General features: G+C 35.7%; 10 protein-coding genes and 1 long non-coding RNA gene across 51 annotated transcripts in view; 6 read left to right on the top strand and 5 right to left on the bottom strand.

The window, feature by feature from the left end:
* Window positions 1-77,965, bottom strand: part of b3glctb (beta 3-glucosyltransferase b) — a 126,866-nt gene extending 48,901 nt beyond the window's left edge. For 2 of the 13 annotated variants that reach the window (XM_073914090.1, XM_073914096.1), the window contains exons 1-9: window positions 45,123-45,270; window positions 44,833-44,870; window positions 41,110-41,152; window positions 38,165-38,274; window positions 22,082-22,158; window positions 21,854-21,990; window positions 12,373-12,482; window positions 9,505-9,641; window positions 9,359-9,422 (exon numbers count right to left, since the gene is read on the bottom strand). In XM_073914090.1, coding sequence (XP_073770191.1) covers window positions 9,359-9,422; window positions 9,505-9,641; window positions 12,373-12,482; window positions 21,854-21,990; window positions 22,082-22,158; window positions 38,165-38,274; window positions 41,110-41,152; window positions 44,833-44,870; window positions 45,123-45,183 — 777 coding nt within the window. In that variant the 5' untranslated portion in view covers window positions 45,184-45,270. 13 annotated transcript variants of the gene reach the window in all.
* LOC137490398 (uncharacterized) lies at window positions 808-4,092 on the top strand. The gene is made up of 3 exons (XM_068218623.2): window positions 808-2,101; window positions 3,220-3,402; window positions 3,538-4,092. Exons 1-3 carry the CDS (start codon window positions 2,023-2,025, stop codon window positions 3,993-3,995), a joined length of 720 nt encoding a protein of 239 aa, XP_068074724.2. The 5' UTR covers window positions 808-2,022; the 3' UTR covers window positions 3,996-4,092.
* hunk (hormonally up-regulated Neu-associated kinase) lies at window positions 49,542-58,713 on the top strand. Of its 2 annotated transcripts, none has more exons than XM_005172726.6 (9): window positions 49,542-50,102; window positions 52,920-53,212; window positions 53,382-53,437; window positions 53,753-53,888; window positions 53,973-54,100; window positions 55,001-55,127; window positions 55,206-55,374; window positions 55,458-55,614; window positions 56,520-58,713. In XM_005172726.6, exons 1-9 carry the CDS (start codon window positions 49,881-49,883, stop codon window positions 57,161-57,163), a joined length of 1,932 nt encoding a protein of 643 aa, XP_005172783.2. In that variant the 5' UTR covers window positions 49,542-49,880; the 3' UTR covers window positions 57,164-58,713. The 2 variants fall into 2 exon arrangements, with proteins under 2 accessions (XP_005172783.2, XP_021329890.1); XM_021474215.2 differs by having other exon boundaries at window positions 55,455-55,614.
* On the bottom strand, window positions 51,764-100,972 carry cfap298 (cilia and flagella associated protein 298). Of its 14 annotated transcripts, none has more exons than XR_012385987.1 (11): window positions 99,493-99,595; window positions 99,068-99,227; window positions 96,807-96,974; window positions 96,278-96,345; window positions 96,039-96,197; window positions 95,597-95,728; window positions 95,386-95,481; window positions 94,726-94,848; window positions 94,405-94,505; window positions 92,703-92,882; window positions 51,764-52,041 (listed from the first exon to the last, which is right to left on the bottom strand). XR_012385987.1 is itself a non-coding variant. In XM_073914190.1 (9 exons), exons 2-8 carry the CDS (start codon window positions 99,204-99,206, stop codon window positions 94,738-94,740), a joined length of 873 nt encoding a protein of 290 aa, XP_073770291.1. In that variant the 5' UTR covers window positions 99,207-99,227; window positions 99,493-99,595; the 3' UTR covers window positions 94,234-94,545; window positions 94,726-94,737.
* mis18a (MIS18 kinetochore protein A) lies at window positions 78,315-83,547 on the bottom strand. Its single transcript, XM_021479407.3, has 5 exons — window positions 83,294-83,547; window positions 82,952-83,018; window positions 81,730-81,852; window positions 81,518-81,620; window positions 78,315-79,006 (listed from the first exon to the last, which is right to left on the bottom strand). Exons 1-5 carry the CDS (start codon window positions 83,499-83,501, stop codon window positions 78,929-78,931), a joined length of 579 nt encoding a protein of 192 aa, XP_021335082.2. The 5' UTR covers window positions 83,502-83,547; the 3' UTR covers window positions 78,315-78,928.
* eva1c (eva-1 homolog C (C. elegans)) lies at window positions 83,929-93,226 on the top strand. Of its 7 annotated transcripts, none has more exons than XM_073915018.1 (9): window positions 83,929-84,058; window positions 84,177-84,486; window positions 86,192-86,272; window positions 87,807-87,930; window positions 88,019-88,168; window positions 89,789-89,906; window positions 90,334-90,411; window positions 90,501-90,584; window positions 92,560-93,226. In XM_073915018.1, the coding sequence occupies exons 5-9, from the start codon at window positions 88,109-88,111 to the stop codon at window positions 92,982-92,984; spliced, it is 765 nt and encodes a 254-aa protein (XP_073771119.1). In that variant the 5' UTR covers window positions 83,929-84,058; window positions 84,177-84,486; window positions 86,192-86,272; window positions 87,807-87,930; window positions 88,019-88,108; the 3' UTR covers window positions 92,985-93,226. The 7 variants fall into 7 exon arrangements, with proteins under 7 accessions (XP_073771119.1, XP_073771115.1, XP_073771118.1 ...); XM_073915014.1 differs by having other exon boundaries at window positions 89,789-89,932; XM_073915017.1 differs by having other exon boundaries at window positions 86,089-86,272.
* Window positions 100,973-100,974: 2 nt separating the features above from the next.
* Window positions 100,975-116,421, top strand: si:dkey-18a10.3. The gene is made up of 12 exons (XM_021479406.3): window positions 100,975-101,136; window positions 104,350-104,458; window positions 106,413-106,543; window positions 106,673-106,788; window positions 109,062-109,137; window positions 110,048-110,109; window positions 110,217-110,331; window positions 110,649-110,737; window positions 110,910-111,050; window positions 113,488-113,587; window positions 113,694-113,772; window positions 113,887-116,421. The coding sequence occupies exons 1-12, from the start codon at window positions 101,053-101,055 to the stop codon at window positions 114,057-114,059; spliced, it is 1,275 nt and encodes a 424-aa protein (XP_021335081.2). The 5' UTR covers window positions 100,975-101,052; the 3' UTR covers window positions 114,060-116,421.
* A 1,686-nt stretch (window positions 116,422-118,107) lies between these two features.
* il2rga (interleukin 2 receptor, gamma a) lies at window positions 118,108-130,394 on the top strand. The gene is made up of 8 exons (NM_001128271.1): window positions 118,108-118,220; window positions 121,477-121,558; window positions 121,636-121,811; window positions 121,901-122,037; window positions 124,048-124,216; window positions 128,668-128,779; window positions 129,263-129,359; window positions 130,146-130,394. Exons 1-8 carry the CDS (start codon window positions 118,154-118,156, stop codon window positions 130,392-130,394), a joined length of 1,089 nt encoding a protein of 362 aa, NP_001121743.1. The 5' UTR covers window positions 118,108-118,153.
* A 4,079-nt stretch (window positions 130,395-134,473) lies between these two features.
* ryr1a (ryanodine receptor 1a (skeletal)) lies at window positions 134,474-276,761 on the bottom strand. 9 transcript variants are annotated; one of them, XM_068223834.2, is made up of 107 exons: window positions 276,539-276,761; window positions 269,383-269,502; window positions 269,194-269,295; window positions 268,102-268,122; window positions 266,785-266,859; window positions 264,825-264,903; window positions 264,627-264,739; window positions 264,437-264,536; window positions 263,585-263,681; window positions 263,374-263,448; window positions 261,805-261,961; window positions 261,562-261,726; window positions 261,187-261,308; window positions 259,494-259,683; window positions 259,230-259,365; window positions 259,031-259,126; window positions 257,927-258,045; window positions 257,710-257,843; window positions 256,384-256,625; window positions 254,661-254,853; window positions 253,803-254,019; window positions 253,546-253,650; window positions 249,342-249,445; window positions 249,169-249,252; window positions 248,216-248,375; window positions 247,815-247,962; window positions 247,375-247,580; window positions 246,325-246,499; window positions 246,039-246,247; window positions 243,347-243,705; window positions 243,136-243,265; window positions 241,553-241,713; window positions 240,921-241,083; window positions 239,774-239,860; window positions 239,453-239,679; window positions 235,585-236,029; window positions 231,997-232,563; window positions 230,297-230,497; window positions 229,642-229,753; window positions 222,409-222,549; window positions 222,042-222,315; window positions 221,851-221,965; window positions 221,340-221,472; window positions 218,696-218,790; window positions 218,487-218,622; window positions 217,164-217,350; window positions 216,899-217,010; window positions 216,690-216,810; window positions 215,972-216,141; window positions 215,603-215,823; window positions 215,404-215,494; window positions 215,164-215,304; window positions 213,490-213,653; window positions 213,319-213,397; window positions 213,071-213,160; window positions 212,840-212,980; window positions 212,569-212,646; window positions 211,372-211,447; window positions 211,135-211,258; window positions 210,942-211,057; window positions 210,798-210,865; window positions 210,164-210,285; window positions 209,965-210,014; window positions 209,731-209,791; window positions 208,219-208,345; window positions 208,035-208,146; window positions 207,872-207,953; window positions 207,655-207,785; window positions 204,687-205,007; window positions 204,196-204,436; window positions 202,189-202,276; window positions 201,990-202,082; window positions 199,390-199,404; window positions 192,378-192,548; window positions 189,306-189,365; window positions 189,095-189,229; window positions 187,556-187,668; window positions 187,341-187,437; window positions 187,149-187,255; window positions 185,066-185,117; window positions 183,635-183,727; window positions 177,039-177,138; window positions 176,364-176,443; window positions 176,202-176,278; window positions 176,055-176,128; window positions 173,923-173,940; window positions 170,593-170,673; window positions 169,530-169,618; window positions 169,306-169,434; window positions 167,259-167,363; window positions 164,293-164,374; window positions 162,711-164,002; window positions 162,297-162,367; window positions 149,718-149,886; window positions 148,731-148,817; window positions 148,293-148,547; window positions 142,688-142,818; window positions 142,508-142,550; window positions 142,280-142,416; window positions 142,074-142,134; window positions 140,646-140,792; window positions 140,441-140,575; window positions 138,480-138,636; window positions 135,977-136,041; window positions 135,784-135,884; window positions 135,659-135,710; window positions 134,474-135,223 (listed from the first exon to the last, which is right to left on the bottom strand). In XM_068223834.2, exons 1-107 carry the CDS (start codon window positions 276,584-276,586, stop codon window positions 135,128-135,130), a joined length of 15,222 nt encoding a protein of 5,073 aa, XP_068079935.2. In that variant the 5' UTR covers window positions 276,587-276,761; the 3' UTR covers window positions 134,474-135,127. The 9 variants fall into 9 exon arrangements, 8 of the variants coding, with proteins under 8 accessions (XP_068079935.2, XP_073771088.1, XP_073771089.1 ...); XM_073914987.1 differs by having other exon boundaries at window positions 183,653-183,727; XM_073914988.1 differs by lacking the exon at window positions 173,923-173,940.
* Window positions 153,814-157,399, top strand: LOC137490395 (uncharacterized). The gene is made up of 5 exons (XR_011009826.2): window positions 153,814-153,955; window positions 154,506-154,694; window positions 154,953-155,110; window positions 155,623-155,718; window positions 156,454-157,399. It is a non-coding gene; the product is annotated as an uncharacterized lncRNA (long non-coding RNA).
* Window positions 276,762-280,057: 3,296 nt separating the features above from the next.
* Window positions 280,058-288,358, bottom strand: part of zgc:153345 — a 9,694-nt gene continuing 1,393 nt past the window's right edge. The window contains exons 4-13 of the mRNA NM_001077613.2: window positions 286,055-286,338; window positions 284,739-284,902; window positions 284,475-284,621; window positions 284,017-284,097; window positions 283,828-283,930; window positions 283,379-283,428; window positions 283,147-283,255; window positions 282,961-283,045; window positions 282,733-282,868; window positions 280,058-281,761 (exon numbers count right to left, since the gene is read on the bottom strand). Coding sequence (NP_001071081.2) covers window positions 280,227-281,761; window positions 282,733-282,868; window positions 282,961-283,045; window positions 283,147-283,255; window positions 283,379-283,428; window positions 283,828-283,930; window positions 284,017-284,097; window positions 284,475-284,621; window positions 284,739-284,902; window positions 286,055-286,338 — 2,694 coding nt within the window. The 3' untranslated portion in view covers window positions 280,058-280,226. The remainder of the gene's footprint in view (window positions 281,762-282,732; window positions 282,869-282,960; window positions 283,046-283,146; window positions 283,256-283,378; window positions 283,429-283,827; window positions 283,931-284,016; window positions 284,098-284,474; window positions 284,622-284,738; window positions 284,903-286,054; window positions 286,339-288,358) is intronic.

Genomic DNA, 288,358 nt, shown 5'->3' with positions numbered 1-288,358 from the left:
TAACTAACACTTAACTAATATATTAACTCACACTTTACAGATCAGTTGTTCATAGTTCGTTTACCATCTACTAATACCAGTGAAACTTTGTAGAACTTTGCTAATAAAAGATTTTTTTATTTATTTTGTTTTCATGTTTAACCTCATGGGTTTGTATTCTGTTGTATACTGCTGTTCTGCCATGTGATGGCTCAGTATGTGTGTTTCTATACATTAAACACAACGTTCAACATTTCATCTGTGGAGTTTCTTTGGTAAAATACAGCACACAGAAAAGCCTATGAGTGGAACAAGGTTAAGGTACAAAAATGTTATATTTTAAATATTTAAATATTAAAAAATAATTTAAATATTTATATATTTAAATAATTTCTGTAGCTTGAACTTGTTCCATTCATTTGCTGTTCTACAAAGTTTCACTGGTGTTATTAGATGGTTAACAAACTATGTACAACTGATCTGTAAAGTGTGAGTTAATATAGCCTTTGCTTTCTAAAGCTGTCGTTAATCAAATGCGTTTTCGCATTAACTTTTTACTTGAGCCTACTTTAGCTTGGCTTCGCAGCTGACTGCGGACGCACGGTCGTAAGAGCGAGAGAAACATTCAATAATTCATTCTTTAATCTAAAAGAATCTTTGCTAAATACTCAGAACAAAATGAGTGATCTAAACTGGCTGCAAAATATATGTACACCATTAGTAATGGTCAATCAATGCATTTGCCTTATTTAAATAATCGACATGTTTTAATCTTGTAAATATTATAATTTTGAGATATTGTCTGTTTTTGTTCCTTTTTTTGTCATTTATTTCTCATTTGCTGCATATTTTATTAATTTAATGATGTCATTAGCCTATATTACATAGGATATTTTTATATAGATATTATGCATTCAGGCTTGCTTTGAACTTGAGAGAGAGAGAAAAGCAGATTGTACTTGTCAGTGGGTGCACATGGGTCCTGAATAGCATAAAAGTAAGAGAAATAGGGGATGTCTTTTTTATTTCACCTGTCTTTTTCAACTTTGATATTGAAAAGACAGTTAATAATGTCCTAAAAATAAAATTATTGTTAAAAATTAAATTGTTTTGTTTGTTGCCTATAGTTAACTATTTATGTGACGTGGGTAAATGTGTTTCAATCTGTCTACCACCGCAAGCATGTTTCATACCTGTGGGAAGCACTGCAAATACATGGACAATTTCCAACTGAAAATCATTTAAGCAGACAAACTGAGAAACATTCTTATTAAAATGTCATTTTATTTACAAGTTTATTTCTATAGCGCTTTTACAATGTACATTGTGTCAAAGCAGCTTAACACACAAGTTCTAGCAAATTGAAACTGTGTCAGTCCAGTTTTCAGAGTTCAGTTCAGTTCAGTGTGGTTTAAATTTCACTGCTAAAAGTCCAAACACTGAAAAGCAAATCAAGCATCATGTGGTGCAAAAACAAGAATAACGATAATAACATGTTGTTTTTTAATAGCAATAATACTTAAAGTATTATTCAAATAATTCAACTGTTGCTGACCCTAACTTTCGAAGGGTTGTATTTTTTAAAATAGGATTTGGGTTTCACAAAAACTTTTTTTTTAGTCTTTTGCCTAAAAAAATATATCAATTCTAATTATTATATTTCTTAAACAGTTTTTGTTGCTTATACAGGAATTTATCCTGTTGATCCTGTTTTTATGTACTTTTCATGCATTCTCAGTCATTTCTCTTTAAAAGAAAACATTTCAGAGAAGTATCTTGTTACCATGGTTACAGTAGATTGTTTATCGCATCATTTAGAATGGTTCCAAGCTGTATGCAAAGCCACACCCTATTGTGTAGAGTTCAGTGCGTTTGTGGTATTGGTATTCAATAATTGTGGTAGTGGTTTTAGTAGAATTTTTCATTGATATTAACGTTGAATTACAACCATTTTAACAATCCACGGTGCAAGACCGAGATTGCTGACATTGCAAGACCAAGACTGCCACCACAAACTACTAAACTTGAGAAAAAAGCACAACAATGGGAGAAATCAGGAAAAAGAGGTTATTTAAATTACCCTTTTTTCTGAAAGTCAACAAAGTGCCGGAACACTGCCGTGGTGAGTCATGTTTACACTGGAATTGTATTATTCAGGGGTTTCCCTGATTTAAGATTGGTTAAGCCCTTTTCTGTCCAGTTTTGGGCGGTGTAAGCTCATGGTAGACCTTAAAGGATTAGTTCACCCAAAAAGTTTAATATTGTTATTAATTATTCTCCCTTATGTAGTTTAAATCCCCTGGGACTCTCGTTAATCTTCTGGACACAAATTAAGATATTTTAATTAATTTTATTTTAGAATTCGAGATGTAATTCTCCATGGTTCATAGACAGACATGAGAAGTTAAAAAAAATTATGTGCATTAATTAATATAACCAAGCACAACTTTTAATAACGCATTAGTAAATGTAGAACTGTGATTAATGAATGCTGCTGTTTGTTCTTGTTAGTAAATACATTAACCAGTTAAACTATTGACAGTGTAATGGTTTAGCTACTACAATCAAATTAACCTTATGAGTCCATTGAACTTATATTATGTTAAACTGACTTTCATAACTCATGAAATTAAGTTAAAACATGATTAACTTAGTTTAATATGTTACAATGATATAAAAACATATGCTGTCAGGACTAAATGATTATACCATTGTTTACAGTGTACAAAAAACATGTTCGTTTTCTTTATTTCTTTTTTTTTTGTAATACTTAAAAGTTTTTTGTTTTATCTGAAGTAAAGCCATGGTAAATTTAATAACAATAATAATATTAATATGTTATTTAATAATAGAAACTATACTTAAAATAATTATATTTTTCAAATAATTCAAGAATTGCTGAATTCAGTGTATTAACTAATATTAACAAGCACAACTTAATTAACAATGCATTAGTAAATGTAGAACTGTGATTAATAAACGCTGTAAGAGTATTGTTCGTTCTTGTTTCATGTTGGTAAATAAACTATTAGTAGTGTAGTGAAACAGTGCATTCGTGATAACAAAACCATTATCTTTTTCTTTACTTCTTTTTTGTTTCTAATATTAAAATGCTTTTGTTTTATCTGAAGTAAAACCATGGTAAATGTTGATAAGAAATGTTATAAAAATATATAAATGTTAATTTCCTCTCAAATGTGTGGAAAAGTGTCTCAATTACAATCATTTCTCTTTTAACAGTTATTGAGGAGAAGACGAAGAAAAGGAGCCGACTGGGGTCTTTCCTCAAATGTATAAAGAAACACCTCAGGATCTCCTGCCTCACATCCAATAAAGAGGATGGGAAGGAGGATGAGAAGATGGAAAATGAAAAAGAGGAAGAGCAGAAACGGCTCCCTATCTTACTAGACTTTGACTCTGATAGTAAATGAACATACAAACATGAATATATTAGTCTATTATAGTATTAATAAATTGTATTCTTTGCTTCCCCTTACATACATTCAACATCTTAATGACTGTGTAAAATGTTCAACCACTTCATTTCTCTTTTAACAGATGACTTCCTGCACTCAACAAGTGAGCCTCATCTCATCATAGTTACAGCAATGATTCATAGAGAGCCGAGTGTGAAAGAGGATGGAGATCGAGAGGAGGAGGAGGAGGAGATTAAAGAAGAGGGGGTGAAAGAGAAGAAGAAGAGAAGGAGAAGGAGAAGAGAGAAAGAGGAGGAGAAAATGGAGGAGACACTGATGGAAAAGGAGGAGGTGGAAGACAAGATTACGGAGGAGGAAAGGATTAAAGAGGACGATGGAAGGAAAGGGACTATGAAAATAGAGGAGAAGATGGAGGAGAAAATGATGGAGAAGGAGGAGGAGGAGGATGAGGGCAAGTTGAAAGAGGGGAAAGAGAAGCGAAGGAAAAGGAGAAGGAGCAGGAGGAAAGAGGAGAAGAAAAATGAGCAGAAGGACATGAAAATGACTGAGATGGAAGAGGAGGAAGCAATAAAAGAATAACAGAAAAAAGAAAACAAGCAGCAGGATGAGATGAAGGTTGATGAGAAGGAGTAGGATGACATGATGATGGAGGAGAAAGGAGAAAAACAATAAAAAACCATAAAAAAAATTTGTCTGTTTGTTTTTTTTTTTTATCTGCTCGAATATCTGTTTAAATATGCACTCTTTTGTGTCTGGTGTTGAAAAAACACACAAACAAATTATTTTTTTTAAAAGAAAATCAGTAGCAGGAAGAGCAGAAGGATGAGGAGGAGAAGTAAAATGAGGAGGATGAGATGATGATGGGGGAAACATTGAAAGTGCATTAAAAATCTTTTTGTTTCTTGGTTTTGTTCAACACATGGTCATGACAAGTGGGGATGCAACCATGCTCTGTAAAAGAAAATCGTATCATCCCATTGAAATCTTATTTTGACATACATTTTGAGAAAATGCTTTGATTTTTTTTTTTATTTACTATACCTTTGTTAGATTAGGGATAAAATTATTATTAAATGTATCATATAAATATATTTATTTTTTCAAGTTTGCATAAATCTGTTAATCAATGTCAAAACTACTGAATTACTACTGAACTGACATAATTTCTTAACTTGGCAATTAAAGAGTTAAAATCCTGTAATTCTCTAAACAATTTAGTAGTTTTGATCAGGACTGAGGTTGATTAACAGATTTATGCAAAGAAATTTAAAATATATATATATATATATATATATATATATATATATATATATATATATATATATATATATATATATATATATATATATATATTAATCTGATGCATTTTTTCTGCAGTTAAATGCAGTGGATGTTTTCATCCCTAACATAACAACAGGGTAGTCAATTTGAACAGTGCACAGGGGTTAAGGGGTTAGTTCACACAAAAATGAAAGATTTGCTCACCATTTACTCACACTCAAGTGATTCTAAACGTTTATGGTTTTCTTCTGTTGAATATCAAACAAAACAAGAATATTAGGGAAAAAGCTGTCATTGACAATCATAGTAGATAATAAAAAATACTGTGGAAATCAATGGTTGCTTTTTTCCTTATTTCTTCAGTATATCTTCCCTTGTGTTCAACAAAAGAAACTCAAACTTGTTTGGATCAAGTGATTTGATGACAAAATTTTCATTTTGTGGTGAACTAGCTCTTTAAACTTGGTGTAAAATCAAATTTAATATGTATATTTTGCTAGAACACAATTTAATGTTTAGGTGAACAATTCAAGTGTTTTAGTAATCTTCAATCAAATTCTGACTATTTGCTTTTGCGTTTGGATTGACATTTTTCTGTTGACGGCTTTAGCCACAAAATTCTTAATCCTTTTTTTTTTTTAAACCATGGTTTTCACTTTAAACTGGTTTAAACTGCATATAATGTTGTTTAAAACAGAAATGATTACCATTAGTTTGCTACAAGGCAATAATATGCAAAAAAGATCCTCCCTAACTCAATATTCCATTTCTGATGGAAGTAAATCCACATACCAAAACAAACATCTCAGCAACTTCCGATCCACACTGACTTTAATGAAAGGTGACGCGAGTTTCAAAAAAACACCATAAAAGTAATGCACTTTGCACATTCTAATGACCAGATTTACAGCTTCTGGCAGAATTTCTGGATAATTTTAGTTATTTGTAGAAGTTTCTCATTCAGACACCAAATTAACGAGAGAAAATGATTTAAATTGAACCATGCAACGTGATTTACACAGACCTGTAGACAATTTACTAGTATTTGCACAATTACTTCATACCCAAAAAGGCACGTCCTAGCTCACTTTGCTCCTGTCATGCTGTGAGAGTTGCTAAGAGGAGGAAAACAGAGAACAAACAGAGCGTTGTAGAAAGTAGAGACAATTTTCTCCACTTTTACTCATTAGGAATTCCAGATGTTACCCAAACATATTGATTACCATCGGCTCAGTTTATTTGTTAACCCAACCCTAGTTTGTCCTATTTTTGGTAGATTGTCATTATGGAAATGAGCTGCAATGCTCTTTAAATCACGTCAATAGAACCCACAGAATGTTCCACTCCCATTGGCGGTTTCATAGAAGTGTGGTCTCATGCTAATTTGCCCTATTTAGTAATGTCTGAAGACAAATATAGTTCTTCAAGATTGATTTCAGTGATCTCAAATGACAAAGGAGCTTGTTTGACTCTCAACAAATCGATTAGTGTTAAAAATGCATTGCATGGTCGCCATTTACTTTCATTGTATAAAATGAACAAACAGAACTTTCCACTCCCATTGGCGTTTTCGTAGAATTGTGGTCTCATGCTAATTTGCCCTATTTAGTGAAGTTTGAAGACAAATATAGTTCCTCAGGAAAGATTCCAGTGATAGCAAATGACAAAGGAGCTTGTTTGACTCTCAACCAGTCAAATAGTGTTCAAAATGCATTGCATGGTCCCCATTTACTTCCATTGTATAAAATGAACCCACAGAACTTTCCACTTCCACTTGCAGCTTTATTTAGATTGTGGCCTCATGCTAATTTGCCCTATTTAGCAAAGTTTGAATACAAATATAGTTCCTCAAGAATGATTTTAGTGATAGCAAATGACAAAGGAGCTTGTTTGACTTTCAACCAGTCAAATAGTGTTCAAAATGCATTGCATGGTCACTATTTACTTCCATTGTATGAAATGAACCTACAGAACTTTCAACTCCCACTGGTGGCTTTATTTGGATTGTGGTCTCATGCTAATTTGTCCTATTAAGTTACTCTGAAGACAAATACAGCACCTTAGAATTGATTTCAAAGATACCAAATGAAAATGGATCTAGTTTGACTCTCAACCAATGAAAAAGTGTTTAAAATGTATTATAATCCACCTATTTATAAAATACGGTGCTTGAACATTCTGATAAACCTCTCATTTTGTGGTCTACAGAAGATAAGAAGTCATACAGGCTTTAAAAATATAAATTTTGTGGTGCGCAGACGCCAGTCAAGTAAGACCAGAGAGAGTTTTGAACAGACTCCTTGAGTACTGCATCAATAGAGATCACAAAAGTAGCACTGAGAGTTCCCTCTGGAACATACAGTCTCATTTTTATCAGCGATGGAAGAGAAGTGATGGAGAGAAAGAAAAAAGAGGGAGAGAGCATCTTTCAGTGTCACACAATTCTAAATCCTTTAATGACGGCAGTTCAGCCATAAAAATATCAGGGAGAATTAATATACACACATATATTCCCGCATCTAGGCAGACGGCAGATCATTTCAACAAAAGACGCCAGACACCTTGATTTGCGGCGAGACACCAAAGGGAGTGTAGAGAAAGTGCATTATACAAGCTGAGATGAGAGATGTGAAAAGAAGGAGGGGGGACATAAAGTCTATTATCTGAGTCTGGGTCATTCTGGAAAATAATGTCTTTTGTTAAGAAGCTTTCAGAAAGATTTATAGCTGATGCATTAAAGCAACTTCCACTGCAAGTTATTCATATTTATAACAAACAAACAAGCAAGCGCTTCCTATGCAAAATAATAAATATTCATTAAACAAAAAAAATGTATAATAATAATAATAATAACACTATACAAACAAACAGATGAAGGCAAATTTATTAGCCCCCTGTGAATTTTTTTTCTTATTCAAATATTTCTCAAATGACGCTTAACAGAACAAGGAATTTCACCGTATTTCCTATAATATTTTTTCTTCTAGAGAAAGTCTTTTTGTTTTATGTCAGCTAGAATAAAAGCAGTTTTTAATTTTTTTCAAAACCATTTAAGGTCAATAATATTTGCCCCCCTCCCCCCCTTTAACCCTTTTGCACTGTTCAAATTGACTACCCTTTTGTTATGTTGGAGATGAAAACATCATCTGAATTAAATTGCTGTAAAAATGCATCAGATAATTTTTTTTACCCTCAGTCCTGACCAAAACTACTGGATGTTTAAAGAAAATACAGGATTTTAACTCTTTAATTGCCAAGTTCATAAATGATATCACTGATTTGGTGAAAACACTTACAAAATGACGTATTTTCAAAATAAAAAGTAATTGTGGACTGGATTTTGTTTTACCTTTTATCACAGTCTTGGACATGTGAACAATTAATAACAACATTGGCCTTGTTGCATTGATAGATTTTCATTTTTCCCCCAATTTACTGTTGGTGGCGGTTTTGCCTCATTGACTTCCATTATAACCAAATATATATAAATATATACAAATATAAACAAATGTGTTGGTCCATAAATACACAGTCTTTATTTTTGTTTACTCCATGTAGTTCTGAGAGCTGAGATGTATATTTAGATTTTCTCAGACAGTGTGTAAAAGGTCACTTTCACATACTCAAAGACACACATAAACATACTTTAATTTGCTCTTACTCCATTTAAAATCCAGAAACTAAGGTCCTTTTTACACAGGCCTATCTAAAAGGTTAATGGTGCTAACTGATGATCAACAGTAAAAATGACAAACTTTACCTCTTCCTAACAGGGAAAACCCCCAACAATCAAAAATGCATGAATATAGTGTCATGGTTTTGCAATTAAAAAAATGGTTATAATGGAAGTCAATGGGGCAAAAACAGCCACTAACAGTAAATTAGGGAGAAAAAAATTAACATCAATCGAAAACAATGCATCAAAGGCAATGATGTTTCACATGTTCAAGACTTTGATAAAAGGTAAAAAAAAAATCCAGTCCACAATTATCATTTACATTAAAAATATGTCATTTTGTGTGTTTTTTTACCGAATCAGCGAAATCATTTATGAATTTGACAATTAAAGAGTAAAAATCCTGTAATTTTCTAAGCAATTCAGTATTTTTTTTCAGGACTGATGTTGATTAACAGATTCATGCAAATTAAAAAAATAAAATAATAATAATAATATTATATATATATATATATATATATATATATATATATATATATATATATATATATATATAAAAAAAACACAGAAAACATTTTGGCCAAATTAAGACTTAAATTCACCCCAGAGTTGATGAAATCATCCCCAACTGTACATAAGCAACTGGGCTAAGCAGTTTTTCCCAGACTGTCTGCAGAACAAACCACTTTTATACAATGATTTGCCTAATTACCCTAACCTAATTAAGCCTTTAAATTGCACTAAAAGCTGAATACTAGCACCATAAAAAATATCTAGTAAAATATTATTTACTGTCATCATGGCAAAGACAAAAGAAATCAGTTATTACAAATTAGTTCTTAAAACTATTGTGTTTAGAAATGTGTTGATAAAATCCTCCGTTAATCAGAAATTGAGAGAAAAATATACAGGATGGCTTATAACTAATTCTGAATTGAACTGTATGTAAATGATCTCCAATTACACATTTCGTGAACCTTCTCACCTCATGTTGAAGGTCAATCGTAAAATCCGATTTGGGAGGCTCATAATTCACACGTTCTGCAGTTCTGAGACAGCAAACCAAATGGAATCTGTATTAGAGTACATTTGCAGCTGAAGCACGTAAGAAACACAGAGGTGAAATCTGACCGCTTAGCCAAGGGGCAGCTGATGGCCCAGCCAGCCATGAAGTCAGGGTAAGCGAAGCTGTAGGGGTCTTCTGAGAAAGCATAGTGGTGGATGATTGTTGGTTCATCATCATGGAGGGATCTGCCCAGAAACCACTCCTACAGAGAAAAGACACATGAGGCTTCGGATTAATCTGCCAAGTCTTGTTTCAGGCTGCTCTTTCATTACCTCAAGTCAGCAGGAGATGGTTTTATGTACTGTGTTGACATATCTTCCGTTTCTCCGGGGAATGTTAAGTTAAAAAGCTAGTTCACTCCAAAGTTAAACTTTTATCATCACTTACTCTCTTCCCATGCACTTCTAAAACTAAAAAGGCCTAGAACTTTCAATGTACAAATAAAATAAAACAAATATACACTCACCGGCCACTTTATTAGATACACGTCCAACTGCTCATTAACACTAATTTCTAATCAGCCAATCACATGGCAGCAACTGTGATATGGTAGAGCGGAAGATTGGCATCATGAATGTGCAGCAGACAAATCTGCAGCCACTGCGTGATGCTATCATGTCAATACGGACCAAAATCTCTAAGGATTTTTCCATTACCTTGCTGAATCTGAACCATGAAGGATTAAGGTAGTTCTGAAGGCAAAAAGGGCCCCAACCCGGTACTATTAAGGCATACCTAATAAAGTGGCCAGTGTATGTGTATATTGATATGTGTGTGTATGGATATGTATGCCTATTTCTACAGTACTTTACTTTTATACTCTGGCTGCTGTAACGGAGAAATTACCCCACCGTAGGATAAATGAAGGTATCAATTTAAATCCTGTAACATTGTTACACTGTAACATTGTCCTGTAACATTGCCGATCAATGCTTATATAAAACCCTGAAGGTCTGTTCATGCTTGTATTTAGTCTGGACCAAAAAATTAATAAATAAAGCTAATTATACGATACAAAACACTTACTAAACAAAGCAAATCAGAGCAAGAGCTAAACAAAATAAAGATGCTAAAAATCTATTCTATCATGACCAATGTAAACATAAATCAGCGTAAATCAGGTTGCATACTATTGCAATAATGTACAACAGAATAAAAATTCTGTGTATAGCCCTTAAACCATTATGACTTTCTTTCTTCTGTTAAACACTAAAGATCATTTGAAGAAATCTGAAGACATTTAACCATTGACGTATGTACATAGACTAACTGACAAAAGTCTTGTCGCCTATCCAAGTTTTAGGAACAACAAATAATACCTTGACTTCTAGTTGATCATTTGGTATAAGAAGTGGAGTTTAGTCTAGATAATGCTTATTTGACCAAAATAAAATAAGATCATGCCTTGATTTTTAATTATTTAATTAGGAGAGTAAGGTCTGACTTTGCTTAGACAAGAGTCTTGTCACTTAACAGAAATAATATACAGTATAGAATATAAAGTCATGCGGCAGTGGAAAAAGAATTAATATTGTGTATGACTCCCATGAGCTTGGATGACTTCATTCATACATCTCTGCTATGAATTAAATAATTTATTTAATTAAGTCATCTGTAATGGCAAAGAAAAAGATCTTGCAGGACTCCCAGAGTTCATCAAGATTATTTGGATTCATCTTCAATGCATCCTCCATCTTACCCCAGATATGCTCAATAATGTTGATGTCTGGGGACTGGGCTGTGCAATCCTGGAGCATCTTGACCTTCTTTACTTTCAAGAACTTTGATATGGAGGCTGAAGTATGAGATGGAGCGCTACCCTGCTAAAGTATTTCCCCTTTCCTGTAGTTTTGTAATGTAATGGGCAGCACGAATGTCTTGATACCTCAGACTGTTGATGTTGCTATCCACTCTGCAGATCCCTCACATGCGTCCATACTGAATGTAACCCTAAACCATGATTTTTCCTTCACCAAACTTAACTGATTTTGTGAGAATCTTGGGTCCATGTGGGTTCCAATAGGTCTTCTGCAGTATTTGTGATGATTGGGATGCAGTTCAACAGATGATTCATCAGAAAAATCGACCTGCCACTTTTCCAAATGATCAACTAGAAGTCACGTTATTATTTGTTGCTCTTACAACTGAGATTGATGACAAGACTTCTGTCAGGTAGTGCAGTACAAAACCACAAATACTATGGAAGTCAATGGTTACAGATTTTCAGCTTTCTTCAGTATATTTTCTTTTATGTTCAGGAGAAAAGTTTTTAACAAGTAACTGTCCATGGTATTTTTTTTTTAGTTTTTGTTAATTGTCCATCTCATACGCTTTAGACTCAACTCATTTTACTAAACTCATTCCTACTCTCATTTTAGACTTTTTAGACTGGTAAGGCAAATTATAGTAACTGAATAATAGCTAAAAAAATATTTTGAACAACTTCACATTTCTTGAGTAAGTCTCAGTTTACACTCAGCATCCATAAACAACCAAAAACATTGATCTTTTTAAGTTTTGGGATTTGAGTTCAATGTTTCAAGAAATCAAAAAGAGAATAAAAGCTCAAATAAATAAATGAATAAAGTCTCAATAGTCTGTCAGTGTAAAGACCTTTTGTGTTTCTTTCTGTAGTGTGTTTGTATGAAACTTCAGCTTCAGCTTAGCTGTAAAAAGCAGTGAAAACTTCAATCACAATGACTTTAGAATCATAGATCAAGGGTCTGACTCACAATACAGAAAGTAGACTCTCAAGTAAAATCAGCATACAGAAAACAATCAGAGTTCTCATAACAGAAAGCCACTAATCAAATGCATTGACCTTTCCATCCTCATTTACAGAGTAATTCAGCAACCTTAAAATTAGATTTTCAGTGCATTCCATTTTGAAGGGCTCATCTCTATGACCTAATTGATTTGAAGGGTTTACCCACCAGAATGACAAAGTCGAAGGAACGAAGGGTGTAGGGGTCAAAAAGAGTCAACTTAATGAGATGATCAAGAAGATGTGCCCTTGTCTCACTTTTTGTCTGCTGGTTGACACCTAAAAAACACGCTCAGAATGATGAGTACATTGTGCAGGCTGTGCCTTTCGTACTTGCTTATTTGATACAATTTATGTTATAATTATTTTATTTAGAATTTATGTAAATGTTACAGTAGTAACCTACAGACTATACTATGCTACTTTTAGACTAAAACATTTATAGGTAAAGTCTTGAGCATGGAAAGTCTGAGCAGGGACGTTGTTTGGTGTCATTCACTTCACTTAATTCAGAAGGGCTCAACCCTATGCTTCAATACCATCAGAGGGAACACCCTCCAAAAGAATTAAGGTATAGGGATAAGCCATTGCTAATGGAACCCATTGCCCATATGCTTATTTTATGTGGCTGCCATTTTAAAAACAAAAGTGAGGCTTTGGTGAGAAGGAAGCCGGATGTAGAGGACAAGCACTATAAACATTGCAACATTATGCAGTGAACTACAAACCTCCAGCTGTTGCTGCGACTTCAAAATGCAGATATGGTGTGTGAACATCACTTTAATATCATTCAGTTTAGTTTAATTTAAACAATTAAAAGCATATTAGGCAACAAACAGTAATAAAGAGTAATAAAGCTTAAGTGTCCTCCTAGACTTCAGTCTACGGCACCATGGGGACGCTTCCCTGCTTCAGCCAATGTAATCTGGAGAGTGATAAAACAATGCAGTCCTGTGTAAAATGTTTGGAGCACACCCTCGTGTTCTCTGTAATAGTGTTTTCATGATACTGAATTTCATTACCAATCAGTACTACCGATCACATGCTCAACAGAAATAACTATGATTAGCTGTGAAGGTCATCAGTTCACCACTTTTCACCGAGTGCAATCACAGTTTAAGTGTTTAAGAACTTGCCGTTAAAGAACTCACTCAAATTTTTGTGGGAAATGGACTTTTTTTATTTCAGTACCGATTGGTACTGTAATTCAGTATCTTGACAAGTCAAATATAGTGAAAAAATCAGTTAATTAACTTGAGGTTAATTAATAGCATCTAAAACATGTGTTTGGGAAAGATAACAAGAAATAGCTAGTGCCATTTCCCTTAACTCCAATATCCCTTTTTATTTATTCAGAACAAACCTTCAGGTGACTCGGAAAGCAGTAAAATTATAAATTTTGTGTCACTATCTTTTCGCTGATAAGATATAAAACCAGGTACACAACAATACGCCACAACAGACACCTGTGTGACTCCAGACCAGAGGTGAAGATCGTCAGGTTCATTCGGGTTCAGGCTTAATTTCTATCATTTTAGTCGGAGTCAGGCCGGGCTCTAACTTGCATGGTAAATGAATGGTCATGTGATGCATTTCGAGTAGCGCAAGAAAGTTATCAAATCGTTTGTTACAACATCAAAAGCCATCCATGCAAAGGTGAAACAAATGATGACAGAGAAGTTAAAAAAAATTGAATTTTGCAGAGTAGGTAAATGTACAGCAAGCTGACAGAGAAAATGACGAGGTCACTTGCTACATTGAAACAGCTGTCATGGAAAATAAAATGGATGTTCTTGGCTAGTGGAAAACGAACAAACAATTCTACATAAAATTACTGGCAAAATCAGCCAGATCACTAGTACTATGCATCCTGGCCAATAAAAGCAGTAAAAGGGTGTTTAGTGCTGCTGGACGCACCATCAGTGAGCGCAGTAAAACCCTCTTGTCACGATTACCAGCGATCATTTCCCATAAGATCGCTGGTTTGCACCTACAAATACAATGGACTACAAATCCGCAATTTCTGGACTACATATTCATACATGCACTCCGGTCACACTCACACATGCTTCCTCATCTAGACTGATTACATTCACACCACCTGAGGATTGTCAGAGACTGATTAACACACACTATTTAAGCCACACATGCACCCCTTCAGTTTGCCGAGTCTTGTTATCTGTCACTAGTAACACTACAACGCTTTTCCCAGTCTTGTTATCTTGTGTACCGACCGTTAGCCTTGTTAGCCTCTTTGTCTTTGCCTGCCGCCTGCCTTTCTGACCTCTAGCCTGTATTCGACTGTGATTCTGAACTGTCTCTAAATACCTGTTTGCACCTGTGTTGACCATCGCTTGCCTAATTTGAATAAACCTGCATGTGGATCCAAAACTCCAGTTCACTCCCGTGGTTACACATCTACAGTGGATTTAATAACGTTCATTTACAGAAACACGTAGCCTAAACTTGGTGAGTAAAGTGTTTGAAAATTATAACTAAATAAAAATTCAATCATAAATGCTTAATGTAGAGAGAGTATATAGGCTTATGTTGGCATTATTCAGCTTCACCGTCGCCTTAAAGCCAGATTGTGAAGAGAAGTGGTGAAACAAATCCTGCAGAGCCTTTATCTTAATTTCGTTATTGCCAAATACCCGTAAAAACTTTTCTAATTTATTTTAATTTGTTAAGAAAGACTTATTTTTATTGGTGTGTTGGCCAATTTAACGGCTAAGTGTATGTACTTGGGCCTATTTAGGGTGCTGAGATGTTACGATGTTACAGAGAACTTATGTTATTTCTTTGTTCTTCTAAGTGGCCTACATGTTTGCTATGAATAAATTACGTTAAAACATGTATAAATGACTCATTCTTGAAAAAAGGCAAAAGAGCTCTGTCAATCTTAATGTACTTTGTCAGGCTCGGGTTGAATTCTGTTGGGCTTGGGCCTTGACGGGCCTAACTTTAATGGCCCGATTACAGCTCTACTCCAGACAATCCTTTCAGGTTTCTTTCCATCGCAGCCTCGCTTTAACTTTTAAAATGGCAGCCGTGTGAAATCTGATTTGAAAGTCTTGAAATATGTGAAAGTGTATTTGGAAGCTGGAACTTCATCTGAACTAGATGCAAGTGACTCAACAAACATACTATACATTTGTCTCCAGCTAGTGGCAAATCATTGTATCCAAATACAATAGCTGCACAAGTTAAAGGAAAATTAATTAATAACTAAACTAATTAAACGTGCAATTTAAGGGGGTTACACTAGCAAAACCAGTGACGATAATCTGCATATAATCTGTAAATTGAATATATTTGTTCTATTTTTGAGAAAAGGACTGGAGGATAAAGTAATCACAATAATAAATGAGATGTAATTTTCCCTTAATAAAAAGATAAGACCGTTGAATAAATGTTCTATATAATGTTTATACTTCAAAGTGGAAACACTGTAAATAGTGCTGCTTGTTTGGACCACACAGAGTGTTAGGCCGTATGTGTAAATTGTACCCAACAGCGGCACAGCATGAGTTTAGGTTTGTTTTCATGCCGACAGATAGGTCTCAAATCAAACAAGCGACCGGGCAGCTACAAGCAGAAGCACTTGAATTTAGTGAGGGGCACAAAAGTCTTGGTGATTTAGTTTAAAGCCAGCTGAAACAGAGCTGACTTTTTCAGCAGCACTACGAACAGGAGAAACACAATGCCATGAACCATCCAGTCAGAAGGCTTTTTCACTGATTTACTGTAGTATAAGTACTTGTGCCATGATATTGTTCCTGGATTGGTAGATATTTGTAGGAAGGAATTTTATTATATTGATGATGCAGACATGTTTTAAATGTAATAAAGAGAAAATGGATTTTATTTGCACTGTTTTAATTGCACCCACAGCCCGGCCCCGGACAAGCAGAAGAAAATGGATGGATGGATGTTGTTAAAAACTTTATAATAACAATAAAAAAGTAATTTAAATTAATTATTAATTGTCAGTTAATAACTAACTGCTGTGGGCAACGCAGTGGCGCAGTAGGTAGTGCTGTCGCCTCACAGCAAGAAGGTCGCTGGTTCAAGCCTCGGCACAGTTGGCGTTTCTGTGTGGAGTTTGCATGTTCTCCCTGCGTTCGTGTGGGTTTCCTCCGGGTGCTCCCGTTTCCCCCACAGTCTAAAGACATGCTGTACAGGTGAATTGGGCAGGCGAAATTGTCCATAATTTATGAGTGTGTGCGTGTGGATGTTTCCCAGAGATGGGTTGCGGCTGGAAGGGCATCCGCTGCTTAAAAACATGCTGGATAAGTTGGCGGTTCATTCCGCTGTGTCGACCCCCGATTAATAAAGGGACTTAGCCGACAAGAAAATGAATGAATGAACTAACTGCTGTTTCTTTCACTGCAATTTTCAAAAAATAGTTTGATATTATTATAATCACAAGTCTTGTATGCAATAAAAGTCTTATAGTAAACAGATTTTGTTAAATTTGATCTTTAAATGACCTTTACCATTTTTATATCCTATAATTATATATTTATGACACGATTAAGCTAATTATAATATTCTCCAGGTTGGAGGAAAGTCCTTACCCCAGGTGGAGGAGTTCAAGTATCTTGAGGTTTTGTTCACGAGTGAGGGAAGGACGGAACGTGAGATTGACAGGCAAATCGGTGCAGTGGCAGCAGTAATGCAGTCGATGTACCGGTCCATTGTGGTAAAGAGAGAGCTGAGCCGGAAGGCAAAACTCTTGATTTACCGGTCAATCTACTATACTAGTCTCACCTATGGTCATGAGCTTTGGGTCATGCCTGAAAGGACAAGATCTCGGTTGCAAGCAGCCAAAATGAGTTTACTTTGCAGGGTGACAGGGATACCCTTATAGATACAGTAGGGTGAGGAGCTCTTTCACACAGGAGGCACTTTGGAGTAGAGCAGCTGCTCCTACACATCAAGAGGAGTCAGCTGAGGTGGCTCGGGCATTTGTTTTGGATGCCTCCTGGACGCCTACCTAGGGAGGTATTCCAGGCATGTCCCACCAGGAGGAGACCTTGGGGAAGACCCAGAGGACTATGTCTCTCGGCTGGCCTGGGAACGCCTCTGGATCCCCTAGGAGGAGCTGGAGAAAGAGTCTGGGGAAAGGGAAGTCTGGGGTTCTCTCCTAAGACTGCTGCCCCCGTAACCCAGCCCCGGAAAAGCGGATGAAAATGAATGAATGAATGAATGAATGAATGAATGAATGAATGAATCAATGAATCAATTAATGAATGAGTGAATTAATCGATTTTTTGTGTGTGAATGAAAAGGCCATAATGCCAAGCCCTAACTGGTTCTGGTTCCTTAAAACTTGAATGAAACAGATATTTGACATTTATTGTAACAATTATTAATAGCAACAGATAATGACATTGTTGTTGTCATAACTTTTTGGCTCAGGCCTATTTATTAAACAATAAAGCTTCAAAATGTTCAAAAAAGAACAATAAAAAAAGTCAACTGCATCGTCACATGAATGCAAATAAACTTAAACAAGCAAGAAGAAGATCTGATGTAAGGAGAAGCACTTTAAAAGCCTGTTTGGAACAGTAAAGGGCACAATACAAGAAAAATAGGACTAGAATGCATGAGCAGGGTCACAGTTGAGTTGGTTTAGATGTGTCTGGTCTGTGCTGCATTTTTATTCCCAGTTGAACGACACCAGAATTCATTTATAGGTAAAAACCATCTTTTCAGCAGTCTCGCTCCACTTGTTGGCTTGCACATGGCAGCATTCAACCTTATTGAGTTGAGGCATACTAAACCAAGCCTATCACACCAGAGTTCATATAAATCAAACAGCCTAAATTAAATCTGTTCACCTTATAAAGGGATCACGTCTCACTCGTATTAAACCACTACCTCCATATTGATTTGTATTTTATTTATCTCTTCATGAACATCTAAACGAACAGACGTTCAGCAGAAGGCCAGAAATCTCTCAGATTTAATTAAAATCTTTATTTGTGTTCCAAAGATGACTGAAAGCCTTACAGATGGGCACGAGGACGAATAAACGATGACTGAATATTAATTTCGAGGTGAACCAACTCTTTAATAAAGCAGAAGGACCTTTGATGCTTCAATCTGAAGATTAAATCGGCATGGCCTAAAACACATTATCCGACAGATTGCGGTACTTTGTTTTCAGTTCAGTTGCAGTTAGTGTCAAGAGGATATCATATTGTGTGTGTGTGTGTGTATGTGTGTGCCCCCACAGGGAAAAAAACAGTACAGGTGACATTTCGCACAATCAAGAAACAATTTATATGTGGATAGACCCCAGAGGGCTTCCTCGCAGCTGCTGATGATTCGAAAGTCTGAAATTAAAATGACGGAGCATTTCAAGAGTGGTGTGTCCACAGAAAGGAAAGTGGACACAATGTGCTTGCTTACTTTAAATTTGCACTTAGGTTATTTCGGTCACATATTACAGAAATGAATATAATTAGTTTTGTCATTCATTCATTTTTTCAGCTTAGTCTCTTTATTAATCAGGGGTCGCCACAGCGGAATGAACCGCTAACTTATCCAGCATAAGTTTTACACAGTGAATGCCAATTGACCCAGCTAGGGCTCGAACCAGCGACTTTCTTGCTGTGAGGCAAACATACTGTCCACTGCACCAACGTGATTCCTATAATCAGTATTGAGATTATTGAAAATGCAGTAAATGGTTAAATCTTTCTTTATCTTCCATAGAGCTCTTGTTATAAAACTGTTGTGATATTGCGTTATTATATATTTATTCATTTTGCAGTATTGCTAAATCTCTAAACTGTGGTTTGGTCTGACAGTCTCAAGCATAGTTTAATAAATAAACCACAGCTCTTATTAATTAAAACAAAGATAAATTATTAACAAATGCATCAGGTCTAAATATTCTATGACTTTGTGGAGAATCTAGATAATGACTTTACTTGAACTGATGGACTTTGGACACTGGAAGTATATCGATTAGACAAGTATGTTATTGCTGTATTATTTCATATTAGTATTGTTTTTTTTTATGTCAAAGTGTGTTAAGTTATTTTAAATCTATATTTTTCTTTTTGTTTTTTTTTTTGCTAAACTAAAAAATTTTATTGTTGTCAATTTATATGACGATGTTGATGAAATCTGTTGTTTAAAAAATGCATCAGATCTAATTTTGACAATGAAAATCATTTTTTTTTCATGCATATATTTCTATAAACAGGAACTTGATCTATTTTGTCAGATAAAGCCATGTCCTCTGGTATGACCTACTAATTTAATTCTGGCAATTCCAAAGAAAACTTCAATTAGTTGGAGGTCCCCTTAAAGATCATGTCTTTGAAGCCCCCTGAGAAGCCCACGATGTCCACCTTTTTACGGCTGCAGAATATGGCATTGCGTTACCAAACCACAGGAGAGGAAAAATCCACAGGATAGCGCTCCTTCTCATACTTCAGCCTCCACATCAAAGTTTCAGAAAGCAAAGTAGGTCAAGGTGCTCCACGATTGGCCTGCCCAGTCACCAGATTAAAACATTATTGAGCATGTCTGGGGTAAGATGAATGAGCAGATGAAGATTAAAAATGAATCCAAAGAATCTTGATGAACTCTGGGAGTCTTGCAAGAACGATTTCTTTGCCGTTCCAGATAATTTTATTAATAGGTTATATGAGTTATTGCAGAGATGTATAGATGCAGTCCTCCAAGCTCATGGGAGTCATACACAATTGTAATTATTTTTTCATTGCACCATTACTTTATATACTATTCTGTACATTATTTTTGTTAAGTGTCCAGACTTTTGTCTAAGCAAAATCTTTACTGTCCTAATTAAATAATTAAAAATCAAGGCATGATCATATTTTATTTTGGTAAAATAAGCGTAATCTAGAGGCCTTTGCCTTTCCTATAAGCCACTTCTGATACCAAATGATCAACTAGAAGTCAAGATATTATTTTTTGTTCCTAAAACTTGGATAGGCGACAAGACTTTTGTCAGGTAGTGTATTAAAAATCATTATATGAAGAGTTCAGATGCAAAACCCTCTAAATCAGACCTCTTTTCTTATAAATGAACATTTTCTATCAGAGGTTTCATTTTATATGTAATGATAAGGTTATTAGATAGTAAATAAAATAACTTTTTTCATCAATGTCAATTTAGACAATTCTTTGGTTTTTAACAAAGTAAATTTTCTTTTGCGTCAATACCAGCTAAGACCAGGTCTGTTTTTTCTTTGTAATTAGTTGAAAATCACTAAAGATGCAAATACTAATTATTTTACCAAACATAAAACACATTACACAAACCACCTAAAATACATAAATCTGTCAAGTAAGTGGCGGTTCATTCCGCTGTGATAAACCAGGGAAAAAGCATAAGGACAATGAAGGAATGAAATCTGTTAAGTAAGTGCATTAATCAATAACATTAAAACTGACATTGATTAAATCTTAACAATCTGTTGGCATTTTTGATATTTGGGATTCAGATTTAATGTAAGTTTAATGGTAGCTTCAAATAATGTAGTGTAAAACATTATGAAACATCAATATCTGTGCATTGTTCATTAATATAAAAAGCTTAATCAGATGTATAGGTAATATGATGTAGGCTAATATAAATGTATAGTTTTTATAATATTTATCTTTTTTAAAAATAGCTTAAATTAGCAAATACACAAGGTAGGCCTACTGGGCAAAAAGAGGATGCCTCTCAGACAATTTTAGAAGCTGTTATTCATTCATTCTTACCATACTTACGGTCTTGGCCCCTTGTTTATCCTCATAGCATCCATGTGGGATAATAAAAGGCATTTTAACTCTGTCTTTCGTGAAACACAGTTGCCGTTTAACGTATAGTCATTCAAATCAGACTCATTCAAAGTAGCGTCACTGCGCAAAAGCATGTTATGAACGCATGCTACACTTCCGAATGTACATTGTGTTTTCTTTTTTTCTTATAATGCACATAGTTTTGAGGTAAGGGACGTTTTCATTTGCCATTCACTGACAGTCGGACAGACTCATCCAGTTCATCAAACTACGTCTTTTAAAACCAAAATCGAAAGCGTCCCCCTCATAAAAGCTGGTGTATCAGCGCGCTGCTACATTGAAAACATATGATCTGATTCGCGTCTTTTGATTGGTTCTCGGGATATATCGGCTTTTGCTGTCAAAGGCAAGTGGCGTTTAGCGGCTTTTGCCAACAAACTGTTATTTCTGAATGCGCTGACGCTAAGATTTAGATGATTTGAAGCAAATCTATTTGTTGGACATGTACTACGTGCCTAAAGCATTCACTCAATGTCATTATCGCATTTTTGGCGGACGTGGCGTTTAGCGGCTTTTGCATCTGAACTCTTCATATTTAAATAATATTTTCTCAAGACTCCAAACTACATAAATATATCTATTTTTTTTTCTTCAACAATGATGTGTTACAATAGGAAAATGCACTGCCTATTTGTCAGCAACCCACTTCTAGTTTCATTGACATGATTTATGTTCAGCATCTCAACCAATGACATGCTCTGTCAGTTTTACATACAACTATTGTTGCTGTAAAATGGAGAAGCAAACCAGGCATGCAGTGCTGAAATGACACTTTTGCAGCAACAAATGCTTAAAGACAAAAACCTTCTGCTCACCTTTCCTGGGCTGAATCTGCTCAGCACCTGCAGAAGGTTGTGCAAGTTCACGATAGTCTCTTCTTGCAAGAACATAATCCACAAAGATGTTTGACAGTACTGCAAGGCAAGGCTGAAGACAAAAAACAAGCATACAGCTGCAGAAAATGTGATTAAGGCAAACTTGTGAATAAATATTCATAATAAGTGAAGAGTATTTTCTGTGTTTTGAGTGTTTTTTTTTTTTACCGTGGCAGTGCCGGAAGAATGCTCCAGTTTCCATCATAGTGTGACAGCTTGTGAAGGAGCACAACATCTGGTGAACTCTGCAATACAGCACAAAAAAACATTTCAAACAAACACCACCCATTTAGTTCTGCACAACGTTATTCACTTCGACAGATGACACAAACTAAAGAAGGCAGCTCCCCAGTACTCGAAGACAGAATGAACACTGAAAGCTGCCAGTTACTGAAGCATTTCTGTGTTTTGCTATGCATCAGGGCTAATCCTATTTTAAGACATTGCATAAGCAGAAATTTGGCTAATTAAAGCCGCAATGTCCACATGATTGATGCAGTCTAATTTAAAAGTATATTTACATATTTAATATATGTTAATAAGTCTTGAGATATTAAATATTGAAAGTTTAATACTAAATATTTAGAACATTTCTGCATCAAAAGACATTAATTATAGGTTCAACATCTGTACTTTCTCCCTGTGTTGGCGTGGGTTTTCTCCGGGTGCTCCGGTTTCCCCCACAGTCCAAAGACATGCGATATAGGGGAATTGAATAAGCTAAATTGGCCGTTGTGTATGTGTGGGTGTGAATGCAAAAGTGCGTGGGTGTTTCCTGGTTGCAGACTGCGTAAAAGATACGCTGGATTAATTGGCGGTTCATTCCACTGTGCATACCCCTGATTAATAAAGAGACTAATCTGAAAATAAAATAAATGAATGAATGAGTTGTACTTTATTAATGAATATTGCATGAAAATAGGATCGTTCTGTGCTGCTGGGATTATGACTAGGGGCTCTTCAAAACTTCAGAGCTGACCTTTACTGAAAAAGGTCAAGAAATGCAAAAAATGAAAAGAAAACAGGTAGCAGTTATCGAGTGCTGAGGGGTATTTGTATGCACAAAATGTGCTTAGAAGGCTGAAACAGTGGCTTATTTAGATGGAGAACGCGATAGCAGAAAATCTGAGGTCATTCAGAATATGATGGAAAATTGAGCAGATGAAAGATCAAGACGACAGCGTTCATGTAAAAGTGGATAAGGAATTATTATAGACTGATTGACAGACGAAAATGAAAACAAGCCACATGACTCACAGTTCTATTTTGAAATCAGCTTTGTTCTACTAAAGGCGCATTTTAAAAAGTTTTTCAGACTACTTTGCATAATCTAGGCGATAGGTTGTTAACACCCTTAATAACTAAATCGGTAAATCCACATTATAATAGCACAGGCAGGATTTAAAGGAGGTAATGATTCCTTTACAAATACCATTTCTCATCACATATGCATGAAAGGTTAATCATGAAGTGTGTGTGTGTGTGTGTTTTCTTTCCTAACATCACCACAGGAATTGCAAAACGAATGTCTCTCATTTGCTGATAAAGTGAGGAAAAACTCATGTAAAATTACTTACATTTTTTGTACATTGTACAGTATAGGGTATTGACAGATTATTGAATGAGAAATCAAGCATGTTGATATAATATGCAGTGGTGTAAAGTAACAAATTGCAAATATTTAAATTACTGTAATTAAGTAGTTTTTCTCAGGAATTGTAATTCACTATGTAGTTTTAAAAATGTATACTTTTACTTTCCCTTGAGTGCATTTTTAGTGCAGTATCTGTACTTTTGCTCCACTCTTTCCTTTAATCTGCAGTCACCACTTTTTTTTTTTTTTTTTTTTGTCTATGGGGATTCGAAAAATCAGTCCTGTGATTTCTGTCCAATCGAACCACCATAGAAGGTAAATTGCATCATAATGAACAACCTGAAGACATGGACGATTTATAATAGCAGCAAACTGTTTGGAAGCATTAAAAGTGTCCAAGAAGATGTCCAAAGTCTTTACACACATTGACCCAGAGACTGTTTAGATGCATCTCACTGATGAGAAGATGATGGATGTTTACTGTATGATGACCGAATTGCCCTTAAACACCCAGCAGGCACAAGAAGTCAACATGACATCAGATTAACGTTGTACCCCAATGTTGCATTTTGTTTGGAAATGAAAATCGAGTTGATATCAGAACCTAATGCCAGGTCTTTGTAAATATCCAACGTCCAACCTAAAATCAACCAAAAATCAACGTCTAATGATGTTACAGCTTGAGATTGTGTGGATGTTACCACTATGACGTCTATTAGATGTTGGATTTTGATTGCCATATCCTGACAAGTAAATGTTAGTATTTGACATCAAGTTTATTACACTGTTAGACATTTCTGTAAATTACACAGTTATTTACTGTATTTCACCCAGTGTAATACTGCAAATTCCTTTTACGGTAAATAACTGTATTTACCGTTGCATTATGGGAATTTAGTGTGACGTCGAACAACATATACAGCGATGTACTGTATTTGTAAAAATTCGTGTATTATACTGTAATTTCCACAACTGCTTCAACGCCACCTTGCGGCGATTCGACTACTCTGCACCACATTTTGCCTGAGGACTCTGGAGCAATTCTGGAGGACAATTTATTAGTGTGCCTGAAGAACATACTGGATTTAACAAACTTTACTCTGGTAAGCTGAGGCAGTGTTTCATTTTACAGAATGTTTTGTGGACGAGAATAGAACATAGTAAAGTATAAAGTTGGCTATTATTATTTTCTCTGGCTTGGCGTTATTTCGCCCATTTGAGAAATATATCATCTATTAAGATGTTACCTTTATTTAATTTATTACATTAACACTACTATTACTTTAAATAAGACTGTTTATGACTATTAGCCATTGTTCTCGTCATATCTTTTTATTTATTTACATAGGAACCGGTGTTGCAGCGGGTTTTGGTTTAGGAGGGAACCAGAGGTATGCAGACAGTTTTGGAGGACACTTAGCACGAGACAACGGTCCGGCAGAGAGTGTTTTCCCCCAGAAGAATATGAATGAAAGACCAACAAATAATCCAGGTAAAAGCGCGTCTGTCTGTGCTGACAACACTCGACATTGATTTGAGCACCTCTATTAGCATTTGTTTGCTCGGCAACATTGGCTGAAGCGATCTTAAAATGGTAATGTTAACTGTTAGCTAAACTGAGCTAAGTTTATACTGAATTGGACTCAAACTCATTTTAACGTGCAACGTTTAACTTATATTGATTTATACTATATATATTAGATGTTGTGAACTTATTTTTCTCTGGTTTAGAGTAACTTATAACGTTAGCTTGAGAAAATAACATCGCGACGTAACCTATAAGAACGTTAACGTAAATCTATAACGTTACAATATGCATAGAGGTAAAGTTGGTTTTATATTCCCACATTCGTTCATTTAGAAGACTCTATACTGTTTACCATGTTACTTTGAATATTCGATCAGAATTAGCATGCCAGTATGACTTGAAATCAACATTAACACTGTTTATTTGACCGTGAGCATGTTGTACTTTGATAGTCATTAGCTGCTAAAATGATTTCGCTATTTAGAGTTTGCAAATAATACTTTTATGAAATTAAATTATTAAGGGGGAAGTCTGAATCTGCTAATATAAAACCAATTTTACCTCTATGCATTATGCTAATAACCACCTTTTTGCTATTTATTGTTTGCTAATTATTTTTTTTATCACAACTCTTGACATTTGGTTTAACATAATTGTTACCATTATATTTTTTTTCTGTTTAGATATGGCACTGGCACAGCAGCAGGTTTTGTCTGAAGAAACAAACAGCATTTCAGAGATCTTGATCAGCACAGCCTTATGCTTAAAAAATAAGCAAGACCAGTAAGCAACCAAGGTAAACAAATAAAAAAAAGTTGTGTGGAGGTTGTGGATTGTAGCATGGTATTCTTATCTGTATTTTTGGCTTTTTTATGGTCTCAATATAGAATACTGGGAGCCTGCCTGTGCAAACTGGACCTCATACATCAGTAAGTACTGTACATCTATTTGTTTCTCAATATATTAACGTTACTTTTAATACAAAATGTGTCACATGTTTAGTTGCTAGCTAAATAAAAAAATCGTTTTCCCTTTTTTATTAAACCATTTAGTAGGTTTTTTTTTTTCATCTTTGTTTATAATATTTTTGAGCAGATTGAGGTCTGTCATGGGTCAGACATTTCAAAATACAATAATTAGTATTGGGATACATGCATTTGTCTATGTATTAAATGTCTTTTTCCCCATTTCATGTTGCCTTAATATTTTGTAATAAATAAAATAATACAATTTTTTGTATAAATAATTCCAGAGGATGAAACAAAATGCACAGCAACAACCAGAGTGAGCCAGAAGATAGCAGGAGAAGTACTGAAGAGAATGACAACCATGAACAACAGTGTGTTATCCTTCTTTCACCAGCTAACTGAGAACTTGGATTAGGTGAGACACTCTCAATAGTTTTATCAGTATTCAGTCAGTTTTAGTTTATTAGGAATACATAAAACAAATAGTCTAATCTGTCCTGCAGTGAATCAACCCATCACAAATGCTACAATGTTTTTGTAAAACCTTGTTAGGGAAAAAAATAAACAGGACATTTTGGTTAGTTATCTTTTAAACATGGTAGTGAGCAGGTTATGAGCAGGAGCCAGTTGCTCAGTACCAGCTGAAAACTACCCCAACCTAGCTGCCATGCTTCAAAATAATTAACCAGTATATGATTTATTTTTTTTAAACAAGCTTCTTCTATGCTTATGTTAGTCTGTTTGTCCTTATCCAGAGTTCTTCATAATCCTGGACTGGGCCAAATCCTGACCAGATGCTGTGGTGGTCATGGAGGAGTGAATCCTAAAAGACACACGTGATCAATGAGTTTCCGCATTGATCCAATGGGCCAGCCTGACCACCCGCTGGTGAACTTTCAAGCCTCTGGTGCCTAGACTGCGGCATTGCACAAGTTTGGCTAGAGGAGAACTGGTCGTGCCCAACTGAGCCTGGTATCTCTCAAGGGATTTTATTCTACACTTTCGTCAGTTGGTGAAGTTTCTTCCATGCCACTGTCGCCACTGGATCACTTGGCTACGATTGGTGGATCGGTGGATTTGCTCTTCAGTGTTTGGACTTTCAGCAGTGACATTTACTGCTTCAATTCTGAAAACTGGACTGAAGCAGCTTCAATTTACAAGAACTTCTATGTTAAGCTGCTTTGACATCATTGATCTACATTGTAAAAGTGCAATAGAAATAAAGATGAATTGCATTTGAACATGTGAATTCAGACCTTGTTGAGCATTTGACACCAGAATTAGTAATATTTTAAAGTTGGGTTGTTTCTGAGTCGGCTAATAGTTACAAATATTTATTTTTCCAACAATATGCAATTCAGAAGTTTAAATTTTTATTGTACATGTATGTTCTAGTGCTTTGTGTGATTTATTTATTTTTAATGTGTTGATTTTATTGCTTAATGTAATTTTCACACATTTTCCTTAAATGCTTTAAGCATTATTAATGTTTTAAAGAATGGAATATTTTGTAATTGTGTCTGGTTTAATGTCAGTAGTACTTAGTACAATTGGGTTTTTTTTTCTCAACAATATGCAGGTCAGACACTTAAATTCGTTTTGTACATGTATGTTAATGTGCTTTGTCATTTTCAATGTTTTTTTTCTTAAAATAAAATATTTTGAATGATTGAAATGTAATGTTTTTACACATTTTTAAGCTTGTTTTAAGCATCTCCAATGTTTTAAATAAAGAGTGTTTATTTTGTTAATATTTTGTAATTGTGTCTTTTTTAGGTCTATAGTATTAAAATAATATTAATAAAATTATATTATAAAATATTTAGGACAAAATTAAAAGGTTTACAGTAGCTAACTGTTAACTTAGGTTTTTACAGTAGTTAACCATTTTCAGACACTACAGTAACATGCTGTAAACGGATTTACAGTTGTATACTGTAAATCTAAAATACAGTAACTTACTGGCAACAGTGTTGCCAGTAAGTTACTGTAAAAACCCTTTGAAATGTCTAACAGTGTATGTTGGGTCGATGTTGGGTTTTGGTCACTTTCTAACGCAACCTAAAATCAACCAAATAGCAGCATCATTTGATGTCATTATTGGACATCAAAATAACGTTCTTAGACACTGGCTTGATTCGAATTTTGGTCAACTGACATCAAAAGCTAAATCTAACCTAATATTAACGTCTTATGAAGTTGTGTGCCTGCTGGCCAATAACTAAATGCACTACAGAATGTTACGTTTACACACATCCACAAGTTACATGTAAATGCATTAAATTTTTATAGTGTAATACTCACTACTCATGAGTACTTTTTACTCATACTTTGAGTAATATTAATAACAGATACTTTTACTCTACTTGCACTACATTTTTAGGCAAGTAATGGTACTTTTACTGAAGTATGATTTTTCAGTACTTTTTTCACCACTGCTTATCAGCATCCACAGCAAGAGTTTCAAATAGACCAAATTTGGTAACACTTTAAAATAACTAGACTATGAATCATCTATTAAGCATTAGCATATTGTGAAAACAGTTACAATGTGCTTAATAATTGTACTTTCATACTTTGTTACTGATTAATTTTTCATGACTAAATTAAGTATCGCAATATTTACAAATCACTTTGATAGTTGTTTTTTTTAAAGATCATTGAGAATGAGTGAGTAAATGATTAATAAACTATTCAATTCAACATGTATATTATTATTAAGACATATATTAATAGCTAATATGCATGTTTATAAATGCTTTATTAAATCAGCTTCATTCTGTTTTGTGACCTAATCTAAAGTGAGGATTATTCATGCTTTATAAATCCCTTATAAATGATTATTAAAAGCTCTATCAAATGAATAATACATCGTGGCAATCTTATCTAAAAAGTAAAATGACTGTAAAGTTTAAACATTGCTAAATAACAGGAGTGTCAAAAAATATAACATTAAATTGAACAAAACAACAATATAATAATTTAGGAATATATTATGATAAACATTTTATTCAATGATGTTTAAAGTGTACAGTAATGTTCTTTAATATACAACTGCAAAGATTTATTTTTCAATAGACACAGTTTCCTTTGTGTGTCTTCAAATGAACAGAAATGACTAAAAAATTATATTTTAAAGCTTATTTTTTATAGAATATAACCGAGCCTTTAATTGTCATTTAAAAGGGATTTCTAAAGCATAAATAGTCCTCACTTTAGATTAGGTCCCAAAACTGGATGAAGTTAATAAACCATTTATTACAATGTACAAATGAATTATTAATATATGCCTGAATAATTATTAATAATTTACTCATACATTCTGAATAATTTTAAAACCAGCAACGGCTCTTAATTAACTGGTTTGTAAATGATGGAATAATTTAATTTAGTCATGAAAAAATAATTCAAATGTGAAAGTACAATTACTGCGCACATTAACATATGTGCTAATAAGTCAACAATACAGCATTTGTATCTGCAGTTATAAACTGCTGACTAACATTTATTAATGTAGAGTTACTGCTTAAAAGATAAGGAATTAACTATTTGCTAATGCTTAATAAATGATTCATAGTGTGTCATTACAAAGTGTTACCAACTATTAAAACACTGTTTTCAGAATTATATTTTGCATAAAATGAAATGCCAATAGACTTTCCCAACTTTTATATACAGATGACTTACTAATAATTTTCTCTGCATATTATACAACAACAAATAGGTATTTAATATGAAATGTGGATAGTTCACCGCAAAAAATTGTATTCTATCATAATTTGCACAGCCTCCACTTATCCCAAACATAAAACAGTTTCTTTCATTCTGTGGAACGCAAGGAAATTTTTTGAAGAATACTGGGGCTAAACTGACATTGATTTCAATAGTATTTTTTCCAACTATGATTGTCAGTGACTGCATTGTTCCAACATTCTTCAGAATATCTTGTTTTGTGTTCAACAGAAAAAAGAAATTCCTAAAAGTTCAGAACCAATCGAGTGTGAGTGAATGGAGAGGAAATTTAAAAACACACAGAATACTCAGAAATGCAAGAATCTACCTCCTAAAGATTGGGGTTAATGACCGATATCCAAATGTAACAGTAACATGGTGGGCTGATTTTTAAAAACTTCCAAACAGCTGCACTTTTCAAGAAGTGACAAAAGCAGTGAGACTGGCCAACCTGAGTGCCAGTTATACTGCCAACAGTGAGACGATGGATGATGATTAGGACATAATCTGGAAAGGATGAAAACAGCGAGGTGGAAGAAAATTCATCCTTTCGAATCCATGCAATGAAAACTCCCCAGAAGAGCCAGTTCATGGCCAGTCATCGGCCCTCTTCGTCCCAACAAATGGTGGTTAATAAGCAAGGCCGATGTGTTGGTGCTCTGGAAACCTTCCCTTCGTGCCAAAGTCCTGTCCATCACCAGGAGGTCAAGATGCCGACTGAAGCGTTCACACCTTCAGCTCAACAACCCCAATCTTCCCATCTTTCCCAACACCCCTACTGTGAAAATGGTCTTCTAATGAGCCTGACTACTAAAAATATGCCTCTCATCTCTCAAAAATCAGCCAAAACTCATAGGGAAGTGTGTGCACTGATAAAACAGGTGTGCTAAGGAAAAGAGCTTGTCTGGAGCCTTATTACCTGGTTTGACTTACTGAAGAAAACTTCTGCTTCTGGCTACTTTAAAAAAAAGAGACGGCAGAGCTGAGAACGATAATTAAAAAAAATCTGAATATAAAATATAAATCAGCAAGAGAATGAAGACAGTAAAGGCAAGAGCCTTAGAAGCAGATGGCGTGATGGGGAAAAAATGTCAGGCCCGGTAAAACCTCACCTGAGAAAATAAAAGGTTTCATCAAAAATCCTCACCTAAGGGGCTCAGCAACTTGCTCATGTTCTTTATGCACTTTTTGCAAACCCTGCACAATTTTCTTGCAGGAAAACAAACAGATGCCAGGAGTCGTTGTTGTGGAAAACACAAATCGACTAATTACTGCATTTACAAAACAGACAGAAGTAAATCATCAGTTCTCTGCTATGCTTGCTTAATTGCACCTCATTTTGGGCAGTCACGTTTGACCAAATATATTATGAACAATAATAAAATATCTATCTATCTATCTATCTATCTATCTATCTATCTATCTATCTATCTATCTATCTATCTATCTATCTATCTATCTATCTATCTATCTATCTATCGTTATACAACAGTTCTGTCTGGTTCTTGAATCTGATTGGCTGATTGGCCAGTATTCTGCAAATAACAGCACTCATCCAGCCTTTTAACCCTGCACCCTTGTGCATTACTCTGCCCACATACAGCAACAAGCAGAGGACACTCTACAGTTTGACAAATATTGCTGCTGTTGGACAACATAAAGAATGTAAAGAATGTAGCTGTTTATATTGCATTTATGCAATTATTTAGGACCTGAACACCACGTGATAATTACAGGCAGGTGTGTTTGATATGGGTTGTAACTAAAATCTGCTGGAAGGTGGCTCTCCAGGAACAGGGTTGGCCACCCTTGATCCAAAAGATTGTGACTAAGACTGCATAATAGGCCCTAAGAGAAAAACAGCATAATTTCTCGAGTCTCCTGTTTTCATTACTGCAGACTAGTTCAGTAAAGATTAAAGAAAGAAGAAAAGCTCACGTGTTTAGCACTTTTCCTTATCACAAACACAACAGTAATCTGGTAGTGTTGGTGCTGTTTTCGTTTTCATTCATTCATTCATTTTCTTGTCAGCTTAGGCCCTTTATTATCCGGGGTCGCCACAGCAGAATGAACCAGCAACTTATCCAGCAAGTTTTTACACAGCGGATGCCCTTCCAGCCGCAACCCATCCCTGGGAAACATCCACACACACATTTACACACACACACTCATACACTACGGACAATTTAGCCTATCCAATTCACCTTTACTACTGCATATCTTTCCATAGAAACTTAAGTGCACTACACCTCTCAATTGAATATTACAGTTATACAATCATGTGGTTTGCATAAAGTTTTATATTTTTATATTCAAGACAACATTAAACCACTGTACTTTTGTTTTTCATTTGGGACATAACTAATAAATATTAATACATTTTAACTTATATTGTTTGCGCATATATTATATTGTATTTATTGACTAACTAATGTGAAATTGAACGAGAAAGTTGTATTTTCATTAATTTATTCATTTTCTTTTCACTTAGTCCCTTTATTAATCAGGGGTCGCCACAGCGGAATGAACTCCCAACTTATCCAGCATATGTTTTATGCAGCAGATGCCCTTCCAGGTGCAACCAATCTCTGGAAAACATCCATACACACTCATTCACACGCATACACTAAGGACAATTTAGTTTATTCAATTCACCTATAGCGCATGTCTTTGGACTGTGGAGGAAACCGGAGCACCCGGAGGAAACCCACACCAACACGGGGAGAACATGCAAACTCCACACAGAAACAACAACTGACCCCGCCGAGGCTCGAACCAGCGACCTTCTTGCTGTGAGGCGACAGCACTACCTACTGCGCCACTGCAGTTGTATTTTCAATAAGGTAAAGTTTAATTGTATTGTGATATTTCATACATGCAGTACTGTGCAAAATTCTTAAGCCACTAGTATTTTCACCAAAAAAAAAAAAAAAAAAAAAACCTGAAGCATGACAGTTTGAAATATCCATTTACATTTCCAAACATTATTCGTGCCATTAATTGTAATTCTACAGTGAGACTTTTGTCTGCACAAGGAGTCGGCCAACAGCCAGTGCTTCACACAGAGATCTGATCTGATCATTATCCAGTCTGTCTGGAATGACATGAAGAAACAGAACAAACTGAGACAAACTAAATCCAGAAGAACTTTGGCAACATCTCTAAGATTAGGGCACAACATATCATTTGAGCATTGATATCGCAATGTGTGCGTCCGCAATAGTCACATCACAGGACATGCAATGTTGAGTTGGGATTATATTTGACCAGAAACCGCCGGTAAAAACACGAGATTTGTGGAAACACTGCAGAATTGAATAATAATGCTTATCATTGGCAAAGTGTTTTAAGGCCTGTGGCTTTGTAAGCATTAGTAAAGTTTCATTCATTTTCCTTTGGATTAGTCTCAGATTTATTAGGTCACCACAGCGGAATGAACCGACAACTATTACAGCAAATGTTTTACACAGCAGATGCCCTTCCAGCCGCAACCCAGTACTGGGAAACTAATAAAGATTCATTTTATTGAATTGTTTATATGACAAAGACTATGCAATGTTGTTTTACATTTGATTATTCAGTTTCTGAAAGCCAAAAAGCACTGTTTATTTCACTTTAATATTTGCTCTACTATATTTATTTATGACTGTAGTTTGTTTCTTATATCTATATAATATCTTACATTAAAAAAAAATATATATATACAGTATATATATTTCAGTCCCTTCAAAATCAACCTAAATTAAATTTGGCTATTTAAGTCATCTGGGGAAATTGTGTTTATATCACAATATATAATTGCAGAGAAAAAATAGGCAACACTTTATTTTGATGGACCATTTGAGTATTAGTAAACTGTCTGCTTGATATCTGTTGATCATGCTCTTTTAACAGACATTTAACTGACTATAAGAAACCGTGCAAGTACATGTCAACTTGCACTTACTCTAACCCTAACCCCGACCAAAGAGTCTACTTATAATCTAATGTGAATTAGTTGCAATGTAACTTTAACTCAACAAATGGACCATCAAAATAAAGTGTGACCAAAAAAAATTGCAATGTCAAATTTTTCCAATATTGTGCAGCCCTATTTAAGATGCTTCAAAAAACCTACCTGCAAAGCTACAGTACTGTTCAAAGTAAGTTTTAGGCACTTGTGTAAAAATGCTGTAAAATGAGGATACTTGCAAATATATTGCATAAATACATTTTATTTATTAATTAACTTATATTAATTACATCAAATCAAAACCCGGTTTTGATTTTTCAGGTAGCTTAGTTTTTTAAAGCCTCTTAGAGATCTTGCCAAAGTTCTTTTTGTCTATCTATCTATCTATCTATCTATCTATCTATCTATCTATCTATCTATCTATCTATCTATCTACCTACCTACCTACCTACCTACCTACCTACCTACCTACCTACCTACCTACCTACCTACCTACCTACCTACCTATCTATCTATCTATCTATGTATCTATCTATCTATCTATCTATCAATCTACTTTTACATTTAGTCATTTAGCAGACGCTTTATCTATCTATCTATCTATCTATCTATCTATCTATCTATCTATCTATCTATCTATCTATCTATCTATCTATCTATCTATCTATCTTTCTATCTATCTATCTATCTATCTATCTATCTATCTATCTATCTATTTTTACATTTAGTCATTTAGCAGACGCTTTATCTATCTATCTATCTATCTATCTATCTATCTATCTATCTATCTATCTATCTATCTATCTATCTATCTATCTATCTATCTATCTACTTTTACATTTAGTCATTTAGCAGACGCTTTATCTATCTATCTATCTATCTATCTATCTATCTATCTATCTATCTATCTATCTATCTATCTATCTATCTATCTATCTATCTATCTATCTATCTATTTTTACATTTAGCAGACGCTTTATCTATCTATCTATCTATCTATCTATCTATCTATCTATCTATCTATCTATCTATCTATCTATCTATCTATCTATCTATCTATCTATCTATTTTTACATTTAGTCATTTAGCAGACGCTTTATCTATCTATCTATCTATCTATCTATCTATCTATCTATCTATCTATCTATCTATCTATCTATCTATCTATCTATCTATCCACCCATTTTTGTATAATTAGAATGTATTTAACAAGTGTACAATTCTGTATAGCAAATGTGTCTCTAAAACCAGGAATTCAGGATTGGGCACAAGAAGATGCAAACATATGCGCGATTCTGCTTGTGCTGGCAGACATACAAACAAACGCCACATAAATCTTATAACAGACACATGCTGTGTGTTTCCACCCATCAGTTTTAGTGATCACACAGGCGAAAAAATGCAGAATTGGATGCTACTGATTGAACTGATGAAACCGAGAGATTTATCACCACACGTATGCGTCACACAGACTGAAATGAACTCTGACATGCATCCACTTGCCTTTAACGGTATGTAATCAAAAATCGAACACAAATATCAGCACCTAAGTCGAAATCCAATGCACATTTCACATAAACTTAATGAAAAGGAGAAGTGTTTTTCCTAAGACAACAGTGCCATCTTGTGGTTAATCATGTAAATAACGTCTATACATTTTTAATTATACGTGCCTGGATCACCAAGAATCTGCTTTTTTTATATACAAATCAAGGAAATAAAATTCAAAACTAATTTTCAGGTATCTAAAAATGTGGAAGTGTGCTTTAAGTGACTTGGTATGATAGCAACATGGCATCTTTTCTGAACAAGAAGTATACTTCATCTTCTCGAGTTCATCTTATGGAGTTTACTTAAGTATTAATAAGTAAATATAATATATTTAGTAATAGACGTCACGATGGCATAGTGGGTAGCACAATCACCTCACAGTAAGAAGGTCGCTGGTTCGAGCCTTGGCTGGGCCAGTTGGCATTTCTGTGTGGAGTTTGCATTTTCTCCCCATGTTCGTGTGGGTTTCCTTAAGCTGCTCTCGTTTCCCCCACAGTCCAAAGACATAGGGTAAGGGTGAATTAAATAAGCTAAATTGTTCATAGTTTATGCATGTGATTGAGTGTGTATGGGTGTTTTTCATTGCTGGGTTGTGGCTGGAAGGGCATTCACTGCATGAAACATATGGATAAGTTGGTGGTTCATTTCACTGTGGTGACCCCTGAATAATAAAGAGACTAAGCCGAAAAGAAAATGAATAAATTAGTTATATATTTATGTATATACAGTATTTAGGAATACTTCATCTAATAAGTATACTAACAGCTATGTACTATTAGTAAACCTGTCACTTTACAACTTGAATACATCCTGGGACTAAATTGGCCCTCTTTTTACTATGTATACTTTTAAGTGTAACATTAGTCGGTGCAATAGCCTAGTGGTTAGCGGGCCGACATATGGTGCAGTAGCATGTCAGGGCGTCCCGAGTTCAAATCCCGGCTCAAGGACATTACCCAACCCCTAATCTCCCCTGGACCCTCCCCCCCAACCCCCTCTCTCTCTCCAACGTTGCTTCCTTTCTCATTACTGTCCTATCTAAAAAAGGGCAAAAATAAATATTATATAAAAAAGTTTCATATTAGTAAACTTGAAGTGCGCAAGTAGTCCACAATTAAGTTTTCTAATGTCTTATACTAAAGTATACTTAGATTTTTCCTGTTTGTTTTATTTTTCTCTAAGGTAGGCCTTACACACAATTATTTTTGCTGCTTATTCAAACTACATATTTAAAATCAGTTAAAACAACACCATTCTTGAAGTTTTTTTTCAACTTAATTGTTTTATTTTCAATCCACTTAAATTTGTAAAAACTATTAAGTTAACTTAATCGATTTGTGTTGGGACAACATGAAAGAATTGCGTAGAACCCAGCATTTTTTACTGTGTAGTTAAATTGGGGTATTTAAACAGCTTTAATAAAAATTAGACAAACATATTACCCACTCCATCCCAATATCCATCACTGTGAGTTATTTTGAGTTGAGACATGCTGTTTAGTCTCAGACTAACCTTAAGCCTCTGACACCATAATATTGTTTGAAAAAATATTTAATAGGCCACTCAATCAAAGGAATAAACACAACTACAAGTGCTCCGAATACACATTTAATCTTTTTAAGTACAGTATATATCAGTCAACATTTATAGGTCAAATGTAGGCTTGTCTGTACTCAAGTATACTTACTGTATATGTATGTATATGTATATGTATATGTATACTTAAAAAGTAGACTGAAAGATCTTTTTTTTGTGTGTTTAAAATAAATATACTAACAGCACATTTAAATAAACGTTCATAAGAGATGGTTGTTTGTGACAGTTTGAATTTAAAAAAAAGAAAATGTTCATGTTTCACTCACAATTATCAGATTTACAGACAAGGAATGGTCTGAATAAGAGAAAACATTCAGTGAGCTGCAGTTCCATGGGTTAAAATGTCTTATTTGTGCCAGAGGTAAGATGAGAAAGACCAGACTGGTACAACTGATAGAAATGCAATAGAAACTCAAATGAACCCTCCTTAAAACAAAGATCTGTAAAAGAGAATATCTGAAGATGTAAAAAGATGTGCTACAGCTGAAGAACAGCACAACAGTGGCACTCCTGATAGCTATAAACAAAAATCTAAGGCTATTTATTGCTAAAAAAAAAAAAAGGCTACAAATCTACAAAAAGTCTATATATGAAGAGTTTAGATGCAAAAACCTCTAAATGCCACCTGAAATGTTCTACTAAAATGAGCATTTCTCTCAGCCTCCTGTTTATGTTCAGTTATTTCAATGAAAATAACTTATTTGTCACTATAAAATTAAGATTACACACCTACACACAGTTATCCTACACACAGGAGTCCGAGATAAATGGCTTTTAGAAGCTTTTGCATCTAAACTCTTCATATTTATATATTGTATTATAATAATATATTATATATTTTACATTTGTGATATGTGTGCGTGTGTATGATTAATGCTACAGTATTTTGTTTAAAGAATGTGCATATACATGCTATCAATCATTTTATCAGTATTCAGTTTTTCTGCATCTGTATTTGGAATACGTACACTTTATTGATCATGTACACATTGACATCACCTACATACTATATAACTGCAGGTTAACTATGTTTATATGTAATAACTTTAACTGTTAAAAGCTATTAGTTACTAGTTAATTAGTTATTAGTAACTAATAAAGTTATAGTAACTTATAAACTTCTGAATTTGATTGTGCTGCAATAATGTGCACCTTTTGTAAAGCTACTTTGAAACATTAATTATTGTGAGTTGGAGAAAATGAAAGTAAAGTAGGGGGGAAGAAGCTGGAGAAGATGTGCCTGGTCTATTGATTATTTTACTGCAACATTCAGATGGTAAGGTAGGGTAAGAGTTTGGCATAAACAACATGAAACACGCAGTAAAAGTACCTGGGTTACAGTCTGAGCCTGATGGAGAATTTCTTTTCTTCTTTGTTCGGCCCTCTGGGTGTGATATGAGTTTCTCTGACTCTGTATCACAAATACCACATCCCGCAGTTCTTCCATAAAGAGAAAGAGGAAAAAGCAAATTTATTATTATATATTCTCTATCATAAGTAAAATGTTCAGTTAGCTCAAATTAGGCATGTCCAGATCCAATCACATGATTAGAAATCGGGCCCAATCACACAGTTTCAGACTCGATCGGAAGCAGACGTTACCTCCCTATCAGGACAGAATAAATATGGACGTACACACACACATGAACACATGCACGCACACACACACACAGTTAAAGTCAGAATTATTAGTCCCCCTGAATTATTAGCCGTTTACTGTTTTTCCCCAATTTCTGTTTAACGGAGAGCAGATTTTTTTCAACACATTTCTAAACATAATGGTTTTTAAAAAAATAATCTCTAATAGCTGATTTATTTCATGTTTGCCTTGATGAGAGTAAATAATATTTGACTAGATATTTTGTAAGACACTTCTATACAGCTTAAAGTGACATTTAAAGGCTTAACTAGGATAATTATGTTAACTAGGCAGGTTAGGGTAATTAGGCAGGTTATTGTATAATGATGGTTTGTTCTGTAGACTATCTACAGACTATCTATAAATATATAGCTTAAAGGGGATAATAATTTTGACCGTAAAATGGTTTTAAAAAATTTAAAACTGTGTTTATTCTAGCCAAAATAAAACAAATAAGACTTTCACCAGAAGAAAAAAATATTATCAGACGTACAGTGAAAATGTCCTTGCTCTGGTAACAATCATTTGGGAAATATTTTAAAAAGAAAAACAATTCTAAGCGGGGCTAATAATTCTGACTTCAACTGTATATATATATATTTTTTACTATTTTTTAACACATCTACAGTTATGCATATATAGTTCCTAAAAACACATTACTGGCTTTGCACTTTTATTTATTTATTTCTTTTTAGTTTACATGCCTGCCAGTTATTTTAAGTTGAGGTGCTATTTGTTTTTATTTGCGTTTTTTTTAATTGTTATTCCAAAAATGAAGAATTTATACTATTTATTACTTGATTGTTCAAGCTACCTCACAGAAGTGCTCTACTTGTTAACAGTTGTTAAATGTTAAAATAAGGTGAATAAAATAAAAATAAGAAACATCCTGGATCTGTTGCTTCCCTCTTGTTTATTCTTTTTATGCATTATAGAAGTATCAAATCGGGTTTCGGTAACAGCAGATAGTCAAAATAAAATGACTCAGACTTGGACTTCAGGGCAAAAAAAACTGATCAGGACATCCCTATCTCAAATACATTCAAACTGGACATTTTGTAAGACTTTCTCTAAATCACAGGTGTCAAACTGTCAAGGCTGACTTAAAAGGCTGTTTCTCAATTTGCGTGCTTCAGCGGTTTTGCGTCCTCGTGTAACGTCATCATCAACTGACAAAGTTCCGTTTCAATACTCAAGACCACAAAAACGGAGGACACGTGAAAGTTCCTGAACGCGTTATTGATATCGCATTGATGTAGACTTGAGCACCAAACTCGCTCTAGGAGTCCCAGAAGTCATTGCGGCTGGAGGTGGAAAGTGCAGCATTTTACATAGATTTATTATAAAAGTTCAGAGATATAACTTAAATAACTCAGTAGTTTCCCTAAATGAAACGGTCAAAGTAAACATTACCATGAAAATCTTAATAAAGGAATAAACACATTAAGGGTGTTTATCGGCTGAAATTCGTATTTAAATCTGTTTGATTTATATTGTGCAACGTATATTTGTAAAGTCTTTATGCATAGTATATGTTCTGAAAAGGGGAAAACAATAAGTCATTTTATGAATGCTGTAATGTTTAAATATTTTCCATTAAAAACGCATCAAAGTCATGTGACCATCAGGAAGAACGCAGCATCTCATTTCTCACAGGACGCGTTTTCTGTGTCTCCGGAGTTTGTTATTCCGAGGACACCTGGCAAGACCGATCATCACAAGAACACAAGTCCATTCTCAGCGTTCTCAGAATTAAGAAACAGCCTCAGTTTCTGGAGGGCCACAGCTCTGCACAGTTTAGTTCCAACTCTAACTAAACACACCTGATCAAACTAATTAAGTCCTTTAGGCTTGCTTGAAACCCACAGGTTAGTGTGTTAGAGCAGGGTTGGAACTGGAGTTGGACTTTGACACCTCTGCTCTAAATGCATATAAAGGCATCTCACCATCGTTTTAAGTAATTACCCAAGTAGTAATTACTGTGATAATGACAATAAAACCTACAATCGGTCAATGCAATGATATTTTTTAGTACTATTAATACAGGTGTGCCATACAGTTTTGCATTTACGAGACTTTTCACAGATTTACTGGCATACTTTTAACATAAGTTCACTTCAAAACATCAGTCAAGTGTTCGAAGTTACTCCTTTTTGTGACCAGACCAAAATATTTATTATATCATATATATTAAGAAATATATATGAGCGGCAGCTTGGCTCAGTGGTTAGCACTGTCACCTCGCAGCAAGAAGGTGACTGGATTGAGTCCAAGTATTTCCTAGAACTAGGTTGCAGCTGGAAAGGCATACGCCACGTAAAACATATGATGGAATAGTTGTCGGTTCATTCCACTGTGTCAACCACTGATACAGTAAATAAGGGACTAGGCTAAAGGAAATTGAATGAATGTAAAATATGTGAAAATAATACTTTTCTTTAAAGATACAGGACTTTTTGTCTCTCAGTGGACACTTGTGAATTATAGTGTCATTAATACCATTAGCGCAATGCACACCAGAACATATTGTAATATATTTTTAATCTCCCATTCCTCGTTGTAATTTTATCTAATTACACTTATTTTACATGTATTTCAACTACAAAGTAAACAATGCGCCACAGTGTGCAACTCACCAATATGTCGGCCATACATTTCTGCGCCACTTCTTGGAGGTTTCTGCGAGAGTTAAAAAATAAAGTGGTTACTGTAAACTTTTATGCAAATGAGCCATTAAAAATGTACATTATCTTTTAAAATGACACTTAGCACTTGCTTTTTGGAAAAGAAAAAACACTAATAATGTCATCAGCCTAAAATAGAAAGAAGACACTGTCCTTGTTTATCAGAGAGGACAGAATAAGCATTTAAAGGTTAAACAGTTAATGCGAGTTTCCTTTCAACATGTTCAACATGAATTATTGTCAGCTATATACAAGATGACTTTAGTGCATTAAATGCGGGAGCGTTTAATATGGACTCTAAATCAGACGTCTGCCAGGGCTGTAGCTATGAGATATGAGTTTGCTGTGCTCTGCTGGACAAGGTGGCCTTGAGTTTGAGCCAAGAAGTGAAGCTCAGAAATCCTCATAATAACACCCACACATACCTTTACCTTACTGATAAGCATTTAATTTAAAAGCCCATTCACACCTGGAACAATATTTTTTTAAAGAGTCTGTATTAGCATACACAACAATAAACAATATTCATCTGTTTATTCAGTGCACTGCAGTTTGGTTGTCTGTCATTTTAAATAATTCCACTCAGCTTAAATTATTGGCAGTGAATTGTACACTTGAGGGAAAGACCTTATTAAACTAATTCCAGAAATATTTAGTTTTTTATTTTCATTATCAGTATATTTGTACACTATCGTTTTTTTATTGTCTGAATTATTTTCTTAATATTTTTAAGTACATTTATATCATTGTAGTTATTGTATTTGGTGTGAACAGCCCTTAATTTACCATTATGGAAGGGAGTCTCTGTGCATTTGCAGGTGACTACCAAAACTTCCGGGAGACTTTGGATGTCTGTTGAATGACCTCCCGCCCTACTCATAATTCTCTCTTCATACAGCCCTAAGCATATGACATATCCATAAAACACTGTGATATAACTGGGCTCGGATCGGTTTTTTCACACTACAATCGATCCGCTCCAGAGTTTGTTTCAATCGAGTCGAGACCACCTCATTCAAGCGATCCCAGAGCGGTTGTTTTGGCGCGGATCCGAGTACGATTGGTGGTTTCTAGGGTTGGGCATCTACGCTATAATGCCGATCCGATACGCATCTCGATACAAAGAATACAATCCGATATATTAGCGATACATTTGTGACATATTGCGATGCAACACGATACGATTCACACCCATATCACGATACAATGCGATAATTCAGCACTAACTTATTAGATCAAGTTTATGAGATGATGTAAGAAAGGATGCTGTGCCATTGAATGAGTTTGATTATTTATTAACAAAGCAAAACCAAGACTTTTTTTACAAACTGGCTTTTCTCTCAGAGCCAGAGTGTCAGTTTACAGTAGAGGGCCATTTTAGAACATATAGCACATATTATTTAAGGATTTTCAAGATAAACAGAATGTATAAGTGCAATATATATTAAAAATATATTTGAACTCTTTCAACATAAAGGTTTACCATTAAACAACAAGAATTGTGATTTAACCTTTCAACTATGAAAACAAGTTTTACAAAGATATATTGTGCCACTAATTATTCAAAACTTAAGGTCGTGAACTAGCAGTGTTATGTTGCTTTGAAACATCACTATCACTGTAAACAACAGGCTAATAAAAATATAAATAAATAAAAATTAACAGGAGGAGGTGTTTAAAACCTTCGTTCTCCGAGACACTAGGCTGAAAATCTTTGCAGATGAACAATGCAATAGCATTCGTTATTCGTTATCGTAAAATCCATAATGTTGCCATACTTAGATTTAAAACTCAGTGGGAAATAAAATGTTTGTTTTGCTTCTCGCGCTTTCTGAGGGCGCTCCACTAGCTTCATCCGCACACCTGATACACTGAGTTGTAGTGTAAGTGTACACATCCGCAAGTCCGTTGCTAAGGCATACTTTATGTAGGTCGATTAAATAATGCGCCAAAAACAGGTTGACAACACTTGCTAATAAATAAAAAATACATTCTATATTAAAAATATAAGCTGTATCTTGGAAAAACCGATGCATCTCGCAAAAACCAATGCATCTCTATTTGCTTCCAAAATTTCATTCATCCTCTGCTGCTCTACAGATGCACTCGCATCGTGCACGCGCATGACCGCGTATCGATACATATCGGTTAATCTTCCCATCCCTAGTGGTTTCACATATGCCAAACGAACCTCGGCAAACGAGACAGGTTCTGAAACAAAAGTGTAGGTGTGAAAGCACCCAGCTCGAGGTCCTTTGCCGATCCTTCCCCTTCTCCGCTCCCAATGTTTTCCTGTCTGAAATCTCTACTGTCCTATATCATAATAAAGGTAAAAACCCCTAAAACAAAACTATTAAAATAAATAAATAAATAAATAAAATAATCACACTAGCAAAATTTTGGTGAACTTGCTCCAATTTCTAACTTCAGAATTTCTGACAAGATGTATAAATCTTATTATGACCCTATTATGACCGCGTATTAACATGTCTCTGTAGTAACGCTTAAATTCATATCAACAAGACAGGACGTGCGCAAAGCAACAGGGATTGAAAGATCTGTTAAGCTCTCTATGATCATCAATCATCATCAAATGTCAACAAGAATAATTTTACAAGTTTAAAACGTTTTTAAAACAGTGCTTGTTTGTAATGATTACAGCAATTTTACCGTCTTCACTGCCACTGCAGCATGTTAGTACAATTATAAAAGACTCTTCAATCCCGGTAGGTTTATTTTGTATATTAACATAACAAATATCCATACAGCAGAGGATATTAATGCGTATCCTGTCACATTTGCGTGCAAAAACATTGCAAAGTTAAACACACGTGTGTGAACTTTGTAACAACATTGCGTGTGACTCATCACTGCAAAAAGGCTTGAATTAACTCCACAACAAATACATTAAATAACCATTGGGAAAGCTCTAACTGTAGTATATCTAACAAACGTTACGTGAGATCTGCTTTCCTTTATGTCTGTCACTGTGCTGTTTATCTGATGCAGCCGAGGCAGACATTAAGGCACACTCTGAACTGCACGTGAGAACAGTGGGCAGGGAGAACTAGCATTAAAGGGTCAGGCAACAAAACCAACTACATTGTGTTCGCAGTATTTTAATGTTCTTAAAGCTATAATAAATAATCTGATGGGTGTTTTGAGCTGAAACCTTAAAGACACATCCTGGAGACACAAAAGACTTATCTTAAATCTTAAAAAAACAAAGTAAAATAGGTGCCCTTTAAATGATGGATGTTTATTATCTGTAGTTAAATTAAAATGAGGGAGCAAATTATTTTAAAATGGCCAGAATTGACTAAAATCATGGATTACATTTGTGGGAATGAATCATTCTTGACACAAATGCTCCAGACAGCATTTAAGATTTGATTGTACATAATGAAATTACGCTGCACTACAAATACTAATTAGGCTAGGAGCTCGTTTTCTTCTGTTTTTTATTTATGAATAACACTGGGTGCTTCTTAAAATATATAAAAATTATGACAGAGATTTTGTCAGGGGAAAAGATGGAAGATAGAAGTTTTAAAGTACCTCATTATAGCATATTTAATTGGACTGTCCCAAATCTGATATAAAAATACACACAATAATTATAAATCAAAATATGTTGTGTATTGTGTGCAGAAATACAAAGAGTAATTTCCTTACTTCACAGCTATCGTCGTTTAAAGCATTGCAAGAAGGCACTGTGAGGGGAAAAACAAAGTTTAGCTGTGAGCATTTACAAAATAACAAAATGCTTGAAAGAAGTACGTCATGTCTGCTCTATTTAAATTAATTAAACTGAAGATATGCAATCCAATTTATAATTAACAAAATTATTGATACAATTTCATGTTATAGGTGTGTGTTTACAGTCATCAACAGAGATGCTCTCGTTTGGCTAACACGCCAGCGTTGTTTTAGTTATATCGAGAATGTGTATGTCGCCGACTCACCAAAGGAGAGTAGGGAGCAGCAGAAATATATGACATTGTGTCCAGCAGTGTATCTAGACATGTCTTTGTGGGGCTCAGTCTGTCAGTATCACGCCCGTTGCAGAAACATGGAGCACAAATGAATTCGTCAGATTCCAGAAATAAATCTGATACGGCGCGCAACCTGGTGGTCAATGGTAGTATATCACCATTACGTCAGCTTTATCAGTATGCTCCTGCACAACCGGACAGGCTTAAACGCGTTTCTAGGACCCTATTTATAGCTCTGTTGTTTCTGTTCCATCTTGAAGTGGGTGAAAGATATACATAATATATTTGAAGTTAAAGCTTACCTTCCTCATTCATATTAACGGTGTGTTTTGACATTCTGTTTATCTAACCAACCTTTTGTCTCGCTACACTCTCAAAACTCTGGGCTTCTGGTAGTACCCAGAATAGCAAAGTCCACTAAAGGAGGTTGGCCCTTCTCTTTTATGGCCCCTAAACTCTGGAATACCCTTCCTTATAATGTCAGAGGTTCAGAAACACTCTCTCGATTCAAAACTAGATTAAAGACCTATCTTTTTTAGCAAAGCATGCACACAGTGCACCACATAAGAGCATGATGCATGAGTGTGCTCAATGTATGCGAGTGGGCTTGACAAACCACCTGTAGGACACAGTCCTCCAGACATGCACCAGAAATTTTGTTAGAAACACTCCTGCTTTACATGTTTGTTTATTACTGCTATTTTCATATATTTCATTTCATTAATCTTTTTGCACTGATATTTCAATTTAATAGAACTATGTAAAGCTGCTTTGAGAGAATCTATTGTAAAAGCACTATAAAAATAAAGATGAATTGAACTGAACATTCAAAGTTCGCCACATTTCCTGCTGTGAGGGTTAAACTCAGGGGTTTTGCTCACGTTTATGCCATTGATCGTTTGAACCGAGTAAACATTTATTCAATTAAGTCAGACAATGAGATGTCCAGGAGCTTGCAATTTATTGACATTTCATTGTAACGCCTCATGCATTATGCATCCAAAACAGAGGTCTTGTGGCATACAAAAGACTAACACAATAATTGGAAAACATTATGTGCCCCTTTGAGCAAGTAAAATGATGTTGGAGAACAAATAACAGACATTTGGCGTTTTTAAAAAATCAAACAGTTTTGAATAACACAAATTATTTCATGTTATGTCTAAAAAATAATGCTCGTATGTGTATTTGGTGAAATGGCCCCCAATATATTTTTGACTGTCTCGCCTGTAGTTTGCTATTAAGAAATAATTGAGTCTAACATTTCTTTTTATTAACAAAAAAGCATTTGCATTAAACACCTACTTTGTGTTAAATGTAATTTCATTGACTTAAAAAATAATTAAATGTTGTGTGTGTCTGTTACGCCATTACCGAAATGAATAACAATCTATGACTTGCTAAAACTGATTGCACTTTCTCTGGCGGGAAATTCAGGAAGGCACTGAGGCATGTCATTGTATAAGCACAATTTCTCGCCACACAATATTTTAATTTGGAACAACTGTAATATTCTACATAATGGGAAATATTTATTCTTTAAAAACTGGTTCAATAATGGGGTGATATTAGTGAACCAGTTATTTGACAGTCATAGTAATTTACTTACTCTGATTTTACTTTAAAACATACTCTGCCCATATCTAGAAAATCTTATTGCAACAAAATTTTTGATGATATTAAATGGTCGTATGTTTGGTCATTTCCCCATAATTTTTAAACACATAAAATTAAAGAAATGTCTAATTTAGATTTTATCCAGTTAAACAATTTTTACAGAAATTTAAAAATGACATTGGCATCTCTTGCTCTTTCTGTGAGACTTCTTCTGAGTCTGTTGCTCACTTGTTTTGGGAATGTGCCTTTGTTAAATCTTTCTGGTCTGATGTGAATTCTCTAATCGTCCAAAAAGTTTATGGTGATTTTTCTTTAAGCTACATATTGTTTTGGGGTTTTAAATTAAAGAAAAACAATTCCTTAACTCAACTTTTTGTATAAACATAATTGTATTTATTGGAATATTTTTATACATAAATGTAAATATACTCAATGTAAAACAAATTTGGTGTTTTTTATTCAAGAATTGGATCTGTACTTAAAAACCATTATAGACTCTCATAACAAGAAAGCAGTTAAAACTTATAAAACGTACTGCATTTAATATTCTGCATTAATTTATTTTTCATTTAATTTCAATTTATGTTTTATTTGTTATTATTTTTTATTGTTTCTTCTTTTTCTTCCTCAATTATCTTTCTTTTGCTTTACCATTATTATATGTCTTTAAAATTGTCACGTCTCTTGTTGCAAAAAAGTTATATCTGTATTGATTGTATACTTCCATCTGTTTGTATTTCTATCTGTCATAATTGCCTGTTGTTATTGCAATAAAAAGTAAAACGGCATGCCTTGAGCTTTACTCACTAACGTATAAAAATATTTAGGATACAACAAAATTAAATTAATTATTTGTCAACTCTGTTAATGAGATATTTCAGTGAAATACTTTACTTAAAACACAATAATGATACAGATATAAAATAAAATAAATAAAATTCAGTTTTATGTCATGTGGTGTCTGGTTTGAGGTTAGCACATTGAGCTAAACCACAAAATAGTAGAAAATCTGTTACTGTCAAGTCCTATGGTGACTAAAAGTAGGCTAAATTAAACATTTGTATTCTGTGCAGGGGTGGACTTAACCAATTAGCGAGGTAAAGAAGTATAAACTAAACCTATAAACTATATATCACATTATTTTCTACCATATTTTGTATGGTGAGCGCTAAACATACAATTTAAAAGAAGTTATTACTTATTGTACAATCAAATATAATATTATTATAATGTAATAATATAACTTAATAAAATATCCATCATGGAGCAGTCCAGCAGTCAAATTTATTGAAAATAAAATCATATTTATTATTTTTAGTTGTAAATTCATTTTTAGAAAACTATTCATTTCAAATGTAGAGATTGCATTAATTTAAAGAAAGATTGAGTGATATAAAAAAGCAATATAAATAAAAATTAAATAAAAGTAGAAAGGGTGCATTTTAGGACTTGGACCCCAAGATTGGAATTACTTAGAGCCCCAAAATCACTAAATCCACCCCTGATTCTGCGCAATTCTAGTTCAAGGAATGGGAAATACCTGAAACGCACACAAAATTCCAGAATGAGTCATACAGTATACGTAAAATGAAATTGCCAATAGAGGGCGCAGTATACCTACTTTACCCTCATTTTTCTCTGTACATCGCCCGTCTCACGACCGCATGGTAATGTAAACAAGCCGCCGGCTAGCCGTAGTGTGATGACGCAAGAGTCTTATTAAAAAACAGTCCGACCTTCCATTGTTGTGAAGGTCTATTAATCATTTCAGGATAGTCATTGATGATAGATCATACACTGATGACTGAATGAAAACCCCGGTATTTCACACACACACACACACACACACACACACACACACACACACACACACACACACACACACACACACACACACACACACACACAAACTCGATGTGTCAGATACATTTATAACTCATAGAATTCATAATTTATTAAATTTAAATGAAATAATTAGCTAACATAGGTGGCATTACGATATTTGTTTGGATTATATTTACATTGTCTTCAGATACACTTGATATTTGCTCCTCTTTCAATGCATGGGATTATTGGCAATACAGAAAACAATGTATATAAGAAAGTATTCAGATTTATGGACTATGTCAACAAATTAAATTACATATTGTGATACATTTGAAGAACTTATGACAGCCTGCATTTGAAATAGGCAACAAATATAGATAATACTTATGAGAAAACATAACATTAACGGGAAAACGAAAAGGAACAGCGTGAATGCATGCATACTAAAAATATGTGTTTTATAACAATATAACTGCATTTATACATAATTTGGCCGAATAAATTCGCAAATAATTAAATAGATAGATTTAAAAAATAAAATCAATGCTCTACTACAACATATGCATGAAATCAGTGAATTAACGTGTTTGTTTGCATTCGCATGTCGGTCTCATTTGAATGAATAATCAATAGTCAATTTAGTCGTGACCAATAGGTCAGCCAACGCGGTCTACGTAAACCATCACCGGGGAAAGCGGATAGATATCAGGAATCACGGTGAATCTGACCCCTCAGCAACATGCTCTTTGTTGTCTAGGTAAGCATGGGTAATAGGCGTGGTCACTTTTACAACTCGCTTATGGGCGGAGCTTCTACAACCGGCGCGGCTTCTGATTGGATTAGATTTTAACCCGGTGACTGAGAAGGGATTTTCTAGCAAATAAGAAACGCCCCCCACCCCGTGCCGGGAAATAACTTAAAACAACAAATGTGCACGACTTGCCTGTCAGACACTCACTTATTTCGATACAGAGAGGTTGCTACTGGTGGCTTGATCCTAAAAACAAACTGTCGCGTATCTTTAATAAGACGTTTTGATTATTGAATTCAGATTAGGTCAGAGTGGATTTATTAATTATCCTATGACGAATGCAATAGTTACGTAAAACTATTACAATCTTAGAGTTCTGCATTGACTGCCAGCTGACTGAGGCGAACAGGTGGCACTAAGCGTTTAGTATTAGGGCCAGGGATTCAGATGTCCATTTCTCACAGAGATCTTCTTCTTAGTAAGCAGTAACAGCAGATTTATAGCACAACAGGTTTGGCTCAACAGGCGCGAGGATGATAGACGCTGAAACGGACACGGGGATCGACGGCGGGAGGATGATTACTGAAGATAAAGAAGTCTTGAAACGTGGTGATGTGCTCAAACTTCTTCCACCTGACGCTGACAAAAACTTTTACTTCAAAAAGAAAGTTTCCGACTATCTGATCGGGAGGAAGCTGGGAGAAGGGTCTTTCGCCATAGTGCGAGAGGGGCTTCATGTCATCACCGGCGAGAAGGTGAGAAAATGCCACACTGTTAGAAACATTAACCGCTCTCGCATGTGCACATTACATTTGTCATATTATGTGATAGTTCACCCTAAAATGAAAATTTTGTCATTATTTACTCGTTGTAAACCCGTTTGAAAGAAGATATTTTGAATGGAAACCTGTAACCATTGACAAATTTCAAATGGGAGTCAATTGGTTTTCAGCTTTCTTCAAAATATCTTTGGTGTTCAACAGAAGAAAGGAACTCATAAAGGCTTTGAACCACTTGAGGCTTAGTAAATTGTATTTTTGTTTAATTTTTGGTTGAACTATCTCTTTAATAGTGTTTCCTGGTTATATTTAGTGTATTTAATTGTGTGTCATTCTCTAAGCACGTTTAAAATAAAAGTAGAACATTATATTCAATGTAAACTAGATAAAATCGGATAGTTCACCCTAAGATGACAATTTTGTCATTATTTACTTTCTTGTTCTAAACCCATTTGGCTTTTTTTCTTCTGTTGAACACGAAAGAATATATTTTGAAGAAAGATGGAAACCTGTAACCATTGACTTCCATAGTATTTGCTTTTTTACAAATGTAAGTCAATGAGTTTTCAGCTTTCTTCAAAATATCTTTGGTGTTCAACAGAAGAAAGAAACTCATAAAGGCTTGGAACCACTTGAGGCTTAGTAAATGTTATTTTTGTTTAATTTTTGGTTGAACTATCCCTTTAATAGTGTTTCTGGTTATATCTAGTTGATTTGTTGTGTGTCATTCTCTAAACACATTAAAAAACAGAATTAAAACATTATATTTAATGTAAACTAGACAAAAGAAAGACCTGCTGTTTTTTATAACGCCTATATCATGGTCTGAATATGAAAACTGTATTGAAAGGATATATTTACCTACATACATCTCAGTAGTAAGATGCACTTAATCTAAACACACATGTATATAGTGTACATTGTATACATGTACTGTGACAATAAAAGGCATTACATTCTTTTCTATTGATTCATGCATGACATGACTTTTAATGTTATTTACTACAGTCCATTAACTAATATGTCTGATTATATATTCTCAAGCAAATTAAATATGAAAACAGTACTTGTCCAACTCTAAATACTAATCATTTGAAAACAGTCTAATGCTAACAATGTCTATAGTATTCAATGGTCCACAACTTCAATGCTCTGCTTTATTTGTTTAGCTTTTTGGGGTGTTTGTTTTACAATACACATTTAATGTTAATATGTAGATAGATGCTTCATTTACTTAAAAACTACACAGATGTCAGTTTGCATCAGTGGTTTTTGGGCGAAGAATGCCAGAAAACTCATGCCCTGATCATCAGGTTGCATTGAGATGTTTTTCACTGGTCTCATGTTCCTCATCACGAAGATTACATTAAGTGACAGAGGCAATCCTGTTTGCATTCAGGTGTCTGTGTTAACCTTAGATTACTCCAGCCTTTTAGAATGAACGGAGAGACATGCTTTACAAATGAGGTCTGGTTTCTGAAAATGTACAGCAATGAATTATTGCATCTATAGACTAGGGTGTGATTTTCCTCATAACTAGCTGCTGTCTTCCTTTGTATAGTTTTACTGGGTGCAGCTCTGTTTGCAGATTTAAAAAAAAAAATAGTTTGCTCTTCCAATAGCATGAACTGAAATACCTTCTTAGCATATCAGGGATTTGTTCAGCCCTCTTGCCCACTTTCACTGTTGCTGTGGAAAGGAGAAGAGGTCTGTCCCGAATGATGATGCAAACGCTAGCAATCACAAAGAGAAGCCAGGCTGCCTCGTGCTTCTCTCGCCTCGCTCTCGTTCTCTGACATCACCTAGAAAAACAGACAGGGTGGGGCGGGGCTGGCGGACGGTGGGCGACAGCACATGCTTTCCTCATGTATGTTGTGAGCATAACTAACCCACTTTCGCCCCTCGCCGCCTTTGTCTGCCAGAGAGAAAAACAACATGTTAGTCTGAAGCTCTGGGGGTCCCCCCCATCACCCCCCTTTATCCATCGACCACCAATAAGCCTCTTCAACAACGCTGGCAGTTGAGATCCAGTAATATTGCGTTAGCAATTTAGGGGATTGTTTGGGAAGGGGGCTCAGCCCCGTTTTTCACAATACCTCATTTTACTTGGACCTTCGTTGAAGTAATTGATCCAATTATATGCTCAATTGGCCATGTATGACAGTGACAGTTTTGCTAAACACTCTGTTTTTTTTGTGCCTCATGATCAATGGTGTCACAGCAGGTCACCCCTTGAACATGCTTGGGTTTTCTAAAAGGGTGGCTATTGTTAAAGCAGACATATGGACTTTAAACCTAGGACAAAGAAATCTTGTTTGATAGAGAACAAAGACCCTCCCCTCTCATCGAAATTGAAAGAGTAAATGAAATGAGATCATTCATTTAGTTTTAGATATATATGGCATATTACCTTGAATGTCCCTGAACGTTTTTTTATTTATTTTAGGGCGTAGAGTTCAGTTCGACCCAACGTTTATTCAGCATTAGTGGTTTACGACATGTTGGTGACAAATGGGTGGCATTAACAAGCCATTTGGAGATTGTTCCTTCAACTGGAGGCATTTGGAGGGCTGCACAGCGGTCATTTGTCCTTATCCGTCCCCCATTGAATCCTCAATAGCATCTCAGGGTCAAACATTCAATCCTAGAGACGTGAGGAGAAAGGCAAATGTGAAATAAGTGTTCTGTCTGACTTTGTCTGGCTCGCCTCACCTGTTCCCGGCTGCTCGATTTATTAGGAAAGCATTAAGCACTCCTGTTGACAAAAACGTCCTTTTTATATCCTCCTCACAGGTGGCGGTGAAAATAATTGACAAGAAGAAGGCTAAAAAGGATTCATACGTCTTAAAGAACCTGCGGCGTGAAGGAAATATTCAGCAGATGATCCGGCACCCGCACATCGCCCAACTGCTGGACATAATGGAGACGGAAAACAGGTTCTACCTCGTCATGGAGCTCTGTCCTGGAGGAAACCTCATGAACTACATTTACGAGAACAAAAGATTGGAAGAAAGAGAAGCCAACAAATATGTCCGCCAGCTAGTGATGGCCGTAGAACACCTGCACAGAGCAGGAGTTGTTCACAGGTGAGTTTTAAAAGTCAGTCGCAATCTCAAACATTAAATCTGAACACTAAGAAACAATGTGTAGATACTTCATAGTGTATTTACGATACAACTTTCCATTTTAAAGTACAATATCTTTGAGTACGATGAAAATTGTATGATGGAATGCAATCTTTGTTTATTTTAACAGAGACTTGAAGATTGAAAATCTCCTTCTTGATGACCATGACAACCTAAAGCTGATCGGTAGGTTTTTATATTATGATATGTTTTATGTTAAATGCTCCCAACAGCCCTAAAGACCTAAAGAGAAGTGACATGGAAATGTTCATCTTTAGAATGCAGTGTAGACCGATTGAGTAATCAGGATCTCATTAAAACCAAACGGCCTCTCACCTTACTGCGAGAGGCCTGGCAAATAGGCATAGCTTTTATTTAGCAGATGTGTGTGACAGACAGGGTTAGTGTTGGGCAGCAATAAACCCTTTACATCCCCCTTCCCTCCTTCCATGAGCCAGTACACACAACCGTTATCTTACGCACAATTCTTTCTGTTTACAGATTTTGGCCTAAGTAACTCGGCGGGAATTCTGGGATACTCGGATCCCTTCAGCACACAGTGTGGCAGTCCAGCATATGCCGCCCCAGAGCTTCTCTCAAGAAAGAAATACGGCCCCAAAGTTGATGTTTGGTCGATGTGAGTTTTAAAAACACACCGTGTTTGAAGTTTGTGTTGGGTGTGTATCTCTGAATTTGACTCTATGTATGCGTTCTATTACAGAGGGGTGAACATGTACGCTATGCTGACTGGTACGCTGCCATTTACAGTGGAGCCATTTAGCCTGAACGCTTTGTATAAGAAGATGATAAACAAGGAAATGAACCCCCTTCCTTCGAATATCAGCTCAGGTATTGGCAAAACTCAATCTCTTGATATTTTCTAGATCTTGAAGGTCGCATTCAAACAGGAATGAGCAACTATTAACATGCTGAAAATAAGCTCATGTTCTGCTACCAATTACACCTTAATAGGCATCATGCTCCAAAAGTTGAACATGAATGCAGTCTTTGTGTCAGTCTCCTGGTTTAGCAATGCTTTTGAATGCTAAAATAAAACAATAGGAAGGGTCTTTGGCCAACTGGTGTTTTAAATCTCATCTGAGGACCTCTTAAGATCCAGGTTTCCGAGCTAAATGCCAGCAATGCAAAACAAGCCCACATGCCAACAGAGTCAAACTCTCAAAACATTAAGTGCGAAATCATCAGGTCATAAACACTGTTTACCGCAAATATGCCAGACAAATGGCTGCTGATTATTTCAACAGGAAAATCCGGTTTTAGTCAGAAGAAGAAATGATAGGATGCGCTTTGCTTTGATTTCACAACTCCATGTCAGCTTTCCATTGAAGGGACTTTCCATAGTATGTAATTTAGCAATCATCTTACCATTGTATTTCACCTATGGTGCAAGCAGAATCCCAGATAAAATTCTCTTACTGAGAAGTTAGTCAGCTAATCACATTCGGTGGACTTTTCCATTTGCGTACATTTACCTGAACATTCTCAATAACAGGTGATTCATTCACAACTAAATCTGTGATGGGATATGATACAACAAGATGATGCGGTACAAATAAGATTAGCCTCATTATATAACAGATATTGAGCATCCCAAGTACGTAAGACTCTGCCCTCGTTCATTGACTTATGCGAGATAAAAGGCTGAATCATGAACATGATGCATCTGCCCTAATTAATCAGATAAACCTGACTGACCAAGAACGTACTATTTCCTCTCTATGTTCACAGATGCTAAACATTTGCTGGAAGTGCTTCTAGAGCCTAAACCTGATTTGAGACCCAACATCCATCAAGTGTTATCTCACCCGTGGCTTCAGTTGGGAAACCCTCACACTGGAGCTCCTTTATTTAATAGGTAAGTCATCTGATATTCTCACACTTAGATTACTTTTGATGTCCCAGTCAACTAAAAGTGTCTGGATGTAATTCTCAGGATCCACATTAAGGAAATCAACAAGTCTGTTTTGTGCCACATGACTGAGAAAATGGGCTACTCACACAGCGCTGTACTAAATGCATTGCTCACCAACAAAGCTTCCACCACGCTAGCTGTGTACTTCCTCCTCAACAACAAGATGAACAGACTCTCAAAAGAGTGCAAGGTAGGCATGAGGAACCAATGTGATCTTCATAATTATCATTCATACAGTGTTCCTGAGAGTGTAACATTCTCTCTTTTTAGCAGGACAAACAGCGGCAAAACTTGGATAATAGAGAGAATAAGCCTGAGATCATTCAGACCCAGTGTTTGAAATACATTGATACGGTCACGATTCCACCTAAAGAGACACCCGTCTATCTGGCTTCGGGTAAAGACCCCATAAAGAAGAAACAGAAAACTGGTGAGCACCTATAAAATGTAGACATGTGTGAACCAACCTTGTGGTTCAGTTGTTATCCATCACATGATTCATGCGTGACTTAGGCAAACGTGACAATAATTAACTGACAGAATCAGGACAATTCGAATGTATTCAATGGTACAAATAAAACCTTCTTTAATATATCTCTCTGTTGAAGGCACGTTTAATAAGCTCTGTTACCTGAGGCATAATTCCTACCTTTGTGTTTGGCAAATGGTTTGACAGTAAATCAAACTGAGGTGAACATAAAGCCTTCAGGGATGTTCAGGTTGTTATCACACAGAAAGATCATCCAAGTCTGAAGATTAAAGATGACTTCATAAGTCAAGTGTAGAGAAAACCTTGCTGGTTTGCATTTTTAGAACCTGGAAATGTGAAAAGGATTCATTTGCCAAAATAGAAAGATAACCTTGTCTGAATAACACACTTGAGAACCGGGTAACTGTACTGTGGTGATAGTCACTATATTGTGGGATGGCTTTCAGGCAGCCGCTTAATACTATATCTAAGTTGACAGCCCGGGGGTTTTAGACTGTACCAAAATGCTAAGGACCAAGGGGGGGTTGTTCAGGGGTGAGGTGTCTGAATAACACACTTCAGAATCGGGTAACTGTGGTGCTAGTCACTGTACTATGGAGCGAGTTACTATACCAAAGTTGGCACCCGGGTTTGCTAGACTGTACCAAAAAGCAGAGGACCGAGGTGTGGGGGGATGGGTGAATTTATGGGAGTTTTCAGGGAGAAATAACAAAACTGGAGGGTGTCTGATATAACCCGGGAAAAACAGGAGTGTTGGCAGATTTGCTGGGAACACATTTTAGCAACTACTTGTCTAAATAAAGCTAGAACTGCTGTGTATTAAACTCTTCTTCTCTTGATTGCAGGTCTGCTGAAAGCCGTGAAAGGAGGATTTAAAGATGCTTACTCAGGAAATGGCGGTTGTATCACCTCGTCCTCCTTAGAGTACCTGAAGATTCACCGCCTACACCCAACCCCAGAGCCAATCCTTCCTACTCCCGAGACTCAACCACCCGAACAATGCAGCTCCAAAGATCCCCCAAAAGCTGAGAAAATTCCTGCTCGTCCACCTTCCTCCCTCGGCTCTCATTCCTGGACATCCGAGAGCAAGGAACCGAGCAAAGACTCTCCTCCATCACCATGGTACAAGCTGACCAATGGAGCGCTCTCTCCACCAAAACACGTCTCTGCTTTCCAGCCTGAGAGCTCCTACTTGAAAAAGGCTACAATCCCTAGCCCGCCTGTTCTCGTTGTCAGACCTCAGCCCAGGAAAAATGCTCCCAGTTCAGACTCTATGAGCTCCTCAGACTCAAATGGAAGCCCGCTCAGCAGCAGGGGAAGCGAAGAACCACAGAGTCCTCCAATCAGAGGCAATAAGCTCACTCCAAAGGACTTTAAGCAGATTTTGAGGGCAAGGTTTCCTTTGCGGATACAGAACTTCCCATTCAAACCGGAGTCTGGGTTGAGAAGGAAGAGCTTCTTCCCGAGCGATTTTAAAACCCGGAGTTGAGGATTAGAACTTTTATATCATACAAAGTCAGATGTATGCAGTATCATGTTATCTCACAAATAATGCTCACAGTTTGTACATATGTGACCATGGACCACAAAAACAGTCATTTTTAAATTTGAGATCTATACAATTATTGAAAACAGAACCAATAAGCTTTACATTGATGTATGATTTGTTACAATATGACAATATTTGGCTGAGATACAACTATTTGAAAATCTGGAATCAAGTCCTTGGCATTGCACATTACTAATCAATCATTTACAGTAGGAAGTTTACAAAATGTATACATGGAACATGAATTTAAACTAATATCTGGTTTGATTTTTGCACGAAAGAGTCATTTTGACTCGTACGATGTATTTTTGGCTATTGCTAAAAGTATTCCTGTCCAACATGAAACTGGTTTTGTGGTCCAGGATCACATTCACAGGCTTCTAGCACGTAGACAAAGCCCTCAAGGAGTTACATACAGAACATACAGGCTCTGAACACTGTGTAAAGCTAGATCTTTAGGTCACGTTGCCCCAGGACAGCAGACACTGAACGTTGAGTCCACATGCCGAAGCATGTTCAACACGCTTCTAGTGCAATGGCCATGTAGTAGCCAAGCCTTTGACGCACAATTGTTCTGGGAAACAAAGCTGTCACTGCCCACAATAATGTATGTACTTTGCTGTTCACATAATGTACTACAACTTGCTGTTCACATAATGTACTACAACTGAGACTGTTATTGAACGATTGGAGGAGTTGTTTTGATAGCGTGCATTTATTATAGCGTGCTTACTTTATTCAACCTCAAATTGTAATGGCACTCAGGTCAGCAATGCTGATTTCTTTTCCAAAAGCCTCACTTTTACACCTGTAGTGAAAGCGTGAGTGTTTTACGGGAAGACGACGACATTCCTCGTGTTTTTCTCTCTCTAGGGGGATTGCTGGCATTTTGTATAGCCTTAAATATCTTGCATTCGGCCTTTAAGCTGCGATGGAAGATTTTCGGTATTATTTGAACTCTTAATGTTTAAGATTCATCACATCATGTTGGGTGAATTGTGAATCGTGCAATAGTGTGTATATATTTGATGGGTGACCTGTGTTTTCTCTCCATTGTTCGAAAGAGATTCTGTACATAGAACACAAGTGTCTTTCATTCCATATGTTTAATGGTGGTTCATACTGTCTCTTCACGTTAGACTCACAAAGCAGACCTCTTTCACAGTCTTCACATGCACAGAAGACTATGAGCTGTGAACATTTTTCTGATCCTGATTTCACTTTTGCATGCACACTAGGAGTTTAAAAAAAACGTGCTGTCAGTTTTTTGGTGACAAGTCTTTGTACTTTTGTTACGGTGAAGATGAATTTGAAGGTCTTTTTGTACGTTTTGTACTGATTTGCTTTTTTTGCCAAGATCAAGGAGATTTTTAAACTAAAAAAGATTTTAAATATTTATATCGAAAGATTATTATTTGTGGGTGGGATTTTCTATTTTATATCGGCATGTATTACTTTTTTGACACGCAAATAAAATGCACAAACCTAAATACTGATTTTGAGTTTTATTTTTTGTTTGATTGATTCAATTCAGTTCATCGTTATTTCTATAGCACTTTTACAATATAGATTGCATCAAAGCAGCTTAACATAGAAGTTCTAGTAAACTGAAACTGCGTCAGTTTCAGAGTTGAAGCTCAGTTTAGTTCAGTTCAGTGTGGTTTAATTTACACTGCTAAAAGTCCAAACACTGAAGAACAAATCTATCGATGTACAGCTCCACAAGTTCCAAACCAAGCAAGCTAGTGGCAAAGAACAAACTTCACCAGTTCACTGTATGGCCGGGTCACGGGGGCAGCAGTTTAAGAAGAGAACCCCAGACTTCCCTCTCCCCAGACACTTTCTCCAGCTCCTCCGGGGGCTCCAGATGCGTTCCCAGGCTAACTGATAAAAATGGTTCCTCCAGCATGTCCTGGGTCTTCCCTGAGGAATCCTCGTGGTGGGACATGCCTAGAACACTTCCCTAGGTAGGCGTCCAGGAGGTATCCGAAACAGATGCCCGAGCCACCTTAGCCTATCGCGATGTGAAGGAACAGCGGCTCTATTCCAAGCTCCTCCCGGGTGGCAGAGCTCCTCACCCTATCTGTAGGGTGCACCTTGCCACCCTGCGAAGGAAACTCATTTCGGCAGCTTGTATTCGAGTTCACGTCCTTTCGGTCATGACCCAAAGATTCATTTTCCACCGCGGAATGAACCACCAACTATTCCAGGATATGTTTTACGCAGCGGTTCTAGTACATAGAAGCTCTTGTACATTGAGACAGAGTCAGTCCAGTTTTCAGAGTTGAAGTTCAGTTCAGTGTGGTTTAAATTTCACTGCTGAAAGTCCAAACACTGAAGAACAGATCCATCTATGTGCAGCTCCACAAGTCCCAAACCAAGCAAGCCAGTGGCAAAGAACAAACTTCATCAATTGACGAAAGTGAAGGGAAAAAAAAACCTTGAGAAAAACCAGGCTCAGTTAGGGAGGACCATTTCTCCTCTTGACAATCTTCCCGTGCAGATCTGCAGTCTAGACGCTGAAGAACGCTGGACGTCCAGTGCATAAAGAGGCTTTAAATAAAAGCGTTTACGATGATAACTAAACGATTTGTCACAGAAGCAGGTGACTTAGTGTAACACTGTACGCTTTTCCCATGAGAACTATGCAAAGACCATTAAATGAGTGACAGCTGAAAGATAATCCAGTCAGCTGCACCCTCACATCCACAAACAGTCATATTATACACCCTCCCGTGCCCCCGTATAGGAGACACAGAAGGGGGGATGACCCACAGACACAAACACACACACACACACACACACACACAAACACACACTCTAGCCCAGATAAGCCTGTGTGGTTAATCTGATAAAAGCTGAAGGACACAACAGTCTCCTTCAGTATATTAGAGCAAAATTCTTTGTTTACAAAGGATGACACTGATTGAAAATCCTTAGAGGCTCAAGTGGTGAAAAACAAGGAATAATAAAAAATCCATGGCTTACCGAATCATCTAATGTAACAACAACTTGAGCTAAGGACGTATTGGCTGTAAGATAAACACTGCAAAAACTGCTGGGTTCCACACAATCAACTTGTGTTAGAAAAGTGAAATGAAGTTTACTTATTAGGTTTTTACAAATTTAAGTGAATTGAACATAAAACAATTAAGTTGCCCCCCACCCAAAAAAAAATAAAAATTTAAGAATAGTGTTGTTTCAACTCATTATAAATAAGTAGTTTGAACAAACAGCTAACTTTTTTGAGTGTAGAAACGTGGAACTACATTTGAACCAAATTTTAAACAAAGATTTTAAACAAACATCTGATTTAACAGTTTGCCTTTATAACCCTTTAAATAAGTATTGACAGCTCTGTATCTTAGGGTGCTTTCACACCTAGACTTTTGTTGCGGAACCAGTCTCGTTTGCCCAGTTAGCGCGGTTCATTTGGCATATGTGAAACCACCAGTCAAGATCGGATCCGTGCCAAAACAACCGCTTCAAGATCGCTTGAATGAGGTGGTCTGTGCTCAATTGAAATGAACTCTGGAGCGGACCGATTGTAGTGAGAAAGCGATACTATCCAAGCATCCACTTGGATGATGCAACGGCAGCCACAAGACAACGGCGCCAGCGCGCTCATCGCACACCAGCTATTGGTGGAGTGGAGGGACAGTGATAGAGCCAATTCAGTGAATGGGGATGATTGGGAGGCCATGATGGGTAAGGGCCGATGGAAAGAATTTGGCCAAGACACCGGGGTTACACCCATACTCTTTACGAGAAAAAGCCATGGAATTTTAAATGACCACAGAGAGTCAGATCCTTGGTTTAATGTCTCATCCGAAAGGCAGCGCCCACTGACAGTATAGTGTCCCTGTCACTATATACTGGGGTATTGGGACTCACACAAACCACAGGTTGAGCGCACCCTGCTGGCCTCACTAACAGCACTTCCAACAAAAGCTCAATCAACAGCAAATATGAAAGCAACTTTCAGAAATTTGGGTTACAGTAATTATCTGTGTTATTAAACATTATACAAAAACTCAACTCAGGTAAATCTGAATTGAACTCAAAATATTGGTCTGCCAAAGCCAGTACAGCAGGATACATTGGTCAACAACAAATATAGTAGGAAATACTACAGTATTCTTTGAAGTGCCACTGACAATCCATGGTTCAATAGAATGAACAAATAAAACCTCAGATAAACAACATTTTATTACACATACATGGAACTGCATTGTTATTTATTGAACAAAATAACAGCCGAAATGGAAAAGTTAGGACACCCTATGATTTAATTGCCTATAGTCATTCTGGAAGAAATTCAGCTCATTCGTCTTTACACGTTTGTGGCCATTGGTTTTCTTTAAATGTTGCAACATTGATTTATTTTATTTATATATACAGTGCTTAACATAAATGAGTACACCCCAATTTTAAATATGTATATTTTTATCCATTTCTCAGTGAATATAGGTCATACATTTTTTGGTGCATTTGAACAAAACAATTCTATTAGATGGATTGATTTATTTATTAAAATAATATTTTAGACACCAAACATCATTAGAAATAGAAAGATCATACATTTAAAGTCATGCGTAATATTAAAAAAATAATACAAACTTTTTAAATTTTGGGCTAGTTTATTAAGTAATTTTGTTAGACCAGCTCCAGATTTGGCTTCATTGATGTCTAATCTAATGTATATGCACAAATGCAATATTGTAAAGCTTCCTATGGAAAATATTCATCTAAATGAGAGATTTGTGAGGGGTGTACTTGTATATATTGAGCACTGTATTAGTTCTCATGTTTTGTTGTAGATTTGCAGGTGTGATTGGGATCATTGTCTTCTTGAATGACTCAATTTTGGCTCAGATGTAGCTGTCAGATGAACAGCCTCACAGTATATGATTGATGGTTGACTCAATCCTGATTCTGAGGCTACAGAACCAGCCCAATATCATCAGCCCTCCACCAGCATGCTTAACGTTTGGTGTGAGGTGTTGTCTGTTCTAAAGACATTGTTCTAAAAAAAGTTTAGTTCATTCAGATTATTTACTGATTATCAGGTGTTAGAGCACCTCCATAAATGCATGTTAAATTATAAAATACATGACAGTTCAATTAGAATAAGACAAGAAAAGTGTGGGATGTTTGGATGAATAGTCTCTCTCTCTCTCTCTCTCTCTCTAAAAAAAAAAAAACATGTCAGCATGGTTTAGGTCTGCAAATTTGAATCTGAAAAAAAGCAAGCAAGACCAAAATGGAGATGTTGGTTAATGATTGGGCCCACACAGAATCTGCGTGCACTGAAATCTGAAGATTTCCAAAGATTTTTAGCCCATCATATTTATTTCCTTGTGTAAATGTGTGTAAATTAATATTTATTCAGTTTTTAAATTAATTTCAGTTATATTATTGACTAATATGAAAATGTTCAGTTGATTTAATTACAATACAGTTTGTAAAGTAATATTTTCTCTCTTTTAGTATATGTATTATATAACAGACTTGCTTTGTTTACCAAGTAAGTGGATCTAATTGGATTTGCAATGTAAAAATTTAATCAAAAATCAAATTAAATCAAAAATCCTTCCACATAAATCCAGATTTTTTACAAAATTCTGCACAGAAATAGCAACAAATGTCTGCAGATTTTGCCTCTCACTAGTAATGATGCACAAATCTTTTTCATTTAGTAAAAGACAAAATCGGCAAAGACACCTCCAGCTAAAAGTCGAGCATGCTGGTGTAGGACTGATTAGTTTGTTTTTGTTTTATAGCCACAAGACCTGAACACCTCACAGTCATTGAGTTGACCATCCATCATAAAGTCAAATGTGAGGCCATCCATCTCACAGCTAAAGCTTGACTGAAATTGGGTCATCCAACAGGACAATGATCCCAAGCACACCTGCAGATCTACACCAAAACACTTTGGGAACTGTTTACTTTTTTACTTTATATTTTAAAACTAGGTTTATCCTAAGTTTGTCACTCGTGGATTTTACACACACAACATTGCTGTTCATCTCAGGTTTTAATCTGCCAATTTTAAACTCTGCAAAGGATCAAATAAAGCTAATACGGACAACCATGGAACGTAATAGGGCGTGCTAACTTTCTCACAAGACTGGAATTCCAGTGAATGTAATTACTGTACCAGAGAACTCTATTTAAAGCAAGTGACTGATTTTAAACAACATCCGATTTATCCTGAATGGTTTCGTTTGATAACTTGATCTTGCTCCAGAAAAGTGATTTCTGTGACTCAGTAGTTAAATCAAATGGAAATGCATGTGAACGTCAATAGCTATCATAACTACTTTATAGATAAAAATTCAACCTACCTAAATTGATCTTATTTTCACATTATGCTGATTACCATAACAAATTGGACATCAGTGCCTTATTCAGAATTTTGCTCTTTATTTAAGGAAATGGAGTCAAGTAGAAATTAATATTTGTGTTTCAACAAGTACTGTTGATTAAATCTAGAATTGAAATATTTTACTCACTAACCACTAGATTGACTGATTCAGAGAATTAATACAGCAAAAATAGAAAGACTAACAAGGACACCAAAATGAACTTAAACCAAACGACTGGTTTTAAATAAACAAGTGATTTCTCCAAAATGGTTTAGCTTTAAATGTTGATCCTGCTCTAATCTGAATGGATTTTGCTTTATAACTTATTCTTGCCCTTACAAAAAATTGATTTCAGTGGCTCAGTAGTTAAATCAAATGGAAACCCATGTGAACGTCAATAGTTATCATATCTACTTTATGTAACTATCAATCATACTTAAAAGATTACTTAAGTACTTTCTAACTTTTCTGACCACTGCTTCAATGGCTCTTGTAAAACACTGTTCTGAGTTCAGTTTATCTTAATTGATCGTATTTTTACATAATGCTGATTACTGCAAAAAATCAAATTGGACTTACAGTTGAAGTTAGAATTATTAGCCCCCCTGAATTATTAGCCTCCCTGTTTATTTTTTCCCTAATAATTTTTTAACGGAGAGATTTGTTCAACACAGTTTTAATTACTCATTTCTAATAACTGACTTATTTTATCTTTGCCATGATTACAGTAAATAATATTTTACTAGATTTTTTCAAGACACTTTTTTTCCAAGGCAGGTTAGGGTAATTAGGCAAGTTATTGTATTATTTATGCATGTTCTATATATGTATGTAATATATTGTATGTTCTTTAGACCATCGAAAAAAAATACAGCTTAAAGGGGCTAATAATTTTGACCTTAAAATGTTTTTTTAATTATTATTAAAAACTGCTTTTATTCTAGCCGAAATAAAACAAATCAAACTTTCTAGAGAAGAAAAAATATTATCGGTCCTGTGAAAATTTCCTTGCTCTGTTTAACATAATTTGGAAAATATTTAAAAAAGAAAAATATATAAAAAATAAATATATATAAAAAAGGCTAATAATACTGACTTCAAGTGTAAGTGCCTTATTCAGAATTTTGAATCTAGAATTGAAACTATTTTTACCTACTAACTACTAAACTGACTGATTCAGAAAAATAATACAACAAAAACAGGAAGGCTATCCAGGACACCAAAATAAATCAAAACCAAATGACTGGTTTTAAACAAACAACTGATTTATCCAGAATGGTTAACCTTTACAAGTTGATCCTGCCCTTATACATGGAATAACTGAGAGCTCTGTGGTTGTTCTGCATTACAGCAATTACACTGAATAGAATTCCACATCAATCAATGCATGAAAGTTATAATGATCATATCTACTGTATGCAAAGGAATCTCAATACTTTCTTTTTTTGACCATATAGCGGGTTCAATGGCTTTGAACAATACTCTGGGTTCAATGAGAATTTACCTCACCTTGATTACCATAAAAAATACTTTCCACTTAACTGCCTCACCCACATGTTTACTTTCTTTTTTTTCTTAAGAAAGGGAGGGACAAGTCAAAAATAAAAGTGCAACTCGAGATCTTGGAAAATGCTAAAAATAGCCTGATAGCACTGAAACCAGCCTGATCTCAGGAGGAAACGTATTTTATGTTTTGTCAGTTTAGTGGCTAATTCGTACAAAATCAAACGAGTTTAGTCGTACGAAAATGTACAATTTTAAAAAGGAGGCGTGGCACCTAACCCCACCCCTAACCCCAACCGTCATTGGGTGATGAGCAAATCGTACTGAATTGTACAAAATAGATCATAGGAGTTCATACGAATTAGCCACTAAAGCAAAAAGTTACGAATTGCCGTTGAGATTGCGTAGCTGAAACCCACGAACCACCCTGAAATTGACATTTAACACACACTAGACCAGGGGTGCTCAATCCTGTTCCTGGAGATCTACCTTCCTGTACAGTTTAGCTCCTACCCTGATTAAACCCACCTGAACCAATTAATTAGGACCTGAAATCCACTTAATAATTACAGACAGGTGTGTTTGATAAGGGTTGCAACTGAAATCTGCAGGAAGGTAGATCTCCAGGAACAGGATTGGCCATCCCTGCACTAAACAATACTATATGTACATAATACATCCCTACATAATCTAAAATTCACCAGAAAGAAAACTATAGCACTGTTATACAATACAATTGTAATTACAATACCCAAGTTCTAAAAATAAGTCAGGTTGTTGATGTCTTGCTGCCATTCTCCGTCTGAACCATGTCTGTGTACCCATCAATAATGTAATCTTTTATGTGCAAACAGAATACATAGAATTACACTTTCTCACGGGCAGGCGGGAAGGACAACCTATCGTAGTGTTTGGATTGAACAATTTGATTGGACAAACTTTTCTTAGTCTTACACCTTCCAAGGTATGTTAAATAACATATAAATACAACAAACAATTTAAAGACAATCACCTATTTCCCCTTTAAGTCATGTTTTTCCAATATTTTTACCTATACTATTGAATAAATCAGATTTTATCTGAATGATATCTGAATTTTACAATAGACAATGATAATAGCACAATTCATCTCTCTATACAGGTCAAGAGTTTGGGTGCCATCTTAGCATACTCTCGTTAGAAACCATATTAATAATATTACGTGTTCTGCATTTCTCCAGCTGCGTAATATTACTCATCTCCGCTCTACTCACACAACCAATAATACAGAAATTCTCATTTATGCATTAGTTACTTCACTTCTTGATTGCTGTGAGGCACTTCTCACTGGGCTTCCTTCTAAATTTCTCCATAAACTCCAACAGGTTCAGAGACATGCATCTTGCGTCATTTCTAGGAATTCACCTCACGACAGTGGTGTAAAGTACTTCAGTAAACGGACTTCGTTACTTTGGTATTTTTTGGCTACTTTGTACTTGTACCGAGTATAAAAAAATATAAGCAACTTTCTAGATTACATTTTTGATTGAATATATGTACTCTTGACTCCACTACATTTAAACGGACACTTATCATTATTCATTACATTGTGATTGTGCACAACAGGTCGGTCTCTTTATGCAGTGTGCAGGATGCAGTGTCTACTTTGCTTGCCACTAACCATGAAAATAAGTGCTTTTAAGGATTCATCCTCAAATGTGAGAAAACACATTGAGGTAAGAGTCTAATGTGAATTTAATGTGAATTTAGTTAATGTGAATTTAGTCACAGTAAAGTTATTACTGCATTAAAATATGTTCTTTTTAAATGTCTGGGTAAAAAACAAAAAAAAAAAATCCCTTTTAAACACAGTATATTTTTTTTTTTGAGAAACATTTAAAATATTATGGAGCAGTAAACGTGTCAGGCTAAATTAATTATTGACCTCTGCGGTCTTCATTAAATTTAAATTGAATTTAAAACAGTATATTTTCTGCTGAGATATTGTTGTCCTTAAAAAAATAAATAAATAAATAAAATAAAAAAACGTAAATAAAAATCCTACCTCACGGTTTGGCAAAAAACAGTATTACAGAAATTTTTTTACGTTTTAAAACCTTGACTTTTCCAAACAACAATATACCTTGAAAACGGTAATTGTCCCATGCCTACCTCTGAGACTGAAAGGTGAATTTTTCAGAAAAATTAGAAAATCTTAAATTAAAAATATTGAATTCAAATAACTACAATGACACTGATATTTTATTAACATTTCAGAATCCACATGTAACATTACCAGAATTAAATTCTACTTATTACATCAAAGTCAGCTCTGAATTTAATTTTACTATGTTTTACTTTTTTTTATGAAAAATAGTTTGTGCCTTTTTTGGACATTTGAGTTTGACTAAGACTTTTTGTTCTACTTTTTAATCTATTTTGCTCTGCCATTTTGAAACACTGAGGTGTTAAATTTAATTTCTATATTAGGAAATAAAACCTTTCTTGGTGTTCTTCCAGCCTACATTCAGTACGAGTAAAATACTTAAGTAGTTTTAAAATCAGATACTTTAATACTTTTACTCAAGTCTTATTGAAATTGGTGACTTGTAACTTGTAATGGGGTCATTTTTACAGTAAAGTATCTGTACTTTTACTCAAGTATGGTTTTCAGGTACTTTTTACACCTCTGCCTCACGAGCATCACACCACTTCTCTATCAGCTTCACTGGCTACCGGTAAAGTATCATATATATTACTTCTCACCTTCATGAACTTCACAATCTTGCTCCTCAATATCTCACTGAACTTCTCCATATTTATACCCCTTTCTTCCTGGTGCCACCTCACACTCGATTAAGTGTAATGGAGGCCAGCTAGTAAGTGCTGCGCATAGATATATGCACTAGATATCGCATGGGGACCCTGAGCATGCGTCAATAGCGCCGCCACATTGGTACAGTGCTCTCAGGACAAATTTCATTCAACCGCACTAGTCAAGACAGTGTTATTACGTGAAGATGCGGGACTTTAGCGCTGTCTACGGGTGTAGTAACGAGCAAACAAAGAAAACAAAGCACAAAGGCAGAACATTTCATAGGTAATATTAAGTTTTTTTCTGTTTTTGTATGTTCTGAACTTTTGTGCTAATCAGGTAACGTTATTGATGATAACAGTCACTTACTGCATTCACCATACGGCAAAGCAGCTCTAACTCGCACTAAACACTCAGCAGACAATAAAAAAAATCAGCAAACAATGCAAAAGAAATATGACAACGAGATGCTGCGCTGCCAGAAACCTGTAGTATTGTCGGCTAACGTTAGTGAAAAAGTCGTTCGGAGGATTCATTCACAAACTAATCGCTCCCCCCGTCAGTATGAGAAGTGAAAGCAGGAGAGGAGCTGTGTTTCAGGACACGGGTTAGATTAAATTTAACAGGGAGGGTGAATAGTAAATTTCTGTACACACAAACACAAGCTTTTTGTCAGGAATGCCCGTGCGGTCACTGATCCATCAATGTAGAAAAGTGATGTAAAATTATAATTTTCGTAATTAGAAAAAAAATTACATACTAACATCCAGGAAAACTCCCGATCATAGATATATGTGTATATCTCTGGCTTTGTGTATATTTCTGGCCATAGTCCTCCACTGTACCTTGGTCCCGCATTCATTTCAAAGGAGCGCTACCCTGTAGCAAGATGGCGGCGCTATTGACGCATTCCGTCCAATAGACAACAATAGGCCAGGCGACATCTAGTGTATATATCTATGAGTGCTGCGCAGGTACACCTCACTCCTCTGACCTGTAAAGGTGCTCTAGCGACTGACACTTGAAACTATGTTCTTTAGTCTTCTTTGTTGAGCAACTGACTTCTGAGCGGAAGGTTGCCAGATCGATACCAGCTCGGAGCGGGTTGGGTGGCATAGGTCCGGCAGGGTTACATAAGCACAATGGGAGCTAGATTTTTTAGCTCTACGACTCCTCGACTTTGGAACTCGCTTCCCCTAGACCTTTACACAATACCCTTCCAACCACAACCCAGCACTGAGAAACACCCATACACTCTTACATTGACGCAAACACTCATACACTATGGCCAGTTTAGCTCATTCAATGCACCTGTACCGCATGTCTTTGGACTGTGGGGGAAACCAGAGCACCCAGAAGAAACCCAAACCAACACTGGGAGAACATGCAAACACCACACAGAACTTAATCATTAATTTTTCTTTACTTTAGTCCCTTATTTATCAGGGTTCGCCACAGCAGAATGAACCGCCAACTATTCCAGTATATGTTTTATGCAGTAATGGAAAATTACTGTTAATTTTTCAGGAAATGTCTGTACATGTGAAACGGGCTAATGTCAGCTCGAGCTCATGACAAATATTTCTACAAAGTCAGATAGTAGCTAATTTAACTCTTGTGCAAACCTTTTTAAAATGACTTTTAAAATGAGACAGACCGCCAAACCCCATCCCTAAACCCAACTGTCATTGGGGGATGAGTGATCCATACTAAAACGTATGAATGGGGTCATACAAATTAAATTAGACACTAAATCAAAGTTACGAATTGCCGTGACATTGCGCTGGCAGAACTGCGTCCTCTAAAGAAAAAGACATTTGTGTTTGGCGGATGTCATTGTTCTTTACAGCTGTCTAAGATGGCACAGGAATAGAAAGGGCTCTAGGAACATCTAGTTAGTCTGCTGACATCATAACCTTGGCAAATGGAAGGATAAAGAAATCATGGATATCCTTGAGTGCCATCAACATTAAACTGCCAGGACATGCTAATAGGGCATTGTCACGATTTAAAACTCCATGACCAGCGCGTGCAAATCCCTGTTTACTTTTTGCTACACAGCTAAAACCATCATTGGAGTTAGAGTCAAATAAAGGCCCTCTTGGTGTGCTTAGACCTCTCAATCTCTCAATCTGTTCAGGCTTAGACTCTGATTGAGACTAATCCTGTTTTCAAATATTTTTTTTTTCAGCTGAGAAGCATTTTCTTTGTGTCTGGAAAAAAAAACAACAACAACAACTGACAATTAATCTACAATTCTCACAGATCAGTGCTGGACCAGTTATTAATTAAAACCGTTTTATGAATTTACCCATTTATTTGCACAACATAAAAAAATGTAAATTCAGCTTTTTAAAGTTTTATTATGGTTCATGTTTTGCTTTTTCTTAATTTATTAAATGGTTTTGAATTGCATTATGAGACTTTTATCTTTTCGCCAACAACTTTTGATGTTAAAAAGTGACGTTAATTAAGATTTTTAACTGTTTGAAGTGATATATTGTCTGGGTTGGTGTTGTTAATTATAGTACTATAATTAGTTAGTTAAATAGTTACTATATAGATTAGTAACAGCCAATACTTTTTTTTTTCTTTTTTTTTGTTACCGGACTTAATCCTATATATACTCACCGACCACTTTATTAGGTACATCTTACTAGTACTTGGTTGGAGCCTGTGCTGGATCCTGTATTAAATACTAGTATTTAGAATCCATGAGTTAACGCCCAGTCATTTAGCTTCTTTTAAATTGTTGCAATAGAAACATTCTGACAGTTAGAATGAGTTAATTGCCTCGTTTAAAAAAAGAACACCTTACAAGAAGACACTTAACTCCCCTCATCCTGTGATCCTCTGTTGAAGCATTGTCTGTAAGTTTATTATCTGTTTGTATTTATGTTCTATCTCAGATACTATTGTTATTTACATAAATACCTATAGCCCATTTTATGTAAATCTTTTTACATAGTTTCACATACTCAATGTGGCATGGAATAAAGCAGCATTCTCCCTCAATCTCACGTGTTGGAAAGAGTTTATCTGTCTAACTTTGGGAAGAGAGACATCGGAGTGAGGGCAGAATAGACCCCCTTTTGCCTTTAAAACTGCCTTAATCCTTCGTGGCATAGATTCAACAAGATACTGGAAATATTCCTCAGGTCCATTTTGACATGATAGCATCACGCAGTTGCTGCAGATTTGCGCATCCATGATGCGAATCTTCTGTTGCACCATGTGCCAAAGGTGCTCTATTGGATTGAGAACAAGTGGCTTTGGAGGCCATTTGAGCACAGTGAACTCATTGTCATGATCAAGAAACCAGTCTGAGATTCGCGCTTTATGACATGGTGCGTTATCCTGATGGAAGTAGCCATCAGAAGATGGGTACACTGTGGTCATAAGGGGGATGGGCATGATCAGTAACAATATTCAGGTAGGTTGTGGCGTTGACACAATGCTCAATTGGTACTAATGGGCCCAAAGTGTTTTAAGAAAATATACCAATAAACCACCACCACCCTATACAAGGCAGGATGGATCCATGCTTTTATGTTGTTAATGCCAAATTCTGACCCAACCATCCGAATGTCGCAGCAGAAATCGAGACTCAGACCAGGCAACGTTTTTCCAATCATTGCATTGAACTAGATATGAATACAATCTCATCAGTAACTATATTTAAAAAGAATTTGTCATTTTAAATTGTGGAGTTTGTAAGAAAGAGAAAGGAAAAAAATATAATAAACAAATTACAAGTATAGATAAACGGGATATTCTACCAAAAAATGTACATTTTCACTAATAAAAAATGTGATGGCCTGTGACTTTTAAGCTTGTCATCCTCAAAAAAAAAATCATACAAAAACGAGCATAAAATCATACAGTTCAATGATGGAACGCATGCTTGATCACAGTCAGCTTCTTCTCAATCAAATGATGTCACTTCTGAGTGATTAGCCTTAAAGGTTGCACGCATTTAATGTTAAATTTAATGCAGGACTGACAGAAACATGGGGACAGTTGTAAATTTATTGGTATTATATACACTCTAAAAATAACTCAAGAGGTCTGTTACCATCACATAGTTTAATACATTATTGTAACTTAAAAATTCTAAAATGCTGATTTGATTAAAACAATTAAGTTGCCAGAATAATTTTATTAAGTTTTCAAAACAGGAAAATATTGATAATTACATCAATTTAAAAATGCAGCTAATTTAAAGTTAAATATATCTGTCAGTTGCTTTGAAACAATATTTAACTTGTAGCAACCCAAAGAAATCGGGTTGATAACTCACACTAATGAAGTTGTTTTGTATTTTTAAGTCCACACACTAATGTTGTTTTGTTATTTTTTACTCTAAAAATATAGGACAGTACATGTTTTTGTTTTTTTAAACAATGAAAACCTGTGGTTTAATACAAATAAAAAACTACCGAAAAAACAAAAATTTTGTGGTAAATGTAATGCTTACAAGCATGAACAGTAAATTTAAAAACAAACTAAAAATTTTACAATTTCGGCTACTTAATTTATTTGGGGTTTTAAACTTGAAAATGTGCATGTAATTAAGTACATAACACTGGATTTGTTTTTAATTTTAAAATAAAAAAAAACTAATTTAAACATTTTTTTTGAATACTCAACTTATAGATTTGAGGTTTTTGCTATGTAAAAATGCCTCTGATTGAAGAGGAAAATATTTGGACTTCAAAATATTAATGCAAACTGTTTCATATTTTTTTTAGTTTTGTCTAAACACTATTTTTAGAGTGGATTTGTACTATTTATTTGTGGAATTTATTTATAATGTCATGTTTTAAATCAATTGATGTGAATGATAACAACTTGAACTTCGATTTCTAAAGTTTTTTTCTTTTAAGTTTTTAGCATAACAAAACTATTAAAGCTGTAGGTTCAATTGGGCCAAGGACAATGACAGGGTTTGTACATTTGTAAAGTGTTTTAATAAAGAACAAAAATCTGTGAACAAAATGAATGATATATTCCTCTACAGAACAACTCACAGAAATCAACCATCAGTCCATTTTTAAAATTTTGGGAAGAAATACTTTATTCGCTGTATTTATGTTTTGATTTCAGGGACAGATAATGTACATTTCTGTTAGAATGTCCCAAACACAACAGAGCAACGAAGCAAATGAAATAAACAGTGAGTTATGGTGTTCTGGGACATATACAGGTACAGGAATCGAATAATCAAACTGTAAATGACAGAATACTCTATAAATAATTAAACAATTAATTTTTTGTTAAAGCCACAAATGCTATAATTATAATAACAAGGCTTTAAACTTGCTCAGCATGCATTGAAAACACATTCAGATTTACAATATCTCTGCAATGACAGCAGTTCATTCATGCAAATCTGTGTAAACATAACACATTTTGACATTTTCTTTGAGTTTATATATATATATATATATATATATATATATATATATATATATATATATATATATATATATATATATAATAACAATAATATAACAAAAAACCTTGTCATCATGTGCAAATACTTGAACTCAGAAAACCCATCCACCATGACGGACTTGTTTCAACAAACGATTACGAAATTATTTTAAGTATGCTTCTGAATTAGAAGCTTCAAACCCGTCCCAAGTAACATGCACAATAAAATTTGAACGTAGCACTTCCAGAGAACATGTTCTGTTGTGAAACGACAGGTAGTTCATAACTCTTTCAGTCGTCACTCCAAGCAATGTTGAAGCTTACACGCAAATGCAAGCAGCTGTTCCGCCCAACAGACAATTTGCATATTAGCTAGAACAAACGTGCAAATCCTGTTTTGAGCTGCTCTGCTATTGGAGGGTTTGTCTCCACAGTCTTCACTGTGCTGCTTGCAAAGACCTTCACTTAATCAGACTGTCTACATTATTGATTACCATCTCGCCAGTCCTCCAGGACAAAGTGTGTACGTGTTTATGTGCGTGTGTGTGTCTAGGTCTGGACACTGCGATGGAGGTGGATGGTGTGGCTAAGATCATAGAGAAAGTGCAGAGCATCAGCACTTCAGTTCAAGTGAGATGCACTCTGAGATTGCAGCCAGCGTCCATTAATCAAAATGACAGCGGCTGGCGGAGAAAGTGGGAAAAAAAGAAGAAAAAAAAAAAAGGAACAGTCCAGGGGAGAAAAATACTTAAATTAAAAATTCAGTAGACCAGAACAAAGACTGCAACATCTATACAATTACTAAAGGCATGTTTACAGCTCATTCTGATTCATATTATTTTTATTTTATTTCTTATGAATCCCCTTATGAAACAAGAAGCTGATTCCAATGAAAACGAACCATACAATTAGCATATTTTTCTGAATATAAGCTGTCACCGCTTTGGTGCTTGAACAAATACGATGAATGATTTGTTTGTTTTTAAGAATTTCAGCGTGGTGTTTTTAACCAGAACACCGTGTACGCAAACAGCAGGGCCTTACATTTTTGGAATTCTTTACTGGAGAGTTAATAAAGGATCCTCAATAAAGGATAAAAACTTTTATTAGTGCACATGAAATGCTGATGAACAAATTGGTTGAATGAAGATTCAAGGAATACAGATAAATCATCTTTTGCCAAAAATGTGACAAGAAGGGAAATTAAACTGGTGTATTGTATGTTTCATTCTAAAAGCATTTGGTGAATGCAATAAATTTTATTCACACCCATGCATGTCCTGAAAAGTGAAAAGTAAAAACCAAAGTGGAAAGTGAAGCCAGTTTTTTTTATTATTGTGTCTCTTATTTCTTACTTTTTTGTTGTTGCTATTTTATGCAACAGAACATTGGTAGAATTCTATTGGTAGAATTGATCTAGGCGCAAAGTGCATATCCGACTGCACTTTTTATTTAAGGACATAAAAATACGAAAAATACACTTTGCACCATGGCGAATGGTCTAACAGGGTTGAGCTTATTTTCTTAATAAGTCATGCGTGTGTTTTGAGCAAAATGTGCATTAAACCAATCAGAGTTAATAGTCAGTTGCGTTGTGCCATGGCGCATTTGCTATTTACATGGCGGACTTCGTAAGTAGAAAAACTGAACGCTTCACTAGCGAGAAAATCAGCGCAAGGATAAGCCTCCTCCATTCTGCCTCTTTACTGTTTCTTCACTTTTACTCTTTACTTTACAAAGATTCGTTTCAAAACTATTTCTAAATTCAGTTCTAATTTCCAGCAAAGGAATAAATGAACTGTAAATGAAGTGTAACAATAACTAAGATGCATTCGTCTCCAAATCCTGACAGGTGGACAAATCTAAACTTTTTATTAAAATAAATGTAAATATGCATTTAATAAATAACACTGCTAATAATAATAATAATATTAATAATAATAACATTATACAAATGCAAATTGTTATGAGGAAAACTGAAAAAAGCCCCCCTGAGATGAAGGCATGGAGGCAGTGTTTTTTATATTTATGTAGAAAATAATAACGTTTGTAACATTTTAATCCTTTATTTTTTTATATGTAAAGATATTTGTGTATTGCAGCACATTATGTGTAAGCAATGTTTAAGTGTCTGAACCCACATAGGCGCATAACAAACACGCTCTGCGCTGGAATTTAGACCAGTTTTATTTAGTCAATGCAGTCTATTTTAGTTCCTCAAAATACCAACGTGCCAACAATGTGCTATAACACACCTCCTTTTCAGACCACCACACTTATAAGTCCACAAAGTTGTGCAAATGGATTTGTTATTAAAACCATGTGGTGCAAAACTTTAAAATTAAGGTTGCGTTGGTCGAAAAATAGCAACAAATCGTGCCAAACACATCTTGCGCCTTTTTGCAGCAGGTGTAAGATAGTCGTAGTAAACAAAATAAAACAAATATTTCATCTTACTCAAACACGTAACTACATTCTTAAAGAATTTGTGCATAAAATAAGAAAAAATGTGCCATATTCAGGCATCTTTAATTTAGAAACAATACAAATTTCTTAACTTCAGAAAAATGATTAACATATATTTATTAGTCATATATTATACATGTGCTGTTATGAGATAGCTTGTTTTAAACACATTTAAACACACACACACATACATGGTATCACTTTATTTTGATGGTCCCTTTAATGCATTTTGTTGAATATAAGTTAAATGTACATGCCAACTAATTCTTTTTAGATTATAAGCAGACTGTTAGGTAAAGGTTAGTGTAAGTTGGCATGTACTTGCAAAGTTTCTTATAGTCAGTTTAATGTCTGTTGAGGGAGCAGTATCAGCAGATATTAAGCAGACAGTCTACTAATACTCAAATTAGAATAGGCATGTAGTTACAAAACTTTCATTCAACAAAATGTGCAATAGAGACCATCAAAATGAAGTGTTAGCGAATTGTTAGCCTACCTGTTAAATTTTAAATCTTTTGTATTTTTTCTGTTTAATAGAGAAAAGATTTTTTTCAGCACATTTCTAAACATTAGTTTAATAACACATTTTTAGGAATTTCTTTTTTCTTTGCCATGATGACAGTACATAATATTTTACCAGATATTCTTCAATATTCAGCCTTATATATATATATATATATATATATATATATATATATATATATATATATATATATATATATATATATATATATATATATAAATTTCAAGCTTAAAGAAAGCTTATTAACTAATTGTTTGTTGAACTGCTGTATACGATTAGTATTCAGTTATAGATTTTGTTTGTGGTGTGAACTAAGCTTTACTTAGATCAGAGATTACCAAATAGGGCCCGCAGGCCTTACCTTTGGTAAGCTTCAATTTGGCCCGCCATCCAGTCTTAGAAGAGAGGTAGTTTTTTTTTTTTTGGAAGTTTGTTTTATTGTTGAGCTACAAAACAGCAAACTGAAAGTAAATGTTTCAACTAAATGTTGTAAATAACTCGACAATGCAGAAGACATCAGCAGAAGCAGCTTTACTAGTGTATTCGGCATTGATCTGCATTAAATAGGAATTATGTTTTTATTGTATTAAGTTCATTATACATTTTTTAATGCTATATTGCATCATTCAATATGATTAAATCTATTTATTAATATTATTAAATAAATTAAGAAATGACCCATGGCAACTTTATGTAATAAACACAAAATTATTTTGCTGCTTCTTCAACCTACTTATGCAAAACGAGCTTAACACAATTCTTGAGATTTTTTTTTGGGACAACTTAATTGTTTTATGTTTAATCCACTTAGTAAATGTGTTAATTGAGTCGATTTGTGTTGAGACAACCAGATTTGATTTGTGGAACCCTGCGTGTTTTACACAGCAGTTTGGTATATTTACCTTCGGCCCACAGCCCTTAATCAAGTTTGGCTTTTGGCCCTTCATAGGAAAACGTTTGCAAACTCCTATTACAAGAGGACTCGATTTATAAAGTAAATGAGAATATGAGTATGGACTGATTCGTTTATAATACAACACTACTAAAAAAAGAAATTAAAACGGACGGTTTTGACTTCATTTAGATGAACCAACCAACTATCCAGCAAACACAGAATGTTCCCCTAACGTTCTCATATGGTTGCAGTTTGGTTATTTTTTGGGGGGAAACACAATAATATCCTCGTATAAATGTTTTTAAAATCCAAAAACTTCCAGGACGGTGCGGGGATTTTCTTTTTTATAAGGAGGGGGATTTAGGGGGAGCTTTCCAGTAACAAAGTAAACTTTTCTTTGCTAATCAAGAGAGCAAATTGGGAAACAAAATTGATTATCTGGTCGGTTGAGCTAGAAATTATGCATGTTTTCCACTTATACAGAGTGATGTTTCCCTCTGCTGGACACAAACAGTAAACATGATGCAATGAGCATGTTTTACCTCGTTCCTATTTTTAACTCCGCCGGGTTTAGATGCAGACCGGAGGAGTTCAGAAAGACGCCAGAATGAAGAGAGAGGTTAGGTCTCCGCGGGCGCGGGAGATGGAGACCACGCCCCTTTCAAACGACTGAAGCACGACGTCATCACACCAACAGACCGCCTCGCCAGCTGATTGGCTTAGGGGCGAATAAGGAAACGATGGATGCTATGGCAACAGGCTCTGGCACAAGCGTGCGGGCTTTGTTTTAGACCTTGGATACAGCTCTCTGGTTGGTCTGAGGCGCGCGCTTCTGTCTGTTGTTATGCTACCCCAGCATTCGGAGTTGGGGTGCGCGCCTTCAGGGGTCTCTACGCCTCGTTTCCACCCTCCCGGTGGAGAGTGTTGCTAGGCACATTAGACAGGAACTGTAAACAACTAAAAGCTCGAGACCACCCTGCCCCCCCGTTCACATCCACTTGTTTTGAACCGGTTTCTCAGAGGGTTGGGGCTGGGATGTTTTGATGTAAAGGATGTGATATCAAAAACAAACAAGTGGAGGGAAAAAACAACAACACGTGTGGTGCTTTAGCATTACGTTTATTGTACATATATCCATCGTGTGTAACGTCACTCGACAAAAACAACAACAACAACCAAGATCGCTCCTGACAATATAGATGAACACAAACATATTTACATGTTTTAAGAATAATATAAGGTTATAATATCTAATATATTTATTTATCTATCTACAGTCATGGGAAAAACAAACAAGAGATAGCTTGAAAACGTGTGTTTCTAATAATTTAATAAGTATGGGTTTGAGTACAATGTTAATATTTGGTTTATTGTATAAACAGTAAATCTGCTGAGATTTTTCTAAATATACATTATTTAATAACAAAATATGCATAAACACACACAAATATATATATATATTACTAATTAAGTCATAAAAGCTCAGAATTGTCAGGTGGTCTCTTGAATTATCCCATAACTGTACAGATTTCAGAAGATTCCCTTCATGGTGTTAATGAAAAGATATTACAAAATGTATGTTTGTTACTTGCATACATTTATATAGCATCAACGTATAAATCCATTACTGCTAAGACAAAAATATCTTACACCAAAACCTCATTGAGGATGTGTGATTTTCACCCTAAACCAGACATTCCCCTTGCAAAAGCACTTATCATTTTTCTGAACTGCACTGGAGGTTATTTTCAATCTCCAGCAGGCGTTGTCCTATTATCACTGCTAGAGATGTTATCTGAAAGACACATTAAAGAACAGGAAGTCAGACAGAGAGCAGGGAACGTGACTTTGAAATTTAATATGATAAAACATAATTGGCAGAACACAAAGTACTAATACATATCAGTAAAATCACTAAAGCATTCGTTCACACGATGCTGAAGACATTTCATCATCACCCACAGGAATCTTCTTATCAGAAGTTTCCATTTGATTTATTTGCCATACACATCGACATGATAGATGTAATTAAAACATAACATTAATATATAGCAAACAGACACAGCTGTCACCACCCTTTCCTAGACCAAATTCTTTAACAGCTCCTAATATCTATTGTTTGCTGGACTCAGTGACCAAACAAAGAGCTCCAGCAGCGCCACAAGGGCGCCATCTGCTGTTCACTTGAGCACTATAAAAAACTGTGGTTCCCAAATTAGGGGTCTCTTGTTGATTTCTAAAAATACCACACATGTTATTAAACTATTAGAATTACCATGTTTTAGCTATAACCTGCAAAAGATAAAAAAAAAACAGTATTCAATAGTTAAATAAAAATGTACATGCAAATCAAAAGCCATCAGCTTTTCAACTCTTTTTCCATTAGATTGCAGCCCCTGTACTAATTACGCTAGGTTACTGAGACAGCAATAGTGTTAGTTGCAGCAGACTGATTTTACGACACAATGTTAAACTTTGACACCTTTACGGCACTTATATACATTAAAAATAAAGGCCACGACTGAACAGAGGACGATTTCAAAGTGGCGGTCTCCAAAATTAAACCAAGTATTGTGCTGTAAACATTGTGGCCACCATTCTTATTAAGATGAGGTTAATTTTAAATTAAACAAGTGAATAATGACTATTAAAATGATATAGTTGTTAGACTGTTGCACTTCTTTGTGTTGTCAATAAGCTTGTTTATATAGTTCCTACTATACCACCTCCAAGTATAGTGGGGGTCTCGAGTCACTGGAATGGTTTGTTAGGGGTCAAAAGCTAAAAGGTTAGTTCCAAAACTCTTATTTTAAAGAATACATTACTTTTGTGCATGCATGATTTAGTTTTTATTTTCAAAAATGATTAATATGCTTTTATGTTTTAAAAATGCACACAAATTTTAAATTTCAGTTTGTATCAATATTTTTACCTATAGTTTATTTCTTTTTTACTCTGTATTTTAGTCTATTGTTGGGTGTGATGAGTTACTAAGTAACTAGTTGCTGTAATTTTATTACTTATACACTCAAAACAATGAAATAACTCTTAATTTTTAGGTGATTTATTTACAGTTACTTATAATACTTGCTTTAAATGCTCTAAATAAATTCAACAGTTCTGTATAAATCAGTTCAGTGTATCAGATACATTTTTTTGCTATTGTTATTTGGATATTTTGTAGAGAAACTAGTTTTAACTAATGCTCAAGGATACTCAACACAAGCTCAAGAGACATGCTTTGATAATGTATAGTATGTACATATATTATATAGTTTATAATTATTATATAGTTTTTATCGATTTACCTTAGTTTTTTCTTTTTTTATTCTTTCTGTATTTTAGTACATTGCTGGGTGTGATGACTTACTAAGTAACTGGTTACTGCAATTTAATTACTTATACACTTAGAAGTAACTGTTAATTTTTTCATATTTTAATTACACTCACTCATAATATACTTGCCATAAATGCTCTAGATAAATCCAACAGTTCTGTATAAACCAGTTCAGTGTATCAGCTAATTTTTTCGTTGTTATTATTTCGATATTTTGTAGATAAACTATAGTTTAACTAATTCTCAAAAATACTCAACACATCCTCAAGAAACTTAGTTCAATTTGTTGAAATGCATGACAATGTATAGTTATTAGTGTACATATATAATATCATTCCTTTGAATGTTCCATGTTTTGATTCATATAATACATTTTATTAGAAGATTTTTGCAGCGTAACCAAGTTAAACTTTTTTTGAAGATGTCCTTGTTACCATTTAACTATTTATTTAGCTAATGAGTAACATTAATGACATGTACTTACTATATGGATAGGGTTAGTTGCATGAATTTATGCATAATTAATTCTAATTGCTATAGTATTACAAAAAACATACGTAAAAAGGACTCCTAAAAATAAAGCGTTTTATCTCTTAGCTAAAATTTATTCATGTTATTAAAATGTTTTATGGTGGCCAAGAGAGCTTAACGTGCTACAATTTAAGAAACACATGCAATTACAAAACACAAAAATTAAGAAAAGATCTTCATCGGTTTAACAGCACACGTGCTGCAAATCCTTACAATGCATAGACATAAAAAAACCCACTACATTTTCCCACAGTGCAAACAAAGTAACAAAACACGCTGCAATTTTTACAAAAATGCAACTTGATGCAACTTGTCCAATCCAAAAATGTCTCCACATGCAATGATAACGAAATTGCTTATTTGAGAGCAGAGAAGGCGATTTACGTTGGTTTGCATCATGCTCACATATCAATAATTTAAACAGATGAACTGCTTTACCTCTGTCATCTGCTGATGCACAGTGTCCTGGTACTCCAGGGTCACTGGTTTGTCTTCTCTGTCTAATTCTGGCATTTGCTGGCCTGGACTTCCCACTACATAGCTAGATACATAATCGAGACATGATACACATGAATTAACACAAATAAAAAAAAATCTAGAAATTAACAAAAATAAAAACAATACAAGCTCATGTGCAACAGGTTATGTACCTTTCAATATTTTCCACATTAAAGCAGAAAAGGGATCTCTTGCAATCCAGCTTTTTCGGGGTTGATATGTACATGACTCCTAATTCTGAGCAACAGCCACGGCAGGTGAGATTCACAACAAGGCTGAATGCGAGAGACAAATTTACACAGATGCTGATCTAAACAATGAAGGTATACACTGTAAAAAGTGACTAGTTACTTGACTAGACAATGCGAGTAAACCTGTTGCCTTAAAGAATTTTCTTAAAAATAGTGATTAAACCTGTTTTAGCTTGGATCTACTGAATTGACTTAATCTTTATAATTATGAACAGATCATTCATTCATTTTTCTTTGGCTTAGTCTATTTTTTAATCAGGGGTCGCCACAGCAGAATGAACCACCAACTTATCCAGCATATGTTTTACACTGCGGATGCCCTTCCAGCTGCAACCCATCACTAGGAAACATCCATACACACTCATTCACACACATAGAGTACTGACAATTTAGCCTAAACAATTTACCTATAATGCATGTCTTTGGACTTTGGAAAAAGGAGCACCAAGAGCAAACCCATGCCAACACGGGGAGAACATGCAAACTCCACAAAGAAATGCCAACTGACCCAGCCAAGGCTCAAACCAGTGACCTTCTTGTTGTGAGGCGATCATGCTACCCACTGCGTCAATGTGACGCCCATGAATATAGTTTATTTACCTTAATTTGAGCCAATGAATTAACATAGTTTTTAAAATAAAGTCAATCACTTTAAACAGAAAAGGGTTTACTCACTATTTTAAAAGAAAAGTTAACTAATTGCTTTTTACAGTGCAGTAAAATGTAATTTTTTTCCATGACATTAGAATGTGTGGGGGATTGTTGATTTTTTTGCATGTCCAGTCCAATTTTACTTTTTCTTTAATAGCAAACAATGACTATGACATTTTCATTATGAACTAAATTCCAAACAGTGCAAAAAAACATATTTTTGCCAGAAAAATTTGTACCAACTTCTTTAAATATGCTGTAATACTTTCCTACAAATTTTATGAATTAAGGTAGGATATAAATACATGCAGCCACAAAAAAAGAGTATTATTCAATTGTCATTTTAAAACTTCATATTAATTTGTCAGAAAATAAAAACCAAAATAACATAAATCACTTGCTCTTTTGTGTATATATAACAAACACAAAGATGTGTGTGTGAGACAGTAAATTATGAAAAATTCATCCTCACCATCCAAGCTCCTTTCGGGTCCCAGAAACAAATGGCTCTTTGCCTACAACAATGTTGTCAGTAATCCCTAAAAATCCACATGTAAAAGTCAAGATATAAGCTTTAAGACATATTACTGCTAAACTCTGTGTGTTACAGTGTCATGAATTAATATACATCTAAATGTAAAACAACTTCAGAATTGAAACAAGTGTATACAAATATTACTGTTTTTATTATTTCCATCAGACTACAGATAACATTTTGAAATTATTTAACAAAACAAAACTAGTATGTTTGATCAAAACATGGTTATAACTAGTATTTTACATAAATAACACAATTGAATGGAAGAATAGTTACGTTTGAGCATGATTTGGTTGTTCTCATCATCGCTCCCAGCCCAGGACAGACTGTCTCCGATTGGCAGCTTGCATTTGCCGCACATAAACACCGCTGGACCGTCGCTTTCTCCATCTTCCTCCACTCTACTCCTGCTGTCAGCGGAACTCTCGCAAACAGAGTATGTTTTATGGCTACATTCATCGGGGATTTTAATTTTGCCAGCCATCTGAAACCCCAGTGTTTTCAAACGTACGCGGGAGCAGTTCTTCTGTGAACTCGCAGCTAAGTTGACCACCACGCAGCGCCATCTGCTGCACCGGAGAAACACTTTCACTTCATTCTAAACGTCTTAATCTAACCGAACTCACAAACACATATGTAATACAATACTTTCAAAACAAGACAAGCAAACATATGGCTATATTATTGACTTATTACATATTTTAAATTAAATGTTGTTGACTTTATAAAGTTTTGCTTCAGAAAGCAAATGGTTTGTTGACTATTCAATTGATTAATTATTAAATCAATAAATGATTATTTAATAAATATAAAAAATACACACTTTGATCAGATTGGTTATAAAATCCAAACCCGTGCCTCTCAACTCCTACCCACTGCCTATTTGAGGCATTTACCGCCACGCCCCGTCCAAAATTTTTATTCATCCTACTCAAAAATCACTTTCTGGGTGTCAAAACACGTCCTGGTACCATAAGAAGTCTCACCGGTGACCACAAAGCCATCAACAACCGAATAACAATGCAAAGTCGCCGGTTTCAGGTACCACTGACTTGTTGCGCACTTGCTATTTCCCCATTTCAGGCTTCAACACAATGACTGCGTCGCTTACAAATGTTTTCTTTCCGCCTTAAATCTTCTGACTGTATTTTAATTATAGGAGAAAGGCTACCGAGGAGTTCGCTTTGGCTCTTGAGGACTGGGATGTCCGAGTCGCGGTATGAAGACATACTTTAGCCGGGTGAGAGTAACCGCAGGTGGGAGAGGAACACGGGAGTTTGTGACAGCGAGCGTTTCTCCAGCACGCGCTTGAATGCACGCGGATTTGATGCAGAAATAATTGCAGACTGTTACTATGATCTCAGCGCAGCACCTGAGAAGCTGCCGTGCACCTGGGCTCTGTCTTCAAATACTTTACAGTGTACTCATACTGTGGACCAAAGAAATGGACGGACTCTCGGATTTCTCAAGTAAGTCAAGTACCTATTCATGAAGGTTTCATAAATGTACAAGATTAGTTTTACATATACAGAGAACGCATATTATATTAGTGTCTAATTTTTTCCAAACAACCTGTCAAAATTAAATGTCACTGTCATTTATGTAGCCTGTATTCATCCAAAATTAAATTACTTCTCTGATCTGTTATAAAAAGTAATATTATATTGTATTAGGTTTTTTTTTCTTTAAATAGCCTAATTAAATGCTTCATCCTGACAATTGCAGAAACCCAAGTAATTTTTGACATTTAATTCGTATTTTAGGGCTGCACTCCAACCCATATTTTAATGTCTATGTCAAGTCAAAATCTCATCAAATCATTCTTCTTTTAAATATTCCTGACAGACATACATAGACAGACAGACACAGAAAGACTAACATATTGATAGACAGACGTACAGACAGATACACAGATACAGACAGACAGACAGAAACAGAAACAGACATACAGGCAGATAGATAGATAGATAGATAGATAGATAGATAGATAGATAGATAGATAGATAGATAGATAGATAGATAGATAGATAGATAGATAGATAGATATTGATAGACAGACAGACAGACAGACAGACAGACAGACAGACAGACGGACGGACGGATGGATAGATATATAAACAGACAGACAGACAAATATTGATAGATAGATAGATAGATAGATAGATAGATAGATAGATAGATAGATAGATAGATAGATAGATAGATAGATAGATAGATAGATAGACAGATAGACGGACGGATGGATAGACAGACATACAGACAGCTATATATATATATATATATATATATATATATATATATATATATATACAGACAGACAGACAGAAAGATAGACAGATAGATAGATAGATAGATAGATAGATAGATAGATAGATAGATAGATAGATAGATAGATAGATAGATAGACAGACAGACAGATAGACGGACGGATGGATAGACAGACATACAGACAGCTATATATATATATATATATATATATATATATATATATATATATATATATACAGACAGACAGACAGAAAGATAGACAGATAGATAGATAGATAGATAGATAGATAGATAGATAGATAGATAGATAGATAGATAGATAGATAGATAGATAGATAGATAGATAGACACATATTGATAGACAGACAGACAGACAGACGGACGGATAGACAGACATACAGACAGATATTGATAGATAGACAGACGGACGGAGGGATGGATAGATATATAGACAGACAGACAGACAAATATTGATAGATAGATAGACAGACAGACGGACGGATGGATAGACAGACATACAGACAGCTATATATATATATATACAGACAGACAGACAGAAAGACAGACAGACAGACAGACAGACAGACAGACATAGATAGATAGATAGATAGATAGATAGATAGATAGATAGATAGATAGATAGATAGATAGATAGATAGATAGATAGATAGATAGATAGATAGATAGATAGATAGATAGATAGATAGATAGATAGATAGATAATGCATTTGCTAACACATTTCAGAATTCCAGTAGATCAATAGAGCAATGTAATGTAATATTTTGTTAGATTATCTGTTTAGGATCATCAAAAGTCAATCAGCTCAAGCCTGTGATGGAGATCTGCTGATCCTCAAGTGTCCACGACACTCCACCATAACTATTCAGTCTGCATTTTATGGACAGAGTGAAACCCTGGTCGGGATTGAGCCAAGAATGAGATGCCAATGGCATAACCACAGCTGTTCTGCTTCCACAACACTGCAGGTGAGAAGCACAACACTAAAGTTTTCTGCATTTAGAATTTGAACAAGTTTATTATTGTTAAGTTTATTGTTAAGTTTATCTTTGAACAAGTTTAATATTGTTTCTTATTGTTTATTACTGTTAAGTGGACTGCCAACAAAAATGTACTGCTCCTGCATGCACTAGTACAACATGATGTACTAAAGACTAAACACGATTTAGTGCAGAGATGCATATTTCTATTTCAAATAAAGAAAGAAAAGTTTTAGTTGGAATACCCGAGCAGCGATATACTAAAAACTAACCTCCAGGTGCCGCCATGCTGCTGAGATGACGTTAAGATTAATCTTATCTTGGACATTGTACAAAGACGTTCACATGAACATGTGTAAACTTCACATCCTTTTGATTTTCTTTGCAAACAAAAAAACAAAAAAAAACTTCTGAGTTGCCTATTCATTAAAATCAGTCCACAGGACAAAGGAACTGTGGAAAGATCTTGTGTTTTAATTCAATTGTATTCAAGTTTAATTGTATATCACTTTTCACAATCAAAGCAGCTTGTTTCAAAGCAGCTTTACAAAAGGTGCACATTATTGCAATACAATCAAATTCAGAAAAGTTTATTGCACACAGGGTTAAAAACTACCCAAATTGGGTTGTTTTTAACCCTACTGCTGGGTAAATATAGGACAGAACACACCCGTGGTTAAATTAACCCAAGTAATTGGGTTATTTTTAACCCCATAAATGATTTTTTTTTTTACCCAATAAATGGTTAATTTTTACTTAAATAAAAGGTTAATTTGATCCGAAAATGCCTGCGAAAGATGACCCAGCAATTGTGTTGCTTTGACTCGGCATCACTGAAGTACGGTGGGGGATGTGCAGCTTTGATTACAGGTGTACAAAAGGTGCTAGTAAGAATTTTTTTAATCCAGAAAGGTCTGACTAAGCGCTGCTATGAGCATAAATCTAATTTTAATCATCTGAAAACGCAAGAAATCTGTGTTTATGTTACGCTATTTTCATTGCATTTAAACAAATTAGTACATAATATGTGATATCCCAGTCAGCCCCTGCTGTGAGTTGATTTGACCCAAGAGCTGAAATGAAACTACCCAAGGCTCTGAAAATAACCCCCAAAAATTACCCAAATGCCTCAACCCAAGATTTGGGTAGAAAAAAATAACCCCATATTTTTTAGTTTATAGTTACTAATAACCCTAATCAATTAACTCGTAACTAACAGCTTAGATAACTAATAGATTAATGTTTCATTTATATTTGGAAATATATAAGCAATTGATATAAAAACGATATGAACATAGAGCCTCGTTAATTGTGCTTGCACTAATAAACCTGTTTTAGAAGCTTTAATGTAGTCCCACAGCAAAAGCAAACCCAAGAGGGTTTTGTTGTAAGACTAGACTCCTGTGGGAGCTGATCATGTTCATTTCTGGCTTACAGAAGTAACACATTTTCCAGAATCAGGACGAGGGAGGCTACTGTACTTTTCCCTGCTTATAACACACAGTCTTTCCCTCCTTATTAGAAAGTGCTTTCTGAATGCCAAGGTCACAGAGATTGCCAGTTTCTGGTTAATCATCAAGTCTTTGGCAAAGATCCTTGTCCAGGAATCCCTAAATACATCAATGTGTCATACAGGTGTAAACCTAGTGAGTATTTCCTCCTTTAAAGCCTCAATTGATTATTTCCTGTTCAAATATTTACTCCTCGACATTAGAAATAAAATTTGTTTTACAGCTGAGCACAAGAGGAAAGTAACATGCGAGGGAGATCGACTTCTGCTGCACTGCAAGTATCCAAAAGTGCTGAATATCTACTCTGCTGTTTATGGCAGACTGTTGGAGGAGGAAGACTTGTGTTCATCTGAGGAACAAAAACCTCCGTATGGTATGTTTTTGGGGTTATGTAAGATTTATATTGAGTAATATACACCTACTGGACACTTCACACCTTTCTGATCAGCCAATCACAAGGCAGCAGCTCTTAGTGTATTTAGGCATGTAGATGTGGTCAAGATGTCTCATTTTAAAATGTGGCATACACACAAAATGGGGGTGGAAAGTGTGTACACCACTTCCCATGCTAAACAAACTTGATGTGAGAATGTGCGCAGATGTAAACTCCAAGTAAACATACTTAACCTAAATATTACCTTAATTACGCCACTTTAAACCGTTGTATATTAAATCATCAATTATTGATAAATAAATTCAAATGATTCTAGTGTTTGTTTACTTTCAGGAAGGTTTCTACAATTTTTTATAAATGAGACCCCTGGTGAAGTTCAAATCAGAGAGGCGATTTATATGACTTTAAACCTGGCATGGTTATTGGATCTAGTTTTTTTTAAAAACTCTAGGATTTAAAGAAAGTTGTCTTACAAAGTAGTACCCAGCGACATCAAAAGATAATGACCTGGGGTGTGTTTCTGAAAAGCAACCTTAGTTGACTAATGATGGAAGTTCCATTGCTTCAAACTTAGTTCATTGATTTTGCATTCCCAAATTCTTCATTCCAACAAACATTCGTAAACTGCATCACAAACTTGTACGCCTGCAGCTACATATCTAGAGCTGTAATTAGTAGCATAGTGCCTTGCTGTGTTCCATTTCCAGTTATCCTCCCTACGCCCTATTCATTTAGAACAGTGGTTCTCAAACTTTTTTCATCAAGTACCACCTCAGAAAAAAATAGTCTCTCCAAGTACCACCAAAATGAGCAGTATTGAAATACAGTAGCGTAGTAGGCCCAGTAAAGCAGCTACAACTCTGCACAGTTAAAAAAACATGGCTGATTACCTCAGAAATATAGGCTATGTCATATATGGGATATAATATACCCAATTTTTGATAAATTTTGAAATATATGTAGCATGTACATACATATTTCATTCCTCCGCGTACCACTAGAAGGAAGCCTGCGTACCACTAGTGGTACACGTACCACAATTTGAGAACCACTGATTTAGAACATTCTAACATTTAAACTTGGGAATGATTAGAAAGGAAACATTAAAGTCATCACTCTTAGGTGTGATTTGCTTTCAAAGTATTATTTACAGTTCAGTTTCAGTGATCCTAATATTGATAATATTGCTCCCTTCGTTGTGCACTCACAACATTTATGCCATTTTGAACACAGCCGTGGCTCATGACGAAAGCTATAGATGAATTGTACTTCCAGTAGAATAAAGTACAATGTTGCAAAGCTCAAGTCACATCAAACTGCTTTCTTGAACAAGACAGTATCTATGTATCCATCTACTGATGTGAATTAGACGCATGTTCAAAACTGGAATGTGTATATATAGATACCGTTTCTATATGATCAAAAATTCTATTTAACAAAATGGTCAAACCCAGAAGTCAGTTCAACCCAGTACTAGCAAGGTCTACCTAATAACTAGGCCAGGATTGATATCTGCAATGATTCAAAAGCCATGTTGTGTTTTTTTGTGCTTTAGTAGGGGGTGATAAGATAATAATTTTGATTTTAATTATTTGACAGAATGTCTTCATCATGGAGCTGTGGATGTGGTGTCCAACATCTGCTATGGCAAACAGAGGTGTTTGTTTACTGTGGATCAGAAACATTTCAAAGACCCCTGCCCTCCTGGAACAAAAAAGTATATCACCATCCTCTATGCATGCGGTATGCAGTATATGCATTAAAATCTTCCTCAAGTAAAACTTTTCAGAATATGTCAAACTAGGTCACTATTTAACATGCAATCTTCACATCATGGCATATCTTATATCAGTTTCCCATTGACTGAAAGTGTAGGAAAAGACAGATTGTTGATTTACCCGTGTATTTTTTCCTGTCTCATAAATTACAATGAAGTCAAAACATGTTTGGGAATAAAACTAGGGAATGAGCCTGGCATTTTTAGACCTCGGGGCTTCCTGTAAAACTTCCTGTGATTGCTTTGAATGGCAATCTTTTGTTACTGATTGGAAAGCAGAATCAGTTAACAGGAAAAATAAAGATTACTCATCAGCTTCGCACTGAAAGATCCAGGGAGATTCTGTTAACTGTTTGTCCTGTTTCAGTTCCACAAAGTTTACTCAAGGAGGCTGATCCTAGCAGTTTCCTGACTACCTCAATGCCTAGCCAAAGCACCAAAGAAGGTGAAAGTGACAAAGATGACAGCACATTAAGTAAAATCTGTGCAATTGAGGTATATAACTTACTAAATTATCTTCCTCTTTATATGCAGAACGTCCAGTTATCAGAAGCTCAAAGTTTCCAGAGGGCGGGATTATTTTGAGCAATGCTTTAATGGCATTTGGCTACATCACAGGTAACCCGATGTCTTAAACTTATGTTCATCCAAAAGTGAAAATGTATTTCCCATTTACTTCAAGTTGAACACAGAAGAAGATATTTTGAAGAATGTCAGAAACTAGTAGCCATTGACATCCATAATAGACTAAACGAAAAATTACTATGGAAGTTAATGGCTACTGGCTCCCATCTTAATGTCAAAACAACATAAAAAAAACCTGTCAAAAATGCAAATTGATTTGTTGGCAATTGACTACCTTGATGTCAAAATGACATAAAATTGACATCTAATATTAGGAGAGGCACCCGGTAGGGTCTTTTGCTGCTGTAGCCCATCTGTCTCAAGGTTGAACATGTTCGTTCAAAGATGCTGGCCATTCTCCTTTGACCTCTGGCATCAACAAGGCATTTGCGCCCACAGAACTGCCACTCACAGGATATCTGCTCTTTTTTGGACCATTCTCTGTAAACCCTAGAGAGCCCTTCTGGCACCAACAACCATGTCACATTCAAAATCACTTAAATCTTTCTTCTCCATTCTGATGCTCGGTTTGAACTGCAGCAGATCGCCTCGGCCATGTTTACAGGCTTAAATGCTATAAGTTGCTACCATGTGATTGGCTGGTTAGAAATTCGCGTTAACGATCAGTTGGACAGGTGTACCTAATAAAGTGGCCATTGAGTGTAGATGTCAATATTTTGTCGTTTTGACAAGCTTAACATGCATTGTAGGGATACAAAATCCAGTGTAAGTTGTCATCTCATTTAATTTGGAATAAAAAAAAAAACTTTTTGTGTTGTTATTTTGGTTGTCTCGTGGCATTCTGTTAAGGGTGCTCGGGGAGTATGGGGTCAGAGGCGATCTGTTGAGGGCCGTCTCGTCCCGGTATGAACAGAGTAGGAGTCTGGTTCACATTGCAAGTCAGATTTGTTTCCAGTGCATGTTGGACTCCGGCAGGGCTGCCCCTTGTCACCAATTCTATACATCATTTTTATGGACGGAATTTCAAGGCATAGCCTTGGGCTGGAGAGGGTCCGGTTCGGGGACCACAAGATTTCATCTGTTATCCGCAGACGATGTTGTTCCGTTGGCTTCATCAGGCATGGACCTTCAGCATGCACTGGGGCGGTTTGCTCCCGAGTGTGACGCGGCTGGGATGAGAATCAGCACCTCCAAGTCTGAAGCCATGGTGCTCCACTGGAAAAGGGTGGTTTGCCATCTCCAGGTTGGAGGAAAGTCCTTACCCCAGGTGGAGGAGTTTAAGTATCTCAGGGTTTTGTTCACAAGTGAGGGAAGGATGGAACGTGAGACTGAAAGGCGTATTGGTGCAGCAACAGCAGTAATGCGGTCGATGTACCAGTCCGTTGTGGTGAAGAAGGAGCTGAGCCAAAAGGCAAAGCTTTTAATTTACCAGTCAATCTACGTTCCTACTCTCACCTATGGTCATGAGCTTTGGGTCATGACCGAAAGGACAAGATCTCGGATACAAGCGGCCGAAATGAGTTTCCTTCGACGGGTGGCAGGGCGCACTTTTATGGATAGGTTGAGGAGTTCTGACACCCGGGAGGAGCTCAGAGTAGAGCTGCTGCTCCTCCACATCGAGAGAAGTCAGCTGAGGTGGCTCGGGCATTTGTTTCAGATGCCTCCTGGACGCCTTCCTAGGAAGGTATTCCAGGCATGTCCCACCTGGATGAGGCCTCGGGGAAGACCCAGGACACGCTGAAGAGACTATGTCTCTCAGCTAGAATCCTCGGGATCAGTTTGCACTTTTGACATGTCATTTTGACATCAAGGTGCCCGCTGGGTTTACAACATTTTTCAGAATATCTTCTTTTGCGTTCACCAAAAGAAGAAGAAACTCAATTAAGATTTGAAACAAGTGTAAGGTGTGTACATTGACAGAATTTTTAGTTTCTAATTTTTCAAAATATCGCTTTAAGGCTCAGTTTGTATTTTTATCTAACTTACTCATCTTCACTCTTTCTCTTAGAGCATCCAGAGATGGCAGGACTACTCTTTACGTCAAGTGTTTGCGTGGGCCTTCTGATAGTTCTAATAGCCGTTTCAACACAACTGACATGCAGTAGACATCTAAATACACCTAGAGCATTCAGAAAGAAGAGTAGAACTAACCTGGAAGAGGAAGAGCCAATGAACCAGGACAACAGTGAGGAGGAGGATGATGAAGATGATAAAGGGTCACTGATGGACAGCTCTAACCTGTCAGAGATCGGCAGGAAGGTGTACTGCTGGGAAGACGTGACGTACACCACAGAGGCAGCTGATCTGATGGAGAGGATTGAGCGGCGAGAGCTAGTGATTCAGGAGATCAGGATGAACGCATACCTCAATGGAAACACATGCATCCTGCATTCAAACATGCCAACTGTTACACAAAACGTACAATTGCTGTAATTTCAACCAAACTGAGTGAAATTTTGGGAATGTTTTATGTTACCAAAACACTAAATTAAAGGTGATGTGTGAAACTTCAAGCAGAACAAAACAAATGGGTCTTCAAACAGGTTTTCTAATTAACATTAGTGCTGGTTCCAGAAATATTTCTCCCATAGGATTTTTAAAATAGTTTTTATTTATTTGTTAAAGTGTAATAATAAGAAATTAACCAAACTAACCAGCTATGAAGCAAAGAAAAATAAGTGTATGAAAATCAGACAAAAAAGATGAAGGAATGTTTACTTGATGAGTTTAATGAGGGAAAAGCCTAAATTTTATGAAGCATTGTGAATTACACAGTTGATCTGAAAGCAACAAAGAAACACAAAACTTTTTAAAGTAGTTTTATCTTTAGAAAGCATCTCTCAATTTAAATTTAAATAATGTTCTGGAATTTATTGTTAATCTAGTTATGCACAAATTCCATTAAGATGCGCAATTGTTTTAAAAATAAGTTGAATTAACGTGAAAAGATGCATTTAGCAATCACATGTATGACCTCAAAGGACCTCTGTGCTCATGACAGGCCTGTCTTTAAAGGGATAGCTCATCCAAAAAATGAAAACGAACTTATTTATTGTTGTGGGTTTAAACCTTGGGTTTCTTTCTTCTGTTGAACACTAAAGAAGATATTTTGAAAAATGTTGGTAGCTGGCACCCATTGACTTCCAAAGTAGGAAACAAATTAAGAGAAACCAGCATTTTTATTTGTATTTACAGAAAAAAAGAAACTCAAATAAGTTTGAACAAGCGAAGGGTGAGTAAATAATGACAGGATTTTCGTTTTTGAGTGAACTATCCCTTTAAAAACGTTAGCAGTTATTTTTAAATGTGAGTTTCCAAATGGAAAAAAATAATAGAGTTTAATTTCTGGAACCAGACCATTGCACTTATGTTGCTTATGTCAAGTAGTTCAAATACACTAGTCAGCTTATATACCAATTTTAAGCCATGAAATAAGTATTCTAACTTAAACTGCACATATCACCTTTAAAGACTCTGTCAGATGCCTTACTTTAAAATTTAATATGACAATGCTACTGTTAACTGATGTTATTTTATGTCTGAATTAAGAAAGTTAGTGACTTAAATCATCCTATTAAGCTAATATATTGCTGTTGTGTTACACTGTACAAGCCATGTAAACAGAACAGTAATTCATAAATTATTTATTTTATTAAACAATAAATGAATAAAAAAGCCTTAGTTTTTAAAAAGATGGTAAAATATTTTAATTAAAAATGAATTATATTTAAATGTCATAAACTCATAAAATAAAACAATGTTTCTCTAATACATAACTTCACCCTCAACTTTCCTCTCTTTCCAGTGAAACCATAACTCTCAATACTTTAAGCTTTTTTTGCCTTGAGGATACACAAATGTTCTGTGACTCCTTCTCGGTGCTCTTCAAATGTGCCACAGCGATCCTGAGAGCAACATCCTGTCTTTAAACGGCATCAAGTTTCAATTGAGTAACTGCCAGAGGCACAGACAAAGAGAGGAAAGGTGTTGCATCCTACCAATGAATCAGAACAGAGAAAACTGGTGTCTCGCACTCTGCAAACATTCATCTGCATACAGTCACATAAATACCTTTCATATGTAACAAAGGCACCAAATTGCATAAAAACAAAAGCAGGAGAATCTAAAGTAACTGATGTGCCCGATGGAAAGTAACTGTAGTCCGGTTGTTTACTTGTCTTTTTATCTATCTTGGGCCCCATTTGATATTTGTAAGTCCTTGAAATTGCCTCTTTAGGGCCTGTCTGTCCGACCACTCCGACTGAAGATGTGTGTCATCATCTGCTTCTTCTAGCTTCTGTGAACAAGAAAAAATAAACAATGACAGCTCCATATAATGAAGTAATCTACAATTAAATATATCTCTCATAATAAAGGTAACATGCAGCTGTGTAAAAAGTTAAGAGAGCATTTAAAATGGCATTTAAGCATTTTAACTTAATTCTTGTTTTCCTTTCTGTAAACTACCAAATTTGAAGTCTTATAAAATGAGAGTTGAAAAAAAAAAATCAATATTTATTGCAATAAACCTGATTTTCAAATCACAAAAAAAATGAAACATTTAGGGGAAAAACGCTCGAAATTACAATATTTTCATTTGAGATTTGGATCACATTTGACTTAAAAATCACACCTAAAAATGCAATAAATCAAAAGAAACAGAATTATCGAGTGGTCTTATACATTTTTTTCCATAGCTAGTAAATATATTAATAATATCTGGAGTTTGCATCAAATACAATTGAGCAAAAACACTTTATTTACACACTGTAAACAGCATATTAAATAAAATAATAATAATAATAATATTAAATAATAAAGTTCAAGCACTCACTTTCAGTTCTTCCTGTCTCTTGTAATAGTGCAGCATCATCTGCTTTTGCTCATCTTCACTCACTACTGGTTCTCTGGCAGGTGCGCCCTGGCCCCGCTAACATGAACACGCAAACAAAGGTGATCAGTTTTTAAATTGCATCTCAAACATCAACGCAACATCATGTTTGCAGACAACAAAAATCTAAGTAAAACTCATACTGAACACACACTTTTTGAATTTTCACAATAATTTTGGTTTTCTCGTTTTTCCCAATATAATCCTGCAGCTTTTTGCCCCTGTGCAGTTCTTTAGATGCCCACCACAGCTGAGCCTCTTCATTGGTGATCACCTGTAATGAGGCCTGCAATGGAGAGCGTTCATCAGTATTTATAGCCTGTGTTATGCTCATCGAACAAATAAAGAACATGAAGTTTGGTCCACAGTACATACACATAGTTACTTAAAAGCATAAGTCATCCAAAAATTATTTTTCGCCATTGTTTACATACTTGCATGTAAATTCAAGACCTGTATGACTGACTTTCTTCTCTCATGAAAGAAGATACTTTAACAAATGTTGGAAACCAAGCACTAACATCCAATCTATGTCCAAGTCAAACAGTTCAGAACACAATGGGGAGTTTTATTCTGTTAAGGAGGATCTCTGATACCTGTGTTCCAGTGAGATCTTCCTGATTTTCAATCTCCATTCTTATTGGATCATGTGGAGGAAGTCCCATTGGGTAAACTATCATCACTGCTCCTCTCAGCTGGTCCAGAGCTTCTTTCACCATTTCCATGGTGACACAGACATTTGCTTGAAGTTGTTTCTGGACAGAGAAAAAAAACATTTATAAATATATAACAATATATTAAGAGTTAGATTTACTCTATGTTAAAAACTTCATACTTTTGAAATTAAAGCCTTGGCTTCCTCCATTGTTCTTCGCAAAACATCTTTCATCTTCTCGTTTGGGGCTATATCGAAAGGCAGAGTTTAGGTATAGCAATTAATGTGGAAATTCTAATTAAATCATCTACACTTATAACACAGTCGGGTTAGTTTCGTCTAAAGAAATTTATAAAAAATGAAAAAACATTTACTAAGGCAACATTACATTGCTTATGCATTAAGACCCTTTACAATGACTTTTTTTTGTATTTAAAATGTTATTTATTATATTTATTTATTTAAATTTTCTACATTTTTTTTTTAAATTTCAAAAACTAAAAAAAAAATAATACTTTTCTTTTAATACATTATTGTAACCAATGTTTAAAATATATTTAATTGCTGAACATTTCTGAAACAATCATTGATTTAAATATTTTTAAATCAAGAATTTTTTGTAATTCTTGGGTCATTTAAGGTGTCATAAATTATACACATATATAAGAAAATGTATAGTAATAAACAGATAAATGTGACAGACTAATACCGTGTCCATTTCGACGTCCGATCTCATCTTTTTTAAACTCGGCACCGCCACTGGGAATGCACCGCTCTTCCCATTCATCCTTCAGTTTGAGCTCCACAATCTGATCATCGGTCAGGCCTTGCATATTTGGTGGTAAAGAGATACCATGATCTGCCAGCTCTGGGATTTCTATGGGTAAACAAATGAAAAGTAGCATGGATGAACTTAAAGAGACGTTTTGGGTGAACTATCAGCATTAACCCACCCTTGATCCCAATTTAAGTTTATTTATCCATATGACTACAAAACAAGACTTTATGAAAAATGTAGAAAACCGGTAGCTGTTGATATCGATAGTGCTTTTATTTCTACTATGGATGTCAAAATATTTTTTTGTGTTCAATAGAGATAAACAAAGTGAAACCACTTGAGGAGGAGTAAATCACAAGTACTTTTTTATTTCTGGGTGAACTGTTCCTCAAGCGATTCCAGACCTTTATGCATTTCTTTGATGTCATTTCTTTATGTAGTGGTTACAGGTTTCCAGCTTGCTTCAAAATATCTTCTTTTGTATTTAAACAGTAGTAAAAAAAATAAATTAAATAAAAAAGTGGAACCCCTTAAAGTTGAGTAATTCATGAGTAGATTTTCACTTCTGGGTGAACAGTCCCTTTAATACTTAGTAACGAACAAATTTATTATTCTATAATATTTCACCTCTTAACCATCACCCCTTTGAGTTCAGACATATGCATATAAATTATGAAACTCAGAACATACCATTTGGAAAGTAAAAAATGGATTGATAGATGCATTGACTTGAATATTGTGGATTAACAAAAAAAGAAAACTTAAAAAAAAAAAAACACCTCATTTACATTTTGAGAAGGATTTATTGAAGGTTAATTCCAACACAGTGACCATAGTAATAATTGTATGAAAGCTACACAAATGCAGAGTTCATTTGGGGGGTCTAAACCCTGGAATGCTGGTGTCCTGCAAAGTTTAGTTCCAACCCTAATCAGACACAACAGGGCAAGCGAATTAAGCTCTTAGTAGGCTTTTATTTTGTAAAAACATACATGCTGAGTATGGACACCTCTGCTTTTTGTGTACAATTACAAATCAGAAGCACTGTATTTGTCTTAAAAAAATAAAAGATTACGAGTTTCTCTTTATTCTGCTAAAAACTGGTAACCATTGACTTCCACAGAAAGAAAACATTTTACATTACTGTGGAAATTAATGGGGAGATGCAGTGGCGCAGTAGGTAGTGCTGTCGTGTCGCCTCACAGCAAGAAGGTCGCTGGTTCGAACCTCGGCTCAATTGGTGTTTCTGTGTTGAGTTTGCATCTTCTCCCTGCATTCGCGTGGGTTTCCTCAGGATGCTCTGTTTTCCCCCACAGTCCAAAGACATGCGGTACAGGTGAATTGGGTACGCTAAATTGTCCGTAGTGTGTGAGTGTATGTGTGTGGATGTTTCCCAGAGATGGGTTGCGGCTGGAAGGGCATCTGCTGTGTAAAACCTGCTGAATAAGTCAATCCGCTCTGGCGACCCCGGATTAATAAAGGGACTAAGCCGACAAGAAAGTGAATGAATGAATGGAAATTAATAGGTACAGGTTTCCAGTTTTCTTCAAAATATATTTTTGTTCAACAGAAAAGAGAAAGACAAACAGGTTTGGAACAAGTGGAGGGTGAGTAAATGATGACAGAATTTTCAGTTTCGGGTAAACTAACGCAACATAATACACTCAATACTTGACTTCTACTACACTGTAAAACCTAAAAAGTTAAGGTAACTCAAACCGTTTGAGGAAACCGATTGCAAAAAATCATTTAAGTTCAAAAACGAATCCCAATGAGTACTGTGAACTTAATTTATTGAGTAAATAAAACTATTTGAGCACAGTAAACAGAACTCCAACCAATTGAGTAATGTAAAACCCAATAGGTTAAGGCAACTCAAACCATTTGAGTTAAACTAATCTATAAGAGTATTGTGAACTTACTCCATTTAAGTTGAAGTAATGAGGTATTTAATTTACGTATTACCTTCAACGCTGAGTTCAAAACTCTTTTCAAATGAGTAGAATTAACTTCCAGTAAATGTTGAGTTAATTAACGTTACACTCATTTCATTCGGTAAAGTTGACTGTTGGGTTTTACAGTGTAATAACGCTAGTTAAATTTTACCTGACACAACTGTTAAACCAAATCGAAAGATGCATTTATACCGTTCAACACTATTAAAATACATAACACGTAAAGATCAGTCATACCAGTGCAGATTCTGTCCACTTTCAGTCTTGCATTGTAGATCTCGCAGATCTGCTGGGTCAGCGTCTCAATCTGCACATCCACCGTAGTGTTGAAGAGAAACTGGCTCTCGTCTCCCCGTTTAACGTGAAGCTGAACCATCTCTCGCTTGCGGATTCGGTCCTGTGTGCGCGTGTTATATAAATATGAGACTTTAACAGAAAGTAAAACCTGACCACGGGGAAGTGTTCTATGTCGCCAACTCGCTCCTCACTGTGTTTGAGCTTGTTGTCATGGCACCGACACTATCGTGTTCAAGAATATTCTAGCATGCTGAGCGAGCACGTAGCAGACAACGTGTGTTTGAGTGACACTAATAATACAGGCAATAATTTCGATAACTACCGTAAAATATTGTATACTGTCTAGTTGTACAAACAATACTTACTTTTCATTTAGTGCATCAACAAGAACGTGTTTAAAGCAGCAGCAGTGTGTTGTTTGTCCACAGGAAGTACTGTCATCGGTGCATTCAAAATAAAAGCCTTCCTTCTGCACTGCAAAAATGCTTTACTTATTTATATTTTTGTATCTCATTTCTAGTCCAAATATCTAAAAAAATCTTAAATCAAGACGAATTTTCTAGACAAGCAAAACATATTGTCTTGTTTTAAGAAATAATAAGCTAAAATTACGTCAGTTTTTCCTTAAAACAAGCTAAATAATCTGCCCATGGGGTAAGAAAAATAATCTTATGCCAAAAGGAAAAAACTATTTTGCTTGTTTTAAGTAAGAACTTAATTAATATTGGCTAATTATTTTTTAAAACGAGACAATATTATTTGATTGCCTAGAAAATGCTTCTTGATATAAGAATTTAGAGATATTTGAACTAGAAATAAGCCAAAAAAGCTAAGTAAGAAAGACATTTTTGCAGTGTGCGACAAAGCTGTCTAAACTTCATATAAAAATATGCTCATAATTAAAACAAGCGTATATTATTATAATATACATTTTGTTTTACATAGTTGTGCCATGATATAACACGCATGAAGGATGAATATTAGATAACAATTGCTTAAATTGGCAATTTTAACAGATTTAAATTGTTAATTGTTCAATAACGTAATATAAACATGTTTATAATGAGATATTTAAGTCAAAGTCTCTTTTTAAAGTACAAATATTGAATAAATATTAAGAAATATCTTATGTATTCTTCATTTTTATTTGAAATAATTATAGGTTGGTGAGTATGCTAAACTCTCTCTCAGACACACACACACACACACATTACATTTTACTAAGCACTGCTCATTGAGTGAATATGTTTATATGTTTTAAATGGTGTTGTATTATGTACAAGTTTTTATTCTAGTTTTTATTGTGTTACTTGGATATGGATTCTGAAAAAAAGAATAATGATCTGTTAATATGGCATCTGTACTGAAGTTTTTAACCTGCACTGTTAAATAATGCACCGTATTGTGTTTTAGTAACAGGAAAAGTTCCATACACAAATGTTTTAGCATACAATTAACAGTGTTTTATTTATTTTTTAGTCTACATAAGTTATCAACAATTAGTACACGTTAATAAACTGATGACCTGCTGCTTGTGTTATTACCAAGTAATAATTTAAAGGTGGGTGTCTCTTTTAATCGTTTGAGCTATTAGATAATGACATGTAAGTTACTTAACTACATTTGTTGCCTTGTGGAAAAAAAGCAGATTAGAAAGTCTTAAAAGCAACTAAATCTAACTTTAAAAATTGACAACACTGGAAAAATACAAGTGTACTTACGTGCAGGAGTTATGTATACTACAGGGACGGGTGTCCATGATTGGAGGACAGAGGGAGAAGGGGGTGTGTCGCAGCGGGACAATTCACGTGTAGGACTTTATTTACCTCCTCACAGTCGGCGAATCTGGAGCAGTGTGACGAACATTGATCTTCAAACAACACACACAAAGTTTCTTCATCTAGATCTTTATATTTAAAAAAAAGATGAAAAACGTCCCAGCGTTTGTCAGCAAACTTTGGACACTTGTAGAGGCTCAGGCAACGAATCACCTGATCTGCTGGAGCCAAGTAAGTTATTATTGTTATTTTATATTTCTAAAGTTTATAAAGAGTTTTATTTTAAATTTTATTTATTTGTACTTCTTTTATATTTATAATGTGCTGTTCGTATGATATATTAAGTATTATATTATTGTTTCATTTACATTGTCATATACTGCACGTGTATCTAAATATAAACAATATTACCATTTCAAAATAATAGACTATAATAATACATTGCAATTATTCATTCAGTCATTCTTAGTCCCTTATTTAACAGGGGTCGCAACAGGGAGTTACAATTACAATTATATAAATAATAATTACAAATAATAAACTTAATAATAAACTCTATTAATAAAATAACAATGTGTAATGAAGTTAGTTTATCTTCCCAGATGACGTTTATTCTGGAGTCCTCAGATGGCATATACTGTAGTACGCTGTCTGACCCGGTTTACAAAACACATCCACGTGTAATACTCTGTCGCAGGTGGAGGACGCGCGCTATTGGTCCACTGTGTGTCCAATCCTGATCAGTATATTATTAGCATGTACTTGAGTTTGGAACAGCGCGCTCTTGGCCTAAAACGCACCATGTGACATCACGTACTGCTTCCTCCACAAAAATAGACGGTTTCTCATAGACAAGGGATTAGAACCAGTTAATATCAAATTTAATTTTATGTCATTCACACAAAATGACCCCCTTAGGCATATTTAACACAAATATAATTGAATGACTTATTAAATCAAACTGTTTTATAACGAGTTTATATTCAACTTTGAAACCAGAATCGTACATCATCTGTACCTGAAATAAAGACATAAATACATTAAATAAAATGTCTAAAATGGCCTGATGGTTGATTTCTGTGTGTTGTTCTGTAGAGGAATATATCAATTTGGTTCTCTGATTTTTGATCTTCATTAAAAACACTTGTGCAAGTCCTGTCATTGTCCTCAGCCCAACTGAACCTACAGATTTAATAGCTTTGTTATGCTATAAAAACTGTTATTTAAAAAATAAATACTTCAAAAATTAAGCAAGTTTAAGATGTAATCATTCACATTAATTGATTAACAACATGACATTATGAAATAAATTCTATAAATAAATACTACAAGTATATAATACAAATCAATTTACAATTGTCCCCATGTTTCTGTCAGCCCTGCATTAAGTTTAACATAAAATGCGTGCAGCATTTAAGGTTAATGATTCGGAAGTGACATCATATGATGGAGGAGAAGCTGATAGTAGGCTCGTTTGACTTGGCCAAAATCTGCGCAGAATCGATCACCGGTGATCACCGCAAGATGCATGCCGGTTAGAAATGTGTCCGCCTTGCCTTCGCCTCGCTCTGATGTCACGCTGACGTGCGCCAAAAAACTCTCGCGATCGCGAGGCGGGTACCTCGGATGGAGCAGTCGGCAGCAGTTGCTCTCAAAAGACTGCGTTACCAAAAGCATGATGGGAAACGACTGGCTGACGACACAGCTTAATGCTGATTGGATGAGACTGACACATTACACTTTATTATCTTGTTTTACTAAGGTTTATACCTGGATTTGTTGAATACCTTTTTTTTTTTGTATTTTCGTTGATAATTAAAAAAAAGTCATAAAGAGCATTACATATGGTTATTTATTTAGATTTACACACAAACAAAAACAAAACACATCTTTGTAAAACATAACGTGACCTATGTAATATAACTAAATGTTACTAATAAATCATTAGGATGTGTGTAGTTGCTCTGGTATCACAACAACTATAAACACAACCCAATACTGAAAAAACATGTTCAAAATGCAATAATATTTACTATAAATCACCATAGTATTTTTTCATGAGATCATTCGTCTGCGATAAAAAACGCGAACGAGATCTCCGCCACTGGTGACGTTTCCAGGTGGCTAAACAGCGAGATTCGGCAGGTGTCCGACTTCTGATGTAATTTTTGAGCCCTCCTCTTACTGCGCACGCCTGCTCTCGTTTACAATGCAGTCAAGGCGAGGCGCACCTCAAACGAGCCTAGTGATCAAGCATGCGTTCAGTCATCGAATTGTATGATTTTATATTTGTTTTGGTATGATTTATTTAGGAACGAAAAGCTTAAGTGGGCCCAGTCACAATTTTTTATCAGTGAAAATGTACATTTCTGGCAGAATGTCCCTTATATTGTTTGGAATTTTTTTTTATACAAACAGAAAAATGCATGGCTTCAGTCCCTACTTTTACATGTCTGTAATAACAACAAAATATGTACTGTTATCTATTGACTCTGAATAGATTTAGAAAATCTGTCCTATAATGCTCTTAGTTGATTTATTTTCATTCACTTCTAAACTAATGTAATTTATTTACCTCTTCTTTTGTTAGTTTTCTTATTTTTCTCTCGGTAAGAATGCAGTTAATGTAACTTGTATTTTGCTTCTTTTATATTGATCTGTGTTTGTATATTTTCATTCATGGAAAAATAGGTTTCTCATAAACATAATAAGAACATTGATATCAAATATAAATTCTGTAATTCAGCGTACTTTACACAAAAAGTACTTATCTGGTATATTTAAAACTAAAATGACAGAATGACTTATTTAAATATTCAATTTAAAGGTTACTGTGGATTTTTGGGTGAAATGTTTAATTTTGTCTTGTTCTACAAAAAGATAATAGAATTTTCCATCTAAATTTACAATAATATACTGTCATTTTAAGCTCTTTTGAAAAGACAATTGGTCAAAATAACACAGTTTTTCAATTATTAACTTTCTGAAGTTAAATCACTGGTATTGTGTTGAATAAATTAATATATAATCTGTCTGAAAAACACAAATTATAAATCTCAACTTTAAATTGTAGATCCATAGAAACCAAGAATTAATGATCTGTTTTTTCTCTATAGCTTTAGTTATATATTATATTCAACATTATTTTACAAAATGTTTACATCCTTTTTTTTCAAGCAAACATTTCATAAAATATTCACGTTTCATCTGATGATTTGATTTTGAGTTTGATGTTGAGCTTACAAATTTGAGCTACATGAAACATTTACAAAAAACTCAGAAACTAGATTAGAGAGATTTTAGAAACCTGTGTTGAAATGCCCTTTCAGAGAGAAAAAAAGTGTTTCCTGCCAGACCAAATGGTCTCTTCTTTAGAATAAGCCTGACATATAAATATATAGTGATGCAAGACTAACCACATCCGTCTGGCTTCCTGTCTGTTAGGATGGCTGTAGCTTTCTTGTCCAAGATGAGCAGCGGTTCAGCAAAGAAGTACTGCCCTTATACTTTAAACACAGCAACATGACCAGCTTTGTGCGCCAACTCAACATGTGTAAGTGTTCAGTTGATGATGAATACAGACAGACAGAGGAATGGACAGATGGACAGAGAGATAGAAAGACAGACAGACAGACAGACAGACGGACGGACGGACGGACGGACGGACGGACGGACGGACGGACAGACAGACAGATAAATAGATAGATAGATAGATAGATAGATAGATAGATAGATAGATAGATAGATAGATAGATAGATAGAGACAGAATGACAGATATATAGACAGTAGACAGACAGACAGATAGATAGAGACAGAACGACAGATATATAGACAGATAGAGAGATAGACAGACAGACAGACAGACAGACAGACAGACAGACAGATAGATAGATAGATAGATAGATAGATAGATAGAGACAGAACGACAGATATATAGACAGATAGAGAGATAGACAGACAGACAGACAGACAGACAGACAGACAGACAGATAGATAGATAGATAGATAGATAGATAGATAGATAGATAGATAGATAGATAGATAGATAGATAGATAGATAGATAGATAGGAAAACAGACAGACGTATAGATAGACAGACAGACGTATAGATAGACAGATGGATAGACAGACAGACAGATAGGACATTAGACAGTTGGACAGACAGATAGATAGATAGATAGATAGATAGATAGATAGATAGATAGATAGATAGATAGATAGATAGATAGATAGATAGATAGATAGATAGATAGATAGATAGATAGATAGATAGATAGATAGATAGATAGAGACAGAACGACAGATATATAGACAGTAGACAGACAGACAGATAGATAGAGACAGAACGACAGATATATAGACAGATAGAGAGACAGACAGACAGACAGACAGACAGACAGACAGACAGACAGACAGACAGACAGACAGACAGACAGACAGATAGATAGATAGATAGATAGATAGATAGATAGATAGATAGATAGATAGATAGATAGATAGATAGATAGAGACAGAACGACAGATATATAGACAGTAGACAGACAGACAGACAGACAGAACGACAGATAGATAGATAGATAGAGACAGAACGACAGATATATAGACAGATAGAGAGATAGACAGACAGACAGACAGACAGACAGACAGACAGACAGACAGATAGATAGATAGATAGATAGATAGATAGATAGATAGATAGATAGATAGATAGATAGATAGATAGATAGATAGATAGATAGATAGATAGATAGATAGATAGATAGATAGATAGATAGATAGATAGATAGAGACAGAACGACAGATATATAGACAGACAGATAGACAGATAGATAGATAGATAGATAGATAGATAGATAGATAGATAGATAGATAGATAGATAGATAGATAGATAGATAGATAGATAGATAGATAGATAGATAGATAGATAGATAGATAGATAGATAGATAGAGACAGAACGACAGATATATAGATAGATAGATAGATAGATAGATAGATAGATAGATAGATAGATAGATAGATAGATAGATAGATAGATAGATAGATAGATAGATAGATAGATAGATAGATAACGACAGACAGACAGACAGACAGACAGACAGACAGATAGATAGATAGATAGATAGATAGATAGATAGATAGATAGATAGATAGATAGATAGATAGATAGATAGATAGATAGATAGATAGATAGATAGATAGGAAAAACAGACGGAAAGATAGACAGACAGACAGACAGACAGACGGATAGATAGACAGATGGATAGACAGACAGACAGATAGAACATTGGACAGACAGACAGAAAGATAGAAGGATAGATGGATGGATGGATGGATGGATGGATGGATGGATGGATGGATAGATAGGCGGACAGACGGACACAGACAGACAGATAGATAGACAGATGAGTGGATGAACTGATAGACAGACAGACAGACTAAATACAGAATGTTTTTTAAAATATAATATCTGTTAATCCCCTCTCATGTCTGACCTGAACACACAGATGGCTTCCACAAAGTGATGCACGTAGACTCCGGCTTGCCTAAAGCTGAAAGTCAAATTAACTGCGTCGAGTTTCAGCACGAGGACTTCCAGAGAGATCAGCCTCATCTGCTGGGCCTCATCCGCAGGAAGGTGAAGCTGATATAATGTTATCACATACTGTTAGCGCAGCTCTGAAACACACACGGTTGATTACAATCATATACCCTCTCGAAGACGTGCCTGCAAATATGTTGTTGTATGTTTGATTTGATGTCTTAGGTTTCTGTTAGCCGTGGGGCTGAAGAGGGAGGGCAAATGTCTCAGGTAATCGTTCAGGTTAGACATTTCAGAGGCTGTCAAGACTCCTCAGACCTCAAACTCACGGCTTTGTGCAGGTGAGTGTTTCTTTGAAAGGAATAAACTATTAATCAGTGTAAAACTACACTTTAGCCACTTAGCTATCATGGTAAAATAAGAAGTTAAGGTCTGTGGGAGCTGGAAGTTGCTGAGACTTTTAGTTTAGTATGCTGATGTACTACTAACTGAAATAGAATATTGAGTAGGGGGCGGGGCTTTTTTTTTTTTTGCACCTCATTACCTTGTAGCACATTAAAGGGGGTGTGGTTTCCTTGTAAATTAAAATGATCTTTTTCCTCACACTCTATTATGTAATAGCTTTAATTCATGTAAATCCATTCAAGCAAACCACTTTTTTGTTTTGTTTATTTTCCTGTTATTATTATTTGTTTTTCGTCCTATGTGTGACATTTACAGTTACGAAATATTATTGTCATACTTCCCTGTTATAGTACAGATTGGACAATAAAAAAATAAATAATAAATAGATAAAAAATGTATCTATTTAGGGGGGCGTGGGTAAAATTCTGTCAAATTGAGGGTCAAATGGAAGCAAATGGTTAGACCTTAATTGAAGATTACCAAAAAAGCTAACTTTTTTTTGCATGGAAACTTGCACGGAATCATTGTTCACTTAAAATAGGGGTTCCCAATCTCTTCAGCCCGCAACTCCAAAATAACAATGCTAGTGACTCAAGACCCCCAATATCCTCTGAGGTTGTTATAAATACAGAAGCTTTGCATGTGACGGGACACGCACACCAATAGGCCTAAATCTATTCTTCATTTAATTTTATTTAAAGTATGTAAGTTTGTAAATATGCCAGAAAGTTTAACCTGGAGTCATAAAATCTATCTGCTGCATCTGACACTATTGCTGTGTCTTTAATGTAATGTAATCACCCCAGGGGTACTAATCCAATAGAACTAGTAACTATAAGCTACATAAGTATCTATAAAGTATGTAGCAACTATAAACTACTATTTTTATCTTCAGTAGGTTATGGATAAAAAATGGTAATTCTCCATCCTCCATTGTCCTGTGACCCCTCGTGGGATTCTGACCTTTACTTCGGGAACCACTGACCTAAATAACAACAAGCATTAACAAAATGAACATTGTAAAATTTGATTTCTCACAGACTTTACACCGATATTTCACCCAAAAATTAAAATTACCTCATCATTAACTCTCTATAATCTGGTTTTATTCTTTAGTTCAATACAAAAAAAGATACTTTGAAAAATGCTGGTTGCTGGAATTTACTAGGGAAAATTTTATGGATGTCAGTGGGTCCAAGCAACCAGCATTTTTAAAAGCATCTTCTTTTGAGTTCAATAGGAGAAAAAACAAAAGTTTTGAACAAGGGTGAGTAAATGACGAGAGAATTGTCAGTGGGTGAATGCCCCTTTAATGTAATATAGTAGTTATTGCTATATTAAGAATGCATCTCTTCCTTGACCATACCACTAAAATAACTCCGAACTCAATTAAGTTGCTATATCTTCTCCAACTGATTCGACTTACGGTTTTCCGAAAACTGTCCTGGAAAATTTGGAAAGTCTCATTGACTTTATATTGGATCAAACTGTGTGACCTCATAACTTTGTGCCAGACTGTCATACAGACGTAAGGTTGGGCTCATTTAACTTAGACTACCAATCTGCCAATCACTGATGACCTTTCAGCTTACAAGCCACAACTTAGCAACCACTTATGGCACCCTAGCAACTGTCCCATAGACTTTCATTGTAAAAAAAAAACTGCTATTGACTTTCATTGGACATACTGATAACATACCAATTCATACTAAAAATATACCAATTCAACCTAGAAACACAGTAACAATATACTAATCCATACTAACAATATACCAATCCATACTAGAAACATACTAACAAACATGCTAACAACCACTAGCAACCACTCAGAACAGCCTAGCAACTGTCTAACAGGAAACATGCCAATTCAAACTAGAAATATGCTAATATATGTAGTTATCTATCTATCTATGCCAACTTTTGTACATTTTTTAAAAACTACTTCAAATATTTGGACTTTAAAACTACTGTAAACTTTCAGACTAGGCTTTCTCAAGCCACCATAAAGTTTGTCTATGAATGTTACTTTTCTAGTTTAATACGTGACTCTTGTCATGTATGTGGAAACCCAGTTTTAATTTCTCTCAGCATTTAACTGGAGTAGAAATATTTCATAACCTTAAAAAATGTCTTTACTGTCACTTTTGATCAATGCAATGCATCTTTGATGCTCTGCCATGGCTAAAGATGCTTTTATCCTTTCCTAAAGGGATAACGAGAGCTTATGGAGAGAACTGGACACATTAAGACAGAACTACCAGCAGCAGCACAAAATCATACGCAAGGTAAATAAAAGCACAATTAAAAATACTAATATAATTCCCAATGTCTACAACAAAGGAAATAAGTATTGGCATTGTCAGTCAACATTGTTGTTGTGTTTTTCCTGGTAATAATATTGGTAAAAAAGCTGTTGGCATGAAATTGAACAAGATTTTGGTAAAAATCCAAACAATACAAGCATAAAAATAAATGAATAAATCTGAAAAATGAGTTATGTGTAATAACAACTACTGAAACATATTTAATACTTTATATAAAAGGCTGTTTAAAAACGCCTCTCATATGGAGAATGAAGTCAAATGAATTGCTCAGGAGTGAGTGTAAAAATCTTGATGGTTCTGTGGGTCTCGACTATCAAATCTGATCTTTAATTTGTATTTTCTATTAGATTCAGGTTAGGTGATTGGCTGGGCCATCCTACAGCTTGATTTATTTGTTCTCTAAACGCATTTAAGAGTTTCCCTGGCTGTGTTTTGGATCATTGTCTTGCTGAAATGTCCACCCTGGTTTCATCTTAATCCTCCTGCTAATGTAGAAGTTGGACTGAAGCAGCTAATATTAATTTGCAATGACGAAGGGCAGAGGATTATTGAGAACTACTGAGAGATTTCAGCTGCTGTCTGGGCATTTACTGCTTTTTTGCACCTCCCTTTCTGCATGTGTTCAATCTTTTTCCCTGCGTCATTTCATTTTATTACACATAACTTCCTTTATGAACTAAGTAGTTTTATATATATGGATTTCTTTGGTTGCCATCAACATCTGGTGAAAATCTCAAGTCAACAGCACCTTTGGAAATATGCTTTCTGTGAAAAATAATGATGTGTTCAATACTTATTTTCCCCACTGTATATACTATTACATATACTTTCACTACACACAACTGATCACTGTCACAATTTTTTTTTTCAGATTATAAAATTCATCATCAACAGCGTACAACTGAATGGGATCAAAGGTTGCAAACGGAGACTGTAAGTTTAAGCCACACAAAATGTAGTTTTAGTCAGTGAGAAATGTGGCTGTTTTGGATTTTCGGTTATGTCTTATCACACTGTCTTTCCTTTCTCCACTCTAAAAGCCCCATGATCGACAATTCTGGAGAATTTCACTCTGCACCAAAATATGCACGCTCGTTTGGTGTGAACTCCACCCTGACAACTTCATGCCTCCAAGAGAACCCCTCGCTGCAAGAGGTGCCTGCTTAAATGCTGATGTACACTGAAAAAAACAAAACAAAGATGATCATTTGGATTTACTCATTGTTTTAAGTTAAGTGGTTGTAAACAATTTATTTGGGTTGAATTTAAACAAACAAACTAATTTGAAAATTATTAAATTTCTTTGCTTAAAATCAGCCCATATAAATAGTTTACAACAATTTTGCAGACATCGTTTTTCCAATGTACGTTTATTTCAATTAAGAACTCACTTCATCAGACACAGCACTGTTTAGTGGTAAATGCAGCTTGATTACTGTAAAAGAGTGACATCTCTTTGGGTTTCTGGGCAGCTGGATGTGTCATCCGCTGACGTGTACTCCAATGGCATGATCATCTCTGACATCACAGACCTGCTGGATCCCACACCTGAGCTGAACAGGTAACACCAACAGCACAACACATGCAGAATGTATCCTCAATACTGTTGTAGAGTAACTGACTTTAATAATAATAAACTTTAAACAACTCTAAAGTATATTTCAAATAAAAAGAGGAAGTGAAATATTTGACGGTTCCTTTTTTCTGTTTCATTTTTGTTTTCGGGATTACAGAGGTTGCATGACTGAATGCCTTCCTGAAATTCTACCCACATTCTCGCCTCCCGCCTCTCCTTCTATGCCCTCCATGGACCTGGCACTGTCTTTTCTGGATGACCCAGTTGTCCTGGAGTCTGAGGAAACAGCCCAGGAAAGGTAGAGAATTTCATTTGTAAAGAAAACAGCTGAAATTGCAGTGATTCCAGTCATTCTCAAACCTTTAAAGCATATGTCTTCAACTCAATTACTGGAGGGCGACAGCTCTGCAAATTTCAGCTCCAACCACCTCCAACTCTCACCTTCTTAATAGTCTTTAGACTTGAACACCTTGATTAGTTGCATCAGCTGTGTTTGATTAGGGTTGGAGCAAAACTATGCAGAGCTGTGGCCCTCCAGGAATCCAGTTTGAGACCCATGCTATAAAGGTTTGTAATAAATCTACATCATGCAAGCTGATGGTTTTTACTGGCTGCATATAAACTACCAACAATAACTGAAGTTTTAGCATGGAGGACTTTAGTTTGTGTTGTCAAGAAGATGCAGGTTTTTTTGAGCTGCAAAAGCCACTACACTTGGAGTGCCATTCCATTGCATGAGAACTCAGGCTTAAATTAGATTAATAAAACTGATGCCATCATTACTGTACTGCTCATATCAGTGTGTTTACAAGAGCTAAATTCCAAATTATACTTCTGTCTTTATCACGTGTTCGCCAACCTCTGGACACAGCCAATGCCACAGCGCACATTTATACTTCTGCATTTTGACTGTTATTCTGCAAATAATACTTCTGAAATGCCAGCAGTCAGTGGGGTTACTATTTTCCATTGTGTCGAGTTACTTTGTCATTGTTACTGTGATGCTACTGTAACAGTAGTTTGAACTCACAGTCATTCAGGAAACAGTCAACACAATTTTAGTCATGAACACCAAAGTATCCAAGCGGAAGAGTTTGAGACTTGTTAAAGTCAGCATTAAGTGAAGTTTATTCATAAACTAATTTTGAGAGGATCACGTGCTTATGATTTATCACGGCCAGTCTCGCATTTGCTAATCACTAATCTTCCAATCATATGAGCCCTAAGCTACTATAAATAGCCTCAGTTTTCAGTTCACTTTATCTTCGTTTGGAAGAAACCCCCTTCCTCTCCTATTCTCCTCCTTTACCTGTGATTGGGCGGCACGGCGGTCCAGTGGTTAGCACTGCGAGCCACACAGCAAGAATACTGCCGGCCCTAGTTCCATAGGACCGGTGGGTGTTTCTGTGGGGAGTTTGTATGTCCTCCCCGTGTCCGCGTGGGTTTTCCCCGGGTTCTCCGGTTTCCTCCCACCATCCAAAGACATTCAACATACATAACAATCAAGCTTGTCCAATCCCTTACGTTCCCTTAGCTACAGCAGCAGGGGAGTTCTGAGATCCACCGAGCTCGGGCTCCCTTCTTGCTCTGTCAACGGGAGGAAGCCCCGGGCTCGAGGAGCCCTTGAGCTCGGGGCTCTCTCCCGGGACAGCATGCCAAATAAGCTTTCTAAATCATCAGCTAAGTGTGAACTCTTGAAACTGAAGTTAAGATTATCCTTATTTTCCCATATTATGACATTCATCCAATTAAAAACAACACTTTCTCATTCTGAAAACAGTCCCAGGGAAGTTTCTGGAGAACGCAAATTATGTAGCTGGAGGTACCTATGGCTGCATTTACTTTTTTAAGCAAATGCTACAGGGCATACAGTCCAATTTAGCAACTGGATAGCTACCGTCTTTTTAAAGAAGCGTAACCGATTAAAAAAATCAAGAGTGTGATGTAACTGATGTGTTTTATGTCGTAGAGTAAAACAGGAAAGTATCTTGAGTTTGTGTAAGCCACGAACGTTATTTAAGCGATTTAGCTGAAACCCCATTTAAAAAAAAAAAAAACATTGACTTTGGGACGAGGGAACCGGAACTGCTAAAATGCTAACTCGCTTCCGGATTTTTGCATACAAACTGACGTCACAGATCCTCCACTCTATTGTAGGACAAAACTAGCCATCTTCAAAATACCTAAAGACGTTTTTTTTAAATTGCAGCCATTGTTATTTAATAGACAGGGCTTGCCATATTAATATCAAATGTATAACTTTAAAGTCCGCATGAACCGGAAGTTGCGATAGTTTTTTTTTTCTTCCCGTATTGTGACGCAGTTCCAAGAGAAACGCAATATTAAATGGGAAACAGTGGCCGTGGCTTGTTTTTTCTTCTGCGAGCTGATTGGATGTAGCAAAGTAGGCATTTCATTCAATAAGATGGGAAAATGGGTTTTAAGAGTTATACAACCTATCAGACACCTCCTCATTACCATTTCTGTTCGTTGACAGTTGGAGGGGCGTGGTTAAGTATGTTAGCCACGCCCAACACCTCAAACAGACCTAATCTGAGAATTTAACTGAAAACAAAATTAAAGATTACAAGTGCAAACAATTTTACTTTTCTTAATGACATGCACAGATGAATTGTTCACCACAAAGCTAGCAATGTGAGCTAACAAAATCATATGGCTAGTTTTGATTTTATTTGTACTTTAATACTTAGCTCCTGTTGTTCTCTTGTAAACAGAAATGATGTTTGTGACCCACTGGCGCTTATTGACTCCAGTTTAGAAGCCATCCGCTCCTGCTCGCCACCGTCACCACCAGACCTGGACAATTTCAGCAAGGTCTGACTTAATATTAAAACACAACACAAAGGCTATTATTGCTAGCATTGTAACTAGCATTCATATACTTTATACAGCCTAACTGATAGTTTCCTGTTCATGCTAGATTCTCAGTCCTGGCTGCCACATTTCTGCTGCTAAAGTAACCGAGAGTAAGCAGGAAAGCCAGAATGAAGAAAACACAGGTACACACACACACACCCACACTTCCCTCTCAACACACCAACACATCAATCACCTACACGAAAACCACACTTACGCTCACACATTTTCCTGTTCGCTGTGTTGTGTTTGCGCAGTTACACATCAGAGAAGCTTGCAACAACACACAGACCTGCAGCAAGAGCACTGTGACGATGATGATGGAGAGTTTTTGGATATTTTGCCATCCCTGCTGCAGCTGGCACAAGAAGCTTCAAGCCTTTCCTTTAGCAATACTATACTGCCCTTAGAGATCCCTTTTGTCATCTAAAGCAGTGTTTCCCTAACCTGTTCCTGGAGGCACACCAACAGTACATATTTTGGATGTCTCCCTGATCAGATTGATTCATTTCTGGTTTTGGAGTCTCTTCTTATGTTCTGATTTGTTGATTTAGGTGTGTTTGATTAGGAAGAGGTTGAAAATGTGTACTGTTGGTGTGCCTTTAGGAACAGGGTTGGGAAACACTGGCCTAAAAAGCTCCAATGCATGAACTTTTGCATCAATGGTGATAATGGATATGGTGGTTGGTTGATAGTGAAAAGTGGCATCTAAATTGACAGTTCTTCCATTTGATGAAGAGCTCAGATGCTGCAGCATACACTTCCTGACAATAGTCTTGTTGCCTATCCAAGCTTCAGGAACAACAAATAATATCTTGACTTCTAGTTGATCATTTGGTATCAGAAGTGGCTTATATGAAAAGCAAAGGCTTCTAGATTACACCTATTTGACCAAAATAAAATAAGATCATGCCTTGATTTTTAATTATTTAATTAGGACAGTAAGTTCTGTTTTCTGTTTTCTTAGATAAAAGTCTTGTCACTTTACAGAAATAATGTACAGTATAGAATATAAAGTCATGCGGCAGTGGAAAAATAATTAATATTGTGTATGACTCCCATGAGCTTGGAGGACTGCATCCATACATCTTTACAATGACTCAAATAACTTATTAATAAAGTCATCTGGAACGGCAAAGAAAGCGTTCTTGCAGGACTCCCAGAGCTCATCATGCTCAATAATGTTCATGTCAGGTGACTGGGCTGGCCAATCCTGGAGCACCTTGACCTTCTTTGCTTTCAGGAACGCTGATGTGGAGGCTGAAGTATGAGATGGATACTGAAGAATTTGCCCTCTCCTGTGGTTTGTGATGTAATGGGCAGCACAAATGTCTTGACACCTCAGGTTGTTGATGTTCCCATCCACTCAGCAGATCTCTTGCACAACCCCATACTAAATGTAACCTCAAACTTCGATTTTTCCTTCAGCAAACTTGACTGTTTTCTGTGAGAATCTTGGGTGCACGTGGGTTCCAATAGGTCTTCTGCAGTAATTGTGATGCAGTTCAGCAGATGATTCATCAGACAAAACTACCTTCTGCTACTTTTCCAAATGATCAACTAGAAGTCAAGTTCTTACAGTTTATTATTATTCGTTGCTCTTACAACTAAGATCGACGACAATACTGTTGTCAGGTAGTGTAATTAATCATTATCATAATTATAATCATATCATTATTCATCATTCTGATGCATGTTATTTGTAAATGATGTAATATTTAAATTTGTTTTATGTTTATCTACCAGAAGTGAACTGAATATGTTGTTTCTTGTTGACTTGTAGTCACTGTAGTTTATTAATCTACTAGCATAATTTACCATTCAAGGGAAAGCAATTGACCAAAATGATGGAAAATACTTTTAATCATTTAGATTTCCGCTAATGCAACGTCTGAGTTAGATGCTGGTTTGAAGTCAGCATTAGTGTGGGAGGATTGCAATGAAAGCTTTTATTTTGCAGAAAATGTGCTGCAAACCTAACTACCTAATAAGTCTACATCAGTGGGTGAACATTTAAAGACCATTTTGAGGGATGTAAACACTAACAATGGTCCTAACCTATTTCTTGTTTTACGTTTTTAATTTCCAAAGCTTACAAATATCTAAAAAAGTCCAAACACTGATAAATAATGTTACGACAGCTGTTTTAATGTTAAGATATGATTGCTTCTTGTTACAGTTAAGACATAGTTTGACAACAAGAGGGAAATGTTCATGGGCCAGTGACATTGCCACATTGAAATGGTCTTTAAATCACAGTATTTGGTACATGTATAATATATGAAGATGCAAAAACCTCTCAATGCCATCTGAAATTTTCTTCTAAAATGAACATTTTTTCAGCCTCCTGTGTTGTGATCCGGTAAATTCACTTTTACAGCAGGTTATTTTCAGAGATTTTAACATTAAATAACTGAACATAAACATAGGAGGCATAAACATATGCTCATTGCAGAAGAAAATTCTAGATGGCATTTAGAGATTTTTGCATCTGAACTCTTCATGCATTGATATATGTGTATAGATATATATGTATTGCTATATATGTAGTGTATAATATATTAACTAATATGGACAGACTTGTGATTAAAAGAAAGATTCTTGAGTGCGTAAAACACTACTCATAAAAATGAAAAGTGTAGCACTTAAAAAAAAGTAAAATAACAGTAATCCATCATAGCATTAAGTATACATACGGGGGTTGGGGTATTCAACATGTCATTTTTTTTTTCCTGGGAATAATATTTCTAAAGGGGCTGTTGACATGGAATTGAACCAGATTTTGGTAAAAACCAAACAATACAAGTATAGAAATAAAACAAAACAAATAAATCTGAAATGAGTTATGTGTCATAACAATGAAACGACAAAGGGAGAAAGTGCTGAACTGCTGGAATGTATTTAATACTTTATATAAAAGGAATGAATTGCTCAGGTGAGAGTTTTTCACAGACTTCAACAGATTGTAAAAATCTTGATGGTTCTGTGGGTCTCATCTATCAAATATGATCTTTATTTAGTATTTTCTATTGGGTTCAAGTCAGGTGATTGGCTGGGCCATTCTACAGCTTGATTTTCTGTCTCTGAAAGCATTTTAAAGTTTCCTTGGCTGTGTTTTGGATCGTTTTCTTGCTGAAATGTCCACCCTGGTTATATTTACATCATCCTGCTAAGGTAGATGTTGGCCTGAAGCAGTTGATATTCATTTACACCAGGGGTCGGAAACCTTTTTTCAGCAAAGAGCCATTTCAGATTGTTTTGGCAAATGCATTTTTAAAGAGCCATTGGGATATATATGAAGCATCACATGTTGAGCAAGTCCATGTATTAAGAAAGGATAATTTATAGAATTTTTTTTTTCGCCATTACCACTCATGTATGTTCTTTGAATTTATATGAGCAAGATTACTATAGAAATGTAAGCTGTTATCGCGTTTTAAGGTAATTTACAGCGCCACATGCATGCATTGGTTGAAATGTTTTTTGTTCTTATTTTTTATTCATTTTGCTGTAAAAATATACAATAAAAAGGTCATTTTAATTGTATTTTCAATAGGAAACTGATTTTTTGTGACAGTTTACATTTTTTATTGAAGGAACACAGCTGGAGAGCCACATATTTTTGATCAAAGAGCCACATGTGGCTCCCGAGCGATAGGTTCCCTACCCCTAATGTACACTAACGAAGGGCAGAATAACTACTGAGAGATTATAGCTGCTGTCTAGGCTTTTACTGCCTTTCTGCACCTCCCTTTCTTCATGTGTTCAATAATTTTTCCCTGCTTCATTTCATTTTATTACACATAACTTCATTCATGAACTAAGTTGTTTTGTTTTCTTTACATAAATGGATTTCTTTGATAGTTACCAACATCTGGAAAAATTTCAACTGAACAGCACTTTTAGAAATATGTTTTCTGGTGACATGTTCAATACTTATTTTCCCCAGTGTATAATGCAAAAATATAATCAACAAATGTGTTCTTTATTACAGTTTATAACCAAAAGAATTTATCCACTGAAATAAAGATATATTTTTACTATTTAGTAGTTCCTAGCACAAGATTGTTTACAATATGAATCATAAACGGGAATCTTTTATTGTGCTGTATACTTGATTGTTACATATTATACAGAATTTGTTATATATGTTTATTCCTTATATATATATATATATATATATATATATATATATATATATATATATATATATATATATATATATATATATATATATATATATATATATATATATATATATATATATATATATATATATATATATATATATATATCAGTTTTAGTTTTTTGGATAACATTGTGTCTGTTTTTATGTAAATTTGTGAACTGCAAAATAAAATGATATAAAATATCAATTTCATATCATCTTTCCTATAGAGACATGTAGCTCTTTTAACATCAGGTTATGAACAAAGTGTGAACAGGAAATCTATACGTCAGCTCACAAACCCAGATAAGCAGAAACAGAAACAACAAGAAGTGCGTTATGTGACCCTGTTCAAGATGAAATTACTATTTCTCACTCTTTTCTTTGGGAACTTTTGCACATTTTCAGCATCATCTGATCCAAGTGAGTATCACAGATTTGTCTTTTTAGAAAATCTGGATATTATTTGTATTATTTCATCTAGATTTTGATATGATCACACACATGGATCATGTTTCTTTCATGAAACATATTATAGTTCATATTTAAAAAGTACTAAACTATATATGTTTATATAAAAAGTACTTCCTAAATAAACTAGACTAAATCGGCTAAGTTTTTCAATCTTTTATTTATTTTTTCTCCTTTTTGTGGTTTTGTTTGCAAAGACTACGGAAGTAATGTGGTTCTACAACCATCAAGATGTAAAAAAAATAATGTAATGTTTAAATAATCTTAACATAAGTCTAAAAAGGATTATTTCATCAGCAGAGGTGATCGATTGATAATCCTGAAGAAACTGTGTTAAGTAGTCTTAAGTAATGTAAAATTGAGGAAATGATTTTCAGATGGCTGCTTTCCAACATGTGTCACATGCAACATGAGATTACAACCTATTCTGACCAATTTCTCACACTAACATTGACTAAAGTCAAAATATGTTATTTTAATTGGTATTTCGGATATTGACTGACACCATTTTAAGAAGTAACACTGTTTAAAATAGTACTGTATTTGACCGGAAATGAACATTTCCTGTATGTTCATTTTTACACAGAAATTACCATACAGAATGAGCATCCTCTGCTGACTAATAATAACCATAACACTCTGCAGAAAAGGTGACTTCTTATATTGTCATTCATTAGCATATACAGTTGAGTCAAAATTATTAGCCCTCCTGCATATATTATTAATGTTTAATTTTATTAATATGTAATATTTCACAAACGATGTTTAACAAAGCAATGAAATTTTCATAATATGTCCTTTAATACTTTTTCTTCTGGAGAAAGTCTTATTTGTTTTACTTCAGCTAGAATAAAAGCCATTAATATTAATGTCAATATTAATAGCCCACTTAAAGGTGCAGTTTGTAAGTTTAACACCCAGTGGTTAAAAAAGGTATTGCACACCTGGTTCAAAACAAACGAAAGCGCAGGTTGCCAGATTGACGACACCAACAGTAGTGTGCTTGACTGTCGAGCCTAAAGGCTGACTTAAACAGTGTTCTAAATAAAAGCAACAGCATGTGTTAGAAGACATATTTTCCATACTAAAAGGAGTTGAAATTTATATTTTATAAACAGCGTCAAGCAGCTGAACAACAGAATAAACTGACAATGATCGCCTCATGTACACCTCATGTGCTTTATTCAGTGCTTAACGCTAATAATGTGAGTTTGAATGCCATTTTACATGACATTTATTGCCATATACTGAAAGCAGCAGACAGTTCAGCTCAGATCTTGAAAGTAAAATTAACCGTTTGAAATTGAACTTTATAACTGTGACTCAGTGCAAGCCAACACATGTCAGTGATTTAGCATCCACATTTAATAATATTAAAGAAGGTTAATATGTATTAATTAGATCATAAACCTTGCCATTCCTTTGTAGTGCAGTGAGTGCACTATTCTGTGCTTCTGAATGGCTGTATTTCAATTTCTGTCATATCGTCTTGTGCAAATAGCCAAATTGCATATTACTGTAAATCTCTTCAATTAGCTTGTTGTTAGGACACAGGATTACAATGTAACCTGCTCACCTCATGTTTACATTCCTAATATTTATATTATTTGCTAATTAATAACCACCTCATGTGGAACTCTGAATCTGCATCTCATTTTGGAGTCTGCTACTTTCCACCGAAGGTCGCATATTGGACACAGATGCTTGCTTTGAGAATCTTCCTGACTAAAAGAACAAAATACGCTGTTTTCCACCAAGGCAACCCGGGGTGCTGAAACATATTTGGCTAAACTAGCATTGAGTGGGTTTAATGACCAAAACAAATACTGACCTTCTGGCATGTAACACACATTTTCAAAGTGGAATATCTGACTTTAGCATTGTTTTTCAGTAAAGAAGAATGTTCTCTTAGTAAAGTTTTATAAAGTAATTTTGAGAGGAAAATGCAATATGATTGATCATGCCTGGCTTCTCATGTATAATCAGCAATAATTCAATCAGATTGATTCAAGTTTACATTAAATAGACGGATTTCACCTTACTGCCTTATCTTTGTTTTGGAAGAATCCCCCCTTCCACCCTATCTCCTCCTTTTCCAGGTGGAGCTCTCGAGACCTGATTTCTTTATATGATTATTGACCAGGCGGGAGGCCTGGACTCAATTATCTCCGAGCTCAGGGTTCTCTCCCAGGACAGCATGCAAAATCTGCGATTAACTTCAAGCATATCTAAAGAGTTTTTAGAAAAGTTAAAAACTTATGAGTCCCACTAATGCATAGAGACTCACGGAACTTCCGGGAGACTTGGGATGTCTGAATATCATGTTTAATAATTATAGTGAGACGCGATACAGTGGTACATCCTTGATAAACTGTCCGATGTGCACTGCTCTTTGTCTCTGGAACTCAGGTGAGCGCATGACAGTGTGGATAAACTGTAAAACTGTGATAAACTGTGTAACGTAAACACGGTGTAGATGTGGATCATTTTCATTCTAAAATGCCATTTGAGTGTGAGTGCGTATTTTTTGCGAGAGGGTTTGTGACGGGGCAGGGTGGAGTATTGCCGATGCCGGCTTAGCATCGTGTTGTCTATTGGTGACGGTGGCATTGTCTATCGGCCCTATTGTCTATATATATATATATATATATATATATATATATATATATATATATATATATATATATAGTTTCTAGAATTATCCGTTCATCTTAGGCCCGATTTAAGTCTTACCTCCCTGACTCTATCCCTCCTTTCTGCTTTATAACCATGCTTAGTCAAAATAAGATCATCATCGTGTATGTGTTATATAAACTTCATTTTGTCAACTTGCAAAACACACTGCGTGTTGACACCTCGTGTCATAAAAGTAACATAAAAGGCTGTTACTCCGGTTTCACATCGCATGAGCGGCATGTATTTTATTGGTGTGCATGTAAACAACCGGGATTCACAGAAGCAGGAGCAGCTTGTGTGAGGCACGCGGGAATGGTTTTCTGCGCACATGCGCCAGTTTGCTTTAACCAGCCTTGTTTCAGTTGCACATAGAGAGTAACAACATGTGACAAGCGCCAAACGCCTTTATTCTGGGATTACCTCTTTAAATTAATAGATTTGCATAAAATCAGGAATTCCAAAAAGTAGAACAATCTCCTCTAAAGTATCCCAGTATAATATTTACTATACTGTTTCTCTCATCTTTATTCAGAAATAAACTGCCTTATCATAAATCTGGACTATGTGAACTGCACATGGAGCGAACATCAGTACAATTACAGTCTCAAGGGCGGGTATGTATTAATGAAACAAGAAAGCATTTTTAAAAATCAAATTGGGGAACTTACAATTGATGTGTGATTTCTCTTAGGTTTTCATATTTTGACATCGAAGACTGTCCTGAATATGAGACAGCAAATGGTGTTAATGTGGCCTGCATGCTCCCCTACAAAGAAAGAACGCAACGCTTTAATACATTGAAAACAAGCCTGTACCGTGACGATGGCAGTTTGGTGACGGAACAGGAACATATGCTGAAAGAATATGGTATGAGAAGCCATTCGTTTTTTGCTTTCTCAAGATTTAACCATAATGGTATTATGGATGGATTGATATGTTACTGTGATGTTAAACAGTGAAGCTTAACCCTCCGACCAACCTGTCTGTGGTGGAGAAAAAAGATGCTGAATTGTGGCTTTACTGGAATGTTACGAAGAACGACAACTGCATTGAGAGCGAAGTTCGTTACAGGACTGACCAGAACAATTGGAAGGTAATGAGTGTTATAAAACGAAATGCTAACTGCTAACTAGACTTTGAGCTTGCAAAATTTTGTCGAACTGACACAGGATTAAACAAGTTAATTGAATATTAAAAATGGCCAGTGATTGGTCCACATTTTAAGTTTCTGTACAGAGAGGTCATGTTTTAATCTTCGATTGGTCTCACGTGATGCAATTTCGCAGGTCAGAGTTCACCAAGCTTGAACTTTCCAGTGCAGCGAACTTGTCGCACGAGCTTGCGTTTCTGGTCTGTCGCTTTTGTATGTGTATAAATGGAAGTCTATGGGGCAAAAAGTGCAGTGTGGCCACTGCTTTATTAAGGATTTGCTCAAAGAGCGAGACGTTAATACCCAGTAAAAAGGCTTAAGCAGGTCCGAGCGGCGCTTCTGGTGTGCGACCTGCTTTAGTCCCTTATTCATCATGGGTCACCACAGCGGAATAAACTGCCAATTATTCCAGCATATGATTTTAAACAGCAGATGCCCTTCCAGCCGCAACACAGTACTGGGAAACATCCATTCACTCTCACACACTTATACACTACGACCAATTTAGTTTATTCAATTGACCTATAGCACATGTCTTTGCACTGTGAGGGAAACCGAAGCACCAGGAGGAAACCCACTGGACAATAATTTTACACTGCTATACACACTTTACACTGACTACTACTCATTGTGTCAAAGAGTCATTTCTGCAGTGTTGTCCTATGAAAAGTTATAAATAAATATTTGCAGAAATGGGAGGGGTGCACTCACTTTTAAGACATACTATATATATATAGGGGCGAGGCAGTGGCGCAAGTAGGTAGTGCTGTCGCCTCAGAGCAAGAAGGTCGCTGGGTCGCTGGTTCGAACCTCGGCTCAGTTGGCGTTTCTGTGTGGAGTTTGCATGTTCTTCCTGCCTTCGCGTGGGTTTCCTCTGGGTGCTCTGATTTCCCCCACAGTCCAAAGACATGTGGTACAGGTGAATTGGGCAGGCTAAATTGTCCGTAGTGTATGAGTGTGTGTGTGAATGTGTGTGTGGATGTTTCCCAGAGATGGGTAGCGGCTGGAAGGGCATCCGCTGTGTAAAACTTGCTGGATAAGTTGGCGGTTCATTCCCCTGTGGCAACCCTGAATTAATAAAGGGACTTTATTAATAAAGAATTAATAAAGACCTTAAAGCTCAGCACTTTCATTCCGCTATCATCTTTTAAAAATTCTATTCAGTCAATAGTTCAAGATCACTGTGCTTGTTTTTAGTTTTTTTTTTGTTGTTGTTGGTTTTATATGCTATTATCTGCATTTGTGTTGTTATTGTATTGTGTCCCTAGTGCTTTTTACAGCATCTGCTTTTCATGTTGCCTCTTGGCCAGGTCGTCATTGTAAATGAGAACTGGTTCTCAATTGACTTACCTGGTTAAATAAAGGTTATTACTAAGCAGACAAGAAAATGAATATATATATATATATATATATATATATATATATATATATATATATATATATATATATATATATATATATATATAGTCAATTCCATTTGCACAACACCATGTGACATTGATTGTCAATCAGTGTTGTTTCCTTAGTGGGCAGTATGATTTCACAGAAGTGTGATTGACGTGGAGTTACACTGTGTTATTTAAGTGTTCCCTTCATTTTTTTGAAGGAGACTTGAAAAAGATGTTCAGACGTCTTCTGAACTCTTCATGTATAATCTTACATTTGTAATGAATTAAAAAGCTTGTGGCTTGTACATTTTTTTCTAATACAACAAAATTGTGTATAGTTAGTTGGTAAACCATGTAAGACTGTATGTTTACCAGACCATGTAACTTGACGCCACCTATTGGTTTAACAATGTAATATCCAAAAAACGAAGTGATAAACAAATGACAGAAAGTCCCAGTACTCGTCTAAACTTCTAGTTGAATTAATCGCTTTTTATGTATCTCACCTTATGATCATCTCACTACTGAAGACAAACAAAATGATTTCCACCTCCTCTGATCCTAGGACACCACTCCAGGCGTCAGGACCACATACAGTTTGCCCTTTCCTTCAAACAAACAGTACAAGTTTCAGGTCAGGGCTCGGATAACCTCATCCTGCGGCCAGTCCAAGTTCTGGAGCGAGTGGAGTGAGTCTGTGACATGGGGAACTGAAAAAGCCTTCAATGACACAGGTACTGACGAGCTTATCACATCGGTAACACTTTAAAATAATGGTCCATTAGTTAATGTATTTACTAACATGAACAAACTATTAGTAATACATTTATTAAGGTATTTATTCAACTTTGTTAATGTTAGTCAATGTTATTTATATGAAATAACGTTAGTTCATGTAAACTCATGGCCGTACTATGGATTTTTGAAACAGCACGCAGTGTGCAACACAGCTCTAAGTGAAATTATCCAGCTAAGGGTTAAATCTGAACGTGCACTTGTTTTAAAATATAGATTTTTTATATGAAAGATTGGACTTTAAATGGTTAAATGTTTAAATGATTCGTCGTTCATCCGGATTGTTAGCCTGTTCGTATTGACGTCAACACGAAACAATACCAAATATGAACTGCTGGATCCAGCAAAACCTAAACGCGCCTTTCTCTTCAGACACTAGTGGAATGTTAGGACACAGCGTTACAATGTAACCTGTTCACCTAATGTTTAAGTTCATACTATTGATATTATTTGCTAGTTAATAACCACCTCATGTGATTCTGCGTCTTATTTCTGTAAGATGAGAAAATATTATATATTCTTCTTTTATATATTCCTTCTATGCTAATGAAGAACTACTGAGACATTCCAAGCATGGGATGGGTTCTCCTCAGGGGCGGACTGGGACAAAAATTCAGCCCTGGCACTGTAGCCACATCAGCCCACATTACCACACTGACATAGCCCCACCCACGGACACGCACATTCACTATTTATTTTGATGTACAGATGGTGAAATAATATGACATTCTTGCCATTCTTGATTTTAATTACGTCCGGGTAACCTCGGATTGGGTCGGCCCATCTTAAAATCAGGCGGCCGTCGCCGATTGGTCCAAATGCTTAACATTTATTATTATTATTATTATTATTATCATCATCATCATAATATCACATCTAGCAAGAGATAAAAGCTGCCTCCACGTAAAAAACAATACATATAAAAAATAAAATAAAAACTGATCGGCCCACATTTAAAAATTGGTCACATTTAAAAAGATGGCCAGTCCGCCCCTGGTTCTCCTGGTGTGGCAGAGTTCCTCACAGCTCCAATACACATCTCTGTTATTTGCTTACAGCAGGGGTGCTTAATCCTGTTCCTGGAGATCCACCTTCCTGCAGATTTCAGTTGCTACCCATATCAAACACACCTGAACCAATTAATTAGGACCTGAACACCACTTGATAATTACAGGCAGGTGTGTTTGATATGGGTAGCAACTGAAATCTGCGGGAAGGTGGATCTCCAGGAACAGGATTAAGCACCCCTGGCTTACATTAACCATGTGCTTTCACCGTACACAATTCATCTGCTCGTGATCTTCCTTCATAACTTTGTCATGTTTGGTGTCATTTGACAGTTTATGACTTCAGCTTTGTAGGGATGAAATCAACAGAGACGTTGATTGATTGTATTTCAATATACAATATATATTTACTATTGTTGAGTCATGGCCTGTGGGGAGTTTGTTAATGTTCTTCTCCCACACTTTATCTCCTCAACTTTGCTCTCATGTTCAGCTGATTTTGGGGGTTGGTTTTCACTCATGTTTGACAATGCTTTGCTCAGGGTATAATAAGGAAAGGTAAGTGTTGATCTGGGAGAATGGCTTTTACTCTGCTTCTCCCGCACACAGGTGCGTAGCCTCATATGCTAACAAAGGCAGTTTCACTGTCTTTGTTGCTCAGCAGTGCATATGTTACAGCTGATCTCATAATACAGTATGTTAGTTTGTTTTATTCTACTGTCTGTATATTTAAACATGTAACTTAATTAACAACTTTGCTTGCTTTAAGCTTTGAGATTCTTTCTCTTTATCAATGATGAGAACAACTTTAATGGAGTCAGATTTATTACAATGGAGTCAGATAAATAATGGATTTAAACACGCCATCCTTCAACTGCTTTCTGTTTCAGACTATTAGTTCAGAATAGCAGCGTAAGCTTCAAGCCTTACATTTCGGAGGCTATACTGTCCCCCGGTGGTCAATTTCCAGTTGCAGACACATACTTTGAGAGTCTTCCTGACTAAATCAAATAGCGTTTTTTCTACAAAGGCAACCCAGAGTGCTGAAATATAATTGGCTAAACTGGCATTGGGCAGGTTAAATAACCAAAACAAAGACAGATGTTCTGGCACCGCAGGTTTACAAAGCAGAATGACTTCAGCATTCAGAACGTGCACTTGTTTAAAAATACAGATTTGCCGTTTGCTTTTGCTGAGGCCAATATCAGCTCGCATGTGGCGCGGTCAATTTTCAAAATATTTCAATTTTTGCGACTGTGTGGATTAATACTGAATGTGTGTTGTTGTTATTACTTGGGGTTAGGTTAAGAGTAAAGGAATAGGCTGGTGTTTAACTGCATTGCTTTCATGCACTCCTGCATTTGTCTCACACATACACTCTGTACTCCGGGTACTTCATAGGCGTGCAGGGCGTTTCTCTCTATCTCGTGCTGAACACAGTTAACCAATTACAACACAGTCATCGGACCAAACAGCGCAGATTAGCCCCACTCAGAAGAGGAATTTGGGAACAAATGAGCCACTGAACAAATGACATGAGAGTCGTTGGGATAATTAGGTAAAATAAATGCATATTATAAGACAAGGAAAGTTTTTTTTGACCATGCATGCATATCTAACTGTTTTTAAAGACCCCAAAACCAAAATATGACCTTTTATAATGCATAATAGGGGCTCTTAGATGTTAACAACCACATCTTTGGATTTCAATAATGTGTTAGTCAATGTTGAACTGCTTTAGACGATTATTCATACTTAATGTTAGTAAATGTATTAACTAATGGACCTATATTTTAACATGTCACCACCACATCTTATCAGTATTACAAATCTCTTTTCTGCATAGCATGTTGAAAATAAAAGAGCTGCAGAAATACAGAGTCACACAAGCAAAAGTAGGATTTATCAATAATGCTAATTTACACAGGGAAACTGTTTGAGCAACGTTGTCAGGCATTATTAAAGAGTGATGATGCTCAGCTGCTTTCCTATTGAGAATGGGTAACAATATCGTACAGTATATGTATCTTGTTGCCCTAATTAGCTGCCCTGTACCTGGTTGCCCATTGAGGACATTATTTCCCAAATTTGCCCGGCAACATTGTTCAAAAAGTTGCCCTATGTACATAATTGTATATAATAATTAGCCTTCCTGTGATATTTTTATTCTTTAAAATAAATTACAAAGTTCTATTTAATACTTATTTCTAAACATAATTTCTTTGTTTGTGTCACGATGACATTGCATAATAGTTTACTAGTTATTTTGCGAGGTACTATTATTTGCTTAAAGTGTAATTCAAAGACTTGATTAGACAAGGCAAGTTTATTTCTATAGCACATTTCACACACAATGGTAATTCAAAGTGCTTTACATAAACATGAATAAAAGTATAAAAAATAAAATTAACAAAGACAAAAATGATTAAAAACAGATAAAAATGTGTTAAACAGGTTATAAAAGAGGGAAAAATAAAAGAAAGCCATAATAGTGCGATCTGTCGGACATAGCACAATGCTAATTCAGTAAAGGCGCAGCTACACAGAGTGATCTGTTAGGTTTGTATTGAGTGAGCATGACTGTAATGTACTGAGGTCCTAGACCATTTAGTAATTTTATAGACTTGTAATAATACTTTAAAATCTATTCTGAATGTAACTGGGAACCAGTGTAAAGACCTGCGGACAGGTGTGATGTGCTCTGATTTTCTGGTTCTGGCCGCAGTGTTCTGTATGAGCTGCAACTGTCTGACTGTCTTTTGGGAAGGCCAGTGAGGAGTCCATAACAGTAATCCACCCTGCTGCTGATAAAAGCATGAACAAGTGCTCACTAGAAACAAAGCATCTAATTCTAGCAATGTTTTAGAGATGATATGCTGATTTAGTTACTGCTTTGACATGACTACTGAAACTCAGATCTGACTCCAGAATCACACCAAGATTCTTGACCTTATTTTTTGTTGTTTGACCCCTAGAGCCAAGGTACGCATTCACCTTGAGAACCTCATCTCTGTTCCCAAACACAATAACTTCAGTTTTCTGTTTAACTGAAGAAAGTTTTGGCACATCCAACTGTTCATTTTATCAATATTTGACTAAAATAGCTTGATTTTAATTCCAAAATTGATCAAAAGTTATACATCTGTGAAACTTCATGGGAGAGATTATGATGAACCTTAAGGGCACTGAGGTTTGGCATTTTTCTAATCTGGTACAGTTCTGCAGGCTTACTTCCTTTTGAGTGCCCACTCTCTAAAGTTGCCAAGCACTGGGTATTGCTGTCAGTATAGAAGCAATATTTTATCTTAAGTGTGCTAAAGCTGTAAAATACATGAATATGTTTGGAGAGATCTGCTAATAAAAAAAAGGGATTTTCATAACAGTTTTTTCTCCGGAGAGTTTGGGTTCCATGTCTGTGACGTCACTGGTCTTGTATGCTGTGGGAGCAACAATTCTACTCGTCATACTCTCCTGCCTGCTCGTCCACAGTGAAAGGTTTGAATCACTTCTTTGTGTATAATAATTCTTAAACATATACACTTCCTGTCAAAAGTTTGGGGCCAGTAGGATTTTAATATGTTTTAAAATGAGCTAATCCTGCTCACCAAGGCTGCATTTATTTCAGCAAAAATACAGTACAAGTTATTGCACTATAAAACAACTGTTCAAAAGTAGTTTATATTATTATTATTATTATTATTATTATTATCATCATTATCATCAATGGTAATAGTAAAAAAGCAATAATGACTGGAGTAATAATTACATTTGAAACTATATCCAATAAGAAAGCAGATATTTAAAATTTCAATAAATATTTAACAATTCCTTTTTTACATTTAATAAATGCTGCCTTGATAAAAATAATCATTTTCTTAAAAAAAAAAAAACATGAAATAAAAAATGACCCCAAATATTTGACCGGTGGATATCAGCACAACAATTCTTCCCTCTAACCAAATGTTCAACATTCCCTAGGTTAAGGATAATTTTAATACCAGTGGTACCAAATGCAGGACGGAATGTAAGCAATTATCTTGCGGCCCTTTTTGACAACTATGACGGCAATGTTGAAGTAAGTAGCATTTCCTTCTCACTCAGACAATCTCTGAAAATGATCCCATTTTTAAAAAATATAATTTTCCTGACAGAAATATGTTAAAACATATGAAATATATGTTGTATCTGTGTTAAATATATTTTTGAAATGGAAAATATATTTCATTTTAACAAGAAAAAAAAATATTTCTAAATATATTTTAGGGTAAAGAAATACATTTCCAACCTTACAGTAAAATGAGTATGGAGATCAAAGTTTCCAAAATGCATTAAATAATAAAAAAAATAGCAATAATAATAACAGTAAACTATATGCATCAGCATAGTTATAAATATTTTAGTATGTTGATTGGTTGATGTGCAAATAAAGATGTTCTTAATGTCACCTGTAAATGTATTGTCTTGCATAGAAATATATGAAGTGTAAATAATATAAAATTGATTTATTTTTTGCCAATTCCTTTGTATATTTTGAAATATATTAGAACAAATTTAGGTAACACTTTATTTTGATGGTCCATTTGAGTATTAGTAGACTGTCTGCTTAAAGTCTCTGCATACTGCTCCTTCAAAAGACATTTCACTGACTATAACTATAAGTCAACTTACACTAACCCCAACCCTAACCTAACAGCCTACTTAGAATCTACTGATAAATAGTTGGCATTTAGATGCAATGTAACTTAAATTCAACAAACAAACCATCAAAATAAAGTGTGACCAAAATGTCATTTTTTTTTTACCATACATGATTCTTCATAGCGAGGAACGCAAGTATCTTTTTGTATTCATTTCCCTACAGAAATGGCTGTCCATGCCTAAAGATCTGGAGAATGGTTTCAAACCCAATTTTACAGAGCGCGCCTGCCCTGTTCGTGAGTACAAGATCTTTTCCCAGTCCAGCAGTGATAGTGAGAGCATCCTCTCCAACCCAACAGACGTATCATCTGATTACCAAAGCATGCACAGATATTCATCAGCCTCAACAATACCCGGATCTGCTGAACCCCTGCAAACCCAAAATCCTTCTCAAGTAGACAATCCTGTCTAATCCAGTCAGTTTTCAACAATGGGAAATGGGAAAGTTGTCATGCATTTTAGCCATTCATTTACACGAGAATGGCATTTTGGGGGCAGATTGATGAGGAAAAACGACTTCACCCCCGTAATGCCGTACAGATTAGGGCTGCACAGTATTGGAAAAATCTAACATTACGAGATGTATGTATGTGTGTATATATATATATATATATATATATATATATATATATATATATATATATATATATATATATATATATACATATATACATACATACATACATACATATATATATATATATATATATATATATATATATATATATATATATATATATATATATATATATATATATATATATATATATAGCGATATGAATACAATTTTACCAGATAACTTGAATATCTCTATTTGGGAAGAATTGATAATGTTAGATCGATTGGGATGAAGCTTAACAGTGTTCAATTACAGTAACTGAATGATAAAAATAAAAGTAATTCAGTAAATTTAATCGTTGTTAAAGTCACAAATGCTACAATTTGTTGTGCCTGAATGCTTTTAGGGTCATTATACAATCACAGGCATCAAAAACACATGCAAATGATGAATTATAATACAAACTCAACATTGCGTATGCCTCTGATGTGACTATTGCGAATGATTACACTGCGATATCGATGCTCAAAAGATATATAGTGCAGGCCTAGTACAGATTATTCCACCAATTAGAGAATCGCAAATGTAAAGTATACCAAAACACATATTTAGCCCCACCCAGTCCTATGATGCACTGTCAATGATAGGAATACATGGAGAGTGTTGGCATTTTCGCCGTAAACGGGCAAAGTTTTTACAGAATTATTTTCTCCAACATTTTTCAAAAACTGAAGGAAAATGTTTTAGTACATTGTTGTTGTGTATTAATTAAAATTGTAGGTTTACTAATAATTTAAGAGAAAATCAGTTTAAAAAATCACAACAATGATTTCAGAATAAGTGAAAAAGAGGCTCTGTGCATGTTATGTAATGTTGAAGTCCTTTTCAAATCTCATCTCGCACATCAAATCTCAAAAGCTAAATGTTAGGCCTTAAAAAGTCTTAAATGTACAATAATGTTTTGTTGTAGATCTTAAATGTTTTTTTAACAGGTCTTAATTTTCATTTGTTTATGTAAAGCTACCCAATTTGGCCATTAACACCCATGCAATCACCATCTTGATAAAACTTTAGATTTTTAAAAATTAAAAATAGCATCTAATTACTTTCCTCACAGTAACATTTGCTTAAAAGTTCTCCATTTATTTACTGCTGAGGATACTGACCTGACCTAAATTTTGTATTATTAAATTCTTATTATTGTAGACTGAAGTGATTGACAGCTATTTTTTGTTATATTCTTGGTCAGGGTTATAAGGTTTGGGAATGGATATAGTTGATAACGAATAAAAACTATTCCAACAAAATTATTAATATTGTTTTGTTAAATTTATTAGATTTTAATCATGTTTTAATAGGGCAAGTGAAAATATTTTCAAACTGGGATATTTGACAAAAATCCTTAGCATTTAGCTGTGTACAAGTCTAAAATTTCATTCATAATGGTCTTAAAATGTCTTAAAAAGACTTACATTTAACTTGCTGAAACCCTGAAAATAGCTCAGTTCAGGTGGATATGCACATGGTAATATAGTGTCTGCTATTTTAATGAATTTAAGAAGCTGCATTGTAGTCAAGTTCATCCAAGCACTTTTAACAATATTGTCTTTTTGCTTGTTTGCTCCTGTTGAGTTTTCTATATTTGTGTATGGAATTATTTTTCTGTTTTTTTATAGGATTGTAGGTAAAATTTATTTACTAAAGGTTTTTTAGGCACTGAGTTTGTTATATACACTCACCGGCCATTTTATTAGGTACACCTGTCCAACTGCTCGTTAATGCAAATTTCTCAAAAATCAGCCAATCACATGGCAGCAACTCTGCATATAGGCATGTAGACATGGTCAAGACGATCTGCTGCAGTTGAAACCGAGCTTCAGAATGGGGAAGAAAGGTTATTTAAGTGACTTTGAGCATGGCATGCTTTTTTGTGCTAGACGGGCTGGTCTGAGTATTTTAGAAACTGCTGATCTAGTAGGATTTTCATGCACAACCATCTCTAGGGATTACAGAGAATGGTTTGACAAATAGAAAATATCTAGTGAGCGGCAGTTCTGTTGGTAAAAATGCCTTGTTGATGCCAGAGGTTAGAGGAGAATGGCTAGGCTTATAGAAAGAGAACAGTAACTTAAATAACTACTCGTTACACCCGAGGTATGCAGAAGAGCATCTCTGAACGCACAACATGTCCAACCTTGTTGCGGATACAGCAGCAGAAAAATCACGCTGAGTGCCACTCCTGTCAGCTAAGAACAGGAAACTGAGGCTACAATTCACACAGGCTCACCAAAATTGGACAATGGAAGATTGGAAAATTGTTGCCTAGTCTGATGAGTCTTGATTTCTGCTGCGACATTCAGATGGTAGGGTCAGAATTTGGCATTAACAACATTATTTGGTATCAACGGTTATGGCTGCTGGTAGTGGTGTAATGGTGTGGGGGATATTATCTTGGCACACTTTGGGCCCATTAGTACCAATTGAGCATCGTGTCATCTCAACAGTATTGTTGCTGACCATCTCCATCCCTTAATGAGCACACTGTACCCATGTTCTCATGGCTACATCCAGCAGGATATTGCGCCATGTCATAAAACGTTAATTATCTCAGACTGGTTTCCTGAATATGACAATAAGTTCACTGTATTCAAACGGCCTCCACAGTCACCAGCTCTCAATCCAATAGAGCAGTTTTAGCAACTGCCTGATGCTATCATGTCAATATGGACCAAATTCTCTGAGGAATATTTCCAGTACCTTACTGAATCTGTACCATGAAGGATTAGGGCAAAAGGTAGTACAATCCCGAATTAGTGAGGTGTACCTAATAAAGTGGCCGTGGTATGATTTCTGTTTGTGATTCATGCTGCTGCTTTTTTGCAACATAGTTTGACACACATATATATATATATATATATATATATATATATATATATATATATATATATATATATATATATATATATATAGTCAACATTTGAAGTGGATTAAAACCTTTCAATAAACATTTTCATTCCTCTCATGTTTTACTGTAATGCTCAGTTCAGAATGCATGATTTTTATAGTCACATCACAGATGTTTTCACATTGCATGACTATCTAGGGTAGCGTTCCATCACTGATGTGTTTACACTGCAAGATGGATCGGCGACAGGGGGTTTCACACTGCATGACTTTACAATAGGAAGAACAGCCAACAACTTTGTCTCAGTGAGCAAACTACATCTCACAACCAAACACACGTGAGAAGTGACATTAAAAACGCAAGGTGGGGTAGTATATCTATGTTATTTTCTACATAACGAGAAAGAAGCATTTGGTGGGGTAGAAAACGTGCTTATTTTGCTCAGCTGGGTTTTAAAGGGATTCAATTCTTCTTTTTTTGACCGGGTTGTAATACTGCTCAGATGACGCATTAAACAGGCACAGGTGCTCCACTACTTTTTCCTCCATTTCTTGAGACCAAATAGGCCCTTTTAACATCTCCCACAACCTCCTGCTGGCCTGCAGATACCCAATACTAGTGGATGCTGATCTCTCATTGGCTGTAGTTGATCGCTGATGTTATTTTCAATCAGAGCACATTTCACACTGCATGATTTTGAATCGCCGACAGCTCCAGATATTTAGCATTCCGAATATCTCATGGGTGTCGGCGACTCATTGACGATTCTCTCAGATTGCGTCTTGGATAGCTCACACTGTGTGATTGTTACTCTCATGAACAAGGGCTGATTTGCCTGTGATTTCAGGCATTTGTCTGTGATTTCTTAAAACCTGTCAGCGAGTCAAAATCAGGGTTAAAATCATGCAGTCTGAACACGGCATAAGAGTATATGTTTGTTTTTTCTTTATATCATTGTATGATGTTTAAAGAATGTAATGCTTTTGTAAACATTAAATAAAAACATTCATAAAAAGCTAGTCCATAATTCATATGCACATTTTGAATTTTATTTCATTTTTCAGAGTCCACTCTAATGTTCGATCTCATCTTAAAGTGTCACTTGCAGGAGAACATTGAATAAAATCACATTTTCCAATTTACGGAGAAAAAAAAAAACATTCTGGGTCAAAACATTTTAAACGTGTACATACTTAAAACAACCCAAAATCCTCAAAATGAATAAATAACATGCCTGTTAAACATATATAAGAGCTGAAATGGTCTGGTGTTGTGCATGTCTATTGACCTTATTCTAAAATGCGGAAGTGCGCCTGTTTTCGCGATTGTCTTAGAACTTCCGATTCAGTCGCCTATGGGAGAAATGACTAGGAATAATAAACGGCAGAAAACGGTCAAACTACTTGCTCTACAAACAAATGTTTGCATGACTATACAGACCAAGTAGAATAATATAACAAGGAAATATCAGTTTGCAACATCAAACAGCGTAACGAGCAGTTTTTAATGTCTAAAAATGAATGGAAGTGAATGAGACCGGAAGTCTCGTGCCAAAAAGATTCAAATGGCAGCGCCCGCTCGTCTGCGGAGAATAAGGTCAATAGTACGTTTCTGATTTTGGCACACGAATCTCATACCTGATGTGTTAGTTTAAAGCACTACGTACAAATCAAAGCCACATTTATCCAAGCTGGTCTTCATATTGCTTTCTGAAGCAGTCTCCGGCAGGGAAGAAATCCCAGCATCTCTCCTGGTACATCTTCCACACGTATGATTCCTGTCAAACACACATGTCTTCAATGTTTCAATCCATTTTCATTCATTTTCCTTCAGCTTAGCCCCATATTAATCAGGGATCACCACAGTGGAATGAACCGCCAACTATTTCAGCATATGTTGTACAGAGCAGATGCCCTTCTAGCTGCATTCCAGTACTAGGAAACACACATACACACTCATTCACACATACACTATGGTCAATTTAGTTAATCCAATTCACCTATAGTGCATGTCTTTGGACTGTAAGGCAAACCGGAGCACCCGGAGGAAGCCTATGTACCACAGGAACAACTCCACACAGAAATGGCCCAGATGGGACTTGAAGCAGCGACCTTCTTGCTGTGACGCGACAGTGCTAACCACTGAGTCACTGTGCCACCTATTAAATCCATTTTCACTATAGTAATTATGATAAGGTGATGAACATATTTACCTGGCCAGTGTGCTCTGTTTCATCCTTGTTGATTAAGTACATCAGGAAAAACCTGGTGAAGAGAGAAACATCACTTCTGTTTTCCTGAATATGCAAAGATTATGTTACATCAGAAAAATGCTCACATGTAATTGGCCAGGTTGTGTTCCTCAAGTGTATGGGTCTCAAAGCCATGGGGCGTTGTATCAAAGTAGTCGCTCCCAATGCCACATATAAAGCATTTGGTCTGCAGAATCCATGCAAAGTGCAAAATGTCAGCAAATATATTAAGAGTTATGAATATGATTCATCTATACCTCACAGTAAAGATCTTAATACCTCCATGTCCTCTTTCACTTGCTCCTGCTGGTCTCTCAGTTCACCAAAGGCATCAATGATCAGACCTATGCAGAAGAACAAGCACTGAATTTAAAGGGACAGTTCAACCAAAAATGAAAATTCTGTCATCATTTCCTCATCCGTCACTTTTTACAAATCTGTTTGAGTTTCTTTCCTCTGTTCAACACAAAAGAAGATATTCTGAAAAATGCTGGAAACCATTGATTTATATAGTGTTAGTTTTTCCTACTATGGAGGTCAATGGTTACTGGTTTCTAATATTATTCAAATTATCTTCTTTTGTGTTCAACAGAAAAAAATAACTTATAAAAGTTTGGAAGCACTTGAGGAGTTTGGAAATTACATTTTATTTTCAAGTTAATTTCATTTTTTAATATTAATTTAATATAAATATGCATAGTGAAAGTGCCATTGTAGTGTGAAAAATACACAAATTAATAGATTGCGTTCAGTTGTCCACTGTATTTGTATAAACATTGAATACCAAGATTTAGATTTAACTGCTTTCAAGTATGAAGAGTTAATAAATATTGGTATTGGCAAAGATTTTCATATCTATATCATATCTGCCCCTTATAATAAATATCAAATCAAGCCTAAACAAGTGTTTAGTGTAACAGAAAAAGTCTTATAAATCCCTCATTCAGCACAAATCATACCTGTCAACTCTCCCGTTTCTCCCATATTTTATAATTCTATCCAGCTATCATCCCGTAAAGGTATTTTCCAGTGTTTTCAATCTGTTTATGAAGGGTGGCAATAAACATCAAGGAGCCGATCCTCCCTGTATGCCATACCACCAAACCACCAAGGGACACCCCTTGCTCTTAAATGTGAATCTCTTCTGTGCTTTTATTTTATTTAGGCATGAAAACACTTTAAAATAAATATAAAAATGGTGGGATTCCCTTCCTTTCCATTATAGGTGCCGTTGCCTGTCCTATGCCATCCTCAAAACAGTCAGTTTATGTAGCGGTGCGTGACTGTCAGGCACACTCCATTGTGATAAATAAATGCTGCTTCCCAAACAGATTCTGGGTTTTGGGTGCGTGTTTGAACACATATACATAATAATTATAATAATAATAACAACATCTATACATGTCGATCTTGGTGGGTTTTCTTTTAAACACAACACACAACACATTTTGTCTTAAATGAGCATAAAAAGTTAGGAAAGCAATCAAATGTTTTCATTATAGATGTGTCATTTTTAAAGTGACACCTCTTATTTAATGTAATCAAACGAAAAATCTAAATAACATTCTTTCGCTAAAACAAAAATGAGTTTTTTTAGAACACCATTGATGCTCTCAAAATATGCAAACCGTCCACAGTCAGAGGAATGCTGAAGGGGTTGCGGGAGTTTGGGTAATCATGCACATATATTTTGGGAATGTCCGAAAATCTTTGCATTTTGGCAAGTGGTAAAGATTGAGATAACGAAAATTATGCAGTTAGAACGACTTTTTACTCTCCCGTTTTTCTTGCTTGAAGGGATACCCCAGGGTATATATAATAAAAACCAGAGATATATACTACATATACTTTTACTAAGTGCAAGAAAGACTATAACAATAAATTGGATGAAGCCAAACCCTCCAACAATAATACAGTGAATAGAAAAACTTGAATCTATATATATATAATGGAGTATATGACTGCTCAACTTCAAGTAAAACTGGATATTTTTAAACAAAGATGGGCACCTGTTACTTTGTATCAGAACAGCACATAATATTTCCAGCTCCTTTAAAAAAATGAAAATATTTTTTTTTGTAATTTGTATTTATTTACATTCAGGGTTACTTTTTTTCTGTTTTTTTTTTTTTTTAATAATCACTGCTGTCACTGAATGTTCTGTTCTGTAAAATGTTTTAATGTATAAAAATAAAGTAAAAAAAAAAAAAAAAAAAAAAATATATATATATATATATATATATATATATATATATATATATATATATATATATATATATATATATATATATATATATATATTCGCTACTCTTTAATCAAAATGTTTAAGTTATCTTAGTATATATATATATATATATATATATATATATATATATAGTTATACAAGTATATAAATATATGTTATTTTTTACTTTATAAATAATAATATTATTAAATAAAAATAATAAAAATAAAATGTATTACTGACCATTTCAACTTATTTATTTACAATGAAACAGCTCCAGATGAACATGGTTAGTAATTTGGGGAATTTTTTTTTTTTTTTGTGCCATACCTGTCAACATTACCATACCCAATGTTGACATATATGGCACAAATCGTCAGTGTTTTGCACTACATGACAGAATAAATCGTAGCATATTTTAGCTGTGAATGAAAAGATATTCTAAAAAATACATATATTTATATTTTTAAAATCGCATTGCCATCCAGAAGGTAAGTTTTAATGTCATAGATCACACAGGACTGCGATTCTGAAGGGTGGAATAAAGATCAGTCTTACCCTGAATGATGGCCAGCAGGATGACGATGACAAAGAAGAAGAAGGTGATGTCGAAGACCACCCGATAGAGCTCATACTCATCTCCAGCAGGGTCCTCGATCTCATCTCCTATACCTCCACCTGCCCGTACACCCACATACATGTGGAACAAATAACACTGCAAAAAGAAAGACAGAGAGATGGTTGGTTTATACAGCAGGTGTTTGATCAGGGGGAAAAAAGCAGGAGAAAATAATGTGGACGCTTGTTTTTTAATCACATAATTAAAAAAGCATAAATAAATAAATATAAATACAAGATATTAATGTAATCACAACTTTTTATCTCACAATTTAGAGTTAATCTTACAAATCAAAATGTTCGTCCTGCGATTCTGCAAATGTCAGACCTTTAAGATAGAAATTCAGAACTGTGGAATATAAACTACAGATAACTCGATGACAACAATTAGATAAGCTGTTTAAATTTCAATCCTCCGTGACAGAAACAAAATTAAAAACAAGATTTTATTCAGAATTGTGAGGAAAACCTGACTGAAATTGGGGCTGCAAGGTACTGGGAAAACATTAAATGTAATATTGTTTTGATTATTGCATTAACGTTAATTCCTGTGATGTAACATTTCCTAACAGAAATGCAATTTTTATTAGCTATTTTGTTTTTTAAATGTACTGAGACAGTTTTGAGTAATAGGCATATCAGCTTCCCTAGCTATTTCATGGCAAAAACAGATCAAATGTGCAAATATTTCATAAATAACACTTTTCTATATTTAAAAAAGTTTATAACAATAAAAAGAAATCAACGACAATAATATATCAAATAAGATAAAAACTTGTAAGCTTGTATACTCTTTTAAAGGATTCACATGTAAAAATAATCCCTTTAAAGATTAGGGGAGCGCTGTCTGATAACATTTCAAATAGGGCATTGCAAAAGTATATGTTTATTTACGTAATAATCACATTAAAGTAAAAAGGAGATAGATATATTTTCATGTCATGATAAAAAAGCTTTGTTAAGATGCATTTAGATCTATTCCCACCATTAATATGTACTCTCTGCTCTGAGATTCTAGGTTCGTCCTCAGGCCTGGTCAAGCTAACAGCATAATGAATTTGATTGGTCAAAAATCAACAACCTATGCATGCAGCACACAAATGCTTGGCACTTAAAATCAGGGTTTCTGCAGCTTTCATCAAGTCAGATTTAAGACCTTTAAAGACATTTTTAAGACCATTAGTAAATTACATTTTTCCATTAATGAATTTCACACATATATAGAGCTAAATGCTAAGAATTTTTGAATTTTATTTTACTTGCCCTATCAAAAAAAATGCATATTTTGTTATTTTTATATATTTTAAATGTGACAAAACAAGCAAACTCTAATTGTATACATGCATTTTTTTCAACATAACTTTTCTCTTTAAAATAATTGACAAGTTTTAATAACTATAATAAAATAAATGAATTCACAACAGTCTGTCCAGGTCAGTCACCAGGCAGCTATAAATACTTTTAACAAATGTTATTGTAAGAAAGATAATTAAACTTTTATTAAAGTGTTTATTGAGATGGAGTGTTGGTGATTGGTTGTGTGTTTGCCCAGTTGGAGCTTTACATGGACAAAAGAAAATTAAAACTGGTTTAAAATGATTAAAGACCCATAACACAATATTTCAGTGAAGTTTAAGTCTTTTTAAAGCCTAAAATATATATATATTTTTAATTTAAGACATGTTAAGACTTTTTAAGACCCTGCATACACCCTGTAAAATACATTTCATGTTATTGCAACTCACTGTGATATGAATATTGCTCATACTATTGCATACACTGCATATAACATATTGTGCATCCCATTTTTTCTTTCTGATGGAAACCAGTTTTCACAAACCGACTCAATGAGACATTGTTAGAAAATAAGACTAATTTAATACTAATGTTGAGTGACCAACCGTCATCATGTCGTCACACTTCATGTCCGGCTCATCCTCATCCTCGCTCTTATTGTAGAACTTCCTGAAGAAGTTGAAGGCCACCACAGTGTAGAGGTACACAACCACAGCCAGCAAACCCACAGTCATCATCAGCTGAAACAATCCAACAGTCAACCCATTTGCACAACCAGTTTGAGTTTAGCTGCTGTGTATCTGACTGTACCTGTTTTCCATTGTGTGTGACGGAGGAAAGAATTGTACGCAGTGTCTTGACACCCATTGCGATGTCCAGCAGGTGACAAGCAAAGAAAAAGTTGTTGTAATGTCCAAGAAGGGACATCACTGTGTACCACACCAGGTAGAGGAAAGTCTGCAAATAAAGAAGATGAATTTTATTTTTTGGGGGGTTTGTTCACACTTTTTAATGTTGTTTTCCACTGTGCTGTATGGTTCAGCATGGCTCAGTTTTGGCCAGGTTAGTTTGCATTTTTACTTCAGTTTAATACCACTTAAAGTGGGGGGTACTATGCCTATTTGATAGTTTTCACATGTTGTCACACCATTAGGGGAACACCCCTCTGGCGGGCAAAACATTACATCTCCTGCTGACTGCCAAGTCAAGGGCTGATAAATAAAAAAGCTGGAAAATTGTTGTGCAATTAGGTTTAGTGTTACTAACTAATAAGGAGACACATTTGAGCTGCGCTTCTGCAAAATTTCTCTCCTTGAGAGGAGAAAGGAGAAATTTATGGATTCGTGCCAAATGGTAGCATCATTGACCCATAACAATTCATGGCAGCTATGACTTTCAGTGCGTTTGTATGCTTTTTATACAGTTTCTAATTTGCAGGTCAAGAGCAATTATTGTATTGATTGAAATGCAAAGTCGAAGTAAAAGTCAAAGTAGAAGTGAACGAAAAGGTTTTTCCTACCAGCAAATATTATTCCAATTAAAAGAAACCGACACCGAACATAAAAGCAGACACAAATTATTAAATCGCTGAGGAATATCCAAAAGATAAGATTAAATGTAAGAATTGGAGCTCTGACAAGGACATGACAATTCAAAATTACTTAAAAATAGTTGCGGATGCAAAATATGGATTGCAAGTGCCCACAAAGTTTGTGATCATATCTCAGTTCTGTTCTGTTGATCCAAATATTCATAGCTTGAAACAATAATGCAACACAAACAGTTAATTTTTCATCTGTGGAGATCCCAGTGTAGCTGCCTTCACGGCCCATTTTTTATTTTATTTTTTTGCCCACAAGGTCTCCGCACAAGTCACAAGAGTTGTGCCACCTTTTACTGTAATGACATCATCATCAAGATAAAATAAACAAACATGCAAAACCATGCGTTCTGTCTCATGTGTTAGTGACGATTCTCTCCGATCAGTTTACTTAGAACCTCACACAAGGTGAAATTAATAAATTAGCAGGATTTAGCAGAAAAGCCCCCAAAAGTGAGCCATAATGAACCAAAAGGTGCTGTACCATGCAGCGGAAAAGCAGCTTAGTTTAGCATCTCTTGGTTTGGGAAATAATTCTTTGAATCCTGGTTTGCACTCATATTAAAATAAACACAATAGCAGAGCTAAAAATAAAATGATGTAATTTCACTACAAAAATATATGATTTACTAACTTACATTGTCTGTGAACACAACTCCAAATTTCCAGATCTGATACTTGATGTCAATGGAAGTGAACCTAAAAAAACAAATGAAGATACAGAATCTAAACCAAGAAGCATTCATTTTGCTATAGCTTGTACAATTAGTGGAACAAAAATGACACCGGTCACATTTAAAATGTTATAGTTTGATAATAAATTGATTATAAATAATTTCAATACCATGCAAGCATAGAGTTGTCTGGCTCTTCTGGTTTCTTGTCTGTCTGTTGTTTGCTGACATCCAGAGATGCCAGATCCATACCCAGCAGCTCTGCGATTCTCTCTCGTCCATAAATATCTCCATATTTATCCAGAACCTTGCCAAAAGAAAGAAATAAAAAAGACTTTTAGTAAGCATTTACTATCAATCTAACACTCCACCAATCAATAAAAAGAATATTCTCATACCTTTCGCTTCACAAATTTGTCCCAGTAATTGGTGGGAAAAGAGCTAAACAATCATAAAAAACAATAATTAGGTCTGCTAATGAAAACTTATTCAGTCCAAATTTACAGAACATTCACCTGGCCTCCAAACTAAAGTCTAAATGTTCATATCCAGATTCATCAAAATTTCTCCACACTTACGGAGTGTTTAACACCAGTCTGTCCCACTGGCCTTTAATGTCATCATCTGCCGGCTGTTCAGTGATGTAAAGACCATCAAACTCCAGTTTTCTCGCCAACTCTTTCTCTCTCTTAAAGATGACCAGTGGAATCTAACAAATCAATACATCATGATCACTTATTAATAGCACAGATACACTCTTGTATATATTCAACAGACTGAAATTAAAGATGAGAGCAGCATTGAAAGGGCATTTACACCCAGCCTCAGGTCAACAGCAAATGGGGAGCAATGTGCATTTAAGAGCTAAGTATATAGGAGGAATTTTTTTATTTATTTATCAGGATCCCCATTAGCCACTACCAAGGTAGTGGCTATTCTTCCTGGGGTCCATCGAACATAACACAAAATTACATTAATACACAACAACAAAGACTAATAAAAACATTAAAATACAAAATTCATACATAACATCCAAATCAACAATCCACTTAATATTGTTCCATAAAATATTTTTTAAATGATTTTTTAAACCTCCTTTTACTTGTTACAAAGCATGTAATGTCTGACGGCAATTCATTCCATATTTTCATTCCTCTATACATCACAGTACGTTGCTTTGCATTAGTTTTTGAAATGGGAAGCAAAAAATTTCCTTTTAATGCATGCCTGGTGTTAAAATGGTGACTAACATTACTATACAAAAGTTGACTGTACAATACACTTGGAACTTTTAACACAGAAATATTTCTTATAAAACACAGCAGAGAAACAATTACCCTATCCTTCACCAATAACCAACCTAAAGTTTTATGCATTTTCATAATATTAACTCTTCTATTGCAGTGTAAAATGAGTCGCGCTGCTCTATTCTGGACTAACTGTAATTTATCTAAGTCTTTACTTGATGCACTTGACCATATTATTGGACAGTAATCTAGATAAGAAAGAACAATTGCCTGAACAATTTGAGAAATACAGTACTGTGGTAAAAATTCAACACATCTCTTAATAATTGATAAACCTCTCCCCATAACTATTACCATTTTATCAATCTGTTTTGACCACTTTAACCTACTATCAAGAAGAACTCCAAGAAGCTTAATTTCCTCTACCTGTTCAATAGGCACACTCATTACAGACAAATTTAACTGTGGTTTACATTTAAATTGAAAGTTTGATCCAAACACAATACTTTTGGTTTTTGTTAAATTTAAAACCATCTTATTATTCTGTACCCACTTTACCACTAATTGTAACTCCTCATCTAAATCAGCAGATAATTTTTCTATCGATGCCGCTGGTAAATATAATGTTGTATCATCTGCGTACATAACTGCCCTTGCTTGCTTTAAAACCAGAGGAAGATCATTGGTAAAAATAGAAAATAACAATGGTCCTAAACAACTTCCTTGAGGCACACCACATTGCAACTCTTTCACCTCCGAATAACTTACATTATAGAATACACATTGCCTCCTACTAGTCAGATAACTTTTAAACCAACGCACAGTTTGAGAAGTAAATTTATAACACCTTAATTTTTCAAGCAATAATTCATGATCAAGTACATCAAAAGCAGAGCTAAAATCCAGCAAAACTGTTCCTACTAAATTACTCTCATCAAGCTGTACTAAACAATCATCAATTATTTGTGTTAATGCTGTTCCTGTTGAATGGCCTATTCGATATGCATGCTGAAAGTCAGAGAATAAATTGTTTTCTTTAAAAAATAATTGAATTTGTTCACACACTATCGTTTCAAAGACTTTACTAAGAACTGGCAATAAACTTATTGGTCGACTATTAGCCCCACTAAAACTCAGTGCTCCATTTTTCTGTAAAGGAACTACCTTTGCTTCTTTCCAAGCTACAGGGAAAATTCCTTCTTTAATACTCACATTGAAAATATGACAGACTGGTTCCGCCAAACAACTGGCCACTAATTTTACAAGGCGACCATCTAAGTTATCCCTTCCTGATGGTTTATCTATATTTATCATTAATAATTTTTGCTCCACTTGTTGTACATTTACTTGCTTCAATTCAAAAGATAGAGCTGAGTTATCACTTACTATTTTTGCAATTTGCTTTTCACTTGATATAATATTATCAGTTACCATTTTTTCTCTAAGCTTGTTCACTTTATTTATAAAAAAATCATTAAAATAATTAGCAATTTCATTTGATTTAGTTAAAAATAAATCACCTGTCTCAATAAAAAAAGGAGTTTGACCTGATTTCCTACCCATTATTTCATTAATAATATTCCACAATTTTTTTCCATCATATTTATTTTCACTTACTTTTACTTTATAAAATGTCCTTTTCTTTTTCCTATTAATCTTAGTTACTTTATTACGCAATTTACAATAGACTTCCCAATCCAGTTTATTCCCAGTTCTATTTGCTATACCTTTTGCCTCATCTCTTTCTGCCATTATGTTCTTCAGTTCATTATCAATCCACGGTGCCCTAACATTCTTCACTGTGTGTTTTTTCATAGGTGCATGTTTATCCACCAAAGAATAAAATAATCTTTCAAAAGCTGTTAATGCATCATCAGGATGATCTTCCTTGTAAACATCAGCCCAACATATGTTATTTACATCATTGCAAAATAAGTCCTGACAAAATTTTCTATATGATCTTTTATAAATAACTTTTGGTCTTCCTTTAGGGACCTTTGTTTTTCTTGCAATCGCTATGATATTATGATCACTACACCCAATCGGAACAGATACACTCTTAGAACACATTTCCACAGCATTTGTATAAATATGGTCAATACAAGTAAAAGTTCTCTTACCAAGACTATTTACAAGAATTCTTGTTGGTTGATCAATAACTTGTGTTAAATTACATGCATTAGTTACATTCACCACTTTAGTTTTTAGGGAACAGTCCTGAGACATCCAATTAATATTTAAATCACCCATCAAGTAAATTTCATTTCCAGTATCACATACATTGTCAATCATATCACACAATTCACTTAAATAACAACTATTTGCACACGGTGGTCTATAACAACAACCAACAAGTAATGATTTAACAAATGGTAACTGTACTTGTAGCCACAGAACCTCTACTTCTATAGGCATTAAATCTTGCCTTATCTTTACTGGAATATGACTTTGAGTGTATATGGCAACCCCTCCACCATATTTATTTCTATCTTTCCTATAGACATTATAACCATTTATATTTACTATATAATCTGAAAATGCTTGATCAAGATGTGTCTCAGTTACTGCTAAAACATGAATATTATTAGTAATCAAAACATCAGATATTTCATCAAGTTTATTCCGAAGACTACAGATATTAATATGAGCTAATTTTAATCCTTTCTTTGGTAACTTAATTGATACTGACATGATTCATAGAAATAAATTTTCAATCTCATTCTTATTTTCATTAAATTTCCTCAAGCTAATTTAAGAAAACCACAGATCTATTACGCTAACCTAAGGAAGCCATAGATCTACTTCGACTTTGAGGTCTTCTTTGATTTCCTATTGCTATCTTTTGTAATTTGTGATGCTGGGAATGTGATTAATTTATCATAACGCAAATACGCTATTTCTCCTCTCTCTCTTGCAGCTCTTAATTCTGGCATAAGCTCCTTCCTCCTTAATCGCACATTTTCTGGAAAATCTTCATTCAAGTATATGTTTGATCCTTTGAGATATTTTGCTCTCTCCAGCACTGCTTCTTTGTCTTTATACTTAAGAAATTTAACCACAACAGGCCGCGGTCGACTAGAATTCCCGTTTCTCATCCTTCCTATTCTGTGTGCTGAATGTATCAGTACTATTTATATATGCAAAAAACTTCCTTCTGCCAGCAGGTGGTGATATGAACATAACTGAATATTGGCATGTTGACAAGTCATGTCTTCAGGACTTTTATAAAACACGTGAGGTTTGGAGCAAATCCGACATTGTATGCCTGAATTATTACAAATTTGTGTTCAATGGCGACACGATAGCTATATTTCCATCCAAAAATGCTAATCAAATTTATGCGCAAAACAGGAATCGCATAAAAGATAAAGCAGCGTTTCCATCCAAGGAGTCAAAGAGAACAAAATCATGACTTCCTGATTATCTGGCGGCAAATATCAACAGTAACAACTGAATTTACCGCGGTAGGAGAAGCTGCGTCAATCTTTTCTTTATTTAATAAATGACTTGCGCCTCATAAGACAATGCCGACACGCAACGAACGCCTGGTGTTTGAAGCCATGAGACACAGAGCTCAGGCGCTCTTGACAGTTCTGGAGGTCATTAATAATATAATAACAACAATACTGAGATGGTTAAGGCGTTTTAGAATGGCCAAAACAACATTTCAGATGTTTACAATGTGTTCGCTCGGCTGGTCCATTCACACACATTTTTATTATCACATGATCTTTTATAACAAAACCACATGACCTTTTTAATGCACATACTGGAATTTGTTTGATAAAAGTGTTTCCTTCGTAGTTTGTGCGCATCTTTTCTTTTTGAATAAAAAGTTTATCCTCATCAGTTATGCGCACGTTTTTTATGTTCATTTTCAAAATGTATGCGCATCTTGGTGTTTCGTTTCCATCAACCGATTTTAGGTGGATGAAAACGTAGCTATTGAAATTTGTTAAAAGCCTTCAACGAAAAAAAAAAAAATCTTTGCAACTAAACATAATAAAAGTCTTTAGATTAGACCAACCAAATAAAATAAGAGATATTTATTTTCGGCTTTTTGCGATTATTATTAAATGATAGTATGCAGACAGAAAGCAATTTAGAGAAAGAGGGAGGGGGATGGAATTAAGGAATGTCAACAAGCCAGGATTACCAAAGCACAATGTGTTGGCGCACTGACCACGATGCTATTGCCGCCAACACCAAATATGATGTTGATCTGATTAAATCGCTAGGATGATTTTTTTTTTCAGTATAAAAGAAGACATTTCCTGTCCCCAAGAGGTGGCACCATAACTTAAACTGAATACTGTACTGTAGACTCTTATCCAACATGTGAAACTTGAGGCAAATCATATATTGTACACCCAAGTTTTACTAGCTTTCTTTATAACGGCAAAACATAAAAATTGGTAGACCACCACAGACACAGACACCCTAACGCTTCAACAAGATCTTTGTAATTAGACATGGCAAAGAAATTAAGATTAACCAAATTAGGTGTTGATCTAATTAAATCTCATTCGGGAGTTTGTTAAAATACAATAGAAAATGGCAAAAACAACATCTACAAAGAACATTCAAAGTAATTCACTTCCTGTTGGATTTTTGCACCAGCAGACGTTTTGTTGGCACTGGGATGTTCCAAGTATTTTAAAAATGTTGTATGTGTATGTGACATGTACCATGAGGGGCAGTTCTTTGAAAATATAAACATAAGTGGTAATATCAAGCCATCTTGCCACAAAACTCAAATCTATATATTATAAAATGCACATTTTTGGCACTTTCTTTGCAAAGATTTGTGAGTTTCAAGCCCTCAAAAATGTGATTCAGTTTGGGGAAGAAACACAATTTTTAAGAAGATTTTTTTGGTTTGTGCTAAATAAAAACCTTAACCTTATGATGTGTAGACAGATCTACTGGTTCAAACCTTGAGGCAGTTGTATCCAATGATAGATATGAAAGCAATGACGGTGTGCAAAATGGCCAGGAAGGACAGAGTGGGCTGCATGTATCCCGTGCTTTCTTCCAGAAAATAATACACAGGTCCTTCTTCATCCTCATCATCACCTCCATCCTCTCCACCAGAGCCCTCGAAATCCTCCGCAGAGCCTTCAAACAGCCCAGAGCCTTCAAAGATACCAGAACCTTCAAATTCATCGGAACTGGGGGGAGTATCAGATACCTAGAGAAATAAAGATGGAAAAAAGAATTACATATTTCTGGAAACGTTGCATATGAATATGAAATGTATGCATATGTATGCATATGAAAGCAGAATTATTGTGAGGCATGACATTTTTAATTATTTAAACTACATGAAAGAAAAAAAAAAGTCAAAATTGAAAAAAAGAAAAACGAAATTTACCTTGTAGAAGAGAAGAATGAAGTTCAAGGCAAAGGCAAGGAACAGAGCCAGGAAACGAATGTTGTAGAAGTTACGAGATAAGCAGTTCTGTTGATGGAAATAGAGATTGACAAAGTTTTAAGTTCTGTTTATTTCTGGTGTTAAGATGCACTTTTTCCAAACTGATAGGGTGTGAAACATTAAGTTGTTCACCTTCCAGTAGAAACTGCATTCAATTTGATTGCTTTTGTAGTGTAAACACTTACAAAGTGGAATGCTTTTAAACAGCCACAAAAGACACCTATACTCATTAGCTACTAATATTTGACCAGTCCTGATTCTAAATCAAATCTACAGCCTTCATTGCAGTTTTATAGATAACTGAGCAGAAATGAATGGTGCTGCATTCTGCATCATTTTCAGTCATCATTTTGAGATATATCCTTGAGTTAAATTAGGAAAGTGGCTGAAAGTGGCCAAAGAAATTAGGTGTAAACAATGTGCCTCCTCGTCTACTTTTAACTGATCAAAAAACATCTGAATAGGTGTATAAAGTAAGTAAATGTCTTTTATTTAGGAGTAAAATATCAGTTAAGGGCTTTGCTGACAGGGCGGAACATAAAGTAGCTCCTCCCTCTTTTAAAAAACAGCCAATAGAGTCTTGTTTTTGTTTTTTTTAAATCACAGCTCTGCCAGTCGGAGTGGTTGAGCTTAAGCACAGCAAATAAAAAACAAACCAGAAAACCCTTGAATGAGACAGGGCATCTCAAATATTAGAGAACATTAAATTTGGTCAGAGGATTTGATGATATGAGATGACATCAAAAAAATTGTTGAGTCATTTAGGCAAGAAGTGACAAACTGCAAGCTTTGAATGTTTATATCTTTTAAATGTGAATATTGTTAATGCTTTGGAGCCCATGAGTTATAGATATCTTTAATACTAACATACTGATACTAATATCTACATTCACAGGGATTAAGAAGAAAACTGCATCTTTATCATACCATGAATTTATTTCTTTGCACATCCAGCTCATTCCAGAGCTCAAATCCTGCACCCTTGACTGATTTCTTCTCCTTCTTGGCTTTGGTGGCTCTCTGAGGTTTCGGTTCTTCTGGTATCGGCTCAGGCTTGACCTCCACTTCCTTCTCAGCCTTCTCACCATTCTCAATGCTGTGGCACAAAGAAGGTGGTCATAAAAAAAAGATTAAAACGTTTTCGGTAACACTTTAGAATAACTATCTATTTTAACTAGTTAATAGATAATTAATAAACTCTTAATTAATGGGTTATAAATGACTTGTTAAATAAAAGTGAATAGTTTGTTAATTATTTATAACTGTGCCTTATAGACAGCCAAAAGATAACTTACAAGCTGTTAGTAAACATTTATAAATGACGTGTTAACTGCATTTGAATGATTTATAGCTATACCTAATAAATTAGTAATTGCTCATGAACAAGCTGTTAGTAAATTACTTACTAAAGACCTGGTAAGTATCAGTTAATAGTTTATATACGTTATTGGGTGGATGTTATTCTAAAGTTGCAATTATTCTTCATTTATTTACTGTTAGTAAATGAGGAATAGTTGCAACTTTAGAATAACGTCCCAATAACACACATAAGCTAATAACTAACACTTAACTAATATATTAACTCATACTTTACAGATTAGTTGTTCATAGTTCGTTTACCACCTACTAATACCAGTGAAACTTTGTAGAACTTTTCTAATAAAGGATTTTTTTATTTATTTTGTTTTTATGTTTAACCTCATGGGTTTGTATTCTGTTGTATACTGCTGTTCTGCCATGTGATGGCTCAGTATGTGTGTTTCTATACATTAAACACAACGTTCAACATTTCATCTGTGGAGTTTCTTTGGTAAAATACAGCACACAGAAAAGCCTATGAGTGGAACAAGGTTAAGGTACAAAAATGTTATATTTTAAATATTTAAATATTAAAAAATAATTTAAATATTTATATATTTAAATAATTTCTGTAGCTTGAACTTGTTCAATTCATTTGCTGTTCTACAAAGTTTCACTGGTGTTATTAGATGGTTAACAAACTATGTACAACTGATCTGTAAAGTGTGAGTTAATATAGCCTTTGCTTTCTAAAGCTGTCGTTAATCAAATGCGTTTTTGAATTAACTTTTTACTTGAGCCTATTTTTGCTTGGCTTCGCAGCTGACTGCGGACGCACGCAAGAGCGAGAGAAACATTCAATAATTCATTCTTTAATCTAAAAGAATCTTTGCTAAAAACTCAGAACAAAATGACTGATCTAAACTGGCTGCAAAATATATGTACACCATTAGTAATGGTCAATTAATGCATCTGCCTTATTTAAATGATCTACATGTTTTAACCTTGTAAATATTATAATTTTGAGATATTGTCCATTTTTATTCCTTTTTTCTGTCATTTATTTCTCATTTGCTGCATATTTTATTAATTTAATGATGTCATTAGCCTATATTACATAGGATATTTTATATAGATATTATGCATTCAGGCTTGCTTTGAACTTGAGAGAGAAAGAGAGGGAGAGAAAGTAAGAGAAATAGTGGATGTGTTTTTTATTTCACCTGTCATTTTTTTACTTTAATATTAAAAAGACAGTTAATAATTATAATAATAATAATAATAAATAAAATTATTGTTAAAAATTCAATTGTTTTGTTTGTTGCCTATAGTTAACTATTTATGTGACGTGGGTAAATGTGTTTCAATCTGTCTACCACCGCAAGCATATTTCATACCTGTGGGAAGCACTGCAAATACATGGACAATTTCCAACTGAAAATCATTTAAGCAGACAAACTGAGAAACATTCTTATTAAATTTAAATTTTATTTACAAGTTTACTTCTATAGCGCTTTTACAATGTGCATTGTGTCAAAGCAGCTTAACATACAAGTTCTAGTAAATTGAAACTGTGTCAGTCCAGTTTTCAGAGTTCAGTTCAGTTCAGTTTAGTTCAGTTCAGTTCAGTTCAGTTCAGTTCAGTTCAGTGTGGTTTAAATTTCACTGCTGAAAGTCCAAACACTGAAAAGCAAATCAAGCATCATATGGTGCAAAAAAAAGAATAACGATAATAACATGTTGTTTTTTATTAGCAATAATACTTAAAGTATTATTCAAATAATTCAACTATTGCTGACCCTAACTTTCAAAGGGTTTAAAAAATTGGATTTGGGTTTCACAAAAAATTTTTTTTTAGTCTTTTGCCATAAAATATATCAATACTAATTATTATATTTTTCAGCGTTCCAAGCTGTATGCAAAGCCACACCCTATTGTGTAGAGCTCAGTGCGTTTGTGGTATTGGTATTCAATGGTTGTGGTAGTGGGTTTAGTAGAATTTTTCATTGATATTAACGTTGAATTACAACCATTTTAACAATCCACGGTGCAAGACCGAGATTGTTGACATTGCAAGACCAAGACTGCCACCACAAACTGCTAAACTTAAGAAAAAAAGCACAACAATGGGAGAAATCAGGAAAAATCACTTAAATGACCCTTTTTCCTGAAAGTCAACAAAGTGCTGGAACACTGCCGTGGTGAGTCATGTTACACTGGAATTGTATTATTCAGGGGTTTTCCTGATTTAAGATTAGTTTAGCCCCCTTCTGTCCAGTTTTGGGCGGTGTAAGCTCATGGTAGACCTAAAATTGACAAACCTTAAAGAATTAGTTCACCCAAAAAGTTTAATATTGTTATTAATTATTCTCTCTTATGTAGTTTAAATCCCCTGGGACTTTCGTTAATCTTCTGGACACAAATTAAGATATTTTAATTAATTTTATTTTAGAATTCGAGATGTAATTCTCCATGGTTCATAGACAGACATGCACTGTAAAAACGCCAACTTTCAAAAAGTCCTCTGAACAAAGATTAATAAGTTAACTGAATTTAAATATTTTCATTTGAAATGCTGACAAATAATAGTTAGTTTGTTCAACAAATATGGTGCTTCAATGTGAAAAACTTAAAATATTTCGTTGAACTAATACAAAATTCTTAGTTTTGCGTTGATGCGTGCCCTTCTTGTTGGCGCATGCGCCTTATAAGCTTCTGGCGCATGCGCAATTTACTTCCATAGCTCACTGCAGGGGGTACCTGTCACGTGCGCGCGACAAAACGAACCATCTTTCTTTCTGCGGAGCTACGTGTCAATCGATTTCATAATCGATTGTATATAATTGTATACATGTTTTTGTGCGATGTGCTACCCATCTGACTGCCCGATCTATTTTACCAGTGTATTAATGATGTGAGAGACCGTGATAGAGCGGTTAAGAGTAGTGGTGGGCAAAGCGAGGCTTCGTGAAACACTGAAACAGTCGAAGCAAATGTGTCGAAGCTTCGAAACCTCACTCTGCAGTGACATTTTTTATATATATTGCACTGAAACAGCTTCAGCAAAGAAGACAGTGTAGTACAGTGGTTAAGGTGTCAGACATCCATGCAGGAGTAGTAGGTTTCGAAGCCAGTCAGTAGCAGTTGTTTTAAAATGCTTTAATACCAGTTGGTAATGCTTTGCTCTTGTATCGTTTTGTTTCAACATTGGTCTGATATCCGAATAAACAATTTGTGAATAAATATGTCTTGTTTTTGTCTTAAAACAGGGTTGTTGCTAGATCAAAAACGGTGGCCTGAAGTTATCAAGAATTATTTATATTATTCATTAAATTTCCCATTTATTGTATTTTATTAATGTCTACCCAAACCCTAAACCCAACCATACTGTAAAAATATTTATTATTGTTTTACAGTGTTACAAAAATGATGCTAAATTGATGGCGTAACTGTAGCTGTATCCTATTTAGGCTACACAAAACAGAAACATGATTAAAATACATAAAACCATGATTTCGAAGTCGGGATTCGAACCCAAAACATCATGCTAAGCATAGAATCAATAAGCAAACCCACAGTGCTCTAAGCCATTTGAGACAGGGATAATTTAGAGACCTTGGCAGTCAAATTAGGATTCACCAGGTCTCGAAACGTTTCTAAGCTGATCGATGCTTTGAATCGCTTTAGTCACGTGACTAGGTGTTTCGAAACACTTTAGTCACGTGACTTGGGTGCTTCGGATCATGCTTCGGTGCAGTGATTCGAAACACTTGCGCTTCGGGATCTCGACACTGTGTCAAAACATCAGTTTCACGTCAGCCATCCCTAGTTAAGAGCAGGCCAACGACGTTTCTGCTAAATCATAGGTATGTATGTCTTTTTTGTTGTCATCTAACGTTATATTATTTGATATGTTGGCTTTGATGTGCGCGTGTATCCTAATACGGAACTATTTGTTATAATTTAGCCGTGAGTTACTTGTTTCGTTCACTTGGTTTTGGCTATTTACATCAATAAAAGTTTAGAGTGAATGTATTTGAAACAAATAGCGATTTCAATCGAGTCATTTGCTTTAATAACTCACGATTAATACAATGAGTATCATATAACATACCAGGTCAGGTATCCAAGTCAAATATAACATAATGTCCTGTTTATCTAGATTGCTGTCAGCATTGCGCACATCATAACCTTTTTTTCCCTTCGAACCAGAGCCAGTGGAACAAACGGTGACGTGTTTAACTGTGTAATTTGTGTGAAAATCGTGTGATTTTCATGTAATTCATTGCTTGATTTGTTAGCTCGACTAAATGTCTATCATATTCAGACCAACTTGCTTTAACAGTCAGCTAGCTTTTATTTACATAAAAAATATAAAGGGCTAAATATATATTTTTCTTTCTTTTTGCTCAAAAGGACTGAAATATTGACAATGACATAATTCAATGCAAGATTTCCTTGAGGAGGTGAGACTTGTTATCATCAGTGAAATTTGACGGTCATTCACCAGCAGATGCAAGAAACCTTTTCTCTTTGCCCAAAAGAAGTTGTTGAGATTTAGCCAGGAAGAAATTAGAGAGAGATAACCTGGACTTTAAGGAAGAGGTAAGTCACTATATTGCAATTGCTTTGGTTTCATTCAAGGTAGTAATGATAATGCTAAAAATAACAAACAACATTATTATTATAGGTAATTCAAAATACGTCTGTATTCAGCATTTGAACATTTAAATATTTACATTTACATATATATATATATATATATATATATATATATATATATATATATATATATATATATATATATATATATATATATATTATGTGTAAAAATTAATATGTATGTTTTTTTGTATATTGTAGATCTGCACAGAGTTTTCTCAGATCTGTAATGTAGATCTCCTGAGACAGTTAATCGAGTGACTTGATAAATATACAGCACCTCTCCTGAAACTCTACAGAAAAGAAGGGATTCAATGGGTCCAGAGATGGATACAACTTTAAACAAGATGGATGAGCAGGTACTCATTAAGATTTTTTTTTTCTTATACACCCGTCTGATGTTTTTAACATGTGCAACATATTTTGTCCTGTCAAGAATTTCATGCTCAGGTAATACAGTCTAATAAAACGTAATTGCAACAATTTAATTGTCCAGCCCTTTTGCATTAATTTTAATTGTGTCAAGTTGTGTTTTGATTGTGAGATGGAAGTAAGATAAATAACAGATGTTTCACTTGTTTTGAGTGACCATTTCAAATGAATACATTCAAAGAGGAAAATAGAAATTAATAGCTGTAGTTTTTAACTCAAAGTAATTGTCACATGAAACTAAACATTTTTCTAAATTTGCCAACACAACCATTATCAAATTCCATTGTATGGAAACCACAAAATTCTTTTTTAAAAATAAAGCCATGTGTTTTTTCAACAGCATGAATAAAATATTATGCTCATTTAAATGTACTAAGTACATTTTTACTTACAAAACAATAAGATTGTAAAACACCCTTTGTAAATGACTTTCCTTTAGGTCACTGATATTGTCACCGATCGAGAAAGAGCAGCTCTTGAGGGATTGCCAATTTTTCTTCGTAAAAATTCTGCTTGCTTTCTCAAGATATGTCTGGTAAGTTACCCATTTTCATACCCTATTTTACATTTATTAGTCTGCTTGGTAACACTTTTAATAGCTGCACGCTATAAATAATTTATTTAGTATTAGCGAATAGTTAATTTATTTTCTGTTAAGCATAACTCTACATGAAGTGCTCAATGATTGTATTTTTTTTAACTTTAATGATTCATTTGTATTACTAATTTAAGTATTGCATTATTTACAAACCAGTTATTTAAGAATAGTTGGTGTTTTTAAGATCATTCAGAATGCTTAAGTACACGATTAATAAACTATTCAAATTAACATTTAAATATCCTAATATTAAGGTATGTAATAATAGTTACTTTGTATGTTAGTATATGCTTTATGAGCTTAACTTCATCCAGTTGTGACCTAATCTAAAGTGAGGACTATTTATGCTTTATAAATCCCTTATGAATGACAATTAAAGGCTCAGTTATATTCTAAACAGGACAATAAACAACTTTCACAATTGAAACTGTATCAAATAAATTAAATCTTTGCAATTTTATGTAAAATAAAAGTTTAAAAAATTGCTAAATATTAAAAAGTTGTCAATATATTGTTCAATTATTATATATTATAGACTATTCAAAGTGTTACTGTTTGTATGTACGAAAGTATTACATGTTTTTATTTTCTTTGCATAATAGTAATAACATTAATAAGTAGTAATTAATATTACACATCAATTAATTTTCCCATTACTTAATCTCCTATAAGGACACGGACCCTGAAGACCACAGCACCAGAGATTAAAGGATTGGAATCTTCACTGTGGTGGAAGATGATAATGGCACTTCTGCATCCCTGCAATATGTGATGAACCTCGCTAAAATCTTGGAGGAGGCCATAGTACTTCAGGATATCACACATCTGCCTGCAGCCTTCGCTTACTTGTTCAGCCTCTTGTATAGACTGAATATGGAACACCCAAAAGAACTCAAATATACTTTTTAAGTGATTCAGCATGTTTTATGGAGGTTGGTGGCACATGATCTGCGAGAGTTCAGTTCATTCATTCATTCATTTTCTTTTCGGCTTAGTCCCTTTATTAATCTGGGGTCGCCACAGCGCAATGAACTTGTTTTACGCAGCGTATGCCCTTCCGGCTGCAACCCATCTCTGGAAAACATCCATACACACTCATTCACACATACACTACGGACAATTTTAGCCTACCCAATTCAAATGTGCCACACGTCTTTGGACTGTGGGGGAAACCGGAGAACCCAAAGGAAACCCACGTGAACGCAGGGAGAACTTTCAAACTCCACACAGTAACGGCAACTGACCCGTGACCACTTCCTAATGTGCCACTGTTTCAGTTTTGAGGTCTGTTTTTGGACTTTATGTACTTTGTTGACAAAAGTGCAGTACACTTTAAAGACTGTATGAATGGAGTGGCTTTTAGGGTTTACTCTGATTAGATGATTGTATATTCACCTGGTTTGAGTGTTTAGACACACTAATAGCTTGGTTTTAGTAAGGTTGCCAGTTATTTTATGTTGAGGCAGTGTACAATCTTTTCAAATCTGGAAACATTCAGTACTAGTTGTGTACAAACTAGCCCAATGCTGAACACGGCTAATGTCAAATGCTGATTTTGTATGCAAATGTTTTGGATTGTGATTTGAACACAGTTAAAAATAAAAAAAAGTGAATTGACTATTCTTGTGTATTTAATTTGAATCCTAAAAATTAATAGTAAATGCATAATGAATCAGTTTGTTTTATTTTGTTTAGTAAACTAAAAAAATCTTGTTGGGTAAACATAATCATTTTTGTTCAGTAAACAAAAGATCTTGTTGAATAAACGTGAAAATTTTTGTTCAGCAAACAAAAGATCTTGTTGAGTAAACATGATAATATTTGTTCAGCAAACAAAAATATCTTGTTGGGTGAACATGACATTTTTTGTTCAGCAAACAAAAATATCCTGTTGGTTGAACATGATATTTTTTGTTCAGCAAACAAAAATGTCTTGTTGAATGAACATGATATTTTTTGTTCAGCAAACAAAAATATCCTGTTGGTTGAACATGATATTTTTTGTTCAGCAAACAAAAATATCTTGTTGGGTGAACATGATACTTTTTGTTCAGAGAACTAAAGAATTCAACAAAATATTTTGAGTTCACTGGTCTTCAAACCCTGTTTGTTGAGTTAACTCAAAAAGCTATGTGTGATAGGTTGCCTAATTATTTTAAGTTTACTCAACTTTTTTTTTTTACAGTGTGAGAAGATAAAAAAATTCTGTGCATTAATTAATATAACCAAGCACAACTTTTAATAACGCATTAGTAAATGTAGAACTGTGATTAATGAATGCTGCTGTTTGTTCTTGTTAGTAAATACATTAACCAGTTAAACTGTTGACAGTGTAATAGTGTAGCAACTACACTGTAAAGAAATCTGATTGCCTTAAATTTTTAAGCTGAATCAAATTAACCTTATGAGTCCATTGAACTTATATTATGTTAAACTGACTTGCATAACTCATGAAATTAAGTTAAAACATGATTAACTTAGTTTAATATGTTACAATGATATAAAAACATATGCTGTCAGGACTAAATTATTATACCATTTTTTACAGTGTACAAAAAACATGTTCGTTTTCTTTATTTCTTTTTTTTGTAATACTTAAAAGTTTTTTGTTTTATCTGAAGTAAAGCCATGGTAAATTTAATAACAATAATAATACTAATATGTTATTTATTAAAAGAAACTATACTTAAAATAATTATATTATTCAAATAATTCAAGAATTGCTGAATTCAGTGCATTAACTAATATTAACAAGCACAACTTAATTAATAATGCATTAGTAAATGTTGAACTGTGATTAATAAACGCTGTAAGAGTATTGTTCGTTCTTGTTACATGTTGGTAAATAAACTATTAGTAGTGTAGTGAAACAGTACATTCGTGATAACAAAACCATTATCTTTTTCTTTATTTCTTTTTTGTTTCTTATATTAAAATGCTTTTTTTTTATCTGAAGTAAAACCATGGTAAATGTTGATAAGAAATGTTATAAAAATATGTACATGTTAATTTCCTCTCAAATGTGTGGAAAAGTGTTTCAATAACAATCATTTCTCTTTTAACAGTTATTGAGGAGAAGACGAAGAAAAAGAGCCGACTGGGGTCTTTCCTCAAATGTATAAAGAAACACCTCAGGATCTCCTGCCTCACATCCAATAAAGAGGATGGGAAGGAGGATGAGAAGATGGATAATGAAGAAGAGGAAGAGCAGAAACGGCTCCCTATCTTACAAGACTTGGACTCTGATGGTAAATGAACATACAAACATGAATATATTAGTCTATTATAGTATTTATAAATTGTATTCTTTGATTCCCCTTACACACATTTAACATCTTAATGACTGTGTAAAATGTTCAACCACTTCATTTCTCTTTTAACAGATGACTTCCTGCACTCAACAAGTGAGCCTCATCTCATCAGTTACAGCAATGATTCATAGAGAGCCTAGTGTGAAAGAGGATGGAGATTGAGAGGAGGAGGAGGAGATTAAAGAAGAGGGGGTGAAAGAGAACAAGAAGAAAAGGAGAAGGAGAAGAGAGAAAGAGGGGGAGAAAATGGAGGAGACACTGATGGAAAAGGAGGAGGTGGAAGACAAGATTACAGAGGAGGAAAGGATTAAAGAGGATGATGGAAGAAAAGGGACTATGAAAATAGAGGAGAAGATGGAGGAGACAATGATGGAGAAGGAAGAGGAGGAGGGCAAGTTTAAGGAGGGGAAAAAGAAGCGAAGGAAAAGGAGCAGGAGTAAAGAGGAGAAGAAAAATGAGGAGAAGAACATAGAAATGGCTGTGATGGAAGAGGAGGAGGCGATAAAAGAAACAGAAAAAAGAAAACAAGCAGCAGGATGAGATGAAGGATGATGAGGAGAAGAATGACGTGATGATGGAGGAGAAAAGAGAAAAACAATAAAAAAACAATAAAAATATTTGTGTCTGTTTGTTTTATTTATCTGCTCAAATATCTGTTTAAATTTGCACTCTTTGTGTCTGGTGTTAAAAAACAAACAAAAAAATATTTTTAAAAAGAAAATCAGTAGCAGCAAGAGCAGAAGGATGAGGAGGAGAAGTAAAATGAGGAGGATGAGATGATGATGGGAAAAACATTGAAAAAGTGCATTAAAAAATTTTTTTGTTTCTTGGTTTTGTTTAACACATGGTCATGACAAGTAGGGATGCAACCATGCTCTGTAAAAAAAAAAAAAAATAATCGCATCGTCACGTTGTCCTCCCATGGTTCGGTGCGCCCTATAATTGCCGGTTCAGAATATGCATTATTAATAATGGTTTGGTGATAAAAAACAACTGCAACAAAGCAACAAATTTCCACCTTTGTAAGCTTCCGATTACCTATTATGTCTGTGACCCGTCCAATCATCTCTTAGTATGTAAATCTGTTGTTGACAGCATTTCCTCACAGACCCGGACAGCCTAAAGAGATCACGCAGGTCTGTTACTGCTGTTGCACTCCCGCTGCGCATTCTTTAGCACCCGATAACAAGGTCCAGACAGAATCTGCGGACGTTTCTTGCTATTTCTGCGCAGAATATTGTTAAAAATCTGTGGCTTTAAGTGGAATGATTTTGGGTGTATCTTAACTAAAAACTTAATATGTTAAATAAAAATTATGCATTTTTAACTTTTATTTAGTGGTTACAATGCAAATCCAATTAGATTTACTTATTTGGTAAACAAAGTAAGTCTCTTATATAATATATATACAGTATAAATCTATTATTACTGTAAAATTGTATTGTAAATAAATCATATGAACATTTTCATATTAGTCAATATTATTACTGAAATTCATTTAAAAACTGAATAAATATAAATTTACATTTACACAACTAAATAAATAGACTCAATGATGGGCTGCAAATCCGTGGAATTCTAACGATCGCTCCGGCCATTTATTCATTCTTTTTACCCACTGTCTGATAGGAACAGTTTTCTTCTCGATTGACTGTTCCCGCTGAATTAAGAGAGAAAAGCTGAGCGCTCTTTCTTTGCATAAGTTTCATCCACTTCAACGGTGCTGATAAGCGATAACGGAGCTCTCTGGAATGTTTGGTAAAACTTACATTGTTGCCTTGGTAAAGCTAGCATAATGTAAACAGAAATAACCAAAAAGTGCTCGATGTGTTGACTTTATAATTATTTACATAATTGGTTGAGACTGTTGAGTCAAGGTGTAAAACAGAAAAAGTTTAAGCTTTTTCTCTATTTTTCTTAAGCAATTAACTACATACATTTTTTAAAATGCCCTACTTTTATTTAATTAATGAGAGAACATGCAAATATACAGTCATATGAGTGAAGTCTGCTGTGTTTTCAGGTGTTTGTTACCCAATAAATATGTATAGTAATTTTTACTTTTAATTTTTCTGTAGCCAATACTTTCTAAACATAGCAAATACCGTACCGTACCCAAACCGTGACCCTAATATCATTATACATACCAAACCATGAGTAGACTGAACTGTTGCACCCCTAATGACAAGACACACTCTTAAGAATGAAAAGCTCAAGTTTATCAGGGGGTATGTCCTTGTAATTATCAGTGATGTGAAAAGGAACAAAAGTTGTTGGCGTTAAATGCTCCATAATGATAATTTTACCTAAAAACTGCAGTCAAGCATACATTATTTTAAAATAAGTTTTGTTTTCTTACATTTTTTAGTTCATGCAGCTCACTTAAATTTTTTATTGCAGCAAATGATAAAATGTATGCAAATCAAAAGTCCCACACCTAGACTTTACACATATATATATATATATATATATATATATATATATATATATATATATATATATATATATATATATATATATATATATATATATATATATATTTTTTTTTTTTTTTTTTAGTACTTTTTTTAAAAAAAAATTATAAAAAAATGTCAAAAATTTTATATTTTAAATAACACATCAAATTTCTGTAGCTTGAACTTGTACCATCCATTTGCTGTTCTACAAAGTTTTACTGGTATTAGTAGATGGTAAACAAACTATGAACAACTGATCTGTAAAGTGTGAGTTAATATATTAGTTAAGTGTTAGTTACTAGCTTATGTGTGTTATTGGGACGTTATTCTAAAGTTGCAACTATTCCTCATTTACTAAGAGTTAATAAGTGCAGAATAATTGCAACTTCAGAATAACGTCCCAATAACGAATATAAACTATTAACTGATACTTAACAGGTCTTTAGTAAGTAATAACTAACAGCTTGTTCATGATCAATTACTAATTTATTAGGTATAGCTATAAATCATTCAAATGCAGTTAACACGTCATTCATAACTTGTTAACTAACAGCTTGTAAGTTATCTGTTGGCTATCTATAAGGCACAGTTATAAATAATTAACAATCTATTAACTTTTATTTAAGAAGTCATTTATAACCCATTAACTAACAGTTTATTATTGATCTATTAACTAGTTATAATGGATAGTTGTTCTAAAGTGTTACCAAGTTTTCCCCCCAAGACATTCGCCTTGAGAGTTACTCACTCTGCTTTCTCAGGCTCAGGAGGAGGCTCTTCAATAGCAGGAGGCTGTTCAGGTCCTGCTTCATCTGGTTGCTGAAGGCAACATTAAAAAAACAACATTAGGTCATTGTTTAGATCACTGGTAAAGAAACATATGGGCTGCGTCTCATTCAGCTCCTTTGCTCCTGAGGTCATGCATCAGTAGGTATCAATAGGTAAGGACAGTGATGAGCTTACTACACACAGCACCGATGCTCCCTGATCTTCACAGTGCACTGTGGGACTTTTCAGGGCGCAAACGTTTCAGTGCACTGGAAGAATTTTGCAATTGAGACAGCCCTTAAAAAATGGCTGACACCCTAATCAGTCATCTAACTACCAAACAAGGAAGCTGAGTGAGACTCACCAAAGGTAACCAATCAAATAAACACCATACCGCTTTCCTCTTCAACAAAGGGGTACCCTCGGGAGTCGGCGGTTCTACAGGAGTTGTATCACCCATATCTCCAAGTCCACCAGGTGTATCTATACCAGGAATCTTTCCACCATCTTTCTCCTGGATATCCTCATCCTCTTCCTCTCCCCCTCCAGCATCCATCGAGTCCATTATCCCTCCAGTCTCCTGTTCCTCTCCTCCCCTCGGTTCTCCAGGTAAGTCCCCATGCACCTCGTCCTGTGTGGGATCTGGCATGCTGGCTAGTAACTCAGTTACTGTCATGTTTTTGGCCCCTTCAACCAAACCTCCTCCAAACAGCGTGTGCCAGATGAGGAGGAAGAAGCCTTTACAAACACTGTAAATGAAATGGAGGATGCCCAAGAGAATCGTCCACATGAAGGTAGCAAGCCCTACCACGATCTCCTTAATGGTCATCTTGCGGAGTCTGCGGTACTGTCTGCGAATATTCCTGAAGGTGAACATACCCAGAAAATTCATGATGCTTTGAATGAAATCGGCAAATGCAGAGCTTGATTCTGGTTGTCCCTCCTCGCCACCCCCCTCTTCATCACCAGCATCTCCTCCTTCAGCTTCCTCAATATCATCCTCTTCTTTCTCTTCCTCGTCTTGTTCTGAAATCTGCGACGCGATGTTCATCTCGAATATGGTGTCCTCGCAGAAGTTGACGAAAAGCTCCATCTTCTCCGATTCGCCGCCTTCATTGACTACGTCGAATATGAACTGTCTCTTCGATTCTTTGACTTGAGGCATTTCCCACTGCTTGCGATTCACCTCGCTGATCTCGAAGTAGATTCTCTCGATTTTCCTGCTGGCGCCCATGATCTCGATGCGACCCAAGAATGGGCGGAAATAGTTCAGGACGCTCTCGGCTTGTTCGAGGAAGTTCTGCAGTCTTGTATCGTGAGGAACATGTTCGGAGAGGTTGGTGAGCAGCACCGCTATGTTAAAACCAATATCTTTGGCCGGCTCTTGAAAGCGACTTGCAAACTCCTCGTAATTGATCATCTCATTCTCATCAGCCTCAGAGCATGACAATAGGAATTGGATCTCTGAAGGTGTGTACTGTTTCTGGCTGTCCATGGATTTCTGAAAGTCTTTCTTGGATATCAAACCTCTAGGGTCGGTCACGTAGTCACGAAACGCGTCAGACGCAACAATGTCCTTCAGCTTGAGGAACATGTCGAAGAACTTAAGGATCATTTCTACATTGCTGGAGGATTCCACTAGCATGTCCACCATCTGGCGAGCAATGGTGCCATTTACAACATTACCTGTCAAATAGAGAGCCGTACAATTTAATTGTGTCTAAACCAGTGTTTCTCAGCCACGATCCTGGAGAACCACCAACACTGCATGTTTTGCATGTCTCCTTTGTCTGTCAGACCCATTACAGGTCGTTCAGTCTTTGCTAATGAGCTGATGATCTGATTCAGGAGTGGTTGGTTAAAGAGACACGGAAAATGTGCAGAGCTGGTGGTTCTCCAGGAACGTGGTTGAGAAACACTGGTCTAAATCACATGATGCAGAAATGATGAACTTAAAAGCTTGACTTTCTTCATACCCTCCAACAAGGACAATAACATGACCACCATGTCTTTCTGAAGGTCCAACAACTCTTTCAGAAGACCAATCTGACTGGAATCCTGCAAGAAAGCAAAATGACATACTAGCTGCACAAAACACATACCAATACTAATAAAGAGCGTTTATAAAAACAAAACTTAAAAGTATACAGTGCTCAACATATATGAGTACACCCTCACAAATCTCTCATTAAAATTAATATGTTCTATAGGATGAATATTAAATTTGCAAATATAGGACTCGAAATGAACCTTTTTGCTTTTTTCTAACTTCAAAAATGTAGGCGCACCAGCCAAAATTTAGTCACACCCATCAAGAATTTTGCGCACCGTTCCCACAAGTTTTACAGATTCAACAGATTTACTGCTTTTGAAATCAATACTTATCAAAAGTAACAAACAAAAATCTACAAGCGCTTGTAACGTTAGTTGGTTTATAAAATAAAATCTGTCACTGTTATTTTCATTCTCTCATATCCTGACCTTTACATTTTCGCAGCTGTAGCACCCTGTCATCTGAAGGAAGGCATTTACTGGGTGATTAACAGTTGAAATTCACCAATTCATTTGTGTGCAGTTTAAGAGCAGTGGGCGAATCAGAAGAGCTTGAAGGCGGGGCAAGCATTACGGGATTTGTTTACTGCAGCAAATAAAAAATCCACGCATGTGGTGAACACTTTGCAGTGAAAGCGAATCACATGGTAACAATTTTATACACTCGCACAAATGCTCCCAAATATATTTTGAGGTTGCATAGATAAAATTTTGCTCGCATACGCGAACAAAACAGTCGCAATTTGGAGCCCTGCATTGGACTAGTCAGTACTAAAGCCAAATCTGGAGCTAATCTAAGGCTGCATCCGAACCTCGGCTCAGTTGGCGTTTCTGTGTGGAGTTTGCATGTTCTCCCTACCTTCGCGTGGGTTTCCTCCGGGTGCTCCGGTTTCCCCCACAGTCCAAAGACATGCGGTACAGGTGAATTGGGTAGGCTAAATTGTCCGTAGTGTATGAGTGTGTGTGAGAGTGTGTGTGTGGATGTTTCCCAGAGATGGGTTGCGGCTGGAAGGGCATCCGCTGCGTAAAAACTTGCTGGATAAGTTGGCGGTTCATTCCGCTGTGGCGACCCCGGATTAATAAAGGAACTAAGCTGACAAGAAAATGAATGAATGAATACTCAGCTGTAATAAAAGTACGCTCTATACAGTATGAATGTGAATGAAACTCGGACGTACTACATTCGCTATTTTGTCGTGATCACATGACCTACCTACATGAGTTGCGTCGCTTCACTTCAATTCATATATTGTCTCGCGGGGCAACATGGGATAGTGTAGCGTCCATCCGATGCGCATTACAAAATCTCGCCAGAAGTAGTAGGTCAGCCGGGTACTTCTCACATACTGATTTTCGAATTCTATGCATTCAGACATACTATTCGCATACTGATTTTGGTGAACTATATAATATGGAAGTATGCAATTTCAGACGCAGATTAACAAAATAACGTATAATAATGGCTAAAAATTTGTTGCCCAAATTTATATGATAGTAAAAAATATAAATAAAAAAATTTAAGAGCAAAATTCAAGAGAAACAAATTTTTGAATTTTGTATTTTTTTCCCCCAATATTTTGCATGAATTAAAATGTTTTTTTCTTTTCTTCAAGATTCAGTGACTAAAATATTATTATAATAAATATATCCATTTGATAAATCTGTTTTTTTCAAATGCACCAAAATACAGTATATAACAAAATAAGTATATTCACTGAGAAATGGATAAAAATCTTCATCTTCAAATTTGTGCGCTCATTTATGTTGAGCACTGTATACAAATATACAATTAATGTCCTTTTAATTTATATCATATATATTAATATCAATTCAAAAAGTAAGATTAAGCCTACATTATCTATGAAGGTGTAGTTTCATTTTAAGGCTACGGTCACATAATAAACACATTAGCTTATTTGATTTTATAAGGACAATGTAAAATGCTGTAACATTTAGATGCAGGTTAATGCATTCAGCAAACAGGAGTTAATTATTAGAAACAAAAGCACTCTAAACATCCAACAGATACTGAAATTCAGAAACAAAAACAGCACACCAAAAGTAAAATTCTAGAAATGACAAAACTATTTTTAATACAGCAAATTCACATAAAGCTGAAAACACATGATTCCTCTGGGTAATGTTATCTGCCATACATTCATTTTCTCAGGCTGTTTGACCCACTTGTTTGTATGCTTAGCAAAATTTCGATATTATTCAGACAATAAGCATGTTAAATAAGCAAAAAAGAAAACGATATGTTTTGCCTCTAAAGTATCCAAAAATATACAGAACAATGTACTTTTTGCTACTACTTCTATTGGGTTCAAACAACCTGGATTTGGGAATCTGAAACATTAAGGGGGGAACTCAACTCAATACAATCACTTCAATAGATAAATAGAGTGATACATACTCTTCCCTGCATACAGCGTATGAAAGACAGTTTAATTCATCAGTAAAGCATTGAGAGCAAAAACAATATTACATTCCAACAAACTAGTCATTTCAATATTAAAAAGGGAATGTAACTTGTTCTCTAGTTAGGCATGTCTAATCATTAAAAAAACCTCTACATGAGCACTACTATACTTTCATTTTCATGCATTACCTATTAGCCACTAAAGTAATAAATAAGCCCTTTTAGTAAAAAATTAAACACATTTGACACCCTAAAAGTGTAAATCTACTGACAATAGTGCTGTGGAATATGGTTTTACTTTTCAATAAAATGCTGAGATAAAAACTACTCAGGTATCAAGCAGTGAATGTGTACTACTAGTGCAAAAAACACTACAAACGAAGACTAGGATAAATGTGTGATCTAATGCATTCAGATAGAATGAAGCAAGGAAATGAGCAACAGTACAATCAAGTTTATGTGGGTTACCTGAGCCAGTTTCATCATCATATGAGCAAACACGTGCAGAAAGCCCACCACAGCATCCCATAAGCGACTGTGAGCCAGGGACTGCTGGTTTCCTGTGCAGGGACCCTGAGACAGACAGATCACTTAAATAAATGAAAACTATATTATTTTATTATATATTATTAATGCACTGAGAAATGTGATGAAACAATTTAAAGGCACACAAAACCCTAAAACCCTTTATTTTTGAGATGTTAAAAGACATATAGTTTATATGCGCCACAGAGCTAAAAACACTATTAGAACACATACAGTTGAAGTCTGAATTTTAAGCCCCCTTCAAAATTTTTTACTTCTTTTTTAAATATTTTCCAAATGATGATTAACAGAGCAAGGAAATTTTCACAGTATGTCTGATAATATTTTTTCTTCTGGAAAAAAAGTCTTATTTGTTTTATTTCTGCTAGAATAACAGCAGTTTTTATTTTTTAAAAAAAATTTTAGGGACAAAATTATTAGCCCCTTTAAGCAATATTTTTTCTCGATAGTCTACAGAACAAACCATCTTTATACAATAACTTACCTAATTACCCTAACCTGCCTATTTAACCTAATTAGCCTAGTTAAGCCTTTAAATGTCACTTTAAGCTGTATAGAAGTGTTTTATATATATAAAATATATATAGTCAAATATTATTTACTGTCATCATGACAAAGATAAAATAAATCCATTATTAGAAGTGAGTTATTAAAATTATTATGTTTAGAAATGTGTTGAAAAAAATGTCTCCGTTAAACAGAAATTGGGGAAAAAATAAACAAGCGGTCTTATAATTCAGGGAGGCTAATAATTCTGCATTCGACTTTATATTTGACCAAAAATGTGTTGTTTTTGCGTTGTTTAGAGTAAATTTGTTCTTCTGGTAAAAAAAAATATTTTAAAGAAACGTCACATTGATGAGGTCATTGGGTAAATTCCAGCGTGGTGATTGGCCGGCAGTACACAGTGATGTCATTGTCATTCTAGCATGTGTGTGTTTTCTCTTTATGCAAGAGTTTGTTCAAACCAATCGATCGGACTGTCATTGATGGGGCGTCAGAATTAATTGTTTCTTTGATGCACAGTGATGTAGATGCAAAAAATTAAGTATCAGTTCAGTAATAATTAAAACCGGTTATTATTTACTGATGCAATTTATAACATATGCGTTATATAGTAGAGAACCATGGCGAGGGAGGAGACCGTGAGTAATTAAAACACTGCAACTATTTAAAAAGCAGATAACTGTGCACAATTCACTGCTTGTGACTGGGTTGCCACTGACAGGGAAGTACATCTGAACCCAGTAAGAAAAACTGAAAGCTGTAAACTATCTCGCTTCTGTTTGCCCCTTTGACCAGCTGCCGTGTTTGTAATGTAACGTTTTACCTCCTCTCTCGGCTCTTACAACAGTAACGTTACTTGGGAATCCAGACATAAGCGTATCTGCAGAGCGAGTTTTCTCCACTGCATCACCGTCTATAAAGCAGCTGACAGCCGTGGCCGTGTAACATCCATGTCTGTGTCACTGTTTGCTGAACAGCTGACCATTAGAGCTAATCGCAGCCCTTTTTGTTGAGCGGGTGATCAATCATAGGCGTTTAAGAACTCTCTCAAAAACGCTTAAAAAGCAAGCAGGATAATATTTATATTTGTTTAATTGCTTTAAATGTTCTTGTTGTTCTAGGCATCTACTTTAGTTTAGTTTGATAGATTATTTGAGCAGGTAAAATTAAAGGTACAGTACATATATTTGACTGCTAGTATTGAAGTACAAAATTGTATTACAAGTAACATATAAATATAAATGTATTTATGAATTATTCATTTTAATACACTACTGAATTATTGTGTTGCTAAAATATCAAATTGTTTATAGAAAGCATCATCAATGCGCCGTAATGCACCGAGATATTGAATTGAACCGAATCAATGGCATGATAATTGTAACCGAACCAAACCATAGGAATTACGTTATAGGTTCACACCTCTAGTCATTGACGCAAAAATAAATTAATAATGACACACCTGGATATACTCGGTAAGACTGTTGAAAACCTGTTTGGCCACAGTCATAGCTTTAGAGAAGTTTCGCTTTCCTGGTTCATCTATGATGTCTTTTCCCGAGTAATACCAGTAGAAATCACTGATGGACTCCTGGAGGAAGAAAACAAATAGTCAAAGAAATAAATGTACAGAATACAGAAATGTGCTACACTTTATCAGGGTTTGAAAGGTAAACATGGCCTCACCTGTAGTCTAAGCAGGTAATCCACTGTACAGATAATGACATTGATGGTGGTGGTGCTGCCTGTCTGTGTTCTGAGGTAATTTTGGAAGTCTAAAGTGAAGCAGACTCGTAAAAGGTTAAACAATCTGAACAATCAAAACCATCGACACAGTGTGTGGAACAATATGATGATGTGTAATACAAGTTAGACAAAACATTTAAAACATCATTTACCCACCCTGGCGGTGTTTGAATGCCTCAAGTTGTATTTTGTGTGTTGTGATTTTTATTATGGTGGCTTGATACTAAACGTTCTGCTCTCCAGCAAAACCTACAGTAACAAGTAGCCTAATTCATATTAGCAATATGCTAATTGATGCTAGCAATGTGCCGATGTTAAAAATAGTAGCTACAAGCTACTAATGTGTTAACAAATCTTAACAATGTTCAAAACTGGTTAACAACATACTTCCAACATGCTAAAATATTTAAGCAACATGTTACATATGCTTATGAATCCTAAAAATACATAAAATATGTTAAGACATCATGGCAAACTTTGAAAATGTGCTAAAAAATAGAATTGATTAGTGATGTGCACTAACATCAAAAAGTAAAACACTGTGGAAAACATCACAGCACAGTTCGAAAACATGCTAACAATGTGTTAAAACAGGCTAGCAACAAACTATTTATGTGCTAAAACATGCTAACAACCTTTTAAAATCTTAATATTCTATGTTTGATAGATAGCTTGACTTCAAAATCTTCAGTCTCAAGCATTTTAATCTTTCTTAAAATTTTATGGCCTGGCCCTAAACATCAAAGTTTGTCTTGACAAGATATTTTTATCTAGTTGATTTAGATTTTCCAAGGTGAATCAGAGTGAAGAAGTACTTATACTTTTTTTATTATTTAGCTTTTGTGTTCTGAAAAATGAGGAAAGAATCAAAACAACACCAAAAGTGAGTAAATGTTTACTTAATTTAGATTTTTGAGTGAACTATCCCCTTTAACAGATGTGGAGCACTAATGAAAACTAATTGCAAGAAATCACATTACAAATGTGCAGAATGAGGACCCACCATTGTTGTGACCCTCACAGAGGAGCTGGAGAAAGCGGAAGAGGTCGCAAGTGAACTCGTCATCAGCCATGACCTTCTCACCTATGCAAAAGGAAGGAAATATGTGGGAACATCACATACAGGCGAACGTGTCTTTATGAAACTGATCTCAGGTTTAGTGTAGAAGCAGTCTGATTAGAACTGAAAAGAGAAAAATTTAGCAGAATTTCTCATGTTATAATGTTAGTGCAAACTGCAACTTTTTGTCACTTTCAGGAGAAAATAGGCAGAAAATAATATTATTTGTGGTGGTGTTCCAATCTACTCCCCAGTTTAGCCACTGAAAAATCCCAGAATGCATAGTTTAACTTATGTTCATTGATGTCTCATATTTAAAAGATCATCAGGAATGAAAGACAAACTATTTTTTCATATCAGTGATATACCTTTTTATTTTAATATGTAATGCAACAAGTATATAATTACATATGTCAGTAATAGCACAATTTAATTGAGTCACTTCATAGGGAACTAAGGAGTGGATTGAGACGCAGCCTTATGCAAAATCACAACATCTTTAACTGAAATACAGCGGCACAAAATGACACTTTAACCAAATAACACAACACATATACTGTACGTAAACTGTACACATACACAATAATAAGCATTTATGAACACAGATATAAGAACACTGATATACAATCACATAAACTGTGGCTTAAACACATGGAGGGATTAATTACAACATAAAAGCCCAACATAGACGTTACTTTGACATGCGGGACAGACCTACTGTAATCCTAAACCTCAGCTGTGTTTTGGGGAGGGAAAATGCGGGTCAATAAATCAACAAAGCCACATGAAAGTCAGAGACTCCAGCATAAAATCTTCTGTGATAATTCCAGCTATTTTTATTTTAGGATAATACAATTCTAAGCATGTTAAATACTAAATTGCTAATGCTAATCTGCTAATCATAGCCTAGTGTTTTGATGTGTCCAATTATGTATGACTGATTAATAGATTAATTATTACCTCAAGGCAATACCTAAGCTAGGGTAAATATTGGAGGACATTTAGGGTTATATTACAGTAGGTGCAAATCTTGAAGCCAAGACAGAGTTAGATCAAATTTGGCTCAATTCATAACCAATGGGTGGAACTAGTAAATTATATCTGGGTCAAAGACAAAAACGGGTTTACAAGCATCAAATCAAAGAACAAAATGGCATTAAATTAGTTTTTTTTTTCATACATAAATTAAATGAGGTACAAATAATAAGAAATACAAATGCTTCATACACCCAATAAAACATCATGCGTCTAATAAAGCGTAACAATAGTTTATATGCTAACAAATATTTTCAGATACACTTAAAATAAGATTAATTTGATGACATATTAAAAGAATAACAAACATTACTTTAAACCTTTATTGACCTTTGCCTCTATCGTAGGTCCCTGCTGAAAAATCCAGCTTAAAGCAGCCTAGGCTGGTTGGCTGGTTTTAGCTGGTTGACCAGCCTGGTTTTAGGGGGGTTTTGGCCATTTTACAAGCTGGTTTCCAACCATTTCCAGCCTGGTCTTAGCTGGTCAGAAATGACCAGCTAAATCCAGCTAAAACCTGCTTGACCAGCCTGTTTAAGCTGGACATAGCTGGTTTTGGCTGGGCTCCCTGCCTGGGTAGGTTGGTCAAGGTGGTCTTAGCTGGTCATCTCCCAGCCTGACTAGCTAAGACCAGGCTGGAAATGTCTGGACACCAGCCTGGAAATGGCCAAAACCCCTCTAAAACCAGCCTGGTTGACCAGCTAAAACCAGCCAACCAGCCTAGGATGGTTTAAGCTGATTTTTTCAGTAGGAAACGTTTTCTCCATTTTTAAGCAAAAAGGTTCTAATAATTTGAAATATAACGAAATTTAGAATGATCATTTTAATATACAGTCAGGTCCATAAATTTTGGGACATCAACACAATTCTCCCATTATTGCCTCTATGCACTAAAACAATGGATTTGAAATGAAACAAACAGATGTGTTTTAACTGAAGACTGTCAGCTTTAATTTGAGGGAGTCCCATTACTTTTGGACCCTTAACAAGTGGGAGGCACATCTGCAAACTCTTGTAATTCCTAGACCGTTCACCTGATTTGGATGTAAATACCCTCAAATTAAAGCTGACAGTTGGAGTCAAAAATGTTAGAACTGTGTCGATGTCCCAATATGGGATCAACAACATTCCAATCAGCCAATCAGAATTAAGGGATACATTTACAGTGTAGGTTTATACTTCATGATTGTTATCCAACTATTATTCTCCTCTGATTTGGGGGAATAACTTACAATTATGGTTGGGTTTAGGGGTAAGGAATAGCTATGGGTAATATATTCAAACAAAAATGATGTTCCAGGATTAACAAAGATGTTAATTCAGGATTCATGTCCTATTTGATGAAATCTGGTTGTCAGTATCAATTAACAACAAAATATGAAACTAAAAAAAGTAAAAAAGTGAATCATCTTAATTCTGTGTAATGCATATATTTATGTAAAATTTAACCTCATACTTCTTATTTCTATGTGTTGAAAAATATACAGTCAGGTCCAGACAAAATAATGACATGCTAGTTGATACTCTAAAGTACTTAATTTAGCAGCGTTTTATTATCATAAGCTCTCTATGTACATAAAATCACTTTGTTTATTTATATTGCATTTATTTTTGATGCAGACACCAACATGTCTTTGACCCCTGAATTTGCTAGTAACAAAACACATATAATCCTCTTAAATTCAATAAGGATATTAGTGCTGCCATGTGAAAGTTAAGGTCTTTTTTCATGTAAGAACAAAGCTGATGCATACAACTACATGAAATGAAACTTAATGAATGCAAAAAACAACATAATGGACAAAAATGTTTTTGTTTATGCAGCATGTTGTTACTGTAAACTTCATTTTATTTCTCCTTTTCTACAGACTAGACACAATGCAGAGACTTAAGAGTTACAGTAGATCTGTTTCAACACTCAAGGGGGGAGAGAAAAACACTTCAGTCACATTCGGAGTCAGTGTGAATGAATAAATTAGATGTACTGCTTGGTAATCTGAATTTGCAATGTGAGCAAAAGTTGTTTTTGCAGTTCCTTGAGTGATAAAATTCATATATATACTTTTATGTGTATATATATATATATATATATATATATATATATATATATATATATATATATATATATATATATATATAAAATTAAAAATTAAAATAAAACTGATTTCAAAGAGAAAAAGGGACAGAAAGGAGTGACAGGTAGAGAAAAATGAAAAACAGAGGGACAGAGGCGTTATTTACCCCGTTCTAGCTTCATGTCTGAGGCCCGTGAAGGAAAGGAGGAATGAAAAGAGATGGGGGACAAAAGTATAGTCATGGTAAAAGAGTGATGGTGAGTTGAGGGCAAACAGACGACATGGAGTGAAAAGGGAATTATTCATGACCAATTTCATAGTCTGTCAACTGGCATCATATTAGACTCGATTATTACATCTGGAGACAAATGGAGTATGTGATAATATGATCGCTGATTAATTTATTGAACTGATCAATTTTGTCAACAAATGATGCGGCATTTCCAGGTTAGAATGACCAAACATGTATGATTACAGATGGATGATTGAATAGGAGCTAATTTTGGCCACATTTATGGATTCAACAATCATTTTTATCCTCTATAGTTATTCTATACTAGCAAATTACATTAGCAGCTGGTATTAAAGGTGCTATAGAATGAATTTCAGTATATATCTAGGCATAGCTGAATAATAAGAGCTATTTATTGCCCTATCACTGTAAAATAACAAATAGCCTACTGCACATCTCTCTATATTTAGGCTAAAACACTGCTTTATTTATGTATTTATTTTCTCTATGATTGTTTGTACTTTCATTTTAGTTGTCTTTCTTTTGTTTTGATTATCAAAATGAACCCTCATTGTACTTAAGTTTACAACATTAGAAAAGCTTGTTAACAAGTTTAGAATGATTTATGAGGTAATTATAACGCTTCATTTCGTTATTTCGTCTTCATCTTCAGCAGGATATGTACGGCTACTGAATATTTCTGTCTGTTCGCATCCCGTCCATTTGTGTCCCCTGGTGGCAGTGCTGCAAACTGCTGTTACACCTAAAGACATTTTCGTAATCCCTTTGTCCCGCGGCATCATCACACACGACAGTAGTGGTCATTTTGAACTGTCACTCACTACAATTGTTTCCTCGTTCTAGAAATTCCCAGTGAAAAGCAGGTCAAATGTTACGAAAAACACTGACTCCAACTATACACATGGGATCATTAATATGTACATCCCAGGCAGTGCTTGATTGGCCACAATGTTACCTAGTGAAATTAAAACAAAACAACTATGTACTGTATGTAGGACTCTTTTCTTTAAAAACGAGAGGCAGGGAGCCTTAAAAGAAGCAGTTTTGGGAAGTAGGTAGCATTACTACAGAGTTTTCACAGCTCGTCAGAAAGCAAAATACAGGATATACGGATTTAGTACCACCCCCAAGAGCTATAAGGCCTGTTTAACTGTATATTTAGTTAGTTCAACGTGTATATTTTGTATTTTTATATATGTAATGAGCCAAAAATTCAAGTTGACTGCCAAATATAAGTGTCATACTGTATCACTCAGAAGTAATAGGACAGTAATACACTTTATACAACTCACTCTTGCTTTAACACCCCTTGATTACTGTTTATTTATATCTTTTACTTATTAATTGTTTCCTTTTACATTTTATTTTCTTTAGTACTCCAATGTACAGCACTTTGGTCAACTTCAGTTATTTCTAAAATGTGCTTTATAAATAAATATTGTATTGTAAAACCCATTTGTTTACGCAGAGGTTGATAATTTCTGCCTTTATTTTAACATAAGTTAAAGCTTCAAAATACAACACTAAAAACATCTACGTCTGTCTCTTTTAATGAGTAAAATTACAATTTATTCTATGACATTAAAAACAACAACAACCCTCGAGCAAAATAGGTTACTCCGGTGGCTTTAAGATATCTTACTCACTCTTAAAAAATACATCCACTTCAATTGAAAAGATTGTTAACAAAGCATCTACTCTATTTGTAAAAAAATTAGTTTTTTATATTATTTTGCACATTATTTTTCCTGCCTCCTCCTTCCCATGAACTGTGAGCTTGAAACCTATAACAACGAACCTTACAAATATGATCAAAACAGAGCTTTTCATTTTAGGGCTTGTTTATGTGGTTATAAATGAGCATATACAACATTTCTGGAGAATTTTTTAACTTTTCTAAGTCACATACCTACTAAGTAGATATCAGAGAAAAAAAATGCATATTAAATCAATACACTCTATAGCACCTTTAATATAAAAACCTTCAGCTTGTCAATATATTGGTGCATGATAAAAAAAGACTCTGGATCATTCATGTTACTTACTTGTACCCTCTTCTGACACCATACCTAGACCCTCAGCTTTATTCTGCCTCTCAAAGGCATTCAGGTCCAAAACACTGCAAAGCATTTTCAAACAATCAATTATCTAGTGTAAAAAGAGAAAGACCACAGCTTTCAATCACAAAATACCTGCAGGTCTGCATTAAAGCCTGAACACTGAGAAAGAAACCCACATCTTTCTTGTCTTTCAGATAGTCCAGCATTTTCTGCAAGGGAATTGTTGATCCGGTAACAAAGCAATATATCATAATATATAAATCTTTAATATACTGTAGGTCTTTCACAACTAACCTGCTGAACTTCACAGTTCCCGCCATTTAAAATAGAAATGCCAAGTTTTAGGGTGGAAGAGACCATACAACCAGTCTCACCTGTACAAAGACGAAAAAGAGACACATTTTTACATTGAAAGGTTTCAACAGTGCTCCCATTTGGATATTTGAATGTAGACTGTGGTGTAAAGTGGAGCTCAAAAGGTAAAAACAGAAAATTATGGTATGAACACTTCATTGTTATTCAGAAATAATGTAATATATCAAGGTATTTTACCTGTGACTTTACTAAACTAACCAAAGCACTTCACAGTGATCAAAATGAGAGAAAAGCAGTCTTTAGCTAGATGGCTACATCAGTCAAAATTAGTGTACAGGTCTTTATTTTGAATGACTTCAGCACATCTTTTCAGACACCATGAAACAAGATGTTATGTTGGGTTGTATATTATGTGAAGACAAATACAGCACCTTTTTTGTCCTTGAATTCATGCAAACATGTTGTAGAATAAAATAAGAAACCTTTAAAACAGGGGTTCTCAATCTCTGTCATGGAGGTCCAATGTCCTGCAGATTTTAGCTCCAACCCCAAGAACCTCCAGGACTGAGTTTGACAACCACTGCTTTAAATATCATAACAGAGCACTTTAAAAACTTCAGTGGTTTTTAGGTGTGTGTAAAGTTGAATTAGTACCCTTGCAGGCACTGATCATCTGCAGGACCATTTCAGCAGCCCCTCGGTTGTGTAGACGCGACTGCTGGTAGAGCAGTCTTTGCTTTTCCATTTCCTTTTCCTACAGGGATAAACATGGAAAATGAACTGTTTGAAAGCATTAATATGTCGCCTTTTCCACATACCATTCCTTCAGGTCAATCTCCCTGCTCCTTTAAACAAACTACAGAAAGCTAAACATAGTAAAAAACAAAAACTGCCAAATTGTTTCAAAATACATCCATACATATAAATCTAAGCATAAATAAACCAAAAGTGATTTTTTAATCTTAGTGTGCTTTCACACCTGTGAATCGATTCAGTTGTTCCGAAACAGAGATTACAAATGTTACATTGTTGCTCTTTGCTCTTGGAGCGGTTCGCTTTCACGCTGGAAAGTTTCTAATCGGACCAAAAGAGCTAAAACAAATCACGTGCGAGTAAACTCTTCTTACATTGGTCAGAGTGTCAGGGTGTATTCTGCAGCGTCAAGCTAAGCTGTCAGGAGAGGTGGTGGTTTGGTGGTGATTGACAGGGTGCACGCGCGCGACTTGTCTGAGGAGATATGAGGTGGGGAAGGGTGAGAAGGGTGCGCGACGAGTCCTATTTGATGACCGGGAGGGAGACGCGAGATTACCGGGAGATCATCACTCGTTTGCGGGCATCCGGAGACTCGCGAAACTTCCCGCCATACTCATAATTCTCTCTTCATATAGCCGTAAGCCTATTACATATCCATAAAACACTGTGATATAACCGCGCTCGGATCGGATCGCTTTCTCACTGCAATCGAACCGCTCCAGGGTTCGTTTCAATCGAGCCGAGACCACCTCATTCAAGCGATCTCGGAGCGATTACTTTGGCGCGGAACAGAGCTCGATTGCCCTGTTCACATATGCCAATCGAACTGCGCTAACTGGGCAAACGAGACAGGTTCCAAAACAAAAGTGTAGGTGTGAAAGCACCCTTAAATGTGATTTTTACAGCATTAAAGGTGCAGTATGTACGTTTGACACTCAGTGGTTAAACTAGGTACTGCCCTCCTGGGTCAAAACAAATGCAAGTGCAGGTTGCCAGATTGACAACATCAACAGGACCATGCCTGACTATTGGACCTAAAGGCTGATTTAAGGCTGATTTGATTCATGTTCTAAATAAATGCAACAGCATGTGATAAAAGGCATATTTTCCATATTAAAAAAAGTTTTTGCTCTAACCAATACAAAAAATTTTAAGAAACTTATTTCTTGCAGCTAAACAACAGAACAACTGACAATGATCCCCCCAGGTACACCTCATGTGCTTCATTCAAGGTTAAATGCTATTTATATGAGTCTGAATGTCATTTTTATATCCTGAAAGCAGCAGCAGATAGTTCAGCTCAGATCTTGAAAATAAAATAAACCATTTGAAATTGAACTTTAAAACTGTGATTTAGAGGAAGCCAACACATGTCAGTGATTCAACATGTACATTTAATAATGTTAAAGAGGTTTAATATGTATTAATTAGATTGTAAACCTCACCATTTTGTTGGAGTGCAGTAAGTGCACGTATATGTGCTTCTGAATGGCTGTATTTAAACTTTTTTGTATTAAACAGCCAAATCACTGCAAATCTTGTTACGCAGTGTGTTGTTAGTACACCGGGTTACAATGTAACCTGCTCACCTAATGTTTACGTTCGTAATATTTATACTATTTGCTAATAATAACCACTCTGAATCTGGAACTCTGCATCTCATTTCGGAGTCTGCTACTGTCAACCAGAGATCCCATTTCTATCGCTGTCACATACTTTAAGAGACTTCCTAACTGAATGAATGAAATTCGCTGTTTTCCATCAAGGCAACCCAGGGTGCTGAAATAAAAGTTGGCTGAACTGGCATTGTGCGGGTAAAGGGACCAAAACAAAGAAAGCGTTCCAGCATGGAAAACACATGTTCAAAGAAGAATATCTAGCCTCAGCATTGTTTTTCAGATAAACAAAAATGTTCACTTAGCATGTTAGCATATACTATGGTATTTTTATGCTTTAAAAGAGTTAAAAACTTACATACAGCACCTTTAAAGAGAGCTCCTTAAAACTGCAGAAGATCAGGGCTATGCTGATGTGAATATAGTCTAAAACTCGTCTCTTTCACTCACGCTCTTTTAGCATGCTTCCAATCAAGCGCACCATCATCATTAGTTATGGGAAAGTCATACTAATTTCCCACGTTTGTCTAACAGAGCAAACGTTGGACTACAGTAAACTCTCCTGATGGCTTTGCATCTCACAGAGAAACAAAGAGCCATGCAGGTGTTACTCATCTACAGCTATGTCTCCTGTTGAGAAGTGACCAATAAGTGCATCTGCAACCTATACGTAACCCTTCACCCAGCATTACCAAACAATTGACTTTAAAATAAAGATAAATTGTGATCAGATGCAATTGCTTTTCCTTTCTTTTAATGTAGATATATACGCAAACACAATTACATGACTATTAAATTTGTAATAAAAGCAAGCCTTTTGCTTTTTATTACATCCATAAAAGAAGCAAAAAATGCACAAAAAATGTGTACACTTTATCAATTTTAAAGCAAAACGTACAGAAGCTTGCTTTGCAAAATAAATCTTTAGGTTTATAATTGCTGCATGCATATTACAACCCCCCTCCCAAACCTCCCACCCCACCCCTGCCACCCCCCTCCCCTGTAAGCCTGGCCTAAACACCCAAAAGTGTGTGCATTTCTTCTTACCATGTCTATGAATGCTCAGCCTTTGCTCTTACCATGTCTATGAATGAGTGTGCATACGTGAAATTATACATCTATATGTATTTGTTGCCTACAATCCAATACGTCGGATGTGTCTCTATGTTTGTACCTCTGTGTGTGCAGACTAGGAGACTGCTCTTGTTTTCACTGTAGTCTGTGTGTCAGTATACTATGTCAGTATGGGGGAAAACGTTGATTAGTCACTTTCACAAAACAACTGTGAATGCGTTAACGGAAATCAAGATAAGAGAGAACAGATAGCAGACATACCTGTAAACAGAACTATTACCAGGGTTCCCATACTTTCACGAACAGCAGATCCAAGGACTTTCAAGGACTTTTTAAAGCACTGTTAGTTTTAAATAAAGCACATTTGTAAGGATACCCCTGCATACAGTATGTAGCGCCATGAAAGTCTTAACTGTACTTAACATTTTATTTCGACTTAAAGGTGCAGTAGGTGATTGTATTTAGAAACATCTTTTCTTGTGCTGGTTGAAAGTCTCTTCATAGTCCAATAGTATTGATTAAAGTAACCTCCTGAGACCCGAAGTTTTTTTTTTTTTTTTCTGTCATGTCCTACATCCTTTGAGTTAAAAAAAATCTACAATTTAGAGTTTTGTTTTTATTTTTAATTTTACAGCATGTCCACTGTAGTGGACCACAGGACCATTTTAGTTCGAAACGACCACCACTCACACACACACACACAACAAAACTGTATAGGATATGGCTGTAAAGGGATATTAATCCAATATTAATGTCACAAAAACAAAACCCATTTTTTGCTTTTGTATTGAAATTTCTGAAACAGTTTAGTGTGAAAGAGAGCCGAACTCAAAAAAAAAAAAAAAAAAAAAAAGAACTGATGTTAATCCAAAACAATTTTAACATAAATGTGATATAAATTCTCTAATTGTCTGACTCTAAATCAGAGTCTCCCTCATCTATCTTTTAAAGAATCCTGTCTGCGTCAGTTCTGCCTCCTACAACATGCTGTCATTAATTACATTAAGATGGTCCTGGTGTCCACTATAGTGGACATTTAAAAAAGGATGATGTTTTGGAACACAAACAAGTTAACAGTTTTGAAAGCTAAATGTATTGTTCCTGACACTTTAATAAACAAATATATATGTAATAATAATAGTAAAAACATTTAAAAAGCTAAATTTTACATACCTCTCCTTACCATAAAATGTGCTTTTTTTGTATGTCGGCCAATTTGGATGCAGTGTAAGAAGTGGTTCCTAGCATGCCAGACAATCAAATGACATATCACTAGAAAGCCCAGGATGTCCTCAGAACAGTACAACAGGACTTCACAGAGTAGCTCTAAAAATTCAAAGAAAATTCATCAAAATGCAATGTCCACTACAGAGGACACAAGTCAATGGGTGGGGTTTTAGGAGGGTAAATGATCTTTATATGTATTTTTATATCCTGGGTAAGGCATAAAACAAAAAAAAAAGTATTCAATTAAAACGTCCTATAATTCCGATAAGTAGCTCAAACTGTCCGTCAACAAATGCAGATTTAGGCTTTTGCGCATCTCTGTTCACACATATCCGCCCTTAGCGTGTGCACGCCTGCATGAGCATCACTTGTGCACACATAGATGAGAGCCGCGCGTGCACGAGAGTCACAATTGCAGCAAAATCAATCAAAATTTTTTAACTCCTGAATCAAAATTGGAGTTACTTTTGAACGCTGGAGAAAGGACGACACCATGGCTGAAGTATTTCTGTTAGACAGGTAATGTTCTGTTTTAAAACTATTTTAGCTTCACGCAGAGCTGATGTAGAGTGTGTGTTATGAGTGGGTTATTATGTGCACAGACGTGTTGTTCAGCCACTAAAATCTCCCAGTGATAGATTGTCGTGACTATTTTCAGTTTCATAGGGGCCTTTGACAGCATCTATAATGTAGATTTACGTTTAGTTTAACAACAAAACATCAGTAAATAGCGCTATTGCACCTAGCCTGCTTCACTGAGCTGAAGTTGGTTTTATATTCACATTGGGTCATTTCTGAGCAATGACAGCCTGTGACGCGCTCCCGATATTGTTCACCTTGCTACTCTGAATATTCGCTATGAAATAGCATGTAAGTGTGGCTTAGTAATAAGTGTAGTTCCTGCATGCCGCCGGCCAACCACTACATACACTTCAAACTAACGAATAACATGAACTGGTGGGTTGTCTGCTGTCGTGTCGCGGTGTGCTCATTTGAAATTTCAGAAGGCGTGGCTTTGAAACACAGTCCCTCCCCTGCCGTCCAAAGCTTATATGCTAACCTATTAGCATTTTGGCAAATCACCTACTGCACCTTTAATATATACATTAAAAATTTAAACTTATCGTCAAATACTGCTAATATTGAAATGCGGTTTATGAAATAATGATAAAACGTGCAATATTTGATGAGAGTCGTGTCCTAAACACGTTTACATGCCAATATTTCAGTTCAGTTATAGCACCACCTACTGGCAACAGGAAATTACGTTTTCCACTGTAACAAACTCCTACAATTTTTTTTTAAAGTTCGATAAGATTCCTCTCCTGAAGACATTTATATGCAAACATTAAGTTATAGCCATAGCGCCACCAGCTGACAGAAAAGGTTTTACATAAACTGGTGATTTTCTCAGGATTTTTTCTATTTATCAGCTTAAATTATTATTGCCCACTGTTTTCTGTCATCCTAAGGCCACTGAGGGTGGTCTTACTTTAAAATTTTGGCAGTTTTTTCATTCTGTTTTTGACAATCGAACACATTTGCTGAAACAAAACCATAAACTAATTTCATTTCAAATTTTAAAAGCACTTTCAAGGAACTGTGTTTGTTTTTGAGTACTATCCAGGCCTTGAATCCAACTGTCTGAAACTCAAGTACTTTGTAGTACTTTCAAGAAGGATGGGAACCCTGTATTTCGCACAAACAATATTCGATTAAACTGCCAAAATGCCACATACATTCTGAAAGCACTGAGCATTACTCATTAAGCAAAACCTTAAAAAGCAACCATATATACAGAAGTTAAAAGTTACTTTTGGACTCTTAAAGCTGCAGCCAGTAAAATTTCACACACTGAAATCTCTTTGAAGTCTCAAAATTACTTAACAATACAGCTAAATTGTAATAAAAGCATAGAAAATTATATAAAACAATCTAAATAATTTAGAATTATTACAAACATAATTTATATAATCAAATAAAATGTGTATTTGACATGTCTTGGGTAAATACACTCATTGTATTATATATGATGACAGATTAATCTTCTGTGCAAAAGATTTGTAGTAAAGATTTTCTAGTAATTCTGTCAATATTTCTAAATATTATAAAATCCCCACAAGCTGCAGCTTTAGGTTAACCAAAAGCTGAGTTTTACAGCATAAAGCACAACAATTCACCTAAGTCTACATAGGAAACACTTTATATTATAGTGTCCTGAAAACAAATGTAGTAATTTGGAAAATCTTTTAGTAATTACATATAGTCCTAAATTAATGTATAATCTTATAGTAAACACATATTTAATTAATATGATACAATTCTTAACTGTATAATAGGGAAACCATAAAATAAAGTGCAACCACAGCCTGTTTTTTAAAGATGCAGAAGTGTGATATTAATATATTAAAATGAAGAGACAAAGACAGATCAGAGAGCACAAGCCAGACAGACAGAGAAATAGAGATAGATAAAATGGGATGTGAGTGAATGGATGGGTGATACAGTGGTTGGTTTGGATGTCACTCGGGTCTACCGCTCTTGTGTCTTCCCCGTCCCCAGCCCCCGGACTCCCCCTACCATCTCTGTCTGTCGCACCTCAAAGGACATCTCCTCCTCTCCACCCTCATTCTCCTCCTCTCCACCCTCATCCTCTTCATCCATGTGGCAACTCTACATTCAGCATGACAAAGAGAAAATTTGTGGTATTAGGCTCCATGATGGGACATTTTAAAGAAAGTTAACATGAAAAAACTTAATGGATTAATCCATAAAGGCGTAAGGCTAGTTTTAACTAAAACAACACAAAAAAGGTAATTACAAATATTTAGATGTTGCTTTAACTTATTTTATTAAGTTAATCAGGTTTCAAGTAAAAATTTTAAGTGATACAAAGTTATATATTATATTTTAGTCAGTTTGATTGATAGTTGAGATGAGTAGAATTTTATTTGATTCAACTAAAAAATTTAAGACAGCAAGAATTCTTTGCAGTGTACAGAGTGTAGTTTGAAAATGCACAGCAATACTGTGCTTTTTCAAGATTGTTTTTAATAAAGGTTGCTTAAATATTCTAATGTAACTAATAATAATAATAATTATAATTATATTCATAATATATCCTATAAAAAAGTGATCATAATTTAAGCAAAGCTCTGTTTATGAAACTGGATCAATATGTCCACATTTGTTGTCGGTTATAAATAAAATTAAAATACATAATAAAAAAGGTGCAATTCCTCCTTGATTTTGTGATTCTGGGCAGCTTGTTCAGATTTTGGGCAACGCTAAATGCTGCTCAAATATGACTTTATTTCTCAGTGTTATTGTGTCCTTAATATAAAATACAGATCCAAACTGCACTTAAGCTAAAAAATAAAAAATAAAATAAAAAAATACAAATAAAAAGTAGACTTTATTTCTTAGTGTTCTTAGTCCATGGTGTTTCCTTATATAAAATTAGTTCATTGTGTCCTTAATATAAAATACAGATCTAAACCGCACTTGAGCTAAAAAAAAAATTTAAATAAAAAATACAAATAAAAAGTAGACTTTATTTCTTAGTGTTCTTAGTCAAGGTGTTTCCTTTATATAAAATTAGTTCATTGTGTCCTTAATAGAAAAGACATATCCAAACCGCACTTGAATTAAAAAAAATTTAATTAATTAAAATAAAAAATAAAATAAATTAAAAAAAGGATACAAATAAAAAGTAGATTTTATTTCTTAGTGTCCTTAGTCAAGGTGTTTCCTTTATATAAAATACTGATCCCAATTGCTCTTGAGCTAAAGCAAAAAAAAAAAAAAAGAAGAGAGAAATAACAAATTTTCATGATTGTTGTCTGTGCGTATTTTCACAGCAAAGCAACACAAGAATGTCTAAAATTTTGAGAAAAGCCCAAGTCATCAATAAAGCTGAAAAAAAAAAACTGAAAAAATACCCTGCAAAGTCATGGAGGAAATGCTAAAAATAGTTGTTATTAGTTTTCAATAAGACAAAAAAAGTCTTACCTTAGCCATGATATCAGCATATGCCATGTATAGGTGATCTATATCCAGTTTACTGTGACAGACAAAAGTAAGGACAAGGAGATAAAAACAATGAATCAACAGATATAAAAGGAAAAACCAAAAACATGCAAACATATCAAGCTTAGGATACTATAAGTGCACGCATAAAACCTAGCGGTTTAAAAGATAGTGGTTAAGTATGATTAAAATAAATACTAATTATTATTTTGGGAACATAGAAAGGATTGTTTAATGTTACCCTGGACCACAAACCCAATCACTAGGGTCTTATTTTATCATCTGAAAGCTGAATAAATAAGCATTTAGCACAAATAAGCAAATAAACATTGATGTATGTTTTTTAGGATAAGAGAATATTTAAGAAACAACAGTTTAAACTTCTAAAATGTGAGGGTTGAAAAAAAATCTGCATACCCTTGCATACCCTTAATAAAAAATTATGTTTTGATATATCTGAGGATGGAATTTTATAAAATGTCTTCACGGAAGATGATCTTTACTTAACATCCTAATGATTTTTGGCATAAAAGAAAAACCAACCCTGCTGGCATTTCCTAAAAAATGCCAGTGCAACTTTTTTTTGCTTAAAAAATAAATAAATAAATCACTTACAGGACATATTCTAACCCAACTTTCACTTTATTGTTTTTGCCAGAGACAGACAGTTTTCATGTGTTTTTATTACTCAGTATGGTTTTCAATCACTTATTTTATTTGTTGTATTGGGAAACATCTAAAGTTAATTTTTATTTCCAGGGTTCATCCACATTTATAGTACAAAAATCCCATGACTTTTTCAAGACTTTCAAAACAATTTTCATGACCTAATGTTTCCTGTAATGTCTACGTATACGTGGTAAATCATAAGAAAAACAATGAACGTTTAAATTTATTACAGCATATAATAAAACAAGCAACAATCTCTTTAGTTTTAATGTTTTTGGCCAAGAAAAGAAGTAAAAACAACTAACCTCCATTCCAGTATACAGATATTTGTCAAACAAATTTTAGATGATGTTAATAGTTTGTTAAACTAGCAATAGGAGGTAAAACTACTTCTATTGTAAAGCTGCGATCATACTGTACTTTTCGCTCCATAGACTTCCATTCATAGGCATGCGAATGAGGCAGACCAGAAACGCAAGCGTGTGCAACAAGGTTCACATTTTACTGCATTTGAAAGTTTAAGCTTGGTGAATTTTTACCTGCGAAATCGCATCACATGATTGCGTTAAACCAATAGAACAAAATTGGAAATAAGAAATTTTAAATATGGAGCAATCACTCACTTTTATTAACGTCTAATCATGTTGGTAAATACCACTCCTTTTCACAGCACCATACGACAGAATTTCACAAGTACAAGCTCTAGTGTGAACACAGCTTAAGACACTTTGGATAAAACGTTTGCTAAATGACTAAATGTAAATGTAGTTTCCATGACTTATCCAAAACCTTGTTCATTTTTCTGTTTTTCCAAAACTTTTCCAGGCCTGGAAAATGCCATGCCAAAATTCCACGACTTTTCCATGATGGTATGAACCCTGTATTTCTGTTCATATTACAAACAGTTTTAGTTTCATGGTAGTTTTATAAAATCTGCCTTTTACAACACAATGTTAATAATGCAATGGTTTAGGATTAAATAAAAAATGGCTGATATTTGAATCAGAATTTTAGTAACACTTTAGTTTAGTTTCATTTTTAGTAACATATTGGTTTACTTACCATTAGTCTCACATCTCTTAACTATTACCTGTTTATTATTAAGACATTGGCTGTTTATTAGTACTTATAAAGTGTTTAATCTGCATCTTCTTCTACATCTCTAATTCATAGTATTTTCCTAAAACCAGCTACTACCTGAAAAACTATTAACAAGTACCTGTAAACATGTTTATTATACTGTAAATCTAAGAATTGGTTTATTTTGTATTAGATTACATAAAGCCATGTGAACAATGTATATGTCTCGAGCAGTCTGCAGAACAGCCACGTCATGGCCATGTGATGCTCTCTTTTGACACTAGTAACCAAGTGTTTAATTGAGCAGGGATCTCACCTTTTCTCAGTGAGTGCTGTGCGACTAAAGTGAAGGATGAGCTGATGAAGAGGGTCTGGCTTTGTCTCCTTTTCCTCTTCCTCCTCTTCTTCCTCCTCCAATGCTTTCTACATTGTGAAGAACATTATGTGGATTACATGTCTAAACGTTGCTTAAATGCATGTTTTGTGTTGCTAATGTGTGAGCACATACAGACAGGTCATCAATCATTCTGTCCTCAAAGGAATAGCCTTCATTTCTTATCCAGTTGCGCTTGTACCCATCCAGGAACATATTAGATGCTCTGTGTCTGAAAGAAAGACGTTAATGTATATTCTGAACCTTTTTCTCCTCGTTTCATTTTATGAAACAGCTGGGGCTGGTGCAGAAATGACTGATAATGAATAGGATCTGTCTTGTCTTATTACCTGGGCAAGTTGTAAAGTGGAGTCATCCTGAAACAGGCCACCACCGCTCTACGCCGCTGCTTCGACAGCAGTTTGTGCCAAACCATCTTTTTGGACTTGAAAGGGTGCTCCGTCTGAAGGAGGTAAAGACTTTTTTTTAAGAGGTGTTAAAAAAAAAAAAGTCTGATTTTAAGATAAAGATGCTCAGGGGACAATTTTTGGGGTTGATTCCAGGAATACCAACAATGGGGTCTTTTTAAAGCCTTAATATTGTATTATACAGCATAAATTACAATTGAGGCAAAATTATTACCTCTCAAGTGAAATTTTTATTCTTTCTCAAATATTTCCCAAGTGATATTTAATGAAGCAAGGCTATTTTTCATGGTATTTCCTGTAATATTTTTGCTTTGGAGACAATCTTATTTCTTCTAGTTTAGCTGGATCAAAAGCAGTAAAAAAATTGTTTCAAACTACAGTATTTGTAAGATCAATATTATTAGATCCCTTAGAAACAAACTTGCCTATTTAACTTGCCTAGTTAACCTCATAACCTAGTTATGCCTTTAAACTGAACTTAAACTGAATACTAGTATCTTGCAAAATAACTAGAAAATAGTATGTGTTGCCATTATGGCTAAGACAAAAGAAATGAGTTGTTAAAACTGTTGTTTAAAAAATAAGTTGAAAAAAATCCATGAAACAGCACTTTATTCATTTTCCTTCAGCTAAGTCCCTTTATTCATCAGGGGAAGCCACAGTGGAGTGAACCGCCAACTTATCCAGCATGTTTTACACAGCGGATGCCCTTCCAGCTGCAACCCATCCCTGGGAAACATCCATGCACATGTAGTCTTATTCAGTTTATTCAATTCCCCTATAACGTATGTGTTTGGACTATGGGGGACACCAGAGCACCAGGAGGAAAGCCACACGAACACCGGGAGAACATGCAAACTCCATACAGAAATGCCAACTGATCCAGCCAAGAGTCGAACCAGCAACCTTCCTGCTGTGAGGCAACAGTGTTAACCACTGAGCCACTGTGTCGCCCTTTAAAAAATATTTCTAAAGGAAATTAAATATTACATGAAGGCTAATCATTTCAACTTTAACCACGTATGAATGTTATAACTAGCCATTGTTATTTAACAAGGAGGCCCTAACTTGACCAGAAGTGACAGTAAAGCCCAGTTTCATAAAAATGCCTATACATTTCATAAGCAACAATTTATAATTTATTTGCAACAAATTTTATTCTTGTGGGAAAAAACTCTTGAGATTGTACCTAAAGACAAGATCAAATCAAAAAAAAGACAAATGACACTTTAAACTTATACATTAATATATAAGCATTTCTAATATTTATTAAGAAAGTAAAGCCAAGTCTATCTTCATGGCAAAAGAGTTAATTTTTAAGGTAAACAGAATTTCAGTAAAAAAATTTGCAATGATTTACCTACACAGAACTGACTAAAGCAATATGACCTGATGCTGCAGTATAGTGGCAGGGTATGTGACTGGTCACCAAAATGTACACGACTTTGAATTAAAACTCACCACTTCAATGTGGTAAAGGACCGCAGAGACCTCCTGAACCCTCTTGACCACATTCTCTGGGGCATCTGCATCTTCAGCCTTTCCTGCCATTTCCTTATACAGTGCCATCTGCCACCTCATAGATGGGTTATCAACCTGAGAAGAGGAGAGAAAGAGATATAGCATTCAGACTCCATCCAAAAATAGCACAATCACACAGACATACACTTACCTTTCCCTGAAGGTGCAGGTTATTTTGCAAGAACTCTCTGACCTCCTCATCTGTGTCTTTCTATGGGTTAACAAGACGACAGAAAGCCTTAATTCACTTGTTTATAGACCAACCTAAAGCGAATCTTCATATTTATAAACAGTAAATGCTATTAACAAGAGCAAACGTAGTTCCAGTTTAATTCACAATTTAAATAAAAGTGATTTGACACCTTTGGTTCAAAATCACATTTGCTCTTGGATTCCATTTGGCTAAAATAAGTTGAAATAAAGCAATTCAAATGAGCGTAAATGTGTTATAATTCAGTTATTCAAGTTACACCAACAATACATTTAATTAAGAGTCATGTTGGGTTCAGACTACACAATATCAGTCCAACTCTGGAATTACTCATTTAATATAGGGTATTATAATATTTTTATAATACCCTATAATAATTTAGGGTATTATTAATATTTAATTAGGGTATATATCATTTTATTGTGTAAACAACAATGTGTCGGGATGCAAAAAGATTTCATTTTTTTAAAGAGCCCCTATTATGGGTTTTTAAAATTGACCTTCCATGCAGAGTGTAACACAGCTCTAAATGAATGAAAACATCCAGACAAGATCTAAATCTAAAAAAGTGCACTGTGTTTAAAACCACTGATTCTTCAAGGAAAGAATTGACTCAGAGTCTAATGAATGATTCGTTTTGTGTTCGAATCTTTTGCCTGCCCATATGGCGACATCGCCAAATATTAAGTGCTGGATCGGGGGGAAATGTAAACGCACCTTTCCGTTCAGACACTAGCGAAGCGCAGTGGATCATGGCATTGGTCATGACACGAAGATTATCACTGAGAGATGGGCAGATATGCAGCTGTGGGGAATAAAGAGATAAATACCAGGTGCTGTGTTTGTTCCTGTCACTGTTCTGATGATTTATATATAACCTACCCTGCAACATCAGCCGTTTGTTATTAAAAGGAAGGGGCAGCACAGTCTATTTATGTATGGGACTTTGTCAGTAACTATTACAAAGTTTATATGGACCAGTTTCTTCTTCCTTCAGATCCTGTAAGTGTTCCTATATAACCTTTAAGTGTGATTAAAATGGTTGCCTCGTTTTCTGTGGTTTGCAAAATAAGTATTTCAAGAATTCACACCTAGCTCATGATTTATAAATAGCTTTTTTGGTATGCTGTCCTGGGAGACAGCCCTGAGCTCAGGGGATTCTCGGGTCGAGAGCTCTCTCCCTTTTACAGGGCGAGGGGAGATTGAGCTCAGGTTGATCTCAAAACTCCACCGCTGCTGAGGCTAAGGTGAACTTTCTGAGAGTAAGACATTTACAAAAAAGATTTAGGCTTATTTTGTCTATAATATAGAGCACAGGTGTCAAACTCAGTTCCAAAAGGGCCGCAGCTCTGCACAGTTTAGTTCCAACAATAATTAAACACACCTGATTAAACTAATTAAGTCCTTCAGGCTTGTTTGAAACCTACAGGTAAGTGTGTTGGAGCAGGGTTGGAACTAAACTGTGCAGGGCTTCGGCCCTCCAGGAATTGAGTTTGACACCCCTGATATAGAGCATATTTGGATGATGGGAGGAAACCGGGGAACCCGGCGGAAACCCATGTGGACACAGAGAGAACATGCAAACTCCACACAGAAATACCCGATGGCCCAGCGAGGACCCGCCGCCATTGGTATTCTTGCTGTGATGCAACAGTACTAGTCACTGGGCCACCATGCCGCCCATTCTGGATAAAGGTGAAAGAAGGGGAGGAGGGGGGCTTTTTCCAGAGGAAGATAGTTGTAGAAAGGAAATGAGGATATATATATATAGTGACTTGGGATTCTTTGATTGGAGGATCGTGATTAGCTAATGTGGGTCAGCTGGGTCAATCATGAGCACGCGCTCCTCTCAAAATTAGTTTAATATTAAACTTCACTTAACTGTGTTGTAACTTGCTCTTTAATAACACACAATGCTATGTCTATGATGCTCCAGGATTTTTTCCGAAAGTAAAATTTATCATTTTTTCCTGGCACTCCACTATGTGTGAGACACTTCTTGCTGCAGGGCCACTTGGGCTCCAATAAGGGGGAACTTGAGCTCCAAATCCTCCACCTATAAGCTGTTTTAATGTGTACACCCACCCCACCCCTAACCCTCAGTGACATCACTTGTAGAACAAGTGAAAGGAAGGAGGAGCTGGAGCTCAAGCTCCCCCTTGCTGGAGCTCAGCTCTGCCCAAGTGGCTCTGCAGTGAGCACCACTTGCTTTGGGTTATGCAATGAACATACTGTAGGTTAACATCTATAATGTTGACCAGCGGAAGCACTAAAGAGTCCACACACAGCTCGTAAAGATAGCAACAAGAAAGACAGACAATGATGCAATGTGTCTACTATTTTGGTTTTCCCTTCTTTTTTGGACTTTTCTTTTACATAGATAGCCAGTTCAAAACACACTTTATTAATTTATTCTTTCATTCATTCATTTTCTTGTCGGCTTAGTCCCTTTATTAATCTGGGGTCACCACAGCGGAATGAACCGCCAACTTATCCAGCAAGTTTTTACGCAGCGGATGCCCTTCCAGCTGCAACCCATCTCTGGGAAACATCCACCCACACACTCACACACACACTCATACACTACGGAGAATTTAGCCTACCCAATTCACCTGTACCGCATGTCTTTGGACTGTGGGGGAAACTGGAGGAAACCCACGTAAAGGCAGGGAGAACATGCAAACTCCACACAGAAACGCCAACTGAGCCGAGGTTCGAACCAGCGACCTTCTTGCTGTGAGGCGACAGCACTACCTACTGCGCCAATGCCTCACCATAACACATTTTATATTAATGCTTATTTAATTTAGTCAGTCACTAGTTCTGCCTTTTGACAACTTTAAAGAAGGTAAATAAGGACTGGTCAGGAAGCAACATGAATCTGAAGTGTCTTGTCAACAACAAAACAAGAATTTTGGGGTTAAAAACTGGAGACAAAAACAATTGTGTAGTCTGAACCTAGCATAAGATATACATACAAACAGACAGACAGAAATACTGTGAGCACTATACCAGAGAATAACGTGTCTTTGCCAGATTAATCAGCTCCTGGTCTGCAGGAGAACACATGTTAAGTCCAATGGGAAGCATTTTCTTCAGTGCGGCCACAATGAGGGACGTTTGCACAGAGTATCGATCCCCCCGTCTCTTTTTCTTGGTACGCTCCACATCCGACCCTCCAGCCTGAGATGACAGTAACATTCAAAGCATGACAACTGGCATAGACATCATGAAATAACCTCCAGTGAGACTATACGACACGTTTTATAAGATTTCCAAGACCAAAAATTGGACGTCCACCTAATTCGTTAAACAAAAATCAAAGCTTCCTGTTTCCCCAGAACACTGAACGCTCCAATCCATCCTTACTCGAAGGCACTGTTTCAGTTATTAGATTTTATCTTTAAGTTAGGACTTCTTTAGAGAACAGTCCTTGGAAATGAGTCATTCTGATTAATAGGGTCATTAAGAGGGAAGGAAGGGTAAATGTTCAGGGTTGCTTTTCATCAGAATAGACAACAACAGTGGGGCTTAGTGGGGAAGACAAGGCATAATATAAAAAGACTGAAGCTGAACTCTCAATTGTATTCTTAACAAACAGGCGGCAACATCAAATAGGGGACAGAGTCATTCAACTGTAACATCATCTTAGCTTAGACACAGAATAAAATCAGGCATTACAAGGAGGCTTGTATTGTAATTTGTCAGTAGAGCTTAACACACTCCATGCACTGAAAAGATCTGCAAGGGCATGCATAGTCAAAACATGCTCAGACTCAGAGGAAGGAAGAGGACCTGCAATCGCGCTGTAAAACTCATTCAGTGGAGGTAATTAAAAAACTAAAGAGAAATTATTACTTTTGAGTAATTTAAGGTTACCATATTTAAAAAAAAAAAAAAAAGCTCTTACCTACAGAGAAAAAGAAATAATTTCATTAATCTTTGGTCACGCATATCAGGTTTGGACCAGTTTTGCTCCTCTAATCCAACACTTTCCAAATTTAAGACATTGGCTATCATTAAAAAATTTCTACGCATTGCAAGTTACTGACTTGAATGCAATGTTTAACGGCTGCTTTTGAATGAATAACAAATATTTTCATTCTGCTTAAGCTTCATGAAAGAGACAATATACTAGTGTGTGTCAGTTAAGGTAGAGTAATGGTTTTCTGGGCTTGGTCTTAACCCTGCAAAGCCTATACAATGCATCTGGAAAGTATTCATAGCGCTTCACTTTTTCCACTTTTTTATGTTACAGCCTTATTCCAAAATGGATTAAATTTATTTATTTCCTCAAAATTCTACACACAATAGCCCATAATGACAATGTGAAAAAAGATTACTTATTAAAAAAGCTGAAAATCACATGTACATAAGTATTCACAGCCTTTGCCGTGAAGCTCTAAATTGAGCTCAGGTATATTCTGTTTCCACTGATCATTCTTGAGATTCAGCAGCTTAATTGGAGTTCACCTGTGGTAAATTCAGTTGATTGGACATGATTTGAAAAGGCATACACCTGTCTATATAAGGGTTGACAGTGCATGTCAAAGCACAATCTATGCTTGAAGACAAACGAATTGTCTGTAGACCTCTGAGACAGGATTGGGGAAGTTTGGGGAAGGTTTCAGAAAAATTTCTGCTGCTCTGAAAGTTCCAATGAGCTCAGTGGCCTCCATCATCCGTAAGTGAAAGATGTTTTGAACCACCAGGACTCTTTCTAGAGCTGGCTGGCCATCCAAGCTGAGTGATCTGGGAAGAAGGGCCTTAGTCTGGGAGTTGATCAATAACCCGATGGTCACTCTGTCTGAGCTCTAGTGTTCTTCTGTGGAAAGAGAAAAACCTTACAGAAGGACAACCATCTTTCCAGTAATCCACCAATCAGGCCTGTATGGTGGCCAGACGGAAGCCCCTCCCCGCTTGGAATTTGCCAAAAGGCATCTGAAGGACTCTCAGACCATAAGAAACAAAATTCTCTGGTCTGATGAGACTAAAATTGAACTCTTTGAAGTGAATGTCAAGCGTTACATTTGGAGAAAACCAGGCACCACGCATCACCAGGCTAATAGCATCTCTACAGTGAAGCATGATGGTGGCAGCATTATGCTGTGCGGATGTTTTTCAGCAGCAGGAACTGGAAGACTTGTCAGGATAGAGGGAAAGATGAATGCAGCAATCTACAGAGACATCCTGATTGAAAACCTGCTACAGAGTGCTATTGACCTCAGACTGGGGCGACGGTTCATCTTCCAGCAGGTCAATGACTCAAAGCACACTGCCAAAATAAATCACTGGAGTGGCTTCACAACAACTCGGTGAATGTCCTTGAGTGGCCCAGCCAGAGCCCAGACCTGAATCCTATTGAACATCTCTGGAGAGATCTGAAAATGGTTGTACACCGTTGCTTCCCATCTAACCTGATAGAGCTTGAGAGGTACTGCAAAGTGAAATGGGCAAAATTTCCCAAAAACACGTGTGCCGAAAAATCTTTTTTCACATTGTCACTATGGGCTATTGTGTGTAGAATTTTGAGGAAATAAATGAATTTAATCTATTTTGGAATAAAGCTGTAACTAAAAAAGTGGAAAAAGTGAAGCGCTATGAATACCTTCCGGATGCTATGTATATATAAAATAAGATATAAAAGAATAGTTTATTTAACTTTAAAGGGTAAGTTCATCCAAAAAAATTTAAATTCTGCAATTATTTACCCTTATTCACAAAAACAATAAAACAACACCAAATCAACACAAGCAAACACCATACTGCTCATAGTAAATGCGCACCCTGACCATACCTTAAAGACATCGGCAAATAAAGCTGTTTTTATTTTTGAGTGCACAAAAGGAGCTTCATATGGTTACAGTTTAGAGCCACTGAAGTAACATAAAAATGTTTTAACAATGTTTTTGTTTACTTTTCTGAACATCTCGGGACCACTGAGGTCTATGGAGGATCAAAGAGCTCTCTGAATTTAATCTAAAATATCTTCATTTTTAAAGTTTCCTGAAGGTCTTATGTGTTTGAATGGCATGAAGGCAAGTAATTAATAACATTTTTTAAGATTTTCATTTTTTGGGTGAACTAATGATGGGTTCACACCAATTGCGGAGCACCGCATCACTAGCTCTGGTTTACTCACAGGATGTTTTTCAGCTCAAGTGAATTTCCCACTCAAATAGAATTACTTGAATTACAGCAAACACGTCTACATTTTATACTTTTGGTGTGAACATGCACATCCCTTGAAGAGAAATTATAATTCAAGAATATGGGTTTTTGATATTGGCTTTTTCAGTATCATGTTTGCCATATTAGGCATTTAAAGTATTCTCTTATATGATAAATTAGGAACAAAAAGCTCATTCTTGAGGAAGAAACAATACATCAAACTAAGAAAAAACAAACAAACAAAACTACTTAGTGCAGTTATTCGTATTTAGATGGGCAAAAGGTAAGATTAAATTCTTAACAATAGCATTAAATTACAATAGCTTGTAATTTAAATAAATGAAATCTTGATAACAGTATAGAAGACTGCTTACAGTAAATATATCAATATAAATATGAATTGTCACTCGTTATCTCCTATTACAATCTCAAGAAATTAATTAAATACTTTTATGATTAAAGTCATCGTCACACCACCGAGATGCTTAAATTAAAGTACTTAAACCACTTCAACTATCATAAACGAAATAGCAGAATTTACAGGATTAAGACCATTCAAAATCAAATAAAAATGACCTAGGTGTAGGTTTCAAAGCGTATTATCAGAGTTTGAAGTCTAAATACAGATAAAAGAAGGACCCATCTATCAGAGTTAATGCAACTTAACAATTAAAGCTGCATTTTACATGTTATATTAGTTCTAAAGTCTGTAAGTGTAATCCCCTTTTCCATAAACCCGCCTCAATCATTTGTTTTTGATTGCATCAGGGGTCATGGGTTAAAAGGGGTGGATGGGGAAACAAAAAATGGATCAACATGGAGGTGTAAGCCATTAGTACAGAAACAATTGCTGTTAAGGTGGAATTTAGTAGGCACACGTTAGAGGATGGACTCTAAATGCTCCCCCTTTTGTAAAGGAGGATGTATGACGCAAATATACATTAATTGAGGTCAAATTCCTTCACAAGAATCCAGTTTAGGAAATAAACTGAAATACAGTTTGATTCGTGTGCATTCTCAGTTGACTTCCTGAACAGATTTAAAAATTGACCCCAACCTGCAGCCGTTATACGAAAGGAAGATAAGAGATGTATGAAGATCCCCATCCGAATGCAAACTGCTGTAACAGGGTGATGGCACAGGCCTCCAGGGGCTCGAACCCTCAGAAACGAACATGGAATCAAGTGCCATGAGCCTCTACAAAGAGTTCTTTCATCAAACGCCTCCATTCAGACTCCCCCCCTCACACACTGGCAGGACGACGGGCAGCCTGTGGCCCTTGTGTCCGTGGGGATGGGACGGTTCTTGTGACTCAAATTGAATCATTAGGCCAATTTAAATTTGCACCGATAGAGCCAAAAGCAGCGACCTGTTAGTGTCAATTGACGCTTCTTGTTAATGGAATATATTGAATTGGCACTGATGAGAATGCACTCAAAAACTATATTCATGCTGCTTGTTCTAATTACGTATTTAATATAAGCTGAATCAACACAATTCTTGAGTTTTTTTGAGGTGTCAAAATATGTTCAATCTACTTAAATTTGTACAAACAACTAAGTTAACTTAATCAATTTGTGTTGGGACAACATGAAGGAATTGTATGAAACCCAGCATTTTTTACATACTGCAATTGCTTTGGTCACCATGTTGTGGGGCAACGCACTGATATACAGTAATGGACATCGATATTTATCAAATGATTTCTGATCAAAATAAAACCAAGAGCATATTGACTCTAGCATTGAAAAGGTAGATACATTTTTACTGATTAACTGTAAAGGGACATAATTGTTCTTGATTCAGCAATGTTCCCTATGTCAATTTAATGCTAAATATATAAGGTATGTTCTGTATTAATGATTCAATAAATGAGTGTTCAATAAATAGAAGTATCAGTGTTGTTCTAGTGTCACTGAGTAACTATTATTCAACCCCAAATCAGAAGAATTTGGAACAGTGTGAAAACACTTCCTGTGTTCACTTCCTGTGTCCACTTCCACTTCCTGTAAAAAATCAACCTTCCCATTTAGATGTTTGATTTAATGCTTTAATTTAAGTTTTATTTTTTTTATTTAAATTTAGGCTTAATTTTTAGTTTAATTTATTTAAGTTAAATAAAAAAAGAAATTATATTTATTTGATTAAGATCAAACTATAATATATGTTAATGAGACAAAATAAAATAATAAGCAAATGACTAATATTTATATCAATATTAATTAATATTTGTAACCTATCAGTGCATCCCTGCATTTTACCCATAATTCACAGAATTAATCAGTTCTTGAGAACTTTATCGAAGTTAAATAGTTTCTTAAATAGTTACAAATAAAAAAAAGAAACTAGTGATTTCCAAATTTACTTTGACTCTTATTTCATTGTAGACAATATAAACAAAATATTTCATGTTTTGTCTGGTCAACTTCAACTCATTTGTAAATATACATCCTTTTCTGTTATTCAGACCTGCTACACATTCCAAAAAAGTTGGGACAGAGGTGATTTAGGGCTAGTAATCAGGTAAACTGGTTAAATAATATTGTGATTTGAAACAGGTGACTGTGATGATTTGGTACAAAAGAAGCATCCAAGAAATGTCAAGTCCTCTGGGAGCAAAGATGGGCCCAAGACAAACTTGTGAGAAAATTATTGAAATGTTTAAAACAATGTTTCTCAAAAAAAGATAGGAAGACATTTAGATATCTCACCTTCAACATTCTATAACATAACTAAAGGATTCAAGGAATCTGGAGGAATTTCAGTGCATTAAGGACAAGGGCGCAAGCCTAAGCTGTACCACCGTGATCTCCGTTCCCTCAGGCAGCATTGCATTAAGAATAATCATTTCTCTTTAGGTGATATCACCACATGGGCTCAGGACTACTTTGGCAAATCTTTGTCAAGTACCACAATATGTAGTTACATTCCACAAATGGCAGTTAAAACGGTACTGTGCCAAAAATAAGCCTTATGTTAACAGTGTCCAGAAGCACCATGGACTTTTCTGGGTTCAAAGTCATCTGGGATGGACCATTATTAGAAACATTATTAGGACATTAGAAATGTGTACTGTACTCAGTATTTTAGGTATTTCTTGGGAGAAATGGATGCAAAGTGAAATTAAATTTAGAAATTACTACTTTCTTTTTGTTATTTGCGTTTTCCATACTGTTGAATTTTTTTATTTTTTTTATTTTTTTTTTTTTTGGATTTGGTGTTGTAATTTTTATTTAGAATTTTATTTGTTTTTTGTTTGTTTTCAATTTTCAATTTTCAATTTTTTTGGTACGCTGATCGCACAAAAATCAACCTTCCCATTTAGATGTTTGATTTAATGCTTTAATTTAAGTTTTTTTTTTTTTTAATTTAAATTTAGGCTTAATTTTTAGTTTAGTTTATTTAAGTTAAATAAAAAAGAAATTATATTTATTTGATTAAGATCAAACTATAATATATGTTAATGAGACAAAATAAAATAATAAGCAAATGACTAATATTTATATCAATATTAATTAATATTTGTAACCTATCAGTGTATCCCTGCATGTTCCCATAATTCACAGAATTAATCAGTTCTTGAGAACTTTATCGAAGTTAAATAGTTTCTTTTTATGTCTGTATACCATGTCCATAAAACTACTGTACTAAGAACAAATTAGGGTTAAAAATTGTGATGATATCTAGCATGATGTCTTTCTCTAAATGACACGTGAAAAAGCGTGTTATTCCTATGGACACTAGTTTGGTCACAGTTATGAGTGCCAGTGTGTTGGGGGAGTTGATGAAATGCGCCCCCCTAGATGTGAGGTGCCATGCGGTAGCACAGCAGTCGTGCAGACAGAAAGCTAACCTCAGAGTCCCCGGCCTAGAAACCCACCAGCATCCAGACGAGAAAAAAAAAGAGGAGTCAGAGAGAGAACACCATTAACACTGGTATCTAAATCCTGTAAAACCATATGCATCCCAAAAGCACTTGCACATGATGGCAGCAAATCACTGACTCAATATCCTCAGAAAAATCATGAAAAGCTTTATACTTTACCTTTTGTTGTGGGGCTTGACGCCAAAACAACCACTGGCTACAAATACTTTTTTTTTTGGTTTCCTTTTGTGTGTTATCATTTTTGAGAAAGGATAAATAGAAGAAAAAATATGCATACTCTCACACACACACAGCTATGCAAAAAAATCAATTCTCAGTTTCCCATTAAATAATAAAATATGTCCCATGTTTTCATTTGTTTTTAGGCAACAAAATTAACCAATTGTCATTTTCCAATTAAAAAAAAAAATTTAATGCAATATGCTTTTTATTTTTTCTTAAACCCATGTCTAATAAATCCTGAAAGACTGACAATTTTCAAGTCTGTTATTTTTTCTCATAGCTGTGTATAAATACTATAATATGTTAACACAGCAATAACAGGGTTTCTGCAGGTTTCACCAAGTTAACTTTAAGACTTTTTAAGACCATTATCAATGAAATTTTAGACTCATAAAGGGCTAAATGCTAAGGAATTTTTTAAATGGCCCAGATGGAATAAACTGTTATTTGCCCTATCAAAAAATGTATTATAATACATTATTAAAAATTATAATATATTCTAAATATTTTAAATATTACTTAGCAAAAGTTTAAAGTTTTATTGACATGGATTGTAGGTGATTATATGGGTGTTGGCCAGATTGGATAGGTATTTATGAACAGGAAAATTAAGACCTGTTTAAAAAAGATTAAGACCTACAACACATTTATATATACAGTTGAAGTCAGAATTATTAGCCCCCTTCAATTTTTTTTTCTTTTTAAAAATTTTTCAAATGATGTTTAACAGAGCAAGGAAATGTTCACAGTATGTCTGATAATATTTTTTCTTCTGAAGAAAGTCTTATTTGTTTATTTCGGCTAGAATAACAGCAGTTTTAAACTTTTTAAACACAATTTTAGGGACAAAATTATTAGCGCCTTTAAGCTACATTTTTTCTCGATAATCTACAGAACAAACCATCGTTATACAATAACTTGCCTAATTACACTAACCTTCCTAGTTAACCTAATTAACCTAGTTAAGCCTTTAAATGTCACTTTAAGCTGTATAGAAGTGTCTTGAAAAATATCTAGTCAAATATTATTTACAGTCATATTGGCAAAGATAAAATAAATCAGTCATTAGAGAAGAGTTATTAAAACTAATATGTTTAGAAATGCGTTGAAAAATTTTGCTCTCCGTTAAACAGAAATTAGGGAAAAAATAAACAAGCGGTCTAAAAATTCAGGGGAGTTAATAATTCGGACTTCAACTGTATATATATAGTAGGTCTTAAATATGTCAATATTCAATAAGTTTAAGACTTTTTAGGGCCTAAAATTTTGATTTTGAGATTTAAGACATTAAGACCCCGCGGTAACCCTGAAATAAACAATGAAATTTATTTATTTGTTAAATAATATTGGAATTATTAAATTATATAGATCTAATACAAATATATAAATTAGCAACTTAAAGTATTTAAGTAAAATTTAAGTACTTTATATAGAATAGGTATTGGAAATATAAAAATTTGAATAATAAAATATTAAAATGCAAATCTAATATTATTATTAATAATAATAATAATAATAATAATAATATTTGAAGTTACTAGAATTTAGTATATACTTTAGTATATACTAAAGTTCATGTATAAACTAAAATGATAAATACATAACAATAAAACAACTTTCAAACATTATAATAGCATATAAATAACAATAAATAAACATGCCTGACAACTAGGGCTGCACGATATTGGGAAAAATGTAAATTATATAAATTTATTGAGATTAATATTGTGATTTTTGTCAAGTTAGTTTAATGATTTGGGATAGATTGGGATGATTTTGTAGGAGAGTGCATAAAATATAATCAAGTTACAAGCGGAGATAGAGCAAATATACAAATGAAACGAAAATAAATTAATCAAATGTACAATAAAGTTGTATATTCTTCATTGTGTAAATAATTAAATACAGTTAATCCTTGTTGAAGCTACAAATGTAATTTTTGCTTGTGCCCAGATGCTTTAAACTTGCTTAAAATGTTTAAACAGACCTTAAAAACACAAGCCACCGATGAGCTTTTACTTTATATATTATGGTTAAACTAAAAATGACAAAATTCTCATGAGTTCTAAGATGTTGTACCTGGTCAACTAAAACCCTGACTCCACATTCCCTGTCCTGCGATGTGACTATTGTGTATTCACACATTGCAATATCGATGATGAAACGATATATTGTGCAGCCCTACTGACAACACAATCTTGCTTAAAGATTGAAAAGTGAATCAACCTTAATCTTATAAGTAAATATTGAAATATTACATCTAATACAAACATGACGATCATGTATTGAAAGGAATCAATGAGCAAACAATAAAGTTTCCCATAGACTGACAATACAGGCCTCACCTTGCTCATCTTGCTCTTACTGTCAGCAGTGAGAAAGGACATATTGTTGATTTCGTTCATCACCACAAAGTTTTGCTCCTCTCGCTTGAAATTCTGCATTAAGATGAATCAGAAATTGAAGAACAATCAAAATTCCAGCAATTTTTGTTCAAATTATTTTTTTTTTTTGACTGCTGACACTTAAATGATGTTCTCTTACGTGAGATTTTGACCAGAAGATGAAGACCTCTCCCACCATGCGGAACAACTCCTCAGCATCTGGGTCTCGAAACGTCAGCCATCTTGCTCTAAAAAAAACACATACAGAGGGTGACAGTTTAAAATGACCATTACTGCTGGGTGTGCCGCCGCGGTACAAAAGGATTAAGAACATGTTTTTAGGTGTGACAGCAGTTTGCGACTGTACCGCAAGGGAGCACAAAGAGACGGGATGCGAACGGACATAAATTTTTACAGTAGTTGCAAATACCCTGCTACTTGTAAATGAAGATGAAATAAAGAAACAAAGCATTATAATACCTCCTTTAATCGTTAAAGACTTGTTAACAAGCTTTATTGTCATTGTAAACTTAAGTGCAATGAGGATTCATTTTGAAGTTGAAGTCAAAATTATTAGCCCTTCTGTTAGTTTAATTTTCAAATATTCCCAAAAAGATTTTTTAACAGAGCAAAGATTTTTTTTCACAGTATTTCCTATAATATTTGTTCTTCTGGCGAAAGTCTTACTTGTTTTATTTTGGCTAAAATAAAGCAGTTTCTAATTTTTTAAAATACCATTTTAAGGTTAATATTATTAGCCCCTTTAAGCAATATTTTTTTAACACCTGTTATGCAAAGATTTGCCTAATTACCCTAACTTGTTTTAACATAGTTAAGCATTTGAATTGCACTTTAAGCTGAATACTAGCACCATGAAAAAAATGTAGTAAAATATTATTTACTGTCATCATAAGAAAAGATAAAAGAAATCAGTTTTCAGAAATTTGTTTTTAGAACTATTATGTTTAGAAATGTGTTGAAAAAATCTGCTCTCCGTTAAACAGAAATTAAGAAAAAATATACAGGGAGGCAAATAATTCAGGAGGGCTAATAATTCTGACTTCAACTGTACATTGACACTTTAAGACACGCTTTTATCCACTACCTGAACAGAAACATTTTATTAGTCCTTTCTTTCCGTGACACCTGATGAATAAAGGGACTAAGCCGAAAAGAAAATGAATTAATGAATTACATTAATAATATAAAGTAAGCGAAAAGAAGAGTCGGGGACAAATGGGAAGGTCAGCGAAGCTTAGCCGAGATCCATCCCTAGGTGGTCGCTCAGAAAAAAAGCAGTCTCTCACGAGCACGCCAAACACGGTTTTATCCACATTCCAACAAGCGGCACCTGTAAACCAATCACTTCACCTCCATCCTGTAAATAAAACACGCATTCACCACCGATAGGCTTGGACACCACACACACTCAGCCAATAGACTGGAAGATCACACACGCACTCAAAGCTCATAGGCTGGGACGTCACACTCACTGTTTCCAGCTAAAAACGCAAATTAACTTTGTGCACAAAATTTAAATATCGGACAAAAGATGTGCAAATAAAGCAGCGTTTTCATCCGACGAGTCAAAGAGAACAAAATCGTCACTTCCTGATTATCTGGCACCAAATATCAACAGTAACAACTGAATTTACTGCAGTAGAAGAAGCTGCATGAATCTTTTCTTTATTCAATAAATGACTTGCGCCTCAGAAGACTTTGCTGAGACATATAACAACACTAATATTGAGATTGTTAAGGCATTTTAGAATGGCCAAAACAACATTTCAGATGTTTTACAATGTGCTCACTCTGCTGGTTTGTCCATTCACACACATTTTTATCATCACATTACCTCTTATTACAAAAATCACATGACATCACATCTTTTCTCATCAAATAAAAAGTTTATCCTACTCAGTTATGTGCATTTTTAAAAATTGATGTGCATCTTGGCGCTTCCATCATCCGATGTGTTAAGCGCATATGCAAAATGTGCAAAAAAATAGGTGAATGGAAACATATTGTAGCTACTGAAGATCAAACCCACAAACTTGGCATTACTAGTGCCATTATTTGAGCTTCGGGATAGCCACAAAATGACTAGAAAATGTACACCAAGTTAAATGAACCTGTTAAATTGACCTACACAGGAACCACTTAATACCTGTTGTTATCCACATAGCGGATGAGAAGAGGATATAGAGCATAGAGGTCTCTACAGAGAACTGCAAACTCGTCTCTGATGGTTCCCTCTTCCTCATCTCCCTCAGACTTTCCCTCCAAACGCAGATGCTCCTCCTCGGCTACAACTTTAGACGTTCGCTTCTTCAGCTTCTCCATGGTGGGGATGAAGTGGGATTTGAGCATCTCTGGTTTGGCTCGGCTCACAATGGGTTGGGAGAACACTGGAACAACAAAAACAAAACATGTTGAACATCTGAGGCCTGATTCATAAAGATAGATTAGCATTTACGCTAATTAAAACACGATTAACCCTTTTCATACTAAAACCCGGTATTTAAGTTGTGGCATGACATTTGATACACATTTTTTATTACTTGAGGGTTCCTAAAATGTCTTTTTGATGGCAAAAGCTGAAATTTTATTTTTAAGCGATATAATAACACATACATTAAGGGGAAAAACAACTCATACCTGCAAGTCTCTTCATCCAGGAGGCTTCGTCGATTCCCAAGTTGTTGACCACGATTTTCATGATGCTTCCCAAAAGCTGGTTGAGGGATTCAGAGGTGACGTCGGTGCACAGCTTACCCTCCAGATCCGGGAAGTTCTCCAGTCCTCTCTCCCACCAGCGGGGCAGATAGTTACACAGCATGGGCAGAGTGACCTCAATCACATGTGGCATTTCAGTGTATCGAGCTCCCGATTCAGCCAGGTCTCCGATCTCCTTAAGTAAAACGTCAAGCTCAGGAATGTCCAAACACAGCTCTTGAACTTGGTTTGGAAGGCCAAGGACTGCAGGAAAAGTAAATTAACACTGTTGTGCTGATTTACAGTTGTAGTCAGAATTATTAGCCCTCCTAAATTATTAGCCCCCTGTGTATTTTTCCCTAAATTTCTGTTTAATGGAAAAAAGTTTTTTTTTTAACACATTTCTAAAAACAATAATTTTAATAACTTATTTCTAATAACTAATATATTTTATCTTTGCCATGATGACAGTAGGTAGTATTTTAATAGATATTTTTCAAGATACTAGTATTCAGCTTAAAGTGACATTTAAAGGCTTAACTAGGTTAATTGGGTTAATTAGGCAAGTTATGGTAATTAGGCAAATCATTGTATAATGATGATAACGATAGTACACACAACAATATTTTTGGTGAAACTAATCTTTGTAAACATATTTGTTTTATTCAACTAGTTAGCTATCTGCGCTCTGTGCCGGTGTTCCACATACTGTCAAATGCTATCATGCTTCTTTTTGGTAAACCAGACAATTATGACACGCACGCACGCACGCACGCACGCAATCATGAAAACAATTTAATATAGCTGATTTCTAGGAACATTTTCTAAGCATTTATCTTATTAATTGAATCTGTTTTGTCTTTATATATCAAGTATTTAAATTTACCTAAAAACTTCAATCAATCAAAACACTATAAACAACACTTCAAAAAACTCTGACCTGCAATATTGTAACAAAAAATACAGATTTGTTGATGATCATTGCTCCTTATTGAATAAGTGGAATACGTCTTTAAGGCCACCAAATTATTAGAAAATAATAAGCTTTGTGGCCGCATCATCACCTAAAGCCTAGTTCACACTACAGGATTTTAAACATCAGCAGATCGCTGTGCCGTTCACACTACATGACTTGACTTTATGTCTTTTAATATCTGCGGTGTTCACACTACGCAACACTCTGTGAATGATTCACAAGAGGGGGGTAACACACTACATGATCTGACAACAACTCATTCCCCATCAGCTCTTTCAAGCTACCAAACCACAGCCAATGAAATTTTGAGGGAGGAGTCGTCAGAAAAAGCTGAACACTATTGGCTGCTTGTGTGCGGATTACATCAGTGACAGCGTTTCAAGCTTTCCAGAAAGCATTTAAAAACATCATCAAATCAGCTGATTTATCAGCGGATTAATCACTCATCTGCAAGGTTCCAGTGGATAGATACACAGAGAGTTTTTAATTTTTGTAATTTTATAACTCTTTGAAATAAAACTAACATACTTATAACACCCTGCCGTTTTCTAACTATCAGTGTATATCTTTCTGACATTGTTATTTTTTTTATAACAAAACAGTAAAGAACTGAGCATTTCTGCCTTAAATTACCATATTGGTCAAAATGACTGCATGCATGTCTAATACTTTTCGCTGTGACTTTAAATATGTGTGCATTTTCTTGCCTAGCAACTTCCTGCTAACATAAACAAAACTTTCTGATGGCAAAAACATCAATTTACTTCAGATATCTTTCAAAACAGCATATTCTGTGCTGTGAAATAGCTCCTGTTTGAAAGTGGTAATGAAAGCCAAGACCTTTAAGTGTTTTAGTATCTTAACTACATATTTATAGGCTGTATTACCAAAAAAAAATTATATTTTTAGGGTAATGGTGTCATTAAATATGATGCGAGACATTCAAAGCTTAATTTTAATATCTCAATAATAGCTCTGAATGTAAATATGATGTAACAGTATGGCGTTTTATATGAGAACGGTCAGAATGAGCAGTATGGTAATTCTAATAGTTACATAATTCTAGTTCCACTGTTAATATATCCTCCTCTCATGTCTGTGCTAACGCAGAATGAAGCGAGTGCACTGATGCCCATTCTGACCAATCACAGATGTTTCTGCTGAGCTCCTGAACACACAGGCATTCAGCTCATGCTGATATGCTCTCTCATTGGCTGCAGCTCGTCACTACATCTGACCACACGTGGGGTTGAGTCGGCCGACTGCTCTGGAATATTTAGCATGCTGAATGTTGGATTTCCGTCTGCGAGGTGTCGGCGACGCGTCAGCGAGCCTCGTTGATGCGTTGCTCAGTAGTTCACACATAAAGAGCGGCGAGCGCCGTGCACCCGCAGATTTCTTCCCGATCACAGCCCGATCTGTCGGCGAGCTTGTTAACTTCCAAATCGGGCTCAAATCAGGCTTAAAATCCTCTAGTGTGAACTAGGCATAAGTTGCACTTTATTTTCTTATATTTAACAGACCGGACTCAAATATTCTGCTTATGATTAACACACTTCAAAACAATGAGTCAACACTTTAATAATAATAATAAAAGTAATAATCTGCAATATAAACCTTATCTACATTATGTGATTTGTTTTTATACTTTTATTGATTTAAAAAAATTAATAGAAGTATTAATTTATTTATTTTTTTTATATTTTTAATGATTTTAATGCTTTTCCCCCTTACATTTACTCGGGGTTCCCCCAAAACCAGCTTGAAAACCCTTATTTTGTTACCATTAAGTAGACACAGCAGTTATTCCCAAACACCACTACTCTATGAAAACAGTCTAAAAGTCAGCAACACGTACAAAAAAAGGATATACTGCTTCAACTTTGATGTGACAATTGATGTGAATGATAGCGTAACTGCAAAGAGATGACTTACTAGCTCTTTCTCTCGGTGTCTTGGTAGTGTAGACTGAAAAGGCATTGTATTCATTAAGATGCGGCTCCAGGTAGGCAACAGGCATTGCTGCAGCGAGATGAGCGAGACATTCTCCAAGGGCTGGTCTATGCCTAATATAAATAAAAAGTAAACATATGAAACACACTGTCATCACCTACAGACTTATATATTCATATACAAACACACTCTAACAAACCTCTCTGCATGTGGAGTTTTTACAGTCCCAAGAGAGTAGATGCTACACATGATTCGGTAGCAGGACATCTGCAAATCATCCACTAATAGAAGCAAAAAAACGTGAGACATTAATTTATCACTTTAACACTATATGATGATTTAGTTTTAAAAGTAGTCCTTACGGATAACATCATCTCCGAATTGGTGTTGAGCGATGTGGTCAAACAGTGATGTGAGGACAGGAAGCAAAGCCGTTGTGGTGTAGTTTATATTCTGGGACACACCTTTCACTGGCTGAGAAACAATAGTGTGTAAAACAACGAAGGAAATGAACAACTCATAGCAGTGCAAGTGCTCAAATTGTACCTGATTGCCTTTGGACACTTTGCCAAGTTTGAGATTCTCCACCATCTTTTCAATGTCATCAGCTGCACTCTCAAAGAACAAACGCAGTCCTGCTTTCACAATCTCAGGCCCGGATTTCATCACCGTCCTAGTAAAGTCACAGAATTGAAAAAGAGATGTAAATACATTTTTTTGCAATTGTATGTGCGTTATAACATCTTGAGGGAATACATTTAATTGTTGTTAATATTATTACTGAAAATAACATTTATTGTTAATAATAATAATACTATATAATATATTTGTATTGTAATGTAAGATTAAACAGTTGGATTTTACAGTAAGGTTAATGAAAATATAGTTGTTCATTGTTAGATCATGTTAAATCATGGTGCCTTAAAGGTAACTAGCATGAACTTGGATGTTAATAATGCTGAACTATGATTAATAAATGTTGTGCAAGTATTGTTCATAATAATTTATGTTAGTAAATACAATAACTAAATTAACTATGGAAACCTCATATCTATGTGGAAACCTTATTGCAGGGATGGCCAACCCTGTTCCTGGAGAGCCACCCGCCTGCAGATTTCAGTTGCAACCCATATCAAACACACCTGCCTGTAATTATCACGTGGTGATCAGGTCCTAATTAATTGGTTCAGGTGTGTTTGATATGGGTAGCAACTGAAATCTGGAGGAAGGTGGCTCTCCAGGAACAGGGTTGGCCACCCCTGCCTTATTGTAAAGTGTGACCGATTATACACAATAAAGAATAACCCCTATAATACTTTCCCTGCTGAGAAATCCAGCTTAAACCAGCCTAGGCTGATTGGCTGGTTTTAGCTGGTCGACCAGGCTGGTTTTAGAGGGGTTTTGGCCATTTCCAGGCTGGTTTCCAGACATCAGGCAGGAAAATGACCAGCTAAATCCAGCTAAAACTAGCTTGACCAGCCTGGTTAAAGCTGGACATAGCTGGTTTTGGCTGGGCTCCCAGCCTGGCTGGAAACCAGCCTGGAAATGGCCAAAACCCTATTAAACCAGCCTGGTCGACCAGCTAAAACCAGCCAACCAGCCTAGGCTGTTTTTTTCAGTAGGGTTTAAATTGTAAATGTAATACAATCAATAATAACAACAATAATTATTATTATTGAAATGTATTTATCATAAAAATATGATTTTTAAAGTATGTTTTTCAAAATGTTGATCATTTACTGTAACTAAGATGCTCTGAGACCATCAAAACAATGCTATCAGGAGTACATCAGATTATTCTTGCACATCAGATTTCATATATAACTACTATCCATTATTTAATAATGGTTAAAAACCACATCATATTTGTTTTTTTAAGATAAACAAGAGTTAAAGTCCAACTTAACATTACTTTCCAGTTTACTTTCAAATGTCCAACTGGACCTTTACTTTCGAGAACAAGTATTGGTAAGTAAGTGTTAATTTTAGGCCATGAATACAAAAAACAAGGGTTTGCACAATAATTCTGCATATTAACAATTCAATTAAAAGACTAACCTGGCATCAAGCGAACGTGCGAGGATATGAAGGCAGTTGACAATAGCAGGCGCATCCGTGCCTATGTATCAAAAACAGATGGTATTGTGTTATGGATAGAAATTCAGACCCATAAAACACATTTAATGTAGTTGCTAGAGAGTAACACACAAGAGAAAAGTAAAACACACAGAATAACAGTAGTAAGAAAACTGAAAAGAAAAGTGATGGAGGACAGGAGAGTAGATATCTTACCAAAGAGAAACACTCTGTGTCGCACCAGGGCAGACATCTTACAGAAAATGCTGATATATCAAATTAAAGGAAACCAAAAACACATCAAGAATGAGCATGGAGAAAGAAAAGAAAGCAGTAAGAAGACAAGGGTGAAATAAATAAGTAATATAAAAGAGATCTGGCCTTAGACTTCATATAAAGTTATGTATTTTGTAACCTTGCAATCATCTCCTTTTCCTTGTTTGAGGCGTGTCCGCCGCTGCCTAGGATTTTGGCCGGTGTGGAGAGGAAGTAAAGGCAGTGGTTTTTAAAATACTGATTTATCAAAGGCAAAAGAATCTGAGGAGAACAAACATATTTTACACGTTATTTACAGCCTGTACTGTACCCAGCGGACACCTCGATGTCAAAACAACATCAAAACACATCTGAAATGCAAATGAATTTGACATCAATTGAATAACTTGATGTCAAAATGACATCGAACATTGATGTCCTGTAATTGATTTTTGACATAAATGTTAGATGAAATTATGATGTCATTTTGATGGCAATTATTATCAAATTCATTTACAGGTTTACATGCATACCAGCGATACAAAATCCAGTGTAAATTTGCCATTTGCAATTAAAACTTTGAGATGAATAAAACATTTCTTACTGTAGCTTTCTTGGTGGTCAAAAGGTCATTAATATGTGGATATCAAATGGACGTCAAGGTTTTGACATCAAATTAATTAGCACTTTTGACATGCTTCATGCCAATTTCATGTCATTTTGACATCAATTTGCCTGCTGGGTACTGATTTTAAAGAAATATTTCTTGAAATTATAATGCATGAAATTCTGACCTTGGCAAAGAACTTGATTTCTTGCTCATGTGGTGACTTTTCCACACGACCGCTGCTCACAACCGCCTCTGTAAACACAGAAAAATAATATTAATCTCAGTTCATCCATAAATGTATCCAATAAAGCATAGCAGTCACCAGTACCAAGATGTGCTATGAACTCCTGAGCAATGTCCATCCACTTCAGAAGCTTCTGTAGGAAGCCATACGCAAAACGCTTCTCGATAGATGAAATGTCACTTTCCATGTCTTTGAGCCCTCTGGACAGAAAATTTTTATCAGGATAATTGCAAGTACATTTTTAGGGATAATATATGCATTTCAGTAGCTCCTGTACCTTGTCACAGCATATCCATTGAGCTGCAGAAACTTGAGTAGCTCATACGCTTTCTCTCTATCTCGTGCCTTTTCTTTAGCCGTCAGTGTGTCATAAGGCACAAGCAAAGGGTGTGTACCTCCTCCTGATTACAAACACATTAAGAGAGATATTGACGACTGCAAATGAAAGGAACTAAAAGATATAAGCTACAATAAGAGTTTAAATAAACAGCAAAATCATTCAAAAATTGCAAACCTTTTGCTTGTAATTCCATTTTCTTCTTACGGCCCCAGGTGTTGTGGTAGTTTTCTGCGAGCTGCTCTGCCATGGACTAAAAAAAACACAGTGTGCAGTTAGACAATATTCTCTATTGTATGTAAATTATTAATTAATCTAAAATCCAACACCCAAAATTAAAACTTATATTTGCATAATATATGTGTGTGCATTTATTATATTCATTTCATAATCATTTGACAGCACTAATTTAAAGCTATGGTAGGTAATTTCAGATATGTAAGCAATATCAAAAGCCTTTATAATTGTTCTTATTGAAGGAGCGGTGTTTTTATTGGATGGAATGTTGCTTTTTTATTTATTTTTTATTCTTAATTAGTCATTAAATTTGTCAATTATTTTAATTTATTCATTCATTTTCTTGTCGGCTTAGTCCCTTTATTAATCCGGGGTCGCCACAGCGGAATGCACCGCCAACTTATTCAGCAAGTTTTTACGCAGCGGATGCCCTTCCAGCCGCAACCCATCTCTGGGAAACATCCACACAAACATTCACACACACACTCATACACTACGGACAATTTAGCATACCCAATTCACCTGTACCGCATGTCTTTGGACTGTGGGGGAAACCGGAGCACCCGGAGGAAACCCACGCGAACGCAGGGAGCACATGCAAACTCCACACAGAAACGCCAACTGAGCCGAGGCTCGAACCAGCGACCTTCTTGCTGTGAGGCAAACGTGCTACCCACTGCGCCGCCAATTATTTTAATAGTCTTTTTAATTATTTTTCTTATTTATTTAAATAGATTATTTGTTATCATTTGTACATCCAGCTGAGGTCTAAATCTGAAAGTGCACCATCTTTAAAACTATTGATTCTCAAAAAAAAAAAAAAAAAAAAAGTATAGAGTCGTTTATATGAATCGTCTTGAGTTCAAATCTTTTGCTGTTCTGTATTGACATCAACATAAAACATTTCCATATGTTGGACCAATCACCACAGCTTGGAAGAATGAATAAACTAAACAAATCATAAGGACGTCATTGAGAAAATTAGGTTAAAATAAATGCATATTTTAAGACAATTAACGTGTTTTTTGACCTTGCATGCATATCAGCCTCTTGTTGGAGACCCCCAAAACCAAAATATTATATTTTTTAATGCATAATAGGGGCTCTTTAATTCTAAGTTGATGTTGTATTGTGTACCTGTAGCTCTCTGGACAGTGTCATGCCTGAGATATCAATAGGTTGGGGGCTATAGCCATGACTGGGGTCATAGGTTGCCTATTAAGAAAGTAAGAGAACAACATGAGTTATGATATTATACCCTTATTAAGAGCACCAATAATGTATGCAATTTGTCGTTTAATGTTAGACACAAAAACACAAATCATGGCTGAGCTGTATGTAGCCTGTATTTAGTTACATATGCATGTTATGTATTGATAAATATGTCTATATACTTGTCTTTTCTCACCTGTGCAGTCTGTGAGATCTTACGGGCTGTTTTCTTCTCAACTTTCTCATCCTCTCCATCTCTGGCTTTGTCCAGTGTCCACTCCCAGGCAATCATGGCCTTGATGGACTCTTTAATAGGCCAGCGGTAGATTTCTTTATCCTAATGCAAAACATTTGATGTAAGGAACACACGATAACAAAAACAAACACTGTAGTCTTAAAGAGATCGAGTAAAAATAAACTCGGTTGCCTTTTCAGAGAATGTTTTGTAAGGTCTGAGCATGGGATGAGTCTTGGCATTTTCATCCATCACCTCACCAAATGTCCAGTTGTTTTGAATCTGATGGATTATAAGACAATGGTAAGACTCTTATACAAATACATAAATAAACAACAACAACAACAACCTAGGAACACCATAGCAATCTCACAGAACCCACTAGACATGTTACAAATAAATAAATCAATCATATGTGAACAAAAGAACAATTTGCATACTTTTTCAAAAGCCCATCTGTCGTGCGTATATTCTGCATATCTGTTGATGAACCCGTCCAACTTCTCGGGAATTATAGTGCTATAAAAAAGAGAAAATAAGCAATCAAGTATTTGACAATTTGTCAGTTGTATTAATACCACTAAATAAATGTATTCAATAAACAAATGTACTTAGTGGTATCAACAGGTTTGGGGTCAAAGTTCCCTTCAGCATCAACAGAAGCCTTTTTTTCGGTTTTGGAGGAGTAGCTGGCGTCCACATAATCAGGAGGAATTGCACCAGCGATCGCACATATACAAGGCATGGCGATTTTGAACAGCTCTGCATCGAATTTCTATTGGGGAACACAAATTACAAAAGCTACCATTTTACTCTGTCTACCCACTGCATTTTGTAACAGAAACACACTAAGGCTGAGTCCGAAATCGCCTACTACTCAGTAGGTACTACATTTGAATTCAAATTTACTACTCGACCGTTAGAAAAGTACGCTCTATCCGCTTGTTAAGTGTGACGTCACGCGAAGCGGCTTCCGGGTCCAATCGCTCTATTCAACTGAATGGGGAGACTCATGAAATGGTAATAATAAACGTTTACAAAGCGATTTAATACTTTCGAAAATCACGATCGCAGTATATATGTCCATGCCTAATATCCGATGTCAGAAAGTGATTCATTTTTTTTAAATTGTTAAATTTTTGGTATTTGTTATGCAGCAAGCCCAGAGATTGTTGTGTACACTATGATTTTATATAAAATTAACTTTAATGTGTGATAGGAATAAAACGTGATTATAAACGAATGATTTCTCCACTCAAATGAATGGCGGCTTGGACCCGCAAACAGTAATACATACGTCACAAACACGTCATCACTTTACAAGCGGATACCAGTGGTCTCAAACTCAATTCCTGGAGGGCCGCAACTCTGCATAGTTTAGCTGCAACTCACACCTGCTTCATAGTAGTCTTGAACACCTTGATTAGTTGCATCAGCTGTGTTTAATTAGGGTTAGAGAATAACTGTGTAGAGCTGTGGCCCTCCAGGAATCCAGTTTGACACCTATGTTCTATACAGTATAAATGATGAATGTGAGTAGTATGAATGGAACTCGGACATACTACATCCGCTATTTCTCAATATCAAGTAACCTACTTGTGTCAATTGGGTCCCCTAATTCCCACTCATGAATTCACTCATGGGATAGCATAGCATAGTGTCCACCGGATGCATACTTCATAATCTCGCCGGAAGTAGTAAGTCATCCGGGTACTTCTCATATACTGTTTTTCAAATTCTATGAATTCGGATATACTGTACTACTCGATTTGCATGCTGTTATTGTATACTGCACTATATAGTATGGAAGTATGCGATTAAGTTTTAAGTTTATCTAAGCTTCTGTTATACCAACTATGTATGTGGGACTCTTATTTTAAAAACGAGATCAGCATAATAATGCTCTCAGGTAAAGCAACCAGCTACAGAGCATCTCAACAAAGCTTGTTGTCAGAATGCAAAGTTTGGAAAAGATGCCTTTATTTAACATCTGTTTAACTGTATGTTGTGTTAGTTTAATTATTAAGCTATTTCTGTAATGAGGCACATTTGAGTGTTTACTGCATGTTTGTGCATTGTGTTACACCTCTTAGCTCTTACTGGTACTTTTTTTTAAGTGAAAAGACACTAGTAAACTTTAAAAACACGTTTAAGTTAAGGTTTTTATTAATATTACCATGTTACTCTGTCTATTCACTGCATTTTGGGACAGAAAGACACTAATCTACTTCATATAACCTTAGTGATGTTGTTTTATCTTTCTTTTGTTGTTGCTGTATTCCCACCTTGTGAGCCAGAGATTCAAAGATCCCCCAAAAGAGTTTACGGGTCAGATGAAGCTCCTCTTCTGATGATACGCCAAAGTTAGCCCAGCCATTAGGCAAGCAATAATATTTCCAACAACGCTCATAATGATTGGTAAGCAGCTGTAAAACAACCAAAAAGAGATGAGATAACTATTGCAACCAGCTTTAATTTAAAATTAATTTATCATTTCACAAATGTGTGACGATAAAGTTCAATACCTTAAGGGGCATTTTGGCATACTCATTCAGAATAGGCACATCAAATACTAGCCGCCTGAGAAGGTGCTGGAGCATGGAAGGGCGCAGATACCTGTAAGGCAAATTTCACAATAAGCAACCACTAAAATGTCAGGTAAACTAAACATATTTTGCATGCAAGGTTGTACTATTGTTGTTTACTGTAGAGCACAATACTCACCTGCACAAAGACATGAGGCATTCCTCAATAACATCTCTTTGTGCTTTAGTTAGCGAGCGTCCTCGAGACAGCCTGTAGATGGTGTGAAGCATGGAGTCGATCATGATGGCTCGGTGGTCCGTCCCGGCGAACAAAGGAGCACATTTAGTGATGAGAGGAAGCACGGCGGAGCACAGGTAACGGTTCAGAGCCAAGGCCATTTCTGTAGTGCTGAATGCAGCCTTAGAGAAAGAACAAGATATTAAGCGTTACGTAGAGAGAGGACATGAAATAATACACACATTTCCCATTGTAGTACTATTGCTCAGTGTTGGTCATATCATTTAAATGTAGTGAATGTTAGTAAAAAAGGTATGGTGTGCATCTTACTGTGTCTAAGGAGGCTGCCGCCCTCATATCAGGCAGGAAACCCACTTCTAGTACATGCAATAGGAAGTCCTGATTGTCGATGCCATAAACTCTGTCCAGGAACAGGACCATTGGTGCTTTATGATCAGGAACAAAACTAGCAGACATCTTCGGCTCAATAATGCTGTTATCTGTAATATAAAATAATTAAGCCAAGTAATGTGAGAAAAGGGAGCAGGCATCCATCTATAAGCTACAGTAAAATCAACAAAAATGCATAATGTTAATATTTATCTACCCTCAAATTCTTCCAAATGGGAATGGATTTCTTATCTTATCTCCTGAACATAATTTTAAAAATATATGCAACCAAACATTTGCTGATCCCCACTGACTCCTGTACAAGTTCCTGGAGTCCCGTAGGATGTAATGAAGACCACAACTCACATGATTGCACACTCAGTAACTATGTCATCAAAGTACGGTTTTGTTTGTTGTGAATACGCGCCCTCTAGTGGCAAAAACTACATGCTGTGCCTTTAAGACCAGAACATGACTAACCATTTTCAAAAAAATATATATATATTTATATATAAATATATATAAATATATAAATATATATATATATAAATATATATATATATATATATATATATATATATATATATATATTTTTTTTTTTTTTTTTTTTTTTTTTTTTTTACATCTAACTTTTACTATTCCGTTAGCTTATCGTTACCTTTTCCAAAAGCAGGAATCTGGACTGACAAGCTGATCACACCGACCAGATCCTCAATGGGCACAAGCGACCGAAGAATAGCCCTGATTCTCAAAGCTTCACCTTTACCAGCCTGGATCAACTGTGCAAACAGAAATGAAGTACAAAATCTTCAATCAAATCAGATCTCATTCATCATCACTCAAACATTTACATATAAACACACTTACATGCATCTCAGGAGCACAGCGACCCAGCAGATCAATAAGAGCTGAGTAAAATGACATGATGGCATTTCCTAGGTGCACTCTGTTCTCCTCATGCTGCTCTTCACCTCCAAACCTGACAAAACAGGAATCAGAATCATTTGAAATGTCGACAGACCCTACTTACAAACAAAATTGTGATAATAGGTATTCCAAGGCATTTAACCGATTGATTTTGTATATAATGTACACACCAAACTGTAATAGTAAAGAAATGAATTGCACTTACATCGGGAAGCGTCTGTCTTTTTTAACAGTGGGTCCATCTCTTGCAGGGTCCTCTGAGATCTTGATGGCTTCTTCAATGGCAGCCAGCAGACCATTGCCCCCTTCTCCTCTCAGTGCAGGACCAAAGCACTCAGGCCTCCTGATCAGCAGCCGGACCACCACATTAGCGTTCTCCTCCACACTCTCTCCTGCAGGGTGACCGTCAATTGAAATGTTGCAAAACTACAGAATTTTATTTAAAGTGTTTTTTTTTTGTCTATTACCTTATAAGTATTATCTAAAAGGTCTAAAATGGACTTTGTGGCAACTGTTTGTCTTGTGACAAAGTCTCCTTTTCAATTTTGGCCCATTTTAGAAAAGCTAAAGTGCTAATATACCCACAACATGTCTGATTAGCTGGTGTAAAAACTTTGTAGGTTTAACGTTTAAACAGTTACTGCACTTGACCTTTATATTGCAGAATAAGGGCTCTATTTTGACGCTCCATGCGCAAAGCGCAAAACGCAGGGCGCAAATGCTTTCAGGGCGTGTCAGGACGCGTTTTTGCTAATTTAAGGACGGGAAATCTGCCTTGCGCTTAGGCGCATGGTCTAAAAGGGTTGAGTTTATTTTCTTAATGAGTTATAGGTGTGTTTTGAAAATAAACCAATTAGAGTTTCATCTCCCATTCCCTTTAAGAGTCAGCTGCGTCGCGCCAAGAGCGCATTCGCTATTTACAGGACGCAAAGTAAGTCTAAGTGGAAAAAATTAGCATTTCACAAGCAAACAGTTAACAGTTTTTTAACAGAAAACTGTTAAACAGAGCATCTACTGCGTGAGAATGAGAGATAATGGATCACTTTCACTTTCCCTCTTGGATAGGGAAACCTTTACGCACAGACATCAATTAGTCTATAAATAAATACTTTTGTTTGTTAAGCGCAAATATTAGTTTCAAAACTATTTCGAAATGCAGTTCTAATTTCCAGCGAACGAATAAATGAATAATAATAGCAAAATGTGCTCAAAAACCTGAGTTATATCCTAAAACACATGCTTTTTTTTGCACTGGAATTGAAAGATGACAAACCCCCAAAAACTTGCCTTATTATTGGGGTGATGCTATCTGGAGCAAAAGTCAACATTTAATTTCACAATTATGAGAAAATTAATTAAACAGAGTAATGGATTGTATTTCTGTCTGTTATAGGTATACCATAAATTATTATTTTTATGCCATCCCCCATCACACCTCTCACTCTAACAAACTAGAAAAAGCTATACTCTAAACATATGTAAACTAAACACTTTTTTAAAGAGAGATACAACCATATATTTTACAAACCATTCACAAACACAGCAAAGCGCAGGAAATCCAGATACTTTTCTCCTCCAACTGGGTTCCATCCAATATCCGGGTAACCCTTTGACAAGAGCATAGGGCAGCTCTGCAGACCACAGCCTGCCAAGTACTTTACTACCTGCACGAAGAGAGAGACAAAATGAAAAACTCCTCACAAACTTTTTTTTAATATGTAATTTAGCCTAACGCACCATCTCCAGGTCTTGCTCTTGGAGAGCCAGGGCAAGCTCATTATTATCGATACAGGAAGCAGCAGCAACATCAAGAGGAGTGGAGCCACGCATTCCTGAAAGAGTGATCACTGGTTATATAATACAACCATTAAAATATTTACTTATAGTTTAATATAATACAATTTAAAGACACAGCGTGTAATTTTTCGCTGCTAGAGGGTGTGTATTCACAACAAATAAAAGCATATTTTGATGACAATGTGTGGAATCATGGGAGTTGTGGTCATCATTCTATGGAAAACCTACAGAAATCATGTTCATGTGTAAGCTAAAGTATTCAAAAATGATTGTCATAGTAGTATGAAACAGTGTGAGGCTAAAAGGTGTTGAAGTAAAATGAGACAAAAAGAAAGTGTGATGCAGCATAAAAGCAGCAGAGCTTTTATTATGTCACAGTCCCTCGCTTCCTGTTTGTCTACTCGTGAATGTGTGGAGAAGCAGCGCTGCTTCATCATACTAAATACATTTTGTGCTTCTGTTATAAAGCTGCTCTGTGCAGTCTAATAAAACCCACAACAGACTAAAGCGTTTTTGGTGTTTCTCTGTTTTTTTATCAAATAAATTCCATGTCTCATTAGCATGGTAACACAGTACACAGTCTGTGTCATTAGTTATTTTATTATATATTATTAGAATATTCTCTTATTTGAGTTTTCTTCAAAACATTTGGGATCATTTTCATTTTTGGGACAATTTGCAATCTCATAAAGTATGAAAGTAAAAAAATCCTACAGATTGTGCCTTTGAGTTAGATTCTTTTTTACTAGGCTAAACAAATCCGCATACTGTACTCTCTGAAATTGACACTTTGTATCGTCTGTAGTGACTTATATAATGTCAATAATTCAAGTAGGGAGAACATGTGCAAAACATGCACACATTGTCAGGGTTCTGCCACTCGGGTCTTGTAAATTCTTGTTTTGGTGGCAGAATCCGGACACTAGCTCTGTCTAGTCCTGTCGTGCTCGGCTCGAGGTTTTTTGGGTCGAGCACTTGTTTTGTCATTGTGTGTCTCTGTATGAGCGCCATTTGTAAACGTGCATGGACCATGCGCGTGCCCGCTTGATGCGTTATCTCATTGTCTGCGTGTTCTAGTCTTGTTTAATGTGAGCGCATGGCTTGTGTTGTCTCTGTGTCATGTGCTCTCCCGTCTATTGTCTAGTCCCACCCTCCTTGTTAACCCATTATTAGTTTATTAGATTCACATGTTTAACACCTGTTTGTTCACCTGTGTATTATTTTAAATCTGCTTTATATTCTCCTCATGTCTACTGTTCTGTGCCAGTTCGTCTATACTCCCCCTGTGTTCCTGCTCCAGTCGTGTCTCGCCAGCCCAGCCGAGTTTGTTTGTCTGTTTTTTCTATAGTCATGTTTTTCCCCCTCGGGGTGGTTTTTGTTGTCCTTTTTGTTTTATTTTAATTAATAATAAACCATCTTCTGTTGCATTTGAGTCCTCGCTCCCTCATCCTTCCAGAACCCTGACACACATTTAGATTGTTGCCAAATAAAAACATGTGAGTACTTGTATACTACTATTCACTATGAAAACATTTGTTCAGGCTTGATGTCTATGATAAATGTTGTTTATAGTGAATGCCACTATAATTAGAGTTGGCTGAACGCTTACATTTCTCATTTGTTTTTTTTCTTTGTGCTATTAAATTTAAAGAGATATTTCCCCCAAAAAGGAAAATTTCATTTTAGGGTGAACTATTTATTTAAGTGAAGTTTACTCAAACTAATTTTCGAGAGGATCAGGTGCTTATGATGGACTATGGCTGGTCCTGCATTAGATAACGCATGATTCACCAATCGGGCAACTCCGAACTCACTATAAATAACCAGAGATTCTTACCTTAGTCATCTGAGTCTTCAAGAATCCCCCCTCCCCACCCATACTCCTCTCTCCTTTTTCTAGATTGGGCGACACGGCGGCTCAGTGATTAGCACTGTTGCCTCACAGCAAGAATGTCACTGGTTAAAAGAACTTACTGGTCCAATCGACATTTCTGTGCGGAGTTTGCATGTTTTCCCCATGCTCGCATGGATTTCCCCAGGGTTCCCCAGTTTCCTCCCACAGTCCAAAAACATGCGATATACGTAAACTGACCAAACCGAATTGGCACTATAGATGAGCTCTTAGTAAGCAGTATAGCTATCCCTATAATCTGTCATTAGCCATTAACAAATTGGGAGAGTTCATCAAGATCTACCTGAGGTCAAACTCCCTTCTCGCCCTGCTAACGGGAGCGAGCCCAGGGCTCAAGGATCTTATAATCTCTGGGCTCTGTCCCAGGAGAGCATGCCAAACAAGCTTTATAATCAATCATCAGCTTGGTGCAAACTCTTGAAAGCACCTTTTGTGGGCTGAGGGGAACTAAAATATACATTAAACATTTATTTTTATTTAGGACTGGTGGTAGCCTAATTACCATGAATCATGAGTAATAATAGTAGGCTTTTATGCCAGTTGGACCTGTTTGGGTTTTTCTCCCTCTCAATAATGCAGTTTGAACCAGGAGCAAATTATTTTACAGAAAACATGAACAATTATTGAAATGGAAGCATATAAAGATGAGTTTCAGTATGAATCTGGCTTTACCCAGCCCAATGCCACTGTTCTGCAGGAGGTAGCCCAGATGATCAAACATCGAGCGCTGATTCTGTCTGCTGATACGACAGAAATAACACAGGAAACGACAGCAGTTGGTGACCATTCGAGGGAATCTGATCTCCTGCAAAGAGCAAATGAAAAACAAGCTTAAACAATCTTTGAATCCAAATGGGTTCTTTACATTTATAAAAGCGTCATGAAATGTTTAATTTTGAACCACATGAAAAAAAACATCGTAATTTAAACGTTTTCTGGAGTTTAGAATCTTTTTCTGGAGTCTGAGTTTGCCACACTTTTGTATAATAAAATAGTACATTTCACAACCTGCCATTTTAGCAGATTGGCTCAATATAAGCACATTTTTAGACTAACAAGAAGGACTTGAGTTCTGCAACTTTTTTTATAGCATAATCTTCTCGCATCTGTCAAAAGGTCAAGGGAATTTGGATTTCTCAAATCATGACGCCTTTTAATATGCTAACATCACATAAAAATATACCTTGGAATCTCCGCCTCCGAGTACGTTCACCATAACCTCCATGACTGTCTCATGCATTCCCAGAGCTCTCATCAAGTTGGGGTGCTGGTAAAATACCCTGTTACTCATAATATTTCTGAAAGAGAAACTCCAGCAGTGTAAGCAAAAGGTATCTATTGGATTTGCACCTTTTATGAGTGTGATCCACTTACCCGATACTCTGGATCATCAGCCTCTCTTCCTCTGGTCCCATCTGAACGATGAGCAAGGAGCGTATCTGTCCCAGACACTCCAGGAGCTCCATTGTGTCTTGTATAGAAACAGCATTAATGATATAAGCTTTGGGCAAAGCTCGAATCAGCTCACCCAAAGCGTCATACTGCCGGTGTAGCAGACTAAACATGAGGCGCACCAGCTCAGGGTTCTGGATGAAAGACTCTTGAGCCCAGTAGATCATGGTGTGGGAGATCAGCTCCTGCAGAGTACCTGTGATACAAGAGCAAATTTTTTTTTTTTTAAGAATTACGACTGGAAAAATATAATGGGATCCTGTATATTAAGTGACAAAAATATTTTTACTTGGTTTTTTATCTTCTTCAGGCTCAGGCTCAGCTTCTGGCTTTTTTCGCAAGCTTTTAACTTTTTCCACCAGTCTGCGTAGGCGCCCACTGAGAGAAGTGTCCACCTCTTCTTCCTGTTCCTCCTCTTCAATGTGCACACCTATTGCAGAAAACCAAAATATTTTCAGGGAAGTACCAATACGGAACTTTTTCCCAACACTGATACCTCCCTATATAGTTGGTACTATATAGGTACTGATATAGGTACTATATAGGTACTAACACTGATACCTCCCTATACCTCCCTATATAGACGATAGTTGATGTATCAGCTGATAAATATATATAGAATTCTTTATTTTTTTTTCTTTTTGCATGATGGAAAAATCAAAAGGCAAACACATCAATCAAATCAAATCAAATCATTTTTATTGTCACATCATCAGCAGCACGTGTCCTATGATAAGTGAAAAGCTTAGGTGCTGGCTCCAGACAGTACAAAATACAGACAGTGCAAAAAACAGACAGTGCAAGTACAATGACTGTAAAATTGACAGCGATATGTACAATGAATAGGTGTCCACATAGTTGTAGGCAGTATTGTTTCAAGTGTGGATTGGTTAAAGTGCAGTGCATGCTATATATTGATGGTGTGCAGTGAGGGTATGGAAGAGTCTGTGTGTGGTGTGTTAAGTGTTCATCAGCCTGATAGTCTGAGGAAAGAAACTTTCCTTCAGTCAGCTGGTGCGTGACCGGATGCTGCGGAACCGTCTGCCTGAGGGTAGCAGAGAGAAAAGTCTATGGCTTGGGTTGCTGGAGTCACTGATTCGCTTGGCTTTCCTCATGCACCGCCTGGTGTTGATGTTCTGGAGGGGAGGGAAGCTCACCTCCTACTACGCGTCCAGCAGTTCGCACAATCCTATGTAGGCCTTTGCGATTGCTGCTGGTGCTATTCCCATACCAGGTAGTGATACAGCCAGACAGGATGCTCTCCACAGTGCAGGTGTAAAACGAGCGGAGGATGTAGGGGCTCATTCCAAACCTCCTTAGACGCCTTAGGAAAAAGAGGTGCTGTTGTGCCTTCCTTAGCACTGCGTCTGTGTGGGCAGTCCCACGTCTCATCGTTATCTGTGACTAGGCCCAACACCGTTGCGTCATCAGCAAATTTAACGATGACATTGGAGCTGTGTTTGGCTGTATAGTCATGTGTGTACAGGGAGTACAGGAGTGGGCTGAGAACAAAGCCCTGTGGAGCACCAGTGTTGAGGATCAGTGTGGACGAGGTGATGTGGTTCATTCTGACCACCTGGCATCTGCTTGACAGGAAGTCCAGGATCCAGTTGCACACTGAGCCGTGCAGACCCAGATCCTGGAGCTTTACCACCAGCTTGGCAGGCACTATGGTGTTGAATGCTGAGCTGTAGTCCACAAACAGCATTCTCACATATGTGTTTTTATTTTCCAGGGGAGACAGAGCAGTGTGCAAGGTGAAAGCAATTGCACATCATCATCAGTGGAGCGGTTATTCTTGTATGCAAATTGCAGAGGGTCAGTGTGAGCGGGCAGTACAGAGCAGATGTGCTTTTTAATCAGCTTCTCAAAGCACTTGCTGAAGATGGGTGTCAAAGCAACTGGACGCCAGTTATTCAAGCATGTGGTTTTAGCTGATTTCGGTAAGGGCACAATAGTAGCTGTCTTAAAGCATGTGGGAACCACAGACTGAGAGAGCGAGAGGTTAAAGATGTCCGTGAAAACCCCCGCTAGCTGGTGTGTGCATGCTTTAAGTACACATGTGGGAATGCCATCTGGGCCCGCAACTTCCCGGATGTTCTTGCGACAGAAAGCTCTTGTTACGTCCGCTACAGAAACAGAGAGTGTGCTGGCGGTTTCGGCCGCGGGAGCGTGCACTGTCCTGGGCTTCAAAGCGGGCGTAGAATGAGTTGAGCTCGTCCGGGAGAGACGCGGCAATGTTCACAGTGGCGGGATTGTTACTTTTAAAGTCCGTGATGTAATTAAGTCCCTGCCACATGCTCCTTGCGTTATTGGTGTTAAATTCTCCCTCTACCTTTTCTCTGTATTGACATTTTGCTGGTTTGCTGGTTTTCCTGTGGTTGTAATTTGCTTTTTTTTGTTTCTCAGCATTTCTGGATTTATAAGCTGAAGCTCGCACTGATAGGGCTGTTTGAACTTCACCACTGATGGGTAGATACTGACAGTTTTTGTTGGGACCATGTCTTCTTCGCATTTCCTGATGAAGCACGTGACTGTGTCCGAGTACGCTTCAATGTCGTCATCACATGCTGCCCGGAACCATAGACTGTAAAATATATGAACGTAGTGTCCGTCACTCGTAGGTTTCTGAACACTGCAAAAGAAGCCACAAGTAGGTGCAGCCAACCGTCGCCATTTTGTTCGTGCGTCATTGCACCCAAGGCGGGATACCAAACAAGGGTAAAGAGGCGAAGCGAGCGGAGCTACAGACACGTGCTGGCATTTTGCTTGGACCTGGCTCAGACACACTTTACTTTGGGAAAACGCTTTATACTTTATTACCTGTGACTCATTTGTATTCTGAACACATGTGCTTGGTTGTACACTATATCAATAAAGTGTTTAGACTTTTAAAAATACTGTAGTAATACACTGAGCCACTATTCATTGTTCTTATAAAGTTTTTAACAGGAGGAAAACGCGAATTACTTCCAAACACTTTAGATATAGTCTGTGTTAGTAAATGCAAGACTATTGATGAAATCCAGCACAACACTGTATGACAACACTTCAGATGACTGATCTAGAGCCTACAGCTAATCAATCTGTCAGATTCTGGAGTGCTTTACAGCTCTAAAGAACATTATAAATGATATAGGCCACGTGAATGGCCACGTGAATGGTTTGTGAGCACAATTAAGTGCACACAGTATCCCAAATCACCTGATAATTGTAGGAAAAAATCCCAAAAGGCAGTTAACTGTGTAAAGCCACATAAAACAACACAAAAATGAGATGAATATGCCGAGTTCAGTGGCTCATCTGCCAGAGTCAACTGAGGTGAAGTGACGGCGACCAGCGAGACCTAGCTGTCACTCAAGTGGCCACACCCTTAATTATGCAAACTTAATATAACCTATTATAAAGGAAACGACTGAGTTATAAAAAAAATTCACCCCTCACAGTTGTCATGAAGAATAATATTAGCTATATGAACCAAAATCGTTCTTTGTACCAGGCTGTAAACACCTTTTTTTACTGCTGTAAAGTTGGCCATTTTAACAGTGGGCTCAATTGAAATTTGCTCTATTATGGAGCCAGACTAGCGGAGTTTCAATAAATTGCAGTTTCAGTTACTTCCGTATTGGCCTCCCGAGGGAGAGAGGGAGGTTGCCGCTTGGCCGGAACATATCCCAGTCCATGTGATCAAAACAGTCTTGAATTATGGAATCCGATTGGTTCATCTAGCTCTGAAACGTCCTGAGGGTGGGTGGTTCCCATTTCAGTTTCTGCCTGTAAGCAGGCAAGAGCAGAACAGAAGAGGGATCTGATTTGCCAAACTGTGGGCGGGGGAGGGATTTGTATGCGTCCCGGAACGGGGAATAGCAATGGTCCAAAATCCGGTCACCGAGCGTGTTTGCTGTGATGTGTTGATTTTATTTTTGAGCGATTTTCCTGAGATTGGCGTTGTTAACATATAACTATATATTAAACATTAAACTAAAACATATAAACAATAAACTATATAAACATATAGTGAATGATTGATTTTATTTTAAACCCTTAACTTTTGAAAAGTTTGAATTAATCTCAGGTTTTGATTAATGAACTGATCTTTCCTATTGCCAACTTTATTTTACATAAATAAAATCTACTGCCTTACAAAAAAATGCATAAATAAAGCGATCAAGTCACTGAACATTAACAAAATGCAAATGCCAGTAATAAAAAATCTAAATAGCAGTAAAACAATTGCACAAGTGGCAGGAAGCAAGCAGATAAAGTTGTTCAACAAACAGAAATAACACACAATTTATTGGCTTAAAGATATCTCCAAGTTTTGTTATCGGAACGATAATGAAAACATTAAAAATAGCATTTATCTGCCGATATTGATATGGCCACAGATATATTGTGCACTCCTATACGTTAAGTTTAGGCTCCTAATATGCTATGGTTAAAAAAACACGTTGACCAGGAATGTAAGGGCTAAACCAAATCAATGACAAAGAATTAGTGGCCACAGATAACAGCATCTCAGCTAGCTGCAGGACTAGAGGCAAATGCAAATTAGCATGGGTTTTCTTTGTGTTTAGAAATTAACTGAATATTACAGCAGTTATTGTTAGTCTATACACCTCTAAAAAGGAAACAAACTTGTCTAAATCAGGCAAAACTGCCATCCTACTACGCCTGACAAGAGCTGACATGTACTGACTGCAAAACAAAAGATAGCCCGAGTTATACAGTAATTACTGTCGGCCCACCACTGACTTGGTGTTTCGCAGCCTAAAGCCTAGTTCACACTACAGGATTTTAAACATCAGCAGATCACTGTGCCGTTCACACTACATGACTTGACTTTATGTCTTTTAATCTCTGTGGTGTTCACACTACGCGACACTCTGTGAATGATCCACAAGAGGGGGGTAACACACTAAATGATCTGACAACAACTCATTCCCCATCAGCTCATTCAAGCTACCAAACCACAGCCAATGAAATTTTGAGGGAGGAGTCGTCAGAAAAAATGAACACTATTGGCTGCTTGTGTGCTGATTACATCACTGACAGAGTTTCAAGCTTTCCAGAAAGCATTTAAAAACATCATCAAATCAGCTGATTTATCAGCGGATTAATCACTCATTTGCACGGTTCGAGTGGATAGATACACAGAGAGTTTTTAATTTTTGTAATTGTATAACTCTTTGAAATAAAACTAACAAATAACACCTTGCCGTTTTTTTAACTATCAGTGTATTTCTTTACATTTACATTTAGTCATTTAGCAGATGCTTTTATCCAAAGCGACTTACAAATGAGGACAAGGAAGCAATTTACACAACTATAAGAATGAATAAGTGCTATAGGCAAGTTTCAGGTCTGTAAAGTCTAAGAAGGAAAGTATTAGTAGTATTAGTTGTTGTTTTTTTTGGGTACAGTTAGTGTGATATTCAGAGAGGCAATTGCAGATTAGGAAGTGAAGTGGAGACTAAATAGTTGAGTTTTTAGTCTTTTCTTGAAAATAGCGAGTGACTCTGCTGTTCTGATGCAGTTAGGGAGTTCATTCCACCAACTGGGCAGATTGAGCGTGAGCGTTTGCGAAAGTGATTTCTTCCCTCTTTGGGATGGAACCACGAGGCGACGTTCATTCACAGAACGCAAGTTTCGGGAGGGCACATAGATCTGCAGAAGTGAGAGCAGATAAGAAGGAGCAAGGCCAGAAGTCACTTTGTAGGCAAACATCAGAGCTTTGAATTTGATGCGAGCAGCAACTGGCAGCGAGTGCAAACGGACTAGCAGCGGAGTGACATGTGCTCGTTTAGGTTCATTGAAGACCACTCGTGCTGCTGCGTTCTGGAGCAGCTGAAGAGGCTTGATAGAGTTAGCTTAAAGCCTAGCTAGTAGAGAGTTGCAGTAATCCAGTTTGGAGAGAACAAGAGCTTGAACAAGGAGTTGAGCTGCATGTTCAGATAAGAAGGGTCGGATCTTTCTGATGTTATAGAGTGCGAATCTGCACGATCGAGCAGTTCTAGAAATGTGGTCAGAGAAGTTTAGTTGGTCATCAATCGTTACTCCAGGGCTTTTCACCATTTTGGATGCAGTAATGGTTGCCCCATCCATCTGGATTGAAAAGTTATGGTGTAGAGTCGGGTTGGCAGAAACTACAAGCATTTCCGTTTTTGCGAGGTTCAGCTGAAGATGATGATCTTTCATCCAGTGTGAAATATCCAACAGGCAGGCTGAGATGCGAGCTGGAACCGAGGGATCATCAGGATGAAAAGAGAGGTATAGCTGGGTATCATCAGCATAGCAGTGGTAGGAGAATCCATGTCTCTGGATGACTGGTCCTAGAGATGATGTGTAGATGGAGAAGAGAAGTGGCCCAAGAACAGAGCCTTGAGGTACCCCAGTGTTTAGATGCTGTAGGTTGGACACCTCTCCCCTCCAAGACACCCTGAATGACCTGTCAGAGAGGTAAGATCTGAACCATTGTATAACAGTGCCCGCAACACCCAGTGACTCGAGCGTAGATATCAGGATCTTTCTGAAATTGTTATTTTTTTTATTACAAATAAGTAAAGAACCGAGCATTTCTGCCTTAAATTACCATATTGGTCAAAATGACTGCATGCATGTCTGATACTTTTCGCTGTGACTTCAAATATGTGTGCATTTTCTTGCCTAGCAACTTCCTGCTAACATAAACAAAACTTTCTGATGGCAAAAACATCAATTTACTTCAGATATCTTTCAAAACAGCATATTCTGTGCTGTGAAATAGCTCCTGTTTGAAAGTGAAAATGAAAGCCAAGACCTTTGCGTGTTCTAGTATCTTAACTACATATTTATAGGCTGTAACAAAAAAAGATTATATTTTTAGGGTAATGATGTCATTAAATATGATGCCAGACATTCAAAGCTTAATTTTAATATCTCAATAATAGCTTTGAATGTAAATATGTTGTGACAATATGGCGTTTTATATGAGAACGGTCAGAATGAGCAGTATGGTAATTCTATAAGTTACAGAATTCTAGTTCCACTGTTAATATAGCCTACTCTCATGTCTGTGTTAACACAGAATGAAGCGAGTGCGTTGATGCCCATTCTGACCAATCACAGATGTTTCTGCTGAGCTCCTGAGAACACAGGCATTCAGCTCATACTGATATGCTCTCTCATTGGCTGCAGCTCGTCACTACATCGGACCACACGTGGGGTTGAGTCGGCCGACTGCTCTGGAATATTCAGCATGCTAAATGTTGGATTTCCGTCTGCGAGGTGTCGGCGACGCGTCAGCGAGCCTCGTTGATGCGTTGTTCAGTAGTTCACACATAAAGACCGGCGAGTGCCGTGCACTCACAGATTTCTTCCGGATCACAGCCCGATCTGTCGGCGACCTCGTTAACTTCCAAATCGGGCTGAAATCAGGCTTAAAATCCTCTAGTGTGAACTAGGCTTTAATGATACAAGTACTAATGTTAAACTGTGACAGCATGATCATTGAAACAAGATTAGTTTGTTTGTTAAAACTGACCACAGTGAGCTAAAAGGTCATGGTGAAATGTCAGGAGGCCATTCCGGACATCCTCTGGAACGGGGCAATCTTCTTCCTCTGGACAGTTCTTAAAGTTCATCAACATGTTCACCTGTATATAAAATATAGTTTAAAAATTGTAGCTTCTAAAGATAACATTTATTCTGGTTATTAAAAATAGTAAAAAACATATTAAAAAGTTTCTTCTAAACACAGAGGCTGCAATTTTTTTATCAAAAATACAATATAACAATAATACTGTTAAATTATTTTGATCTATAATAAAAGTAAAAAATACAGTAAAAACTTAATATTGTATAATACTAATTTATTTTAAAATTGTCTATACATTTTTTTTACATTTAACTTATTGTGTGATGGGATGGCAAAGCAGATTTAGTGTCACATGACCCATCTGAAAACATTTTAATATAATGATTTGCTGCTCAAGAAATATTTTCAAGTTGTTGTTAAATATTTTTATAGATTGTTTTTCCCTGGTGAATAGCAAGAACTGCATTTAAAATTTAAAATCAAAATCTTTGAAACATTAAAATTGTCTTTAATGTCACTTTGAACATTTTAATAAATTATTGTTGAATGAAATATTAAATAATAAAAAAACAAATTTCTCTTTATTGTGCCCGTACAGTACCTGTTCCTGTGGAGGGGAGCGGAATTCGCGGGTCTTACGGGCCGTTTCTGCTGCACTCATTGTAAAAGCTTGCATGAGCTCATTATATCGCTGTCTCTGATTGGTCTGCACTTGGTTAACAAACTTGTCTGAGAAAGCGATGATGGCTTCCACTCTGTGACGCAGCTCACAGTCACAGAAATATTGCAGGAGAGTACACATCTGAGCATAAGAAAGACAACAACAACAAAAATATTAGAGACGCACTGATCAACTGGCCATTGATTCAAAAATATAGATTTTTGCTGCTTGTTCAAAATACTTATTTAAAATGGGCTAAATCAAAACAATTCTTGAGTTTTATTTGGGACAGCTAAATAGTTTGATGTCCAATCCTCTTAAATTTGTAAGAACAACTAAGATAACTTAATCAACTTGTGTTGGGACAACATAAAGGAATTGTGTGAAGCCAAGCATTTTTTACAGTGTTGGAAAATTTTTGCTTGAGGAACGGCAAAGCAGCTATAGAAAAACAGAAGTCTGTCTAGACCAGAAGATATTCTGCATTAACACCTCTATGATTCCATAATACTTTCGGGATTAAATGAAAAAATTGTATGAATAAGTTCTTTGAGTTTTCATTACACCTAACGGGCTAATTCAGACAGCAAAAACAGCCTCGCTGTTAATTACAGACATAAGTGTGGCTTAAATTTCCAATCGCTGCGCGTCAACTGGGACTACGTTCTTAGTTGTATAAAGCAAACAATCACGCAAATGTAAAGGTAACAATGATTATAATAACCAGCACGCACATGCCTCACGTCTGCGGCTTGTACTGTATTAGTCACATAAGTGCGTTGATTCACAAACTATGTGTGCTCTTTTTGTGTAAACACTTTATAATAGTTGTCCAAATTAACGTCTTGTGAGCATTTTATAACTGACGAGCGTCCTTACAGGAGGATCCAGCGAGACTCGGTGGTGTTTCAGTATACAGCTGTTCACAGTTCCTGTCGGCGAACTCCAATAATGTCCAGCTACAAAACAAACCACCTTCAGATCGATGTGCTTCAACAGATTTAGAGGGTTTTTAAACTGTATCTTACATTTAGGTTAGGTTTATTTATTTTAATGGATATAGATCAATAGATGAATTGAAGTCAGTCTAATTCAAAGCAGCATCAGTTCTTTTTGCCATCTCCTGTTGTTCTGTCAGGTTCCTTTACTGAAGAAAAGGTCCAAATAAAGAATGTAATGTTGTAAAGAATAACTGAAGAATTCAGGAGCTTTTTAACCTGTCTGTGTTTAATAAAATAAAAAATAAAATACATATTATATTATATATATTATAAAAATATATATATACATATACACATGCACAATGTTTTTTTATATAAAATGATGTACAAAAAAAAAGGGAATAATAGAAAGCAAAATAAATGTTCTGCTAATAAATAAAGCTTTGAAGTAAGCATTTTCTCTTGACAATCAGCTTGGGCCTTCAAAAAATTTTTGGAGAAAAAAGTGGGCCTTGAAGTGAAAAAGGTTGAGAACCCCTGCTTTAGAGGACTTGTAGAATAAGTCTATTTTTTAAAAGATGGAGTCCTTTAATAAAAAAAAAACAATGAAATTGAAAAGAAAAAATGGAAATAGAATTCATGCAATTTGCTTGTAAAATACTAAAAAGAAATACTAAAACGCCATCAGCAGTACTTCACCTGGAGTTTGACAGACTCTGGAAGCTTCATGTGCAGCAGTCCTTCTCCAACATCCTCCTCCTCCCTTACTTCAGCCTCTGCTGCACCAGTTTCCTTCTCAGTTTCTCCATCTGTAGTTTTCTCTCTGTCTGTTTTTTCAGCAGCATGTTCATCCTCCTCTTTTTTCACCTCCTCCTCATACTCTTCATCTTCCTCCTCCTCCTCTTCCTCAAGCTCTTCTTCCTCTCCCATCCCTTCATCCAGCAGCTCTCCATCATTTCCACCGTCTGCTGGTTCCTCTTGCTCTTTTACCTCCGCTCCTTCCTCTTTGCAGACCAGCTGCTGTTCAGGATCTCCAGTTTCTTCAGCTGGAGTCTCACTGTTGCTGCTGAAGACGGATGGTTCGATCAGTTTCAGGATGTGCTTGACATCGTCGTCATCAAATACACCCATAATGAGAAGGGTGCTGATGAGCTTCAGGATGGGCACAAAGTGGTACTCAACGCTGCCCCCTACAGGATCTCGAATGGCTTGGCCACCGTCCTGCACAGCTTCTGTAAGCATGCTGAGGGCATGATCTTTAAGCATCTACAGCACAGAACAAAAGGATTAGAACAGTCAATCTAGATAATTTAAGTGCTGTTTTAGGAACTTTTATTAATAATTGATATTAGTTATTATATATATATATTTTTTTTTAATTGTTGGTAATTCTGTTGTTTTTTTGTCCTTTTTATCAGTAAACATTTTTATATTTACAGTTCTTTATTTTATTAATTGCTAATATAAAAATAAAATATAATTATATAAATAAAAACTATGTAATTATATAATATAGATTATATTATATAGATTACATTTAATGATATAAAAATATTAATTATTAAATGAATAATCAATTATAATAATAAATCAATTACTTAATTTTTTTCTGCTTAGTCCCTTTATTATTCCGGGGTCACCAAAGCAGAATGAACTGCCAACTTATCCAGCACTAAGCAGCGGATACTCTTCTAGCTGCAACCCAGTACTGGGAAACACCCATACACACTCATTCACAAACATACACTACAAACAATGTAGGATTGCATGGTTCAGGATTGGTAGAGCTACGCATCGATGAATTTGCTCTTCAGTGTTTAAACTCTCAGTAATGATTTTAAATCACACTGAACTGAGCTAAACTGAACTGAACTGAACTTAAACACTAAAAACTGAACTACACTGTTCCAGTTACTATGACCATTTATGTGAAGCTGCTTTGACACAATCTACATTGTAAAAGCTCAATATAAATAAAGCTGAATTGAATTGAAACAATTTAGCTCACCCAATTCACCTATAGAAACCAGAGTACCCGAAAAAAACCCACGCTAACATGTGGAGAGCATGCAAATTCCTAGCAGAAATGCCAACTGACCCAGCCAAGGTTCGAACCAGCTACCTACTTGCTGCCACCTTTATTAAATTAATTATGAATACATTTGATATAATTCATTATATTAATTATTATTTCACTGCTGAATTTCCTTAAATAATATTTTTTATAATTCTTTTATATTAAGTTTTTTGTTTTGTTTTTGTCTACTCAGTGCACTTGGACAGTATCCCTTACCAGTTTATTACATTTAAATATTGAAAATAAATATTTCGTCTTACAGTATTTGGCACTGGTTACTGAGTGTCTCAATTGTTTTATTTTTACAATTATATTTTTCTCGCATATTAAAACCAATAAATAATAAAACAAATTCTATATATTTTAAGTGCAATAGCTGAAATTCACTGGTTATCTTTACTTCAATACTAAGTACTTTACTGTTTATTTTATATTTATAAACAATGTATGCTTTTAGTTTTTGTTTTTGTTTTACAGTTTTAACTAAAGACAGCATGAAATCAAAATCCTTTGTGTTGTTTTATATTAGGATTTATCCCTGCATATTTATATTATTTTCTTTAAAATTCATGTGCATCTTTACATAAAAACAAAAATAAACTTAAAGCAAAAACAATAAATATAAAGAAGTGTAATAGAAAACAACAAGGGGACAACTTATCACAACTTTCATGTAATGCTGACTACTATCAGCTTGTTAAGTGTGACGTCACGCGAAGTGGCTTCCGGGTCCAAGCGCTCTATTCAATTGAATGGGGAGACTCATAATATGGTAATTATAAACGTTTACAAAGCGATTTAATACTTTCGAAAATCACAATCGCAATATATATATATCCGATGGCCAGAAAGTGATTCATTTTTTTATAAATTGTAAAAATTTTTGGTATTTGTTATGCAGCAAGCCCAGAGATTGTTGTGTACACTATAATTTTATATAAAATTTACTTTAATGTGTGATAGGAATCAAACATGATCATAAACGAATGATTTCTCCACTCAAATGAATTTACATTTACATTTAGTCATTTAGCAGACGCTTTTATCCAAAGCGACTTACAAATGAGGACAAGGAAGCAATTTACACAACCAAGAGCAACAATGAATAAGTGCTATAAGCAAGTTTCAGGTCTGTAAAGTCTAAGAAGGGAAGTATTAGTAGTATTAGTATTTTTTTTTTTTTTTTGTACAGTTAGTGTGATATTCAGAGAGGCAATTACAGATTAGGAAGTGTAGTGGAGACTAAATAGTTGAGTTTTTAGTCGTTTCTTGAAAATAGCGAGTGACTCTGCTGTTCTGATGCAGTTAGGGAGTTCATTCCACCAACTGGGCAGATTGAGCGTGAGCGTTCGCGAAAGTGATTTCTTCCCCCTTTGGGATGGAACCACGAGGCGACGTTCATTCACAGAACGCAAGTTTCTGGAGGGCACATAGATCTGCAGAAGCGAGAGCAGATAAGAGGGAGCAAGGCCAGAAGTCACTTTGTAGGCAAACATCAGAGCTTTGAATTTGATGCGAGCAGCAACTGGCAGCCAGTGCAAACGGACTAGCAGCGGAGTGACATGTGCTCGTTTAGGTTCATTGAAGACAACTCGTGCTGCTGCATTCTGGAGCAGTTGAAGAGGCTTGATAGAGTTAGCTGGAAGCCCAGCTAGTAGAGAGTTGCAGTAATCCAGTTTGGAGAGAACAAGAGCTTGAACAAGGAGTTGAGCTGCATGTTCAGATAAGAAGGGTCGGATCTTTCTGATGTTATAGAGTGTGAATCTGCACGATCGAGCAGTTCTAGAGATGTGGTCAGAGAAGTTTAGTTGGTCATCAATCGTTACTCCAAGGCTTTTCACCATTTTGGATGCAGTAATGGTTGCCCCGTCCATCTGGATTGAAAAGTTATGGTGTAGAGTCAAGTTGGCAGAAATTACAAGCATTTCCGTTTTTGCGAGGTTCAGCTGAAGATGATGATCTTTCATCCAGTGTGAAATATCCAACAGGCAGGCTGAAATGCGAGCTGGAACCGAGGGATCATCAGGATGAAAAGAGAGGTATAATTGCGGCTTGGACTTTTACATACGTCACCACTTAACAAGCGGATACTAAAATTATACCAACAAATCTGCTTTGAAACAATAATTATAGTGAAAAGGGCTATAAAATAAACTTGAACCGACAAATACAATATTAGCACAAAAATCAATCTCATTCCCACCACCTACCTGAAGAGGTAACATGGGGCTCAGGGTGTAAAGGTCAGCATTAGTGCCCACAAATCCAGTTGGAGCAAAGTGAAGTTTTGGGCGTAGACATGTGGTAAGTCCGACACCAGGTAACGCATGTGCCTTCTCAGCATCCGAATAAAGGGTGATGCTTCGAGTCTCGTCCGTCATGGGCACAATGAACTCCTTATTGGTCATGAGTCGGTTGCGTTTGGCAGACTCTAGGTGCATGGAGATGAGCAGGTCGTAGTAGCCACTGCGGATCGGGCCAGGCAGGTACGTGTTTTCGATGGCGTAAAAGAGCTGCGATTCGTCCACGTGGCTGCAGAGGGCGTGTGCGACACGATTGTTCCCCAGAGCGCAAACCGAGCCATACAGTTTCAGTGTGTGGTAATGGAACTTCATCAGGTCGGTACGTTCTGACAGTTCCAGGATGTCAATACACCTAGAGAACGAATAGATTTCAGACTTCATATCAAAATTTATGTTTGTTTTCTGCTTTCTTAAAAATGTCTGCTTTAAAGGGGTCATGAACTCACTTTGTTTTTAATTTTGTACTATTTTCTACTGAGGTAAAGTTGGCTTTATATTCGCACATTTGTTCAGTGACTACTTGTGACACGCTCCTTATATTGTTTACCATAGTACTTTGAATCTTCGGGAATATTTTGGCAGCTAATGTAACCTCACAGGTCCTACACCACCCTAGCCTCTAGCGTCTGTCGCCAGAGCACCCCTAGAGGTCAGAGGAGTGAGGTTTACCTGCTCAGCACTTCACTAGCTGGCCTCTGCTACACTCACCCCCTAAACCTCACTCACATCCGGGTCACGACACCAATGAAACCGTTAGTACTCCGTTTCCATTGCGTTGTCTATAGTAATGATCAGATCTGACACCAAACCATGCCTTGGACAAATCACTTTACTCTGATAAACACATTAAAACCACTGTGATCAGTTCCAGCAGTCTAACATGTCGAACAATAATGGCCTGTCCGGAACTAGTTTATAAGATGCCACCAACCAATGAACAGAGAGGGGGGTCATTTAGAATTAAAGGGCCATGTACATAAAAGAAAAGCAAGTGGAAGCATTTTTATAACCTGTTACACTATAATGATTTCCCGATTTAGAATTTGCAAAGAATACTTATCTGAAATTGTGCTTTTATGAAGGACGTCTGAATGTGCATATATAAAACCAACTTTACCTCAATCTGTTCTCTGGGGTCCACTGATTTATTTGCATAGAATAATTCAAACTTCAATTCATTGTTCTGTTTTACACCCAATTTGTGAACATAAATATATTAGGCTACAAAACACAACACATACAATTGAAGATAATTTTTTTTAAAGAAATCTTTTCAGACTAGCTTTTAATTAACAATTTGGTTTGGCTGTTGTATAAGTTCTATGGTATATGTAGAGCTGGCATTTAATCTGTTTTGATCTGTTATCTTTTGACTGTAAAACATTTTGTGACGTCTTGTCTGTGAAAGGTGCTCTGTAAATTAATTTGACTTATAGATGATTTACTTACGAATAATTTCAAATTGTAGACTTCAGACTCCCCGTGTTTTAAAGCTTGGTTGGGTGAACTGTTTCATGTCATACAGCTTGAGAGGAAACATTCCCTGGAGCCCACATCCCATCTGCAATTTCAAACTGCCTGGCAACCCTTTTTGATTTTCTCAAAACTGAATAGTGTACTACTACTTTCAAAGTAATGACTGAATTTACTCTGTTGTTACTTTACAATCTTGCGTTGATTATGTTAAATGTCATTCACTTGTTGTTGTTTTTTGTTTTTCTGTTGTGTTTTGTTTGTTTGTTTGTTTGTTTGTTTGTTTTTTCGGGGGGAGGGGGTTGTGTGTTGTTTTGATGGTACATTATGTAAAACCGTTTAAAATTAAAAAAAATATATATAAACAAAAAAACACTAAATTTCCTCTCATATAACTGGTTTTGCAAATTTAAATATTTTCAGCTCTTCTTCAAAGCCCCAAAATTTGAAAGGACAGCTATGAGTCATTGATGTAAACTTCTGCCAGTGTGATTTACAGCCTAAATCTGTCAGACACTGAAAAAAATGCAGGGCTCCACACAATTTCTCCATGCTGTAATGACACAAATAGTTTGTCAACCTAAACTTTTTCGCAAATTTAATTGGATTGAAACGTAAGAATTGTGTTGTTTCAACTCATATTAAATAAGTTGTTTCAACAAGCAGCAAAAGTCATTATTTGAGCTTCTATGATTTACTTTCAGGCCCCGTTTACACTAGTGCGTTTTAGTTTTAAAACGGCGTTTTAGAATGAAAACGATCCGCGTCCACACTCGCGTTTTACCCAGCGTTTCTGAACTGCTCTCCGTCCACACCAAAACGCTGAAAACGCACATCACGTGACCACACGTGACCTCTGCTAGTCGGACTTCTCATCAAGCATCTCCCGCTGGATCTAATCTCACTATATTTATTAAACGTGATATTTCATTCATCTTATTGTCTTTATCTAACGACATATTCCCTGACTTTGGTCATTGGAATCTATTACTTGTTCTCAGGTAACGTGTTTTGGCTGAGCGCAAAGATAAGTTAATGATTAATGTAAGCACGTAGCCTACATTCTGTATATTGACTGATCGCTTGCCTTTATTTCCTATAATGTATAAACTTATTGTATGTTATACTTTTATAATGGCCATTATCGATTATTAAAACTGATATTCAGCAAAAGAGAGGGTATGTTTCGTATTTTCACTGAAATTGAAAGGAGGCAGTTGTTATCGGCTCCGTTTTGTTATAAATATGCACAGTGAAGATGACGCTCATGCAGCACGACGCCTCAACATTTCTGCTGTCTGTTTAGTTGTTAATATTAAAATAAAAATAGGCAGTTCCTTATATCAAGTTTACATTTTATTGTTGAGAAAGTGAAACAACGTAGCCAAGGTGATGTGAATGAAGTTATAAAGTAACGTTACACTGTTCCCTGTGAAGATTGACGCGTGTCCTCGGTATGTTTTCCATATCAAACTGAGAAGAAGAGATGCAGCCTTGATCAAACTTGCGAAGTCTAAACTTACACGGAGAAGATTCAGGACTGAACTGTGTGTGGGCTACTTAATATTGAGGAAAAGCCCCAATCAGAGAGGCGAATGTCTGCAGCCCCGCCTCTGTTTTCAGATGTCTCCGTCTTTCCCCATCCACACTGAGACGGAGCAGCAGCGTTTTAGAATGAAAACGGCCTCTCCAGCGTTTTCGAAACGCTCCGTTTTCGGCGCTCGAGAACTCCGGCGTAGTGTGGACGGTTGGCGTAACCGTATCAAAACTTATGCGTTTTCAAACTAAAACGCATTAGTGTAAACGGGGCCTAAAAGTGAATAAATACTACGTGAATATCAAAAATATGCTAAGCAACGGTGACTGTCACAGATAGGCTGTGACTATAACTTACACAAACAGTTTCTGCTATACACACAACCTATATGCCAGCAGAAAAACACAAGACTCTGTTGCAAACATGTTAGTTTAATTTTTCATAATTTAAACCCAGAAACTAATAATACTGTCCTACTTACACTCTGGGTCACCTCCAAATAGCCAAACCTGTATGCAGGGAAAGCGGCCATTTTAAAGCTTCCATTTCCCTAATGATCAGAGTTCTACCATTTTCAATGACATCATAGGGGTTAAATCAATTGGCAGATTGGCATGAGTATAATATTTTTAAGAAGGTTTTGAGCACTTTTCTTATAGCCTAATTAGCTCTGATATGTCAAAAGATACATTTTTGTTTTGATGTGTAAGTTCATGACTGATTTAAGCAGAAATAAAGGATAATATTTCCAAATAACTGTAATACCTGTTCTCTTCAGGGATGTGCAGTGCCATCATAACGAGAGGTTCCATGCATTGCACTTTCCAGCCCTGCCTCTCACTCACGCGGCCAGTTTCAGGCGACAAAAAGTGATTAGGCATCCGGCTCCATATGACAGGGGTCAGCATCTGAAGATCTAACCTGGGAGGGCATTGAGGGACCGGGTTCTTACAGTCGCTGCGAAACATGGCTGCTGAGATGGGCATAATGTTCTGGATGAAGAGAGGAATAATAGTACATTTTACATGAAGGTAACATAATTTTTATACAACATTTGTTTAAAAAAAAAAAAAAAAGATAGCTGACCTTCAGTTTGCCGAGTTCCACTTGTAACATGTTCTGACTTGATGGCAAACAAAACACAGCAGGGAAAAGCTTAGTGTTAGGTTCAACCTGAAAAAAAAAAGAGTTTAATGTCACATTTTATGGATGTAAAATTATGGTGTTTTAAGCAGTAAAGAAGTTAAGAAGTGCAATTTCTAGCAGAAAATTAAATATTAAATATATCAATCACAATTTCAACTGTGATCATTAAAAGTAGCTTGTAAACAGTATAGCACAATGCATTACATTTACCTCTGTGAATTCATTCAATCCCTAAAGCTTGCAAGACCGAATCAAACATTTGCTTCATAATATATTAGCCAATTCATATTTTTGCATTTTGTAAAAATCTAGTGCTACATCTGAGTTTAGTGTGCGCCGTAAGTTATGTACAAGTGAAAAGTTTTCAAAAACAGTAGACAAAAAGTATCCAGATGTTTTTTTTTAAATACACAAAGATGCTGAAGTGTGGATACATTGTACATTTCGACTATCCCATGAGCGGGGTGCGAATTACAGGGCAAGATTGACCTCCCTAATTAATGACTGATCCCCCTGAAGAACATGAAACAACACGTATGGGGGTTAGTCCTCTAAATAGTAATGAGTAATTTGCTCTGATCTGCACATTAAATACTAATATTACTTAATAAATAATAGATAATATAAATATACAATTGACCACCCCTATAATGGATTATACCATTGTGAATGCATAAACACTTCAATTAATCTAAGCCGATGGTAAGTGTAGACAAAACACTTGTCTTGTGAAATAGGTGTTTGTTTCTACATATAGCCTAAAAGTAAAGTAAAATTAGATGTGTTGTTTGTTTAGTTTGACCTACAGTAACCTCGGAAATGGCAGGATACTGTAGGTCAGAATACACAAACTATCCCACAAAACATTAAAAAATTCAATATGATGCAATAATAAAATAGATGTCATTTCATTTGATTCATTGAAGCATGTAATACACAAAATAATGTTACCTAAAAAGTTGACCACCCTGATTGTCAATATATAATTCGCATTCTACCCATGAGGCCACAGTGGAGGATTTATGCATAGCAGTTAAAAGATGATGCTAGAAGTTTAGGCCATGTGATATTGAAAGCTTTAACTAACCTGATAGAACGTATTGATCTCTTTCCCATTGGCTGTAAAGGTCATCAGTCCTGTGTCCAGGTCCACCAAACAACCGATCACAAAGTCCTCCTGACTGATGCGGGTTTGCTGTGAGCTGCTAAACTCTCCACCCCACACCATGTAGCAATTACTGCGTTTCACACTGAGGAAAGAAGAGGAGAGACACAAGCTGTGCTGGGACATAAAGTGACTTCAAATATGATTCATTCATTCATTTTCTTTTCGGCTTAGTCCCTTTATTAATCTGGGGTCGTCACAGCAGAATGAACCAGCAACCGGTTCTTTCAGCCGCAACCCATCACTGGGAAACATCCATACACACTCATTCACACACATACACTATGAACAATTTAGTCTACCCAATTCACCTATACCACATGTCATTGGACTTGTGGAGGAAAGCTGAGTACCCAGAGAAAACCCACGCAAAGACAGGGAGAACATGCAAACTCCACACAGAAATGCCATCTGACCCAGCCGAGGCTCAAACCAGTGACCTTCTTGCTGTGAGGTGACACCACTACCCACTGCACCACAGTAGCGCCCCAATATGATTTATTTTAGGTTAAACAATGGCATAAGTATACAGTATGTGTTATGAATGATCTTACCTGTCATGAATATTGCCTTTATCGTCTCCAACTGTAACAGTTACGTTTCTGACTTTACAAAGATCAAAGTGAAGGTCGTACAAGTGGTAATCAGGAGTCACCCAGCCTACCCATACTCCACTGGGCTCCTGTCCGGCGAACACCCGGACTGAATAATAATACTGGTGGGATGAAAAGAAGAATTGAATTTAGACATGACAAACACTGTCATAAACTGAAGTCATAGATTAAATATTTCTTCCTGATTTTAATGATTAATTTAAATGAAATGTTATGCAATTTTATTGTATTTTTAAATTACAGTACATTAATTGTAGCGTTCATTAAAAATATTAGTAGCAGATGTTACGATTAAACTAATTGGCAATTCATCAATGTTACGCAATACACCAAAAAATATAGATTATCCAACCACATAATAATTTAATTTCTTAAGTGTGAACATGCTCTATAAAAGACCTGAATATTGCTCTTATTTCCTTTGTTTCTGCAGAACATTTAAATGCAAAAACTTTTTCCCACTGGTGTTATAGTCACTATGAGTTGACTAAAAGTCTAAATTGTATAATAATTCTATCTTATAATAATTTCTTTCATACAATGTCATCCAGTAGTGATGCACGGATCAGGTTGGTGTGGGTAAAGAAATTGTCACTTTATTTGCAGGGTGGGTCATTAAAAACAAAATTAAAGAGACCATATATTAGCCTATATTAATATCAGGGATTATCTATTTTCATATTTTATTAAGTTCTTTGATAAAGTTACAATACGAAGGCCTAACTTTCGTGACGTGCCCAAACCTTTGGCATCACATAACACATCACGAAAGCACCAAGCAGCTTCCACTGCCAGCCACAAAAACAGAAATAAAAGTGAAAGTGTGGGAGAAACTAGGTCAGAAATTCACATTATTAAAAGATAAAAGTTCAGGCTGCTTAATCTAATGTTTGGAACCGGTTTTCAGAAATAGTTGCAACATGAGACAATAGCAGTATCGGATGTGTGAAGAGCAACTCATGTGAAAAAAATAAAGACCAATTTGAGGGATGTAAACAAAAACAATGGTCCCAATGTATTTCCGGTTTTATATTTTTAATTTCTATAGCTTCCGAGAATCCAAAAAGAGCCATATATTGATAAAATAATGCTACGATAGCAGTTTTAACATTGAGTTTGATTAAATTGCCTTTTGTTACATTTATAAAATAGTTTGATAACAAGCAGGAAATGTCCATGGGCCAATGACATGACCACATTGAAATGGTCTACACAATCATGAAAGCCACAAAACGGGCACTTCCTTGTTGTTTCCAGCTTACAATGCTTCCAATGGCAATGTTTCCAAGCACTTTCAGGTTTAAATAAAGGCTGTTGTAATTTGCATTACACTGCCTATATGTCTGTTCACAGGGCGAGTTGTAAAAATATGTGGAGTGATGCGGGGCGGGTCAAATAATTTCATAAAAGCGAGACCCGTGGGTTGGAAAAAAACCTGAACCACGCATCACTATGACCCAGCTCTTGATATAATAGATCATTTAAAATGAAATTCTGCAAGTGATACAAGATTTCATCCATACAGTTGTTGTGTTTGAGATAATTTCAACATCGTCTCGATCATCTGGGACAACATCCTCCATTAGACGAGGCATTGTTGGAACCACTGGTGGTGGGGCAATAAACGCTGCCTTCTTCGCCTTGGAAAAAAATCTGGAAAGGCAGAGAAATACAGCCATTTCAGAATCAGAAGTCAAAATCACATTGAAAAATCCTCCATCTATCTTCTCTCACCCTCTCTTTTTGCTCTTCTCTGTGGTGGTGTCCTTCTCATTCTCGCTTTCTTTGCTTCCAGGCAGCTCTTTCGGGACGGACGGCTCTTTTTCTTTCTCATCTTGCTCCTTACGAGTGGCTGACTTCTTCAGGAGCTCGAATTCAGATTCGGGATCCACCTCAAGAGTCTCATCCTCAGGGATAGTGAGGGTTCGTGTGAGGGGTGAAGCTCCCACCGGGACCTTGAAGGTTTCGTGGAATTCAATCGGCATACTGAGTCTGAAGAACAACAGGTCTGTGTTGGCATTCTGAGAACCGAATGTCCTGTGAGTCAGTTTCAGACAGGGAGCGCTCTCCACCGTTCCATCCACACGGGACACCTATTGAAAAAAACAAAACAGAAAAGAGCCTGAGACAGAAGCCTTCTTATTTAGTTTAGTTTATTTAAAATTAAACAGTATTGCAGCACAATTCCCTGAAATGTGTCAAACACACACTCGAAACAATGCTTGAGTAATAAAAATACTAATATATAACATGATAAACAAGCTAAGTAAAAACAATAATTAAAAAACGTCAAACACTAAATTATAAGTTATCTATACAATCTTTTTAGAGCACGAAAAATAAAGGAGTTTGTGACGTTTAGTTTTACTCCAGGGTATAGCAAATGTCTTATGTCACAGAAGAGGGTAGGATGACACTGGAGCCTTAGGCAGGAAACAATGAAGTGATGATAAACTGTCATTGAGTATTTTAGTGAAAGTATGTATGGTGGCTTCCTCATGCCTTTCACTCAGTGTTGGTAAAGTTGATGTTGAAATACCTATTATACGACACCATCACTTTTGGACCCTCTCTAACTTCTAAGAGAAAGTAGACTGTAGACTGGCATACTCAAGAACTGGCCATTTAAAAGTAAATACACTTGCATTATCAAATCACAAGAAAGACCTGCTTTTTTGGATTCGCAAAGATAGCATATTCTTTCTGTGATGAACCTTCAAAACCATGTCCTTAACGTGGACATCCCATGATAAATCAGAGGATATTTGTACAGCAAGCAATTTAAAGGTGGAAACTCTACTAATCACTTGTCCTGAGACAAATGGAGAGGGAGGGAAGGGAATATTGACTTCTCTTCTGGCACTTATTACCATATCCACAGTCTTAGCTCCATTCATTGTCAGGTAAAATTTTTCTCCTCATTCCACTACGGAATCCAAGGCCATCTGAGTAGTCCAGGTAAAGATCCCATTAAAAACTCTGTGATTGTTAAATCATCAGTGTATTTTACAGGTATTACTGTGAAACTATTAATTTTTTTTTGATGAAAAAAGTACATTCTTTTGAGAGTGTAGGAGAAGTTAGTGAAAGTGAGAAAACTATTTTTTTAAATAAAATTTGATAAAATAAAATTTGAAAGATGCAGAATTATTAAATTTAGTACTATTTTTCTATTATTTATTGTAATATTATAGCATTAATTACTACACTCAAAAAAAAAAAAAAAAATATATATATATATATATATATATATATATATATATATATATATATATATATATATATATATATATATATATATATATATATATATATATATATATATATATATATAGTTGAAGTCAGAATTATTAGACCCCCTTTTTTTTTTTTTTCCCCGATTCTGTTTAACGGAGAGAAGATTTTTTTAACACATTTCTAATCATAATAGTTTTAACAACTCATCACTAATAACTGATTTATTTTATTTTTGCCATGATGACAGTAAATCATATTTTACTAGATATTTTTCAAGATTCTTCTATGCAGCTTAAAGTGACATTTAAAGGCTTAACTAGGTTAATTAAGTTAACTAGGCAAGTTATTGTATAACGATGGTTTGTTCTGTAGACAGCCAAAAAATAGATAGCTTAAAGGGGCTAATAATTTTGACCCTAAAATGGTTCATAATAAATTTAAAACTGCTTTTATTTTAGCCGAAATAAAGCAAATAAGTTTTTCTCCAGAAGAAAAAATATTATCAGACATACTGTAAAACATTCCTTGCTCTGTTAGACATAATTTGGGAAATATAAAAAAAGAAAAAAAAAATTCAAAGGGGGTCTAATAATTCTGACTTCAACTGTGTGTGTGTGTGTATATATATATATATATATATATATATATATATAAATTGCTGCTTGTTTAAATGACTTTGTTTTATGTTCAATCCACTTCATTTTGCTAAGTTAACTTAATCTATTTGCGTTGGGCCAACATGAATGAATTGTGTGAAAGCCTACATTTTTTAACAGTGTAACATTATTAATATTAGTGTAGCATTTTTTTTGTCATTTTTAATAATATTTCTATGTTTAAAAATTATTTAGGTTTTATTTTTAGTATTTGTGGTACTTGAGTTTTTTTAATAGAGTAAAATATTATTAAAAATTTATTATTTTTAGTATTTTATATATTTATAAACTCTCCCCAACAAAACCTGAACACACTGAATAAAATTAAGGATGCAATAAAATCTAATGAAAATAAAAGACAGCAAAAACGCAATAGTGATGTAGTGTCCCAATATAAAATGTATTTTTCTTTTTTATAATTAACATATTTATTTAAACAGATGATCTTAAAACACTAGCATGAGAAGGATGAAGAAAGACCTGCATATGTAAATATGAATTATTAACATCTGCATTTTTAGTGCTTTTCTTACCTCAATATGAGGATGATCTGTTGGAACGGGCACAAACTGGGGCAAGCTCTTGCTGAACCACATTGTAATATCTCTCTTCATGTTGATAGCAAATGGCTCGAAACCTTCCTGCAGTCCACAGATTGTAAAGTACCGCAGGCTGCTCACATTTTGACCAAGGTTGATCCGACCCACCTGGGACATACCCAGACTGCATACAGGGATGAAGCCTGGTGAGTATAAAAAACATATTATTAAATGTCACCTCAACAAATATCCCATTCTGATTTCTCTTTCTGTCTCTCACCTTCTCCGATCTCAATGTCTTTAAATGCCATCTCAGATCCAGAGTCACTGATGAGCATCTCTCCATTCAAAGTAAACATGATGTTCTGCTCCGTCAGGTCTATCATGCAGCCAACGACATCACCAGACTGCCACTGTCGGCCAAACGGCTCATTTCCAATGTGCCAGCGCTGAGACTAAGAGTACAAACCAGAAAATCATTCAATTAAAGCAAGACTGCTCTGTTGTATTTTAAAGGCAAGACTGCCGGGGAATAGACAAATGAAAAATAACTAATAATTATCACTATATTTCAAGTTGATTAATTACTTTAAGAAATCACATTTGTTTTAAGTAATTTAAAATGTAACTTTTTAAAGTTTTATGTTTAAATGTTTCAAATGAGGCTATTTTTAAATAATAATTCTATTGTTATTTGTTAAGAGTAATTATCATTATTGTTGTACATTAAATACAGTATTAACTATTTTCTTTAGTTTTGAACATTAGAATCTATGCTTTTGTAATCTTTTTTATCACTCATTTCACTTTTTATCAATTCATAAAAAAACTGCAAAGAAAAAATATGCATTTTCCCTATTTTTTGTAAAATAAAATGCTGTAGGCCTATATGAATAAGCATTGTATGAATGTATGAGCATATCCCTTTGTATTTTGGGGTATGGACATGCTGCTTAATTGGAAATAATTTACTGTGCAATAAAAACAATAACGGAAAAAACAGCCTTTATAAATATGTATTGCATACATATATCTACAGACACAAATTGATAAAATGTCATTTAAAACCACAAATGTATTTTAGATATGTTTTATACATTCGACTGAAAAAAGACTTTATGACAAACTAATAAGACCAAAATATGAAAACTAACAGACGCAGTGTTTCACGGTAAAATCATATTGGTGTTGCGATAATAACCACAAATACTTGTCTACAATCTTATGAATATCTTTAAGAACATAACGTAATAGGCTAAATGGTCCAAATAATGATTGGTTTCTTAAAACAAGCCATTAATATAACTCAACTAGTTAAAAGTTTCAGCACCTTAAAGCCATTGAACACGTAGGCCAGGTCATCTGATCCCAGCTCTCTGTCTGCATGGACGCTTGGTCTTGCCCACCCAACTCTCATCTCTCCCACTGTTACTGCCTCGAACTCAAAGTACCATTTACCCTGCGTCACTGCGTAGGATTTCTCTGCCCTGAACACACGGATCTTATCACTCCGGCCATTGCCACCCCCATGACCACCTGAAATAAATGACCACAGAAACTTGTGTGAGCAACTGTTTATAATAAATATACAAAACACACAGAGTTGAGTTGACATCACTGAAGTGATGTATACTCTTTTACACCAATCACTTTCATGCCAATTTTAACAAGATGTGCAAGTTGTGTTTTTGACTGAACTGAAAGACTGCCATACCAAACCTGCCTACCATAATTTAGTAAACTTAGGGGTTAATTTGGTGGTGGACTCACTGCTCTCCTGGTCAGGGGGTTCAATATTGTAGCCATAGCCAATCAGAGTCCGTACAGCGGCACACACAGTGTCACGATTGGTCTTTTTTGTCTTTTCATCAAGCAGAATGTAAGGCACGAGACGAGGGTTGCGCTTGTTCACAATATCCTAAAATGTGCGAAATCAGAAGCAGGTGACACAAACCCAACAGAAAAAACAGGAACTGAAATGAAATATTTATATATTAAATGTAAAAAAATTTTACTATTTTTGAAAGAAGAACTTAATTTATAAAATAGTTGAATGTAAAATATGAAAAATACAGAAAAATAAAAAATAAATAAGATGACTCACAACAAATGTTTTTGCTTTTAAATATGATATTTTTTTAGTTTCTGTTAAAAAAATGGTGTGGCTATACCTGAATGATGCTGTAAGTCCACCCTTGGCGGACACGGTCTCGAGCCCAGACGTTGTGTCCATTTTCAGCCAGCCTTTCCACAAGTGTGTTCTGATTCGGTGTGAGCTTCACATGGTTAAGATCCAGTGGAGCAGGTTTGTATCCGTTACACTGCATATACCTACAGTAAAAATTAAACAAAAACTAGGGTAAGTTGAGATCCTAAAGCAGGTCGCACACCAGAAGCGCCGAATGCATTTTAGAATTCTAAACATAGGTTTTTATCAGGATACACACACACCGGCGCTGCAAGTCGGTGGCTGTCGGCGGCGCCCGTCCATGGCTCAGGACACAGTTCATTTTTCAGCCGCGCCACAGAGCTCCATCTGATTAGTTTCATGCTAAATATCATTCGAAAGTGCGCGTCTGGTGTGTGATACTTTAAAATGTCAAGTGCGCGCCGTGTCGTGGCGCCGAGCGGCGCTTCTGGCGTGCGACCTGCTTTACTTTACCCTCTATCATTTTGACATTTAACTACATCATTATTACCTTTTGTTTGTTAGCACACACTACTGTTCAAAAAGTTCAGGGGTGGCATATAGCAAACCACAATAAAGACTGTTATTATGTGAAATATTACACTGATATTAGTCTCATTTTAAATTCTAAATCAACATAGCATCGATACCGCCACAGTGCCACTTCTGATCAATTTAATTCAACCCATTTTATGTCAAAGTTTTAATTACTTTCTAAAAACAAATAGGCTGCATATACAACAGGGTGTAAAACACATACAAGATATATATATATATATATATATATATATATATATATATATATATATATATATATATATATATTTATATATATATATATATATATATATATATATATATATATACAAACAATTTGAAAATCCCTTTATTAGATTTAAATGTTTAGCAGTTCTTGTAATATTTGGTCATACTGACGTTTTAGGAAGTTTGATCTTCTTCAGGTTCTCCTCTGCTTTTTCATCACCCATGCCTACATGACACCCTAAAGCCAGAAGAGTCCTACAGAGACGATAGAGAGAAAAAGCGGTCATGTTTTTATGCTTCTTAAACACAGAAGCAAACCTGTAAAAGCTTTATAATTTACTCACTTCAGCGTCTCTCCAGACATGGCCAGGTTGTAGCTCTTCTCAGGATCCGGGAGGCTCTGGAAGTCCACTAGACAGGGATGCAGCTTCTTGTTGTCATCACGAAACTGCAAGAGTGGGGACAGACTCACATTGTATAATGTAAACACAAAGAAACTGTCTTCACTGTGCAATTAATTAAAAGTCCTCTGAAATGCCATTAAATGCACAGCTTTGTTTGATGTGTGATGTAATTTCAGGTGAACCATGAAGACAGGGTGGGACATACTGTATAGCCCCTCCCACTTTTTACAAATAGCCAATGACATTTTATTTATATCACAGCTCAGTCCGTTAGTCTTTGAGCTAAGGTCAATCTGCAAAGTGAGTGTACACAGTGAAAAATGCAGGGTTTCACACAATACATTCATATTGTCCTAACACAAATTGATTGTTAACTTCATTGTTTTCACAAATTTAATTAGATTGAAGATAAAACAATAACTGTCTCTCCCCCCCAAAAAATAATTGTGTTGATTCAACTCATATTGAAGTAGTTCGAACAAGAAGTAAAAGAAATTTTTTGAGTGTACCTAGGTTTTTGGCGTTGCTGCCCACATTGTTGCGAGTAATACAGGGTATCTGCACATTTTTTAACAGGAAATTTAATACCTTTTAGGACCTTTTTAAGTCCTCTAAAATTCAAATTTAAGACTTTACTTATTAAAAAAAAACAGGAAAATGTTCAGTGCGTCAACACAGAATGATGTGGTGAAGCATTAGTGTGGCACAATTCACCAGAGCCACGCTCAAGACAGGTCAAAGGGACGCAAAAACTTTTATGCAGAGTGCTGATTGACCTTACAACCCTGACAACAGGGTACCGGTCTCGTCAGTTGACCAACGTCTAAAGTGCAAGTCTAAGTCTTCGTTGCTGCGTTCATGGACTCATCGAACATTATGATGAAAGCGTCCTTGTTTGCTCGTGAAACTAGTTTCTTCTTTAGGTATGGGGCAACACCAAATCGTGCTAAATATACTGTTTTGTCTCTTCCACATGTGAACGTACTCGCACACTCTGAGTCAGGGAACATTGCTTGAAAAACTAGGTGGACGTCATCATTTGAGGTGTACGAGTGGTGGCGGCTTACGGTTTGAAATACCCACAATATTTCGGCCTTAAATGTAACTATATTCGCAAAGCTGTTGAAGGCATTGCTTAAAGTGGACGGCCTTGTGGAAGGCTGAGGTCGAAGTGCTCGATAAGAACATACTTATGGGCAAACTACTTGCCTGCGACTACACATACGTTTTGTGCTTCTCTGCTTTCAAGTGTGAATCGAGCGCTTTGCGGCCCATTGTCCCCAGTTTTATCATCTTTTTAGATAAAGCACACCTCCCTTCATGATTCCTGGCTGTTTTCTTTAGCCACCCCCGATACTTTTCGTCCTCCAACCAATTGTCATCAAACAAACATTTGCCCTTGCTTGCGATTTCGCAAAATGCTGTGGTGGCGAAGTATCAACGCATTTATCAATCACTTACTCGTATGTCACCTATGGAATGATGCAGGTTGCACCCACAAAGTGCTGCCCCCAAATGTTGCGCTGGTCAAATAGCGGTTGAAAAAAATAAATAAAAAAGACGAGTCGGACATAAATTTAAGATCCCACATGAAATTTAAGACCTCCATATGGAAAATTACAGAATTCAAGACATTTTCAGACCTTAAAAATCGATAATTTAATTTAAGACATTTCAAGACTTTTTAAGGACCCGCGGGGACCCTGTAATAAATTTGCAGTGAGTATCAACTCGTATGAATATTCAGTTCAGATCAACTCTGTGTCTGCAACCCTTTAATATTTTCTAACATGTAAGTGTTTAGACAAACCCACAATATGATGATTGAGTTACATGTAAATGACTGATAGATTTTAGCCACGTCTTGTAGGAGGCGAGACACTTCAGATACTAGAGAGCATTCGAATGGTCAGAAGATGTGATGAAAAGCTGAAGTGAATTGAGAGATTATAATTATTGTATTTCCTATTGGCAGCAATGAGTTTATAGCTGCGTCCCAAATGGCTCACTAAACACCTATGCACTATGTACTTACACACTCAACAGCATAGTGTATGTATGTAGAGTCATCCCAAATGGAACACTAAAGTTTTTAACAAAGCAGAAATGTAAACCATTGCCCTGATGACGTTTGACAGTTTGCCAAATTAGCTAAATAAATGACCAAACTACCAAATAATATCTGCCATGAGTATAACCGCATTCACCATCGGGAGGCAGTATAATCACTCACGTAGAAGAATTTTGCTTTCACAATACAAAATAAATAAAGTAATCCAACATCAGTGCCTGAAAGCTCCGCCCCTTCTGCTAACTGAGCAAAGCAGCATCTGTTGAGTGCGTGAAGTGTCCATCAATACACACTTAATTTTAACAGTTGAAAGAGTGCACCATCCGGATTTTTAAAGTGAACTTTTCCCACTTACACTACACTACAAAATGGCAAAGAATAGTGCATAAGTATGCAATCTGGGATGCATTTTTTCATCTTCTAAATCAAGGGTGGCCAAACTCTATTCTGGAGGGCCGGTGTCCTGCAAAGTTTAGTTCTTACCCTAATCAGACACACTCATCAAGCTCTTACTAGGCTTTCTAGAAACATCCGTGCAGATGTGTTAAGGCAAGTTGGAGCTAAAATCTGCAGGAAACTGACCCTCCAGCACAGAGTTTTGGCACACCTGTTCTAAATGTTATGGAGCACATTGTAGTGTATAGATAACCAGATTACCTTAAGACTAACTTATTGATCCCACAACCCAAGAAACTTTTTAATTTGTAATTGTATAACTCTTTAAAGGGCCATGACACCCCCCACTTTCGGTTAAAGTCTACTTCAGAATTTTTTCAAAAGATGCATGATTAATGGGCGGAGCTTCGCGAGCATCGGGCAGGAGTGGGCGTGGCCAGCAGGGGAGAACGTGAGCGAACGAAGCTAGCTCACAAAATGAGACAAACCGTGAGGAGACGCACGAGTTTATAGTTTACAAAGTTAAAATGCAAAGAAATAAACAGTGATTTAATGCCCTGCTACATTTGTTATTCGTAATTTCATATACACATAACCACAATTTATATCATTATAAAGATAAGTGTGTTCATGTAAACACTATAAATGAGGACTTCTCCTTCAATCCCCGTATCCAGCAGGCTCAGTGCAGCAGGTCTCCTGACCTGTCTATTTTAACCATTAGCCCTGCTGGTAATCTGGAGGATTTAGGCAAACACAGCAGCACAGTGATGTGTCTGAATGTAAACGAACTCCTGATAAAAGACAGCGTCCGCCATTCTCTAATTCTCGTGCTGCTCTCCCGACAAAAATGCTTGCAGCACACACACATAGCTTTGCTGTATGATCGGCCCTGACAAGATCGCGGGGGAAAACATGCAACAAACCGCGTGGATCATGGAAACAAACGCATATGAGCCTTCATGAACGGCTAAATACTGTGTGCCCGTGGGTCCGTGACACAGCTCGGGCTTGACTCTGGCAGGTCTGGCAGATCTCATGAATAATTAAGCAGCCGGCTCTTCTCATAGGATAAGAAAACTCCGCTATGAATAATAATGAGAAACCGACGCGTCATCATTGCACTTGCAGTACTGCGCTACGTCGCCGATTTTGATCCCGCCCCAAAAATCATTTTAAAACCGGAAGCTGAAATTTGCTGACAAAAGCTCAAAATTATCCAGTTTCCTCCACAATTAAAGCTGACAGGTGCTAACATTGTCTTAAATGATGCTCAACACACACACATCTGTTAATATAAAAAAAAAACTTCTCCAGGGTGTCCTGAACCTTTAAAGAGATAGTTTACCCAAAAGAAAATTTATTCTGTCATCATTTACTCTACCTTTATTAGTTTTTTTTCTTCTTTTGAGGACAAAAGAATATATTTTGAAAATGTTGTATTTTGTAAATCTAAAATTTTGTAAATCAATGCATTTTGAAATCTAAAACCATTGACTTAAATTGAATTTGTTTGTCCTACTATGGAAGTGGATTTGAACTTACTTTAAAATATCTTCTTTTGTTTTCAACAGGGAAAATATATAATGGTGAGTAAACAGTATTAAAATCTCTTTAATGAGATTCTCATAGCCTTGGATTATATTAATACTTGATGTAATTTTTTCAAAAACTCACTAGTCCATATGTCCAACCCTGTTCAATTCGAGTGACGGCCCACAGCTCATGGCTATTTTCGGCCAGTTTCTCTCTGATGCGCTCTAGATGTGGAGGAAGCACAATCTGTGGAAATAATATAGATGGCAAAATCAATAGAGTAGATGACACTATTAAGCTGCTTTGACACAATCGACATTGTAAAAGTGCTATACAAATAAAGCTGAATTGAATTGAATTGAATATTAATACAGCCATTTAATTTTCTGAAATCATACCTGCACAGTGTCCACCGGACAGGGAGTGAAGGCGGTGTGGGAAAGAGACTGTGTCGGTCCCAGCAGGTTTCGGACACCGTCGTTGTCGTGCTTGTACTCTTTAATGGGTTCAATCCGCAGTCTGTCTTTGGGCAGAACGGCCTCATAGCACGGGGCATAACCTGGAGGAGGGAGGAATTTGAAGTCTCCTTGTCGTCCGCCAAGGAGAAAACGAACTCTGTAATGACACAAAAAAAAAGTTGAAGTAATTTGTTTCTTATTAAAATGATATTTGTTAAAATACAGAGTAGTGGTTGAAGAATACTGATTTTTGGGACAAAGGTGAATAAGAAAGGTGCCATGTTTTCAGATGTTTATATTCATTTTATAGACAGCATAATAGCAAAGTTTTAATTTCAGAAAAATTTTAAAATCAATATTGAAATCAATAAATTAAATAATGCAGATTTTCAATCACAACAAATAAAAACAATTATAATTTGTTTGTTATTTTTAGGCTAGAAAAGATTTAAATGAATTTTTTTTTTTTAATTTGGAAGAAAACCTATCAGTTTGATAATAAAAATTGTATTAGATAGCACAGTAAAACAAATGGATAATGACTTCAGAAATTAAGTGGATTCTTCTTAAATTAACATTTAATTAATAAATTGGAAATTAATATGAAAAATGAAAAATATTTAAATATAAAATAATTTAATTTAAATCAAAAATGCTCTGTATGAAAACAAATGCTACTATAAGATTACTTGAGACTCTCAAACAGAAAGACACTTCAAACGCTAATATTTTATTCTGTTACTTTGCTCTGTCTGATCATTTATTCAAAAGACCAACAATCACAAATTCAAATCTCACTTTATCCCCGCTGAGAAGCTGACCACGGGGAAGAAAAGACCATCCAGATTGAAGTTCTCGAACATGCCTTGAACGGGATGTCCATTAATACGAAAGGAGATGCTGGGAACGCTTAGATCTAAACAGCAGCTCACCACATCCTCAGCCGAGAGAATGTGTTGACTGGGTGACGTCACCTGACGTGGTACACGACCTGACAATAGAGCATAATGTTATATGCCACAACATATTTCACAATGACCTTCTCAAATACATTAAAAATGCTTGTGATTAAGTTCTGCCATTCACTGGTGTGATCATTTGTCACATTCATAAATAATTGATATGAAACTTTTGACAATCTTTTTCAATTTATCTCATTAAAAGAAAACATTTATTTTAGCTTTGAACTTTAGAATATAACATATAATTATGTGTGCTGATATGGGCATCAGAGTTATTTTGTATGTACGAAAGTTGAAGTCAGAATTATTAGCCCCCCTTTGGATTTTTTCTTCTTTTTTATATATCTCCGAAATGATGTATAACAGAGCAAGGAAATGTTCACAGTATGTCTGATAATATTTTTTCTTCAGGGAAAAGTCTTATTAATTTTATTTTGGCGAGTATAAAATCAGTTTTAAATTTTTAAAAACCATTATAAGGTCAAAATGATTAGCCCTTTTAAGCTATTTTTGTTTTCGATAATCTACAGAACAAACCATCGTTATACAATAACTTGCCTAATTACCCTAACCTGCCTAGTTATCCTAAATAACCTAGTTAAGCCTTTAAATGTCACTTTAAGCTGTATAAAAGTGTCTTGAAAAATATCTAGTCAAATATTATTTACTGTCATCATGGCAAAGATCAAATAAATCAGTTATTAGAAACGAGTCATTAAAACTACTATGCTTAGAAATGTGTTGAAAAAATCTTTTCTCCATTAAACAAAAATTGGGGAAAAAATAAACGAGGGCTAATAATTCAGGGGGGCTAACAATTCTGACTTCAACTGTATATAGTTAGAAATTTGTATGCGTGTAAATGGTAGTTTTTAAAAATGTGACACTGCCAAAAAATAATGTGTCAAAATCAATGTTGTGTCTGATTACTAGTGATTAGACTTATCAAATACTGTAATAATCCAAAAAAAAATGTCATTGGTATACGGAAAATAATAGCAGCATCATAATTTTCTTTTTTATTATTGCAGTTCTATTTTATTGCAGTTCTATTTTTTTTTTATTGCAGTTTCTAAATTTACATAATGATGTAATGTATGGTACATACGGTTTTCCACATTGGGTACACAAAACAACCAAACATTGGAATCCAGAAATAGTAGAAAAAAAAAACAATACAAAAATGTAATAAATAAAAACGAGACTTACATTAAAGATTCAAAGACATCATATAACAATCAAAACAATAAATTCATAGTTGTTTTTCTTATAAATAATAATGGTTTATTGCTTTTCAATTACAATTTAATTATGGATTTATTATTTTCACCCATATTGTGACACCTAGTCTACTTTTTTGCAGCATAGTTTTCTATATACAAAAACACACACAAAAAAAAAAAACACACATTATGTAATTAATTATACATTTAAAGGGTTAAATTGTTTTAAATGAATGAATTTTTGTTCATTACCATGAGCTCTGGTACAGGGGAAGAAATCTATGTTAATGAAAGTGATTTTTATGATACTTTTATGATGTTCTCTATGTATCTCACCTGTCCACAGATTCAACCCATCGAAACCATACGAGTGTAGATCATCTCCAACTCCATTGCCTCCCCATCCTTCTCCACCTCCTGGATACGGGCTGTAGCCCTCCGTCAAAGCCCAGCCAACACGAAGGTGAAATGGATGAGCGGTAAGGAAAGACTCCACATGGTCAACGATCAACTCATAGTACCACTTCTTATACTGAGTCGAGCCTTCACACGTGCCCAGAAAAATGTTGGGTCTCATACTGAAAAACACCAAACATGAGTACAAAAATCTCATTTTATCCTGGGGTGAAAAATGTTTGAGTAATTTTTGAGTAATGTTCTTCTTCTTCCGGATTATTTTTGTTTACTTTTACTCAAGAACAAATCAGAAGAAGAAACTTTGTTGTTAAATTGACAAAATGTGTATTTAAAATTTGGAAGAAATGTTATTAGAGGTTCATAAAATACAACAAATATTCACATTTTACCCAAACACACACCTAAACAAATCTGATAAATCTAGAGTATTTTAAAGGGTCCCTTAATTTTTGCTTAGCTGTCTTTTAGTGTGCTGGCAGAATGTACAAGATTGTGTGGAAATAAAATCCAGTCATGAGAATTTGATTTACAGCTAATATTTTAGTGTCAAAAATAAGGAAAAATTATGTTTTTATCTTTTAAAATAAGTGTTTAAATTAACATTTGATATTAAATTAGTTGTAAAGGATGCTTGCAATCTTTCTAGGAATGTATAAACAGTGTTATAATATATTTTGACTATTACATTCTAATGTTTTTGATCTTTGCCATTACATTTTTTTAGTTTTCCTCCTTTAACAAAACGTTGGATGTCTGCAGTGCTTAATTTGTAAATTGTGAGGTCCTGGAACAGATCGGGGTAACAGATCCGGCATGTTACCGGAAGAGGGAGAGATGTCGGATGAAAGTGAAGAGCGGTGGGGTGGGAGAGTCTGAGGTTGTCTCGTGGACGAAAGTAAAGAGGATTGGGGAGTTGTGGAAGAAAGTAAAGAGCTGTGTGAGATTTCCAGACATGCCCTGGATGTCTGTCTGACCAATTACTTTATGAAACTTATTTTACTTTAATAACAGGATGTTTCAATATGATGAAACAAAACTTTCATCTACCTATTATTGTTTTCTAAGGTACGTTCTCGTCTTCCATACTTAATTACAGTTTAAATTAATTGTATTTTCTTCTTTACTTTATTAAAGTGTTTATTTCCACTCAAAATCTGTAGTTTCATTTGTGTATGATTTTAAGTACTTTTTACACCCCTGCTTTAATAAAAAATAAATATATATTTTAGTCATACTGAGCCAGACCTGGTAACATAATTAATGATGTTGGTCTGAAGGAGAAGATCCCGTCCGGGAAGCAGGTTTTCAGTGATCAGATTCTGATTGGACCTCACAGCAACACCATTACACACGCATAATGAGCAGAGAACATCTAAAACCTACACAGTAGAGCATGTGGTTAGTTGAAATTGAAGACACACTCCAGAAAAGCTTCCAGCCTAGATGATAAAACGATATCAACCTTGTGATTGCGTCCATGTTTGTCCAAAAGTGCAATGATAGATTTGATGTGGTTTTCCTGGATGATGTTAAGCACCTCAGGGCTTTCAATTAGGATACAATAAAGCACCTCCAGAATACCTGGCAATTAACATAAAAACATATACATTACCATTCACAACTTTGGGGTCAATAAGATTTTTCTTTTAAAAGAATACATTTTTTTTTATTCAGCAAATATTAATTAACACCCAACTAGAATACAGTTAATTCTGGCTCTTTTCATTAAACTGGACCGTATGCCATTTTGTCAATGTCATTTTGTTTAAACTTCTATTAGGGTTAAAATATTAAACTCTAAATATCTACAGTATTATCTAATTTTATGATTCTTATGTAATATATTATTATGTAGAGGCTAAAATTAGTTGCTGTTTTTTTTTTCCACAATAAAAATGTTGCTCTTGATTAGGCCCACACGGAATCTGCGCATGCAGAATTCCGCAGATTTTCCACAGATTTTGCGCAGAATTCCGCAGATTTCTGCAGATTTTTAGCCCATCATTAATTCTGTTTATTTACTTGAGTAAATGTGTGTAAATCTAAATTTATTTAGTTTTTAATTAATTTCAGTAATATTATTGACTAATATGAAAATGTTCATCTGATTTATGTACAATGCAGTTTGTAAAGTAATATTTTCCGTCTTTTAGTATATATATTTTATGGGGGACTGGCTTAGTTTACCAAATAAAGTGAATCTAATTAGATTTGCAATTGAAACATTAAATACAAGTTAAAAAGATATTATTTTTTATTTAACTAATTAAGGTTTTTGTTATGATACTCCCAAAATAATTCCGCAGAAATCCGCAGATTTTTACCAAAATTCTCTGCAGAAATAGCAAAAAACGTCCGCAGATTCCGTCTCGCCATGCTCAATTATTTAATAATTAATAATAATTTGAATTATTATTCTTCATTTTTTTAAGCTTCTGACTGGTCATTTATGTCAAAAATGTGCTGTAAGTATCAGTCAGCAAACATAAATTTTGCATACACTTTATGCAAAACAATCAATCCCAAAAGCCTTTATTTGGAGTCTAAATAAATGATTGCTTCCTACCCGAGGATGCCTCCAGACGATCCAGTTTGCTGACCAACCAGTCAAGATTATCACAGAACAAAGCACAGTTTGCCCTGTTTCCTCTGATCAGAGATGCTGAACGAGAAAAAAAAAACATTTTACAAGCGAATTCCATTTTCCTAACAACAGTACATCATTTTAAATTGCATCATACAATCATGAGTAAACAGAGACAAACCCAGCAGCTCATAAAATAAGTTGACGATCTCTTTCCACGACTCGGCTGCGTCCTCTCCAGCAAATTCTGAGAAGTGGGCTGAAGTGTTGTAGACATTCAACCGATCAACACAGTCCAATACAAGAGTGATCATGCCCTGTGCGACAAAGCAGAAGCTGGATTTGTGTTTGTGCATTAAAATGTATTTATTTTTTTGCTACATACACTGAATGAAAGATTGGATTTTTTTCTTTGTATTCATATGTATTTTTGAGGATGTCTAACCTCCTCTTGGAAGAGATTCTGGCGGTTTCTTAAGGAGCGCAGTTTGGTCTGCTTCTCCTCATGTTCCAGCTCCTCTTCTGGAGGTCGGAAATAGAAGATGAGATCCTGCAATGACAGAACTATGGCGTCTAGAGGCAGAGAAGGGGAAGGTCCTGGAGATTTACTCTTCCCACTTAGAGAGTCCAAACCCCTGCAACAGCAAGTAAATGTTTTCCATACCATACAATCATACACATTTTTTTGTTAAACCAGTGAAGGGCTACCCATAAATAGTTGATTGGTCAATTAAAGTTTTGAGCAACGATAAAGCAATTAACGTTTTCTAGTGAGATTAAAACAATTATCATTTTCACCTTATTTTTAAGCTTATCTAAGCTTGTTTTAAACATATTAGTATTTATTGTTTTATGTGGGACTCTTATTTTGAAAACGGGAGAGGCAGTGAGACCAGAATGAAGTGTTTATAGCTCATCAGAATGCAAAATGTAGAATATATAAATTATACATATATTCAGCTTTACCCCGAAGAGGCATAAGATGTTTAATTTTAGATTTTGTTCAGTAAAAGTGTTTATTGCATGCTTATGCATCGTGTCATATCACTCAGCTCAAACTGCATTTTTCTGTAGTGAAAGAAACCAATATGTTTAATAAGGGTGCTTTCACACCTGTGAATCGATTCAGTTGTTCCGAAACAGAGATTACAAATGTTACATTGTTGCTCTTTGCTCTTGGAGCGGTTCGCTTTCACACTGCAAAGTTTCTAATCAGGCCAAAAGAGCTAAAACAGGTCACGTGCGAGTAAACTCTCCTCACATTGGTCAGAGTTTATTTTGCAGCGTCCCGCTAAGCTGTCAGGAGAGGTGGTGATTTGGTGGTGATTGACAGGGTGCGTGCGCGACGTGTCTGAGGAGAGATGCGGTGGGGAAGGGTGAGAAGGGTGCGCGACGATGCCTATTTGAGGACTGGGAGGGAGATGCGAGATTACCGGGAGATCATCACTCGTTTGCGGGCATCCGGAGACTCGCGAAACTTCCCGCCATACTCATAATTCTCTCTTCATATAGCCGTAAGCCTATTACATATCCACAAAACACTGTGATATAACTGTGCTCGGATCGGATCGCTTTCTCACTGCAATCAAACTGCTCCAGGTTTCGTTTCAATTGAGCCGAGACCACCTCATTCAAGCGATCTCGGAGCGATTACTTTGGCGCGGAACAGAGCGCGATTGCCCTGTTCACATATGCCAAACGAACTGCGCTAACTGGGCAAACGAGACAGGTTCCGAAACAAAAGTGTAGGTGTGAAAGCACCCTAAAACACCCTAAAACTGTGCAGAAGTTAATATTAATTCCTGCCTGATTTTTCCACCTACATTAAACATTAAAAAACAACTCCTTCTCTCTATTTTTTCAAGTAAAATGATAATTTAGCATTAGAGTAGAGCTAGCTTTTTATTCTAGGGGTAATCCCTGTGGTTATAAATGAGCATCTAAAACTATCTGTGAATCTTTTAATTTACTTAAGCCACATACCTACCGTACGATACACTGACACCTTTAAACTTTAATAAAAAATCTTTAGGCAGAATGAAATTATTGTTAAGGGGAATAGAAAATTATATTATCCTACACTCCCCTTCAAGTTGTATCATTTTGTGTAAAATGACTTTAGCTGTGTGCAGACATACTTAATGAACTGAGTGAAAAGTCCTGCCGTGTTGTAGATCATCCTGGCAGCCTGCGATTCAGCTGTCTGAGAGCGAGCCACAGTCAAAGCATCATCCATGTGACCCTCCTGATGCAGGATAGCCTGAAGATAAGAAAACCGTATTCACATTAACAGTCTGTGACCTGTGATATTTTATGTTTGAATATACACCAGTAAGCTATGATTTTACTTTTTAACTGGTGTTTTAAAAAGCTTAGAGTCTTAATAAGGAGAGAGTGTGTACACCTGTGTAATTTCCCCCTTTAACAAAACATTTGTACTGTATATTTAATACAATCCCCAAAAATACCATACTGTCTACTAACTTTAGTGTACATTAGGCTAGTACTCATACCTTCCTCTTCAGTGGTCCCAGCCGAGCAGACTTGGCATCCACCGAGGCATATGTGAGCCACAGACTTGTAGCGACGTGCTGCACAAAGCACATGGACTCGCCATACTTGATCTCTGGGATCCCCATTCCCTCCACATCACGTTTCTGAGCTACTTCTGTCTTCTCCTGCTCAGTCACATGACATTAGTTTAAAAAGACTCTCTTAAAACAGCAACATCCCAAAGACAGCAAGTTAGAACAGACCTTTGATGCACGAAAGCAGAAAGCTGACTGCTTCGTATTTGCCTTTTCTGGGTCCACAATCAGGAGTCCTTTCTCTTCGTCCAGACACAGATACCTGCCTGTTGTGATGTGGCGCACCCTGAATGACTGACCCCACTTCATGTGGCTACCACTCCATCTGTGTACAATGATATTGAACATTAGCTTATTGGGGCACGGGACTACAGGGGGGTTGGGTAATGTTTTTTCATGCACCAGTCAGTTTTGAGAATTTGGGCTTTTTGGTTTTTTAGAATAATGGAAAAATAACACTCAAATAAGTGTTTATTTTATAGCACTTTTATATTTATTTTTAAAAATATTTTTATCTTTGTCTGTCAATTTCTATCACGATACATATGTTTAATTTTCTCCTACACTGAGCCATAAATCTTCACTTCAGCACTCCTTACATAAACTAAACTTTACAGTTTTATCCATATCTGTATTTTAAATATTTTTCCAGAGGGATTTTCCCATAGATCATTCATTCCTTCATTCATTCATTTTCTTGTCGGCTTAGTCCCTTTATTAATCCGAGGTCGCCACAGCGGAATGAACCGCCAACTTATCCAGCAAGTTTTTACGCAGTGGATGCCCTTCCAGCCGCAACCCATATCTGGGAAACATCCACACACACATTCACACAAACACACTCATACACTATGGACAATTTAGCCTACCCAATTCACCTGTACCGCATGTCTTTGGACTGTGGGGGAAACCGGAGCACCTGAAGGAAACCCACGCGAAGGCAGGAAGAACATGCAAACTCCACACAGAAACGCCAACTGAGCCGAGGTTCGAACCAGCGACCTTCTTGCTGTGAGGAGACAGCACTCCCTACTGCGCCACTGCCTCGCCCTCCGCATAGATCATTTGCCTTATAATTATATACAGCATTTTATTTCAAAAATAGTAATTTTCTGGCTGTTAGCAATATTTTCTGAATTATAAAGTGCTAAAATAAGATTATCAAAATTGAAAGTTGTAAAAATGTCATCCAATGTTCAGATTTGTGTGCTAAAAATGTATGACAACTAGTGAATACTTTAGATATAATTAAATTAAATAATGCTTAATTTGTATTCTTAATTATAACACTTTAAAAAACTTGATATGCACAAAAAATATGTGCAATTTCCAATGTAATCAACTGGGGAAGTATGGTGATAAATATAAGTTATTTTGCACCCAATTCACCTGCAGTGCTTTGCATTCGGGCTATTCACCTTATTCTCCGTGTACAAGCAGGTGCAGCCATTTAAAACTTTTTGGCTCGGACTTTCTCATTCACTTGCATTCATTTTTAGACGTTAAAAACAGTTTTGCTGCTTGATGTTGCAAACTAATATTTTCTTATTGTATTATTCTATTTTGTCTGTGTAGTCATGTAAACACTTGTTTGTAGACCAAGTAGTTTGACCGTTTTCTGCCGTTTAGTATTCCTAGTCATTTCTGCCATAGACAACTGAATCGGAAGTTATAAAACAATCGTAAAACGAGCATACTTACGCAATGAAGAATAAGGTCAATGTAAAGAGAACAAACCCAATGCGAAGAGGCTCCAGTCTCCAGAGAGATCTAGCATGGCTGCACACGGCTCCACCTTCATAGTGAGCATTTCTAAAAAAAAATAATAATAATAATATTAATACAAATAATAAAATGGAAGACAATGCAAAAGGAGTAACAATTGTTTGTAGTGTAGATTAAGTGTTTAAATAAATATAGTAGCATATGGCTTTATACTGTATCTCACCGTCTCTGATCGTCGCCCTGCTCCGCGCCAGGAATTGTTAAACACTCATCCATGTGCCCGTGAAATAGACGAAGAACATGCCCTCCAGTCAGAAACCCTTAATAATGCAAAATATTTGTTGGAAAGAAGCTGAACAAAATTGAACTGCCAATTTTAAAATACATATTAATATTGGTTGCATAATACATGCAGGTATTACATGTGAAAATAAGGAAAATAAAGCAGATATAAATATCAGGGTTTTATTATTTTTCAGTTATAATGTAACTTTTTCCAATGTAATATTATGAAATACAATTTTTTTAGCAAATTATTCATTAAATACTCTTTGTATGTAACAATTATGCATATTTATCAAAGACAAAAATGTTTTTCAAGCATCAAATCAATAAAAGTGTAAATATCTATAACCATTTTTTCCATGCATTTGTCTTGTTTAATTAGTCTTTTTCTTTGTTTAACCTGATTTACAGAAGAAACAAAATCGTCATACGATATAACAATAACATATATACATTTGTATTTAACCATTTAGCAGACACTTTCGTCCAAAGCAACTTACAGATGAGAAGGCATTTATTCAAATTCTACTGTCTAATTTACAAAATTTGCATAGAAACCTTCCTAAAAGTGAACGTACGCCAGAATAAAATTTTATTTACTTATTAATGATAATAGGTCATATGATGCTTTTAAGTGATTCAAGGTCAATATTTAATATTTAAACAGGTTTACTTAGAAGTTTGTATTTTATGGATCACAACTTTTGCATCAGAAACGACCATTAAAACTGCGATCCCAGATGAATATAAAATGTCCCAGCAATCAAAAAAAGTGGCGATTTCAGCTTACCCTCTGCCAGCTCACAGCCTGAACAGACTGGGTTCATGTTCCAAAGGGTCTGCATGAAAGAAGCGTCCACCATCAGGTCTCCGCTGGCATAGGAGAGGTGCTGTTGACAGGACAGATGTTTCAGGCAAATCTGTAACATTCTTAGATATCCCATCCAAAACAGACTGTGTTGATTATACACAAGCCTTACCAGATATCTCTCAGAGGACACGCTGACCAGAATAATGTCATCGCCCACTCTGACCTTCTCACCCTCTGACCTCTGCTTGGATGCAGGGTGAATGGTCCACCAACAGGCCTCACCTAGAAGAAGACGGACATCTTTCCTTTAGATTTCCCTTTACGAGCACTGTATGTTTGTAATACTGATCGAATGGAAATCAGAGACCTGTGGAGTCCTCCTGCAAGCCCACATCAAAGGCCAGTTTGTCTGTGAGGGATCTTGATGTGGTCAAGCAACTAAGGTACTGCAACATGTAAAGAGATCAAGTAAAAATGAATACAAACATTGTTTATTTTGCAGTTCAGCTTAAGCCAGTGGTTCTCAATTCCGGTTCAAATGAATCTTTTTCTGTGCATGACCCATTTGCGATGCATTACAGAAAACCTCTTTCTACGTTATATAAAACATTTTATTAGAATTTGTGTGATGCTTTACAGAAGAGAGAGGTCTTGTTGCAAGTTAAAGTAAACATTAAAATCATGTTCAAAATGCTTCTTATATAAATCTGTCAACAAGTTTTTAGACAGTCTAGGACAGAGATGCCCAAGCTAGGGCCCGTGGGCCAAAGTTGGCCCATGGTAACCCTTGATTTGACCCGCCATCCCTGAGAAAAGAGGGAGAATGATGGCAAGGTAGAGATTCATTCATTCATTTTCTGGTCGGCTTAGTTCCTTTATTAATCCGGGGTCGCCACAGCAGAATTAACCGCCAACTTATTTAGCACGTTTTATTCAGCGGATGCCCTTCCAGCCGCAACCCATCACTGGGAAACATCCACACACACAAACACACTCATACACTACGGACAATTTAGCCTACCAAATTCACCTGTACCGCATGTCTCTGGACTGTGGGGGAAACCGGAGCACCCAGAGGAAACCCAGGCGAATGCAGGGAGAACATGCAAACTCCACACAGAAACGCCAACTGAGCCGAGGTTCTAACCAGCGACCTTCTTGCTCTGAGGCGACAGCACTACCTACTGCGCTACTGCGTCGCCCCAAGGTATATGTAATCTTTATTTGTTTGTTTTATTGTTAAGCTACAAAAAACAAAAACAAAAAACAGCTAACTGAAATTAAATGTTTTAATTTCAATACTGTAATTTAGTTTTAAATGTGAATACTGTCAGCCTACGAATTGAAAACAATGCAGAGACTTTGATGAGCAAATCAAGGCAAAGGAAAATTCTGCTATAAATGTGATTGTTTATGTTTTTATTGCTATAAGTTATCGTTGAAATTTATACTGCATTAGATAATACAATTTAAAGTAACGTTTTATATTTATTTAAAAATGTTATGAAATAAAATAGTTTGGTATATTTATCTTCGGCCCATGGCACTCAATGATATTTGGTTTTTGGCCCTTCATATGAAAATGTTTGGGCACTAGGGTTTGAGTTCTGGAACAGTGTTTCTCAACCACGTTCCTGGAGGACCACTGTGGTGGAAATTCATTTTATTCATCTTATATTCATTTTATATGCTCATTTGTTCTAGTTATAAAGGTCTGTTCTTTTATTCTTTCGTGGATGAACTGTTTAAATTAGACCAAGTGTGACCACTTTAACATCTGTTTATCACCAGACAGGATCTGAATAAGTACATGGTGATTTAACAAACTACATGTTCGGCTGGGATGTGAGGCTGAAATGTAGATGTCAAAAATGAAGTTTGTGCTGATGTAACTGTGATTCATCTTGTATGTCACTAATGACCTTGTGGGTTTTACAAACTAGATAAAAAGAGATTCTTTGCAAGTATTTGTCTTCTTGACCACTGAGAGAGCCTCTATAAAGAAAATTGCCACTACACCACCAACACTGCATGTTTTGAACGTCTCCTTTGTCTGTCACACCCATTCCAGGTTTTTCAGTCTCTGCTAATGAGCCGCTGATCTGAATCAGGTGTGTTTGGTTAAGGAGACATGGAAAGTGCATGTGCAAAGCTGTTGGTCCTCCAGGAACGTGGTTGAGAAAAACTGGTCTAGGACATCATAAAATGTTTTTTATTCATTATAAGATTGTTATACACTGGCAACTAAAAAAGCTATTAAACTATTTGAATGAATACAAACTATAGCATACAGCCTCTTAAAAACACTCCTCAGAGATTTGACCCACCATGCCAGAGTGAGTATGTCTGAGTAGGATAGCGTGGCCATACAACAACGTGCGGTGGCCTCCTCCTTGTGAAGACTAGAGAGAAGGCAGAAAAACACAATTAAGACATGAAGACTTATATAATAACTATGTTATTATCTGCCATTATATTTCAAGCACAAGACACATACAGTGCCCAAAATAACACGAAAATTAGGTACATTTTTAAACACATTTTGTGACCCTTAAAAACAAGTTTGCCCAAAATTACAAGAATGAAATTAGGATACAATTATGTAATCTATACTGTAACTGCGATAGTCCAATTCTATCTAGTCTAACCACAAACTTTTCTATTTTCACCAAGAGATGCACAATGTATCGACTGCCATATAGATACTAGACTTATTTTAAACCTCTTAAGGTGTTTTATTACATGCATTTTTTTATTTCTTATTTATTGGTATCTAATTAGAATAAACCTAATCAAGTATCATCTTTTGATATTATGTACTTTAAGAGAAAAATGATGTCCATATATGTGGACTTGTGGTCCGAATTTAAATAAAACACTTTTTCCTCACTGTTTTTAATGCATCTATAACATAAACATTTTTTAACATGTTTTGACTATCAGAGAGTAAAAACAACATTTTTGCCCATTTTGGACAGTTCAAAATCGTGTTTGGGTCATTTCATATGCTGCAAAACAGTTGCATGATGACACTGTATGTCTGTAACAAAATATAAAACATTCAAAATATTTTAAATAGCCATTTAAGAGCTAAAATGTGCTGTCAACGTATGTGGCCACTAAGCCTTAGGACAGGGGTGGGCAAACTCGGTCTTGGAGAGCCGGTGTCCTGCACAGTTTAGCTCCAACTTTAATCACACACACCTGCTTATAGATTTCTTGTGACCTTGAAGACACTGATTAGCATGTTCAGGTGTGTTTGATCAGTGTTTGTAGTGTAGGAGGTTAATGTTATTGACCCAGTAAGAACCTCCACTGCCGCAGGAGGTTAATGTTATTGACCCAGTAAGAAAATAATATTCTCACATGTTGTTTGTTCAGAAAAATGAATATCAAGATTAGAATTTATGTAATAGATTTGTATTTGTATTTCAGCTGCATATACTGGTTATCAGCTTCAAAATGTAAGACGTTATGGGTTATCATATCAGCCAGACATTCCACATCAGTGGTTGCATCCGTAATGCTCATGCAACTAAAGCAACAAAACCGGATTGAAAAGAGGCTGTAATGCGAGGTAGAAACAGTAATGGTAGTGAGCAAAATCCCATTCAATTAATTTCAAGACAGAAACAGAAACATACCCATTTATCCAAATCGACTGCCTAAAACAACAGAGATAACAAGGGAAGGAAAAGAAGAGATCGTCATGGTGAGGTTGCAAACAATGTGAAAAGTTTTGGGATCATGAATGTACATTTTTTACAGATGACAATTCATAGGCAACAGAAATAAATTGTATTAGAACTGAGTTGATATTGACTGATATAAAAGCTGCGTCCCAAATGGCACACTATACACTATGCACTCATGCACTTACACACTCAACAGGGTAGTATATGTATGTAGTGTCGTCCCAAATGGCACACTAATGTTTTTTTTACTAAGCGGAAATTCAAACCGTTTCCCTGATGACGCTTGACGGTTGCCAAATCATTGAAGTAAATGGCCGAATTATCAAATAATACCTGCCGTGAGTATTGCCGCAATCACTATCGGGAGGCGCTATAATCACTCTCGTAAAAGAATTTTGCTTTCACCATCCAAATTAAATAAAGTTATTCAACATGTGCGTCCGATAGCTCCGCCCCTTCCGCTACGTAAGCAAACCTGCGGTCGTTGAGTGCGTGAAGTGTCCATCATTCCACACTTCATTTTAGCGGCTGAATGAGTGCATCATCCGGGTAATTGAAGTGCTCTTATTATTTTTAGAGTTTTCAGTGTGAACGCACTACTTACACTATTTATACTACAAAATGGCGTAGAATAGTGCATAAGTATGCGATTTGGGACGCAGCTAAAGAAATCAAATATAGTGTAGTATTTTTTGGGCCATGTTGCCCAGCACAATGTGTACTTTAAAACTATGATTCACCCAAAAATTAATATTCTGTCATTATTAACATCATATCCCTCAGTGGATCTAAACTTTTTTGATTTTATGACAAAGAAAGATATCTTGAAGAATGTTGGAGTAAGCTGCTATCGGCTTCCAAAGTAACTTATTCCTACTATGGAAATCAATGGCTGATTATTTAATTTTTTCTCTAGATTCTCACTACATCTTATTTGGTGTTTGGCATAAAAGTTTAGAAGTCCTAGAGTGTGAGTCAAATAGTGAGAACGTTTTTGGGTGAACTTTAAGCCCATTCCTGATATATGTGCTCTGTACAAACCTCATTAAGCTCAGTAGTGTTAGCCAGCATCTCCTGCAGGGCCCGCACAGATAAAGACTGCTCCAGGATAAAGCAGCATATTGCCAGATCAGGAGGAACATTCTAGAATGACAAAAGTGTGAAGAAAACTGGTAATCCGTACAGTTTCATACATACAGTATTTTATGATTTCAGAAGGCCGTTGCATACCTGAGCATTAGATGTGGTTTCTAAAAAACACAGGCGATTCCCAAAACCCTCACAGGACAGACAGAGTTTAATCTGCTCCTTCAGGATAGTAGCTGTACACTGTAGCACCACCTGGTCATCCTACAAGAAAACGGTTGTGAGATTTTTAAAGAGGCCTAAGCATTAAAGGGAATGTTCACCCAAATATTCAAACCATGTTGCTATTTACTCGCATTTCATTTAAAAACTGTACGATCTTTTTTTGTGGAAAACTAAATATATTTGGAAAACTCAATATACTAAATATATTTAGCAAACACTCGTATATGACATGATTAGAACAAGAAAAATAATAAAAAGATTTAAGGATCATATAAATACAAATTAGTTGTAATAACAAATGTATATGAACACTCATTCATATTGCTTATATTACAGTGAATGAGGATGGAATTTTTCTTAACTATTTTTTGACATTTTATCACAAAGGTTATTATAATATTTAAGTAGACTTGTATAATATGCTTTCTATGCCAACAGATTCCTTTAGACTCAAAAATGGGCCATCTAGAGCAGTGGTTCCCAAAGTGGGCAAGAAGGGAGGCTTGGGGGTTGCTTGATGATTAAAAAAAAGCCATCAGCCCTTACATTGTTTTTTTCATAGAACTGCGACCCCTGCGGTGATTATGTTAAAATAAAGACACGGCAATAGCGTCAGATGCAGCAGATTGATTTTATGGCATCATGTTAAACCTTCTGGCACCTTTGCGGTACTCAACATACATTAAAAACAAGGGCCACGGCTTAATATGGAGGAAGGTCTCAGAGTGACATTCTCCAAAACTAAACCAAGAATAGATTGGGCCTTTTGCTGTTGCATGCAAGGTTTGTATATTTATAACCACTTCAGAGATTATTGGACGTTGCGAGTCACTGGCATTGTTATTTAGGGTTGGCTGAAAAGTTTGGGAAACCCTGATCTAGAGGGTGAAAAAACATTGACTTTGTTTTTTATTTTTGTTGAAATAAAACGCTGGCCAAAACTAAATCTTTAATTATTTTATTCAATGAATGCACAATCTCAGTGGCGCAGTAGGTAGTGCTGTCACCTCACAGCAAGAAGGTCGCTGGTTTGAGCCTCGGCTGTTCAGTTGGCATTTCTGTATGGAGTTTTTCATGTTCTCCCTGCGTTCATGTGGGTTTCCGCCAGGTGCTCCGGTTTCCCCCACAGTCCAAAGACATGTGGTACAGGTAGATTGGGTAATCTAAATTGTCCAGCTGGAAGGGTATCCGCTACATAAATCATGCATGATAAGTTGGCGGTTCATTCTGCTGTGGCAGCCCCGGATTAATAAAGGTACTAAGCCGGAGAGCACGGGAAGTAAATTAGGAGCTGTTGAAATCCAATTCAGCTCAGTGATGAATATTAACTGAAGTCATCATTCTTTCATTCATTCATTTTTCCTTCGGCTTTGTAATAATGTTTGTTGTTGAGGGAAGAAGAAGACAGGGTCGGCAATTCAGGTGTTTGTGTGTCATGTGTGTGTGTGTGTGTGTTCTCTCCTCTCCCGACTGTTCCTCCCGTTCTCCTTAAGAAGGGAGTCTTTCCGGCCCAATCACTAGAAAGACAGGTGTTATTTATCATTTCTGATTGACCCGCTGATTAGCCGCCGGGCTCCTAGCATGCTCTCCCCCCTGATTGGGTGTTCGATCACGCTTACCTCTCCACAGGCTTAGTCCTTATTTATCAAGGGATTGCCACAGTGGAATGAACCGTCAACTATTCCAGCATTTGTTACATGCAGCGGATGTCCTTCCAGCAGCAACCCAGTACTGGGAAACACCCATACATTCGCACACTTTGGCCAATTTTTGTTTGCCCAATTTCCCTATAGCGCATGCCTTTGGACTGTGGGGGAAAACAGAGCACCGGAGACCCACTTAAACACACACAGAACATGCAAACTCCACACAGAAATGCCAAATGGCCCAGCCAGGACTCGATCCAGCAACCTTCTTGCTGTGAGGCATGTACATAGCACACATCGCTCCTACATAACGTGGTATTTGTAACCTTGATCAGAGCAGCAAGAACCTAATCCTGAATGTGGCTCAGGTTACAGTCAAAACACATGTGCTGAGGCTTAAATGAGGCCTGTCTGTGAAGACAGACTGATTTATATATTAAAACCATATAAGAAAATCTGAATTATTTAGTAAGGTACAGTTTTTCCTTTTTTAAATATTTCCCAAATGATGTTTAACAGAGCAAGGACATTTTCACAATATGTCTGATAATATTATTCTGGAGAAAGTCTTATTTGTTTTATTTCGGCTAGAATAAAAGCAGTTTTTAAATTTTTTTAAACCCATTTTAGGGTCAAAATTATTAGCCCCTTCAAGCTTAATTTTTTATCGATAGTCTACAGAACAAACCCCCGTTATACAATAACTTGCCTAATTAATTACCCTAACCTGCCTAGTTAACTTAATTAACCTAGTTAAGCCTTTAAATGTAATTTTAAGCTGTACAGAAGTCTCTTGAAAAACATCTAAAATATTTTGTACTGTCATCATGGCAAAGATAAAATAAATCAGTTATTAGTGATGAGTTATTAAAACTATTATGTTTAGAAATATGTGAAAAAAAAATCTGCTCTCTGTTAAACAGAAACTGGGGGAAAAAATAAACAGGGGGGCTAATAATTCTGACCTTAACTGTATATGAAACATACAATATATAAGTGCTACTCATTTTAACTCTCTAACTTTATTTCCATATATAGGCTGACCTCAGAAAAGATTTAAAGCTCCTGTGAAGTGCTTTGAAATGTGCCTTTTTTTATTTGATGTGGAACAGACGATGGGACATTTAGTAGCCCCTTCCCTTTTTAAAAAAACAGCCAATAGTGTTTTGTTTTTATCACAGCTCTGCCAGTGAGAGCAGTTGAGCTCAAGCGCATCGAATGAAAACCAAATGAGAAGCATCTTAAAGGGGGCGGGGCATGTCAGATACTTATGAACATTTGATTGGTCAAGATTTAATAAGAAACTGAAGTATGAGGTGACGTCAAAAAAAAAACATTGATCCCTTAATGGGAAAGTAACAAACTGCAAACTTTGGATGTTTTTATTTTTTAAATGTACGTTTTGTCACTGTTTTGGAGCCCACTGAATATCCTTATGAATAACACCTAAACAAATTAATTTTAAATACACAGGATCTTTAGGAATAAATACCTTCATAATTGACCTACTGATTCAGTTCAACGTATATGAAGGGCTGTATGAATATGCAATGTTAAATGTAACATGAGCATGTCTTATGGACAAATTTGGACCGGTCATGTCCTTGACAGGCCTGTGTAATGGTGTATTATGTATGTAAGTGTGTCATCTGCTGGGATATTCCAGGGCTGGAATGCTACCCATCAGCCTGTGCAAAACCCTGTTCACAGTGACACATTCTGCAAGCAACCTGAGACCCAGAGCTTCCGTCATGACAATATAGTCATTGTGAGACTGCAATGATAACATCTGAGTTTATCAATTATATGTACAGGACAAGCAGCATTAAATCAATCAGAGAAGCAAGTATATTTCATTTGTACTCATCCCACTGAAGTTGTTTTTGGAAAAACCTTTTTTTTTAGGAGGCAGTAATTTTTTATTAATGAGAATAAGAAACTTCTTTCTAAAGCACAATATAACCCCTATAGTTTTGAATAGTAGCATATGAAACAATATAGATTTTGGTTGAATATTTTTATCTATAATGGGACATTTTAGATATTACAAAGTGCTGTATGAATGCATATACAGTTGAAGTCAGAATTATTAGCCCCCTTTGAATTTTTTTCTTTTTTAAATATTTCCCAAATGATGTTTAACAGAGCAAGGAAATTTTCACAGTATGTCTGATAATATTTTTTCTTCTGGAGAAAGTCTTATTTGTTTTATTTCGGCTAGAATAAAAGCAGTTTTTAATTTTTTAAACACCATTTTAAGGTCAAAATTATTAGCCCCTTCAAGCTATATATTTTTTCGATAGTCTACAGAACAAACCATCATTATACAATATTTAACTTACCTAATTACCCTAACCTGCCTAGTTAACCTAATTAACCTAGTTAATCCTTTAAATGTCACTTTAGGCTGTATAGAAGTGTCTTAAAAAATGTCAAGTAAAGTATTATTTACTGTCATCATGGCAAAGATCAAATAAATCAGATATTAGAAATGAGTTATAAAAACTATTATGTTTAAAAAAAGTGTTTTAACTGTATATTTCAGTTTTTATTTAAGTTTTTAATGATATCCCCATATTATGATATAATATGATATGGGGTCAAAACAAAAAAAAAATTTATTATGAGAACAGGAAATAACAAATTACTGGCATTTCCAACAAGCAACTGTATCATCTATTTTAATTTATGGGGGGTCAAATCAATTTATGATTGCAAAAGTTCTAAAGAGTTTTAGATACATTTCAGCATGCCATCAGTCACTTTTGGACAATCAGTGACACAATTACAGTATTGCAAGCCGTAAATAATTCTTTAATCAGCTTTCCCATCTACCCGTCTCCTCCAGCCTCCTCCTCATTCTCTATCCCTCTATTTCAGGGTATAACACCTGCTGCAACATGCACTTTTGCCAGAGCAAGAAAGCAGCATGTCAAACACAAACACTAAACAGTGCTGACTTCAAATTATACCATATTAACCAATTCAACTAAAGATCAATGCCAGAGTCACTAGGGTAGATACCAGTGACATCACAATAAAGAGTTTTTTCTAATACGGGGATTTGGTGCAAGCCTTCTGTTGCCTGATTAACATTAATGAAGCACAGATCCAATATACAGACACTCATTCAATATTCTCACAACAGTTAACATTCATTTAAGACATAACAAATACACCATAAAGGGCTTTTTGACATAATTGAGTACTCAATAAGAAGCAAAGAAAAAAATGATGCTATTTTGCTGTATTTGCTATTGCATGACTTCTGTGGTTGTGCTTCAGAGGTACAATAGTGCCACGTTTTATGTAAAAACTGCATTGAGCTCTTTGCACAGCTTATTTTTTTATCATTCTGGCTTTAAAACGGTTTTGCTAAGCAGATTTATTTACACAATTTAGCAAATTCTCTTAACTGACACTTTATTTCACAGTCACAAATAGCATTCCCATGTATTCATTTGGCTTTCCAAAGTTCATTCATTCTTTCATTTTCTTTTCGGCTTAGTCCCTTTATTAATCCGGGGTTGCCACAGCGGAATGAACTACCAACTTATCCTGCCTACCCAATTTACCAATTCACCTAATTCATAGCGCATATCTTTAGAATGTGGTGGAAACCAGAGCACCCGGAGGAAACCCACAGAAACGCAGGGAGAACATGCAAACTGCACACAGAAACGCCAACTGATCCAGCCAAAGCTTGAACCAGCGACCTTCTTTCTGTGAAGCGACAGCACTACCTACTTGGCCACTCCGTCGATCTTTCTCAAAATTATATATTAAAAAAAATACATATCATGAAAAGATATATAATTGACAAAAACCCAAAAATTATGTTATATCAATGTATATATAATATATAGCTACCCTACAATGATAAAAATAAAATTAAAGAAATAAAATCAATATTTAAAAAAACTTGGCAAGGATATATTTAATTTTGCACTGTATTAAAAATAAAATTATAATCCATTTGATTATTATTATTTTCTTAATTAATTATAAAATAAATTTAATTAAATTAAATAAAAATTACAATTAAAATTTTATAGAATCTGTAGTAGTTTATATATATATATATATATATATAAATATATATATATATATATATATATATATGTGTGTTTATTTATTTATATTTTATCCAATTTATACAAAATTATATTTTAAATAATACAAAATAAAATAATAATAATAATAAAATTATATTTTATACAAAATATTTATAAAAACTGCAACAGCCACTCAATAATACTGAAATTGATCCTCAATGTTTGATATTACAAGAAAAACAAAACATATGCCCCCAGTTTGAGGTGTAAAACCGTATTTCAACAGTTAATTAACATTCACAAGATGTTCAAACACAAAAAAGCTGAAAAGCTCTAGAGGGTGTCATAAAAGTAGGGAGGGGGACGAGTAATAGACTTTTTAAATAGACTGTAACAAACAGCTGTTGGTTCAAGACCCGCCAGAAAGCTTTTAATCCCATCTCTGTATATAGACTCACAGACAGCAGCGACACAAAACAAAAACAGCACAGAACTAGGTGTCTCAATCTATACTTCAGCACTGGATCAACCCAAAACTAAACCCTTCCAATGAATTAATCGCAGAATAGTTTTAGGTCATGTTGACATAACCCTAACACCTCCAGGTCAGTCATTTACAACACAAAGGTCAAAGAGGAACTTCTCTCTCCATAAAAGTCTGACTATATGATCTGTACACAACCACAATATCGGGTCTTTTTTATTAGGCAAATTGTTTTTAGTCTATGGTCTAGATACCTTGGCAGTGTTTTAGTCATGCTTCTGTGCACAGTGCCAAGTGTAAAGTCCCTTTTCAAACAGTGACAATCCAACCTCTGCACTGCACTATATATAAATAGACAACAATGCCAGCAAATCCACACACCTGGTCATGTCACTCCACATCCATCACAAAGCATTCACACAAAATGCAATCAAAATGTGGTCCACTTCAACATTAACAACATGCTATGTGCTATAAACAACAGTGACATTTATACTGAACTGGTTTTAATTGAACTAGAACTACACCAGCATTGCTTACAGTACGCCATCCACTACTTTCTGAATGTTCCACAATCTGAAATACTGTTATGGCTTTTTATTGTCTTTTCTTTATCTGTGTTAAGCTGCGTTGGCACAATCTACATTGTATAGAGCGCTACAGATTGAATTGAATGTGAAGTTCAGAATTCATAGACTTTTAAACAATGAACTTCAATGACAATCCAGTCAGATTCATTTGTTAAAAGTCATTATTTCTCACTATTAATTGCTCCAAAACTCGCTAATATTTAATAGATAATTATTTACTAGTTATTTAAAGTGTGTAAATCCAGTTAACTAAGCTTTTTTAAACCCATTAGAAGTAAGGTATTGTCAAGTGTAACTCACTGTTCTTAGGAATTGGATCTCCTCTTCTCCCTCAGCTCCTTCTGCCATGGTACTGGAGATCTAGAGGAACCCACGGTAGCAGAAGTGAGATGTGGTCTCCTCGCTTTCCTTCTTCCCGGCTGGGACAGATCCCAGGTTCAGGTTCCTCCCTTCTCTCCGTTACCTGGATTGCAGGCTGCCTGTGCGTGAGGGAGAACTGAGAGTCTCCAGCTCTGGTGAATGTGGCTCAGAGAGGTTAACAGGCAGCTCCACTTTCCTTCCAAAGGGGAGGAGCAGCGGCCTCAGAAAACAAATATTGGCAAGTTTACATCATAAAGGATAATGATGAGTGCTGGCATCTTTTTATGATTAGAGTTAATAACAGTTAGTTAGATAGATAGTTTATTAATCTCAAAGGAAATTCAGCAATCTAAATGCAAAAATAAAGGGATATATTAATACTTCATAAGTGAAGCAATTAAATAAGTCAAAACTTTGAACAGTGCAAGTAACAAATGAGTTCAAAGTACAAAAAAAAGAGAAAATGATGTATGATATGAAAACTGTGTGTGCGTGATTTAAGGTTTTATCAGGGTTCATACACACTTTCATTCATTTATTCATTTTCCTTTAGCTTAGTCCCTTAATCATCAGGGGTGGCCACAGCGGAATGAACCGCCAACTATTCTCTTCCAGCCACAACCCACTACTAAGAAACACCCATATACTCATTCACACACACTCATACACTAAGGCCAATGTTCATTTGTTCATTTTCTTTTCGGCTTCGGTCCTTTAATAATCTGGGGTCGCCATAGCGGAATGAACCGCCAACTTATTTAGCATATGTTTTATGTAGCGGATGCCCTTCCAGCTGCAACCCATCTCTGGGAAACATTCATACACACGCACACACTAAATACAATTTAGCCTACCTAATTCACCTATAGCACATGTCTTTGGACTGTGGGATAAACCGGAGCACTCGGAGGAAACCCACACAAACGCGGGGAGAACATGCAAACTCCACACAGAAACGTCAACTGGCCCAGCCGAGGCTCGAACCAGTGACTTTCTGGCTGTGAGGCCACAGTGCTAACCACTGAGCCACTGTGCCTCCATACACATTTTCACTACTAAAATTCCATGAATTGTATAAATCAATTTTCATGACCCAATGTTTCATGTAAGGTCTACAATACTTGTTAAATACAGGGGATATGCAGGAATCAGCAAGTGAAATTCCATACCTTTCAAGACCATTTTTAAGACTCTTTCCATGAATTTTAGGACCCCATGGCCACTTTAGGTTTCAGTTAGTAATACTGGCGACATTTTAACTTACAGTATATTTACTAAATACTGATTGTAAGAAACATTATTTATACAGTATAATGAATAAAAATGCTAATCCAGCAGGTGGCACCTAGAGACAAAGACTATATACATCACTTGCTGTTTTGAATGGGGAAAAGTGTAACGTCAATATGGCACATGAAGCCCCTCCTACTAGTACAGGAGTCAATCATGGATCTCTAATAGACTGGTGACTCTAAAGATGTCTAATGATTGTATGATGACTCAGACCAGAAGAGTTTCTGCAGATTTTGTGAGATTTAAACATTTAGAAACGAAACTAATGAGACAGATGTTGTTTATTTTAATTGGTGATTCGTAATATGAAATTTAAGCGTAAGCTTGGCAAACATTTTTTGTGAATTTTACATTTTCCCATTCAAACAGAATGCCCAAGCATGCTGCCCAAGAGGCATTTCAAAGATGGCCGCGTAAAGTAACTTGCCTAAAAGAGACTTAGAATAGCAATAACGCGTTGCCTAATTACTACATTAAACAAAACAATGTGATGTTAAATCTGTAGCAGGATTTTATACAGCACCACAGAATTGGCATAATAAAGGCAAACTAGAAAATTTAAAATTTAAGACCATGTATAATAGCATTTAAGACTTTTAGTTTTAAGAGCCTTTAATTTCTCTGAATTGGTTTATCAATTTAATACTTTTTAAGACCCCGCAGACTCCCTGAAATAAGAAAAAAAAAACAATCCAAGTTTATTACAGCATATTGTAAAACACGCAACTATCTATTTAGTTTCATTTTGTTTTTATATCTATGTAAAATGTATTTAGATTACACACCACTAATAATGTATGTGATTGGCCAGTAAAGACAACTAAGCTATTTTCAGGCATTAAGATATATGTTAAACAACTGTCCATGAACTTCCATTTTTCAAAACTTTGTGGGTTTTTCTGTTTTTCCAAAATGTTTCCATGCCTGGAAAATGCCATGTTAGAATCTCATGACTGTTCCAGGTTTTCCATGACTGTATGAACCCTGTTTATTTAATTAGTGTTAATGTTTTAATTTTTAAAGTTTTTTTTTTCATTTCTAAATAAAGAAATAAATTAATATTTTTAAAAAAACTGTTTTGGATTTGAATTGCAAGTTCAAAACTAACTATAGATGTTCAAACAACTATAGATGTTTTCGTAAAATACTCTGCAGAATCACCTTTTATCTCTAACAGTTCATTTAAGGATCCTTTCTTAGTCAATTCTGCTCTGATTGGTTAGATGGCCAAGTCCTTGTTACTGGTCAGTTGCTTAAGCATGTCATGATTTTGCCAACTATGATGCGATCCTGGAACATTAGTTTTGTTTAAAAATGTAATAAATACCTATTTCATATCCTGAAACCCAATCATAACTGTAAATTATTCACAAAATCAAAGGGGAATAATAGTTGGATAACAATCATATAAACCTAACCGTAAACCTAAACTTAACATAAACGGTAAACATATCCCTTAATTCTGATTGGCTGATTGGAATGTTGTTCCAGGAACATAGATGTTAATCCAGGAACATGACCTGCTTATTCAATTCAGGTTGACTGTTGCTTACTGTGTCAAAAGAAGCGAATGGTCATTTTTTAACATTTTGAGCCCTTTTTGATTGGTCTATTGTCTTGAGTCAATGGTTCATCACATGAAAAAAACTATAAGAAAATCCTATGCAGTCAGTCAGAGGTGGAACATAGTTGTTTCTAGTTTATTTGGCACACAGTGGTTTTTTTTGCAGCGAGTTTCATATGATTATAATTGAACCACTGAAGTCACATGGAATGTTTTGAGAAAGTTTTTGGTTTCTGTTCTGGAGCATCTCTGGACCAATTCTGCCTAAGGAAAACCAGAGCCAAAATATTATCATTTGTGTTCAAGGATGAAAAAAAGATCTCAGGAGATTGGAGCAACATGAGGGTGATGAATTAATAGCATAATTTTCATTTTTGTGTGAACTGACTCTTCAAAGCAGGGGTGCCCAAACCCGGTCCTGGAGGGCCGGGGTCCTGCACAGTTTAGCTCCAACTTGCCACACACACCTGCCAGGACATTTCTAGCCAACCTACTAGAATAGCTAGCCCAGGTGTGTCTGAATGGGGTTGGATCTAAACTATGCAGGACACCTGGCATACCTTGTATAAAAAAATAAAATAAAATAAAAACACAAAAAAGTGAACTATTAAAACAGATTTTATTAAGAACAAAGATAATTTGTGACAGTTCACAAACGTAAAACACAAATAAAAGCACTGTTCCATAAATAATAATTAAATATATTCAAATAAATCCAGATCTCAGAAATTAGGAACTGATATTTAAACAATAAAAACAAAAGAACTGAATTTAAAGAGGTAAGGGGTTCCAGGCAGACATGCGCACCTCATGCGATGGCCAACGCGGAGAGTCTCTGTAGCGCCTTCTGGTGATCGATCGCTTGAACTTAAAGACTGGAGGGGAAAGATCACAAGGCAGTAGGTTACTTCTGTCATCTTCAGAAATCACACCATCTTGTGCCAAAGAAACAAATGGCTGGAAATCAAATGGAGGTGTGGTGTTCAGCCATGAGGGGCTTTCTTTCTCATTTTCAGGCAGAGGAGAGATCTGATCTTTTCTTAAGTCATCAACATCTCCAAACAGATTCAATGGCACCATCTCCTGAAGGAACATTGGAGATGCAATATCTGGTGAAAGAACTTCTGTAAGAACATCTGAATCATGACAATCATCTTCCTCCTGACCACCAATCTGGCACTTCTGATCCAATAGTTTGTGAAGATCAAGCTCCTCAACATCTTGGTTGGTTTTCTTGCACTGAAACTCACATTCAGTTTTGTCAGATGCAGACAAAATCAGATCTTGGTTTGGGTTTTCGAATGAAATCAGAGAATCGACGTCTACTTCATTTGTCGGTTGAGCTTTAGGGGAGTTTTGTGGCCCCTTACATATATCCTGACTAATTAAATCATTGATCGGCTCATGATCAACTGATTCCACTCCAGAGTCTGGGCTAGCGTCGCATAAACCAAGGTAAGCTTGATTTGCCGGTGGAGATCCCACTGGATCCTGCTCTGCTTCTCTCTCTGGTACACCATCATGACTGATGGAGCGTCCGAACCTCCGGGCACCTTGCCTTTTAAGTCGTGCTGCTGCCTTTTGAAGGGATTCCTGTGGTTTGTCCCGAAACTGAGGTGCTGCACGGGAGGTTCGGAGCAGCAAGGTCAAAGCACTAAAACCTCGAAGTCGCTCAGCCATGGATAAGCGCTGATGGGGTCGTTTAAAACCAAGAGTTGAATCTGCCATTTTGTCTTGTTTATAGTTTTTAAGTGTTTTAACGCTCCCTTTCGTCTCTTGTGCTTCTTTGCTACCCACTTTCTTTTCCGCTGTAACATTGTCATGTTCATTTGAAAGAGTCAGACTTTCGAACATTGGCCAGACGCTGTCTTCCATCTCAGGTTCGGCTCCAACTACTTCCTTTTCTAAATCAGCCAATGCATGAGTACATGACTCCAGCGTCACCTCAGGCAAGCTTATGGATCTACGAGGACGAGATCGGTTCTTAAAGCTGTTCTTAACCTTTTTAGACTCTTTACGTGGTTGCTCTTCCAGCTGCTTCACTTCTGGCTCATTCTTTACTTCTGTGCCTGCATTCACTTGAAAGCCTTCGTGTTGAGTGACGGGTTGTATTAGCTCACATTCTGCCAATGGTTCAAATTTCTCACTTTCAAGTACGGTCCAGCATTCATCATCACAGGGTACCTCACTGTCCTGTCCTTGAATACAAGACACCTCAGATCTTGTGTTTGGACAGTCATTAGGGCTTTCAGCAAAACTGCAGTTGAGAAGATCCGGGTCATCATCCACCTCACTTCCAACAACAACTGGAAGATAAAAATAAAATGTTTAGTTTGCAAGAGAGAAAATACGATTCTAAACTACTACCTTCAAGGTTTTTCCTCATTTTTCTTGTAAGGGCGTACTCACACTATGTACAGTTGCCTTAAACCGGGCCAATGCACGCTTGTCCCCCCTCCCATCTCCCCTGACGGCCCGCACTCACATTACATTTCGGCCTTGGCACGCTTACATCATCGATGGTGCGCTGTTCAGTAAGCGTTCTTGTTCAGCACAGAGGAGATTTCTTCAGTCATGTTGTTTAAGTCGTTTAATATGCAGTGACACACAGTCAAATATTTCGCAGAACAGATCCGTCACTTTTGACGCTCATAAACACTCAAAGTCCTCGTGCTGCAGGAATTAGGAGGTTTGCTGAAGGTGCAGCAGTTGTGCAGTAAGGGGTTTGAGTCTTTAATCAACTACAACAGTTTGCGTTCATTGAACAGTAAGAATGATTAATAAATCCATAAGAAACGGTCCCTTAACAGTCATGTCGCGTCTTTAGTTTCGGGCTCAGGCACGTTTTGCACTCACACACAAGCGTACCGTGCCTGAGCCCAATTCAGAGCACTCGCACTTCTCAAACGATCCAGGTAACGGTCCTGGGCACGGTTTGGATGGCATAGTGTGAGTAGGCCCTAAAGCTTAGCTTCAGCCTCGATTTAACTCACCTGTAAATTTTAAAGTAATACATAAGACCTTGACTGGCTAGTTCAGCAGTGTTTGATTAGAGTTTGAGCTAAACAAAACAGTGAACCTCTGGGGCCAGAGTTTAGAGCCACTACATTAATAAAAAATTAAAAATCGAAAACCAATTCTGTCCCTTATTTTTAACTGAAATAATGTTTACAAAACAGACTAATGTAAATAAAAATGTAATGGCACTTAAATTTCATTTGTGTTTATGTCGATTCAAATAAAAATCACTCAAAAAAATATAAAGATGGAACCAAACCTCCTTCTGGTCCATCAATGAGGATAAACGGTATATTTGAAGATAATTCAGCATTGGTAAATGGTGCACCACTTTTAGTGTTAGGCTGTTCTTCTAAACCGTTTTCAAGGACTTTGTCTGCTGGTGAAACTGAAAGCTAAACATATATACAAACAGATCATTAAAACATTACAACTAAAAGTTAAAACAATGATAAAACATAATCAGTTAAAAAAAAAAAAAACCTACATTGCTACTGTTGCTGCCACTGGACACAGTAAAAAATCTAAGAGACTTCCTTCTCCGATTCACCTTTTCTTCTTGTCCTGGAGGCCTGAAAATCCCAGAACACACAGATAAGATGACTGACACTCTTTGAGGACTAGACGTCATCCCTAAAAATTTGTTTTTCAAATCTGGCACAGTATGGTGTACTTAAGTGATTTCCTCTGATCTCTGGTGTGGCTTCTCTTTTTGGTTGTGGTGGGAGTGGGATCTTCATTACTACAATTATCCTCAAGGGGGCTGCGGCTGTCTACAGACTCTAGAAATATGCAAACCAACTTTTTTGTTATTCAAAGACCAACTAATTAAGCTAGTAAAATACATAATTAAGTCTAAATAATAAGTTAATAAATACACAGATCAATAGACAAGACAGATTAACCTTGGGTGATGGTTGTGGTTGTGTCCTCTCTTAGATCATGCAGAGACCGCCTAAACAATAATAAACATATGAGCACAGAAATATGTTTCTGTACACAACACGTGCCTTTTGCAACTAGTTATTGAAGGTATCTGACAACCAGACAACTCTTATACTTGAATAAAAAAATAAGCTGCAAACAACAGGCAGCGCAGTGGGTAGCACAATCGCCTCACAGCAAGAACGTCACTGGTTCGAGCCCCAGCTAGATCAGTTGGCGTTTCTGTGTGGAGTTTTTAAATTGGTGTGCAAGAGCGTGCGGGTGCTTCTCAGTGTTGGATTGCGACTGCAAGAGCATCGCTGCGCAAATAATGTGCTAGAGAAGTTGGCAGTTCATTACGCTGTGACGACCGCTGATTAATAAAGGGGCTAAGCCGAAAAGAAAATTAATGAATGAGTTGGAAAAATACCTTTTCCTTGCTGATCCTTCAAGCTCAGGAAGAGATTCCTCGGCAGCTTTGCGTTTGACTGTAACTGGTGACTGAGGAGTGGGGCTTTTTAAAAGAAGAGTCTCTGTTGAGCAAATCATTTTTTTTTTTGGTTAAGGCACAATAACTAACTAGAAGATGCTTACAAATATGCAAAATACTGTGGCTCACCTGATGCGACACCCAAGACAATTGCTGGTTCAGTGGGAGTACGACACGGCTTCAATTTGGAAAAAGCATCTACAAATATTTCTGAGAGAATAACTTTTGATTAAAACTGCAACTTTATTTATAAAAAAAACAGGCGAAATGATAAAACTGAGTAATCTTTTAATCTAACAAACTATTAAATCTAGTAGTTCATTAAGAAGATTAATCTAATATGCTGATTTGGTGTTCTAAAAACATTTATCATCAAATGCTGTGCTGTTTATTTTCAATATACATTTTCTTTAAGAACATTTGATGAACAAAAATATTTTTTATATCCACCTTACATTAAATGTTATAAAATAAACATGATTTCATAAAAATAACCATGATACCCCCAGAGTTATGATTTATAAAAAAAGAAAAAAGACTGATGAGCAGCCCTAAAAGCCTTCATTACAATCACATCAAAGTCTCACCACCAACACTTCGCCTTCGTTGTCTTCTCAGACTTCTGTAAACACTGAGTCCAGTCCTCTTACTAAACATAGTGCCACCCACAGGAGACGGTGTCCCAATTCCCCCTGTTGATTTTGATGGCTCCAGCAGACATGATGGAACAACACCTGAAAAGACAAAGTTCACTTAGATATTTAGTTTGCCCAAATAAACTTATCAACCTATTGCTGCAACCAGCAAAGGATGAGTAACTAATTGTTAATGCTAATCTTATACATAATTACCAATGCGATCTGCATTAAGAATGAGTGATTTGATCACTGAGGTCTGCTGGTCTAAATGTTTCTCAGTGTCCAGAGTGAGTTTGTTGGGTTGTGTTGGACACTGCAGCAGGTTAGGAGCAATAACAACAGCCAGGCTGCTTGCATCCATTCTGTTCTCACTGCATCTGAACAAAGACAAATGAGGAAATGAGCTTCTTTACTATGCGTTTGTCTAAGATTAAGTATCACATTTAACAATTCAGCCAACATAAAGGGACAGTTCAAAACTGGAAATTCTGTCATTATTTACTCTGTCATTTATTACAAACTTGTTTTGGGTCTTTTTTCTTCTGTTGAACACAAAAGGAGATATTCAGAGGAAGGCTGGAAACCGGCAGCTATTTAATTCCATAGTATTTGTTTTGGCTACTATGAAAGTCAATGGTTACTGATTTCCAGCTTTCTTCTAGATACCTTCTTTTAGGTACCACAGAAAAAAGTAACGCATAAAGGTTTGAAACCACTTGAGGCTGAGCAATTAGGGAATTGTTATTTTTGGATGAATGATCCCTTTATCTCTAATATTACAAACAAATCAGACTCATTTATCATTTGCACAGATCCAAAGTCTATAAACACGATTCCCACTTTAAATCAAATATAAAATTCCTTGACTTTGACTAAAATGCTAAATTTATAGACTGGTGAGAGCATTTACTTGCTGACAATTTTCTGTGTGTAAAAGGAATAAAATGGAAGTGAAACATAGTATATCATGATTACAATAGGCATCAAAACAGCATAAGAGGATACAAATACAGTATAGAAAAATTACTTTGATAAACAACAACACAAATCCCTGATATTCTAATTCAAGGACAAATAATATATATAAAAATTCCCTGATTTTTGATGGTCAGCAGCTCAGATACATTCAGCCAATATGGGGCTGAGTCAGGCAACCAGACCTTTACCACTGGAAAACACTGATATGTTCTGGCACATTTGGTCATCCCTCTGGAATTTTCTTGAGGATACTTAGTGATTGTCTTTCTAAATTTGCTTTATAAATTCCTTTTATTTTTGTCTTTACTTTGAAGCATTCATTTGCGTTTGAATGTCAAACAAAAACTGTTGTACTTGTGTTAAGAGATAAGAGCTCTGTTAAAGAATTTAATTTTAAAAAAATTATTCCCGATTCAATTTCTCCAAAAGAGCTTTCCACAATGTCCATGACCTGTGGAAACCCTGTATAAAAGACCAAATGTGCCCTACCAAATGACATTCAGGAGTACGCTGCTTTTTTCTTTTTCCCAAACAGCAAACAAATGTAAAACCTGTCTGCAACTTGACGCAGAAAAGTGCAGAGATATCGGAGTGCACAAGCGTTGGATGAAGGAAACAAAGCTGTTATAAGAAGAGTTGTTCTGTTTCTGGCCCCCTCCTGGTCATGTGTCATCTCAAGCCCCTGAGCCTGAATCAGGGGGATCTGAAGGTCTGTAGGGATGAGGGGCGATGACAGCTCACGCAGGAACTGCTTGATGAGAGAGGCAACATCACTGGCCTGCAGGAGGGATGAATGTGGCGGAAGGAAAACTGGCTTTCCCTGCTCCAGATCTGCCTATGAACGAAAAGCATTTGGTATTCGTGTTACTGCAGATCATTTTAAACATGTTAAAGTGCTATTTGCGTTTTAGGTGTACACTACGTCTAAAATGTTAGGCATGATTACATTTGTCAGTGTTTTAAAGTTTCATATTTTCCTCCAGGAAACGTGTATTTATTAAGAAATACATCAAAACTGTAATATTATGAAAATATATATATATTTCAATATATATTTAAAGGGCCATGAAACCACTCGTTTCAGCAGGGTGTTTTCACACCTCTAGTTTGGAAAAGGTCAGGAAAGTGGGTGTGTCTAGCTCTGTTTGGGTGGGAGTGTCGATAAGGGAAAAGGGGATTTGAATAAAAATGGGAGTTTCCATTTGGGCATGCGCTGAATTTCACAGAGGAAAAACAAACACACACGCAGGGGAGAAAGACAGTGACTGTTTAATGATGGTGGAATGTTTGATACCGCACGTTTTAAAAGAGAAAAAAAACTCTGCATTTCTCTGTAACTCAGATGGACTCGGCAGGTCGGAAGGCCGTGTTTGTATAGACCAGGGGTTCTCAACTGGTTTGGCCATGGGACCCACATTTTTACATGGTCATCAAGCCGCGACCCAAATTTTCAGGAACTAAAATACAATTTTAGGAATTATAATTAATTTGTATTTATTTGTTACCATACACAAGTATTGACTGATAAATCATGAAAAAAACAATTACAAATAAACTATATTTTATTGCTGTCGTTTAACAAAATGTGTCAAATTATAGAAAAATTACAAAGTAAAAACAAAAAATACTGCAAACAGTGGTTAGGGCAAGGAAATGTTCAGTTACCGTTAACTAAAACTGAACTGTTAATAAAACATGTTGTTTTAATTTAGAAGGTTTCATGCTCACTTGTGAGAGCACCTCACTACCTATGACACACTGAGGCTTTAAGTCTTTTTTTTTTCTTGTCAAATATTTAAATCCATGCTTTACATATTCAGGGTCATACATGTGCATTTGTAGCTTTAATTAAATGAAATTTCACATGTCAAACAGTACTGTTGTTGTGCACGCATTTCAAAATAAAAGTCAAAATAAGCTTAAAATTAAACTTATTTTTTTTGACCACACACTCCGCGACCCACCAGTTGAGAAACACTGGTATAGACTATCCTGTCACAAAATGCGGCGAAAATTAAACACGACGGTCGCAATAGCTTGCTTGCAGTGTTCACGTTTACACTCAGAAAGCAGCATTACAGATCTTTCAGCCCATTATATTGTAGCGATATTAATGTAAACTTAAGTAACTTAGAAATCATTTTGACTATGGTCTGTCTTTAAACACTGAAAGAGTACTGCTGACGATACCAACTATAACTTTGCTATCTGACTGAACAAAGAGAGGGCACTGATCGCACACACTTACCAAATCTGTCGAGGCAGGACTATTAACACATACTGGAGCTGCGTCTTTTTTTAAAGGAGACGAGCAGCAAATTCAGATTTCACAATTTCCAGATGCGAAAAGCTCTCGAGTAAAAAAATGTTCCGTACAAACGCATTTCTGCCACGTGTCGTGTGCACTGATAGCTGGAAAATTAAAACAAAACCTTCGTTGCAGCAAATTATAAACGCAACACTGACGACCCGTATCTCCAAATAATTCATATTCTTTCCCCACTTCTTTTGGCAACACAACTTGTCGTCTCTCTGCAGTTTAAACACTATTTCAGATACAAAATGTCTTCGAAGCTAGCATGTGTATTAATGAAGTTGCACGCATACACAATAGAGCGCACATTGATTGGTTTGAACCAAGTCTGACTCATGAATTTATGCAGCACACTCAGAGACGTAATACGGTACTCCCAGGTACAGACGTCCAATCAACACGCTGGAATACACGCTAAGATCTCATGGCCGTGACGCAGCTTAAAAAATTTGTTTTAAACCAGGAGTACGAATTTACTTGAAATAACGCAAAAACAACCAATTTTCACTTTTTAGTGAAATAAGTGTCCTAATGGTGTTTT

This window comes from Danio rerio, chromosome 10 (assembly GCF_049306965.1).
Source record: "Danio rerio strain Tuebingen ecotype United States chromosome 10, GRCz12tu, whole genome shotgun sequence".
NCBI lineage: Eukaryota > Metazoa > Chordata > Actinopteri > Cypriniformes > Danionidae > Danio > Danio rerio.
This window is presented reverse-complemented; position numbering and strand designations above follow the sequence as displayed.

Bases quoted from the DNA above. Each gene is read 5' to 3' on its own strand.
- eva1c (XM_068223835.2), top strand. From the start codon at position 84,372: ATGATCTCAGCGCAGCACCTGAGAAGCTGCCGTGCACCTGGGCTCTGT. The intron at 84,487-86,075 runs GTAAGTCAAGTA...ATATTTTGTTAG, and splicing joins CGGACTCTCGGATTTCTCAA to ATTATCTGTTTAGGATCATC. The intron at 90,585-92,559 runs GTAACCCGATGT...TCTTTCTCTTAG, and splicing joins GGCATTTGGCTACATCACAG to AGCATCCAGAGATGGCAGGA.
- il2rga (NM_001128271.1), top strand. From the start codon at position 118,154: ATGAAATTACTATTTCTCACTCTTTTCTTTGGGAACTTTTGCACATTT. The intron at 128,780-129,262 runs GTTTGAATCACT...AACATTCCCTAG, and splicing joins CTGCTCGTCCACAGTGAAAG to GTTAAGGATAATTTTAATAC. The intron at 129,360-130,145 runs GTAAGTAGCATT...ATTTCCCTACAG, and splicing joins ACTATGACGGCAATGTTGAA to AAATGGCTGTCCATGCCTAA.
- si:dkey-18a10.3 (XM_021479406.3), top strand. From the start codon at position 101,053: ATGAAAAACGTCCCAGCGTTTGTCAGCAAACTTTGGACACTTGTAGAG. The intron at 101,137-104,349 runs GTAAGTTATTAT...CCTGTCTGTTAG, and splicing joins ACCTGATCTGCTGGAGCCAA to GATGGCTGTAGCTTTCTTGT. The intron at 113,773-113,886 runs GTACACACACAC...GTGTTTGCGCAG, and splicing joins CCAGAATGAAGAAAACACAG to TTACACATCAGAGAAGCTTG.
- hunk (XM_021474215.2), top strand. From the start codon at position 49,881: ATGATAGACGCTGAAACGGACACGGGGATCGACGGCGGGAGGATGATT. The intron at 55,128-55,205 runs GTAAGTCATCTG...TGTAATTCTCAG, and splicing joins GGAGCTCCTTTATTTAATAG to GATCCACATTAAGGAAATCA. The intron at 55,615-56,519 runs GTGAGCACCTAT...TCTTGATTGCAG, and splicing joins AAAGAAGAAACAGAAAACTG to GTCTGCTGAAAGCCGTGAAA.
- ryr1a (XM_068223834.2), bottom strand. From the start codon at position 276,586: ATGGCAGAAGGAGCTGAGGGAGAAGAGGAGATCCAATTCCTAAGAACA. The intron at 189,230-189,305 runs GTAAGTGTATGT...TCCTCTTCTCAG, and splicing joins ACCTGCACCTTCAGGGAAAG to GTTGATAACCCATCTATGAG. The intron at 187,256-187,340 runs GTATGTGCTCAC...TTCACAATGTAG, and splicing joins GAATGATTGATGACCTGTCT to AAAGCATTGGAGGAGGAAGA.
- LOC137490398 (XM_068218623.2), top strand. From the start codon at position 2,023: ATGGGAGAAATCAGGAAAAAGAGGTTATTTAAATTACCCTTTTTTCTG. The intron at 2,102-3,219 runs GTGAGTCATGTT...CTCTTTTAACAG, and splicing joins AGTGCCGGAACACTGCCGTG to TTATTGAGGAGAAGACGAAG. The intron at 3,403-3,537 runs GTAAATGAACAT...CTCTTTTAACAG, and splicing joins ACTAGACTTTGACTCTGATA to ATGACTTCCTGCACTCAACA.
- cfap298 (XM_073914189.1), bottom strand. From the start codon at position 99,206: ATGGTTCAGCTTCACGTTAAACGGGGAGACGAGAGCCAGTTTCTCTTC. The intron at 96,198-96,277 runs GTATGAAGTTTT...TTCTCTGTCCAG, and splicing joins CCAAGGCTTTAATTTCAAAA to AAACAACTTCAAGCAAATGT. The intron at 94,849-95,385 runs GTGAGTGCTTGA...TCTTGTTCACAG, and splicing joins AGAGACAGGAAGAACTGAAA to AAGCTAGAAGAAGCAGATGA.
- mis18a (XM_021479407.3), bottom strand. From the start codon at position 83,501: ATGGCTGGCAAAATTAAAATCCCCGATGAATGTAGCCATAAAACATAC. The intron at 81,853-82,951 runs GTGAGGATGAAT...TCTCGCATTCAG, and splicing joins ACCCGAAAGGAGCTTGGATG to CCTTGTTGTGAATCTCACCT. The intron at 79,007-81,517 runs GTAAAGCAGTTC...TGTGTCTTTCAG, and splicing joins TGCATCAGCAGATGACAGAG to ATAACATCTCTAGCAGTGAT.